This window comes from Brienomyrus brachyistius, chromosome 14, assembly GCF_023856365.1.
Source record: "Brienomyrus brachyistius isolate T26 chromosome 14, BBRACH_0.4, whole genome shotgun sequence".
NCBI classification, from domain to species: Eukaryota; Metazoa; Chordata; class Actinopteri; order Osteoglossiformes; family Mormyridae; genus Brienomyrus; species Brienomyrus brachyistius.
The window spans coordinates 15,245,863-15,521,858 of record NC_064546.1 but is presented as its reverse complement, the minus strand read 5'-3'; the positions used below and the strand labels follow the sequence as shown (position 1 = coordinate 15,521,858).

At 48.5% G+C, this 275,996-nt stretch overlaps 16 protein-coding genes and 2 long non-coding RNA genes across 34 annotated transcripts; 9 read left to right on the top strand and 9 right to left on the bottom strand.

The window, feature by feature from the left end:
• Positions 1-35,785: 35,785 nt before the first annotated feature.
• Positions 35,786-38,705, bottom strand: LOC125707049 (uncharacterized). Its single transcript, XR_007382167.1, has 3 exons — positions 38,685-38,705; positions 38,479-38,581; positions 35,786-35,906 (listed from the first exon to the last, which is right to left on the bottom strand). It is a non-coding gene; the product is annotated as an uncharacterized LOC125707049 (long non-coding RNA).
• A 90,664-nt stretch (positions 38,706-129,369) lies between these two features.
• pnn (pinin, desmosome associated protein) lies at positions 129,370-133,407 on the bottom strand. The gene is made up of 9 exons (XM_048975246.1): positions 133,249-133,407; positions 132,570-132,641; positions 132,400-132,468; positions 132,237-132,312; positions 132,047-132,141; positions 131,643-131,718; positions 131,398-131,553; positions 131,182-131,320; positions 129,370-131,070 (listed from the first exon to the last, which is right to left on the bottom strand). Exons 1-9 carry the CDS (start codon positions 133,359-133,361, stop codon positions 129,971-129,973), a joined length of 1,896 nt encoding a protein of 631 aa, XP_048831203.1. The 5' UTR covers positions 133,362-133,407; the 3' UTR covers positions 129,370-129,970.
• A 257-nt stretch (positions 133,408-133,664) lies between these two features.
• gemin2 (gem (nuclear organelle) associated protein 2) lies at positions 133,665-136,009 on the bottom strand. Its single transcript, XM_048975247.1, has 10 exons — positions 135,723-136,009; positions 135,524-135,608; positions 135,310-135,399; positions 135,158-135,217; positions 134,947-135,060; positions 134,794-134,838; positions 134,638-134,706; positions 134,450-134,560; positions 134,301-134,359; positions 133,665-134,047 (listed from the first exon to the last, which is right to left on the bottom strand). The coding sequence occupies exons 1-10, from the start codon at positions 135,839-135,841 to the stop codon at positions 134,011-134,013; spliced, it is 789 nt and encodes a 262-aa protein (XP_048831204.1). The 5' UTR covers positions 135,842-136,009; the 3' UTR covers positions 133,665-134,010.
• Positions 136,010-136,454: 445 nt separating this feature from the next.
• ctage5 (CTAGE family, member 5) lies at positions 136,455-151,386 on the top strand. Of its 6 annotated transcripts, XM_048974233.1 has the most exons (30): positions 136,455-136,713; positions 137,065-137,198; positions 137,440-137,532; positions 137,626-137,866; positions 138,578-141,616; positions 142,052-142,207; positions 142,342-142,451; positions 144,160-144,291; positions 144,416-144,437; positions 144,523-144,611; positions 144,834-144,905; positions 145,024-145,134; positions 145,406-145,477; positions 145,596-145,700; positions 145,925-146,047; positions 146,559-146,643; positions 146,773-146,819; positions 146,891-146,981; positions 147,132-147,270; positions 147,349-147,450; positions 147,727-147,787; positions 147,871-147,906; positions 147,993-148,060; positions 148,141-148,223; positions 148,320-148,454; positions 149,043-149,129; positions 149,900-150,034; positions 150,219-150,274; positions 150,432-150,597; positions 150,727-151,386. In XM_048974233.1, the coding sequence occupies exons 1-30, from the start codon at positions 136,614-136,616 to the stop codon at positions 150,903-150,905; spliced, it is 6,069 nt and encodes a 2,022-aa protein (XP_048830190.1). In that variant the 5' UTR covers positions 136,455-136,613; the 3' UTR covers positions 150,906-151,386. The 6 variants fall into 6 exon arrangements, with proteins under 6 accessions (XP_048830190.1, XP_048830188.1, XP_048830189.1 ...); XM_048974231.1 differs by having other exon boundaries at positions 137,626-141,616; XM_048974234.1 differs by having other exon boundaries at positions 136,457-136,713; positions 137,626-138,778.
• A 71-nt stretch (positions 151,387-151,457) lies between these two features.
• Positions 151,458-157,947, bottom strand: LOC125707249 (F-box only protein 33). The gene is made up of 4 exons (XM_048974237.1): positions 157,384-157,947; positions 156,471-156,581; positions 155,717-156,384; positions 151,458-155,607 (listed from the first exon to the last, which is right to left on the bottom strand). The coding sequence occupies exons 1-4, from the start codon at positions 157,794-157,796 to the stop codon at positions 155,342-155,344; spliced, it is 1,458 nt and encodes a 485-aa protein (XP_048830194.1). The 5' UTR covers positions 157,797-157,947; the 3' UTR covers positions 151,458-155,341.
• A 592-nt stretch (positions 157,948-158,539) lies between these two features.
• On the top strand, positions 158,540-162,101 carry fam177a1 (family with sequence similarity 177 member A1). Its single transcript, XM_048974698.1, has 5 exons — positions 158,540-158,662; positions 159,144-159,317; positions 159,430-159,496; positions 160,907-161,004; positions 161,123-162,101. Exons 1-5 carry the CDS (start codon positions 158,639-158,641, stop codon positions 161,321-161,323), a joined length of 564 nt encoding a protein of 187 aa, XP_048830655.1. The 5' UTR covers positions 158,540-158,638; the 3' UTR covers positions 161,324-162,101.
• On the bottom strand, positions 161,956-165,325 carry ppp2r3c (protein phosphatase 2, regulatory subunit B'', gamma). Its single transcript, XM_048974697.1, has 13 exons — positions 165,144-165,325; positions 164,805-164,929; positions 164,615-164,719; positions 164,410-164,522; positions 164,191-164,288; positions 163,812-163,882; positions 163,571-163,703; positions 163,247-163,302; positions 163,051-163,126; positions 162,828-162,964; positions 162,608-162,745; positions 162,475-162,534; positions 161,956-162,400 (listed from the first exon to the last, which is right to left on the bottom strand). Exons 1-13 carry the CDS (start codon positions 165,208-165,210, stop codon positions 162,215-162,217), a joined length of 1,365 nt encoding a protein of 454 aa, XP_048830654.1. The 5' UTR covers positions 165,211-165,325; the 3' UTR covers positions 161,956-162,214.
• A 58-nt stretch (positions 165,326-165,383) lies between these two features.
• LOC125707484 (protein only RNase P catalytic subunit) lies at positions 165,384-173,187 on the top strand. Of its 3 annotated transcripts, none has more exons than XM_048974695.1 (8): positions 165,391-165,529; positions 166,716-166,927; positions 167,003-167,050; positions 167,181-167,313; positions 169,941-170,048; positions 171,684-171,832; positions 172,652-172,847; positions 172,959-173,187. In XM_048974695.1, the coding sequence occupies exons 1-8, from the start codon at positions 165,503-165,505 to the stop codon at positions 173,115-173,117; spliced, it is 1,032 nt and encodes a 343-aa protein (XP_048830652.1). In that variant the 5' UTR covers positions 165,391-165,502; the 3' UTR covers positions 173,118-173,187. The 3 variants fall into 3 exon arrangements, with proteins under 3 accessions (XP_048830651.1, XP_048830652.1, XP_048830653.1); XM_048974696.1 differs by having other exon boundaries at positions 165,410-165,466; XM_048974694.1 differs by having other exon boundaries at positions 165,384-166,927.
• Positions 173,188-177,448: 4,261 nt separating this feature from the next.
• LOC125707517 (uncharacterized) lies at positions 177,449-193,081 on the top strand. The gene is made up of 2 exons (XR_007382295.1): positions 177,449-177,530; positions 192,697-193,081. It is a non-coding gene; the product is annotated as an uncharacterized LOC125707517 (long non-coding RNA).
• nfkbiab (nuclear factor of kappa light polypeptide gene enhancer in B-cells inhibitor, alpha b) lies at positions 178,505-180,558 on the bottom strand. The gene is made up of 6 exons (XM_048974737.1): positions 180,256-180,558; positions 179,769-179,874; positions 179,470-179,677; positions 179,268-179,356; positions 178,922-179,176; positions 178,505-178,822 (listed from the first exon to the last, which is right to left on the bottom strand). The coding sequence occupies exons 1-6, from the start codon at positions 180,480-180,482 to the stop codon at positions 178,787-178,789; spliced, it is 921 nt and encodes a 306-aa protein (XP_048830694.1). The 5' UTR covers positions 180,483-180,558; the 3' UTR covers positions 178,505-178,786.
• Positions 186,964-190,168, top strand: LOC125707506 (insulinoma-associated protein 2). Its single transcript, XM_048974723.1, has one exon. It carries the CDS (start codon positions 187,686-187,688, stop codon positions 189,267-189,269), a length of 1,584 nt encoding a protein of 527 aa, XP_048830680.1. The 5' UTR covers positions 186,964-187,685; the 3' UTR covers positions 189,270-190,168.
• Positions 191,804-226,460, bottom strand: ralgapa1 (Ral GTPase activating protein catalytic subunit alpha 1). Of its 6 annotated transcripts, XM_048974714.1 has the most exons (42): positions 226,089-226,460; positions 221,152-221,262; positions 220,103-220,152; positions 219,349-219,406; positions 218,476-218,519; positions 217,917-218,094; positions 217,485-217,600; positions 217,179-217,317; positions 216,767-216,975; positions 216,364-216,603; positions 216,095-216,283; positions 215,843-215,935; positions 215,609-215,757; positions 215,076-215,199; positions 214,602-214,839; positions 214,355-214,516; positions 213,828-213,968; positions 212,364-213,452; positions 210,914-211,038; positions 210,518-210,737; positions 210,202-210,378; positions 209,940-210,101; positions 209,193-209,386; positions 209,012-209,110; positions 208,766-208,921; positions 208,532-208,660; positions 207,738-207,863; positions 207,174-207,232; positions 206,631-206,739; positions 206,392-206,502; positions 206,167-206,235; positions 205,915-206,043; positions 205,506-205,689; positions 202,533-203,541; positions 201,659-201,730; positions 201,322-201,445; positions 201,080-201,235; positions 199,838-199,996; positions 199,295-199,422; positions 195,101-195,225; positions 194,553-194,582; positions 191,949-192,087 (listed from the first exon to the last, which is right to left on the bottom strand). In XM_048974714.1, the coding sequence occupies exons 1-41, from the start codon at positions 226,192-226,194 to the stop codon at positions 194,575-194,577; spliced, it is 7,266 nt and encodes a 2,421-aa protein (XP_048830671.1). In that variant the 5' UTR covers positions 226,195-226,460; the 3' UTR covers positions 191,949-192,087; positions 194,553-194,574. The 6 variants fall into 6 exon arrangements, with proteins under 6 accessions (XP_048830669.1, XP_048830670.1, XP_048830673.1 ...); XM_048974712.1 differs by lacking the exon at positions 194,553-194,582 and having other exon boundaries at positions 191,804-192,087; XM_048974713.1 differs by lacking the exon at positions 194,553-194,582 and having other exon boundaries at positions 191,804-192,087; positions 217,494-217,600.
• A 144-nt stretch (positions 226,461-226,604) lies between these two features.
• brms1la (BRMS1 like transcriptional repressor a) lies at positions 226,605-231,712 on the top strand. The gene is made up of 10 exons (XM_048974736.1): positions 226,605-227,643; positions 227,916-228,006; positions 228,117-228,244; positions 228,432-228,511; positions 228,591-228,687; positions 228,813-228,902; positions 229,748-229,812; positions 229,894-229,933; positions 230,246-230,411; positions 230,642-231,712. The coding sequence occupies exons 1-10, from the start codon at positions 227,508-227,510 to the stop codon at positions 230,757-230,759; spliced, it is 1,011 nt and encodes a 336-aa protein (XP_048830693.1). The 5' UTR covers positions 226,605-227,507; the 3' UTR covers positions 230,760-231,712.
• A 658-nt stretch (positions 231,713-232,370) lies between these two features.
• Positions 232,371-248,442, top strand: ttc7b (tetratricopeptide repeat domain 7B). 2 transcript variants are annotated; one of them, XM_048974719.1, is made up of 21 exons: positions 232,371-232,700; positions 233,978-234,132; positions 235,436-235,604; positions 238,247-238,359; positions 238,689-238,810; positions 239,393-239,471; positions 239,558-239,730; positions 239,834-239,897; positions 240,114-240,251; positions 240,396-240,479; positions 240,568-240,672; positions 241,010-241,127; positions 241,269-241,326; positions 241,407-241,479; positions 241,832-241,992; positions 242,378-242,494; positions 243,156-243,253; positions 243,916-243,966; positions 245,571-245,711; positions 245,866-246,068; positions 247,354-248,442. In XM_048974719.1, exons 1-21 carry the CDS (start codon positions 232,580-232,582, stop codon positions 247,573-247,575), a joined length of 2,565 nt encoding a protein of 854 aa, XP_048830676.1. In that variant the 5' UTR covers positions 232,371-232,579; the 3' UTR covers positions 247,576-248,442. The 2 variants fall into 2 exon arrangements, with proteins under 2 accessions (XP_048830676.1, XP_048830677.1); XM_048974720.1 differs by lacking the exon at positions 243,916-243,966.
• A 1,753-nt stretch (positions 248,443-250,195) lies between these two features.
• Positions 250,196-255,132, bottom strand: calm1a (calmodulin 1a). Its single transcript, XM_048974744.1, has 6 exons — positions 255,041-255,132; positions 252,532-252,562; positions 252,275-252,418; positions 251,748-251,854; positions 251,339-251,474; positions 250,196-250,986 (listed from the first exon to the last, which is right to left on the bottom strand). Exons 1-6 carry the CDS (start codon positions 255,041-255,043, stop codon positions 250,958-250,960), a joined length of 450 nt encoding a protein of 149 aa, XP_048830701.1. The 5' UTR covers positions 255,044-255,132; the 3' UTR covers positions 250,196-250,957.
• A 2,142-nt stretch (positions 255,133-257,274) lies between these two features.
• nrde2 (NRDE-2, necessary for RNA interference, domain containing) lies at positions 257,275-266,836 on the top strand. Its single transcript, XM_048974718.1, has 14 exons — positions 257,275-257,404; positions 258,880-258,988; positions 259,247-259,423; positions 259,753-259,896; positions 260,107-260,599; positions 260,691-261,096; positions 262,355-262,488; positions 264,183-264,306; positions 264,388-264,563; positions 264,644-265,027; positions 265,112-265,980; positions 266,069-266,210; positions 266,368-266,439; positions 266,523-266,836. Exons 1-14 carry the CDS (start codon positions 257,338-257,340, stop codon positions 266,646-266,648), a joined length of 3,423 nt encoding a protein of 1,140 aa, XP_048830675.1. The 5' UTR covers positions 257,275-257,337; the 3' UTR covers positions 266,649-266,836.
• Positions 266,837-266,873: 37 nt separating this feature from the next.
• LOC125707511 (epithelial cell adhesion molecule-like) lies at positions 266,874-269,935 on the top strand. Of its 3 annotated transcripts, none has more exons than XM_048974735.1 (9): positions 266,874-267,081; positions 267,169-267,339; positions 267,438-267,675; positions 268,061-268,132; positions 268,521-268,584; positions 268,672-268,770; positions 268,868-269,050; positions 269,161-269,220; positions 269,469-269,935. In XM_048974735.1, the coding sequence occupies exons 1-9, from the start codon at positions 267,009-267,011 to the stop codon at positions 269,529-269,531; spliced, it is 1,023 nt and encodes a 340-aa protein (XP_048830692.1). In that variant the 5' UTR covers positions 266,874-267,008; the 3' UTR covers positions 269,532-269,935. The 3 variants fall into 3 exon arrangements, with proteins under 3 accessions (XP_048830692.1, XP_048830691.1, XP_048830690.1); XM_048974734.1 differs by having other exon boundaries at positions 266,962-267,339; positions 267,438-267,525; positions 267,610-267,675; XM_048974733.1 differs by having other exon boundaries at positions 266,962-267,339.
• A 57-nt stretch (positions 269,936-269,992) lies between these two features.
• Positions 269,993-273,355, bottom strand: LOC125707508 (26S proteasome regulatory subunit 4-like). 2 transcript variants are annotated; one of them, XM_048974730.1, is made up of 11 exons: positions 273,254-273,355; positions 272,798-272,851; positions 272,591-272,687; positions 272,384-272,508; positions 272,101-272,286; positions 271,890-272,018; positions 271,389-271,485; positions 271,076-271,265; positions 270,791-270,942; positions 270,475-270,629; positions 269,993-270,262 (listed from the first exon to the last, which is right to left on the bottom strand). In XM_048974730.1, exons 1-11 carry the CDS (start codon positions 273,254-273,256, stop codon positions 270,128-270,130), a joined length of 1,323 nt encoding a protein of 440 aa, XP_048830687.1. In that variant the 5' UTR covers positions 273,257-273,355; the 3' UTR covers positions 269,993-270,127. The 2 variants fall into 2 exon arrangements, with proteins under 2 accessions (XP_048830687.1, XP_048830688.1); XM_048974731.1 differs by lacking the exon at positions 273,254-273,355 and adding an exon at positions 272,948-273,204.
• Between the last annotated feature and the right edge of the window lie 2,641 nt (positions 273,356-275,996).

The window sequence follows — 275,996 nt, the reverse complement described above, 5'->3', positions numbered from 1 at the left end:
CAGAACTTGTGCGTCACCCATAAGTCTGTCTTCTGCTGTGGCTGAAGAGACACTGCGTCAGTTGATTAAGGGCTTCAGCGGGAGCCTTTTTCCCGAAATGTTCACGCTTTGTGCCAAAATGAGCACAGAAACATCGTTTAGTGCTTAACGGACTGCGTGCCTAAGATCAATGCTAATATTTGCATTCATGTTGTAGTTACTTAAAACAATCACACACACGCAGATATCAGTACACTTCTTTCCATTCAAAATAACCAACATTTTCAGCCATTTTCATCTGCCGGTTCTCTTAATATACCGAATGAGGTTAGAGAGTCCTGAGCGGCATCGCAAGAAAGGCTGACGTCCTCAAGGTAATTTTTCACCGGAGTCCTCCGCTTGATTGAGGCGGCAGACGGATGGGGTGCGGAGGAGCAGTTCATAAAGCTTCCGATCTGTACGTCTGACAAACAGCTATGATCTCGGGAGACGGCCAGGAGGCTCGGCACTAAGCGGATTGTGAGGGAGGCGGCCTGCTGTAGCCGGTGATGGATACGGTGTCTCTTCGCAGGGCCCGACCCGGCCCAGACCACATGAGAGGAAGCGCAGGGCAGAGCCACACAGACAGTTTAATTATGATGATTTAGAAGATGGTGTTCTGAAGGGATTATGAGGAGTGACACAGTCACAACAGCGACGCGGCGGGTCCAGTCCGGAGGGGGTCTGCCGCTCATAGATTTAATGCCGCGCCCTTTTGTGAGGGCTTGTAAATATCCTGGCACTGCATACCCCCCCCCCCCCCCCCCCACAAACTTCATTGCTCCTGCCAAGCAAGTCTATCTGTCTGTCTATATGTTTATTTATCTATTTGCCTGCAATCGAGAAGCCATGCAGCCGAGAAAAACGGAGAGGAGGAGGAAAACAGAGCAGAGAGGGGAATGTAAACAGAGCAGGGAGGGGAGGAGAGACAGGACAGAGAGGAGGAGAAAAACAGGAAGGGAGTAGGAGCAGAAAAACAACAGAAAGGGGAATATAACCAGAAAGAAGAGGAGTGGAAAAATAGAACAGAGAGAAGAAGAAAAGCAGGAAGGAGTGGAGAAGAACAACATAAGAGAAGAGAGGGGAAGAAAGAACAGAAATGGAGGACAGACAGGAGAACAAACACATGACAGAGTAGCGGAAAGACAGAACTGGGTGGAAAAGACGACAGAGTAGATGGGTACAAAAAAAAAGAGAAGAAAGAGAGAAGAGAGAGATACAGATACAGAGTGGAAGGTGGAGAGCATAACCGGCCAGATGAAGCTGTCGGGAGGGCTGATGTCCCCCCATCTCTCGTCACACTAATCTGCTCATTTATATTATTTTGTGCCAGGTGGTTGCAGCTTCAGCCTGGAGCCTCAAACCCTGCGAGAAGCCACCACCGGCCAGCAAATCTCTGCTCAGGTTTAGCCGAACTCCTTCCACCCAACACCTCTGCCTTTGGAAATGCTTAAATTAGTTAATAATGAATACTTAATTAACTGCCAGGGCAAAGGTTTAATTGTGAGGCAGTAGTGTGTAATTGTCTGTAAAAATGAGCTGTATTGGTGTATGAGAGGCTCGTGGGAGTTTTACTTACACAAAAATGTTCTGAGGGCAGAATGAAAAAATGGCAGGACCAACAAATCAGATGAAAGGTGTATAGTCCTAAGTAGGGGCTGAATGTGTTAAGGGGCTACTGTCCAAATCAAGCCTAACCCCCCCCCCCCCAACACATTGGGTCCACATAGGATTTCAGAGCTCCCCCCAAGAGCTTCCTTTTCACGTATAAATGCAGCGTGATTCTCCGTAAACCTGCTGGCTTCAAGAAGTATGCATTCAAGTGCATCCGTAAGTATGCGAGATGACGCCGTGTTCAGGTCCAAGCGCTGGAGGGGTGTCTGCTGCGTTCTAGCACTTTAGCTGAATGGATGTACGGAAGGACCATCTGTAACGTCCCTGCATGTTCCAGGGGAGGTGGGAACCTGGAGGATGGGGGATGCTGAAGGGATTCTGGGCCAGAGTTACCAGGCATGGAGGATGTGGGGAGGCAGAGGAGCAGAGACGCCTTGTACTTGTAGGCTAGAAAGTTTGGTCTGGGCAGACAGTGAATCTGGGGCAGGGCGCCATTGTGGAACCACAAGCCTGCTGCACAGGGGATAGGGCATGACATTTATTCACTGAGCTTCAAGGAGAGACCGGACCCGCCACACGTATTAGTGCTGCAGAGAAACCAAGCGGGAAAGAGAAATAGTATTTCTCTACACACTGAGGATCATTTAGGGATTTACCGACATAATAATATGCATTTACAGCAGACTCGTCCCGTCTGTCGCTGTTCTGCTGCCCTCTTGTTGTCCTCCTGGAGTTTACTATTTTCAGTGAGCATCTACAGATGTTGTTTGAGAACACAGACCTTGGGGAGAACCCTTAGCATCCTGGTTATAAATACGTGTAGGGCTCAGTGACTCTCCAGCAGCATCTCCTACAAAACCTGCCTGGATTTTCACTAATCTTTGGTCATTCCAGAAAGTGCTGCAGTTTAAATAATTTCTGGGACGCCCAACAAGGCCACTGCATCACCAGATGGAAATCCCTGCTATCAATAATTACAAGAGATCTTCTTCTGGTCCCTCCACCACATGGTCACAAATGAGTTATTAATGTGCTTCGATTCTGAAGATTGGCACCTATGCCAAGATGAGAGAATTCTGGAGGTCGGGGTGCAGAAAGGACGTCTGGAAAGGTGGTGGGACAAGGTTGGCTTCAGGAAGCAGCCAGCAACCTTCTAGCAGCCAAGCAGAACGTAAACTGGGGGAAGAAATGTTTTCTGAGATCCTGTTAGGCATGATGGATGGAGACTTGTGTGGGAGCATATTGAATGTGAAGTCAGTGGTTAAAACTTGTTACCTGGTTGAGTAAATACTGTTCTTCAAGTGAAATGGGAAAAATAGCATTTTCACCCAAGTCTAAGACAAAACCTTCCGGTTTTTGGTCAAACGGAAACCTAGCAACCTGGAAGTGACTGGTGAGAAGTTAAAGGCGTTTAAAGGCGGGCAGCCATGCTTCTAAGCATTTTACTGAAAATGTATCCTTGTGTCTTTGTCAGGTGGGGGGTTCCTGGCTCCTCCCAGCTGGAGATGCTTTCTGTCTGAATTCCCCCCCCCCCCCTTTAACCATCTTGTGGCCGACACCTCCCCCACAAACCAGCCCCTGGAGAGATTACACAGCTGCCATGATTTCAGTGGTGGATGGCGAGGCAGACTGCAGAACTCAGCACTGCAGAAGATGTCTGAGAACCTGACACGTTTGTCACCTGATGCCGCTCCAGTGGACTCAATGACTCAGTCACAGGGAGTCAGAACTGTTGTCACTGAAGTTACTCAGTCAAAAGACTCATTTCTGTGACTATCCAGGTCAGCTACATGTGACTGGATGTCAGCGGCATGTAATTAAATATCAGCTGCATGTAATTGGATATCAGTTGCATGTGATTGGATATCCGCAGACCATATGCTTTGGTTTTTGTCTCCTGGCTGTTTTGTAGTGCAAGTGGCAGTTTCTCCATATTGTCGCAGTGTGAGCTGTTGGGTTTCACTAGATGTAGTGTAGATGTATTTTCATATCTATGTTTGTTCGGCCAGGCTAGACTCTTCTCCGAGAGCAAAGCCCATAAAGAAGCTGAACGTAGATGCCAGCAATTGTGGGATTTAACGACACCACACAGTCACATGGAGAGGAGAAGATATCTGTCATTATCCTTCTGAGTAACGCTGTGTCCGGGTACCCATATTATCTGCAAAGATAAAATAAATGAAAATCTATTTTCCATTTCAGTCATCTTTATCATTAATTCTAGTGAGTTTGCATGGGTTAGATCTAAACTGACATTTAATTCCAGATATAAGTAACCATTAATTTTATTTAAAATCATTTTAAGAAGAATATATGCCTGCAGAATATTACTGTGGTAGGCAGCCCTGCCGAGACAGAGCTGCACGGAGAGCTCTTTGCTCTCTGTATATTATTGAGGGCTGATAGCATCTGTAAAAAAACGACCTGTGACTTATGAATGACAAACCCTAGCTCAGCTGAAATATGCAGGAAGGTACTTAGTGAGCTCCTCTATTCTCCTGTAGAGTTGTATTTTCTCATAATGCACAAACTACAAATAAGAAAAGTTCTCCTCTTCGTCACGATGCCCACCCCCCCCCCCCCCCCCCCCACCCCCTACCTGACAGCCGCTGGTTTATGTTGAGAATAACTCACGGGAAGGTAGTGGAAGGTAGTTTTAAATGGTCCTCCCAACACTGTCAGTGTGCTCCTCTATGTGTCCGGATGCATAATTCAACTGCATGGCTTCATCTCAGAAACTGAGCTGGGTTAGGAGCTTCCTTTCGAAATTGCTGCTTTATTGTTCATGCTGCTCCCAGCCTGTCTTCTTTATTGGTGGCTCAGATAAACTACACAGTGGCTAATTTCCTCAGAGTGTCTGTCCACATTTTTTGGCAGGGTTGGCCCTCACCCTGCCCGCTTGTCGCCAAGGTTACTGCCAGCTCTTCTGCTTGCTGAGCGTTTGTTCGCCCAGGGGGGCTTGCCGTCCTACGGGGCTGCATTGTCCTATACGGTGCGGCGTTTGCGTTATGAATGGGATCCTCGTTGTTGGCTGACAGTGGGCTTCCTGTTAGCTCCTCGGCCCAGGTTTTGCTTTCTTCTGCTTCACATCTCTACTTATTGTTCAAATGTTTAACGAAGTACGGCTTCCTTAGCCATAGTAACTGCAACATGCCAGAAATTAATTTGGGTAATTCTGTGCTGTGGAGAGCAGATGGGTGCAGGTTGCTGCAGAAATGGCTGCAGGCTTTGAGAGCCAATCCGATCATTAGCGCCTCTCTAGTCTATGCCTGCTGTGAGAGGCCAGTGTGGTCTTTGCTACTGGTGGACAAAGCAATCACCTGCACCGGAGCAGCTGCGGCCTGATGTGCGATGGGAACTTTCTGGTCCTGCTGGGACCAGCTCATGAATCTCAATGGCTTTTTCCTACTAGGCTACTGTGAGCTTCTTTGACGTCATGCTGAATGGTGTTAGGACTCTTAATGGCTGCCACCTTCATTACACTAATCCACCTACTTGTCTGTCCTCTTTGATTGATGGATTTTCCTTTCCGATAGTCCGAACACTCCGGCTCTGCCGAAGACCTGCTGTGATCTGTTGGATTAAGTTGTCGATCAGATCCTGTTGCTCTTTAGGGTACATGGTGCTGTTGGAATGTCATAAATGATGAGAATATAGCGATATAGCTAAAATGAAGTGGTTCACAGTGAAGGTCATCTACTGGGCAGTCAGATAGATCCACCCCCCCCCCCCCCATTCTGCTTTCTGAGAAATACGGTTACCCCTCCACAGTGGGGATAGTTGGACAGAAAATGTGCTTATTTTATGAAAACTGTCTCAGTATTCCCTGTTTTAACTTTTCTTGAATAGCCTTCACTGCCAAAGAGATACTCTGTGCATTTCTGTGCCCTGGGACATGAATAACACCACTGCTAACCCCATTTATCATACATGAATTATTTACCGCTGCTCTCGGAGATGGCATTGGTATCTTTGGTACAGACTGTGACGATGTCATGGCTCATTTGGTGTGCATGACGACTGCGTAGTGCACAGTGCCCCGGAGCAGTTACTCCTACTTGGAGTGAGGTGATGGCAGACGTGTAATTGGGCCAAGGACAACAGGTTCTGCTAAGATGGGTTGCAGGACCTGATACTGTACATCCCACTTGGATAAGATTCCTGGGTGTTTTTACCACACTTTCAGAGATCGTCATTATAAACGCAAGCCCATTAGTAAACAAGGTACAAGACTAAATGAAAGCAGAGCCTTTAGCTTATAGAAGCTTCTGCAGGCGTGTTCTGACCATTCTGGGTGTCTGTGAATGTCTCTTATCACTCTTCTGTTTGTTGTTGGGTCTTCTGACTGCACTGTTTCATTTGTTGACTCTTCATAAAAGCCTGGAGTTCGTAGAGTGGGGGGATAGGGTTTCGTAAGACATTTGTTTTGAGGTGGCAATCAAAGCGAAAAAAAAAAAACTCAAGATAACAGGGTACACAAAAGATGATCCAAGGTTTGAGACCTCTCAGGAACTGACAGTGACCCTTTGCTAAATCGTAGAGCTGTCAGATGTATGGCTCTTCATTCACACCACAGGCGCCCTGACAGAGATGATGTACCAAAGAGCTCTGCATGGTCTTATTGTCTGTCATTTTTAGGGCTCGTCCCTATCTGTGTAAGAGGTAGTTAGTTAGCTGTTGCGTTTGTGGGAGGAGTTACCCCCAAGGTGCTAAGCTGTTGCTGGTTGGAAACGAGGGGTGTTGAAAAGGAGCAGCTTGGCTCTGCAGAGCATTCTGGGACTTTTTCCAGAAGGGGAACCGTGAGTGGGAAAATGAGATTCATTGTATGAGTGGAATTACACAAACGTATATAAACTCGTGCTGTCCCCAGGACCCCTCTGAGGGCTGTGGCTCAGTGGAGGCATGAGTCGTTTGATTAGCAAGCTGTTATTCTCTTTCCACATATAGCCAGAAACAGGAAGCCATTTGTGAAGCTCGTAAGCGACTCTCAGTCCCAGTGTTGCTGACATCAGCAGAATGCTGCGACGTAGGCGTGACTCGCAGAGTTGAGGGTCGCTGCATTTAGGCAGCATCACAGGTGAACAAATATGCCAATGGCCCGCCATCGGACGCTTCTGGAAACAATGGCGATCGCCCTTTTCAGAACGAATTAGAGAACTCCAAACAAGCGGCCCCTCTCACACCCAGCAGTATTGGCGCCATTTTGGCCTTGAACACAATAGCTAGACATCAGAGGACGCTGTGTTCGCTCACGGCAGTACCTGCCAGAGCCCGGGAGGCGCAGGGCAGCGTCGCATGAAAGCGAGGCAGCGTTTGTCTTGGCAGACTGACAGCCAGCCAGGTGTCGCACTGCATCCGGGGAGCAGAATCCTGCTCAGTCACGCATCTCAAAGCACATTACAACGAAAACACGTGAGGCAATTAAACAGCGCTCAAGAATACAGCTGAGAAAATTAGTGATACCAGGGGGAGGACAGTAGGGGGCATCGGCTCTTGGGTTGCGGTGAAACACTGTGCGTGAGATGTTTCAAGTTTAACACCATTATGAGGCCCATAGCCATGTTAATATCATGTTAATCTCTAAGTATTACCTGAGAAATGACTCCTAAAAAGTTCAGTTGAAAGTTAATTGCCATTTGCACTTGCACAAGTAATTTGGCTGGAGATTCCCAAACGTTCATCAAACCATTGAGTCTACAGCACATGGTGCTCAGTAAATTTGGAGAAAGGCCTTCTTAGGATGTTCTTTAAGCAAACTAATGTTGTGCGAGTGCCCCGGTGTGGGGCATGCGTAGCCGATACCTTCTGCGGCAGGGGCAGAGCATGTAGCAAGGGTGGGAGGGTTTCTCATCAACAGCGGGCTACCTGGACACCCTGCTGTGGTACCGTCAATGAAAGGAACCAGAACACCACGGCCGCGAGTATTAGCATGAAATACAAATGAAGAGTCCGTTTACGTAAAGTATGGCTAAAACTGGCCCATTCCGGTCTCTGTGTTCTCTTACTGTAAAAAATAACCCAATTTTGGCTCCGTCTGGCAGGTTATTTCCTGACTAACCCCAGGGGGTCTGGACAGATGCTGCTGTGCGGTTCCGCTTGGCTGGAAATAATGCAGAGGCTGGAAGTGTTCTGGGGAACTTTACCGTCGGACGTCGGCGTGGCACCCGTCTTCTGTGCCGCTTCATGCCGTCCATCACCGTGTTTTTAAAGAATCCCTCCTCTTCCCCAGCTAACCGTTCCCTCTGAATGGAGAGCTGACTCGTTAAAGCCTGTGAATTATTTAGCGAGACACACATTTATCCGCTCAACGAACACTCATAACTCTCATGCTCTAGCCAAAGCCACTATTTCTGTCCCGACCCACGACTTCATTAGGAAAGTGTTCGTCTGGCAGTGAGAGCCTTTCTGTGGAGCTCTGCTGGACCCATGAGGGCCCGACTGTCTGGAGGAACTGACGGCGGAGGAGTTGAAATATGGACAAGCGGCCAGCACCAGCAGGTAGACGCCTGGAGATAGCGAGCAGCTACACTGACTGAGAGCTCTGCTCTTTCAATCAGGGGTCTTTTCACAAAAGGCAGGAGAGCAGCATCAAGATCAATCATGTGTCCTGGAGTCGCGCAAATCTATTGGGGAGCAACAGCAGTGCGCGAATGCCGAGTCATTTTCTAAGCACGTAAATTGTAAAGCTGGAAAACATTCTGCCAAAAAATGGAGGCTGTGTCAATTTGTGGAAGTTAATGTCACTTTAAAAATCTCGCGGCGGATACGTAGTGTCACCAAAATAACTGTAATCTTGCGGGCCCACCGTCATCTCCTCCTGAAAAGCTTTGCGAAGAAAGCAATCAGCTTTCCTCCCGAAGGTTTGGGTGGAGAAACTCTATTCAATGTCAGTAGTTTGGAGGGTGAAGCAGCCAGCCGTGCGGGTCCCACATGTGAAGGCTGATCTGTGTCTGCCGCCTGCCGCTTCCTGCCCTCCAAGCGGGGCTGTCGGAATATGCGGAAACCCTGCTTCGAAATCCATAAGGAAAGTGATTCGGGGAGATGGCAGAGAGGGCCAAGCAGATATGTGACACACAGGACGTGAACGGACTTCTTAAAGGGATACTGCCAGGTAAAAGTGAAGGTAACTCACCTCAGATCTTGCTCAAGAAGTGCACACATTCTCATGGTGTTTATAATAATATTAAGATTACGATGGAATTTATTGATCCCAGGGGGACATTGTGGTGAATACAGCAGAATGAACAGAGGAGCGTACAGAGGAGTGTACATATAGTGCCAGACAGACAAGATGCAAAGATACATAGTGCAAGCAAGTAAACATGGTGCAGACAGATTTAAAAAGTACACAGCACACAAATAAAATATCCTGAAAAACTAAATATTTGAATGAATGAATTAATGAATGAATAGTTATTGAGGATTAAATAGTTTTCTCAGATATATTTCATAGCTGTGCAAAAACAGCATGACGACAATTTTTTTCAAAAACCCATCTAGGTTGACGTTTGATCTAGAGGTCAGTCCTCCAGCTCATTCTGTGGAGATGCAGTCAGTTCGTATTGCCGGAGCTTGTCTCTGATAAAAGCATTAAGGATGATGCGTGAAGCAGGAAGCACACAGGTCAAAGCCCTGTATGGGTTAAGGAGGTCAGGTATGTTATACTCGGCTGCCTGGGTGACAGGTCCGGCCACAGGACTCCATTTCCCAGGGTGCCGATGTAATCCTCAGGTGACACGCTTTGCCTGCCGTGTGGTTACTCCCTGAGAAAGAGCAGGCCATGTCGATGCAATGCTTTTCAGCCGGCTGCAGCTAAGCAAGAGGGGCTGTCGTTGCCCAGCTGTTCCCTGCCATCCACAGCCACGATACTGAAATGCCTCTGAGTTCCTGGCCGTACACACGCCGGCTGCACTGGGACTTTCGTTGGTCAGGCTCTCTGCTCCACGGCCCTGGCATTGCGACTCTCCCCTTTGTAGGCGCGCTCCGCTGGCTCACCCGTTACCTTGGCAACCGTTCTCTCCCTCAGCAGATCCATTTTTCTGTCTGTGATTCTCTGAAAGAAAGTTTCACATGGTGTAGGAATAACAGCTTCCACGAAGAGGGCATAACAGGAAATACCAGCCCTCAGAAGGTGGCCCAGTCTGGAGTGCTTTTGAAGCTCATGTGAACGAGAGAAGACCAGATGACCACGCTGTGTTTGTAAGCAAGTATTCCGTTAGCCACAGTGGGGATCAAACAGCAGTCCAGGCACTTCCGGTGTGTCCTTTACATGTGACACAGAGCCCACATATGGGGAAAAGCAATCAGAGATATCAGTAAGCCCAGGACCATCATGCACCAACAGGGAATTGATGCTGGAGAAGTACCTGCAACAAATGCATCGTTAGGGCCTCACTATTACAATCAGTTTGTGTCCGCAGGAATGCAGCCTCAGCAAGATGCCTACAGAAAATGCATCATTAGTCAGACACTGACAGGTAAGCAGCGTGGAGTGAGACACTGACGGATAAATGGCAAGAGCGAGGCACTGACAGGTAAGCAGCACGGAGTGAGGCACTGACGGATAAATGGCAAGAGCGAGGCACTGACAGGTAAATGGCACAAGCAAGTTATTGATGGGTTAGCAGCTGGAGTGAGGCACTAATGAATAAATGACAGGAGTGAGGCATTGACGGTTAAGTGGTGGGAATGAGGCACTGACAGGTAAGCAGTGGGAATGAGGCATTGACAGGTAAGCAGTGGGAAAGAGGCATTGACAGGTAAGTGGTGGGAATGAGGCACTGACAGGTAAGCGGTGGGAATGAGGCATTGACAGGTAAGCAGTGGGAAAGAGGCATTGACAGGTAAGTGGTGGGAATGAGGCACTGACAGGTAAGCAGTGGGAATGAGGCATTGACAGGTAAGCAGTGGGAAAGAGGCATTGACAGGTAAGTGGTGGGAATGAGGCACTGACAGGTAAGCAGTGGGAATGAGGCATTGACAGGTAAGCGGTGGGAATGAGGCATTGACAGGTAAGTGGTGGGAATGAGACATTGACAGGTAAGAGGTGGGAATGAGGCACTGACAGGTAAGCGGTGGGAATGAGGTATTGACAGGTAAGTGGTGGGAATGAGGCATTGACAGGTAAGTGGTGGGAATGAGGCACTGACAGGTAAGTGGTGTGAATGAGGCACTGACAGGTAAGTGGTGGGAATGAGGCATTGACAGGTAAGTGGTGGGAATGAGGCACTGACAGGTAAGCGGTGGGAATGAGGCATTGACAGGTAAGCGGTGGGAATGAGACACTGACAGGTAAGTGGTGGGAATGAGGCATTGACAGGTAAGTGGCGGGAGCGAGGCACTGACAAGCACAGATGGGGCTCCTCTCATCACTCAGCAGCATCCCTGGCTGAATTATGCGTGAACCTGAGTTATCAGTCAGAATAAAGGAATCTCCTCGTAATGCTTGCAGGTCTAACCGATCAGCTATGGGAACACGGTGCTATGAACTGCTGTGAGACTCTCACTGTACTCTGAAGCTTAAGCTCTGTCTCGTTTGAATAGATAAACCGTAATAAAAAATAATAACTTCATGCTTTTCTTTGATAAGATAAACACAAAGCTGAACGAACACCTGGATTCGTCCAAAAATAGCACTCCTCCCCAGCCCCTGATTCCCACTTTCACTTGTATAATTGACTACTTAACTGCAACCTCTCCTGATAAGCTCTCACTCCATCCCGCTCATTCTCATAACTCCAGCTTAATGCTATGTGAGTCACATTTGAATTAAGCTCTTTTTGCGATCTATTTAATTAGGACTGCTTGACAGTCAGATGGCGTTACCTGGACCTGTATGAAGTTATGCAAAGCCTCAGCCTTGATCCGTCACAAATTAAATTTGTAAGTGTGGTTCTGTTCACGCACCTTTGAGTGCTTTGTTAGGGAACACAATCCTTGCAGAAATAGTTAATGTCATTAAACCCGATATTTCTATACGAGGAAGCCAGCATGTCGAGTTATTTATGTTGCGACCCTATTCCGAAAGCGTGAGAGATGTTGGCATTTTCTTATCAGCTGGCCTTCCAGAAGGTTCTCATCTGGCCAATAAGTCAGGTTGGTGCCTTATCCATAGGGCAGTTCTTGGCCATTGGGACTCTGTTATCTTGGTGTCACATTCAGGACTACAATTGATTCAACAGAGAACTGAACACTGCTTGTTCGCATCTCACAGAGGTTCACTTAGGTTTAATATCTTATTCATTCACTTTATTTTCAACTATACAGACTCCCCTCCCAAGCATGTCGATGATTTGGTGCGAGGATTGGAATGACCGAGCCGAACTTGGACACCTAAAATGCTTGATGTGTTCATAGAGACGTGGTTTGTCAATCTGAGTCTCTGCTTTCCTTCTGCGGGGGTATCGCAACAAAAATCAGGAAGCGGGTCCTGATCACAGAGCAATAAGCAGCCTGGATTGATAGCCTCTCTGGATAAAAGTAGACTCTCCTTCCATTTATCCAAAGAATCTAATCACAGAAGGGTAATATCCCAGTTGTTTGTTCCCTCAGCACTGGGGAGCATCAGGAGACCGAGGTGATCTGTCTTCGAGTAGAGGAGCACACGGGAAGTAAACACTGGGGGGAATGCAGAGGAGAGGCTCTGTTTGAGGGCTATCTGTCTTCTGGAATTTACTGTGCTCCATCTTGTTGCCTCCTTGTGATGCTAAGGTTGACTCTACCCAGTGTGCATGTAGATGATAATTTACCAGAGTTACATTGTCCTGCTGATTTTATTCCTCCTCATAAATTCCACCAATCAGCTATGACTGATGTTGTGTAGGTCCCCCTCACGCCGTCAAAACAGCTATCACCCGTCAAAGCATAGACTTCACAACACAAGGTGACCTCTGGTACCTGGCACCATGAATTAGCAGCAGATCCTTTAAGTCCTGAAAGTTGTGATGTGGGGGGGGGCTCCATGGATCGGACTGGGGACTGGATCCCACAGATGCTCGATCGAATTGAGACATGAGGAATCTGGAGGCCAAGTGATCGCCTTGAACTCTTTCCCATGTTCCTCAGACTATTTCTCAACATCAGCAAACTACCCTTCGCTCCCCACACACATCAAGGAGCCTAAAGTTCTCATGACTCCGTTGCCGGTTGGTGGGCCTTCCTACATGTTCAATACTGACCACTGCATACTGGGAAGTCCCCACAAGACCTTCCACTTTGGAAATGGTCTGACCCAGTCGTCTGGCATCACAATTTGGCCCTTGTCACAGTCACTCAAGCCCTTCTGCTTGCCCATTTTACCTGCTTAAAATACATCAAGTTCAATAACTGACTGTTCACTTGCCTAATATATAATGACACTCTTGACAGTTGCCATTGTAATGAGAAAATCAATGTTATTCACTTCACCTGTCAGTAGTTTTAATGTTATGGCTTATTGGTGTATATTTGTGCAAATGAATGCGATAGGTACATGTGACGCTTTTAATGACTGATTACAGTACAGCTGATAGTGGTCGACTGTCTTGGCTGAACAATTCAGGCGATCCCATTCAGGCACTGGGTGGCCAGATCGGCTGGCTAGGGCTGAGTGTCACTCTCTCAGTGTTGTCATGAGCCAGATGCCTGGGTACCACTGGTGGTCTGTGAGCCTGGAAGCAGATGGCACTGAGCAGGAGGCAGAGGAGGACGTAAAAAGAATGATTAAGCAATTTAATTTCTAAACAGCTCGGGTGACACAGGAGCGGAGACGGCCAGGTAAGGCAATGTGGCATGAGGACGGGAGATATTCAGCTCCCAATCGCGGGTACCAGGGCTGCTCGCCTTGGTCAGTATGCTGACCAGTGTTCAGGATCCATTCTTCACAGGTGCTTTAATGAGCTGGGTAGCCCAGAGCCTCATTTCGAAGTGGTTTCATTATTTAAATAATATTAAGTACCAGAATTATCAAATTAGTACAAGTGGGAGTCCATTGTGAAATTTCTCCTGTGGTCGTTCGCGGTGCAAACATGTTTCTTCAGCTTTCATCAGCGAATGTGGGTCTATTCACTCTGGAAATGCCTCGGTCCCTCTCGCCATCAGTCGCGGCTCCGTAGCAAGGTACTCGCCGGCAGGCTAATGGGCGATTCAAACGGACTCTGAAAGCCGAAGCGAGACGACTGCGTTGTGTCAGATGCGACTCACATTTTGCACGCTGCACCAGCCCTTAATTGAGCTCCGGCTTCGTCAAAGGCTCTCCTGTTAGGCTTGATGTCCTTTTGCATTTTCACAGACGCATTTTGCGTGATGGCTGGGGGCCGGATAAACCCCGGCCGGATTGGCCTGCAGTTTTACCTTGGCCTTTCAGTCCTGTCGTCTCTGATCTAGAGCCATGCACTAGCAGGAGAGAAGCATAGAGATTGCAGCCCACATTTGCATCAAAGTCGCTCTCTTCCAATAGACTACCAGAGCTATTGTGTGCTGGGTTCAGTCTGCCCGGCCTCTCATCCTATAGCTAAATATCCCTCTTGGGTCAAGCGGGATCGGAAAAGCCACAGTGATGCTCAAATAAAGTCTTCGGGGCACAGAAACTCAGTACGAGTTCTGTACAGAGTAAAACTGTACTGTAAAACACTGTAGCTGTTTTTCGTGTCCAGCAAAGAAGGTCCACAGGTCTCCTAGTCATCAGGCCTGCAGATTACACATTTGATTTCGGTGACGTATCGGAGGTGTTCTGTTAATGAATGCCACCATTAGCCACTTACTCGTCCTGAGAGGCTAATCCCCGCTAATGTGCTGTGTGCTAATACATTCTGGGACTTGCGGAGACAACCTTCATGCACACCATCCCCATGTCAGAGGCCAGGGTAATTAAGAATGAGGCAGAGCGTTTACGACAAGGGGAGAGTAATTACTGGATCCCTTTTTGATTGGGCCGTTCTACTCAATGCTCATCTGCCCCATATAGTCAGTTTCTTCTAAGGAGAGGTCTGTAGGTCCATCTCCAGTTCCTCTCTCCGTGAATATTCCTAAATGATCTGGACCGGTGGCTGTTGACCTGGGCATTGCCCCGAATCATAGGCAGTGCCATTAGCAATCCAGAGGGTGCCATAATAGTCTGACCAAGGAGGAATACAAAAGAAGGAGCAGAATAACCTGAGTTGGGGGTCAGGCACAGGCCCGGGGGGGGGGGGGGGGTCACTGGGAGCAGAGTGCTTGGGCCTAGCCGTGAGGGAGACCAGGCTGAGCATGAACGCCAGCCTCTCGCCAGCATCCTGAGCCCCGCTGAGTCAAGAAACTGTCATTAATTTCCTCGGTCCAACAGTTGTACAGTTACAATTATACGTAAGAGAGGAAACTAGCAAAAGCACTTTCCGGAGGATGTCGTTAAGTATCGTTCAGTGATTCCTCTTTAAATCCCAGGGCCTGCCTTGCTCGACTCCAGCTTGCTCCAGCAGATTATGAGCCCTTAATGAACCTGCCAGCAGGTGAAACGAAGGCCGTTTGGGGTGTGACTTATTGCCACGGCACAGACAAGGTGCATTTCAAATATGCGAGGCTCCATTGTAAATGGAAATGGTATCCTTTAAAACATTATGGATTATGCCATGCATGCTAATTTCAGACTGTAAAACCTGAAGTGTGGGATGAAGCCTCGGGTGGGGGGGGGACTGGGGGGGGCAGCAGAGTAGGCCGGTGGCACATTTATGGGTTGAAATGCCAGTGGAAAAGTGGCTTTGCTGGAGCCATTGGATGGAAACGACCATTAGCTGGTCCCCTGTGAGCAGGAACTGCATTTATGGGTAATGATAACTATTCAGATGTTAATGATGTCAGTGATGCTAATGATGTCGCTCTTTCTGTAAGTCATATGGTCATTAATTGAAAGTACCTTGTCACATGCATGTGGAATTGAAGTATATACACAAAGGGCATATATGGTTTACTCATCAGATCTCATTCAGTCCTGCTTCCACTCTACAATCTTAAAAGACAATTTAAGATTGGCACGGCTGTTTATGTGAGGCTTGCAGATCCAATTAGGGTGGCTGGAATCCATTTTTAAAGAACGGGAATATTTTCCATAATTGACATGGACATCAAAAATAAATTTGTCTTATATTGTGCTTCTCAGTAGGTAATTTTCAAGATGTTATGGAACAGAAGTGGTATTGTTCCAGCAGACTTTCACAATGATGCTGCTTTTCCTTGATGCCTTCTCAAGACCCACCCAAGTTTCATTGGAGTATGATGCCACCAATTACAAATTCTCTCCTTATTGGTCACTCGATTTTACCCATGAGCCATTCAAAGTCTAAGTCTAGCTGTCCACAGAGAGTCTTTCTACTGATTTGTACCTCGAGATGCACTAGGCGATTGTATCTTATTAATTATGATACAATAAGCTGCCACTAATTAAGCACGATTAAGAGCTGCAGTGCAGTGAAGCCCAGGGCCTCTCACTGGACAGTGGTGCCCTGCTGTTGTAGTGTCATAGAAATATTTGACCCGAAACTTCCATCCATTCATTCATGGGCAAACCTCTAATGCAGTACAGGGTGCTGGCACTTCAGAAACAATTTGTGCAGTATAAAAGCGGCACAGTCGCATCGGTTCACGGCTGCATTCTATGCTAGAGCCTGGCTACAGTGCATTATCTCCTGGAAAGGGTGTGATTTGACTCCTAAAAAGGAGCATGATAGACAGACGCTGGCTGGAGATGTGAGACACTCCCAAAATTCATAAACGAGATTCGTTCTTCATCACCGGAGAATGTTTGTCATTTTGCAAGCAATTCATTTTACCTCTTTCCAATATTCGTTTGGTAAATTACACATTAGTTCTGTCTCCTTTGACTTCTCCTGTACGTGGGAAATTTAGGTACGATGTGTTCGAGTGGTTTTGATGTTTTCATGTTCAAATCATTATTTACATAACAGGTGCGATTCCTTGTGATACAAAATGAGTTTGTTTCTCATTACGAGCTGCTGGGAGTCAGACGCATGATTTTTAAAGAAACGGTGGTATCACATTAGCGCCATGCGATGCTCAGGAGACTGCAGCCCGCTAATGCAGCAATCCTGCAGTCGTTCGCTGTAAATAACGGCCTTACAAGCACACCTGTGGGCCAGTGCCGCATTGGGAACCCGGCCGAGTTCACTGAGGCCTTTCCGGATCAGCCATCCCTGACACAAAGCCCCGTCTGTCTCCTTTCTCCCCTGCCGACTGCATGTTCCTCAAGACTTTCCCCTTGTCCGTAGGGCACAGCTTCTCTGAGTGCCTACCAGTCTGATTTCCCCCTTCGCCTGACTATACTAGAGATTAAAAGTCCCGCCAGATGCCAAAATCCGAATTAAAACACCTCGCATGTGAGGAATAATGCATGACTCTGAAGGCCTCGCGCTCACTGCAGCGATCCATCGAGAGGGTTCGTGTGTGTCATTAAGATTTCATCTTCAGCCAGGCCCTCATGGTCACCTTCAAGGGATGGTCACTGCGTCTCATGAATAACAACTTGGCTGAGAGTAAATGATGCTGTGGCCTTTTATGTAGACAATCCGGAATCTGCAGATTTCACTATCTGAACCCGCTGTTTGTATTTATTGCTGGGTTCTCTGTGTATCAGTCCAATCGTCCGTCTCTGGCTACCCGTCAGTGTCTGTGAGTTGAGTGTGTGGCTCTCAGACTGGCATCATCCAGTCATGGGTTCACGGCTGGCTTTTCATCATTTATTAATAATTATTGGTTTTCTGCTTCCCTTGTGTTTGTTGTTTTGGTGTTTTGCCCCTGTGTTCAGTCTATTCAGTAAACCCCTGTTGTCTTGGAGCCAATCAGTTGATCGTTACCTTCTTTCCGCCCGCACCATGCCCTGCTGCCATGACAGCCACCCACAATTCTTGAACCTGGAACATTCCCTGGTGTCCCATGGCTTACAAGCTGATTGATGCAGCTGTGAGACGCAGCTAGATGGAGAGTACTGGCGTCAGGCCCGTGTGACATCGGTACAAAGTCAGTCTTGGTGCATTCCTCTGATCGACAGCCCTGCTTAGGCCGAGCCAGAGCACGGCTGTCGGATTCTTATTCCGTTAGCATTATGGATTGCGCTGCCGTACGTACAATATGGTGTTTTGAGGCCAAAAAGATGGTTTTATGCATTTACACGAGCTTATTCTTTTTCCGGAATTGGAGCGCTAACATCTCGAAGGTTAACACAGTGTGGATCGTGACGTTTCTGAATCCCCCAACAATCCGTCCGCTTTCATCTTAGCCTGAAATCTCTCGCAGCTCGGTTTGTTGAGCGCACGAAAAGATCTAAACCCACTTTTCCAGTCGATGTTTTCCTTAGGCTGCCGCTGCAGAATAAACTTCACCATTCGGCAAGCTAAGGGCTTTTATGCTTCAGATGAAAACTCTCACCGAGCACCAACATTCTTCCGCTCCGCCTGGTTCGGAGTCAGAGCCTTAATGGACTCCTTCACAATGCCTCGAAGAATGAATCACTCTGCAGTAATAACTCTTCCAGAGGCAAACAAATGAGCCTCATTCAGAGTGAATCCAGGAACACTGGTGCTCCCTTTAACCTGTTCAAGTCAGACTTTGTCATCATACCATTCAGAATGTCTCACATGTTTCATCATCCTGCTGATGGTTTTGATAAAAAAGCACAGATTTTGCAAAAGGTCCGTTATCAAATGCTGTTGCGTATATATAGGTAGGGCTGTTGTGGGCAGGACCCTGGATGTATTTTGTGCTGGATTTCTCTGCTATCTTAAGTACGATTGATCTGCAGGTGAAAATATTTCCTCGTTTTAATTTGCTGTCACTAAGAAGGCTTGCTGTTCACATGCCTCCTGCTGAATGACAGTCTGGCCCCGTGGTGTCATTTGTGGTGGCTGTCTTTTCAAACCAGACGAAACACAACGAAAGAGTTGAGTCATTCTCCCTCCACAATGTGGCTTCCCTAAGAAGGCATGTCAGCTAATCATATTCACCCTGAGTGTTAGAAAACTTCTGGGGAATGAGCCATGGATGAGTAAAGGCAGCAGACCAGGTTTGTGGGAGAAGGCGGGCTCCCTTCTCTGTGCTGATGGCGGAGTTTTAAGCCATCGGATTCAGCCGGGCCTGTCCTGCTTGGGACGCTGCAGACCTGCCGAATCTGCTCATGGCTGATAAGGGCTGTGCCACAAAGGTGACATTAGGGTGTCAGGCCACGTGTGATTTCTTGTGAACGTCGTCCCAGCACTACAACGCTCATCAGTTACAGGGAACATGAGTGTTTTCTGGCATTTTTAGAACAATGCTTAACGGGTCCTGGTAGGGGATCATGACCACATCCAGGCGGTCTGCTTTCCTCTGCCCGCCCCCTGCTGTTATAGCTTATTGGTTACATAGCAGCACATGGAGCTGAGAGATGGGGGGTGGTCTTTTAGTTGGACAGGTCACCGTGTCGCTCAAAAATGCCCACGCTGAGTAATATGTGTTGTCATGCAGACCTGCAGCTCATCAGCTTGCAGATCATAATGAGCCACCCTGAGCCAGGGGTTACGGGGCAGAGTGGAGTAAACTGGTATGGCTCACACGCTAGGAGCTGTGTGGGGAATCTCCAGACCGATAGAACGGGCTAACGACGCAAATAGGCAGATTACGGCGGGGTGCCGGTTCAGAACCTGTCATTAGATTGCGTCACGTATTGAGAGCTTTCGGTCTGATGAATAATTCATGGTTCTCTGTTGGTCGCCAGCCATTGGGCAGAGGGTCATGGCCATCATCTGGGAGAAGAAGCGTGGAGTACAAGAGGTGTAAAGCACATAGGGGGTGGTACAGCATCTGGGTGGCAGGTTTTAAAGTGGAGAACAGAGTGTCCTCGCTGTCTTTAGCATGGCTTCCTGACGTTTTATTAAGGCTTCCTGTTGCCATAATACAATATCCCAGCTTCTTGATGCCTTAATACACAAGTCCAGCTTCCTGTAGCCTTAATATCAGAGCCTAGCTTCCTGATGCATTAATCCAAGACCCCAGCTTACTGTAGCCTTAATTATGAGTCTAGCTACCTGTAGCTTTAATACCAGAACCCAGATTCCTATTGAATTGAATTAAATACCAGAGTCCAGCTTCCTGTATCCTTAATACAAATGCCCAGCATACTGTAGCATTGCTACCAGAGTAGAGCGTCCTGTAGCCTTAATACAAGAGCTCAGCTTCCTGTAGCCTTAACGCCAAAGGTCAGCTTTCTGTAGCTTTACCACGACAGCCTGGCATTCCTGTTGCTTCCTGCAACCAAGATTCCCATAGCTTTAATAGGCCGGCTCCCTCACAGCCTTTAGCCTCACCCACTCAGGAGCCCTGTTTCAGTACTGATACGAGACGCAGCCTGCAGTGCTCTGTGTGACCCATTTAGCGCCTCCAATTTGCTATTTATAGTTGAGGCGCCACGCTCTGGGAAAGACGCCGCACTTTCGGAAAGCCCCCAAGGGAACGCAGTCTTTAGGTTTGATACCTCATTTGTGGCACCAAACTTGTTCAGATTATTTTTAATCTCAGAGTCAAATGCACCTCATATAGCATTTAATGAAGTCGTGCCAAAACAGATGAGTGATGTTTGATCTTCTGAAGAGCTACGTTTGCTGATGAGCAGGTGATCCTGTGTGCTTATCTCTTCTGGCTTTTCCTCCCCGGTGCAGAGGGGATCCACACGGAGCGTGCAGACCTGGAGCGGGATTCCCGTGACCCCTGCCATTGCGGGATTACTGCCAAACTGCTGTCAGACACCGTGAGAAATCATCCATATGCATCAGAGGGGAGTTATATGTGTTTAAATGGCGATGACGTGTTCCACACTGGATGCCCCGCCCCCCCCCCCCCCCCAGCTGGGGTGAGGGCTTCTCAGTCAGTGAATTGTACAAGCGGAGGGTTCAAGGTGGCTGATTCAGAGGACTTAAACTTATTAGGTCGTGCCCTGGGAGGCCTGCTGGTGCTCAGACACGGCCAGCCCGTCACGCCTGCCTTCGCCGGGACATCTTGTGACAGGAACCAAGGTGAAGGATCAGTGTGCCCAGTGGCAGTGGGAGAATGGGCCAAACTGGGATGTGTTCCAGTAGAGCCCACTACCCACAGTGACAGGTGGAGTGGGGCATACCTGAGTAGATCAGCACGATTTTCTCCTGATTAGTGGGCATGAATGTCCAAGAATATTTACACGTCTGGATACGCCTACTGAAAATCATTGGTTTTACCATAACGTGCTCTAGACTCTAAGCTGACCTTGAAGGTTATGTAATTGCTGTAACAGATGACCTGGCTCCCCCTATAGAGCTAGTTTGGGATGAACTGGATGGAAGAGTAAGATCAAGGTGGCTAACTTGTGCCCAGAACTTGTGGAAACTCCTTCGGCGCTGTTGGAGAAACTGGTCGAAAGAAGTTTCTGCAACGCTGTCATTCTGAAGAGTCAAAAATTCTAGAAAATTTGAGATGTCGAGCATCATTTCAATTACTCAGTGCAACATTTTATATATACTGTATATATATATATTACTTAATTGCTTCGAGACCTTTTACTATGAAGTGAATAACATAGCTAAAACAGAGACATATGCATTAAAGGCAGGTGTGTCCAGACTTTTAACTGGTACTGTACACATGTAATGAAATGTTACACCCACATAGCGTGCATCAATGCCTGCGCATTACATACGCACATCGCACCCATCCCTCTTAGCTAAAATGTACCACCTTTGTTAGAGCCAGCGAGCGCACTTACAGGAAATCGTCTTAATGGGACTCTGCTCTGAGCCACAGGCGATCTTCCCCCTTAATAATGCCATCAGGCCCCTTAAATAGTGCTGTTCTGAGCGTTATTTCCATACAGCCCCTGTCCTGGCTGTCCTCCACACCGCTGCCTTTGAACAATTGTACGTCTGTAAAACTGCATCCTTCACAAACTAAGCACTTTCAAGCGATTTCGCAGTTTGTTTTTGTTTTTTTTGCATGCCCCCCTCCCCCCAACATCCACAAGCACTGAGCCCCACCTCCCAGCAAAGAGCGTTTATGTGAACGTGGGGACTTCTGTCATAACCCTGGATCATCTACCCTGCTTCCTGCAATGGCACCGCAGCATGGCGCATCTCTTTGTGCCGACTTACTGTGCAAAGCCATGTTTCCCACCGCTAACAGAGCCCCTTGCTGGCTTCCCTGGGTAACCGGGCCCCACTGGCACCCAACAGGGTGGCGCTGTTTGAATGACATTCGGGGGGCTTTACAGTAGCCAGGATGATCTGCTCTATCACAGACCTCAGGTGAGAGGAGGCTGAAGCCTGAGGCCAGCCGTGTGAGTCTGCACAGATACCCCCCAATGTTCTGGAGCAAGGGGTGCACAGCCAGGCTGTCTGTGACCATGGCAACACAAGAAAAAAACTTCTCATCATTAATTATGTGTGGATGAAAGAGAGTGGTGCCACTACGGGGCCAGTTCAACAGAGAAGGTAGCAGTTAATGCTCTCATGCAAGAAACCTTGCATGATGGGGGCTGGGTATCTTTCGGCATCCACCATGAAGGCTGGCATTTCCACGGCTCCTGGTGCCCTGGCTGACCGATAATCGACAGTATAATTGGTTTGCTTCACATAGGACCGGAGGACAATAGGCTGCCTGGATGACGACCTGATTAGACCCTACCTGCAGGCTGATTACACTGGGGGTGTGACCCTATCGGCAGCCTTCCTCCTCTACCTAACCCTACCCTCCTCCTCCTGCAGCACCACTGGCGTGGCCAGGGGCAGCTGGCCACTGCAGCACAGATTAGTACAGCATGGTGCAGATTAGTACAGGATGGAGCAGATTAGTACAGCATGGTGCAGTTTAGTACAGCATGGTGCAGTTTAGTACAGCATGGAGCAGTTTAGTACAGCATGGAGCAGTTTAGTACAGCATGGAGCAGATTAGTACAGCATGGTGCAGTTTAGTACAACATGGAGCAGATTAGCACAGCATGGAGCAGTTTAGTACAGCATGGAGCAGATTAGTACAGCATGGTGCAGTTTAGTACAGCATGGAGCAGATTAGTACAGCATGGCACCGATCCAAACATCACGGCGCAGATTAGTACAGTATGGAGCAGATTAGTATAGCAGATTAGTACAGCACAGATTAGTACAGCATGTCTCAGATTAGTACAGTGCAGATTAATACGCTGTATCTCAGATAATTACAGTGCAGATGAGTGTAGCATGTCTTAAATTAGTATAACAAATTAGTACATCTTGGCACAAATTAGTACAGCACAGATTAGCACATTTTGGCAGAGATTAGTACAATACAGATTAGTATAGCATGGCTAAGATTAGTATATCATAGGCACCGATGAGTAGAGAGTGGTCTGATTAGTACAGCACTGATTAGCATAGCACAATACAGACTAGTACATTGGGGCACATATTAGTACATCATGACACAGATTAGTACAGTGAGTCACATATTAGTATAGCATGGCACAGATTAGTACAGTGAGTCACATATTAGTATAGCATGGCACAGATTAGTACAGTGAGTCACATATTAGTAAAGCATGGCACAGATTAGTACAGTGAGTCACATATTAGTACAGCATGGCAAAGCCTAGCTTGGTTCAACAGGGACAGAATGCTTGTGTGTATATATACTGCACAATACAGGAACTTCTGACCTACGATGATTGCGTCATCAGTCTATGTAGCTGTGAGTGCAGGTATATTTAGTGGTGTGTGTGACTGTGTCCCAGTGTGGCTCACTGATACCAAACAGGGCACCCAGTTGCAGTGTGTCTTCTCCCAATTAAAGTCCAACTCAAATGCTGACAGTGTGACAGCCAACGCCTATCGCTGGCTCTCTCTCTCTTTCTGGAAGGTGAGAATTTGGCCTTACTAATGTCTCAACTGAGAGATATTTAACTTCACTTGTGCATAGTTGTGTTTCATAGTGTATAAGATAAAAGCATGAGAAAATGTCTTTTTTGTAATGCGTGCTTGACACATGTTTTCCTGTAATTGGAGCTGGAGCATCTGGCTGACAGTGTCAGCACTGGCAAGCAAACAAGACCCCAGTGATGATGTGTGCTATCCTTCCAAACCAGGGAACCCGGAGTCACTGGCTCTCCACTACCGCTAGACCCTCTGTGAGGATCAACACCCATTTCAAATGGTAATAATCACTAAATCATGAGCCAGGGAGGCTAGTCTGTGTGAGATGGGTATCTGGGGGCCATCCCAGTGGCGACTTTGCTGCCCACCAGCACCCCCTGACACTCACCCACAATCAGCATGGCGATGGGCATGAGGCAGGCTGAGCGAAGTGGAGGGATGATCCTTTCTGGCCCCAGGCAGCCAGGGTGATGTCAAGGCCATGTCCCACCCAGGATGTACGTGCTCTGCATGTGCAGGGGCCCGATGGGCTCATCTGCTGGCTTTGTTGAGGATTACAAGAGAGATGGACGACTCACATAGTCACACACGAGGGCCTGCGTGCCATGGCAACTGGGTCACATGATCACATCAGTACAGCAACAAGTGGGCAGACAATATGGCCGCCTCCCTCCAGCACATGCAAACTAACACACACACACACCTCTGCAGTGGGATGGCACTGAGTGTGTCACTATGTGATTGTGTCAATGTCTGAGTATGTCACTGTGATTTTGTCAGATATCACTGCCCATGTGCGGCACGGTGAGCCAAATGTCTTTAGGGTTTTTGCTCCACGGATCTGCTAGGCACTGAAAGTCAGGAGCAGGTGGCATTTGGAGGAGCTGTACAGGAGTGCAGGGTTTCTCACTGACATTGGGTCTCTGTGGCTGGATGCTCGATGAGCGGCCTATGGTTACCCAAAAGGCATTAGCGATAGATGAAACCAAAGAAAGTCAAAGGAGACTCTGTCATTGGCTCCACCTGCGGTCACATTGAGATCCACTACAACATCCCCAACTGCAACATCTATTATATTATAGAGTTAGGGACATTGATTGGCAGGACGGCGGCACTGGGAAATGAGGTTGGGGAGTATCTTGAATATGCACCATACTGTACTAATCTGTGCTGTGTTATACTAATCTATGATGTACTAGTCTGGGTTGCCATGTTCTAATCTGTGCTCCACTGTAACAATCGGTGCTGTGCCGTACTAATCTGGGTGACACTGTCCTGATCTCTACTGTATTGTGTTACTACTAATCTATACTAATACTAATCTGTGCTGTGTACCAAACTGCCCTTTTGACCAGGTTTGCATCGTCACACAGCCTAGAGACTGATGCTCTTCCGAGTTCTGGGAGGCCGTTCACTGAGACGTGTCCGTTCGTTCATTTCCATCCTCCATCTTGTTTCTGCCTTTCTGCCAAACCGGCTGTGGTTTTCTTGCAGCTCAACATGCTTGTATTGCTCTGTATTCTACCTGCTGAAAAGTAAAGTACCCGTCAGTCTTTGCTTTGACCTGTGACCTTCAAAGACCATCTTCACTTTCATTGCTGTAGTATCTGCTGTCTTATGAGGCTAAGCGTGGTCCATAACGTTGGCTAAGCACTCGTTCCCAGAACTAACTATGCACTCAAACAGACTACCCCCCCCCCCCCACCCCCGTTGGTGAATGGTGATTCGTGCAGCACCCCAGAGCCTGAGATAATGACACCAGCTCCAGGACAGATACGACAAGGCTGTATCTCGCATAAACGCATCTCGGGCCGTCCTGTGAAGATGGTCCGTTTCAGTGCAAACGGGCCTCCCTCGCCTTCTGAACGCTGACAGCCAAACGGTCTATTTTGTTATCATGCAGTCAGGGAAAGGAAAATTGCTTGTTAACGACTGGCCTGATTGTTCCTGCGAATGAGTTTGTCACTCAGCCCAAATAGCAACATTCCTTTACTGAAGAAAGTCCAATAAAGCAGGTTTACTATTTTTCATTTTCCTCCTATTGCGTGGTAAACAAGGTTATTTTCTTCCTTAATTAAATTTAGTCTGAAATCCTGGTATCTCAGCCTTCATCAAAAGGGCTGCTTTTCTGAAGACTCTCAGATGAACGCCGAGACACCTTCTGCAGGCCTGGGGGGTCACAGGTTTCTTTCTCACACTTTAGCCTGTTAGTCCGGTCTCCCACTCCATCAGACATGGGGGGGGGCACGTCGGACTACGCAAGAAAAACAAAGTTAGTTTTACTTTAGCAGAAACACTGCATTTTCCCCAACATTCCCTGAATATGGTGCTAGCAGTGGAGAGCCTGTGAGGGGAGGGGATAGTGTGTATTTCTAAATCTCCAAGTAGCAAATTTAATTTAAAGATTCTTGCATTGACCTCCCCCACCCCCCCCCACACACACACACACACACATTTTAGAGCTCTTTTTATTGCTTTACAGGAAAGGCTGTAAGCACACTCTTAATTCCAAGGTCTCATTCTGTAAACATGATTTGGTCCAGTAAACCATGCTTATGCCCTTGGAAATCTGTCGGTCCACCCCCAGGGCACGTCATCCTTAAATACAAACCAGCCAACAGGGCGGCGGTAAAGGGGTCCGGACCCAAGATGGCCAGCACAGTGACCGATTCCTGGAGCAGCTTGCTGTTTGCTTGTTACAACACATTGAAGCCATGAACCTTCCCCCCTCCCCAGCTTTGGTCACGCCGTCATGGACTGTGCCAGCCCCATGGCTGGGGCCACATGACCATCTAAGCCCCTGGACTCTGCTGGCCTACTGGCTGGGCTCTTCCTTCTCCCCCTTCCATTCTGGTACAACAACAGTGGAGTCCCACATGCCAGTCAGTCCTCCAGCAGGGAGGGGGCGCTGAGTCTTCCACAGAGTCTTCACACTGAGGGTGTGACCCAGTCGCCCCGCCCACTAATGCCACATTCCCTATAAAGATCTCTTGATGGTGGTCTCGCATCCTGTGATTACTGCTGTTCTGTGGTGTTCTGTTGTATTCCATAGCCCTTCACGCTCTGTCATATTACTATTTTATTGGAAGTAATTTAGTTATATTATTTCAATTTAAAGCAAAAGCACAAAATTGGGTCCATAATTCTGTGCATTTTTTAATCTGGCTGTTAGTAATACAACAGCAGTAGGTCTGTCGTGCTGGTGGGTTGTTAGACAGAGCTTAGACTGAAGTAAGACCTTTTAAAACACAGAGGACAGAATATATATAGAATATCATCATCCTGAAAAACAAGAATGTGGAGAAAATCTACATTCGCAAGATGAGTGAGTCCTTGAGAGTTGGAAAACCTTGGTACTAATTGGGAAGGTCTCGTACTGCTGTGACTGTCCTGACATTTAGAGAGAGGGTTTTAATATAACGTTCCAGAAGGCTAATATCTGCAATGTAATTACATCAATTAGCTCGCTTACCTGGCAGTTAGGCTCTGCTGTGATGAGCTGATGTGAGAAGCTCCACCACCAGAAGCATGTGCTCATATCCATATCGAGGTGCCTCCCTGACCTTTAAGCTCGATGGGCCTGTTAGTCATTCCTGTGCCTGTGGAAACGACCTGACAGACGAGTGAGGGGCTCCCTCCAGAGTGTACTAGCGCGCTCGCCAAGGCCGAGACGTGAGCCGCCTGTCGCCGAGGCTAAACGCTAAATAACTCTGCAAAAAACAGTTTTTATCTGTCTGTCTGGGCGCCACGTCAGACCAAGAGCAGAGCAATCGGGCTAAATGATGGTCTTTTGTATCATGTTGGTTTTGCCCCCCCACGCTCCATGCCGCCGCCCTGCTGGCAGTTAAAAAATTCATGCGCAGCAAAACAAAATTTTGCTCTTGTGCAACACACGTCTGTTTGACAGCTGGGGCCTGTATCACAAAGCAGAATTTCTTGGTTAGTATAACTTGTTTAAGGTAGTCTGGGCTTAAATCCAACAAGTTGTGCTATATTAATCTGTACCACACTGTACTAATCTGTGCTGTACTAATCTGTGTGGTGCTATATTAAGCTAAGCAATAAATCCAGCTTCGTGATACAGACCCCTGGAACCGTTCAGCTGTGAGGCTCCCAACAGAAACACTGTATCACTGACCCTGTACTGGACATCTCCAGCTGTCAAACTAAACTTCTTACATGGGGTGTAGCGGGTCGCCTTAAGAGAGGATGTGGTGGAATTAGCATCCCCTGGACTCCCTCTACAAAACGACTACCAGCCTGGTTTTCTGCAGTGTGAGCTAACGTGAGCGGAACACGAAAAAGGAGCCAAATTGCTATGGTGAGCTTGTTTCTAAGTGCCTGTAGGATGTTCACTGGGCTCCAGTGTGAGTGACCTTGCCTGCGTCAGCCAGCATCACCCAGCTCAGCATGCGCGCCGTCCGCTTGCTCCTGTCCTGCCTTGCTCCGCTCATCCTAACGTGGCTTTTAATTGCAGTTTTTAAAAAAAAAAATCTGCCCAGAAGGAGCGGCAGCCTCCCTGCATTATATATCAGCACCATGTCAGACAGTCGTCCATTTAACATTTCGAACAAAAGAGAGGCTTTATTAGCCTTTGCTAAGAGGCTGTAGGATAATAATTATGAGGTGAACTACGGCCTGTGGGAAATCAGCATGCTTTCACGCAGAATGGAAGGGAATATCTATCTGCGGGGTTTCCGTAAGAATTAATCAATACTAGTTGAAAAAGCTCAGTGATAGATGCTCACTATAGCCATATGGGCACAACTGGGTTTAAGTTCAAGCTTGAGCTGTAAGCCAAAAACGATAAAAGGTAAAATTCTAAAATGGGCATACCTTTGGTGTCCTATGTGAGGCGCTGTTTCCACCCAGGGCTCACCCGGTTGGCTGCAGGGGCATAGCCAGAAATTCTATATGTCATCTTGGACCCCCTGGTAAGGTCCCCCTGGTATATTTTGCCAAGTGTGGGGGGGGGGGGGCTGCCAGAGTCCCCGTGCCCTTCTCACACGCCTGTTTGGCCGTTTCAGAGGGTCCCAAGTACCCAGGTTCATGTGCGTATCCAGGACTGTAATCCGTCACAGTCACGATGGCTGGACAGTTCTTTACTGCGATGGCAGAAGATCAATGGGACAATGACAGTGGCCGTGTCCTTCAGACTGATTGCCTGTGTGACCTACCTGAGACAGTCAGTAATCAGATGTCGCTTCTCTCTAAATCGGGCAGTTTATGTTGTACCCTGATGACGTGCCGCATCTGACTGAAAGATGCTCTGTTACTGTCTCTTCCACATGCCTTCGTATTACATCCTGATAGCAGTCCCGGTGTTCTACAGGTATGGTAAGTGAATCACCACAAACCATAATAATTATACACGCTTGGCACTTCCCGTTAAAAAGAACGACAGCCCAGAAGCTGGGTAAGAGAGGTTGCTAATCTTGCACCAAAGATCATTCAGAACCAGAAAGTTTGCCCCAGAAAGGAGGATAAACCCACTGACAGCGCCCTCTACAGGCGGTGAGATCTGAGGTCCGCGTCAGGCATGCCGTGGCCTAGTTGTTAGCATCTGCCGGGATAGCACACAGCCGCCGGCTTGTGGCCGGCTCGCCTCGCGTGTTCAGCACACATGAGGCTGCATCTCGGGCAGAGCAAGCAGGCGTGGGTAAGGCTGACGGAGGCTGCGATGGCGGCAGATTCTGCCGCACTTCCATATTTAGCCCCTCTGCCAGCTAAGCATGGTGAGATCTCTTTGGCAGCCGGCCGCCTCCCCGGTGATGATGATATTCTGTTGGCTGTGGCTGACCCTAAAACCGGAGACTCCTCAGCTCATGATTAATCGGCCTGTGAGTCTGCTGGCCACTTCAGCCGTGACAGAGGCAGAGAACGAGCCACGTTATTATAGTAGCGTGTGTCTGTGTCCAGCGCACACAGACCGGTGAGGACGTCTCCAGCTCTGTGCTTTATTCCCCTGCAGTGTGCTGAGCCACAATTATTTTGTTCTTTTTCCAATGAAATACATAATGGCAGAGTTATCGTCATGAGTCCGGCAGGCCGGCCTGTGAGATTTCATTTAGACTGCAGACGGAAGGTCACCTGGAGTCCGGTAGGAAGACAGGAAGCGTCTTGATTTTATTTCGTAGATATTCGATAAGAAGGTAGCTGTTTAATTTGGCTCCGGCCCATTTGCTTTGTACGCGAGGGAGAGGGCAAAGCTGATTTATCCGTTGTTTACTGTAGACTTGTGTAATAGACCTGCTTAATTATAATTCATGCAGCAATACTTCAGGACATCATCTGCAGGAAGGGAGGGCTGGGGGTCCTGGGTGCTGTGCTATTCAAACGGGCAATACTGTATATCTATCACAGCAGCACAGGTCTGTTTGTTCTTACGCAGGGCCATCTGGGTGATGACCTCATAGCAGACACTCCCCCCTCATAGGAGTCCCCTCCCCAAACAGCACCTGGGTATGGCAGAATGAGAGCAACATGTGGCCAGTCTCCACTCATGGGAGTTTTACTTACACAAGAATGTTCTGAGGGCAGATCAAAACCTGACTGATTCAGAAACAAAACCAAACAAGGTGTACAGGAGGCGGGTCCATGCAACTAGGGGGGGCGGGACCAAGATATCTCATTGGTTGGTCTGACATGTGACCAAGATTTGATTGGTTATCTATCTGAATCAATCATTTTTTGATCTGCCCTCAGAACTCCCACAGGCCCAGTCTCCCTACTTATGGGAACAAATATGACCAAGCTGTGATTTCCTGACATAGATGTCTAAACAGGTTTTGAGGAGAAACCACAGGACGGTGGCCCTGCACTGAATGGGGAGTCAATTTCCCATAAATATTAAATGACCAGGGGTGTGGGCGCCTGCTGTGTACCTGGCAGACTCTAGGGGTCACTGTAAGACCCCTGTGATGCTCCCATCATCCTTTGCAGCAGGCTTTAGAACTGCAACAGTGAGGATGTTGTGAGTATCTCTGTATGTGTGCCAGTGTGTGTTTTTGTGTGTCTGTGTTTTTGCATGCGTGTGTGAGATATAATGAGCCAGCCAGCAGTGTGCTAGTTAAGGTATTGCATTGCTGAGATAAACACTAAATGCTGCCAGAATTCTCTGTCTGTATAAAAAGCAAACAGTGTAGAAAGAAACGCGAAGGTTCACTGCTCAGCCTGGCTGAAGGTGTCTGCTTGGTGAAAGTGTGGTTCCTCCTGTACCTAATGACCCAGAGCTCAGGATGATCACATTAGTCACGGCCTAATCTGTGGATTTTCGTTTTGTTGTGACGGAAACAGAGTTATAGTGCCTTTTTTCCTCCCTATTTTGGACTTCCTGTCGTCTTTCATCTTCTGACAGTTTTTCCTTTCCTCTTCCTCCTTTTTTCATGCACTGTTTTATATATACGATACCATTTTCCATACTATACTATTTTTCTAAAGCTTTTTCTATATACAAGACAGCAGTCTTAACTAGCTGGACCAGAGCGCCGATTCTGTTAGCAGAATGTAAACAGGGCCTGACTTGCTGTCCGTGCAGCACCCTCACGTCGCGAAGGGAAGAGCGACTCTTATGGATGACCTCGATTTTCAGTGACGTGACAGTGGGTTTGGTGCGTCAGCCAGTGGGGGAGCATTATGGCCGTATGGGGGCCGCCTCACACTTTCTGAGAGGCTGTTTTAGTGCTGGATTGGCACCTGTTGTGCCCCCACATGTGCTGGGCAGTCAGGATACCGGTGCGCTGGCCCACGGCTCTTTGCGACCAGTACTAACCAGGCCATTGAAGCTGATTTCTGTTTTCACTGCCATTACACCAGGCCCCATCTACAAATACCCCTCCTCCCCGTGGACGGCCATGGCATTTTGGTGCCTTCTCAGACGTGGAAATGACGCGTGAGAGGTTCACAAAGTCACATTAAAGCAGAGCAGCTCCCCGCGACAGCACGATAAAGAGACAGCATCTCTCAGGTTTCTCTCAGACTGCATACGGCCCATGACTAAGCTTTTATCTATGGGCTATACTTGCCGTTCCTGCCTCTCTTTAGCCCTGGATACAGATACGATAGCCTTTCTTCCTCTTCCTCGTTCTTTATTCATCACTACCTTCAGGTGGGCGGCCCGGCTTAGCACGTAGCGTGCTTCTCAGGGTTGCTCCTTCCGGCCTTCCAGATTAATCTGCGGTTCTCGTGTATCTCTCTCAGTGTAGCAGCCCTTCCCTGTAGCTCCTGGCATGACGTTAGAGCAGGAACATGCATCCGCCACAGTGGGAACAGCATCGGTATAAACACAACAGATTGAACATGTCCCTCGTGAGTAACCCTACCACAATCCCGGGTGACCTGGCTGTCCTGTGGCTTTTTACTTTCCGTTAAAATGGCTGTTATGTCTGCGTGGCAGTTCGCTGGTGGCATATAAGGCTTCTGTAGATGTATGGAAGGCCAACTGGCCTTTCCGTCCAGGTCCTGCCCAAGGTCAGACCCATCAAAGCCACTGTCCAGGTATACAAGCACAGCCCTTGGTGGATGTGTTCAAGGCCTGAATTACGCACAAGCTACCAGGGTCCCAAGTTGTAGAGGGCCTCAAATTTTTTTTCTTTATACTGTAAGTAGGGCATCAACAAGGTCTTTCATCCAGGGACCCCCACCTCCTTAAATTTGGCCCTGGATGTATTCTGCACATTTTAATTCGGGGAATTTTGACTCGTTCACCAGTTGCTGGCTCCTGGTTCCTTTGTTTTGTTATTTCGCCTCTCCCTCCTGCCAGCCTTGGCCTTTTCACTGCGGGCAGTTGTATAAAACAGAGGTGTTGTTATTGTAGCCCGAGTGCTGGGTGCTTGCCGCAGGCCAATAGAAACGTGTTTTATAAAACATTAGCCCACACAGTTATGCACTCTGACATCTTAAGCGTCTGCACTTTTAAAAAATTCTGCAGAAACCCACTAACAATGACGTGTACTTCATGTGGCCACGTCTATGGGTATCATCCCAAATCGCGTGCCAGGAGAACCACATCCCAAACGGCACGCTCCTCAGAAAGCCCCGGATCCACACCAAACACCGCCGCGGTGAAAATGATGCTTCTACATTATTTATTAACATAATAAGGCGCTACAATATGAATAATGGTGTAAATCATTCATTACTGGTGGTCAGTTCAATTAACAAATACAAATTTGTATAGACTCTGTTATTCATGAATGTTTTATATCAGCTTAATACACTGAGAATTGTAATAGAGGGAACATGATATGTGTATTTGCTGTCAGTATTGTATTGTGGGATATCAAACCAGCCATACGCCGTCGACTGAACGCGCTTCCTTAATCAAATGAAGAGTGTTTCCTGGACAGCTGTATGATGCAGCTACTCCATTGTTGGTGCAGAGACCCTGCAGAATAGCAGTATGCCAGGGTTTAGGGCCTGATTCATGGGCTTCAGCCAGGCAGGGAGCCTGGCGCTGGCTGGGAATGGGAATGCTGAGCTGGGGGACCTATCTTAGCATCACGCTGGCCTTAACACGGTTACACAGCATGCTAACCCTAACACCCATTACCACTGGATAAATAGCTATGTAATAGTCAACAGAGATTCACGGATGCTACATGGCTGTTTGGATGCGTATGGGAGTTTTTTTTCTACTTACACAAAAATGTTCTGAGGGCAGAACGAAAAAATGATTGGTTCAGAGAGATGACCAATCAGATTGTAAAGGAGGTGGGTCCACACAACTAGAGGAGGCAGGACCAAGACATCTGATTGGTTGGTCTGACATCTGACCATGATCTGACTCTGAACCAAAACTTTTTGTTTTGCCCTTAGAACATTTTCGTGTAAGTAAAACTCCCATGAGCTGTTAGAATGAAGCTGCCCTTCCTTCCTTTTCATGAAAGAGGGTATAATCGCCGGCTTGGCGTGGCAGTGGGCTCACAGCTCTCCCACTATGTGCTTTCTAATAAGACCCGCAGAAAGCCGCAGTCGCCAGGCACATCGAGAAGTACAGCCGAAATGTACCCATCAAAGGAGCGGGTGCCAGGGGCACACTGTCCTTCAGTGGCTCCCGGTCCTGAGCCTGATGGTGGGCTGTCATAGCAGGACCTTGGCAGACATACGGGCACGGCTGGTGCCATTTGGCCGGCTTACCTCGGAGAAGTTCCAGATCATTCCCCATCCGGTACATGCATCCAGAGTGAATTAAGTTACATTTATATTTACTTCCAACTCCCTGCCTCCCTTTTTTTAGCTCAGCATTTGCATGGTACAACAGCCAGGGGGCAGCACTGGTGTCAGCCCCTTCCCCACAGAGGTTACCTGTCTTCAAGGTGATGGGATGCGACGGCTCAGATGGGGGAAGAGGATGCCTCGCGTGTGGGGAGGGGGCTGCATAGCGACCTCCTCAGAGACAGCTTGCCATAGGTTGACAGACAGCCCCTCTCCATCAGCTGGCCGGGAAGCTGTGATGAGTTAACACATTGTGGGAGGGGGGTATGGACCAGCTCATTCAGAATTTGACCTTTGTAACTATAATTAAGCTGAGCATATTTCCCAGCAATGAAATAGGGGCTGTCACATTTAAATTAATTCTCGCTGGGCCCTGAGAAATGAATTCAGGGGAGTCCAAGTATCAGGAAGGACAGTTCTTTATGGTGCTGACAACCCTGCCCTCCGTTTGACCCGGGACTCCCAAAACCTGTCAGTCAGCCAGACCAGCAGAGTAATAAGCATACAGCCACAGGCAGCGTCGGTCTGCTCCTCCAGCAAAAGCTTTAATGGTCCCGTCATGGTGAATCTGAACCCAGTTCGATGCCGTGCATCACACTGTACAAACAACAAGACACTGTTTCTCCAGAGATACCTGCTGGTCCCGCCCCCCACCTCTCGCCACACTGAGTAGGTGTCGGGGTCTTCCGCCTGACGTTACCTGATAATCACTATGTTTCACTCTATTGTCCCCCATTGACCAGTTGGCCTGGCCTCTTCCAATTTGCAGCTTGGGAAACCGGCCTCATGGAAAAGCAGGCGTGTATCGAGGAAGTCTTGTTTAATTTATGTGGGATTAATTGGAGAAAATAGGCTTTTTCACGCTAGGCTTGTTTAGAGGGCATAATTATACTGGTGGGAGAATAATGATGTGGAAAAAGAATTAAATAATCTGTTTTCTCAGCCAGGCTTGTAATGCAAACAACTGAGTGAAATGAGACAATGGGCAGTAAATATGCAGCATAGGTTGTGATTCTCCTAGGGGAAGCCCCTTGAGGACCCCCCAGCCTCACTCACCAACATTACACCTGAGGAAAGTAACCAGGTTGTAGTGCTGACATGACAACTGTTTCCCCTCCCCCGCTGCAGGGATGGGCACCTGTCTCTGGGTCACCGCAAGTATGGTACCTCGTCCTCATGGGCCTAACAATTTTGAATCATCTTAGCAGCATTAATTACCCCCCCCCCCCCCTCAGAGCGAGCAAACAGGACTGTATTGAATTTCCCAGGGCTTCTGACACTTGATTGGCTGCAGACGAGAGCCCTTGTGTGGGCGGAGCCTCAGACTTGCGCCTAATTGGCCAAGCTGATTGTCAGGCACCCAAACCAGCATAGCTGTGTAGTAAAGGCCTCCATAATAGTGAATTAGTGGGTCTTGCACTATATTTAGTCAGAAATGCCTGAATCGTAGCCTTCATGTGGTCTGTGTAGGGAAGTCCTTCATTTGTTTCAGGGGATGTGTGCATAAGGTACAGGACTGTCATTACCCTTGCATTGAAACGGTGCAGCTCACCATGTGGCCTCTGCAAGGCTGCGAGTGCATCTACTGTAATGACACCTTTCTCATTATCTTTCCTGGCCCTGCGGGTCCTTTCTTGCTCTACATTCTCAGGAGAACGTCACTGATAGTTCTTGCATTGTTCTTACATCTCTTACATTGCAGCCTAATGGTAGTTTAATGGTAATGAAGGAGCCAAACTTGAAAACACGTCCTGTGCCCTGTGAGTTTGAGGAGGTCGATTTCCAGATGCTCCATTTTTGCATCTTAGTGATACCGGATGCTAAAGTTAGGCCGGTTTAATCTGGGAGTATCTGGAAGGATCCTTTTGGGTCGGGATGTTGCAGATAAATCTGCTCTATGCTCTGTAGTGCGGTGTCCCGGGATTAAGGCTGGTCCGTGAAACTGCTGACCCTGTAAACATAAATCACTCTGCCAAGTGCTCCTCCTACCCCTCCCCCCCCACCACCACCGCTGATGACGGGCACTTACTGAGCCCAGGACCTCGCTGATTACCTCTCTGTGTCCACTTTGAGTCGCAGGTGAAGCTGGCTTCATATCCAGAGCAGATCAGGGCCTTCCAGACGTTAGACCAGGGAGGACTGCGTGTTCTCTTCTTCACATCGCTTGGGGAACCTGTGATTCTCCAGCAGCAGCTGTAAAATGACATGGAGAGACGCGGTAATGGTGTCTGTGTGGAATTCCTTTCTTCCAGACCAGTAAAGGATGGCAAAGAAGCACAGTGAGCCAAAGAGGATGATGGCCGTCTCTTCAAACAAAGGGCCGTGGCAGGCTGGGCTAGGCGGTCGCATTAGCCGGCACGCTTGACGGCACACTGTAAGTCGAGAAGCTCGCAGTGCATTGTTTTGTCTTGCCGAACGATTCAGGTGTAACGCTGACTGTGCAGCTCATTGAAAAATCCTTCCCAGGCCAAATTAGTGGCGGGGCCCTGGGTACCCAGGAGGCACCGTGGGCATTTGATGATTGCCTGGTATCTCAGCTCTGTAAGAAGAAGCGGATGGCTCGATCCAGCCAGCAGCTTCGACGACGCCTTCTGTCCCTGTTTTGGCATGACGCTCTCCTGACTCCTAGACCAGAATTTCACCAGCTGCTCCACTGTAGTTAGGAATGAGCACGTAGTGTGGAGATGAAGCTGTCTACTCCAAATACAAACAGATGAGCACCACAGGTGCCGGTTGTGCTTGCTTTGGTGGGAAAGTCATTCTACAAGTCAAACAAATGCAGCACACTGCCCTGCAAAGGTGAAACACAGTAACGATGCTGACATGCTAACTGAGAAAAGCAATGTTTTGCCTTTGTTTTATTGTGGATTTTGTGCTCATTGAAATTTTCACATTTCATTTTCTTATAGTTGAACTAAGATATTTTCTCACAGAGATAAAACAGAGCCGAAGAGATCTGGTTATGGTCATAACTCAGTTTTGATAAAATATGCATTTACTGTGTTTTGCCTATGTACAGTAGCATACACCATGATACACAGCTTTCCTGCACTAAATCACTGCTCATTTAGAGCCCATTGGTTAAAACGTCCTCTCAAGGTCCCATTGTCCAATCCCAGTATTCCTTTAAAAGCCTTCTCCTCCAATTCCAGTGTTCCTTCAAAAGCCTCCTCATCCAATCACGGTGTCCCTTTGAATGCCCCCTCTTACCCCAATGCCAGCCCTGCTTCAAGTGCCTCCTCCTCCAATCCCAATGTTCCTTCAGAAGACTTTGAATGCCTCCTCTCCTACTACTTCCTTACGGATGAACGGTCTACATTTCCCCATAGCTTAGAGTGTATTTCCCTTATCACTGTACAGTACGTCACCCAGCCATATCAGGTCAGAAAGGAGAATGTAAGCGAAGCACTTTCTTCTGCAAAGGCATCGCTGGGTGGTGTCTGCCAAAGCTTAGATTGGATTATGTGGAACTTTAAACAGCCTCTCCTACCCTGTGCCCGCGGTGACCAAAGGGGGTTCAAGATGTGAAAAATAAATGTAATTGCAAAAAGTTACGCCTGGATGAAATTCTGCTCTTCGTTTTCCGGGAGATACACCTTCCTCCTCTTTCCTGGGCTTCCGGTACCCCTTCGGGCTGCTTGGCAGGGGCTGTGCGCTTGTCCGTTCAGTAACCCCTCCCAACCGAGTGTGCGCCTCCCGTTCGGATGCGACGGCTGCTGCACTCTTTGCTGTGTAGTCTGCTCTCCAGAGATGCATGCCCAAAGCTAATTATTGTGAACCCTCGGATTCTCCTCAGTTGACGGCGGCGTGCTTGTGGGTAATAGGCCGCCATTGCCGGCTGTCAGGGCCCTTATGGAGAAAAACATGTACAGCCAGCAGCGGTTTAAATAGGATGGGCTCTGCCGCATTCGGGGGCCTCTGCAGAGCAACTGTGAACCGCAGCAGGGATTAAACTGAGCCACCAACAAAAGGCCTGCAAATGGGTCCATCTTCCCCGAAGTGAACTTTATAAATGACAGCGAAACATCCCATTAAACTTACGGATTTGTTTAAAGACTGTGGGATTTAAATAGGCTGTGTGTTATGCAGACTCAAGAAGCACAGTGAATGAAGCCCTGAGTAGTACTCTACAGCAGTGGTTCTCACCCTTTTCTGCAGCACAATCTAATTTTTACCAGGTCAGCTCAATCGCGACCCTATATCAATATACAGGTCTACATTAGCGCTATGATCAAATGCATTGTGCACTCTGCAGTTTATGCCAATCAACGCCTGCACAAATCTGATTGGATGCCGGTGAATTTTAAATTAAGCATCTGTGGTTTGACTTCTTGGATTCTTGGAACCTAGTCAACCATCCCCCAGGCATAGATGGGGAGTGTAGTCAGCTTTGCAGCTGGGTGTGTAGAATAGGGAGTTTTTGGGTGCGACCTGTACAGTCAGTTTTGAGTCTGTGTTCTACTCTCCTTCTCGGTTCCTCCACTAAGTGCTCCCTCACTAATTTCAGATATACCCTTAGTGTTCTGGACCCCACATTGGCTGCCATTTGGCCAATAAATACACTGTGAATTTTGAATCTCAAAGGTCAAAGAGGAACACACTAACTGTTGTCAACATGCCGCTCCCAGGGCGTTTTACTGTCTGTCATCAGTCTCGCAACGTGGACCAAACATTTCCCCCTCTGAGCCTTTCTGTCACGTAAAAGAGAGATAGGCTGCCGTGGAGACGAGGAGGAATGTGGGATCGCGCACGGAGGTCCACTCACGTGTGATTCATGGGAGATGGGTCTCTTAGACCTTTATTCAGACTCGCTTATCTTTTGACTCAGGCTTTTCCATGGCCGTCCCTGGTTACTGAAGGGGTGTTTCCTAGCAACACGGCATAGACGCTGGTTGACTTCATGAATTTTTTTCAGCATGGTGGCTCTTTAACAGGTGGCTGGAGAGCGAGTGGTCTGAGCATGCACGTTACCTTTAATCAGCTCCGCAATCCGCCTGAGTGGCAGGCTCTGCTTGTTTCCATGGCAGCACCCTTCCCCGTATCGGAGAAGCCCAACTCACGTTTCATCTCGATGCGAGCGCGTCTCTCTCCCTGCAGACGTTTGAAAATATCCATGAATATACACCTGGGCTCGCATGACATCGCTCTTCAACAGAATGCTACAGGCGGACCAACCAGAATTACCCTGTTCCTACAGGTTTTAGTAGTCGGTTACAACGACCAGGAATTCCGCACCTTCCACACAAAGCGACGGTTCACCAAAGCCGCTGATTAGTTAATGGTTGAAGGCACTTTCAGACCCGAAAACCAGAGTTTGATAAACCTCTGCTGATTGGCTGAGCTGTGGAGTGTGGCTTTGTGACAGAAGTGATTTTATTGGTTTGACTCGAGCTGTTCGGTTTAAGTAGCAGCTAGATGAATCTTTTTGATTTCCTGTGTCATTAATCACATTAATCACATTTCAGTGTCTTTCTCTTCTGTCCGGCTCCTTATTCCATGCCCAACTCATCACACTGCTATGTAACAGCGCACACACCTCCTGCAAGAGTAAGCAAAGCACGTGTTTATAAGCCTGGTATTAAGTGCTCCAGCGTTTTGAGCCTCACACACGTGGCATGTGTATTGGACCCCCTGGCGTTACGTTGCTTCAACCCCCACTTTGTTACAATCTCTGCTGAGCCTCTCAGCAACAGAAGGTCTTCTGACTGCCGTGTTGTGACATTTTACTTTATTACCACCCGCCAGTTATGGAAATTACAGCCCTGAGAACAAGCCTCCCCTCCCCCATCCAAGTCAACATAGTGTGCAATTAAAAACTGTCTTCGCACAGGTGCCAAGATGGCTTGATGTACGATTTACCTGGTTCTAAACCAGTTTCAACCCTAACACTACAGTACAACGGCTTTGTCACACTTTTTCTCTTCCAGACATCGGAGGCAGGGCGACCAACACAGACAGGACAAACGGAGCAGAGGGAGCAGTTCATGGCTTAATACATCCCCTTTTTGACACCAGCCTGTTGTGTTGGGCCATTTCTCTTACATTAATCACCTGAGTGGTTTCCAGTTAGGAGTCGCCGAACCCTGTTGGCAGTTCAAGTTGTGACATGGTTTCTCATGCGAAAATTATCAGTATCTATTCAAAGCATTAAATTACCCTGTGAATTATTTTAACAGCAGCGTGTTTAACATCCACTCCCGCGGAAAGGGTCTACCTGCATTTCCATTTAAAGAGTAGTCAGTGTCAGTGGGAACGGCGCGCCTCAGAGCGATGCCATCCTCAGCGTCAGAGGGAACTTTAAGGCTGCCAGCTTCGGTATCTCCTCGACGTCGGCATAAAGACAGGGTGGATCAGAAGTAGGTAGGGCCATTATGCAGTAATATAGCGTGTGGGAATATTCCTACGTTTCAGGTCAGTCATGCAGCCTGGGAGTGAAAATATCAGCCTCAGACATCCTACTGTCGGTTGCTTGGAAATAATAGATGTGAAAATATTTGATGTGAAATAAATGAAAATGTCTGCGAAGCTTGATGTTCAGACATGAAAAGTCGGCGGATTTGCATAACATTGTGTTGTTATGTTTACTACCGTCTGTCTACCTTTAATATATTCATATTCATTTCAGGACCAGCTGAGAAATGCCAGAAGGGCTTATTTTTCTCATGTGAGGCGCCGTAACATTCGCTGAATGATTTCACCTGTGGTCTGTACTGTGATTATTACGTCTCTCACCACACCTTTGGAGTTCATCACGGGACTATGGAGCTGGTGAATCTTTTGGTAACACTTTATGTGAACTTGTGATCTATAATGCATTATGGATACCATCATACATAATGTATAAGGTATGAGAATTAATAAAACATTACATCACCCTCTGTTGATAAACATAAGGCATTATAGTCTTGATTATAAAACTTCATAAACTCCAATGAAGCTGTCATTTATAATGCACTATAGATAGCTTCATAATGCATTATAATGGTATTAGAATTATGGATACTTTGCCTGCATTATAAAGGTATAAATCTATAGTGCGTTGTAGTCATGAAGCATTCATAATGCATAATAGACATGGCTATATGTTAAGCCTTTTTATAACTATGTTTATAATGCTTTATGAATGCATTATAATGTGTAATGAATGTAGTCATAGATTCTTATAGACATGACTTTCATAGAAAGACCAGTGTTTTTTCGGGTTAAAAGCTTAGACAGCTTCATGGCTGTGATGACCTCGGTGTGTCTCCACCACCAGACAGATACACGCTCATCTCCTCCACCTGCATCTGATTTCAGTGCAGCATGATCAGACTGATCCAGGATCAGCTTCGCTTTACCTCATTGTTTCACTTGGTGGGGACAGCACAGAGCAATTCCACGTAACCAGCCAGCAAAGCAAAATGTGGGTCGGCTGGACAAAAGCTCTCTTCAAAAGGACAAAGGTGGGACAGCGGTGGTGCAGCAGTGGGGCACAGGTGGTGAGGAACTGGACCTGGGGGAGTGAAAGTGCAGCTATTTTAGCGCTGGGCCTTAAAGGTTCACTTTGACAGGCAGGTGAAGGCAGTCGTCAGCGCGAATCTCCTTCTGAGCTGTGAAGTGCTTGACACTGAGTGAGTGCTGTTCCAGGGAGAGAATTAATTAAGCGCTGTTAATTAAGCGTGACGCAAACCCTGTTGTGTTTGAATAAGAAGACGCAGATGAAATGTGTTGATATATATTTTGGATTCAGCCCTGATCCCAGGGGACACACCCTTCCAGTGACGGGTCGCCACAGGAGGCAGTCTCCAGTTGGATGTTTGGTCTGACATCACCAGCAGGGAGTGGAACTCAAAACAGGAGAACGTTTTAAGTGCTGCCCCCATCAGAACACATAAAAAAATACACATCGTTTGGTAGGTCAGTCAGGAAGGGCCCCCAAATATCACTGTGGCATTGTTTGACATGTAATTCTGCTCCCCCCCCCTCAATAAAATCTAATTAGTATGAGCCACAGATATACGATAAAGTAGGCATGGCTACCTCAGCTCAAACGTTTGTGTGGTATCGGTTAGGCTGATATACAGGTAATCTTTTCACCATTGTTTACTAGTGCCATGACAAAAAATAACTACTGCTCTACAACTTCCTCTGAAACGCACTTGATGAAAACCCAGATAAAAACAGCGTCACGTGTTTTTTTCCCCGAGCTGTTAACATAAAGCTAACCTCTGCGCTTTTACAAAGTAACACATTTGCTGCAAATTGTGCAGTATGAGACTAAAAATAATTCATTATTTGAAGCGACAGAAAGAAATCACACAGCACGGGTGGTGGGGAATCTACTCTCCCAGTGATCAACACCAATGAGATTAACCCTGAATGTGTTATGTAGGCCAGCCTTTGAAATAACAGATAAAAACTGGCATAATAACAAAATAATAAAAGAAAATACATTTTTTTCATGTCCCTTTTCTCCATGTGTTTTGATCTGGGACACTTTCAGACCCACTGAGCCCGCACACAGCCTTTTAGCAGACTAATAAATGGCCAGCGATGTGGACACGGTTACCGGATGGCCCTTCGGGGTCATGTGACGCGCCAGTTTTAGACAGAAACTCTGCTGTCCTCTTGATCTACTCAAAGATCCACCTCCACACTCTGTGGGCCGAGATTAATCCCGAACTTCAGTGCTGTTGTTCCTCTCTTCCTTCTTCTCACTCTTTCTCAGTTTTTAACTCGTATTGAAGCTCGCAGAATCACATTGTGATACTTTATTGATTCCCGTGGGGAAACTGTCTTTTCGCTGATCCTAGCTTTGCTCTCCATGAGATGAACACGCAGGTGAGAGCAAATCTGGGGGTCAGCCAGGCTGCTGCACTGCTGGAGCGGGGGGATGGGGGCTTTGCTTGGGGGCATAAGTGTAACATCGGTCCTGAGATTCAAACTGGCGACATTCTGATCAAGGACTGGATCGTATCTAAAGTGTAGGATGTCTGGGTGTGTGTGTTAATCGAAGGTCTTTGTTTGTGTCTTTCTGTTTCAAGCCTAATATGAGCATTTTCCCACAATATGATAAAAAAATCCTTTCGAGGACATTTTTTGATGCCCAGAAAGATACAGTAACCACAATTTTATATAAATCTGTGAATGCAATCCCATACATCCATTTTCCAAACCGCTCATCCTACTGGGTCGCGGGGGGTCCGGAGCCTATCCCGGAAGCAATGGGCACGAGGCAGGGAACAACCCAGGATGGGGGGCCAGCCCATCGCAGAGCACACTCACGCATCAGTCACTCACACATGCACACCTATGGGCAATTTAGCAACTCCAATTAGCCTCAGCATGTTTTTGGACTGTGGGGGGAAACCGGAGTACCCGGAGGAAACCCCATGACGACATGTGAATGCAATCAAAAAATTAAAAAGTTTTGTATTTCATTAATTATGGTTAATGGTAAAGGGCTGGGTAGGTTGTCATTGGCGGGATTAGGGTTATGTCCATATAAATTAATCGAGAGTCCCCATAAAGATATAAGTATGTGGACTATGTGTGTGTGTGTGCGTGTGCGCGCGTGTGCGTGTGAATTATGTATATAATACATTGTGAGGATCAATTGTGTGTGTGCGCAGATATATCTTGAAGGTTGATACAATATGTTATTGTTTTTCCCCAGCTGTGAACCATAGAGCTCATTTACAGATTCCTATAATAATTTTTGTGACAGATCTGTATTCATGGTTTGACAGGAATGTGCCTGACTCGTGCATTTGGTGTGAACGCAGTCATGAATGACAATGTTTTTCCAAATAAGTGATTCTTTCAGGGTTTACAGAATACAAAATGTGCACGACATTTTGAGAAACTATCTTTAAGAAGTTTGAGAATAAATGCACTCATATGTCTCCCAAAGGTATAATGGAGACGATCTGTCAGTTATGGCTGGCATAGGTAACTGCTGAGAGGTCATGGACCTGTGTTAGGTGACCCGTCACCTTATCGTCCCCTGGTGGGTGGCAGTACCCCCTACATCCTTTGACCTGAATCCCTGCAACAATTCTCAGGTCATCTGCAAATGAAGGGCACCAGCAGGGTGTGGGTTCTCGTCCTGGTTTAGTGAATTGTGAACAAGGATACACAGCATAAATAAGCCACTTATTAGCACGTCTATTGCCCTCAGACTTGACAGAACACCCACAATCAGCAATGTCGAGACTTATGAGCCATGAACAGCAGTGACCCTTCCTAGTAGCAGCCGGATGGGCTGGACTTTACTGGGAGTAAATGGGCCGTGAGCTTCTCCTATATATGCGGATGCACTGGTTTGGGTGTCTGCGTCAGTGTGCTTCTACATTAATGACAAACAGAGCGACGTGACACAGAGAGGCTTGAGTGGGCAGGGACCTCTGCTCACGTTTAGTGTCCCCACCGGAAACTAAAAACGCCACCATCCCACCACATCGCACATCTGCATTCACACAAAGCCTTACTCTCTCTTTATATTGTCTTAAAGTAACAAAAACAGCTTCTTCCCTTCAGCTGTTGACTTTATCCACAAGCCCCCTGACCCCCGCTGGCACAGTCACTGCCTCTGTCTCTCCCCCACTCACTCTGCACCTATAGTATCTTTTACCACCTGCTGGACATCATATATTTTCATACCTTTATATTCCAGTATGCAATATACCTCTGTTCCGCTTAACGTCCATATAATTATATTGCACAGCTTGCAGTACTTTATTCCTTTATCGTATTATTTTATTTATTTGTCAATTTTTCTTAACTTTATGTTCTTGTTCTTCCGAGTTATCAGTGAGTGTAAGCGGCAGGACTGCCAAAAGAAATTCCTAGTACATGCAGTTGTCCCTGGCCAATGAAGTGGATTCTGATTCTGATTATTCGGCAGACTTATTTTATTATTTTTATTGTTATCTTTAATCTTATTTATTCTTATCTTCTTATTTCATTTAGTTTCTCTTGGTGTTTCACGCTTCCTTGAAAGTACAGTCCTGGAAGCAGGAAGAAGAGCCGTTCCTGCTCAGATGTATAATGTATGTTTGGGCGTCTGACAAATGAAACTTGAAATTTGATACCCCGGGCATCTAGGCTCCACCCCCTGAAGCGATTTCGGAAACATCCGGCCCTTAGTGCTACATCACAGGCAAATTACATCCATCGCTTACATGAGTACATGTTCCAGCGTGAATTTTTTTCTGTCTTTTCCAGTATGCAAGGAAGTGGCCTGATATGTTGCAGTTGTACATAAGAAAAATGGTCAAATCAAGAGCAAACTCTGCCCTTTATGTGGACAATTTAGCCTTTTTAAGGCCACCGCGAGACGTGTTCCCTGAAGTTTAATTCTCCGCTTGACTTGGCCCGTCACGGTGTGAAAGGTAACCTTTAAGGTTGGGGCTTTGTGTCCCCCAGACAGCAGCAGTTATGCTGTTACAGCCCTGCTGGCTCTGCGTGTCCGGGATGCTGGCTTCAATCAGCACCTGCCGCTGACTTGCACTGAGCTCCTCTCCAATGCCTCAGCATGTTTCTCTGTATTTCCTGCAGCGGTTTTCGGTCCCTTTTCTAAGAGCAGGGCTGTTTATTAAAGTCCTGCTTCTCACATATCTGAGAACTTCAGTTGGTGTTGATCTCTCCGCCATTTGCTTTTAAAGGAAGCGTAAGGTTTGTTCTCTCTATATTGAGAGCGACGGTGAACCTCTGTGAGAATGTTGGAAGGGTTAGGATAACGTGGAACCTCTTTAGCGGAAGTTGACCTGAAGTTGACCGCTCGTCCCTGCGTTCGGCAGCATCTCTCTGAGTTACCCACACATTGCTTATATTACAAAAGACATGGAATAATCAACGTTTGCTCCAGGTCATGCCTTGTCTTTCTGTTGAAAAAACAGATCCAGCAATTTTGCTGCGTGGAGCAGAATCGAGCTGCGTTCCTGGCAATCTGCTTTGTGGAACCGTAGCCTTATCTAATCTTAGCCTCAGCCTCTCTCCTCATTTCCAGCTTGCCCATGTGGAAAGGAGCTCTGAAGTTCTCTCCCGCTGGTTTTGAAGTCCGAGACAGGTAACTGTGACGCTCATCGGTCAAGAGAGAATTGTTAAGTGTTGTTTAATTAATTGAGACTATCTGAGACAGTAGAAGGGACAGATGTGATATTGCAGTCACGTTTCTGGTCGGAATATTTCCAAGTTCTTGAGAGCTTGTTTGGCTTGAGTGATGGAAGCTGGGTACCTTTAGGTTCTCGGTACTCAGCCCAGGGTGTTTTCTGTTCAATTTTCAAGAACCCTTGAGAAAGAATTTCCTCACATAGGAGGATACTGGGTAGCAAGCAGCAGGACAGAGAGAAAAGGTGCCAAAAGGGGAGGCATTTCCTTATTTGCTGCACATAGGAGAGCCTGTGGGAGTGTGAAAGGGGCACCCGGCATGAGCACCAAGAGGAATCACTGGTGTGGACCATCCAGAAGATACGAGACAATAAATAAATGACCATTTTGTCTGTGGCATCAAACAGACATGAATATGCATACACAGTCTGGTTACCGAGAAGTGTTTTCCAATCCAGTTCTTAGGGACCCACAGACAGTCCACATTTTTGCTCCAGGAGCTGAGGGTAGCAAAAATGTGGACTGTTTCCCAGGGAGCATGGATCGTCTATGGATCCCCGAGGACTGAGTAAGAAAAACTGTTATAGAGAATGCATGGATGACTCAGTACATGGAGCGTGAATACTGAAATGTTGTTTGTCCCTCTACCCATCAGGATCAACCAGAGAACTGGAATTTTCTTTTAAGATGCAGCTTTCCCAGTTTATTGTACCTGGCCTCACTTCAGATATGCTGGGCTTTGAGTCTGGGGTCTCCACACCCTTCCTATGAGGGCTGCATTCTCTCGATGACAAGCAGAGAAGGTTCCTGGCCTGGGGTCTGATCGGTCTCTGTTATTATCGTGCAAGTGTTTGCGTTTTCTTTGGGGCCGTGAAAAGCCAGCAAGATGTAGTACTAAGAACAAGGTGTAGTACCTGAGAGCCCCGAAGAGGAGGAGGGTGAGAAAGAAACCAAATCATAAATCAGCATATCACGTGATGTCATGTGACACTAGCTCCGGGTCGTGTGATACTTGCTCTAGGGTGACATGGTACTAGGCTGAGCCAATGCATGATACAGGTGCAGAATTCAGAGCGGCTGCTCCTGCCACTGACCTCCTATCTCACTACAGGCTGTTGTCAAAAAAGATCAGCAGTGTCCTTCCCCTATGACATGATCGGCACTTTTCCCTCCATGATCGTACTTGTTGTTCTCCTAAGCATGACGCCAACCCATGAAATTGGCACCTGAAGATGCTGTACATAATTCTGGGTAAGAAATGCTTATGGAGATACATTATAACCAGGATACAATCCACAGAAGGTTTTTCGGCATGGTTGGATATTGAGCTAGTCCACTGAAGTGAGGCAAGTCTTTTAGATGAAGGACGTGTACGAAAAGCTGAAGGCTAACCTGCTGACTGGTAAAATAACAGAATGCCGGGCTGAATTTTTTTTGGAACTACCCCAGTTGTCTTGTAGCAAAAATTTTGCAGTTGCTCCCCTTGCTTTTGGGGAGTGTTTTTATCGCATCAGGGATGTTTTTTGGACCAGTGATGAATTCAACCGTTCCAAAAGAATGCACATCTTCAGCGCAGTGTGACACATCACCATAGATGTTGCCCTGTTTATTTCCTGTATAAAAAATTGTCTTCCTCAAATGAAGTGTTTGTAGCATGACTGGGGGTGCAGCTCGAACCTCTGGGACCCCTGACAAAATGTCATCTTGGGACCCCTTGGTACATTTTGAGGACTGGAGGGTGGGCGTGGGGTGTCCCCTCGCTATATTCACCCGACAGTACATTTTAACATTACTACGTTGAAACACAAAAACTGAAAATATAACTCAAATACAGAGCAGTACATTTGTCTTTTATAACTTAAAACACATTTTTTTATGGGCTCCCTCCAGTCTAGGGCTTGGGAAAACATACTCGCCCCCGTCAGCAATAGGGCTGATCATGATGTCATTGATGTAAATTGTTCCGCGGTGATATTTAAAAATTCAGTCTCATGATACTGGATGGAATTTACAGTGGGACGCACTGTGTTCTCTCTGAAGATGACACTATGACATCGATCTTCTGCGGTACGGATGTCTGGCATGCGGATCGTCGGGCCGGAAACAGACACAAAGTCATTACGGGCTGTAACCCGCAGGGACAGCCAGGTGGACATCGCTGATGCATCAGTAGTGAAAATTATCAGGTGATTTACTGAGTGCTGAAGATCAATGAGCCTATGGTTGATTGGCCATAGATGTCTGATAATCCTCATCCTACAGGGCGGGAGAGCTCAGAAGAGTACCAACACGACACAAACGATCATCTGCATAGCCGTAGCTGAGCCAACAGGAAGCACGAGTCTCTTGGGCTGTGTGTTTGATTGTCATTTGGGGAAATTCCAGGATGGCATCCATCTGAGTTTTAGTGTTTTCCAGTGATGTGAAAGCAATTTGGCAGAGGCTGCTCCTCATCTCTGGAAGCCCCCCCTAGATGGAGGACCAACTCCCTGCCAAGCACGAGGTCTTCCCTGTTAGCTCGCCTGCGGAAGGTGATGCAATTAACGTCTGAAATGAGCACGGCAAAGCAATCCCAACTCCTTCAGAGTGATCGTAGGCGTATCTGGCATTTCGACTCTTTGAGACAAATACCACAGCCGTCTCTGTGGTGCCCTTCCGTCAAGAGAGTAAACTCCGCTCCTCTCTGTATTCCAATAAACCCAGACAACCCTAATTACACAGCGCCATAGCGACTCATCCGCCAGCCAAATGGACCTTTGTTATGGACTGAAATATGCTTTTGTTTTCCATACGGACCGACGGCTGCCAGACCTCCCCCACAGATTAGATGCTCTCCCCCAGAGACCCTCCGTACCGTAAATACTGCTCCACTCATGTTTCAAGATGGGAATCACCAAAGCCGAGGTCCCCTGAAGCCTTGTCCCTCACTGATGATCATAGGATGATGACGTTTCGGGGCTGAGTGCTGTTTGCATGGCCTGGGAACTTCTAACTTGTAGCTCTCCACCAGAATGTCGTGGGGTCTCGACTTTTCTCAGGAGACATGAACCTGCTAGTCAAGGGCATAGCTAGAAATTGCTGACCCCTTGATGGAATGTCATCTTGCCCACCACCCCCCCCCTCCCAATTTTCGGAGTAATTTTATGCATTCAAGAGCCCCTGTCAAGTGCTGGGCGCCCTGAATCTGCCGGGATATCCATGCCCCTACTGCACCCCTGCTGGTAACTGTGTGTCCTCTCTCTCCTAAGACACGGCTGAAAGAATGGGGACACGTGCCACACAGAATCCGCTCCGGTCCGGGACGAGCTCCCATCACGGAAACGCGGACTGTGACGTGCCTAGCTCGGGTGAATGATTTCCCACTCCAAGCACCATGTTTTATGTATTATGCATGAGGGCTGCAGGCAGACTGGAAAACAGCAAAGGCTTTTCCTGAAGCCATTTCCAGACAGAATGCGCAGACCCACAGCCTTAACCAGGGCCCTGTAAAATGAGTCTGTAATGTATGAATAATATGAGACACGTGTCTCACTTCCTGAGATATTAAGGTGCTAAATAAATAAACATTCATGAATATCTGAATAGGTGAGCTGTGAAATTAACGTGCCGTGTTTTAAGCATGCAAACATATATAAAAGGGTTCCGCGTACCTCTAAGATGTATTTCTCTTCCATTTCCAAGAACGTGGCTTTTTTTCAGCTTGTACCTGCCTTGAAATATCCTGTATTGATCATCCGCTCCTGGCTAATTTCTATCGTTTCCAGGTGAGACGTCTTCAACATCACAGTGGAAAATGATTCTCTGGCACAGGGGACAGAGGTGGAGTTGACAGTCTCCCGTTATGGTGGCGTGGACACAAGGACTGAAGCGGGCACGATGTGAAAATAAGGGCGGCTCACAGCTAGCAGGCAGCCGTGTGGCACTTGCTCTGCGCCACCATGCCTGCAGTCTTCCTCATGCAGATCCATGCATGTTTTGAGGCAGTCAGCTCGCAGTGCCGGACCTGCTGCAGCCGTGAATGCGCTTGAAATGGGTGAATAGACCCTATATACTAAGTAAATTCACACTCAGCACAGCCAGCCCTATTTCAGTGGGCTATGCTCCACTTGGTGTGTCCAAAAAAAACTAAAAAAATTCATCACAGGTTAGGGGTCAAGATTTGTCTTCTTTGAGTGCAGCATAGCTGTAGTTTTTACTATCGTTTTCAGGAAGGCTAATCCATTGTGTAATCAGCCCACAATCCCATAATCCCCTTTGTCCGTTCATTCTGCTGAGTCGCACCATTGCAGCTTCATGGGCACATGGCCTTCCCGCTGGGAGGGGCATATCCCAGCATGCCTCACCACGCACACAGCCATTTTGGACCATAGCATGTTTTTCGGGGACAAAAGGCTTGACCTTACCCTGGTTGCCACGACAACAAATAAGAAGAGTGGCAGTGCTGACAGGAACCGCATGGTCGTGTCCATCAGCAGCGTCAGGAGGCCTCCTGGTTTAGTGTCCTTCAGTTAGGGAGGAGGCATTGTTAGCAGACTGGGAAGGCCTCCGAGACTGACCAAGCTGTGGTTTTCTGGGGGCTCACACGAACCTCCTCGGTAAGATACGTAGTATTGGGGGTAGCTTTCTCCTGCGGAGAAGATCCTGGCCCATCAGCAATAATTCCCTAATTCCTTCTACAGCACTCGCTATACTCTCCATATTCTCCTTATTGTCTTTTCACAGCTGTTGGGAGATTTAGTGGAAGCGTTTACATATTTGCCGCTCATCCGGTTGGCTCTGCTGCCCTGCTGTGGCTTGTTGAATGGGAAGGACCTCCCGAGAGCAGCTGGCAGATTGCCAGAAGAGGGCGGCCATTGCTTGTGTTTGACCCTGAAGGAGTGTGGTTCTGTGTGAGTGGGCTATGAGTTAGATTCACATGGTGAGTCAGGGGTGGATGTACAGGGCTGACCTCAACATGATCTCCTCAAGACTCAGATCACCAGACGTACATTACTTACTACGCCACACACAGATCAGAGAGTCAGGCTCACAGTACAACTGGTTGCAGAATCGCCTGGTAATACAGAAACTGGTAATGTTCTGCTGAAATATGGCAGTTAATGTCTGCCAATTGTAATGCTTTTTTTAAAAAAAAAATTCTCTCACCAGACCCTCACAGGAAGGTGTCCAGAACATTCTTTGTGGTGTGGTGATTCTAGACAGTGAGTCTCTCTGGATTTTTCCAGACCTTCCTCTGCACTGATGAGATGAGATGAGATGAGATGAGATGAGATGAGATAGGATAGGATAGGATAGGATAGGATAGGATAGGATAGGATAGGATAGGATAGGATAGGATAGGATAGGATAGGATAGGATAGGATAGGATGAGATGAAACAAAACGAGATGAGATGTAGACAGGACAAGGTAAGGCACGATAAGAAGATAAGATAAGATAAGATAAGATAAGATAAGATAAGATAAGATAAGATAAGATAAGGGAGATAGTTGTACCAAGGCATAGTTCTCACCATCCATAAATATACCAAGAATAAAGAAGACAATGTAATATAAGAATTCAATACAATGCAAGTAAAGTACTAAATCCAAGCATAACACAAGTGGAAAAAAATAAAATGGTAAAATATTAAAAAGAAAATGCAAGTATAGAGAAAAAAGAATAAAAAGATGTGGTATGTAACTAAAGTGAGTGTGCATGTGACATACTGTGACACACTGCGATCGCGGCACTCGATGTCGTGGGACACTTCTGGCCTCACGCCTGCCAGCCTGCGGAGTTCTGTCTCGCTGTCGCTTTAATTGATTACCGTGCCCCACTGGTCTGCGTCTAGCGCTGCTCGTCGCCCCTGTTCCTCAGGGCCGTCATTCCTCCCTCAATCACGGTGACGGAGCTCATTCTCTCTCGGGGAATCGGGGTTAGTGTTTGCATTTGTTTAGTGGAGATCACAATGTCAACACAGGAGTGTGCATGGGAGATAGCAGCCTCCCACATGCGGTATACACTGGTGTACACCCTCAACGCAGCCCCACGTCCACAACAGACATGCTCAGAATGTTACTGCTGGAGTCTGGACAAAACAATTGGGCTGTTTTGTTTTCCTTAGAGTACAGTGGCACAGGTCAGCGCACAACAGAAGCTATTAATAGTTACCTTGTCCAGTCAGCTGCTAGTATATCCCCTAGCAGTATATCCCATTGGACAGGTCGTTTTGTTCACAGCTCAAGCTGTAGAAGTTGAGTCAGTTGATTTGTTCCAGGAAGGGGACGGAGAGTGAATATCCAGGTTCTCCAATCAGCGGAGTCTTTCGGGAGGCTGACCCTCTGTAATCTGTGGCGCAGCCTGGCTGGAGTCAGAGAAATCATCAGCCAATTGACCGCTTTCAATCAAGTGGCCAGAATCTCGTTGTCACCCACTCGGCAATCAGCTTGTAAGCATCCCCCCAGAACCCAGAGGCTGCAATCATGGGGAGCCGTGAGGATACCGGGGGCTGGGATCACTACCCATCAGCCTCCCAGTTTGGGGCTCACTGGGGACATCCTGCAGGGGTCGAAGCCCCTCACCACTTTCTGAATAACATGTGACTGTAAAGCCTTCACCAGAATGATCCACTGACTAAGGATTCAAACTCTTTGTGCTGATCTATGATCAGGGTTTTTGCTGATCTGTGACCAGGGTTTTTGCTGATTTGTAATCATGGCTTGCTGATTTGTGATCAGAGTTTTTGCTGGTCTTTTCCCAAAGAAACTCAAATTTGACACTCATTTTAGATCCATTGCTAGGGGGCCAGGAAGTTTTCTCATTGGATGAAATAACCCCTCCCCCCTGAGCTGTGTGCTAGAACTCCGATCCTTCTGTGATTAATTATGCCAAGAGCCTAATAAAAGCACAAATCCACGCTAAACTACAAGGAAATCAATCCTGCAAGCTCCATGCTCAGGGCGAGGTTTGGTGAGGTGGTTGCAGCACGCCGCTGTCTCCACCCTCGGCCTGTTTCTCCACCATCCTGGTGCCTGTACTGTTTACGCACACTTGGTGGGCCCAGAGACTAAACATATTGACAAATTGCTTAATTAACGGACACGACAAAACGATAGCACAATTAATTGCTCATAGCCGGTTCCTCATTAGAGAGCTAATGTTGTCATTTTTATTTCCATTCCGAGGCAGCATTCCCAAGGCTCTCGCTCTCGGGGAGGGGGAGAGAGAGGCCCCGCGCCACTGTGCTTTTAAATAATCCGACGGGTGTTTCATATGTCACCCAGTGATTTCACGATATCCGTGACACGTGTTCCCTACTTTTGGGCTGTGGCCTAATACAGCAGGCAAGACACAGATCTGCTTTCAGCAAAAGTAAACCAGCAGGTAAAATACTTTACCCCTGCTGTAAAATAAGAACTAATAACATCTTAGCTGTGGAGGCAAACAGTGACCAGGGTTAGAGGAGCAAGGTAATTATGGACTATTTGAATTTGCACAAACAACAGTATTTATCACACACCTTGCATTTGCTCCTTCCTGCTGTATATCTGGTGCCTTGCATTTAGTGTCCCCAACAGTACCATGTGTAGAGATTGGCAGAGACTTTGGTCTTCTTCATCTCTGTGAAGGTCTCCGTGTCAACCTTTCGGAGGGGTCACGGTGTAAAAGGGCATATTCTCACATCTCAACCCTGCATAGCATGGCAGAGGGGTGAAAAAATAACATTTTGGAGTCAAACTACCACTACTCAGGAGCTGATCTACACACGATTAATACTCAAAATGACAAAGACACACTTGTGATCAGCTGTGTTATTTTTCCAGTGTGACTTCCAAGGACATGGAAGGTAAACTGATGTGAAATTTTGATTCAGTTTCTTTAGATTAATAAAGAAAAAGTTGAGAAATTGACAAGAACACTTTTTTTACGATAGAAAGGTAGTTTCAGGTGGAAATAGAGGGTTACTTCAGGCTGAGTGGTCTCTGAGGGGAATGGTCATCCTGGCAAGTAAGCCTTGGCATCCAGCCCATAATTACAGCGCCATGCTTCAGTTAAGCTGCCCTCAGATCCAGCCGAAAGGATGACAGGCTAACGCGGCAAAGAAATACTGTGTGAGCAGCTGAACTGGAGCTTGTGCGGCAGATGGACCAGGCTTAGACCATACGAGTATAGCCTTCTCCAGTCCCGATCGATCCGTCAGCCGCACTCCGTGAGCGTCTGACCGCTCTGCACCTCATGTCTGATCATCCAGAACTTTACATGAACTGTCACATATCTCAGTAAAGCTGAAAGTACTGCAAAGAAGCAGGGGAGGTCATGTCAGCGTTTAGCTCTATAAACAACTCATCACGTTGCCTGCAGGAGGTAGATGCATTCCCTGTTTTATTTGCTATGTTTTACCAGCCATAGGTGATCCATTCAACAGACGAGATGAGAAAAAAACTGATTTATTTATTCATCTAAGATGCTTTCGGAATGAATGGCACTTAAACCAACCCTAACAGTATCTGTTTCTGCTCAATATGCACTCTTTGCTATATTCTTCCAAACAGAATTCAACATGTGCTCGAATTGTGATGATAATATCACTATTGTAATTGTTCTTGTCCTGTTTGGGTATCAAACTCCAGCGGTTTGGAGCACAGTCATGTCATATTGTGAGAGAGATGTTCGGAAGATTAATCCGGGTAGTGGGAAGTGACAGGCCAGCTGCATCGATTCCGTTGGACGGCCTGTGCCATGTCTGCTTGCCCCACTGTCTTTATCCGCTAACGCTGTCCCAAAGAGACTGGGTGAGCGGTGGAGGTGCATAGGACCGAAATAAATATCAAAGAGCACAGTGCGCTTTGTGCTTTCAGCCTCTCAGCAGGGATTAAGTCCCTTCCCGTGCGATCAGCCGGGGTGAGCCGGGTCTCTCAGCCTGATCGAAGCAGGATTAAGTTTCCGGAGTGGGGGTCTGGCTACAAGCTAATGAAGCGAAGGCCGCAACAGTCTGAGTCCACAGCAGAAACCACGGAACCATGTAAGAAGTCCACTTTTCAGGCGGTCCACTTCTAAAATCGCGGCGCGGTAAACAGTTCTGAGCGATCGATGTTTTGATTTCTCTGACTCAGTTTGCAGCCCTTTTGTGCACAGAGAGTCCAAATTAATGAATCTGAAATTAATTCTTGCCAAAATGCCCCGAGGCTGCAGATAGGCACCGCCCTTCGAAACCCGTGACCTGTCACTTCACACCTTGGTTTGTCACCTTATTAATAGCATGTTCACTTGTAAAAAACGAGCTTGGGAGTCTGGTACGTTAGTGAAAAGGCTCTGTTTTGCGGAATGGAGATCTTTTTTGCAATAGTGACAGACGAGCCGGGGCAAGATGTTGGACCCGAGGTCGTTATGACCCAGCATAAATGATTGACCTACAGGTTGCAGAGTTGCTGTCTACAGGTGCCCAGGAGTCGCCTGCTTGACACAGTAACCCTCCTGGGAGTCATTAGGGCTGCATACATGCAGGTTTACTATGGAAGAGGTATGGCTCACACTCAGGTAATGTTGGGGTTTGTAGTCCTATTCTAGCAGTTGCTGACTCAACTGACTGCACAATCAGAGGGACTAAACTGTCACGTGTTTGGATTTCTGACTGTCAGTGTTTAATCTGAGGTGGTAGAATGGAAAGAACATAGGCAAGGTTTATACTCCAAAGCCCATTGATTAACATTTTTACCGCAAAGCCTATTAATCATTTTTTTCTAATATGTCCATTTCTTTCACTTAATTCATGGGATAAGCCATCTGATTTTCACATTTTGTTCTTTGTTCTTTGCAGATTCATGGGAAATAACCAATCAGATTTTAGAGGAGGCGGGACCAACCAATCAGATGTCTTGATCCCACCTCCTCTAGTTCCTTGTATCCACCTCCTCTATAATCTGATCATTTTTCCTTCTGCCCTCAGAACATGTTTGCAAAAGTAAAACTCCCCGAGATAAAAATCTGACGCATGTGTTTGCATGCGATGGACAGTAAGTCTGAGTATTAACCCGAGAGGCTGATAATGCTGCCTATCCGGACAGTCTTACAGGGGAAGCAGGTTCCTTTCGCAATCATGCTTCTCAAACGGCTTGGAGGACGTGCATATGGCACCCATTCTCCCCGGCGCCCATGATGAGACTCACAAGTGGAAGCACTTCGGTGGCTTCTGGTGAATAATACAGTACTTCACTTTCAACAGCCTCCATATCAAATTTCCAATCTGCAAGCAACATTCACTCATTCCTCCTGTAATGTGAAAACTTGTTGAGTGAATATTGATTTTTTTTTTCCACGTTGATAAGCTCAGGCAAATGGCCCAATGCCTTTATTTCCTGGAATTTACACTAATGAGATCTGCCATTGGTCCAGCACAGACAGACACAAAGGCCACTCATTATATACCTGGTCTATACATGCGTGTTCCTGTCAGAAGAAGCGCACGCAACTCGGTACCCAAAAACTTGCTTAGCCGTTTGCTTCAGGAGCTCCGGTTCAAAGCTGCTAAAAGGCATTTTCTCCTTTTTGTATCTGATCATCGAGCCCCGTGGCGACAGACCTTCAGCCTTGAGCTCTGCTCTCGCATTATGCTGTGATGTGAATTAGCTGGTGATGGAGAAACGCGTCGGCTTACATAATGAAAGCTGACTCGACGGATCCAGCAGCTTTTGAAGTGAGTTGACATTGGGGAAGAAGCTTCCCCCTCAGGGAACAGCCAAGGGGAGGCCCTTACACACGACGGGGATTGCACCGGTACAAGATGCTGGGAGAGATCCCTTTATTACCCAGCTTAAAGCTTCTGCCCGAACCGGCTGGCCCCACATGTGGCAGACCATATACACCATCACTTTCGCCTCAGGTCCTGAATCCTAATGAAGGTATCTAGCCTGCAAGTCAGGATCGGCCTCAACCCAACCCAATCAATGTGCTGCCTGAAGTTCCTACCGCCTCCTTCAGGAAATACTGGGGATTTCAATATGCTGACAGCGTCCGGATCGATACGCCGTGCCTGAAATATATTTTCAACAAGCAGATGCTGTGTATCTCCTGTTAGAGGTGGGGGCGGGACTTCTGTGATGCCAGGGGAATAATGACCCACGGACACATGGGAACTCTGTAGGCCCCGACACAGAGTCCCAACCTCAGGCCCATAGGAGTCTCTTTGTGATGGACTGGATGGAGGTGCCTCTGGTCAAGGATGGTGGATCCGTGATGTTAAAGAGCAGTCATTAAGGACCAGTACTTAACAAAAATATCAGTTCCTTGGAATAAATACATGTTTTATCCATAAAAATATATGTTTTTTGGTAGGACAGTACAGTAGCATGTCTATAGAGAGAACATGTGGGATCTTTGTCATGTTTTTCCAAACTCAGTTATCGTATTTTCCTATCTGACTATCTTCCAGAATATTAATTAAACATTGATAGTTTTGAGGAAGGACGAGAACCACGTTTTTTCGCTCCCTCCCAGCTCCTTGCCAGGTGGTTGACATTTTTGCTCCCCAAGAGGGAGCAAAAACGAGGACTGTCTACAGGTCCCCAAGGACCAGATTGGGAAACACTGTTGGAGAAGATGAATGTTATCAGCTGATCGAATGGACTGGTGCACTGCTTATGGCGCAGTGGGTCACTGTCACACAGCCACAGTCACTGGCTCCAGGAGAGGAAGCTGAAGCGGACAAGCACAGGGGAGGAGGAGCTGGTCCCAGTCTCGGTGTGATTCCCAATCCAGCAGAGTAGCTGTGCGGAGGTCGATGTTGCCTTTAAGGGCCCCGCATCCTGCTAGCTATGGACTGCGAACCTTTCATTCAGCCGGGAGCAGGTCTCCTCCCAGCAAGTGGCAGTCATGTCGAGCTCCAGATGGGGTTCTGCTTCAGTGCAGCTAAGCATTAGTCTCTTCACGACTAATGAGTCAACCAGTCAAATTCCTTACAGCCATCGTGACTGACGGCAAGGGCAGTTCAATTTGTGAACAACAGCTGCTAGGCCAAAGCCATGGGACAGAGTGTGTCACTGAACTGTGTCCCTGGGGAACAAGAGTCCTGGGCATCACTTTTATCAGTTCCTAGTAGACAGCTGATGTTATGGATGCGAGAGGTCAGGCAGAGTGAAAGTTCGCATTATTTTAGAGTGGAGGTCTCAAACTCCAATAACTCAGGGGCCACTAACTAGAAAAGCCCTTGCGGGGGGGGTTTGGCTGAAAGGGAAAAAGAGAAGAACATTCAAAACTGTACAAAAAATGTTAGGTAGTCAAAGAAGTCATTTATAATTGATCATCATTTTGGTGTAAAACTATGACATCACGTCTGTCAGTGTCACCTAAGCCATTTCAAAATCTCTCCTCGAATCACAGCCAGTATTTTTTGATTCAACCACTAACCACCTTGTTTGGCTAATCAATACCTCATTGCGTTACCTAACGAATTAAGTTAATTAATTAATTAATTAATTGCGCCGGTGGAGAAAAGCAACAAATACATGGAATGGCTGTGGTGCCCCTGAGGCGAGGTCTGGGAACTGAAGCGGCCGTTCATCTACCTGTCCGACAAGATATCGGTAACTTTTTGAAGAACAGAGGAAATTCTTGTTTGTTTCTTAGTACGTTACTGTTCATTTGTATATGATCTACTGTTAAATTGTGCTGCTTCTTCTAGGCAAATATATTTTACTACGCAGATGAATAGTCTTAAACATTTTATTGACCATCTATGACTTTTGCACAGTGCCATATGTACAACAGTGGCGACAGTAAAATGTGCCAAGCTTGGTGTTGGCATCTTTTACTGCTGTTTATTAGCAGAAAGACATTCAATTTTAAATTTTCTCTTGAAGATGATCGACCGGCAGGCCGGATTCCAGAATGATTAAAAGCCACTTAGCAGGCAGGATAAAGCCGTCTTGTGGGCCAGTACTTTGAGACCCCTGCTATAGATTCATACGAGCTGTGCCTCTGTTTCTCACAGTGTTCTCTCAACTGTGACCCAGACCAAGGCAGAATATCCTCACCGAAAAGCATGTGGAGGCGTCTAACTCTGATTAATGTGCAGAGTTTCTCCTGAGATGAAAATGCAATAATATTTTAAGAGGAGTTTCCAGGTGAATATCCACCATGAGCAGAGCTTCCTCTCGAGCAGGAGGTATCTCCAAAGAGTACCGGCACGCGGGAAAGTTGCCGTCTTCTTCTGTGGGCTCCTCTGATGAAGATGAATCGCTGACGCTCTAGAACATTCCGAGCTGAGAGCAACAACCCACCGAAACCGGCAAAGAAGGAGGAAGCCCATCAACAGAATAGTCAGACAAAATTCTGCCAGTATCTTATGTACTTATGGTAAAATAATAATCAAAGCCTTGTTTTGTTTGCCATGGCACAAACAGATATTTTCCACTCTGTGTCAATTTTAATAGTCAAGTGAATGTTTATTTGGCATCTAACACTTGGTGTATTTCTTACTCTTTGGTCCAAACAGCTTTTTAATGATGTGCCTCTGTACCAGCTGTCAGTTACTCATTCAGTCACATGGCAGAGATGTAAGCGGCTGTGTGTGCATGATTGTCAGGGTGGGTGCTGTGTGTCCATGCCGCTCGTGCTGTGATGCTCCTGCCGCTCCCTTTCGGCTATTTCTGCCGGAGCTTAGCTTCCTCATAGCCGAATGCCTCTTATCAGGCTGGATAACAGCAGGATTTCAGTGGCGTCCACACGCTGCCTCCCTATATATCCGCAGTGGGGAGATAATTGGATGAGTGAATCGAGCAGTCTGTTTGTCAGTCCATCTCATCCTTCATTTATGACTGAAGTGAGTGAGGTGGGATTCTCCCTCCAGTAATGGCCTGCAGGGTTGTGCTAGACAGTCAACCCCGTAAACACAGATTCCGAGGACCCCACGGCTGCCCCTTTCACTGCCCGACTTTTTCCCTGAAGCTGGAGGGCACGGTCGATGATGCTGAAAGGTGACATTACATTCCTTCATGTTCCGGGCCCTTCCGGGCTGCAGTTTAACTATCTGCGGCATGGTGTATGGCTGCAGTGCCTGTGTGGAGGGCTCCCTCCCCCCAAAATTTAACAGCTGGGTTGCCATCACTGTGCCACCCCTGCCTGATCTCACTTCCTGAAGTCTGTGCGGTTTCTAAATCTCGTAATACAACCTAGAATAAATAATTAATTGGTAAAAACAGTTCATCCATAGATGTGGATTCTATCACCCGCAGGGGTCTCCATGTCCCCAAGCTCCGGATCACACCTTATGTCTGTGACACCTTTATGTCTCTCTGTCTCTCAGGTGCCAAGCAGCATCAGGCACTCCTGTTCCACAAGACAGCACCTGACCACCCACACAGTCTGCCCATGTGACTAATGGGGGCCGTATTAGTGCCAATCCGTGCCTTTGGGTGGACGGAGAGCGGAGTCAGCCCATGGACGCACTCACCGGTGCTTATTGACGGGGGATTGATCTGCCACCTTTTCAGGGGGCCCAGGCGTGCAGGGCACAGCAAAAGGAGACCGTTTGGTTCTCGCATGTTCTCTCACAGATCACGTAATAAAAGTAATTGGTGTTTGGTGACGCGTAAATGTACTGAGCCATCGAGCAAAATAGGGTAAGAGGCTGAGCTTGGGGAAAGCCCCCCCCCCCTTCCCCCCCTGCACCTAGGGCATAGACCCCGTGGGCGTATTCCTGCCCTCAACATCTGTCCTGGGGAGCAGGCGCTGGCAGCTTCCTGTTCTCTGCCCTTTTTTTAATCCCCCTTCCTGGCCCCTCATACCCTTGCCACCCCCCGCCCCCCCCAGCCAGGTATCCACAGAGGTACTCGCACCATAATAAGAAGATGACATGATCTGGGACCCTGCCCCACAGCACAGACACACACAGAGCCCCCCCTTTTGCTCTTCATTCCTTCATTCATTTATCATTAGGTACGTTTACATGCACAGCTAAGTCGAGCTACAGTTATAGCTTGTCTACGCCATTAAATCGGACTACTGTCCTTCTCCCAGTATACATGTACCTGTATGGGAAGGGAATCGATTTATTGATGGAAGTGCGTCCGACTCCGCAGCCATAGGTGGCAATATGGCTCCTTTCAGCTTGTGAATATTGGGCCTTTTCTGGTTCACCTATTACATCACAGACGTAAAAATAGAATAACATTAATAATAATGGGTGTGTGAACAAATGAAGTGACACAAGTTGTAATTGCAATCAGGTTGGGATAACAGATACAATAAGGTTAGGACAGTATAACAAGAAATTAGTAGTTTGTATGATATACAATGACAGCATGATATAGGAAATTTTTCAGATATTGCAATGTGATTTTGTTGTACATATTGGGGTATTTAATTAACATAACATGAATCTCTCACGCGTGTGTTTGGGAGTAATTTAAACAGCAAGGATGGCGCTCATGCAAAATCAGCAGGGTTAAAGGTAATCTTGAAAAGGAATAATCTTTTTTTTTTTTTCCCTGTGCCAGGATAAAAATATTTTAGCGAGGCTTAAACTCCCTGCGTTATAATGTCTGTCCACAATGAAGGTAAGAAAACGCCTGATCTTTATCTAACTGGCTGGTGATGTAAGAATCGGATGTACATAAAACGTGATGTTCGTATTAATATCGCACCCGTTAGTTGAGCAGTGAATTGGACAGCTTTACAGCGCTGTGCATTTCATTCATGTTGTACATCCTCTGCTATGCATATAATCGTATAATCTTTCCTTTCAGCACCTGTGACTTTGCTGGGACTCTGCTGCCATGAGAACCTGAGCACCAGGCTGCATGCTGACCCGACCCAGCCCAGCATTCTCCGTCTGATCCAGCCCGATGTTCGCTCTGTGACCCGACCAGGCCTGTCATTCTCTGCCCAACCCAACATGACCTAGCGCTCTCTGTCTAACCTGACCCGGACCCGACCCAGCCCAGCATTCTCTGTCTGACCTGACCTGACCCGGACCCGACCCAGCCCAGCATTCTCTGTCTGACCTGACCTGACCCGGACCCGACCCCGCCCAGCATTCTCTGTCTGAACTGGCACGGCCCGGTACTGTGGGGCCTCCACATGGGCCCTCGAGCTTTAGCAGTCACACCTTCGTCTGGGCATCACACCATTGGTTTGGGGGGGGGGGGGGTCCATCCTCACAGCACTGGGACCAGGTCTGCTTCCAGTGACAGCTGTAATTATGGTGCAGTGAGGGCAGCGGTGAGCCAGTGAATGCTAGTTGGTAGGGTAGCTGTCACTGCCCCCATTCATATACATTCACATCAGGTTGAAAGCTGACTGGACTGCCTTCCTGCCCAGACTGCTGACAGGCTGTGGATAAAAACACTGCCCCCCCCCAACCCCTGTGACCATGATCCAGCAGGAGACGAATAGGCCAGCCTCGCAGGCTGAAACACAGCATCTTTCCATATCCCACTCTTCTGCGTGATCCCTTCATGCATCCTGGCGGTATCGCCGCTCTGCCGCAGTGCACCGCCTCTGCCTGACAGCAAAGGAAACAGCGGAAAAACACTTTTTTTTCCGGGATTCTGAGATAATTGACCGCAGTGCTGAGGCACCCAGCCCCCGTAGTTACAGCTGTGTTTCACTTTGTGGGGTGATTTATCTCAGTGATGCCGAGACTGAGAGAAGAGGCCAGGAGGCCCCGTGGAACCCCATTTATCCCTCTGGAGGAGCTTTAAGTACGGTGTTCCCCAAGGAAGATTAGTTTCCAGGCCCCACGGGGCACAGACTGGTTGCCCTTGGTAGGTGGGATGTGAGAATGGGATGTGATGGTGCGATGTGATGGAGGGATGTGATAGAGGGACCCAATCTGTGTTCTGGGGCTTAATAACTGCTAATGGTAACAGTTCACGCTGGACCTCAAACTAGGTCATTTTGACAGGGTCAGTATCAGTGGCAGCTGGTGGCTAAAGAAAATGACAAAGTAAGAAGATAATACTTTTTGTAGTATTACTCTAGTGAATCAAACTTGCACATCCTAAAGCACTATGGGCCAGCTGGTTCTGGTCGATACCATCAGAAGAAACCGCATGACTGTACATGCGCATATCATGTGATATTCTGAATGTGTACATTGCATGCTGATGGAAACCCAGGCCAATGGAGATCTGCTGTTTTGGGGTATCAGCTGAGCTGTATTGTCAGTCTGTTTGCCCTCTTTGTGGCTCAGTGTGCGACAGGCTGTCATGTCAAAATGTCCAGCTTTTTAGCCCAGGGTGGAGAGAGATGCTTTGGCCTTAATATGGGGGGAAGAAATCTTCCCTTCTGACATCAACTGGCAATTAACTCACAATGGTTCAAAGGCAATTAAAACTTACATGTGATAGCAGTAACTAGCAGCATTCTCCTTTTTGTTTTGCTCAGTTTTGAAGTACTTTAAAGTTTTTATTCTCTTTTTCCCCAGAGCTTTTCATGGCTGCTGCGGGGGGGGTGCTGGACCATAAAAGGACTCAGTTTGGGTCCCACACCATCCCTAAGAAGCACAGTCCCCAAGGTGGAAAGTTCAGGTACAGAAAGTACAAATCCAGACCCAACTGAGTACTCTGTGACTGTGACTCTTTATGCTCAACTGGTCGGTTAAAACAAAATCTTGGTCTGGATTAGTATTTTATGGACCTGAACTTTCCACCTCTGCACACTGTGAGCTATGGATAACAGGGCGAGTGATGTCCGGATGAGTGGTGACTTCCGTTGTGTTCATCCAAACTCGGGAGCCGATCTGATTATCCCAGGGCTCCTAGCCGGCTCCCCCACCTGAATTTTATTAGGGCCCAGCCATGGCATCAAAGGACCGCAGTGCAGCAGTGCAGGACGTGACCCCCCCCCCCCCCCCACACGCACACACATACACACACACACACACTTTGGTCCAGACCAGTGCGTGTTTTATTATTAACATCATTTATTTACCCTGAAAAATTATCTGTTTAACAGCAAGGGATAGAGGGAGCAGAAAGGTCAAACATGCCAATCTATAACCTTGGGGAACCCCAGATGTCCACATTTTTGCTCCCTCCCAACTGCCAACACATCCGTACCAGGTATTCGGTGTTCTCGATTGCTTGATTGTTTGATTCAGATCTGCACGGAGCTGGGAGGGAGCAAAAATGTGGACAGTCTGAGGGGGGGGGGGGGGTCCCAAAGGATTGGGTTGAGAAACTCTGCTATATAGAGAATTATTTCTGCTTATTACAATTTACATAATAGAGTAACCACAAGTTTTTCATGTCTGTTTCTGTTTGCAAACAACCCGGCGGGACCCAGAATGATGTTCCTGGTGGCAGTCTCAAAACGAAACAGTGTTCAGTTTTTGTCACGACAAACTGTCAGGTGGGACGTACCAGGCCAAGGGGGGGCTTGTCGCCCTTGAGGGCCCATTAGATGGGGGATAACGCAGGATGACAGCACATGGCATAAATACTCTGAAGGTGTCAGTCTTCCTCAATCCTGAAGCCACATTTTCCTTCTTGAAGTTTATGGTCCCGGGTTCTGCAACAGCCAACGGAAAACGAAGGATGCAGCTCAGAGCGCCCGGGGGGGGCGCTGCTGATGGAGCTGTGCACAAAGGGACACGGTCACCTGAACACATCCACCCCCCTCGGCATTCGGAATTCCGTAATGGACGACAAGATGGGAATGAGAGTTGTGTACTGCTGTGTTCTGGGGAAGCCCTCCGTTAGCGATACCTGAGAGACCTCATATAACAGTTACGTTTCACACCTGTCAAAGCCAAGATTAAGCTCAGAATACCCCTCCCCTGCCACACGAGTGGGGGGGGGGGGGGGGGGCACGGCAGCAGCCTAACCAGCACGCGTGAAGCGGAGACACACTCCACAGGTAACGACAAAGAAACACATGTTTAGTGTCACAAAAAGAAATGCGCTAAAGGGTGTTAGCGCTTGAATTGTTGTTATTTTCCTGTTTTCCAGAAATTTGCCTTAAAGGGGGATTTTCTCAGTGGGATTAGACACAGTAAATAGATATTTCGATTTAAGGCCTTCAGTGCAGCAGCATGCATTAATCAGCGGGAGCGATAATTTACTGACATCTCGAAAAGCAGCTTTGGGGTTTCAGGTCAGTTTAAATATGACTACTGGGTGGGGGGGGGGGGGGGGGCGGAATGATAAGTTCTGTACTTTCCTCCCACGTAATTCTAACCCGCATATCCTGTCATGAAAAGGATGTCTAAACATTTCGAGACGAGCGGCTTGCTATTGGCTCTGCGGGAGCTGCTTTGTGTTGGAGGCTTCAGTGGTCAGTGCCTGGTGTCAGCGAGGCTGGTGGTGAGACGTGGGTCAAGGGGCGTCGCGGGAAGCCGCATCACCGCACAGCCGGGCCACGTGCACATGGCCGTGATGTCATCTGAAGGCGCCCCTCTGTCCAAGGTGGCCCATTACAGACACCAGATGCAGATCCTCATGCTACAGCTATGTCGCACTTTGATTAGCATTAGCATTCTAATTGTAAGGTGTAAGCGTGCAGGGCACCGGTTTTAACGTCCGTATTTATGTCTAAAACCCCTCAGCTGGAATCATTCCAGGGCTGTGACGCTGTGACGGTGCTGAGCTACACTGACGTTTCGGCAGTGATGGGGATTTCAGGTAAAGAAGCTACAAATCGAGACCGAGTTGAGACACAACTGAGCATGAAGAGTCATGCACCTGCTTGGTAGAAACAAAATCTTGGTCTGGGGTTATAGCTTCTGGACCTGAAATGTCCAGCACTGGTTTTCAGGATGATCCTTCGCCGAGGCTGTCATTCACAGATAGGGTCATTCACAGACAGGGTCATTCACAGATAGGGTCATTCACAGATAGGGTCATTCACAGGATGGTGAAATCGGTACTGCTGATATTTTGGTTTAAGCAGCAGTATAAAATAAAGTGGCCAAACAGAACGCTTTTATAGTGACTGCACACAAACAGGAACAACAAAATGCAATAAGCAGCTCCTTGAGTGAGGTAAGGGTTTGGGTAAATCCTGGCTTCTGTGACAGAGGAACAAATGGTTTTTTACCTGTTTTAGACAGTGGGCTCTGTAAAGTATTTGTGCTCTTTCTGGTGCAAACCGTTGTTCGCTACTGCTCTGACCCAACCGATCCTCTTAAACCCTGTTTTCCCCTACACAGCAGTGGCGTCCTCTTGTGGCCATAGGTGGGATTACCGGTACATGCAGCTTGTCCCCAAGGCCTGCCTTGAGTCCTGTGAGCTGTGCTTCAGTTTACACAGATGTAAGGCTAACAGCAATGTCTCCACGGTGAAAACATCTACTGATGGCTGCCTTCAGTAAGACCCCAGCTTCCCCTCCCCCCATGTCAGCCATTTTTACCGAGCTGTCGCGCCTCTCCACAGCCTCCCCCCCGTGGTAAAATATCTTGCTGAGGTTTGATATGCCTTCTAACAGAACCCCTTCCTGGGACCTCGATCCTGAAAGCTTCTGGATAAGGGCGGGATGGAGGTTGCTTACCAGAAAGATCCACAGTGCGTTCACAGGGAGGATATAAGTTTGGGAAGGAGGCCTGATGCATTCTGGGTGACACTGTCCTTGCAGGAAGTAGAACCACGATGCTTCTCTCCTATCTACTAAAATAGGCTGGAGCACACATACAGCAGGTCTCAGGGATCGGGCTAGCTAGTGTAGCGAGTTAAATTATATCACCCTGGGGACTAAGCTGTTGTACCCTTGAGCATGGTTCCAATCTGTAAACTTAATCAGCTGTACCATGTGTGTTGAATGTGTAAAAGTTGTCTTGGGTATAATAACGCAGAGAAACCCTTTGGAGGTAAAGACAACCTGCGGTGTGCGTTTGTGAGCCCAGACCCCCAGGGGGCGCTGTGGCGGAGCTGTGATGAATAGCAGGAGACACGCAGACAGATGTTGTTCTGTCCGGCATTATTGATGTCGTGTCACTCTGGGTCCCTAGATCACTAGAGATCCGGTGGGGCTTCATCTCCGGTACTGGGTAACATTGCATCGGCAGTGCTGACATCAGTATCCCCTGGTTTGTGTGTCCATGCCTCTGTGTGTGTGTGTGTGTGTGTGTGTGGGGGGGGGGGGGGGGGGGGGATCGTTTCCTTCTCCGCTTCCTGTAGCCTCGCAATCGGTTATTCTGACGCGAGTGTTTTGATGGGCTGCCAGGCCGTGTTTCGTTTGATAAAAACCCAGTTTCATAAGCTTGCTGTCTGCAGCTGTCGTCTGTGTGTGTGTGTTTGTGTGTGTGTGTGTGTGTGTGTGTGTGTGTGTGCATGTGTGAGTGTCGTTTGTGTGTGTGTGCGTGTGTGAGTGTCGTTTGTGCAAGTGTGTGTGTGCATGTGTGAGTGTCGTTTGTGTGTGTGTGTGACTGTCGTTTGTGTGTGTGTGTGCGTTTGTGAGTGTCGTTTGTGTGTGTGTGTGTGTGCATGTGTGAGTGTCGTTTGTGTGTGTGTGTGTGTGCATGTGTGAGTGTCGTTTATATGTGTGTGCGTGTGTGAGTGTCGTTTGTGTATGTGTGTGTGTGCATGTGTGAGTGTTGTTTGTGTGTGTGTGTGCGTGTGTGAGTGTCGTTTGTGCAAGTGTGTGTGTGCATGTGTGAGTGTCGTTTGTGTGTGTGTGTGTGTGACTGTCGTTTGTGTGTGTGTGTGCGTGTGTGAGTGTCGGTTGTGTGTGTGTGTGTGTGTGCATGTGTGAGTGTCGTTTGTGTGTGTGTGTGCATGTGTGAGTGTCGTTTGTGTGTGTGTGTGTGTGTGTGCATGTGTGAGTGTCGTTTGTGTGTGTGTGCATGTGTGAGTGTCGTTTGTGTGTGTGTGTGTGTGCATGTGTGAGTGTCGTTTGTGTGTGTGTGTGTGTGTGTGCATGTGTGAGTGTCGTTTGTGTGTGTGTGCATGTGTGAGTGTCGTTTGTGTGTGTGTGTGTGCATGTGTGAGTGTCGTTTGTGTGTGTGTGTGTGTGCATGTGTGAGTGTCGTTTGTGTGTGTGTGTGTGTGTGTGCATGTGTGAGTGCCATTTGTGCATGACTGTCACTTTTTCCATGCTACACAACTCCTCCTCATAGTGTAATCCTCTGCTGGCGTTACCCCCTTTAATTACTCAGCCCATGTGATGCCATGTTTGAATGCACAGCCTCTATGAAGCACCGTGTTCCTCACTGTTCTTCTTGCACAGTGAGTGGTGCAGGAGACCACATGGAGTTGTGACCTCATTGGGAAGCTGCCCCCTGCCCCATAAACCAGCTGAATGGTGAATGGATTCACAGTGGTGCATCACTGGGGCATCAGATGGGGTCATTCTGATAGTGTGGATCTGGGTCATTCAGGTTAGAGTGGCCAGTCCAGATGACAGCGCACGGAATTCCGCCGAATTCTGAAAAAGAGGCTGCATTTAATATAAATGAGAAAATGAAGATCGAAACCAAGAGGTCGATGGTGAATGACTGTCTTCCCTGTCAAAGGGGATTATTCCCAGAATTCCTTACTCTGCTCAGCCTTGTAAGGTGGCTGCTCTCCTGCTCACCCGCATAACTTCTGAAAACTCTGAGTCACTGTTTTCCTTCCTCGGATCCTTGCATTCCCACATGAGATATCCTTCCCTAACCATTTTTATAAGTAAAATGTCGAAAACTCCCTCAACAGTGCCACAGAGATATACCTATTGTATTGCATGTATTTACACTCCCTAGAAGAACGGGCACATCATCCCACAGCATAAACAAACATTTTGGGGCAGTAAATACATATGTCCGCGCAGCTGCCTTTACAAGTGGCTGCTAAACTCGTTAGACATTCGTTAAGGTTGTCTTCCATTGCGCTGCTCTGCCTCCCTGTGTTTTCGCAGTATCCCAACAGGGTAACAACGTTTAATAGCAAATGACACGTCCTCATTTAATGGTGTTATCAGTGCAGCTGGCTTGTTTTCTTGCTCTATAAAGCTGTCTCTTTACATTTAATTTATTCTAAATCATTTTTTTTATGTTGTGCTGTCACACCCACAAGACACCGCCTCGGAACGCAAACAGGGACGCCTGCTGAAATGAGATTTGGCAGCATATTAAATATGGTTCTGATAACTGAGTCGTAATCCTGTAGATCTGCGTTTGCATTGTTTATCCGGAGCGTTCTGGATGCATTTTCACACGGTGATGTTCATTCCAGGGGTGGGTGTATTAGCTGAGGTTTGGAGAGTGGGCAGACGGTGCTGATCACGTGACACGATCATGTGACTTATTGAACACTGACGGCTCTTCCTTTCACATCTGTTGTGCGACGCATGGAACAGAGGTGTCACTCCTGTGCAGTGTGTGTGTGTCTGTGTGTGTGTGTGTGCACGAGCGTGTACACCTATCCTTATGGGGACATAATGTCCCCATAATGTGATAAATATAATTTTTTTTCGCAGGAAACACTACTTCATAAAAATTGGTGACTGCTATGAAAAAAACAAAAATGCAAAAGCTCTTGTATATTGTTTGGTTCAGGTTGTCATTGTTAGCGTTAGCATTTTTTCCATAAAAGTGAATGAGCGGGCCCCATAAAGACAGGTATGCCCGATGTGTGCATGTGTGTGTGTGTGTGTGTGTGTGTGTGTGTGTGTGTGTGTGTGCGTGCATGCCTGCGCATACACGCTTTGGTCTATCTGGCAATGAGTGAATTCTTCACCAACCCAGGTGGCTAAAAATAGCTCAAACGCATTGGGCAGAACGGATCCGTCAAGGCTCCTGGTCCAGAGGCTTCTCCACCCTGCACAGTGACCATCTGAGGAACTTCAAGTTGGACTAGTGGACCAAATATGGAGGCTACTGTCTATCTCTGGGGGCCGTCACATGTCCACCGTACCCCTCCCATGCATGCATGTGTCTGAATAATTGGTGCAGTTCAGGTGGTGGCCTGCCTCATAAGCAGAGCGCCCCCTACAGGTCACACAATAGAGCTGCCAATATGAGGGAATCCTCCATGTTTTTATCCCACTACTATCCCTCTCCGGAGAGCTCCCATTACCTGCCGATCGCTGCCAACCTTCCTATCAGGTGAGGTGATGGGGGGCTTTGCTGAGCGCGGGATCATGGCACAGCTTTTGCCATTCGGGATGCAGAGAGTAGTAATTATAACGGCAAGCTATCAAAGGAACCCGCATCGCTAAATTACAGGTGCTCTCAGTACCTGTTTTCACTATAAAGAGGGCTCTTCTGATTCCCCGCCTCCTCTCTGAGCATCTCTTTCAGTGCAGGGATAGAGCCGAGCTGATCTGAACCCTAGACCCTTAAACAGGAAGTTTGTTCACAGCCCTGACCTCTGGTGATGCTTTTTCTGCCCTGTTTTGGCACCAGAGAGCATGCTGGGAGCTGAGCGCTTTTATAGGCAAACCAAACAGGGCCCTCTTTTCAGCACTAGCTGAGCATCAAAGGTGCTGGTTCTCGCAAGTTTGCAGCGGTGCTCCGGGACGGGACCCGTGTTGGGCTTTATCAGCATTCCCTCAGACTCCCGCGCTGAGCCCAGTCCGAAGTTTCCTTTGAATGCTGACAGGAAGGGGCACAGAGCCGCCTTTGTGAGCCTCACCACAGAGACATACCAATGACACGGCTCTCCTGTTCGGGGGCCACAATGTGCAGTCTGTCCTGGCGGTGGGGGCCACTCCTGTCACAGCCCCAGCCTCACACCAGGGGCGGGAAGTACAGATCAGTCTGAGCTCACTGAGGCCCCAGAGAAATGCTAAAGGCAGATTAGCATGTTGGGGTGTGGTCCGGGGGTCGTGTGTATGGCAAAGCATAACCAAACGGCCAGCCGATGCCATTGGAGTGCATTTACACACTTTATGCCGAGGCAAATGTGCCAGAGCATATCTGCGACTAAACGCTGGGCTTTCAGGACAGGCCTGGCATGGGCCGGGCGGGGTGTTCTGGCCGCTGGCACGCGCCCGCCTCACTGCTGACCTTGGCTGCAGGACGCTGCAGTGATTAATAAATCAGGCGCAGAGACTTCTGCTGCACGGTCGAGCGATTTCACATTTCGCAGGGGTTAGTCGGCACGGCAAAAGGGAATCGGGGGGGGGGGGGGGGGGGGGTCAGACGCTTGGCACCTCAGACGTCCTTCCTATGCCTGGCCCAGATGCCTCCGAAAAAATTTCATCATATTTAAATTTCTAATTCTCATTGTGTTTGAAAACTCAAGGAAAGCCTATAACTCTGTTTGCAACATCGCACGGCATTGACCATCCGTGTGTGTTGGCATGAAGTGGCAGGGACCCCGCTGGCAGACAGCACCACCCAGCCAGGGCAGCTGGTATCCGGCAGGAAGCAGCTGCCCCCCCAACTACAGAGGAGAGTGACACCTCCTCATGGTTAATCAGGGCTAACTCGAGCAGTTAACTCAGGAAAAGGACCAGCGTGTTTGCCATTAAAAATACAGGAATCGGTTAGCTAAAATGGACAACAGGGTGAGCTGTCCCTACACCGCTTGGGTCAAACTTGTGATGACCTCCTGCCCATAATAGGGTGTCCTTCAACACCAGTTTAAGGCTATTCCTCGTGGTCCATTTGCCCCGCCCTCTCAGAGAGCCAATACCACCGGTCAGGATTTAGGGCACATAAAAGCGCTCCACCCAGAGTCCCGAAACCCCAACCCATTTCAATTGAATCAGTCCTTCATACGCAGTAACCCATAGAAAGTGGACTTAAGGCTCCATTAATGACATGTTGGGATAGTAACATTTTAACGGCTCATCCCATGTTTAATGGCTTCAGGGACCTTGACACGTTGTTGGCGCTTGAAGGTTCGGGATAAAATGTTGGCACACGGATGGGATTTTATCATTCACCTCTTGGCCTTCGTTTTCTGAGTCTTGTGTTTCACTCAACCCATGCGAGAACTGGATTGGTCACAAGAAGGACATTTCTGTCTTCCCAGGGTTCTGATAGGGCTTCAGTCCCCAAAGCAGGAGGGCACAGTATTGCGAGGAAAATTTTCCTAAAAACACGTTTCACATGCGGAACATAGCAGGTGCATGTCCGTAAAGCACCACCTAATTTATACACTATATGGCCAAAATTAATTCGTGGAATCGCCCAATCAATTCACCTCCATTGCTGACGCAAGTCTATAATTAAGCACACAGTTACACAATCTCCTGTAATGCATATTAGCCACAGAATGGGTGCCTGCAAAGGTGGGGTTAGTGACTTTGTAATTGTTACCATTATAAGGCACCATCTTTCCAACAAGTCAGTTCACCATATTTCTGCCCTGGTCAAGAACAATTGAAGAGATTGTGAAGGCCCAAACATCTAGGAGTGAGTGCAGTTCAGGTAGCTACGAACGCTCACCCAAATAAGCCAACATCACCCAAATCCCACCAGTAATGTTCCAACATGTAATGGAAAGCCATTCCAGAAGACTAGAGGCTGTCAGAGCTACAAAGAGTAGACCAACCAATATTAATACCCTTGGTTTTTGGAATGAGATGTTGGACAAGCTGATGTGCATATTTAAAGCCTAGTTCAAACTGGTCGGTGGAAACGAGAATGGTCAGAAGTGTGAGGAAATCGTGCTAAAAAGCAGATTCTGAGACCATAAACCACTGTTTTCAGTGGGCTGCACATGCTGTCAGCGTGGGTAGGTGGGTTTGGGGCAGGGAGAGTCTGTATATGCACTGACACAAGGCCGAGCTCCCAGGGAACGAAGAGAATGACTCACAGCACGTGAAAGCTAAATAATGCCTACAGCATTCTTCTCACCGCAGCACTTGGGCATCGGCATGCTCCGATCTCCATTATGCTGTGAAAGACGGATACTTCCAACCTCGACACAGTGCCACAGACCCTCCAAGGCTGGTCGCGGAGCAGAGATTTTACTGGCTGGCAGCGCAACGACTGAGAGTGTTGTTCTCAGCGCAGCACCTACAGTCAAAAGTGAAAAGGCGCGTCAGCAAACACAAGCCCTTCACGCATGGCGTGATGCCTTCAGTCCCACCCCAGGCTGCACGCTAGCCATTACTGTGCTTTGCACATCATGGGGAACAGCAGAATGCAAGCATGGGAGCATGATAACACGTAGCATGGACCTAAAATCATAATCTCTCGCGTTTCTGTGTGTGTCATTTCTGATGGGTGAAATTTACAGAGCTATTAAATTTGTCATTCATCCAACTTCTATGCCTACTTGTCCAAAGCTGGGATGCAGGCAGAGGTGGAAAGATTGATTCCAGAACCAAGATTTTGTTTCAACAAACCAGTTGAGTGCTCTGTGACTGTGACTCTTTATACCCCAGAGGTTGGTTGAAACAAAATCTTGGTCAGGATTTGTAATTCCCGGACCTGAACTTTCTGCCTCTGGTTGCAGGAATTTGAAGCCAGTCTGGGAAGCTATGAGCAAAAGGCAGGGAATAATCGAGGACAGGGTGCAAACTCATCACAGGACACGCACAGACACTTACAGACAGAGGAAACCCAACAAATATAACGGGAGAACAAGCGCACACATCCACACATGGAGAATGGGCGGAGCCTCAAACCCTCATCCTAGAGATGTAAGAAAAGAGTACTAACAACGATGTTTTATATAGTATATTTTATTTATTTAGCAGGTAATTTTATCCAAGCCTACATACAACGAAGAAGACAGGATCAGTCCCTGGAGCTATTGGGAGTTAAGGGCTTTGCTCCGGGGCCCAACAGCAAAATCACTCCTGTGACTATGGGATTTGAACTGATGACCTTCCAGTCACACGATAAACATGCTGGTCCACTGAGCTGCACATCACACTTACTGTGTGAAGTTTACTTTTTTATTTATCAGACAATTTTATCCAAAGCAACACTTTGTTTTGATAAGTGGGGCTAGAAAATCCCTGGAGAAATTCTGGGTGAGGGGCCTTGCTCAGCGGCCCAACGGTGAAGCCGCATAGTATATAAACCCCGAGATTTCATAACTTTCGCACAGTCGCTCATTAATATGAAGGGCGTGCAATTCAGATCCCCTGTTTATGCCCCCTATTGAGGGCCCCACTAGACAGCCCTGCCTGCTTCTCTGCCTTGTGTTTGGTTCCGTCCCATGTGGGCACCCTCTGTAAGGGTGTCTCTTCAGCGTTAAAGGAGGTTCTGCCCCCTCCATGTCCCACTAATGTGCATTTATGGACTTTTCATTGATTCTCAGAGGAGACTATAAAGTTCAATCAACATTTACATTGTAAAAATCAATGGAAGGGCAATCATCTCTGATGTTCTCAGATGGGTATCCGTGGACTGAGGTCACGAGTATCGCTTTCCTAGTTTATAGGCATTACAAGAGTGGGGGGTGAGGGGGGGGGCATTTTTAAAATCAGATTTCAATCAGATTGGGTCCAGGATGCTACACAGAAAGTGGAGTATGTGTATGTGCTCATATACAATCAGTGAGATGCATTTTGGGCAGAGACAAGGAGGGATTAATAAGAGACAGAAAAGCAGGAGTCGGGTCAGGACGGTCGCGTGCCATTTCCTTGACTGGGCCCCTGCATTCCCATAATTCAGTGCAACCTCACGGACATTGAGTCATTCAAGCCGACCTCCGCCACCCCGCCCCACCACATCCTCTGGTCTTTTGTCTAGAGCAAAGCCCCCTTTAGGTATTTTAAACATCAATACACAACAACATGATCACATTGTGCGGGAAATGCATATCGTCCATTTTTTTGTTCGTCCTAATTGTAAGAAGATATGCTATTACATCGGGTTGTGTCGACTGGTGGGTGGTGCCCTGCCTTCAGCAGGGGGGTTCCTCTGAATTTTGGGGGCAGCCCCTTTACACGCCTCCTGGTTACTCTCCCGTCGGTAATGGGCGTTACTGCTGTCAGGGTCACGTCACATGCTAACATATAGCACAAGCATCCTGAACACCACCCCCCCCCCCGATAATGCAGCGCTTGAAAGTTCATAATGCTAATGGGGACGTGCCAAAGTGCCCCTGGCGCCGATCGCTCTGCTTCAGGATAAATTTAGATACGCTGTGGGTAATTGGGGCAGCTCGAGTTTCGGGGATGAATCCTTGGCCACTCCACTGTACCTATTAATATCCTGCAGTTTTGCGTTTTTCGGTGAGCTACATTCTCCCTAATAATGCACAAAGTTCTGTGGAAAAATACGACGCAGGGATAATAATTTGTTTGAAATACTTTTGATGCGAATGACATTCCTGCTAATAATCAAACAAAATTCCCCCTAATGATGACAGCTATAAGCTTAAACTAACCCTATTTTCCCTAAACGGGGCGAGTTACGCAGCCGACATGGTGAAATTATTTTCCTCATCAGTGGTTACGGGGGTAAAGTGGCTTCAGCGAGGCGACACTTTTAAAAGCCATTCAAAGGCTGCTGTTTCTAATCAGGGAGAGTCTTATAATTGGGATGGCTACAGGCATAACATGGAGGCCGTCTCAGTGCCGGCTTAATTAAACAATTGATGTGGTCATTAACGCTCTCGGGGTGAGATGGCTACATTAGCTTCAGCGAGGCCACGCCAGCACATCCCACCGGAGCGGGTCGTGCTCGAGCCGGCCGCGAGCTGTCCCAGCTAACGCACGCTTTCAGAGGTGTCACACGGCTCCATCCCCGGCAACAGTGTCGCTGCAGTGATCCTGTGCCAGACTTACAGGAAACAGCAACTGAATTTATAAGTGAAACTGGACCATTTCCCGGGTGAGAAGGTGCAGCGTGGATGTGAGCGAGAGTGACCAGACACTGGGCTCGATCGATACCCGGAAGCGCAGAGGGCTTTCAGAGCGGGAGGCTTGAAGGGCCGTGATGAGGGCTTGGCCACAGAAAGCATCGATTCCCTCTCTCGGCCCCCACCCCTCTGCCCAGACCCCCACCAACTCCTCCGCCACCTAGCCTCATGGAAATGTTTGGCGACAGTGAAGAAAAACAGGCATACCGCTGCAGAGATGAATGCAATTCATAAACACTAAGCCGTCTGCAGGTGGCCGGCCAATGCCATCAGCCCTGGCCTGTTTACTGCCACTACAAAAGCCAAAAATGCCGCAGAGGTGGCACAGCCAGGGGGCGCCACAGAGTGATGTGTGGTCTTCTGTCCCAGGGCCATGTGATCAGAGAAAGGAACTGAGATAAGGTTTAGTCAGAATCTCCACGTTTTAAGATTTAAGACAGATTTTATTGATCTCATGGGCAATTGCTTCAGTATATGTAGATAAGATACTGTCTATCCTGTTGGTTTCTTTCATTTTTATTTTTAAATGTCTGCAAAGGAAAAAAGACTTGGAGTGTGGCAGCAGAGATTTTACATTCCGGAAACTTCTCTGTGGAATTCTCGTGGCTTTTCTGTCTGAGGTGCCTCAGATGCCAGTGGCCACATCCCGCTTGTTCTGCCTCAGGTGGTTATGTCGGCTGGTCCAGTTTGTCAAACTGCCACTGTATGAATAGGTCTGATGGAAGAAGCTCCCCACTGCCTGTGAAAGGCTTTATTTAATATTTCATCATGCAGACGGGTCCCATGCCCTGAATACATACAAACACACCCTTTTGACGTGTCGCAAATCGACTGAGGATCACCTCACCTCAGCCAAGTATCTGCAACAATTATAAGGAAAAGAAGTAATTGAATTTGTGTGCTCCATCATGAGCTGTTCTGGGTAAATAGAAGTGTTAACCCCTCCCCTTCCTCACAGGTTGGCTTGGATCGATGTTTCCCAATCCGGTCCTAAGGGACCTACAGTCAGTCTATATTTTTTGCTCCCTCTGAGCTCCCTGGCAGACAATTCACATTTTTGCTCCCGCCGAGCTCCCTGGCAGACATTTCACATTTTTGCTGCCTCTGAGCTCCCTGGCACACAGTTCACATTTTTGCTCCCTCTGGGAGCTGAAAGGGAGCAAAAATATGGACTGTCTGTGGATTCCTGAGGACGGAATTGGGAAACACTGACTTGAGTCACAGCATCATGGTGTGGCTAGTGGACAATAAGGTAGCAGTCCGAGGCCTGTTAATAGTTAAGAGCATTAAAAAATAGTCCACTCTCATTTTATTATATAAATCTCACAAAATTCAACACAATTGGTCCATTCGTGCTACAACAAGCAGCTTCTTCTCTTTATAGCAAAAAAATATTCCCTGAAGCTAATGGGATGACAATTGAACTATGTTTAATTAAGATACCGCTTAATACTTGAATGCTCGGTTCCAAAAGTTAATTACTGTTTGTGGTGATCAATTAGAAGTACCTGGGTAGGGATCCAGCCTGCATTCCCAATGCACCCCATCGTAACACAGTCTGATGTTCATACCCAGATGAGTGCCCTAAAAAAATGACACCAGGTTAAAAAAAAGTGAGAGAATGTGTCCTTAGTGGCAAGAATATTGTTCACGCAAAATAAACAACTACAACAAAACACAGAAAGGAAATTTGACACAAGCGCTTTGAGTTTTCAGTCGAATATTTATTGGGCTTCCAACAACAAAACAAATGTCTTTTACAAAGCAAAGAGGGGGCTCAACCCAAAGGCTATTAAAGGTGTGTTTACTGGAGAAGCATAAGACAGACAGAGGAAAGCCCACAATGATTCACTTCAGTGGCACGCTTCAAAAAATGTGGGCAATTAGCAGAGCATTTCGAGCTGCTCGGCCACGCAAATCTGTGGCGCGTACCAAGACAGGCGTGACGGATGAATGCGTGCGGTATCCAGCCACGGGACGTACCATTTCGTCTCCGCCGGCTGTCTCTGTTACGGCTGATTTAAAGTTACGGCGCGGTTACATTTCGGGAAGGTTGCTGTGGCCTCTTGGCCTATCTGATGGAGAAATACACTGTGGCAAATGACACTGTGGAGGCCACGCTCAGTGGAGTGTTCTGAGGAGTAAAAGCCGGCTATTAAAGGGCTTCAAGGTTCCCCCTGCACCCCCTCCATTTTCACCTCCATTCGTGGCAGGCACTGTGATTCCCCGCTGTGCTCGGGCAATCACCGGCCGGGCATGTTTGCCACAATGTGTCGGTGAGCCTAGGATTTTCAGGCGTTAATTAAATGGCCATTTGTAATCTGCCAAGAATAGCAAGGCTGCCAGCCTTCAGCCGTTTTGGGTTGAGGCTGTTAAATCAGTAAGTGATGGGAAGCCATGCAGAGTGAAGTATGACCTTCCCCTGATTTGGGTCATACAAATTACGTGAGTCAGGAGCTTGTAGGAGGAAGGACAGGATCCGTGCGGCAGGTCGTGGAGAGGAGGACGAGAAGAGGCTAATTAGAGGAGATGTAGCACAGGAGGGATGGGAGGAGGAGGAGGAGAAGGAGGCTGGAGGAAGGCAGGATGCGAAAGAGGAGAACAAGAAGAGAGAAGCGTTGCAGGAGATTAAAAAGAGGAGGACCAGAGGAGAGGAGCATCGCAGGAGGATGGGAAGACGACGAAAGACAGAAGCTCAGTGGTCCACTGTAATGCTCCTGTGTTCATAAAACACAAGGCTGGACAGGGTAATCGAGGGCTTTACAGCCTGCTTCTTTCCCTTTGGTAGATTAATCCCAAATTATTCTGACTTCCCCAGCTCCGGCCCAGTATTTTCATCGGACTCACGTTTTACAAAAGCAGGTTCCTCCTAATTAAATTTCACGATGAACATCATCTCAATGAGTTAGTCTCCAGGAGATTACCTGCCAGAATGCGAGGTGGGAAAAGACATCATTTCCCTCTGCGTTGTCATTACCCCAAGGATGAGCTGCCCTGTAGACGCATGTGTCGCCTCCTCATGGGTAGGGGAGGGTCTTCCAACCTGGGCCCTTTCCTTTTAATCACTGTATCCCTTTTTCATTGCTGGAATTAAAAAATGATTTATAGGTGCTACAGGAAGTGGTCGATTACCAAAGTTATTCAATATAGGGTCGGTGAACTGCTACTCCAGGTTTACAGGAGGCTGTTGATGTTGCATTGACATTTAAATTCAGTCTCTAGTCGTTGTTCACGTTCATTTGGGGGTGGGCACTGATGTCTTTTGATGAGCCATCCATGCTTATCTTCGGGAGCTCGTTTTCACTTATTTCAAGAGAATTTTTCGCTCTCTGTGAAATGAAGGCACCGTAGTGGAAGTTGTGGTGACCTCCTCTCTTCCTGATTGCTGGTTCAGGCTGGTCCTTCTCTTCCCTCCTTGTATCTAAGTACCAGGGTACCTCAGGACCCTTGATTTTCCCCCAGGTTTAGAGCGCTAAGGGGCCCCTCCTGAAAGACCTCAGCAGTAGCTGTGGGAATGTTTCACTGCCACGGGGATCATTTCCTCTGGGTCACTAACTCAGCCGTCCGTTCAGCTGTGGACCACACTCTCCCTCTGCCATCCTCTTCTAGCCAAGTTGTGTTCCATCTCTGCAGAAGGTGTGCCACAGGCTGCGGGGCTGTTTTCCAGAACATTCTGACAAGCAGCAATTCAGGCATCACGCTGAACACTCATAATTAACGGGGGGGTGGGGGGGGGGGCACCTGGCTTTCGTCGAACCACGTTATCTGAGGCAGTTACGAGAGAATCAGCTGGGCTGGAGAGGCGTATGGAGCGAGGGACGGAGGACAAAGCCACCTTGCCTGTGAGCTGCAAGCTAATTTCAGTTCTGTCATCCCCAATTTCCATTTTTGTCATTCTGTTGCTCTTAAAAGGCCAGTTGCACATTTTTCTATTTCGTAAATGAAATAAGTCATTAAGTTCCCATTTCTGCATCTGACCTGCTTATAGAGACCACCCACAGATAGCATATATATATATATATATATATATATATATAGCCTGCATGTACAGATTCTTCTTCAGATTACTCTCAGACATATGCTGTATATACCTATTCTTCTGTGTAGCCATATATAAGATAAGGAGAGTGATTCGTGCCTTTGATCCTGAAATTCTCTGTTGTATTTATGGCTGCTGTATTCGTGGTTAATGTGCCAGTTCCATACACTCCCAGGATATTAAAGCCTGCATATCCTCCAGAAGACTGTCTCAGTATACATGTTTATTTGACATCTGCGTCAGTATGAGTACATTTCAGCCTCCCTTTATTCAGAGGGAGAATTCAGTTACTGCACGCACAATGTACAGCTATGAGTCCTGTGTTTCTAACCCAGTAGCTTTTCAGCTCCGTGCTTCAGTTCCCCCCCGAGCTGATCCCTCCTGTGTGGTCAGTCATTCAGGGGAAGACGGCGCAGCGCTGTGCACATGCGACTGACTTCACGAGGATACCGTGACACTTTGGTGTCCAAGACTCGACAAAATGCATTCTGGGCCCAGAAAGCATGCAGAGGCTAAGTTGCGCCTGCAGAAGGTGATGAAAGACTCATCCCTTGGTCAGTCAGCCTTGGGGTTCCCATTCTCAAGAGGGAGTCCGCTATGTGTCTGTGGTTTGTCGAGATGTCTATGTTCGTGGGTTTACCGCAGTGATGCAGTGATTTCGTTCATCTACTCCAGTGAAGTCCCTGTGTGACCCTAAGAAAAGAGCCCCCATGCGGTCGTATTCCAAGGGGGTAGTACACCCATGTAGACCACCCATATAGACCACCCACACAGGATATATAATGCTTCCTACACCACAGTTAGCAGACAAAGCTCACTATGGTCACATGTGCATTATGGAGCTCACCTTCTAAAAGGTACAAATATGATGCAAATAAACCTTTGGCACAAGTCTGTACCCCAACCAGACCAAGACCTTCACAGCTGCTCACTGTTCCTTCATATCCTGGAATCCTGCATGAACATCTGTAGACCTTGACTCTAGGGATGTCCCGATCCGATATTGATATCGGAAATAGGCCCGATATCAGCCCAAAAAAAACTATCGGATTATATCGGACTGCGTTAAAAATCTCCGATATAAGCAGTCCGTTCCGCTATAAACTTCGTTACAGCTATTCTATCCAGCAGCGTCCAGAGCCAGCGTGCAAAGCCCACGTGATCACAACACTGCTTGCTAGCAAAGTAGCAAAGAAAAAGACCGATGTCGGCCGTGTGGCAGTATTTTTCATTAAAGTCCGAAAAAGACAGTGTGGCTCAGTGCAACACTTGTCATGCACAAGTGTCCCGTGGTGGAACAGAACCGGGAAAGTTTAATACGTCCAACCTCATCGCGCATTTGAAGCAGCATCACAAAACTCATGAGCATGAGGACTTTCGCAAGACCACTGAGTTAAAGAAACAAATTGAAATTGAAACTTTGGACACTCAACCTTTAGCAGTTGGTCAATTAACAAACAAGTTCCTGCTCTCAGCTGTTCCTACCATTTGCTGATGGTAAAAAATAAATAGCTGAAGTGACCTTTAATTAGTATTTTGTACTTTAAAAAATATATTTTTGTTTATTTAGATATTTTTCAGGGTCTTAATATTTATTCTTTAATTCTTTTTTATATATTCTTATGTAAAAGGTTCACATTTATGCAACCAATAGTTAATAAATTGGTCGTTTTTTTTCCATACTTACTGTTGTTGACTTTTGCTCTCAGTTTGATCTAGCCGTTCATACATTCCACACAACGAAATGGGTAAAAGTATTCATGATTTGTGCTGATTATTGTATCGGATTTGTATCGGTATCGGTTAGTACTGAAGGCTGCAATATCGGTATCTAAGTTAAAACGTTGTATCGGGACATCCCTACTTGACTCAACAGGAGTGGCTGGAGTGACCTCTAATCCCCTGCTCCAGGATACAGAAAGCATTACCATCATTCAGGAGATTTCTCTGCAGCACTTACCGATGTGGTCATGACTGACGAAGCCGGGCTGTCATTGATCCGCTCCTCAAAGGCTCTCCGTCATGTGTCGAGCTGAGGAGCTCATTCAGCGGGACGCACCTCACCCAACAGAATCTACAGTGGAGCGTGTTGCTAATCTGCCTTCTGAAAAGGGCCCCAAGTCAGTTTGCGTTCATTCAGTTACCTTTGTTTTTACGGCTTGTTATTCAAAACCAAGACAGAACAATGGAAAGCAACTGTCTTTTAGCGCTTTTAAAGTAATGTCTAGATTATGGTGTACAGGCGGCCTTTTTTGAAACTTCATGACGTTCAGAGTTTTACCATAATGTCGATGCTATCAAGGCAACTTTTAGTGTGAAACCAGCTGTCTGCTTCTGCCAGCCCCTACAATGTTTGCAGATAAAATAACAGAAATTATTATGAACAAGACCATCATTATGGAGCAGTAACACATTTATTTGCCATCACTGAAATCAAGCCAAGACCATGGCTCCCAAACCACTCCGACTGTTTACCGCCCCAGCAGCTCCTTCCGATGGCCATTTAGTACCAAAGCTGCTGCTTTCTCGGGTCTCAGGTCATCCTCTCGCAATTGGCCATTACGAAGGCTGATCTCAAGGAGCATCGTTTGTGGTGATCTCATTCAGTTTCAGCCTGCCAGGTGTGTTCATTCATCTTCGTCTTTTGGGGCACCGGGCAGTAAAACATCGCTTCACAGGCAGGTCGCGCCGAAGGTCCTTTAAGAACCAGGCCATTGCACCCGGAAAATGAGGTGCCGTCTTTTCCAGAAGTCCATCGACCGCTCGGATATAGCTTTCACTAAGTGATTATTCGCAGAGCAGAAGACATTATGTGCATGTATATGTACTGGCGATGTGTGTGCAGATTAATGTGTGAGCTTGTGAGCTGGACAGTCTAGCGCCTCTGATGACAGTGTTGGGATGTCATGGACATACTTGGGCCAGTGAGGTCAGGTGCTTCATTTAGAAGTATGGTCTTGCCCACTCAGGTGCTCTTTGATTACATGGTGGAAGCTTGGACGGTTCTGGTGAGGCTGCTGCTAGACGTCTCTGCCTTCCTGTCAGCTGTAATTAGGGGGCAGCATCAGCAGGAGCTATAAAATCCAGGGCAGTGGTTCAGAGAAGAAAGAATGAAAACCATGTACTCTCTGTGTGGCCTCACCCTTGTCTTGCTGTCAATCCTATGCTACTTCTGGCGTTTTCTCAGCCAGAAGCCCAGTCTAAAAGAGCATAGGGTGCCACCTCCTGGTTAGAGGGTGTCCTGGTGTCCACTTGCTCATGCAACACACCTTGCACGTTGGCACAGTCTTTCCCGCCTTTTTTGGAGGTGCCAGCCACAGCGCACCTGACCAGTCCGTGCACTTACCTGCTCTACCTCAAGCACAGTTCTCCATTCCCCAGGCCAGTCTCTGTAGTCATCCTTGGGGAGATGCGGTGCTGTGATTGCCTGACACAGCAGGCAGGCATTTTCATTCAGGCCCTGTGCTACTGCTGTGTTCACACAGATTCTGCATATATTTGTTTTGTAAATAAACTCCCCATTTTTGTGTCGCGCATTCCACCGGGATGTTTACTATCTTCTGTCTTATAAAAACAAAATTTGGTGCCCTGACACCCCCAGCGGTCTCCTATTCCTCGCTGTCCAATTACACTCCAAGTCAGGTCTTCCAGTTATTAACTGGAACAGAGATCAGCCTTGGTGTCAGAATCCCACATCTGTCTCAAAATGCGAGCCACTGAGCAGCACGTGAACCGAACAGAGGCCTCTGCGATGGGCAGCAGACCGGCTTGATCCACTCCTGCATGCTGGGAAACAGGTTAGCCGTTTATAGATAGGATGTAGACGGGATTATCCCTTGACGAAAAACATGCATGTTGTTGTTTTAATTGGAGGAATATGGCCCTGACTTATGAGTCCAATCCTATATTGAAAGAAGTAGTTCACTCTAATGATGAAGCCGTACATTGATTGGATTAATGAGAGATTGGAATGAGAGGTTTCATGAATAGCATTATCTCTGTCTTAGGAAACATTTATCAGTGTAACCTGACAAAAAGGGGAGTGGTGTGCTTCTCTTAAGTGTGAGCGTGTCCTTGTGTGCCTCAAAGGACTTGTGAATATAGCAAATATTTTGCGGATCATAGATGTCCCTCAGCCATTATTAAAATAAACCAGCTATGCCACTTGGACTGGCTATATTTTAAGTAACACCCAGGCTGTAGTAGCTCAAGTACAGCTGCAGGATTGACTGAGAACAGCAGATGGCTTTCTGAGTTTATCCGAAACCCTTGGCGCATCAGAGAAGCCGAAATGGTCGTGGATGAAGTTGTCTGTTTATATTTATTTGTCGCTTCTCGTCGCCGTCGCCGTTGCCCGCCACCGTTCACCCATCTCTCATTCTTTATCTTCAATAAGACTAAAATGGCACTATAAAGTTTTCTTCACAGCCTGGGCTGACATGCTGACAGCTTCAATGAAAACACATTCACACTTCCAAATATAAATCTACTCCAATAATGCAATTCTCATCCAAGAGGTATAATTCATGACCTCGCTAGTTCTTCATGGTGGTGAGTGTTCACTGAATTAGATTAGATTCATCATATTATGCATGCTTGTTTTTGTGTGTCAGGCTTCTCTACATTCATAGAAGAACGTGTCTGAATAGGACTAACGTTCCCCTCTCGGGTGGTGCTGTTGTCATATGAATAAGTTCTTCTTCTTGGTCTGGTGTCTGCTCTTTACCCTGGGTGTGTCTTCCATCTCTTCTTACGCTCTCAGGTCTGAATCCCGGTGTTTCAGAGTCATGCCAACAGCAGGACACGTAGAACTATATGAGAGAAGTCAAATTTTTGAAGGTCATCTTTCCTGGACTGGCAACACAATGCAGGCACGGAATTCACTGACAAGCGGCCCCAATTTGATATTTTCCCCCCGCCTTGGGGGTGTGGGTGGGGGCACCCATAGTTTATATGCTTATAAGTTGGAACGTCTGAGTACCTGATCGGACACTTTAACTGGAACACCCCCTGAAATCGAAGGAAACTCTACAAGCCTGACCTCAAAATTCAAGATGACTGCACCCTTCAGCAACAGAAGTGAATGCTGTAGTTTTATACTGTTGATTGCCACTTATGTCTTATTTGTGCCTCAGTAAAACAGTCGTACACACAATACTGACCAACTGCTATCTGTGGACATGTTGCTAAGGTGCTTGTCTGTGTGAAATACCACATAATGCTTTGGTATTAACTGGTATTGCTAAAAATGGCTAACAATAAACCTGGCTAGAAGTGGGGTCTCTTTCAGAAAGCAGAATTTCTTGCTTAGCCAGATAACTTGGATTTAAGGTAGTCAGGGCTAAATGTAAGCAAACGCATACAAAAACCATTTAAACTAGCATATCTTAAATCCGGCAATTTATCCGGCTAAGCAAGTAATCCTGTAGCTTGAAACAGGTACCTGGTATTGCTAAATGGCTTTCTGACTTGTACTGGAACACGGTTACCTCAAGTGTGACGTCATTCCAACTTACGACCTCTGAGGTAAATGAAACACAGGTTGGGGAAGAGAGACCAACCCTCACAAGACCAGTATTCCAGATATTCCCGAAGGCCACTTTGCTCCTGCCCAGTGTGGATGGAGGCGACTGAGGTCACACTGACTGCCTTCTCCCAAAAAGCTTTCCATCATGCTTTCTCTGTACCAGGAGACAGACAGATGAAATCAGATGAAATCAGATGAAATCAGAGGCAGCTGGGTATCTTCTGATAGGCTTCCACTGGCTATATATGCTAACACTTGTTTCTTCCTACTACACTGTCACTTTCGGTTCTTTCATTCAGAGATTCACGGCACATTCTCTGGAAGCAACTGAACCCTCTGTGAACCTGGACTCCGCTTGTCTTACACAGTGATACACCATGTTTGCAGCTTTTGACTTGTGTGAGTTGTCAAGACTATGGCTACGTATTCCATCTCCACTGGACGTCGTAAATGTGCACGTATATGTATTATCTCTGCATTATTGTTCAGTGCAAAGATAAAAGTGACACAAACAGCTTGTGTAGGAGTGTGATAAAGTCGTTCCTGGATCTGTAACCTCACTCACCAGCATCACCAGGCAGAGCAGGCCCCCCCCCCCCCACCCCACCTCCGCAGTGCTGCTCTCCCCCTCATCACTGATGTGATTGCCACTGACTCTCTCATTTCCATCTGTGGGTTCCAATGACACCACATATTGTCAGGAAGGCTGCGGCATTATCTTTGTCTTTCCCCATAACCGCGTAAATGCTTCACCGTCACAGTGCGTCGAGCCAAACTGCGTCGAGTCAAACTGCGAAGACAGACTCTGTCGTAAACCTAGGGGTCCCCGGATAATTTTAGTCCATTTATTTGAAGTTTCTAGTGACAGGATGGCCACCTGGACAAATGACTGTTGACTGCAGTGTTGGATGCGCAGTGCTGGTTCAACTGGGCAAACAAGAGAAGTTCATTGTTTTAGATACTCTGAGATACTCCGAGACAGTGTTGAGGTGGTGACCACACACCCCAGGTTTATTTAACACCAGTTAGCTTAGCATGTTCGGAGTGAAACTTGGCAAACGGAACATTTCCGTCTTGCTGTTGCTAATCTCCACTCTCAGGGGCCCCGAGCTACAGTGATAGATGTATAATATTTTGTCTAATTATTTCTTGAGTACTTTTGAGGTCTGAGGTAGGTATATCTGGCCCGTAAAGATCTTTCCTGTAGGATGGAGTGATTTGTAACAGTTCCTCTGGGAATGGCTGGCCAGAAGTGCATGTATTGCAACAGCATGTGCAGGACTAGCCTGGCAGCCACTGACCGTGGTCCCCAGAAGAAGATCATTAAGCTCAATTGAAAAAAATTACAAATACAGGTTTAAAGTCAATGAGAAACATAGGGTGCATAGTTTGGGTGGGCATAGTTTCGATCTAGGAGCAGTTGGGAGTTTCGTATCTTGCAACATACCTTTACAGGGTAGTAGGTCACCCATCGCATGATGCCAACCGCAGCCAGATTGATCCCTACATCCCTGGAGGTGAGCCAATAGCAGAGGAGGGCTCTCCAAAAGCTGTCTGAAATCCCATGTCAGCTGATGCCTCCCAGACATATCGGGGGTGCTCAGAGCTCAGAGATTATACACTCGCTGTTACCGAGACTGCTAACCATGTCCTTGCAGAAACATTGTGGTCTGCACTGGCTTTAGTCCGAGGGATAGAGCAGAAGTGTACAATCCCCCAGGGCTGTCATTTACAGCCGATTTGATTAACATTGTATATGAATGACTCAGCATGAGCTGTAATCACATTCCCACTGACGCTGCCAATATACCACGACCTGCTTTGGGTTTTTATACATATACATTTCATTGTATTGTATTTAATTGTAATTGCTCAAGGATGATTTTATCCAAAGCGGTTTACACAGTTTATGAACTATAAGTCCAGTTGTGCGGTGATCCGTGGAATCAGTCCCGGGCTGGTAACCGCCTTTGCCGTTGCCTTTCGACTTTAGGTCCGGTACAGCCATAGCCTCGATGCTAATGCAGTGGTTTTAGAAGCTGAGCCATATCCGCAGTTGCGTTTTTGGTCATCAATGGAGTGTAGTGGTGTGTGATTCCATTTTAATGCTGCCCTCCTAGACCCTTTGTCAGAGAGTTTATGTGTGTACGAGTGGATGGCTCCCTGTCGTTTCTCTAAGTTGGGATAGCTGCTGACAGCACAGCTCAGAAGGCCACATCTCTTCTCAGGACCCTGATTCCTTGCTCCTTTTAACTGCAAGGCTCATAGAATATGGATGTTCAGTCTCCTTCTCCCCTCAAGGGTCTAATTTTACTCTCTTAGAGAAAGCTCTTCTTTTTTTTTTGTCCTTGAGATTGGGGATAGGTAACAGTTCCTCTGGTGGGGAGTTCATCACTCTGACAGAAGGCAAGTGCCTCGTGTCCATCTGGCCTGTGGTCATGTGATCACCATTCACTAACTTTGCATGGGGCGCCGGAATGTTGCATGGAGGTGACTAGATTTCATAGATGTGCACCCAGCTAGTTCTACAGTTGGGAAAGCACTGACATTTATCTAGCATTATAAATAAATGAAATATAAGCTGGGTATTTCAACAGTATAAAAAGGGATATGAGAAAGATTGGTATGTTCCCCAGAGTTTAACTAACCATATGTTCTCCTAGGCTTCAGTTCTGGATCATCACAATACGTTTTTTTTGGGCATGAGTAATACTGAGTGACGTTAGCTACCTGCTTCGGCGTGGATGCCTTCAGGCCGGGATCGCTAAAGCAGGCTTCTCCTGGCTCACCGGGACAGGTCTGGGAGTCGTCCATACATATGCGCAGTGGCCCTGGAGACAGAGGGTCATGACCCAGTTCCCCTTGAAACTTAAGTGCTGTTCGACAGGTAATCGAAGGCGCAGATTCCCAATTAGGAGGCTTCCTGTATGATGCTCATCATTCAGGAGTGTTCTGAAGGGGGGGGGGGGGGTTATTAAAGGACTAATAAAACATCCTCTTCCATGGTCCTCCTTGGCCACGCAAGGCAGGATGAGCCAGGCACCATTTGTCTGCATCACAAAGCCGATGGGGCACCGGTTATTCCTTTGATTGAAAAGGATTAGATTAGATTCCTGTATAAATTAAGTGGCCCGTCAATCAATTACGTCGAACTGAATGCTCACTGACCTTCTTGTCATCCCCTTTAAAGGCTCTGAAGGGCCTTAATTAGAGTTTGGAAGGAAACGTCAAACTCTCCGTCTCCACGCTTCCCTGCTAGCGATGACTGTGTAGCGCTTTGGCTTGCTTCCCATCCATATTTATCACTGACAAACACGCAGCCTGGCACTGGAGGCTGACATGAGTGCTCACAATCCTCCTTCGTACACATTCATTCCCCAGACTCACTTAAGCGGCTCATTACCTATTTACCGGGCTCAAGGACTCAGTTCGTGTCTGTCATCATGTGACCTGATGGCATCACCTGACTCTGTGATGCACTATGCCGAAAGCAGTCCCCAGTCACCGATTTTGCCAAGTCACGGTTTTTTTGAACGTCTAGGTGGTGTGATTCAGTGTTGGAGTGGGTGGTACCTGCTTCCCTGGAGGTGGTTCCCCAGATCTAAGCAGGCCCTGGAAATCAACTGCATGTTTTTTCCTGGCTTTGGCTCAGTTACTGTGCAGTTTTTTTATACGGCACACAGTGTGTGTGCAGTGGACAGTCTGTGTCTTAATGTACAGACAAACCTCTACCTATGAATGAGTTACGTTCCGAACAGCCGTTCGTAACTTGAAATGTTCGTAAGTCGTTATTCAACATCATTTTATGGGCATACGCAAGTACTAAGAACTAGGATGCTGGGAGTACGCACGCTACACTGCTGCGCGGCGGGAGTAGCGGCCAGAAGTCGTAGAAGCCGGAATTGGCGGGCAGAAAAAAATTTGATGCTGCATACAGGAAACGGGAGCCCAACGAACACAATTTGGACTTACAGTCCTCTTCGTTCGTATGTCTGAAAATTGAAAGTTCGTAAGTAGAGGAGCGTCTGTATTCGTAATTGTAAATGATGTAATCGTCATTGATGTTGTTTCCACCTCGAGGAACAAAACTGCACCGGGGTTGCACCCTTTTTATGACGGTGTATTGCAAAATAATTGCAGGAAACACTTTACTTGAGGGGGCACGAGTAAGTTAGTTACTATTCAAGTACAAATCATGAAGAAATATAGCAACTGCATGAAATACATTAACCTTTATGGTTAATTAATATACCCCCAACGGTACAAAAATGTTCCTCAGAGTCCATTTCTGTACCTTAAAAGGTACATTTACTTACAGAGTACAATTGCTAGACCCTTGAGGATTCAGCCCCACTGACTAGTGACTGTACCCTCAAAGGTACAAATTGGTGCTTTTTTCTGACAGTGCACCATCAACGAAAAAAAGATATGATATCAGTATATTCAGTATAGAAATTAAATTCTATTTAAAAATCTTTGCTCATACTGCTTTCCCATTGGGGTATCAAAATTAAAGCAATTAAAGTTAATGCGATCAAAGAAATATTAACATGATATGACTTAAAAGCACCCCGCATTTAACATATATTATTATGTTTTGTAATTATTATTATTTTTTCATTATATAGTAATGCTAGCGGTTGGCAGCGGGTGGAGGCAGGCGGGGGGGCACCAATGGTGAGTCTCGCCTAGGGCACCCCATGGACTTCATGGAGCCCTTTTTCAGAGGAGGAATACCTTTACTGACAGCCTCCCTACTGTGACAACACCTTTCCTACATGCGGAGAGGTCCATCCCCTGTGTTTTTACTCTCCAGATCGGCAGGTTAACCTGGCACTGACCAAAGCAAGAGAATCAGATGAAGAATAATACAGAAAGGATGACCTCTGACATGCATGCGTTTCCATTCACCCCCCCCCCCCCCCCCCCCCAATGCATGCACCTCAGGCATGTCCCTTTTGACGGGCACAAGCCGGATCATCCTCGGTACGCTGCCCCTCTCTGGCTCTGTTACACTTTCATTTTGACCTTTGTCTACCTGGCATAGGATAGGAAAGCACCTCTGAACCAAGATGATATACCTCAGCGTATCTGACAATCAGTGGTGGTTCTAGCCTGTATGGCACTCTGGGCTATGCCCCCCAACCTCCCCAACAAAAACAGTGTGTCCATCTCCCACCCCCCCCCCCCCCCCCCCCGTACCTCTCTGCAACAAAAAGAAATGTACCATATGGCACTAACTTGTATTTTTATTATGACGTTTGGAGAGATACAAATAAATTATGATGAAATTAAAAACTCCATAAATATAAAAATACATACAAAATAAGATTCAAAAATATCAAAAACAAGTAACAAAGACAAGTCATAAATTGTTGTACATACACCTAAATAAAAGAAGAAAGAGAAACAAATTATTAAAGCCATCCGTCCATCCGTTTTCCAAACCGCTTATCCTTCTGGGTTGCGGGGGGTCCGGAGCCTATCCTGGAAGCTATGGGAACGATACAGGGAACAACCCAGGATGGTGGGCCAGCCCATCACAGCAAAATATTACAGTGTTACCCTAATGTTTACCTAACATACTAATGATATACTACCCTATCTCATTACACGCATTACATTTATACTCACAATGAAATGAAATAGCTACACATCTTTATCTTTTTGTGTTTCTCTCCTTCTGTCTTCTTTTTTCTAAACTGGACAACTGATGTCTTCGACCTTTTCTTATCTATTTGTGTTAATTTGACACTTGAACATCGATACATTACCTATCCGCCAAAACCGTCAACGGTCAAGACTAAACAAATTCACATTGATGATATGCAGACCGGCTTTATGTAATTCTTAATGATATAGCACAAACCAGAATAAAATTCAATATTATAATTTGTCTGTGAAACCATATTTTCACAGTCTTATGAAAAAATTGTGATTCATCTGGTAGCATTTCATAGTGTGGCTGATTTTACTAATTGTATTAGTACTGTACAAAGTTAGAGTTGCACTATTTGATAGATTCCCTCACTCCCCCAGCCTCGGGGTTACAGTGGGGCGACCTGCCTAGATCACAAGCTAGAATCCAGGCACCCACTCCAACACTCTGTTCATTGACCCATTGACATGATATGCAAATGAGCAACAGAAAACTGTCACCATCGCGATTTTATTGTTTTGTGTTGCTGCAGACCAATATCTAAATCCACCAGCGTTGACAGTGTGATGAATCTCAGCACATCCATGTTTTTAAGGTGTCAGATTCTTTCAGAAAATTTGACCATGAGCTCTTTTCAAGGAAGGGCAAGGCTGCCTGAAACACAAGGCCCGATACAACCAGCCGTGCACTTTTGTGCTCTTGCTGTCCTGAGAGTTAGCCAGCAGGGGGCCTGTGATTAATCTCTGGTTTAATGAAGCCGGGTGGTGGGGGGTGGGATGGCACTGACTTTCAGGGAGGAGCTGCTTGAATCTATGAAAAAACGAAGGGCCCGATTTACTAGCAGTTGCACCAAAGCAAACCTTGTTTTGCCATTAAAATGGTACTGTCCGGATTTACTAAAGATGTGTAATCGGTGAAGACTCAGCAGTGGAATGGAATTTTTCGACTGGCCATATTGCATATGCATTTGTAGGAGCTCCCTTCCAAAGTCCCAAATTTGGGGGAGGAGGGTATTTAAATGGGTCACACAGCGTGATTTACTAAGGTTTGCTGCAGGCAATTCACTGCAAATTCCACCATTTTTTTTTTTTCAAAAAAGCATGTTTTATTCTGTGTTAGCCACGGCTGCGATAATGTACAGGAGTGTAAACCTACGCTTTTGCTGGGCAGGATGTCCAAAAACGTTTCTTTTTTTCCATGATTCTGTCAGTTTCACAGTATATCGTGGTATTTTTCTCCAGTTAACCCTTACCGAGGCAGCAAGCGTGTGCATCAATGAAATACGTCCATTAATGTTTTTTAAAATGTCTGTTTTTATTAACTATCATTCAAAAATCATTTACATTCAGCTTGATAGCATAACCAACATGCTCGATAGCGAGATGATTTATTGATTATAACTGTAAATTAACATTTTCAGGCACAGACTAAAGCAGTAGGTATAGATACTATAATCCAGAATAGTTTCATATTTATAATTGTACTGCTATAAAGTTATAACTGTTAGTAAACAGGGTAGGCACAGTTAAAAAGGTCCCCTATCGGTATACTCTGCACATCCATCCATAGCACTTCTAGCAGCGAACAATATTATATAAATTGCTGCCTACTGAAGCGTTACAGCTGTTGTTTCGGCTATGCTACAGTATGATGGTATATGAAAAATTCATATCATATGGGAAAATAAAACCGGAATACCAGATGAACCAGTCTACCACCTAACCCCGCCTCCACTTCTATTGCGTTTGCCGGATTATAACGAGAAGAGTCATCACATGTGTTAGTTTGCGACCCTATGCTAATTAACTTTGCCCTCGGTAGATTGAGTTGGTCATTATTTCAATAAACTGGCTGCGTCTGTGTTCATAAATTTGTGCCTTTTTAGTAGAAAATCCTCAGTACTGGCCACTCCCATTGGCACTTCACGCTAATTTGCCCTGCTTAGTAAACCTGGCCCTAAAACTCTAGTCTAGAAGCTTGCTACACAGTTGGCTGGTGTGATGGCGTTTTTACTTGTATTGCAGGAAAATCAAAAAAATAACCATCCCATTCATCAGGGATAATTTTCAGATCGTTAGATGCATTTAGACCAGGGCTACTCAGGTCCCATTATGCCACCAGGAAAAAACATGAAACGAATCAAATATTTTTGCAGTTTTCTGCTCCTCCAGAGAGTCACAACAAATGGATGTGTTCTGCAGTACAGCACGATCAGAAATTATAACTACTGGATGAGTGCTTTATTTCCATAAAACAGACATTTTTTTAAGTATATTTGCCTTCACACAGAGGCCCTCGTGTAGCTATACATCACAGAGCACTTTGTGGCCGACTGTCTGTTTCCTGCGAGGTTAGCGGCACGGATGCGGCTGCCGCCTATGTCTGCCCGTGCCAGGTATATGTTGCCGACTGGCAGATTGAACGTGACGGCGGCCAAGAGTTTTCCGGAGCTTCTTCAGTGTGCTCCTCGGTGTGTGTTCCTGTCCCCAGGTGAACAAGGCATGGAGGACACCTTCAGCCAGCTAATTCAAGCTTTCCGTGTTATTTTTGTGTGATCTTTTGCTGAGTGAACAGATTCTCTCAGGGTATTATTAGTATTGGCATTCAAGTGCGGAGTGGCTGTATTTCACGTGTGCTGCAAATTTACGCCAACAAACCGACATGTCCTTTTCTCTCCGGTGGATCACGGCCAGCAGCTGGCATTTTCAGTGTCTGGCCATCATCTACACCACCTCAACAGATTGATAAGAAGGTCCAAGTGTTCATTCTGTGAAGATTAAAAGCCACGGAGTTATAGGAGGGACAGAATGTCTCTAGATGATGTAAGAGGGTGTAATTTTTCATAAAACAAAGGGCTAGTTCTCTGTTGAAGCTGCATACTGCATACTGCATACGGTAAGTTATATATGGATACTTAACAGATCATCTGCCAATGGATGTAATATTTCTGGGTGGAATTTTCACAAATGTGAAGTTTTATTGTCCTTTTGCCCCCCCAGAGGACAAAGTGATATATAGTTTAGGACATCTGGTACATTTACGCAAATAAAATAAAAATGGATGACGTGTGTACAGCCATCACTCTCAACAGTAAAAATGATAACCACGGATATAGGGGAATTGCAGGTGCATAGCGTACAGTGAAAGTGTGTGACGAGTCTGGACTCATTACACGCAATGGATCTTCTCCCTTGGTTAACAGTTCCTTTCTTCAGGGAGCCTGTTTCTCCCAGAGCATGACTGAAATAAACAGGTTTCAACGCTCAAAAATTGAAGTAGATTGAAATCTGCATGGCGCATCGGAAAATATTGGTTTGTTCCTGTCGGCCATGAAAGATGTTCCCCCTGGAAATCATCACAGGGAATTGCTTTGAGCCATCTGTACTGTGCTCTTGTGAATAAGCCACGTGCGAGAGCCGAGTGCTGGCCCCGATCACTAACTGTCCAGTTAGTTTTTGACCTTTCAGCATGAGACCTGCCTCAGTCTGCATGGAGACATCATTGAATTACAGTAGGTCGCTTAGGCCAGGAGGAAGCTGAAGTTGAGGACGGCAGTAGATTCCCTTAAGCTCCTAAACACTGACGGCTTAAGTGAACATACAACTGTCTCAGGTACAAAAATTGTGCTATGAAAGCAGCTCAGACAAAACCGTTAACTCATGGGAGGTCTCAGGAGATGCTGTCGTTTGGCTCTGCGAGTTTACACTCCACCTGCCATATGATCAATGGCTTAAAATCTCCCCAGCGGTGATGCTCTGCCCACCTGTCGGTAGGTCTCTCAACAGGACTAAACACCCTCTCAGCTCGATGACCCTAAGTCAATTGGTGGCTCCAGCTCATGGCAGTATGGAGGTCAGTTGATCTTAAACGTGTTCAGAGAAAGCAGCGGTACCTCACACCCACGCCTTGTGCAGGGTGTTGATTTTAGGTCTCACTGTGTGGTGGCCCTTAATGAATCTTGGGTAATCAGCTTGCTGTGTAACACAGTGACTTATTTTCCCCTCCCTAGGCAAACACTTTTTTTCAGGGCTTTTCTACAAGTGATAATTGTGTTCTGGTCTTAACTGAACAGCAGCGGTGGCTCCAGATGTCGGTGTGTGCGGCGTACAGCCAAGCTACCTCCTCCGTTCATTGAAGGAGAAACGATGCCTGCATTGATTCAGCCGCCGGGATTCAAGAGGGTTCGCTGCTGCGAAACAACCTGTGTCATTGCTATGTGGGATGAGCTCAGAGCATGAAGTCATGCGGTGACACACCGGACTGTCTCCCTTTCTCTCTGCTCAACACGCTTATCCCAAAACACACTTTTAGAGGCTCACCAGCCCAGCGAGGCACTCGTGATTTTGCTTGTTTGCCATTTTTGTTTGTGGAAATTTAGCTTGTTTTGGTATCCATAGAAAACCCTTCTGGTAATAAGATCCCTATGGGATAAATTACCGTGGAAATGAATAAGGGCATGTTCACCACAAATATCCTCACTCAGCAGGCCCTTCGGATGGGTGCCAGTCCCAGACATAGGGACTTACACTAGGAAAGCCAGAGAGAGATGAATGCATCCCCTGCCAACAAACCCACCAAGGCAGCAGCAGACCCAGCCTGGCCTTTCACTGCAAGATGAAACGGCGCTTTCAACAGAAACTTGGCCCAAACACTCGGCTTCTGAGCGAGTAGCTAAGTGCAATTTTCACAACAATTAAATCTGAGCGCTCAAATAAATCCTGCAAACTTGAATGCACTGAATGCAGTCATGTAAGACGCTACCTGGCGCCACCAGTCACCAGTCACACCCCTGCCCAGGTCACATGACTCAGTTGATGCTGTATGGCTGGAAAGAGAACCGGAGACATGAAAGTGCTTGTGTCTGATGGCGAATGACAGAGGTGGAAAGTTCAGGTCCATAAAGTATCAGTCCAGACCACGGTTTTATTTCAACCAACCACTTGAGTTCGCTGTGACTGTTACTCATTATATTGAACTGCTTGGTTGAACCAAAACCCTGGTCTGGATTGATACTTTCTGAACCTGAACTTTCCACCTCTGGTGATCGGATAGAAACAAATACAGTAACAGAAAGGCTCCAGTCTATTTGAGATTCATCTGTCTGAGCTTTTCCATCTCCGGCGGTTCATGCGTTTATTTCTGATATATGTTGAGCTTAGTGCTTAACTCTTAACTTCTTTCAAGTGTAATCTGGACACAGGCTTTGTTTACCAATTACAGCGAGTGGGAGACATAGCAACCTGGATATGGCCTAAATCACATCGAGGGCGTAGAATGAATCCAAGTGCCGGTGCTTCACAGACACACAAGCCTCTTCACTGCCCCACAAATTCCTGTTTGTTCTTTTGTGCTTTTATGAGTTTCACACCAAATTAGACACGATCAGCCGAGGGACCTGAAGCACTCCTTATTGAAAATGGAATGAATTGCAGGCATCTACTGTTTATCTTCATCCAGCCTTATTGTTCCTGTTTTTCATGTATAATTTTACTGAGCTGTACTTCCTGTCCCTGGGCTCTGATGCAGCAGATATGGTTAGCAGGTGAGGCTGTATCTAACAGTATCGTAAAAGCTGTGTCATGTCACTATGGATATAGAAAGAGTCGTCATTAGCGACGAGCAGAACATTTCTGAAATATCGATTCTTTCAATTTCAATTTTTCATTTTGAGAATTGAGAATCAATTCTGACATTGAAATACAGATTAATTTATTTTTTACTTAATTATTGGTAACTAAATGTTTATATTCTCATAGGGAGCAGGACATGAAGTACTACCAGACAGGGCCACCCATAAGGGGGAAGAAAGGGGATGACGTTCGGGGTTACAGGCACTAGTGGGGTCCTGCCACAGGGAAAATGGAACGATCGATCCAGCAGCACACAAGAAAATTTGATGTGCCCCTGACTTAGGGCCAGGGAAAAGGCTGGACACCAAATATCGGTATCAGTATTGGATTAATATACTAACTTTGGTATTACTTGGTATCAAACCAAAAAGAAAATCAGTGGTATGGCCCATCCCAACGTGTCATTTTTTTGTCTTTTGAATAAGACTTGGTAATAGTGTTCTAGGGCACCACTAGAGCACAGAAAGGTGGGCTGATGGACCAGTTGGAGGTGTTGGGTATTATTGGGTTTTATTAAAGCATCCTGTACACCTCCCAGTGAGAGGGACGCTGGGATGCTGGCGGAAACCACTGTATTGTGTTCACCAATGGTCAAGGCACAGGAGCCGGTAGCACACTAGCAAATATAAGTGACTGATTGAGGGTGATCCTCATGCTGTGCCCCCCTGCAGACATTCATGCATCTCATAAGGAGGGTTTAACTAATAGAATGGACCTGACGCGTTTTACTGAAATAACCAGAGAAAATGACCAACTGTGGAGACGGTTGAGTTCCATCCATCCAGCCTATCCTGAAAGCTACTGTATGGGCGCATAGATAAAACAATAGAAATGTGAAACAAAAGAAAATAAAAATGATGAAAAATGTGTTTGTGAAAAGTATATAAAATAATTTCAGTGTCTGAGCCCGTCCGGGACCTTCCACAAATGTAAGGTTTTCTAAAAGGACACATTCCAGGATTTTTTTCCAGACTAGAGCTAACAGACCTGATGGGCCCATATGAAAATCAACCTATCGGTCCTTCTCAAAGGTCACAATGTGTGGAGAACACCGAATGCAAGTAAGAGGGAAAGGCAGCAGTGTGCCAGTTATTAGTGATCACCACATCGTCCAGCCAAACTGAAGGAAAGACCCTGGTAAGACGTCTTATGCGAGAGGAGCGCAGCTGAATGCGGCTGAGTAACTGAACCTGAATCTAAGAATGGTGATTCTCCATCTGCCATAGGAGGACGGCACATGGCTGGACGGCTGATTTTCCCCAATGAAGACATTGTCAGACGTTAGGTGAACCATTTGCAGTTTCTGTCTCCTGACCTCACTTTAATAACCCCTGCTGGGATACTCTCGCAGTAAAACTGTCAGTATATGAAAGGCTCGCACGGAACCCTCACAAACTGCATTCCGTTTGACCATCAGTGCGAGAGGAGCTCCTTGAAGGGTTTCTGCGGGAATGCCGCATTATCATATCCTTATTTAGCGGACGTCGGTATCCATGGCAACCAAGAATGTCTGTTTTGGAGTAATGAAGTTCCCACTGTCACTTGTCACATTAACCTCTGTACGACTGCAGTCACGACAATGTGTCTCGTTGATGGAAGCAAAACTTGGGCAAATCCCCAAACATTTCACACGCATCAAATGACTTGTGATGGTGCTGTGGGGGCCGGCCAGCGCCAGTCAGATGAGTCACGTTGGAAGGCCTATCTAGGCTGAAAAGGCAGACTTGGGTGTTGCAAGATCATCATTGATGGCTGTGATGGCTGGGATGTTTGCTGGTATCTTGGGAAATAGGGGTGAGAAGAGAGCAGGCGGGCAGGAGGTAGAGTGAAGGAAGCACCAAGGGGAACATATGGCAAGACTCAGGGTTTGAGGCTGGAATGAGCCAGAAAAGTTCAGAGTACAGTAAGCAAGGACAATGCTGCCTCTTCAGCAGTATCTCCCGTTCAGGGCCTGTGATCATCAGAAGACGGCCATAGAGCAGTTAGCTCCATAATTACTGCTTTATGGACCATCGCTAACAACCATCGAATGGGCTTGTTGCTCTCTGGTTGTAAAACCGGGCAATTTCAGGTTCCATCTTTCTGGTGACTGTAACAAACTCATATTACAGTGCCTATTGCATAAACAATTAATAAGAATGATGCGAGATTCAAAGGAATTATAGAAGTGCGTATAATTGTGAATTTAATGATGCACAAAACTGCCTAGTCCACACGGTCCTTCTCTCCTCAGGAGACGTTACATTCTGGCAAATTACCCAGAATGCATCCAGTAATGCTGAGGGTCGCAAAGCCAGCCTGTCGGCATCTCCTGTCTAGGACATTCTAGATAATCGATGGACTGGTTTCGGCAAAAAAAAAGGCTATTTATATTCTAGACTGGATTGATAATGACTCAGCTTTTATTTATGACCTGTTTAATGAAGCTGGGAGGAGCACTTTTCCTGCAAACCACTGTAGTACTTAGTGCTGTTTTAATGCTGCTTCCTTTCTACATTTCAAAGCAGTTTTACAAGTCGCACGACGGCTGAACGATTCACTATGCAGAAATACTTCATTGGGACCAGTTTGTACCACTTACAGCTACGAAATGGATGCCCGCGGAACGCATAACCCAGTCAGATGCTGAGCAGTAATGCCCGCGGAACGCATAACCCAGCAAGACACTAAGCAGTAATGCCCGCGGAACACGTAACCCAGTCAGACGCTGAGCAGTAATGCCCGCGGAACACGTAACCCAGTCAGATGCTGAGCAGTAATGCCTGCGGAACACGTAACCCAGTCAGACGCTGAGCAGTAATGCCAGCGGAACGCATAACCCAGCAAGACACTAAGCAGTAATGCCCGCGGAACACGTAACCCAGTCAGACGCTGAGCAGTAATGCCCGCGGAACACGTAACCCAGTCAGATGCTGAGCAGTAATGCCTGCGGAACACGTAACCCAGTCAGACGCTGAGCAGTAATGCCCGCGGAACGCATAACCCAGCAAGACACTAAGCAGTAATGCCCGTGGAACGCATAACCCAGTCAGATGCTGAGCAGTAATGCCCGCGGAACACGTAACCCAGTCAGACGCTGAGCAGTAATGCCCGCGGAACGCATAACCCAGTCAGATGCTGAGCAATAATGCCTGCGGAACACGTAACCCAGTCAGACGCTGAGCAGTAATGCCCGCGGAACACGTAACCCAGTCAGACGCTGAGCAGTAATGCCCGCGGAACGCGTAACCCAGTCAGACGCTGAGCAGTAATGCCCGCGGAACGCATAACCCAGTCAGACGCTGAGCAGTAATGCCCGTGGAACACGTAACCCAGTCAGACGCTGAGCAGTAATGCCCGCGGAACACGTAACCCAGTCAGACGCTGAGCAGTAATGCCCGTGGAACGCATAACCCAGTCAGATGCTGAGCAGTAATGCCCGCGGAACACGTAACCCAGTCAGACGCTGAGCAGTAATGCCCGCGGAACGCATAACCCAGCAAGACACTAAGCAGTAATGCCTGCAGAACACGTAACCCAGCAAGACACTAAGCAGTAATGCCCGCGGAACACGTAACCCAGTCAGACGCTGAGCAGTAATGCCCGCGGAACGCATAACCCGACAAGACACTAAGCAGTAATGCCCGCGGAACGCGTAACCCAGTCAGACGCTGAGCAGTAATGCCCGCGGAACGCATAACCCAGCAAGACACTAAGCAGTAATGCCCGCGGAACGTGTAACCCAGTCAGACGCTGAGCAGTAATGCCCGCGGAACGCGTAACCCAGCAAGACACTAAGCAGTAATGCCCGCGGAACACGTAACCCAGTGAGACGCTGAGCAGTAATGCCCGTGGAACGCATAACCCAGCAAGACACTGAGCAGTAATGCCCGCAGAACGCGTAACCCAGCAAGACACTAAGCAGTAATGCCCGCGGAACACATAACCCAGTCAGACACTGAGCAGTAATGCCCGTGGAACGCATAACCCAGTCAGACGCTGAGCAGTAATGCCCGTGGAACGCATAACCCAGTCAGACGCTGAGCAGTAATGCCTGCAGAACGCGTAACCCAGTCAAACGCTGAGCAGTAATGCCCGCAGAACGCGTAACCCAGTCAGACGCTGAGCAGTAATGCCCACGGAACGCGTAACCCAGTCAGACGCTGAGCAGTAATGCCCGCAGAACGCGTAACCCAGTCAGACGCTGAGCAGTAATGCCCGCAGAACGCGTAACCCAGTCAGACGCTGAGCAGTAATGCCCGCAGAACGCGTAACCCAGTCAGACGCTGAGCAGTAATGCCCGCGGAACGCGTAACCCAGTCAGACGCTGAGCAGTAATGCCCGCAGAACGCGTAACCCAGTCAGACGCTGAGCAGTAATGCCCGCAGAACGCGTAACCCAGTCAGACGCTGAGCAGTAATGCCCGCAGAACGCGTAACCCAGTCAGACGCTGAGCAGTAATGCCCGCAGAACACGTAACCCAGCAAGACACTAAGCAGTAATGCCCGCGGAACACGTAACCCAGTCAGACGCTGAGCAGTAATGCCCGCGGAACGCATAACCCGACAAGACACTAAGCAGTAATGCCCGCGGAACGCGTAACCCAGTCAGACGCTGAGCAGTAATGCCCGCGGAACGCATAACCCAGCAAGACACTAAGCAGTAATGCCCGCGGAACGTGTAACCCAGTCAGACGCTGAGCAGTAATGCCCGCGGAACGCGTAACCCAGCAAGACACTAAGCAGTAATGCCCGCGGAACACGTAACCCAGTGAGACGCTGAGCAGTAATGCCCGTGGAACGCATAACCCAGCAAGACACTGAGCAGTAATGCCCGCAGAACGCGTAACCCAGCAAGACACTAAGCAGTAATGCCCGCGGAACACATAACCCAGTCAGACACTGAGCAGTAATGCCCGTGGAACGCATAACCCAGTCAGACGCTGAGCAGTAATGCCTGCAGAACGCGTAACCCAGTCAAACGCTGAGCAGTAATGCCCGCAGAACGCGTAACCCAGTCAGACGCTGAGCAGTAATGCCCACGGAACGCGTAACCCAGTCAGACGCTGAGCAGTAATGCCCGCAGAACGCGTAACCCAGTCAGACGCTGAGCAGTAATGCCCGCAGAACGCGTAACCCAGTCAGACGCTGAGCAGTAATGCCCGCAGAACGCGTAACCCAGTCAGACGCTGAGCAGTAATGCCCGCGGAACGCGTAACCCAGCAAGACACTAAGCAGTAATGCCCGCGGAACACGTAACCCAGTGAGACGCTGAGCAGTAATGCCCGTGGAACGCATAACCCAGCAAGACACTGAGCAGTAATGCCCGCAGAACGCGTAACCCAGCAAGACACTAAGCAGTAATGCCCGCGGAACACATAACCCAGTCAGACACTGAGCAGTAATGCCCGTGGAATGCATAACCCAGTCAGACGCTGAGCAGTAATGCCTGCAGAACGCGTAACCCAGTCAAACGCTGAGCAGTAATGCCCGCAGAACGCGTAACCCAGTCAGACGCTGAGCAGTAATGCCCACGGAACGCGTAACCCAGTCAGACGCTGAGCAGTAATGCCCGCAGAACGCGTAACCCAGTCAGACGCTGAGCAGTAATGCCCGCAGAACGCATAACCCAGTCAGACGCTGAGCAGTAATGCCCGCAGAACGCGTAACCCAGTCAGACGCTGAGCAGTAATGCCCGCGGAACGCGTAACCCAGTCAGACGCTGAGCAGTAATGCCCGCAGAACGCGTAACCCAGTCAGACGCTGAGCAGTAATGCCCGCAGAACGCGTAACCCAGTCAGACGCTGAGCAGTAATGCCCGCAGAACGCATAACCCAGTCAGACGCTGAGCAGTAATGCCCGCAGAACGCATAACCCAGTCAGACGCTGAGCAGTAATGCCCGCAGAACGCGTAACCCAGTCAGACGCTGAGCAGTAATGCCCGCAGAATACGCAAACAGCTGGCAGCTGCTGAGTTACAGCGCCAGCCTATCTACCGCTGTGCCACTGAGGCTGGTGCTGCTCCTGCCAGCCAACAGGAAGGAAGCGTTCAAATGACTAATTGTTCCCATCGTTGGATTCTCACAGCACCGCACAGCTGGTCAACTCTGAAGCTTTATTTAGTGGCACAAAGATCAATTTAGCTGCCCGACAGGAATAACAGACATTGTGAAGAGCATGATGTATGAAAGGTTTTTAATGATATTCAGTCTGATTGTAACACTAGTCGGTCTGACCCAGATACATTTTTACTGGAAGACTGTTTACCCACATTGACATGTTGACTAGATCACGTGACTCATATTGACATTCGTAAATGCCAATCAAGTCTTGCTATAGAACATCAAACATTACAGTCATTCTGTGTATGAACTCATTAGTCAAGAAAAAGCGAAGGAGAAGCAACGCTTAAATGTTTTAATACCCTAAAAAAAAAACACCTTTAGAAAATGCGTGTGAACAAGATGAATCAGGAGGTTATTGGTTTATTCTGTATTAATATTCTGTCCAAGTTTTATAGTCAGAAATACGGAAGCAGCCGGGTCTCCAGGGTGAGGCAGAGCTCACGTCAGAAAGCTGAGGCCAGGTACTGGGCTCCCAGTATATCGGACCAGCAAATACCATTAAAGATGTGCACCTTGGCTTCTCAAAGTATCCTCCTGATAGGCCAGAAATTCAGGAAAGGCACGGATGGAGATGCCGGGTAGGAGGCTCTCGCTGGAACGTCGTTTTCAGCAGTAGAGTTTGTGGCTGCAGGGTCTACATTTACCCATAAAATCCAGCCAACATGGTGGCTCCACTGCCATTTAAGGGCGACCCATCATCTAAGAAGGAGAGTTCTGAGGCCACCAATCCCCCCCGGACTGTTTCTGTGAGCCATCTCCTATTCACAGTCTCTATGCCGTTTACCAGATTCCTTGTTCATGCATCTCAAAGACAATAAGAGAAGTTTTTCACAAAAGTCAAGCTGCAACCTCCTGTTTGTTCTTATTTTAAAGAACCATAAGCAGGGCTGTAATGTTTGGTTTTTACCCGCATATCTCAGCACATGTGAATCGCACTGTTTTCAGCCTTTGTCGGTGATCACAAGGCCGACTGTCACGGTCGCTGGTGTTCAGCACACATGGAAGCCCACCCCCCCCCTTCCTGGGCTAATTAACAAACCGGCTTGTTTAAAGAGCTCGTGCCGCTTAATGGCCGGCTCTGTCTCTCACTTAGCGAAACCTGTTTCCATGGCGGCAGCCGCTCACGCATCAGTCCTTTGAGTTTTGACAGAGAGAGCAGGAGAGTGCGGTGGATGTAAACACCTATTATCACGCTGACTGACGGGAGCCAACCCGCGTTGTTTGACTTTGTCTGGGTTCGAGGGATGACAGTAGCAGCCCTTTCAGACATTTCAGAACACATTAGCTAAGCCAAAGATGCTTCGCCTTTTTTGTAGACCTTGACAATGGTGATATCAGGCAGCGTGTTGTTTGTTTTGATGGTGTTTACTCTGGATAATATGCGCTTTGTGTCTTTGCAAGGCTTTGGATCCTGAAACCACTGCCTTCGGTTCCTTGCAGAGCTTTGGAACCCGACGTGTCTATGGGTTGGCCTTACTGGGCTGGAAAATGAGGCCTTCATTCATCACTATCTTCTTCATGACACAAACTTACACAGCGGAATTATTAATTAGCAGTCCATAATTCCGCCTGAAGAGGGCAGCATGGAGCGTTACACAGAGTGAGGAGTAAGAGACCTCAGATACACAGTCACGGATCACCTTGTTGAAAGGTGAGGTATTGCAGGGGGATCAGCTTGTGTTCTAGAACTTGGGATGGTAGAGAATACGTTTAGCCTTCAAGGTTCAGGGTTATGAGAAGCCTCCTCCACAGCCCAGCCCAGCTTTGATCTGTCGCAGATGTTTATCTCTGAGAGTCGAGCACGTCGGAGCCGGCCGCCGCGTTCTCCACACGACGCATAATTAGCGCCCTGTTTCTGTGGAAACGGGTGAAGCTCTCTGATCTCATGCAGCCCGTCTGTGCAGGCGGCCCGTCAACAAGCAGGCCTCGCCCATCTGTGAGCGAGATAAATCATGCGGGGAGGGCAGGCTCGCAATGAGCCGTGAAAGATAATCGTCCCAGCATCCGCCCTATGCCCGTGAGAGGCATCTACAGACACGCTGGCAGTGGTGTCCACGTGGATCTCAACGTGAGCCAAGTATGAGCTTCTAGAAAATCAATTTGGGCCACTTGAGCTCACGTTCCAGTCTTTATCACTTTTATGGGTAACCCTTAATCCCGTGTTCTGACAAGAACCAAGCCCCAAAGGAAGTGAGACCTCTCTGCCTGGAGTCAACTGAAGATACATCCGAACTCCCAAAGTTACACCACCTCTGGGGATCACCCATATTCTCAACTGAAGCTTCAGTTGGTGTGAATAGCATCATGCAGATCCAGTTATTTCTGTTTATGCAGAGAGTTCAGTTCTGATTGCGGAGTTCTGGTTCATTCAGACATCAGTTTGAACCGTTTATTAAGTTCTTTCTATATTTCCATATTTTTAATGTATATCGGAACAGAAAACAGTTGGTAATTATTCCGTAATAAATGAGGACATACTTCAGCAAATACAGGATAGCAGTCAGTCTGAATTTGTTGGTTAAATTTTGCTTGATTCCACACTGTCCGTCAAAAACACAGAAGATCATGATGCATAGGATGAGGAAACTCAATGAATGAATGAATGAATGAATGAATGAGAATTATTCAGCAATTACAAAGCAGAAAATAAGGTTCTTAGCTATAATTCCACACCTAATTTGTTTTGAGCAAATCTCATGATTAGTGGCAATTCTATTTTAAAGGACATCACCCATCAGGTCCCATATATGTAGAAATTATTGCCATTCATAGCCCCGTAGCAGCTTTAGATCATACCAGAGACATTCTGGAAACACTTGTGTGTTTCCTGTTCCTCTCTGACCTGTTCAGGATGGGTCTTATGCATTTCTGGTTTTAAGGGCTTGTAGGATCTTCATGCATAGCTTTTGTTTGATTATAACCTTCCCATGAGCTCTTTCTGTGAGCTATTCATCCACCCATCACACCATTTCAGAAAGTCTCCCAGAAGGAGGAGCTTGCGAGGAACTTGAGAGTGGATCTGGGGAAGGGGAACGGCTATGGCCTGCATCGGCTGCCAGATATGACAGCTGGATCCAGGTTGGGCAGTCAGTTAAAGACCATGCATCATCATTTACAGGTACTCTGCTGTCGTGCATCTTGGTGTATGATGGGCATCTACATGAACTTATTGGCGCACCAAAATAGCCCCCATTAGAGATACAGAAATGCCTTTGCCTCTTACCGCATAGTGTGCTGAGCCATGGCAGGAAGCACAAGAGGCCAAAGACCAACAGTGCCCCCTGGAGGTCATTCTCAAAATTCCCCCAGCCACCACTGCTGATGCAGGTTCGCAGCGATGGCCTCTTCTTCGCCTGCAACACCACAAGCAGAGTCTTTCACACAGGGAAGCGTAACAGCAGATCGCATCAGGCTGCTGGAGGGAGCAGAGGGTTGAGTGATCTCTGCCTGAATACTCTCACAGGGTATAGTGCACCTTTGAAGACTTTGAAGTGCGTCTGTGTTTCTTCTGCTACTTCGTCAGAATTGGGTTTTGCTGGTCACCAGAAGACTTATTTTCCGTTTCACTTGGAAGCTGGTATCTGAAGCTGCATATTTTACTGTAATTCATCTAAGCACCTCCCTCATGGCCACCACAGTATCACCCCACTGCTGATATCAGCCAATCAGAAGGCAGAGGTCAAAGCAGGTCACTGTCACTTGGAGAAGCTGCGTCCTGTGTGGGGCTCCCCACTGAGCAGATGTATTGGAACGTCCTGACCTTACCTGCGAGGCGCTGGACTTCTCCCTGCTCCCTGGGAGCACGGCACCAGAACACTTCATTTTTACCTTTCCCTGATGTTTCAGAAACATTCAGAAAACGTTTTCATTTTCTCAGCGGGACAGCAAAATTAATTAGCGTCCAGCTGGGGTGAGGGCTCGAGTGTTTAGCAATTTTTGACATCTCATTAATAAACAAGTTGTAAGAGCAAAAGGACCACAGATAGGATGAAATTACTTGTAATGATCGTGCCTGTTAAACTTGTACCTTAAGCAGGGGTGGAATGTAGGAGTTTTGCTGCTAGTTGACTGGGCTAGTTCAGTAAAAAATGTATATAGTCAAGAAAAAAAATTGCTAGCCTACAATGTTCACTTTACTTTTCAAGCATTAAGAACAACAAAAGAAAAGAAAAAATGGGAGGTGAAGAGTAAGAAGTGATGCATTAAATATAGTTAGTTTTTTCAATTTATTTTTGATCTGGAATTCTAATGTGTCTACTAATTCTACACTCTGAAAAATGGAGACTGTAATGCTGAAAAGCAGTTGATCGGGTGCTTCAAGTTGATAGGGTTATTGTGGCGAGAGTGAAACTGGGACTGGCCATGAAAAGCATCACCCCAGAGAATTTTCAGACAGGCAGAGGTCTACATACCTGTGCTGAGAAATAAATTGGCAGGGTCATGTGGTTTTCTTGTTGTAGCCTGACAACAATTATTTTTTGACTGGCCAGCGGGTTAGGGTTAATTTTTTTTTTTGTACTCAACGCTTGTCTAAATTACTCGCCTCAGGTAAGTGCGCAAGCTTAATTTCCAGCCCTGACCTCAAGAAATAAATCCATTTTATGATGAAATAAGGAGCGCCAAATGAGGACCAGTAATGGCCGTATCCTTGTGACTTTCACTAATTCCACTGTAATCACTAACAGATAGCCTGGACAGTTATGGGTGGTTTCGAATGAAGAAGGGAACCCACATTTTGATCTCTGTAGTACATCACCTTAGCACTTTACACAAATTGTACCTATCAGAAGAAGGGAGAGAGGCCAGGCACACTACTTTGCCTCAGCATCCTACATACACTCTGCCTATCAGAAGGAGAGAGAGGCGGGCACAGTACATCGCCATGGCAGCCTACACAAACTGTGCCTATCAGAAGGAGACAGAGGTGGGCACAGTACATCGCCATGGCAGCCTACACAAACTGTGCCTATCAGAAAAAGAGAGGCAGACACAGTACATCGCCATGGCAGCCTACTCAAACTGTGCCTATCAGAAGGAGACAGAGGCGGGCACAGTACATCGCCATGGCAGCCTACACAAACTGTGCCTATCAGAAAAAGAGAGGCAGACACAGTACATCGCCATGGCAGCCTACACAAACTGTGCCTATCAGAAGGAGAGAGAGGCGGGCACAGTACATCGCCATGGCAGCCTACACAAACTGTGCCTATCAGAAGGAGAGAGAGGTGGGCACAGTACATCGCCATGGCAGCCTACACAAACTGTGCCTATCAGAAGGAGAGAGAGGCGGGCACAGTACATCGCCATGGCAGCCTACACAAACTGCTCCAGGCACCACTGTGGAGGTTCCTTGCACATGGTGGTCCTTTGGGTGGATAAATGGATTACGACTGTTCCATAATTATAAACACGGGTGACCGGTCCCAGTGGGGGCTGCAATTAGGGCTGTCTGTCAGGACTGCCACAGCACTCTGCTGCCTGTTTAACCTCAAGGGCAGGTGAGGCAGGAGTGACCCAACAGGCAGGGCATTCGATCGATGTCTGATTAAAGTCGTCTGTTAGCAGTACGGGAGTTTCCGAGAATTAATTAGAGAGGGTTTCTGAGGGAAAAATGCAAGGAAGGACAAGCATGCGACTAGACAGTTTGCGTGACAGCTCAGGGCTCAAATTTGCAATGTCAAATGACTGGTATTCTGCCCTCTGCAGCCAAAGTTGGGTCCCGCTGCTGGAGCGTTTGATAAGTTTCATTAGGATTACAGAGTCTCCAAGGTCTCCAGGAGAGCAGTAAAACATAAGTGTGACATCCTCAGCTTCCACAAGGCTAAACAGAGACAGGAAAGTCCTTCATGACCATCGTTAAGAGACACTTAAGTATCCTGCTCGCTGACACTTTGACTTCCAGTCCAGACTCTGTCCTGGGAAGCTGTGGCACAGTCATAAAGGAAAACGATCCACGATCGAAACAACATGGTGCCACTGAAGTTACTGGATATGCCAAACAGCTTGACGACTCAAGCGAAAGTTTGCAAGTTAAATCCCAGGTGGGACGTTCTGTTGTAGCCATTAGAGAGACATTTAACCTGAACTGCTTTGGTAAAACAACCGGCTGTTAACTTTTTCGCTGCGTCAGTCACTCTGGGCAATTTGTTGACTAAGCAGTATTACTGATATGCATTTTGTGAATTAGCATGCATGCACTCTCACCGACTTATGCAGATTCATCCTGTTTAGTGCACGGTAAGGAAACACCCGCAGTGCTCCCTGGGTGTTTCGGAGCCTCCTGTCAGGCATGCGTGCCTCTCCGCATCCCACCACACTCACGAGCCTCTCAGCTCTGTCTACTCTGAGCAGAGTAGCTAACGTCTGAAGCGACTGATTGATTGCAGCTGTTTTGGGAAGACTTGCACTGAACTACCTAGATAAATATCCTCTTTACACGGAGTCCAAAATTGAAAGATTTTGTCTGTCATAGTCAGGATAACAGATGAAGACAGGCTCTAAAAGCAGGAGCAGACCCACCAGCCGCCCCGCAGAGCAGCTCGAGTGCACTTCAAGCCATTCACACATTCTCATCAAGCGAGCCCCCATTGAGCGACCGTGTCTGCAGCCCCTCTTTACGGAAAACACCCATTAACTATAGTGGAGGTTATTCTTTCCAAAGACGCGGTGCTCGAATCCCTCCAGCATGTGATTTTCACAAGGCTCCGCCCCCAGACTCCTTCCATATTTCTTAGAGCAGAACTCCAAGAAGACGAACCGAGTAGTAAGCTGAGGCATGTTGAGGTATTAAATGGATTATCCAGAAATGCCGGCTCTGTTGTCTCGCAGCATGGAAATCCCTCTTATGAGTGTTTAATGATGGTTTGCGTATCCATGCAGGTCGCATGAAAACGATAAGCAGCGATCAGCAGAATCTGCCGGAACCAAATGCTTCTCCCTGGTGTTACTCCCAGCAACGTTCTGCTAGCTAAATAAAGAGCTGTGAAATAATATCTGAAAGAAAGTAATATTTTCCTCATTAGCACGGTTTTCCCCAGTCGCCAAGCCTCGTGGGCTGTGAAGATGAACCGTGACAGACTCACCAGACAAGCACCGTTTGTGCGATCCTCCCTCCAGGGGGCGCTCTCTCCTGCAGGGGACCCCAATGTAGCTGAGTGTGTGACCTCTGACATCTAAAGCAGCCTCTAGGCCGGGAACCTGGGATAGTTCAGCCTGCCAAAACTCACACAGAGTCCCTTCTGGTGGACTGATGGCTTCTGCCTGTACTATATGGATAGGTTTCCATGGCAGCCATGGACGGGGGGGACTGGCAGTCTATTTCAGCAGACATTTCGCCAGTGCCCCTGCAGCCCAGTGCCCCAGCTGCTCCAGTACACATGTGTACTGCGTATGCGGGCTACCATAACAAGCTCTAGATATCACACAAATCCCCGTACCTTCTGTCTGACAGCTCTGGGCTTTTACAAATGAGCCGTGATCGGTCACATGACCGCAGAATGTCTCAGAAGACCTTGCTTCTTGTCACACTCTGTACCGCAAAGGGCACTTTGCAGAGCGCCCACCCAGGTCTCGAACTGAAGGCTCCGACCCATGCTCACGAAAACTTCTCCAACACCGCCTGATGGCCGACATGACAGAGCTGCAGATCTGGCGGGGCAGCTGTGAGAAGGCATCATGAGGGAAGGCAGAGACTGGCGTGATGTCTGCAGCCACCCACAGAGCAGGAAGTCTCACACCTGCAGGCCCCATGTCCACGTCCTGTTAACAGGAAGTCTCACACCTGCAGGTCCCATGTCCACGTCCTGTTAACAGGAAGTCTCACAACTGCAGGTCCCATGTCCACGTCCTGTTAACAGGAAGTCTCACACCTGCAGGTCCCATGTCCATGTCCCATTAGCAGGAAGTCTCACACCTGCAGGTCCCATGTCCACGTCCCATTAGCAGGAAGTCTCACACCTGCAGGTCCCATGTCCACGTCCCATTAGTAGGAAGTCTCACACCAGCAGGTCCCATGTCCACATCCCGTTAGCAGGAAGTCTCACACCTGCAGGTCCCATGTCCACGTCCTGTTAACAGGAAGTCTCACACCTGCAGGTCCCATGTCCACGTCCTGTTAACAGGAAGTCTCACACCAGCAGGTCCCATGTCCACATCCCGTTAGCAGGAAGTCTCACACCTGCAGGTCCCATGTCCACGTCCTGTTAACAGGAAGTCTCACACCTGCAGGTCCCATGTCCACGTCCCATTAGCAGGAAGTCTCACACCTGCAGGTCCCATGTCCACGTCCCGTTAGCAGGAAGTCTCACACCTGCAGGCCCCATGTCTACGTCCCATTAGCAGGAAGATTTTGGTGTCACCAGGTCACACTAATAGGTGGCTGGGCTTTGACTCCCCTAACAAACACAGGAAATACAGGAAAAAACAGGGGCCTGATTCAGATTACCTGTATCCCTGGGGGAACCATGCATCCTCTTTTTGCAATATTTCTGTTCATGGATGTTTGTAGCACAGCAATGATAATAAATCATTAATAGCTTTAAGTTGCAGACTATAACTATCTACTAAACTCTTCAGTGTTTATAATGCTCGTATGCTCACAGCCACCATTTACAGTTCATGTCAGTGGGGAGACACACGCAAGATTTATGTAATTTTAGTGTAATATTTTTATGAGAACTTGTCTGCCTTCCAAGTAACTGTGCCCACGTAGCCTCTATCTGCCCCAAGGTGTTAAGACAGCAATTACACACACAGTATGGAATGACACTTCTGATTAGGAATTAAACAGAAGCTCTGTTGCGATGGTCCATTCACTTTATCTGTGCTGTGGGCTGTTATCCTCTCTCTGTCACCGGGATTCTGTGGTGACCCCAGGATCTGAATGATCGTGCACCATAATGAGGTCCTTTACCAGCAATGTTTACACATGATCCACCATAAATACACACTTTCTGGCACATAGCTGCTGCTGGTGAACTTCCTTTGCATGTACCACAGTGCCAGCAGCTTCCTGTATCTCCTCCAGAGAAATGAGATGCATCCCGACATATCAAGACATGGATAATTATCACGTCTTCAAGCTGAAAATCATCAAAGCTTGATCCTGATAACAGCATTTCAGCGTCTCATCCATTTTGAAGTATTGTTGGACATGATTAGCGAATGAACAAGCTTTGTGATGGATATTTTCTCCTGTAGTCTTGTGGCTCGATTAGCTGCCTACTGAACATACCTTCGAGCCCTTTTTACAGGACTGTTTGCAGGGCTGGGAATTATATCCACCCACTCGCCTGAGGCTAGTCATTTAGAGGAAGGGCAAGTACATAAAAACTCAACAGTAGCATGGAGGCTTAAAAAAAACTGCACGTCAGACCTCGACAAAAATCCTACACAGCCCCTAAAGGGAAGAGGTTGGAAAATAATATCATGAACAGTTTTGCGTTACTTCGCAATTGATTTGAATCCTTGCAATTGTTTTTGCATCCCCACAGAGGGACATGTACCCCCAGTATTCATTTAAGATTCATTCATGCCCCAAAATAAATAAACTTTGTTTTTAAATTATTAAGTTTTATGCCTCCCCATATCAAACTCTCTGCCACAATGTTGCAAGATATAGTACTACAGTTTTTTCCGAATACTTAAATAGTAACAGTGATTCTTGAAACAGTGTCTCTGAAACCGTTAACACGCTTGCATTTGCCAAGCGTGGTAAACTGAATGTATATTCTCTGCTTTACACCCAGATTGTAATTTAATAACACACTTTTTTGCAAAGCTGTAAACACGACACACTGTTTTACGCTCAGTTTGTCATTTTATAACGCACTTCTAGCAAAACTGTAAGAATCGGTCTCTACCGTCCTACACTGCTTTGCCAATTGCCTTTCCACATCAACAATAAAGAAGGTGAGATTTAAGCTAGTTTATTTCAGTTTTTTTTCCTAGCTCAAACGTTTTTGTCTTCATCTACTGAACTTCTGTTTTTTGGCAAAGTGTTAGAAAATTTCAGGAAAAAAAACCATTTAACCCCTTATTTGTATTGATGATGATAATAATAATAATCATAATACATTTTATTTGAAGCGCCTTTCAAAGTTACCCAAGGACACTGTACAGTAAGAGCAGAACATAAAATATAGAAGTTGTTAGGCTATAAAAAACAAATAGGTAGCATGTTGAGACAAAGACACATTGATTAAGAGACACACCAGCGTCAGATTGACATCAACCAAAACAAACATGAAATAAATATAAAAGAAAATCGCAAAAAGTCAAGAGTAGTCTCAGTAGTGAAGAGGTGAGTTTTGAGCATGGATTCCAATAAGGAGAGTGTACGTAGTGAAAGTGGGAGGGTCTTCCAGAGTTTAGGGCCAGCCACCCTAAATGCCCTGTCACCCATGGAACGGAGATGGGCAGAGGGGGTGGATAGAAGATGTGTATCAGTAGAGTGCAAGGTGCGGGTGGGTTTGTATAAGGTGAGAAGATCCGCAAAGTAGATGGGTGCTGGTGAATTTGTGGAATTTGTAGATGAGCAGATGGATTTTTAATTGAATCCGAGATTGTACCGGAAGGCAGTGTAACTGATGGAGGATGAGTTATGAGTGATATGTTGCCATGGTCTTGTACGGAATAAGTCTTGCTGCGGAATTTTGGATATGTTGTAGTGTGTTTAATGATTTTGCTGGGAGACCTCGAGTCTGGAGGTTATGAAGGCATGAGTGAGGGTCTCAGCGGTAGCAAAGTTGAGTGAGGGGAGGAGTTTGGAGAGGGTTTTTAGATGGAAACGAACCGTTCTGGAGACACGTTTTATATGGGAATCAAAAGACAGTGAAGAATCAAAGATGACACCTAGGTTATTAACTTCAGAGGTAGCAGTGGTGAAATACCGAGGCATGGAAAACTGTGACTGATTGATCTTCTTCAGCAGTGTTGGTGTGGCAATAAGAATGGCCTCGATCTTGTCATGGTTGAGTTTGAGAAAGTTGTGTGTCACCCAGTTACTAATGTCGTTGAGGCAAGTGACCAAATTCGAGGGAGGGAGAGGATGGGAGGGCTTAGTGTGAATGTAAATTTGTGTGTCATCGGCATAGCAATGGAAATTTAAGCTGTAATGATGCAGAATGTGACCAAGAGGGAGATGGTAGATGATGAAGAGCAGGGGGCCAAGGACAGAACCTTGTGGGGCACCATGTGAGAGGGGGGCTCTAGGGGAGCTGAAATCACCAATAAAGACAAACTGTTCCCTACCCGTGACATAAGATGTAAACCAGGCTAGTGCAGTGCCTGTAATGCCCAACAGTGTTTCCAGCCAGGTGAGCAGTGTGTTGTGGCAGACTGTGTCAAAAGCAGCTGTGAGGTCTAAAAGCAGGAGAATACTGACATGGCCTGAGTCAGCAGCAATGAACTGGTCATTTACGACCTTGACCTGGGCCGTCTCAGTGCTGTGCTTTGTCCTGAAACCAGACTGAAACTCCTCCCATAGGCTGCAAGAGGTCAGGTGATCTTGAAGCTGTGTGGCTACAGTGCGCTCGAGAAGTCATGTTCAGAATACACATCCATACCTCACACATTGAGATACCTGTATGCATGTGTGTTTCCTACACGTACGGTGGCACTTTTTTGGAAACTGCACATGGGTAAAGCTAAAGTCACAAGTGTCTTTCATTTATACTGTCAGTGTATATTTGGTGCTTCATGTGTGAATTTAAATGATGGTTTGTGTGTACTGCATTGACGCAAAAATGTATTTTTTAAGAGTTTGAAGGGTTTTGCAGGAACTGTTCGCTTCAAACCCAGGTGTGAGGACTCTTCAGCCAATCAGTCTTCTAATTAGTAATTTAATTAGGGAGTTGTAATGAAAACCCGCATACACACCGGCCCTTTGCGGATAAGATTGGACACCCCTGGTGTAAGGTTTTGCCGTTAGTTTTGAGTTTTGCAAAAATTGTTTCAAAGATAGTGTCTCTGCAATCAGAAAAAAAATTTAATGCTCATAGCCCAATAAGAGATTAGTATTACAGTTTTTCCCAAACAGATGCACACTGTGATTGAATGTAGCCACCAAGAATCCAGTTTCTCTTGCTAGCACACCAGAGTGAAATTTCCCACAATAATAAACACAATCTTCTTGTATCTGCACAGTTTGCAAATCTGGTGTACTCATCTTGCAAAACCCTACATGCACTTTTCAGCCAAACTTCCAGTGAATTCCAGTTTGGCCGCCTCTCTGCAATTTGCACAAGCACCTCAGTCACCAATTAAAATTCAGTGTGCCAATTACCTACTCTGTTCTCTATAAAAGAATGCAAACGCTGCACAATAACTTGCGGCACAATGGCGCAAGAAAAAGCAGAGAAGTGACGAGGAGAGACGAGGACAAGGATGAGGCAGAAAATTAAATATTCCCAATGCAATAAGAGCAACTGTGGTTCATCAACTACAGCAAAGCTGGCAGTTAGTTCAAGCCCAATTTGAGAATCTGGAATCATCAAGGCTTTTCACACCGAGAAGAATATATAGCTACACAATTATGAACTTCCATGTCCAAGAGAAGATGTGTTGACTGCTTAGTTGAACTCTGCTCTGCAGAATTCACAGAAGACCATCACATAGTGGAAGAGGCCGTCTCTTCAGTCAGGCGCAAGAAGCAGAAATCATCAACATAGTGTTACAAAATAATGCCATCTGACTTGGAGAAATACAAATACTCGTAACAGATGACAACAGCATATTCCACAACATGAGAACTGTGTCTATATCAACCACTGATCGCATACTGAGAAGACACAATATGAAATATATATATCGGGTTCCATGTGACAGGAATTCTGATCATGCAAAAGAAATGCGACATGCGTGTACAGAAATGCGTATCACTGTACTGTACAGCCCTCTGCTTTTTCACTGTATTGCAGTGTTGTGTACATATTCACTGTTCTCCAGCAATGTAACCTGCTTCTGTCTTGTCCTCCAGAGAATACTCGAGTTTGATGCAAATGCTGACTGGATTGAATACATCTACATTGAAGAGGCTGGATTTAAAAAAAAAAAAGCTTCTGCAGAGATAGAATTGTAGGACAAAAAGCTAGAGTGGATGGTCCCTGGCCAGAGACGGAGAGATGTAATAATGCGAGCTGCCAACAATCTACATGGGGTGGTCTATCGGGGTGGTCTATCGGGGTGGTCCATTGCCATGTCACGATTGGTCCATACAACACAGCACACCTTGAGGAATTTCTCAACATGACATTTTGTTCCCACCCTAGCACAGGACTCCAGGCTACACCAATTGCGCTGTCATATAGGACAATGTGGTTTTTCATCATTCCCAGGTCACCCAAGAATGGTCTCATTCTCACCCACATATTCAAATGATCTTCCTTCCACCATATTCCCCCTTCCTTAATCTGATTAAGCTGGTGATGGAAGGTGTATGATCAGAATCCATATGAGCAAGTGTGTCCTCTTGAGGCAATGCAAGCAGCCTGTGATGATATCACCCCAGAGTCTTGTCAAGGATGATCCATCATTGTAGCTACCACCCACGTTGTTTAGCTAGGGAGAATATTCATTATGATGTAGATGAAAACATGTGGCCTAATCCACGTGACAAGCAGGATGACGGCTGAGGTGCCTGTTTGTCTTTGCTCTCTTTTCCACTACACTGTCTGCCTTGTGTGTTATGTTAGACCATACAGAGATAATGTACCTTTTGTTTGCATCCTTTATTGTTATATGGTACTGTGAGGACTATTTACTGTCACAATTCAAATGTTCATGTCTCATTATTGTATATATTTGGAATATATTTGGATTTTTGTTACATAATAAATAGTAATCATTCTTTTCTGGCATTAGACGTAGCATCCTTTATTTTCTACAGAATATTCACAGTTGCGGCAATACAATGGCTTTCGTTTTTGCAACACAGCGTGTAACTAGTGATCACTGCGACCTAAATTTTTGTAGAGTGTGTGATTCTTGGCTGCGCGAGGTTTTGAGGACCGTGTGAAGGGTTTTACAACAAAAAAGTGACTTCTCTGTTAGGTGTTTACGATTTTTCAGAAGTAGCATTTGATATTGGGTTTTGTGTATGTAGTTTTGTGCCATATTCTGGGAAAGGTGTATATCCATTTGAGGAAAAAATGTAACAAAGATCTTTATTAGAGACCTATCATATTCCTTGTAGCGATGGGAATAACAGCTCTTTGAAGGAAGCCGGATCTTTCGTTTTTTTTCTTTAAGAATAATAATAGACTTGGACTTCAGACTTAGACATCCCCCTAATATAATTCCATTTTTCTTGTGTAGACTCGATTTAGTGTATTGCCAGACCAAATGTCAATGGTCAGCATTGTAAACATTATACAAGGTGTTGCCATATCCCTCTGCTTTGTCAGTGAATCTATTACTTTAATTTTACCCTTTGTATGCAATGTGTTACCTAAATTGCCTTGAATGCAATTGATGCAACACTTAATATTAGAAAACTTTTTATTGGCATAAATCCTGTTCATTCTACCTTTACGGATCCTAACGTCTACCTTTTGTGACTGGCCTGCTCCCACTGTTCACGTAACAGGGAGTGGAGTGGATTTAGGGCAGTACAATTTGGGCACAACAATAAAAGGAAGGGCTCTCAAGTACAACTTGTTTCCCTTCGTTCGTGCCAAAGAGCCATTGAAAAAAACTGGATCATTCACAAATGCAACATCACTTAGCGTCAGTTAGCATCTCACGGGGAAACTGTTGGAGGGAAAAGGCGAGGAAACATTGTTAATTGGCTCATTTCTCTTAAGAACTGCCAGACGGCGCGGTGGGTAAAAATGCCATAATTTGCGATATTTATTTTATCAAAGGCTAATACGCTAAAAACAGTCACCTTCCATTTTGAAAGCAATGCCATATACTGATAAAAAGAGAGTCTGTTGGTGAACATAGTGACAGGAAACGCATACCTGCTTTACTTCACCCATGATTTAGGTATAATTTTTTTTGTCTGTATTTTCAGACCTCTTTTAGGAATAAATAAATTTGTACAATACATGGACTATTTTAAGGTATTGCAACGTGATTGTATTTGCAATTAATCATTTGACAGCCCTAATTCTCGAGACATTGGCCAGCTAGATCGAAAAGAAACTGAAAAAGCCAACTAGACTTAATGCATCGTTTTTTTCTCTATCCATCCCCCCCCCTTCAGTGAAGCGTCCTAATTTAGACTAAGAAAACATGAGGATGTGAAAATCATAAAGTTTTTACATAGCTGGATGACTGGTAGTGTTTGGCTCAGCGCCAACCATCATACCATGTGCTGCTCTGAATGAGTAAATCGTTTATGGAAATTAATAGATGATATACTGAAAATATTTTTTTAAATGGTAATTTATTATCGTAAGATGATGATATAGTTATAAAATGATGGTTGCTTTGGTTGCTTTTTATGCTTGAAAATTACATAGTGTTCCAGAGAAAATTTATCATGGATTTTTCACAGTATTAGCCCAGTTGGCTACTAGCAAAAATTTTTACATTCCACCCCTGACTGTATATTGGAGCTCAGAGAAGTGCAGTCAGTACACGTTTACTCCACGTTTACTCCACCAAATCAGTCACGGCGACAGACAGCAGCGACACACTCACCTCAAGCTCACGCTGCTTATGAGGGTCACCGCAGTTCAAGACCCCAGCATTCACATCTTGACTTGGCCTGTAGCCCTCCTTAAATATCAGTCACCGGCATCTTGAAGGAGGGCACATTTTCATAGCAGGCCTGTTAGCATCTGTGCTGATGGCCTCTAAGCAGCGTGAGTCCTGACACTGCAATGATTAAGCATCCGGTTATCCAGTCACATCAGCCGTTCTGAATTAGCCACCCTGCTAAACGTATAGCTGCCCCAGCTCACCATGACAGGACACACTGTTTACAGCTTCACTACCATCTCAATACTTCGATACCAGCTCAAATCACCCCAAAGCATTCTGGGTAGTAAGAATCTGCCTAGAAATACACTGCGTGCCAATACAAAGGAAGTTTTCTAAAGTACTCAAAAGAGAACATAAAAACAATGTGATAACATTTAAATGTGTTGTATATTGACCTACATAAAGTGCCGGGAAGCTGAACAATCCAGCAAACTTGGATTCAGAGGTCCATCGGTGGGCGTCAGAGAGGATGTCGAGTGGGAGCCAAATGCTGACACTTCCTCCTAAAACAGGAAGTGGACTTCAACAGGACATCGAGTACAAACCTTAAATAAGCGTGACTTCCATTGCATTAACTGTGCTCTGCCTTTACAGTCGATTTCAGCCACCAGGGGAATGATTTCCATTTTCTTTTTCGTGAAACGGCTCCTCTGTACTTATTTCTGAACAGCCGCTTCCCCGGGGAGGGGTGTACCAGCCCACCCCCCCTCCCCCCCCACACAGCCTAGCCTCTCGTTTCAGAGCGTTCCCACATGTGACTCTCAGGATACAGGAGCCAACTCAGCGGCAGCTGTGGGAATCAATTATGCATCTGGAAAGCGAAGGATGCAAATTTAAGGAGACGGATGGATTCCGCCCAACCTGTTAAATGTAAACAGAAAGGAGGCTGAGACTCTGAGGCGTTTCCACCGGTCTCCAGCTGGCGGCTTTTTTCCCTCATTTCCTGGGCTCTGTTCATTGACAGCTCCCCCTATACGTATCCCGACAGAGCTTCAGAATCAGAAGTGGTATTTAATGTTAGGTCTCAGTGATGCATTATTAAAGTAGTTGTAAGGTTCCTTCCCATGTTGTATGACCTCCCCCTGACCTTTCTCTTACGGGACTGTACTGTGCTCTGTCCCCACTGTGCTTGTAGAGTGTCCAGTTATGAACAAGTCGACTCAGGTTTGCGTATTTAAGTCTCCCAGAAGAAGCTGAGGTAGTTCTAGTAAAATATCTAATTATGTGAGGCCACTTTGGGTACAAGCGTTGGTTAAGGAATGAAACAATAATCACCTATCGAGCTCCGCCCGCCACAGCAGGCAGACCATGGAAAATGTCTGGAAGCTTGTTCAGTCTGCTGATGTTGGATGTTGATAGGAAGCTGATGCAATGCTGGTCAACGCAGTTGACATCATAGGTGGCCACTTAGAGCACCATCTTCTAAGTTGAGAAGATGTTGGTATCCAAGGATTTGTTTTTTTGCACAAGGCCAAACAGTCCCTGAAGAAATTGGGCATGGCAGGGAAATCTTTTTGCCAACTCCAGGATTTGAACTGCAGTGACCTTCTGCTCACGACCACAGCAGCTTATCCTTCTGAGTCACACATAACCCTTTGAGAGTCCCCTTTATCCACATCATACAAGGTCTTCATGGCATCCACGTGACAGAACACCAATCCTATCGGTTAGGGTTAGACCTGCAATGAGGCCACTGTATGCAATGTCATGGAGTGGCAGTGGAAGGGCGCGGTCATGAGGGCATGACTGATTAGCACTGAAGTCAGCACAGCCTCAAGCGAGTGACCTTGGCAATGACGTTCCCTCCGCTAATTATCTTTCAGCGGTAATGGTGCTCATCAGATATGTACGTCATCTGCTGGTCTAACCACCAGATGTTTCCATGTGGTGACCTTTACCTTGAAGGAGAGGCTTGCCAGCTTCTCAGAGAGAATGACAAGACAAGCCCCGAAAGCCACAATGGAGTTTCAGGAGTACTGAAGACAAGCTTATGGGGCTGAGGGGGTGCCATGGAGTCACCAACACATGCTCCAGGCCGGTCTCAGTTAGCTACCTACCGTACTAACTGGTCCACCGTAGCGATTATGCCCAGACACCTACTACCTGCACTGTGGCTGCTGCGGTCCTATAAGAGCAGGTACCGTAAACACATGGCTTCTGCCATCTGCACAGGCAGACACACGTGGCTGCTGCGGTCCTATAAGAACAGGTACCATAAACACATGGCTTCTGCTACCTGCACAGGCAGACACACGTGGCTGCTGCGGTCCTATAAGAGCAGGTACCATAAACACATGGCTTCTGCTACCTGCACAGGCAGACACACATGGCTGCTGCGGTCCTATAAGAGCAGGTACCATAAACACATGGCTTCTGCTACCTGCACAGGCAGACACACGTGGCTGCTGCGGTCCTATAAGAGCAGGTACCGTAAACACATGACATCTACTACCACCCTGCTCACCGTTTGGGTACAAAGAGAAGCCTGACAGCCACTTTCATCAGTTTTATTAAACTATACAAAGTGCCATGGTTTCAGCTTAGAGGCGACAGTGCGTGCTTGCGAAAGTGAATTTAATAACAGGAGACATCGTTTGGTCGCGTAATGTGCAAATTAAGAGTCTTATGTGTCAGACTGTGTATGTTCTGCCCGCCTTCAAACAAGCCGCTTATATGTATTACGGCGCTGAGTCACCATGGAGCCTTCCAACCTCTCTTAATCCGCGTAGACACAGTCTCCTGATCCACAGAAACATGGAGACATTTTATATTTGGTCCAGACAAACGGGAAGATCTTAGCCCGTTTTAACGAGGCCTCGTTCCTCTGCAGGCTCGACATACAGTACAGGCCGAACGATTGGCCCGTTACCATGACAATGCCCGCTATCTCTTTGATAGGAGCTTGGTGTCTGGAACAACCATATAACAGAAATAAACTTACCTGAGGGTGCGGGACTTAAAAATAGATCATATTAGCGGCGGAACGACAAACCGGTCTGCGCGCCAGCACACCCCCTGGAAGCACTGCAGTTTAAAAGGACCTGTGAGTTTGCCCTCATATTCCTGCAGAGTGAAACTTCCACAAGCAGACGTCAACAGGGTGAACGCCTGGACCAAATGATTCAAAATATCACTCCTGTAGGATTCCCAAAGACGCAAATGAGTCATAATGTTTTATTTGCTTGTTTAAAAATATCTGTAAGGTGTTGAGAAACACAAACCCAAGGTTGTCCAACCGACACCATTTTGGAATTTCGGGATCCCTGAGGTGGCCAGCGCAGGATCTGGGACGACCTAACGTCCTGGCCACTTCATCCCTCGCTGCTACAGGAGGGTCTGGGGTGAGACACCCCACTGCGCTTCCCCCAGTATGTTCGCGCCCTTCCCCTGGAGCACCACGCGTGGAACAAATGATTGTGAAAAGGTTAATATGGGACTCTACGAATAATGTGACAATTAGCATTCGGAGCACATCAACTCTGTCTGGGAACAGCACACCTGTCATCCTGCTCTCCCGGAACGTCACGACTGAGCCGAGCGCTTCACCAAAGCATAAACAGCTATCTGATATGTGCTGGCCCGGCTCCGAGCGGTCGGAAAGGCCTGATGAATAGAGCTTCTCTTTATTCCCATTTCTCTCACGAATCCCTGTAGACAGAGGGCGCTCACGTGCCAGATCTGCAGTACACCACTGATGCATTATTGGGGAAGACGATCTGTGAGCATTGGATTGAGTTTGAGCTGAACATCACAGGGGCGTCACTCAGTCCTGTTAAATGTACTGAGCTGTTTTTACATTCCTCACAGTTACACTAAGTGTCTGAGAGCCGAGCTCTTTGATCCTTATGTAACACCAGTTGAGATTACACTTGACACTTAGGACCTGTCACTGATCTCTTTACTGACACAAATGTCTCAGAGCAAGCAGATTTTCTGGAGTTTGCCACAAAGCCAGTCTGATGTTCTGTAATGCCCCCAGTCGGGGAGGAGCGTGTCAAACTGTCATGCATGCTGTGTTTGGGGCAGCAGCACCTTGCACTCACGGTGCAGTGTTTCTCTCTGCACTCATACAGAGCAAATACAGCAGGCTGACGGGCAGCTGGCACACTCATGTCCAATGACAGTATGTCCCCATCCAATGATAGCAGGTCTCACCTGTAGGTCTCTCCTGTATGTCTCTGCCCAGTCATAGCATATCCCCCCTGTATGTCTCTGCCCAGTGACAGTAGATCTCACCTGTATGTCTCTGCCCAGTGATAGTAGGTCTCTCCTGTATGTCTCTGCCCAGTCATAGCGTATCCCTCCTGTATGTCTCTGCCCAGTGACAGTACGTCTCTCCTGTATGTTTCTGCCCAGTCATAGCATATCCCTCCTGTATGTCTCTGCCCAGTGACAGTAGGTCTCTCCTGTATGTTTCTGCCCAGTCATAGCATATCCCCCCTGTATGTTTCTGCCCAGTCATAGCATATCCCCCCTGTATGTCTCTGCCCAGTGACAGTACATCTCTCTTGTATGTCTCTACCCAGTGATAGTAGGTCTCTCTTGTATGTCTCTGCCTAGTCATATCATATCCCCCTGTATGTCTCTGCCCAGTGACAGTAGATCTCACCTGTATGTCTCTGCCCAGTGATAGTAGGTCTCTCCTGTATGTCTCTGCCCAGTCATAGCATATACCTCCTGTATTTCTCTGCCCAGTGACAGTAGGTCTCTCCTGTATGTTTCTGCCCAGTCATAGCATATCTCTCCTGTATGTCTCTGCCCAGTGACAGTAGGTTTCTCCTGTATGTCTCTGCCCAATCATAACATATCCTCCCTGTATGTTTCTGTCCATTAACAGTAGACTCACCTGTATGCCTCTGCCCAGTGACAGTAGGTCTCTCCTGTATGTCTCTGCTCAGTCATAGCATATCCCTCCCGTATGTCTCTGCCCAGTGACAGTAGGTCTCTCCTGTATGTCTCTGCTCAGTCATAGCATATCCCTCCTGTATGTCTCTGCCCAGTGACAGTAGGTCTCTCCTGTATGTTTCTGCCCAATCATAGCATACCCCTCCTGTATGTCTCTGCCCAGTGACAGTAGGTCTCTCCTGTATGTTTCTGCCCAATCATAGCATATCCCTCCTGTATGTCTCTGCCCAGTCATAGCATATCCCTCCTGTATGTCTCTGCCCAGTGACAGTAGGTCTCTCCTGTATGTCTCTGCCCAGTCATAGCGTATCCCTCCTGTATGTCTCTGCCCAGTGACAGTAGGTCTCTCCTGTATGTCTCTGCCCAATCATAGCATATCCCTCCTGTATGTCTCTGCCCAGTGACAGTAGGTTTCTCCTGTATGTCTCTGCCCTGTCATAGCATATCCCTCCTGTATGTCTCTGCCCAGTGACAGTAGGTCTCTCCTGTATATCTCTGCCCAGTCATAGCAAGTCCTTCCTGTATGATTTTGTTTTCGTGATGTATTACACAATTGTTTTTGTTTCTGGAACATTTGGTCAGTCAGGCAAGAGTCCAGTAAAGAGTAACCTGCAAAATGTGGTGAGGATAAAGGTACATATCCAAAATGGCTCTTATTGGCACCATAGGGGAGTTTTCCGCTAAAAAGAGAGGCCTGGTCAGCGTATAATGAACACCTTGAGTAGTTCTTTGTGGCTAAAGATATCATGGATGGAAGGCAAGTGGCCACATGGCTAAGAGTAATGGAAGCAACTACCTAGTGGTTGTCGAGGAATTTAGTGCAACCAAACAAGCCCAAAGACAAAACTCATGATCGAGGTCACATCAAGCATGGAGACTGTGGAGAGAGACTCACAGCGGGTGCAGGTACAAGACTTGCATATGAGAAGAATATATAAAGAAAAGTGCAGACAGACAGCAAGGAAGCATTACAGATGTCATGGCAAGAATCACAGTCCACAGGTATGCAGTTTCAAAGATTCAAAATGTCACAGTCGTGGAAAAACTGGTAATAGTAAGCAAGCTTGAAAGGGAAAGGGGATGATCAGACAGAAAGTAAAGAAAACACCAAACTGAGAAAAACGGAAAGTATTTGAAAGCACAAGAATGGGAATGGGCAGTGATTTCAGTAGCAAACAACAGAGACCATAAACAATCATTCAGAATGAATTTTGTGGTGGATGGCAAAGATATTCAAGTGGAAATTGACACCAGGGCTACAGTGAGTCATATCCAGAGCTTTTCAAAAGCTGCTTTCCCTGAACAGCCACTAGATGGCACTAAAGTAAAGCTGAAGACTTACACAGGGGATGTCATGCCTGTATTAGGGCAATTTAAAGCTTCAGTGAGCCATGAAAAGCAATTGAAAAGAGACAAAACACGTCAGCCAGACGCTTCCAAAATCAATAGATAAAATACTGGAGTCATACTAGAAGCGTCGAAAGAGGAACTGGGCTTGGTGCATGATAACAAGGCAACCTTCATGGTGAACTCTGACTTTCCTCCAAAGTTCTATAAAAGCTCCCATTGCTAGTCGATGCTGAGCTGGATCTTTTGGAGAAGGCAGACATTATTATATCAGTAAAACATAGTGAGTGGGCAGCACCGGATCATCCATGTCAGGAAAAAACAGCACCATCTGTTTGCGCATGAACTACAAATTAACAGTAAACAAGGCTGCCCCTGCAGACTTACTCTTTGCCATGGATTGAGGACCGGATAGCGTGACTCAGCAGAGAGACGGCGTTCTCCAAGAATGACCTCGCCTCGGCATACCTACATGAAACTACAGACCATCGACATATTGAGGGCTATTTCACATACAATAGATTGGCTTTTGGCGAAAGATTAGCACCTCCCATTTTTCAAAGAATCATAGAAACCTGACGAGAGACTTTAATGCAGTGGTCTACTTGGAGGATCTTCGTATTACAGGGAAAAAATGAACAGGAGCACCTGCAGATGCTACAGAAGGTGTGGCAGAGATTGCAAGAGAATGGATTGCGAGTGAAGAGGTCCAAGTATGAATTTGGAAACAAGTAGACTGAAAACCTGAGACATGTACTGAATAGCCAGGGCTGTCATCTATGTGAAGGAGCTGAGAACCTTCCTCAGGTTAGTAAATAACTAGGAATGATTTATAAAGTACGGTGCTAATACAGATCCACTCTATAGTAGTGATGGACAAAATGATGCTTCATGAACCATTTGCAGTATTTTTTAACCCCACTAGATGGAGCTCTCTGTACAAGTCTGGCACAAAGCATTACCCAAAGCAAACTACAACCTCAGAAAAATACAGCAGATAGTTCATGAAGTGTCATTTTGTCCATCGCTACTCTATAGACTAGGGCAATGTTTTTCAAATTGGTCCTCGGGGAACCACAGACAGTCCACGTTTTTGCTCACTCCCAGTAGGAACCTGGATACCACTCTGGGAGAAGGTAGTCCTCCGTCCTTGAAACACTCAGATACAATAATGTAAATAACTCATAAAATCTTTCATAAAGCTGCTTTTTAGTGGAGCAAGTCAGGTTAGGACCCAAGAGTACAACAAAAGTTTTACCACAAGCCCAGATTTTTAATCACCAGGTTACCAGCTACCCTAAACCCTAAAGGGGTTGGTTCCACAGGCTTTTAATTAGTCTCTTTTACTGACCTGCAGATTCAATGTTAGGGGAATCCTTCAGGACATCTCAATTAGTTTGACCTGTATAGTCAATTAGTCAATTAGTTTGACCTGTATAGTGTAAATAGGTTCTCTGATACTGCCAATGTTCTGAAGGGTTATGACCCAGATAGGTCCCACGTAAGGATACCTGTATCCAACTGGGCCTTGAACTGGTGGAGATTATGCATGAAATCACTGTGTTCAGCATAAGTGCATATCAGAAAATTGCTTAGTTATTCAAAGGTGTTTAAAATCGAGTTGTTAAATGCATATTCATGAAAATACTCATTTAGCCCTTGAATTAAGTTATTAAGTTATTACAGGATTCTCCTGTACATGCACTAACAAATCAAATCATTTCAATATTGGTTGCAGTGGTTGGGCTATGCATCTTCTGCGAGTTTCTGCGATTCCTTTTTAATTATTCACAGCTAATTCACGAATAAGCAAAACCGCAAGTTGCAAATCTGGAGTGGCGACTGTACACATAGAAAATAAATTCGCAGTAATGTTATGTAGGGAGGGATTATTCGTACGGGGGAATTATTCTTTATTAAATTAATGTGTATATTAATAAATATATTGTGAATGTGGCAATTAAATGATAATTATATGAATAAACAAATCTGCTAAAAATGTTGATGTCTTTCTGATTTTATTTAAATATCTATGGATAGCTTTATTTATTTATTTATTAGTTTGTTTGTTTGTTTCATTGCCATTTATTTGTTTGCACATGGCATGAAATAAACCTTCAAATGCAACCAATATACATTCCTTGGTGTACATACACATTTATAGTACATTTACATAACTTTAGCTAAGACAAAACCGTAAAAAAACTAATTAATAAATAACAATAATGGTCATGCTCAAATCTATGTTGTATATGTGCGTGATGTGCTACAAACAGAAAATAAAAATGTTACAAATAAATACTAAATTACATGATTATGTTGCCTGGTAGGTGCCAAACAATAATGGAATTCCGCAGCCAAAAACAACTGGGGGTGCTGAAGCCCAAGAAAGCAGCAGGATGCAGCAGAGTGAGCCAGGTAGGCCGTGTGCAGGTCTGTGGGACACCATTGCCATCCATTTGGCCTGGCCTCAAGCACCAAGCTGGCTGCCAGTGACTCTGTTAGCATGTTATTAGAGGAAAGCCCATATCAGCAGACCCGGTGCCTCAATTTAAAGCCCCATTTAACTGTTGAATAAACAGAGTGGGTGAGGGGGGGGAGCTGCTGGAAGTGTTTGCACACATGCACCTCAGGACTCACAAAGCCATTGCCTGCAATCCTTAGTATGGCCACAACGATGCTTTGTGAACCATTTGCTGTATTTTTTGACCCCACTAGATGGTGCTGTCTGCTCAAAAAAGGGCTCAAAGCATGTCCCAAAGCAAGCCAAGAGTACCATCAAGTATGGTCAAAAAACGTCACAGATAGTTCATGAGGAGTCGTTTTGGCCATCACTACCCGCAACGCAAATCAGTTGATGATGCTGGTGACTAGCTAATGTTGGTATGAAATACGTTACCTAGGATGTCATGGGACTGTATGCATCCTGTTTCTGTGTGAGCCAGCAGGACCACTAGGTGGAACTGTTGAGAATTGAAGACTGAAATAATGTGAGCATGAAACCACACATCTATTAAATATACAAACTGGTTGCCACTTCTACCATACTCACAGTCTTAATATAAGGTAAATCTGCTTAACACCTCTGTCTTAGTGGAAGATTAAGCCACCCAGTTATTGTAGGATAGCGAGACTGCTGTCTCATGATACCTCTTGTTCTGACCTGATTTATGTTTTGCAGGACCGAGGTCACAGAGCCGGTAATGGCAAGTCGGTCACAGTTGCTAACAGCCAGTCCTACTACGTGGCTTCACAGAGCTGTACGCTGTGTAAAGTTTAGACTTGTATACCCAGAGCAGCTGCCACCTACTGCTCAGCTAATTAATAAAAGGGCCCCTGCAAGAAGCCCCTTTCCCTGCACCTTGCCCCCTTCCCACAGACTATCTCTACTTTTTATTGTGCATTTTCCCCTCAAAGGCTTTATGCAGCAACCAGGCTCTGTGAGCTTACTGAGGCCTGACAGCTCATCCTGGAGTCTCTGTCAGAGAACTCTTGCGTTCTACTGCTAACCTGCTCCCAGCCCGTAGGATGTGGTCAACAACAGGGCCCCTGTTTTACACAATTTCTCAGGTACTCAGTTCATAAACAGAAAGGAACTTTCATTAGGAAGCCCAACTCTATCATGACATTAGGTAGTCATGTCACATTAGAGTACATCACTGCGACTGCAGCCAGTCATGTGCAGCCAGCTGACCTATCAGTCTGGCATGATGGCTGCTTCAGGCCCTGAAGAAGCTGTTAGCACAGGCTTCACTGACATCTAGTGGCCGACGACAGTAGTATTTTTACTGTCGAAAAATTCTCCAAGAATATATTCCACGTACAAACATAGTCTGATGTATGTGGTTGTGCTGATTGTTATACACACTAAATAAATAGCTAAACTTTGTATTTTTTTTGTCAGTATTGATATGTAAAGCTTTTACATCTACTAACTCAGTTTGGTGTCTTGTTGAGTGCTGTTACTGGTAACTAATCCACCCAAGAGGACCGGGAGGGCAGGAACCAGCCCAGATATGCTCAGCTTCAGCCCAGCGGTACAGGACTTCGTGCAATGAAGCTCATTGTTTGAGAATGCTTTACTGGGAACTGTACCTTGTCACTACATCACTTATGTTCTTTGCTTCTTTGTATGTAATTGCTTGTCCTTACTGTTTAAGTTACATTCTTAGCTGTAGATGTTTTTTTCTTTCCTTAATTAATAAAGTATTGATATTATTCCTATTGTGCCTTATGAGTGATTAAATTGGTAATGATATGTGATAGGGCACAGGAGAGAGTTTGATATTGGTGAGGGGCAACTTAATTTAAATGCAAAGGTCTATTTCTATTTTTTTGGGGGGGGGGGGGGGGGGGGGGGCTGAAGCCAAATCAAATATTGGGGGGTGCATGTCCCTAATCGTTCCTATATCTTTGAGCGTAACCTACAAAACCTTCTATAATAAAATTTTAAGTGTTAGGTATAAAATAGATGTTTATTTTTTAAAAGCAATTTTACATTTAGGAAGTAGGTCAAATAAACAGAGAAATATTTTAAGTTTCCTGATATGCAGGGTTTCATGTCAATAGTACAAGTAAACTTTACTCAGATTACACAGGAAATAGATTTATTCAAAATAACTGGATGCAAATTGCTGCCCTGCTTTTGAGTAAATTCTACAGCTGATTTTTGTTGCAGTATAGCTGTGCTGCAAGTTTTGGTGGCCAAGTTTTGCTGAAGGTCACTTCTTTGGGGTGTTTAACCAAGAGATAATCAGTTAAACAAGTGCTGCCCAGCTGCTCCTGTTAGTATAACTGCCCTGAATCACCAGTCTCCAGGTTTCCAGTAAAATGACACACAATGCCAGATGCTGCACTTATGCCTAGTCCTTGATAGCCATATGTTTGCAATATGCTACTTGCCTTGCACATCGCTTTGGATAAAAGCATCTACGAAAGTAAATGGTCACGCGTGCAAGTCACTGTAGAATGGAGGACAGGAAAGATCAACCCGCTTTATTTATGAAGGCGATTCACTGGTACAAAAATGCCAGAAGGAGGAAAAAGCCCTTCCTGTAAGAGGAGCGATTTAAATAAATCCTTCATTGTAAGACTAGACACTGAATGAAGAATTAAAAGCTAAAATGGAGCAATATTTACAAAAGTACACCAAAATACACGGTTTCTAATGTGACCGGGATCAAGCTGCATACGAATCTGAGTCCAGCAGGGGATGGCTGTGCCATCAACTACCTGGGAATTAATTAAATACAATTTGTTTGTATTAATTTGACACATTAATTTTTAAAGCTGCAGCTTTATTTAAAAAAAAAAAAAAAAAAAACCTTTCAGTGACCATTCCCTCCTTGGAGCAGAGTACTCAGCATGTCCTTTTGCTTGGAGATACTACTGAGTGTAGGGAGGTAAAACAATAGAAAACCCCCATGCCAGAAGGACGAAACATTAGCAGGTGTAATGTGATTGAATTTGAGAATTAAAATGGAATGCAAATGCAAAGTCTGCTTGCTGGTCTGCGGAGGGCAGCATTCCCCTTGCCTCTGTCAGAAGACATCTTCCTCTATGGCGGCTTAAGCGTGCTGCCTCAGCGCCTCTTCTCCTTCCTGTTTGACTTGTGGGGGGGCCTTCTTCCTGCCCGGCTGCCCTCAGAGTGCATCCTCTTCCTGTCCGCCTTGGTGCTCTTGTCTTTGGCATCCCAGCCGCCACCTCTGGGTGGCTTGCGCCTCCTAGTGGTGGGCGCCCCCCCTCTCTTCCTGTCCCTGTTGGAGGCCCCGCTCCTCCGGTTCCTGTCCCTGGCATGGCCGCGGCCTCGGCTACTGGACGAGCTGCTGCTGCTGCTGGAGCTGGACGAGCCGCTGGAGCCGGACGAGCCGCTGGTGCTGGAGCCGGACGAGCCGCTGGTGCTGGAGCCGGACGAGCCGCTGGTGCTGGAGCTGCTGCTCCGACTCCGCACCCTGTCCCTGGCTGCGGTCCTGCTCCTGCCGCCAGCGGGGGCGTCGGGGGCCTTGGCTGGGCCCTCCGCTTCGGGCTGGGCCGTCTGGCCACGCTCACCGTCCTCCCTGCCAGCTTCAGGCCAGGTCCTCAAGGGTGGCAGGGCCAGCAGGGCTGGACCGGTGTCTCCCACAGCGTCAGGTTCCACGGACCGGCCGGGTACGGGGCAGGACTCTGAGCCATTCTCCAGGCTCCCGGGCTCGTGGGGAGATTCCACCTGGGGCTGCTTATCTCCTTCAGCTTCAACTTCAGCTTCCCTGCTCTCGTTACCTACCTCCATCTCCACTGGCACTACACTCTCCTGCCCCTCCTCATCCTCTACCTGCCCCTCTGCTTCCACCTCCTCCTGCTCCACCTCTAGCTCCCTGCCTTCTTCCAGACCCATACCATCCTCCTCCTCCTCTTCCTCACCGCCCCCTTTACTCTCCTCCATCTGCTCCTTCGTCTCAGCTTGCCGCTCCTGAACATTCTGTGCTATGCCCACCTCCCCCTCCCCCCCTACATCACCACGGTTACGGGTCACCTGCAGCTCCCCCTCCTGCCCCGTTGCCTTACCCTCCTCTCGCTCTTCAGTCTTCGGGGCTCCACCACGGGGCTCCCCTCGGTCCCTGACTCTCAGCAGCAGGCGTCTAGGCCGAGCCTCCATCTTGTTCAGGTGCTCTGCAAAGGCCTCACACCTCTCCTCTAACATGGCTGTTGAAGGATCAGAGCAAAAGATCAGCCTCTCATCAAACTGAGCACTGGGAACACGCGAGCCGGTCCAGACGGCCCGATGAAAGCGAGACAGGGCTGTCTGGTGTTTACCATTCATCCTTTTCTGAGACTCCTCCAAGAGCTTCTGAGTGGCTGAGCACATCTTGGCAGGAATGTAGAAAATGGAAGGCTCGGTCTTTGTGCGGATATATTTTATGATTTTGGCATTGTGCACATTCCACTCCTCTTGCTGAAAGACAGGGTGCCGCCGAGTTAACGCAGAAGAGGGCAAGCATTTAGCCATCCACAACAGCAGAGGGCCCTTACCAGCTGAGCGAGTTCCACTTTCTGTTCCAAGAGCCTCAGCTGTGTCTGCCTAGCACGTCTCTCCTCAAAAAGCTCTCGTCTCTCATTCTCGATCTTCTTGCGCTCTTGTTCTGCCTGCACTTCTAGCTTTTGTTCAATTTCCAAACGCCTTTTTTGCTGCAAGCAAATGGTTTTAACAGCTTAACAATAATTTGAAAAGGCTCCATGTATCATCCTAGGGAATGACGTTGCACGATCACCCACACCTTCTCACTGTCTACAGAAGACTCCTGTTTGAACTTCTGTAAGGTTCCCATCAACAAGCCAAACATACGCCGATTCCTGTAGCCGATCAAAACAACCAGAGTTAAATATGCAATACCGTAAAGTGCTGTTAAACATAGGTTAAACTAGTGTGGAACAGAGGTGGATAGTTCATGTCCAGAAAGTAAAAATCCAGATCAGGGCTTAATTTCAAGCTCAATCAGCTGAACGTAAAGAGTCACAGAGTTTCTCAACTGATTAGTTGAAACAAAATCTCAGTCTGGATTCTACTGAACCTCAACTATCCATCTCTAGTTTTGAATTATATTCGCCGGAGAACGAGTGCCATGAATATGCCCAGGTGCCATCATCAGCACATATTGTAGGTTTGCCAGACACTCATTACCTTTGCTTTCCCTTCTCATCCATCGTTTGGTCCTGAATTAGATCTCCGCGTGTTCGTTCTTTGGAGGTAGCAACAACAGATGACTGCAACGCCGGCTGTTGGCGAAAAGATACGTGTGAGGGACCCGTTCGCGGCCTGACACTGGTCCACAGGCATGCCGCACTCCCCTGAAAACATTAGCGGGGCCTACTTTTTTGACATCATCATCATCCTCGGCGTCGCTGTCATGGCGTGAATCTCTCCTCCCTCGCTGATCGCCGGCAAGCCTGTGGGGACACAGGCAGGGGTTAGACCACACTTCCTTTGTTGGGATACCCCAGCAACACGCATGATGTGTGGGGAGGCAGCCTCACCTCAAGAGTGCCCCTTCGATATCCCTCTGCTTAACTGGGGGTCCCCCTCCACTCTCTGAGAGTCCACGCCTTGACAACAAACATTGTCTTTAGGTGAGTACAGTTCTAGTACAGCACTCAAAATGCCATGTTTTCTATTATTTGATGGCAGGCTCGTAGTAATACTTTACCTCAAAAGACCAATTCCTCGCCCCCTACCTCCACCTGGGCCTGAGAGGGCTAACCTTCTGGCTTGGCCAGGTCTGACAAGGACAAGAAAGGCAGTCAGTCAGTCAGTCAGAAATGTCTTGGGAACAAACATTATGAAATATGTTTTTTGACTATCCAAATCCACCTGATTGCATATAACTGCTGATCTTGCTTCAGTGTTATGGGGGAAAGGTTGGGTTCAGGACACACCCTATCTCATCCTAGTGTTTTGACGGGGCTTAGAACTGTGCCTTTAGGAGGAGCGTAGGCAGCAATGTCGGACTTCTGCCGTCAGGTTCAGCAGAACCAACAGCATGTGTTAGGTTTCTAAAGCCTTGCACAACGGGAAGAGCTTCGAATCGATAGGCGAGACGCATCAGGTACCACTAATCCAGCACTTAATTGAAGCCATACCGTGCCACACCGGCAAAATAAGACGAATCCGATCATTACTGCAATCCGGACCCAGTGCAGTTACGTAAGGCACCCTACAATCGGATGTGGCATGCGTCTCCCGTGGTTCCGGCCGCTTTACATCACTACAGCGTTCCCACTATCTGAAAGCCATCCTCATCTGCTGCACGCAGGTAAAATGACCCTTCCTTGCACCGCTGCGGATCAGTGTCCAACAGTCTAACTATCAGTTTAACGTGCACTTACCTAAGATCGTTGGGATCTCTGCCAGTCAATTTGCGAATGTTTTCGTCTACGCTTTTTAGGCTCTCTTTCGCCTTCTCCAGCTGGTCCTGTAAAGTTCGCACAGCAACCGCCATTTTAGCTAGGATCCACTAACGGAATCCTAGCGCAGCCTGGCGGCTGGTGGTCGCACTGATTGACAACCGTTTTACCCAATGAAACTATTGAACTATTTAATAAAAACCAATCAGAAAACGTGGGGCGGGACGCTTATACCAGTGCCAGAGTTTATTATATGGATGGACGGAGTCGTGATGTTAACGGAGTGAAGCTGTCATTTACATACATTTCAGGGCCGTGGAAGACAACAATAAATCTTGGTTCCGGCTAAATAGCCAGCGACAACAGACCTGCAAACTACTTTCATTAGACAAGACGCATTTTGTGTTATGAAGTAATTTATTGTTTGCAAAGAAATGTGCCTTTATAAAACAGATCAGAATATTTAAGTGACACTTTATAACTGCTGCTTTTAAATTCAGGGTAACCGATCTCAAATCAGTGGCTGTACCGTTGACAAGAAAACACAGAACACGAGCATAATACAGTTTTCTGAAAATATATTTCACATAATTATTTTTTACCTGAAACTTTCCATGAAAACAATGAAGAATAACATTTAAAAAAAGACAAACGTAAAAATTGGCTCTGTGTATCAATCCCAACTTCTCTACACAACAGGATTCCTTGAACTTTTCCTGGTCTTTTTGACTTGAAACATCACCATCATTCATTATCGGCCAAGTCGCTCTGTTCAAAGTATCTGCAAGGAGAAACACAAGCAATTTCCACAGCACTCACTCTAGCCTGAAACATTCAGTTCTTCAGCATGGTACTTGGCAGAGGTGGAGATTTCACATCCAGAAAGTACAAATCCAGACCAGGATTTTGTTTCAACCAACCAGTTGAGCATAAAGCCTCACAGAGTACTCAACTGGTTGGTTGAAACAAAATCTTGGACTGAATTTGTACTTTCTGGACCTGAAATCTCCACCTCTGGTACTTGGTCACATTACCTGCCAACCAAACAAATCATGAGGTTCAGGGCTGACAGCTTCTCATCTTCCTTACTCTCCTGCACAGGGAGGAAACCCGAAACCATCCATCAGCATCAAAAGTTTTACCTTTGCCATGCAACTGCAAAATGGGAAAACGGATCGCTTACCAGGCTGGCTCGGACCTGCGAGCAGCGGCGGGCCAGCTGCCGGATGAGCGAATGGGCTTCAGGAAGAAGGGGCTTCTCCAGGCAGCCTAACAGCGCATACAACCACCTACCCTGAAACGCAGAAGGGCCTTTTTTTATTATTCACACAACACACCGGCCAGGCAATTCACCAGGACCACCCTGCTTACCAACTGTGGGACAAACTCCTTTTCCTCAAACCAGTTTATCAGGTACTCCAGCACTGCAGAAACGGTGGCCTGTAGAACATAGGTTTCCATTATGGGTGCTGAGCGCAATCACAAGCTTTGGTAATGGCTAAATGTTTAGTGCATGCACATTCTCACCTGATTCAGCCTGCTAACAATGCTCAGAAATGGTGGGAACCCAATCTGATGAGGACAGCACAGAAAGGCATGGATTTTGCTATGCACACTTTATAAGATGCTTGCTTTTACACAGTCTCGATTCTGAAGTCATATTTTAGAAAGAGCACTTACCTTAGTGTAATCCAGGCCCGGATGCTCACTGCCTCCAGCTGTCGGTGATGTGTTACAACAAATGTTTCCCCCCAAGCAGAATTTCTTCCATCCCTCTTCATCCTCTAATTCTGGCTAAAATACACATCCCATGCATGTTATAACCCAAGAGCTAAGAGTTCTATGCTTAGCTAAATGCTAATAAAATATTTGATTCAGCTTTTGTACACACCATTATCACATTGTTATCCAAGGACTGGGCCTTCCAATGTGCTCTGTGTTTATTAATACTCTGGAAATACAGGATAATGGTTTAAAATATCAAGTAACTCATTTTTTTCAGGATCACAACTGAAAAAAGCTCAAAACATCAACTACGATTACCTGTCTAATTGCAGAAAAGTTGCTAACTTGCTGCTGCTGCCATCTTAAACTCGGTGAGAACCCCACAGGAGCTGCCTGACATCCTGTAAGCTACAGAAAAAAACACAATAATTGTAAGATACACATTTAGTAGTATATTTGCCTTACTACCAGCATAGTGAAGAAATGCCCTTTACCCCAAAACAGAAAATAATTAGCATAGTCTCTCACTTACAGAAATGTTCACAGTTTGCTTCTTTTTTATTTTCTTGGGATCTATCTGCGCCACAACCACATCTGGGCAAAGGGACGCTTCCAATCTAAAACACAGACGCACGAGATCGTTTAATTCAAATAATTGATCCCGACCATTTTAACTGCAATTTCCTAGCCTATAAACAAGTAAATTAAAGGCACGCGACGAGAAGACTGACTGGACTTGTCTTAAATATTCCTGAGGGGTCCTCGGAGGTCCGCTGAGATCAACATCTTCAGGATCACATGGGTCTATCGGGAGAAGTTTGGGCATCAACTCTTCCACATCTGAGTTCATGCTTGCCAACTAGCAATCTAGATATAGACAATTTTATAGAAGTACAGAAACCAGCCGACAGGTTGCCGTAAAGACTGAACATACGATGCTTTCTCGGCAGGAATCTGCGTTAAGCTTCCATTACAGATATTTACACTCTGCAAGCTGCCATGTTGGTGAGTGACGTAGGTTATGTGCGCCCGTTGCCATGGTAAATTTAAGCCGCCAAAAATGCGACACCTAAGCGAAATTAAAAATGTATAGACCGTACCGACGAGCTCCTGTGTGCGTATTGCAGTGTACAAAACCACCGCATCTCAGATTTGTATTAATGTCAGATACATTAGCAATACAGTGGACATGAAAGTAACATATATCTCTTGCGTGGCGTTACTTTATGGTCGAAGTGGTTACTTGAAACGCGAAAGTGTTTCTTTTCTACAATACAGTACTTTAGTTGACTTTGTTGCTTATTGACCTGTTGTAGCATATTTAGGAATAAATTACAAACGCACTCTCTCTCTCTCCATGTATACATATATATGCGTGCACACACTGATTTCTCTTCTAGCCACGTACATAGGTTAATCATTTACCCATTGCTGAAAGCCACACGCCGCTTTCCTTCACTTCAGTATCTTTCCCTCTTTGTGGGCAATTGTGAAATTTCAGTTCTGCAAGGCAGATGTCACACGGTTGTTCTTGTGTGTAACATCTGACTTTTGGTTTAACGTTACCAACCTCACCCGGGAATGGACTGGGGTGTATAACGGGATATTTTCTTTCCTTAATCATGACTCCTTTACAGTTTTGCTTTTTACTGTCGCTGCTTTGCGCCCAATGCTGGGGGTTTTTTTCCGACTACAAATTGTGTGGCGATCCCGGATGTGAAAGTAAGCGATTCGAGTTTTACTCATGCATAGGCCTACGTTCTAAGAAATAGCTATTAATTATTGTTGTCACATATTTATTCTTAGTATTGTAACGGATTACACACGTAACAAAATATTTATCTTCAGCGCCCTTTAAACAGGTGGTGCGTGGAACAGTAGTTGGCTAACGCTGTCCAAAGGTCTGGTATCATTCGGAAAAGAAATTTCATAGACAATTAGTTTTACTTGAAATATTATATGACATATATAATATATTTGAATATTTTTCACGTGGAAAGAACTGCGAAGTTACCTTTGACTGTTTTGTAACCATTTGTTTTTAATTGCTTTATGATTTCTTTATGATCCTAGCTCTCTTGGGTCGTGTTCAGGCCACCAAAGATTTCAAAGGACCCGATTGCAGGTTTTTAAACTTCAGAAGCGGAGATGCCATATTTGTGTATTTCAAGCTTTCCGGTAAAAGGGAGGATCTTTGGGCAGGAAGTGTGAGTACTGTAGACAATCTCTAATGATCAGTACAGTCCACTTTAGATGGGAAAAGTGCATGCTGATTTTGTTTGTTTTTATTGCAATACAGCTAATATGCTTCAGTGCATTGTTTATTAAAGTTGCTATAGTTTGATAGTATTTGTAATAGAAATTTGTAATCTAAATCAGATAAACTCGTTTTACTGTTAATGTGAGGAATGCAAAGAGCAATTGTAAATAAACTGCCATCATTTTCAGATTGACAAGCAATTTGGCTATTTTCCAAAAGATGCTGTTGAAGTTGAGGAAGTTTACACGCCTAAGGAAAAAGAAATTGAATTACCAACACAGGTATCCAAGCATTATTTCAGTTGTGTGTGTTTCTGTTTGTGTTTATTTCACTTTAAAGTTGAGAAATTTTAATCTAGTAATCTTTTCTTGCAGGAACTGGATTTTTTCTGCATAGATGAGAATGGTGCTATAATTGAGGGTGATTTCAGTCAGTCGGACAATTTGGATGAACAAGTGGAGCTTCAAGGCCTCCTGGCAGATGACATGCAGGGTCTCAGAACTAGCGAACCAATACAAGTGACTCAGAGCACAAAAACTGTGGACAAAGTGGAAACAAGTCAGACTATAGTGCAGGATCCCTTTGATAATGCCAAGTCAAAGCCAACTGAACAAGGTGGGTCTTATTGGATTGGATCTGGACTGACTGGATGGCTGGGTTTAGGAGCCAAAAATGAGGAGCAAGAGTCTTTTAAGAACAGGAAGATCGCTCTGGATGTTAACCAGTTAGAGGAGAATGAAAGGACTGAAACGGCTTCCTGGCTTAGGGGACAACTGGCTGGGGTTTTTAGTTTTGGTCAAAGAAGTCCAGATACTGCACCTAAGGAGCCGATAAACCAAATTAAAGATGAGGGTTTAACAGAGAACCCCAAAGACGAGGGTTTAACAGAGAACCCCAAAGATGAGGGATCTATGGCAAACCAAAAGGAAACCACAAACACTGACTCTTGGCTATACACTGGCATTGGTGACCTTCTCCATTTTCATCAATCAGTCGATGAGAATAGTGAACTTAGAATAGAAGATAGCGGGCACCCAGGCACAGAGGAGAAGATAGTAACTGAGAACCCTCTTAGTTTTAGTGAGCCAGGGGAGAGATGGAATGAGGGGAAGAAAAGAGAAAACTCTAGAGTGGAATTTACAGATGGCACTAAAGGTTTTTCTTCCATAGAAAATAATGGATATGATAATGATTATAAAAATGGAAAGCCTCAAAATGATGGAGAAAATGATGGTTATGGGAGCATGTACAGCAGTGTTTTAGAGCTTTATGGTGAAAAACGTGAGGTTGAGAATGCCGATGATAATTCGCCTGGGTCTTTTGAAGGTTCACATGTTCAAGAGCCAGGATCTGATACACGAGATGGGAGCCAGCATGAGACAACAAAAGATGTTCAGTCTTTGTTTTCCATTGGTGGTATTTCTACCATGTTTGGTAGTTTGCCATCAAAGTTTCAGCAGAACATTAGAGATGTTAATAAAGATGCAGAAAACTACGATGAGTCAGCCCTAGAAATGACAGACAAAGGTAAGGACGTCTTGTTAGAACTCCAAACCAGTAATTCTAATCCATCCAGCAACAATATTAAACAGGAAAATATTGATAAAGATGACAATAAACCATATACTATTCTGTCAAGTACAGGAGATACAAATGACCACCATATAACTCAGCTAATACCACAGGAAACATTAGCAGCTGAGGACATTCAATTAGCTGATGGTACTTCAAAGGCTGGACTTGGGTCGGCAGATCAGCTAAAGATATCAGATGTCATTGAGGATTTGATAGGTGATATAGACATGAATTCTTCACAACCCATAGAATCAAATGAAAAATATAATGCAGATATTAATGACAAAACTGCAAGTAGCACTGTTATTAATTCATCAGGCCAAGTCGACATAAACAGTACTCTGCAAGTACCAATGGATCTTAATAATGTAGACAGTGTGATGTCTGGTAATGTATCAGTAGAATATGCTGTTGATTATATTTCCAAAATGGATGTCAGTAAAGAGGATAAGAAGACTACAGTAGTTCACAATAAAGGTCATGACACAAAGACCACTCAGAACCCTGTTGCCAGTTACAGTAAATCTGTGCATTCTGAGCGTGGGGATAAGTCAGCTTTGATTGATAGTACGGAGGTCCCATCTGTGACTAGTAGAGGGGAGGGACTATCTGTGATGGATGTTGTAAAAGGGGCATCCTTGATTGGCAGTGGGCCAGAGTCATCAGTCATTGACGATCCCAACATTGATAATGGTTTATCTGTGGATGAGACTGTAATAAACATTGGGGGCAGGCTGTCAATATATGACAGTGCTGAAAGTTCCCTTATGTCAACTGAAATTGCCGATAGTAGTGGGGGTTTGTCTGTAATTGACAGTGAAGAGTCAAACATTGGAAATGCTGAGCTGTCTGTGGTTGATGATATAGAGGAGTCAACCTTTGAAGATGCTGAGCTATCTGTGGTTGACAGCAGAGAGATGTCATCCTTGGGAGACGCTGAGCCATTTGTGTTTGTCAGTGGGATGCAATCAGCCTTGGGAGACTCTGAGGCAACTGTGGTTGATGGCATGGAGGAGTCAAACTTGGGAGACTCTGATCCATCTATAATGGACAGTAGAGAGCAGTCACCAATGGGAGATATTGAGCCATCTGTGGCTGATGGTGCAGAGGAATCCACCTTGCGAGACACTGAACTGTCTGTGATTGACAACAGAGAGGAGTCAGTCATGGGAGACGCTAAGCCATCTGTCATTGACACCAGGGGGGAGGCTACCTTGGGAGAGACAGAGACTTCTGTGGTTGATGCCAGGGAAGAGTCAACCTTGGGAGTCACTGAGCCAACTGTGGTTGAAAGTGGCGAGGAATACATGGTGTTTGTCAATAGTGAGGGGCCATCTGTAGCTAACAACAGGAACAAGTTGATTGTGAATGATAATGGGGAAGAAACATTCATAACTGACAGTGGAAATGAGTCAGCTATAGATGACATAGCAGCACAGGGACCATCCATAGTTGACAGTGGAGACAAGTATGCTGTCTTTGAAAATGGGGAGGCTCCATCTGTGATTGACAGTGGCAGTGAGTTATCTGGGATGAAGACTGAGCCAGAACTCTTAGTGGTTGACAAGTTGTCTTTGATAGAGGTGGTGGGCACTTCACCTGTTTTTGACAATGAGGAAATACCATCTGTAACTGAGAAGGAGAAGGGGTCTCTCGTGGTTGACAGTGAGGAGAGGTCATCGGTCAGTCAAAATGTGGAAGAGATCTTTGCAATCATCTCTGACCAAACAGAATCCGCAGCCATTGCAGATGTTTCTGTAACAGAAGAGAACAAAGAAACGATTGCTTTGAACCAGATGAGCATTCAAGATCCACCTTCTTTTAAACATTATTCCACTGAGGGACAACATGAAATAAATTTGGCATCTTATGAAAAAGAAGATCAGGACAATATTTGGGAAAATCAAGCTGAAATACAAGAGAAAGTAGATACCATTAATAGTGTGACTGCAGACACACTTGTCACTGAGACATTACAACCAAAGGAAGATGCATGTATATCTGAAAATGAGGAGAGACCACCAGATCCATTTACTACACCTGAACAAGAAGAAACAGGGCAGCAGGGCAGAGAGAGCAAAGACACGGGTTCTTGCAGCAAAGTAGTAAATAATGAACATTTTGGTGGGACAGAGGACTGGAAGGGAAACAAAGCTGGAGACATTCGTTCTTCTACACACATACAGGAGGATTCAGGAAGTGGAACTTTGCACACTGCCGAACTTGATTATTATAGTTTGCAAACAGAATCAAGCTTCTCATCTGGAACAACTGGAATGGTCACTGATGATGGTTCGGGAAAACACGCTGGTATTTTAAGAGCAGAGCCAGCAGAAGGTGTTACAGAAACACCAAAACCAAAGGAAAGTGCCAACAAAAAACATGGAGTTGTTGTCGTACAGCCTAACGGAAACCCGCAATCCACAAAGGATGCTGTTAAGTTTCCAGAGCATCTTAAAGATTACCGAAATATCCAGAACTACATGACTAACCAAGACCTACACCAAGTGTTGGACTTAATAGGGAAACACAAACTTATGTGGCTTGACTATCAGCTGGCAAACCTTCGGGACTGGGAAGCTGTGGAAAATACTGACGACGACCTAGCTATACTGTCTGATTTTGAACGACTTCTACAATATCACATTGAAATAACTTCTACCTCAAAAGGCAGTCAAGCTGATGGTGATACAAAGGAAGCCTCACTTCAAAAATTAAAAGCTCTTTTATCTACTTTAAAAAGTACATTCACACAAGAGAAACCCACTGTCCCTAAACATTCTAATCAAGGTACTTTTGCTGTGTAATATAATTTTTAAGTATGATCATGACTTAAAAATGAATTGATACTTCTTTATTGATCCCCGTGAGGAAATTCTCTGTAAGCGAGACCCTGCTGCCCACAGAATGTTATATATATATATATATATATATATATATATATATATATATATATATATATATATATATATATATATATATATATATAATATATTAATGAATGTTTTTTTACTAAACCCAAAAAATCTTATTTGCACTTTGAGGTACATTTGTAGTTTTATTGGTACAGCTCAACTGTGTTATTCTTGTCTTGCAATGTAAGAGCAGAGCCAGCAATCATCATTTGGTACTTTATATGTAGTACTGAAATCCATGGAAACAACAGTTATGTACGATGTGGAGGTTTTCCCCAGGTTTGACCACTGAGTTGTAATTACACATCAGCAGTGACAGATGGACCTGAGTGCACACACGGCAGCTGTTTTGTCCCTGAAGAAGATGCAGCAGAGAAGGACAGAAGGAGGTTTGAGGAAGGGGACCTACTCCCCACAGTCCAGGAGGAGACTCCTCTTCAGTCACAGTCAGAGGATTTACACGATGGTACGTCTTGCACCCTTCAAAGACAAATGTCATGCTAGCCTATTGCCAATCATGTATTGATTGAAGATAAATCAGTTTCAGTAGCAAGAGCAACATATATACAGTTATGACAATAGGTTTCGCTCATCTGACAGGTACAGCTGCTGCTGTTGCTCTGTTTCTAAACCGTACTAGCCAAGTTATCCTGGATACTACAGAGTGCCTTCAAGACACTGTATCACGTTTAACGCAATTCATCATACAGGTATGGACGTCAATCATATTTTTCAAGGTTTAAAAACTAAGCGTTTATAGTGGATCTCTTACTGTTGTTTAAATGGGGAAATTTGCGGTTTTGATTTGGCAGTTTTTGTAACTTAATATCACTTCGTGTTGTGTTGAATACACTCCGGTTAATTTGCAGTATTTACATTGTACAAGCGCCGTTTCGGTGAAGCTGTTACTTTAAGGCTTGTTTACAGTTAAGATTTTGCTGGGACTGCCCTGCTGTATGTCAAGTGTAATTTGATGTCAGTAAAGGCTCAGGTTATATCAAGGGGAGAGGCATTGCTGCACTGTCTTTAGGGTGCTGGTGTCTCCTAGCCGGGCCCCTTCATCAGCGTAAATCGGAAATAATTTACAATGAGAGAAGCGCACATCTGAAATGGAAGCTGACGATGACATGGAGGTGGGTATTTCGGTGGAGTCGTACAAATTCGTCGTACTGGTTGAATATACTCGCTGACCAAGCAGTGGGCCGGGTGATTACGTGGTGGCCGGAGCGATGGTCAAGCGATGGCGCCCGTATCTGGAATGTTCTAAACACAAAATGTATGAATTTAGGGAAGTTTAATGAGATCGAGCCGTTTTTTGCTATTCACCAGGAAGTGTGTGACGGGACGTGAGAGATACTGTTATTGTGTCACAGACCAGTTGAAGAAACATTCTCGAATATAAAGACGCTTTTAAAGTGTGCGTTCATTGATGTAACTTCCTATTAAGTCAGAAGTGTTGGCCGACTTATTACTGAACGCACAGAGCCGAGCGCTGCGCAGACGACGGCCCCGCTCTCGTTGTGTCACTTTAACATTGCAGCTGAGGTGCCGTGTGGCGTTCTACAATTGGTGACGTCTGGAATGAACCACGTAGGAAAACTGCGAAAAATAGGGGTGTGTGTGCGTGCTTTTAGGCACCTGCCTATCTACGAGTGTATGAATAATAAAAGTAAGGATACACATTTGCTTAGTTATTTAGAAATTTTTGAAAAATAGTTATAGATAAAGAAAATGTTAAATTCGGATGGGATAATAATATGTCCGGAGAGCAAGGCACCCCTCCGCAACCAGTGTCGACCCGTTCACTGTTACTGGCTTTCTGTTTTGGTGTCTCGGAAGCCGTGAAGTGACAGCAGACGGGCTGGACATGTCTGCATTTGTTCCGTGAAAACAGCGGCGCTTAAACTTAATACATTATGGCAGAGGAGTTAGCGGGCGACCCGGTCCTTTCGTCGCCTGAAGCGACCGATCTTAAAGTGGCAGCGAGGGTCTACTACTCCCGTGCGGTGGAGACCGTGAGAGATGTGAGATAACCTCTATGCTGGCGGCGGGCTTTCTTCACTCCACGATGAAGTGGCGTTTCGCTAGTTCTCTCCGTTTTTGTAAAGCTTACTTTACTTAATCCGTTATAAAGTGCGTCCTAAATGCTTTAATTTGCCTGTTGATGTTGTGATAGTCCGCCAATGTGGACAGGGTAGATAAACGATTTCCTGAGGCTGGAGGATCAGTCCCCCGATGACACTAGCAAGCGCTGTCCCATGGCAGACGTGTCTGATGGTGACACTTAACTGTGTACTAGTCACGATCAAATAGGCGAACGCAGCGTTGATACGACTCCCTCCAGCTTACAATTTTACTGATGCAGAGAGAAGGGGTGGGCGGCTCGCTCCCATGCCTAAGTAGTCTTGGTTTTAATAGGTGGTGTCCTCCCTCCCTGATGACTTGAAGCCGGGGCCGGATTTCTACGGACTGCCGTGGGAAGCGGTGATAGTGACTGCGCTGCTGGGGATGCTGACTATGCTGCTGTTCACCTGCAGATTGTATCAGTCTGTAAGCTTGCACGTGGGGAGTAAAGCTGGCCGTGGGCATCAATTCATAAACATGCAGAACCTTCTGCATCGCACTCACACGATTGATATTGAACTTTGCTCATTCATGTGTTTTTTTTTTCCAGATAAAAAGTAGATTCTATGTCGGTAAGTTTGGTTCATGCTTTGTTAAGAAGGACATCTTAACTCAGCCAGATGTTGACTTACTGTAATCTTCCATTTGGGCTTTCAGGGAAGGAGAGAAAGCTGGGCCAGAAGATAGCAGAATTACTTGAAGAGAAATGTAAAGCACTGGAAACACTCAGTCAGTGCAGTCACAGAGTGAGTGTTACTGCAGCAAGGGTCTGTGTGCTTGCACTGTCACACTGCGTGGGTATGTGTGTGCCTGCAGTATGACACTGTGTGTGTGTGCCTGCAGTATGACACTGTGTGTGTGTACCTGCAGTGTGACACTGTGTGTGTGTGTGTACCTGCAGTGTGACACTGTGTGTGTGTGTGTACCTGTAGTATGACACACTCTTTGTCTCTCTCTGTGTCCTGTAGTATGAGGAACTGGAAACTGCCCTGCAAAATGGAGGTGCTTCTGCACAAGCATCTGAGGGTGAAGATCTTGAGGTGAGTTACTCTGTGGGATGAGCAGCCCGATCAAACACACCACGCGGACACGTTTACTGCATGCCATGCCATGCCATGTGCGAGAACGCTATGGGCATTCTGTAATGCGTCATCTCAGGCCATGTCCAAGAAACTCGAAGAGGCAAACGCTAAACTCGGGGAGGAGACCGAACAGCTGAAGGTGGATTTGAAAGCCCAGAAGTTCAAGCGTTTGCAGCAGGAGGAAACGGTAAGACACCCTCTTTTCCTCAAGTCTTCTATGATCAGCTAACTTCACTAATGAGGTAATAGCAGCTGAGACCTGTTACTCTTCACATGAACATCCATACAACTGAAGTAAAGACGGTTGGTTCACAGCTTATCACCTCAAAAATAACCACTAATAGCTATCAACAGACTCTATGGCAGTAGAGCAGAGGTTAGTCAGCAAATTTGAGCAGCTGCTGGTTGGATGATCAGAGCGTTGGACAGTTATACTGATTTAGCCGTATGCTCCTCAGCTGGCCAGCATGCAGGAAACACTGAAAAGCCTGGAAGAAGAATCGAAGAACCTGAAGTCGCAGATGGAGCAGGTATTTGGGGGAGGGGGGGCGCCAGGCACGGTGAATGGAGTCTGTCACATGGGTTACGGAGTGTGTCTCATTGGATCATTGTGCCAAGCTGTGATGAGCTCTATTTTAATCTCACCAGGCACAAACAACCCTGAAGATCTATGACATTAACGGTGAGAGGTTACAGAAAAGCCTACAGGCAGCCAAGGAGGAGAATGTGCAGCTTCTGGAGAGTAAAGCCCAGGTTTGTGTGAGGTTTCTTTGTGTCTAATGGGGTCATTTTACCAGATGTTCCGCTTAAACCTTACGACATACCTGAGCACTGCATGGTGACCCAGGTGGCTCTGCACACATCCTTGCAAAAATCCTGTTACCTTGTCGAATTGTAGTCAGAAGTATGTTTTACGGTGCAACGGCAGCCCTTGTGGCCGTAGTCTGGCTGAGACTGAGGAGGACTGTTCTCCAAAGTTGGTACAGGAAGCTGAAGGCTGGGGGGAGCGTCTGAGCGAATTGGAGGAGGAGATGAAGATGTGTGAGAGCTCCCACAAGGACATGGTGGAGCAGTGCACCAGCAAGGACCAGCACATTCAGGTATTTACCCACACCACAAGCGAGATAGCACTAGGGCTGGGCAACGTGGCAGAATATTTTGTCACAATCAGTATTGATAATCATCACTATATAATTCGAGTCTTTGTTTCTTTACTTCAAGGCTCACTCAAATTTTGCTTAAAAACCCCTTAGAATTCCCCTTAACCAGATTCCGAGCATGAAAAAATGTGACAAATTGAACGAACTGCAAACTGAAATCAATGTGGCATGCTCCCTTAACTCGGTCGATCTTGTTGTGCATTTGTTAGGCATAGGTTGTGTGTTCTTAAGACTACGATATGATTGGTTGGAATTCAGTTTGTTTCTGTGATGTGATTGGGTTGATGCGGTGCAGTCAAGCAGTGTTTATCAAGTTTCGAAATTTCAGATTTCTTTTTTTATTGTTTAAATTTTACATCTTGATAAATTGGTATATCGTTTATATAACATGGCCCAATCAGACACTATTCCTTTGGATTGTATAAATGCTGAGTGCCTGATTCTTCTGCAGTCTCTGACTGACTGCCTGCTGAAGATGAGGGACTGGGATTCAGAGATTGAGGACGGGTCCGTCCAGGAGAATGGGGATGCCTCAGGTGGGACTCATTCATACAGGCTGTCTCTCGCTATGTCCATAAAACTGTGCTTTTCATTAAAAACAAGAAGAAAACTTTATTTTTTTTATTTTATTTTTTTTTGTCTTTCTGGACATGCGTTTTCTCCAGATATCCGTCAGAAGCAGAAAGTAGAGAAGCTAATTTCTGCAGCAAAGGTATGTTTGCATGATCGACGGCTCCTGCTAGAGTGCACAGAGAATCACATCTGTTTGCTGCCTGTCTTCAGGTGAGTGCTGATCTGAAGTCCCTGGAAGAGGAGAAGAACAGACTGGTTGCCAGACTTACTGATGAGGTTAAAGCCAAAGAGGACCTCCAAGGTTGGTACAGAGCTGATGCCTCACATTGGAGCAAAGACCTCATTCAGTTCCAAAAAAACAAAAAAATTCCTAGCCCTCCTCCCCCCACATTGGGGTGGTCTGGATATGACTTGGTGGCATCTAAAGGACGTCCTGCTTCTGATCTGACAGGTGGCATTGAGCGGCTCCAGGGCGAGAAGGACTCGCTACAGGCGGAGAGTGTCATGTTTGCCAATGAGACACAAAAGCTCCAGAAGAAGCTGCAGATCATGACTGAGATGTACCAGGAGAATGAGTTGAAGCTGCATCGGTGAGCAGGAGGAGATTTAGGCAGCCATCGCCGTGACCCTCGGGCCAGACACACACAGTGAACCCCTATTCCCCTCAGGATGCTGACTGTAGAAGGGAGGGAACGCTTGCAGAAGGAGGAAAAGCTAAGTAAGGCCGACAAGAAGATCAGTCTGGCCGCTGAGGAACTGAGCACCTACAGGTACCTGCAGGAGCCTCTGGAATCTGCTCATGAGCATCCCTCTGTCAGCAGGGCCTGTCCTCCTTAATCAACCTAGATTTTGGTGGGGGTTGTTGGGAGGGGGGCAGAGTTTTGAGCAAAATAAACAGCTGAAAAGCGTCATTCTAGCTGATGTAGCCTTTTCAGTGTAAGCGTGTACTACACTGGGGAATAGCCAGGCACTGGACTTCCGCATCTGATTCAGGCACAGCCCAATAGAGAAGCTCTGCTTTTCACTGCCCTTTTGTTCTTGAACAGACAACGGGCCCAGGAGCTAGAGGAAGAGCTGGAGAAAACCAACCAGGCCTACAAAAACCAGGTGAGCACTTCAGTCCTCGCACTGTAATGCAGTGGCAGGAACTTGCCAATGAGCACTCACTCAGAATCTACCCCATGCGGCAGATCGCGGCCCACGAGAAGAAGGCTCACGACAACTGGGTGAGTAGCGTCCCATTGCTCCTCAGGCACAGATCAGTGTGAAGAAGCGGCTGTGATCGTGACTGAAGCCGGCGGTTTGTTTGCAGCTGGCTGCACGGGCGGCTGACCGGGACCTGGCCGACGTGAAGCGGGAGAACGGCCACCTCAGGCAAAAGTGAGCAAGAGCGTCAAGGGGCGTCACATGGTCTACTGGGAGCATTCAGCATGGTCTGAAGCTTCCTTTTCCCCATGCAGGCTGACAGACCTCCAGTTTAAGCTGGAGATGGTGGAGAAGGACCCATTTGCCCTGGAGGCCCCTGGGAGGTCCTCCTTCAGAGGTGATCTTGTCCATAACCACTGTGGTTTTTCACATTTCCTTCCCTTCAATGCAGACCTCTGGGCTTCACAACCTCATTTCTGTCTCGTTCCCACAGGAGAGAGATCACCATTTGGACCGAGTCCGCTAGGGCGGCCCGCCTCTGAGACTAGAGCCTTCCTGTCACCACCTACCCTGATGGACGGGCCACCACGCTTATCACCCCAGTTTCCTCTGGGGCCTGGCAGCCGAGGTGACCACCCTATTACCACAAACACTCCCATCGTGCCTAAATTCCTAAAAAGAAACTAACAGGACTGTTCCCTGTGATGGAAGCAAGCTCATGAATTAGCTTCAAGCATCCGAGTTTTGCATTTGGCATCTTGTGTTAGTTGTTTTGCACGTGTTTGTTTGGCTTTGTTTTTTTGTTCGTAGCTTATTTGTTAGCCCATTGTTTTGTATGTTAGCTCTACGTTTGGTATGTGGTGCCTTTGTTAGCTTGTTTTTTCTGTGTAATGCCTTTATTTGTCAGCTGTCTTTTGTATGCATCACCTCTGTTAGCTATTTGTTTCTCAGTTAGTGTTTTTGTTAGCTCTGTGTTTCACATCCCACTCCAGAAGCGCCTGGTCACTAGCCAGATGCGGCCTTACTCTGCACATCCACTGCACAGAAACCAGAACCCCATTCACTGACCTCTGTTGAGGACTGAAAAACTGCATCCAGACAGATCTGCAGGCTCCCTGCAGTGAACGCACTTAAAGGATGTGTGAACTCCCTCCGTCTTACCTGCCATGTCTTCTCGTCGAACTACCATCGTGCTTTGTCTCTTGTGTCCTGTTAGTGTCGCATGGCCCTCCCAGCCTGACAGACGTCCCTGTCGCCAGGGAAGGCCCTCGCTCCGACAGCAGGGGTCCCGGAGCCCCCCCAGGTACAGTGAAGACCTCTCACGTTGGCGCCCCTGAGACAAAGTATCCCCTGAATTCTCAGTTGCTCTCGTCTCATTTGGGCAATCAGTGGCGGGGGTGGGGGTGGTACTGTCCCTCAGCCAGGGAAGGAGGGAGAAGCTGTCAGAAATAGCTGACTAAGCATAGAGCACCTACATGGGTGACAGCCAGCGGTGGATAGTTCAGGTCCAGGCAGTCAAAATCCAGACCAAGGTTTTGTTTCAACCAACCACTTCAGTATAAAGAGTCACAGTCACAGATTACTCAACTGGTTGGTTGAAACAAAATCTTGGTCTGGATTTTTACTTTCTGGACCTGAGCTATCCATCTCTGGTGACAGTCTGCCTATGCTCATTCCAGAATCTTCCCCTCACTTTGTCTTGGTGCCCCATGGTTCTGGCATGTGGGGTAGGGCTCATGTGGCTTAAATGGGCCGCCAGCATGGCCCCGGGTGACTGGAACCACGTCACAGGGGTGCCAATGGACCGTGTCATCGCTGTACTGAGTGTTTGTGTTGTGCACCGTAATCACTCTCGTGGCAGAAGGTATGAGTCCTGCTCCATGATTGCATTAATCTTGCATTTGCATCTGGCCTTTCGTGTTTTGACGGAGTTGCTTCCTCACCATGAGCTGTGCCTATGATCCAGCCCATGTCTCATCTCTATCCTATGAGAAACGATCAGAGAACGTTCCCTCTCCCAAGACGCTCGCCAAAATACGGTGGCCTGAGTGGTCTGTACCGCTTGTCCTCCAGGCTACCTGTATCCAGACCCCAGGCTCCCCTACCGCCGTCCCCCACCACCTGGCGCCTTCCTGCCGGGCCCGCTGCCTCCCAGGGGCCCTGCTTTGGCCGAGGCCCACTTCAACCCAAATCCCACTGATAAGTCTGGTAAGCAGGTGGCATTCATCCTTCCCATCGTGTAAGAACGTCTGTGTGAATGTGCTTCTGGAATCCAGGCCCCCCTGCAGGTCTCCTTATCTAACGGGGGTGCTACGGGGGTGTAAATGAGCCCTTTGAGGATTTCCTAGGGGAACAAGGCTGGATCCTTACAGCCTGCTTTCGCCTCTTTTAGCAGAACTAGGCAGCACCTCCGGCAGCCTCAGATTGGGCCTCAGTGAGAGCAGAGATGTAAGTACAGTCCCAGATGGCAGTTCTCCATAGTGGGGTCACTGTGGTTTGGCGGAATGGAGCTCAGCTCCAGCATCTTTGAGTAACCATTTCCTTTCTGGCGATATTTCAAATCGCATACCTGAAAAAATCACACTGGCTCTGTCTCTGTCCCCAGAGCCTGTTGTCTCTTTCTGGGGAGCCGTCAAATGCCCCTGATGCAAACACACGGGAGGCCCCTCCCCTGGGCCCCCCACCTCCACTGGCCCCTGTGGACCTCCTCCATCGTCGAGGCCCCTATGGTCCCCCCGAGTTTTTCCCTCCCCGAGTCCCCCCCATGGGCAGTGAGTAATATTTCTACGTATCTTCATGCTGGTGGTGGGAGGGGGGGGGTGTGTGTTAGGTTTTTATGGAAAAAGGCCATTAGTGGTCACTGCATGTTTTGTTCAGATGTCCCTCTGCTGTTTCTCCAGTGCGTGGGCCACTGCCCCCTGGGATGTATCCAAGATTCCCTCCACTGCCACCCCATCCCACGGGTTATCCGCCTGCAGGGCCCCCTCCCGACAACCGGTCTGGGCCCCCCCGCAGACCCTCCCCCCCGGGCAGCGAGCACCCCCCAGACAACCGCCCGTTCTCACAGGACATGATCTGAGCTTCCCACCTCCATTATTGCATTACCAGTAGAGGGACAGTTTGAGGCATGAGCGAGATGGAGCTGGACCTGGATTATGCCTGTGTCCCCTGGCCCACTGAGCGGCCCACCTGCCTCGTCTGGCTTTCCCTTCTTAAAGTGCGCGTGGCAACATTTGCCGCCGTCGACAAACTTGAAAGGTCAGGGCATCGTAGGAGTGCATCAGCTGCCTTTTTCATGAGCACAGGGAAGCTTTTTAGCAGTAGAATTTTTAAGGCAAACTTGCCCTTCCTTGAGCTGTATATAGAGAAGTTGTATGGATATTGTTAATAAGTAATTGTACATACAAGTCCTTGATTAAACCCCCTTTTTCCCCTAAACACTGACTAGCAGATATGTACTTGTTTGAGCCACCCACATCAGCTGTCAATGAATTACTGTAATTTATAACTAAAGGACTGTCATGTAAAGAACTAATAAAGTGGATTCTGGTTGTGCAAGATGTGCATAATATCTGGGCTTTAATGCTTCGCTGTGCAGACGCGGCATTGAAAGAAGCACCAGGAGAAGACGGCCGTTTTTAATGCTTTATTCACGGATTAAAAGAAAATGCATCCATTCAACATAGACTCGGTATTCAGCTGGTTTACACGGTCAGCTCCAGCTTCTCGAATGTGTTTCCCCATCTTTTTAATTAAGCTCTGATCGCCTTCGATCGATTAAAACCTCCCACACCCAGCATAATCCCCACTGGGACAAACTCCCCTCTGCTGATGTACATATAAAATCCAACACTATGTGCTCACTGGAGACAAAAAGGCAGACAGAACACTGTCCAAATATTAAACATTTAAGATGGTAAAACCATTTCTGTAAATAACGCTTTATAAACTTTTCATGTTCATAAATAGAATCCGGACGTGTGCCAATACATACATATACTGGCATATGTATATATACACACTGTGGGTGTGTGCGTGTGTGTATGCACGCGTATGTGATCCCAGAAGTTTACAAGGTAGCAGCCAGGTTTTAGCACTGCTAGTTCCCCATGGTGGCCACTTTGACTTTATTGCAAACTGTCCTGATTTTAAACAAATGCACAACATTCGTACCACTAAAACTGGGGCCAGACGGCCAGTCTCACAGAGACCACGTCCGTACCTACGGCTGCCCCCGAAACCGAGTTGGCTTACGAAGAATCAAGGTTTTAAAACGATAAGGCCAAGTATCTTTGCAGGTAAGATCTCTCCGTTTGTAAGTGACAGAAAACAGGAGCGGCGGGTCGACGATGTGTATCCTCTTGCATAGTTTATCTGCTCTCTCATGACCTGCGGCCTCCCGTTCACCCCAGCCTACAGCACAGCGAGCCCGTGACCCTAGTGCACTTATGGGATTCTCCGGGCCGCTCTCTCGCCAATCGGTTAAGGGCCCTCCATGTGGGATGGACACAAGACGAGCTGCAGCGGAGGTGGAAGCGAGAACGCCACCTTAGAGGCGACCGAGTACCCGCTCGAGACTGATATCCAAGCCGCTCGCTGTCTTAACTCCCTGCTTTCCAGTGAGAGAATTCAGATTGTGAATGCATACAGTTTCCACGAGATAAAAAAAAAAAAAAAAGGAATCCAAGCTTAAGGGACAACTGGTCTTAGAGATTCCAACTTGACCGCGGTGGATGAAGACGGAGCCTGCCTGCGACACAGAAACACGCATGGAGGCTTTATGACAGACCAGTTGCAGGCTAATAACTGGATCCCACTGCAAAAGAAAGTAAAAAAATAAGCTCCATGCAGACATTTGGCCTCGTGTTGGTTGGAAATCCCCCCAGTGGAATGTCCCTACAACGTCTCATAGCAGCGTACAGGTTTGATAGAACCAACCTAGTGATTTGCCATTGTACTTTCTACATTCACTCTTCACAGTGAAACAGGTGCATTGTTAGAGTCCTACTGTTGGTGACCAAGCCAGAGCACAGCTGTGCACGCACCGGTTCAACTTGAGCCCGAGGCACGTGCCCCCCTCTTGCCCGCCAGGGTGTGGGTGCTCGGCGAACGCTGTGTCGTCAGCAGCTGATACGGACACCGACGCACGTGAAATCCAGTGACTTGTTTCTACTCTCCTCCACGACTAGCTTCTGTGGTTCAGGTCTTAGCAGTGCAGCCCCACCTGGTTCGCTCTGACTATAACCCTGAGAAAGGTGTTTCCCGTTGTTCACTGGTGACAAAGCGGTACACCATATGCACTGGCCTCCCCTCTTCCTACTTCAGCGCGTCTCAATTTAACACACAGGAGAATTATGCGAGCGAGCGGCATTTAAGACAGAGGTCCAGTTGCTACTACTACACTAGACGTGAAATCACACAACAGAAGAGTGGTTCTGACACTGGGGGGGGGGTGGGGGGTTTGGTACCGAAAGCTACGTGGCTTCAGGCTGCAGAGATTAGTAGCCTCAGTTAGTAGCTTGAGGAACTGGATTAACTGCTGCTCCCCTAGCTCCAACAGTTAACAAATTTGATTAGTTCCACGCATGTAACACTTGCCTCCAACTTAACGACCCGTTATCACTTTTTGGTGTGATTAAGGAAAATTGCAAATTTATATAGAAACAATCTCTGCTCAGTCTTACTCTGGGCCTGTCATGTGTAAACCACTGGCTTCATGTCCCTTCATGTCCAGAGTAACACTGCGGGCTGTTCCGAAACCAGGTCGATCGCCTTGTTATTTGGACCAACAACATCCTCCTCCCACCCCCCACCCACCCTAGCGCCTTTAACTTCTTTACACGTCGGCCTCAACTGATACAGACCAATGGGTCAGAAACACTGGTCAACTTGCTTTGGTCTAACAACTGACACGGACCTACAGAGCAGGTTCTCCAACGAGACCACGCCAACATTTGGACCAAACCATTCAGTGCCTCCTGAGGAAGGTCTATCAACACGCAACAATGGGGATCAGCTGACCTCCATCGATGTACCTTAGTGGAACACTGCTCCACTTAGACAAGCAAAGAGAAAAATGCCATCAGGAGGGGCCGCTGTAGGATCAAACCTACAGGCCTGCCATTAAAAAGGCTACCAAATTCATATTTACATTCTAAGCCTCCGAAGCACCATGTTCCCTCTTTACTGAGATTTAAAACAGCAAATATACCATTGAAGCTCATTTAAAAGTCTCAGAGACACAATGAAGATGTTCACCTTTTAAACGAAAGTGAGGGAATGACAGAGATGGGGAAAAAAAAAAAAAAAAGGTTTCAGATGAGTTCAGCCCCCAAATGGCACAACAGCCTTCATCGTAGAAGTACCTGAGATACAGAACAGGCCAGCTTATTTGTTCTTCTGTCCAAAGCTCAACAGATGAGACCTGTAGACCTTGAAACAGATACGGGGGTGGGCGGGGGGGGGAGGAGGAGGCGTTCAAGGCAACTGTGACTCTAGACTACCCAAGCAAACGGAAAAACCGGCAAACTGCCTCACGGATTGTGGTCATCCTCATCGCAACAGTCTCACATAGTGCCTGGCTGATAGCAGAGGCAGACCAAAGGTATTTCGAGGGACTGCGAGCGACCCCCCTTCTCCCCCTGTGGGGGGGCGACTTGAGAAGGAGCCCTGGAATCCTGCAGAGCTCCGCAGCGGACCTAGTGTCCAGCCTCCAACATCTGCGTTCAGGGTGGACGGGCCCCATCGACACAAAAACGCGCTTCCAGATAACAAAAACCAGCAGGACCAGCGTCCTGAACGTAGGATCATCGCAAAGAGCTAACACGCGGTTTAAAAAGAATATTCTAGACCCAGAGGGGTAGCCATCAGTGCTCCGTCCTAGGCCGGAAGACGCAAGCCTCGTCAAAGGTAAGAGTACAAAGGATTTTACTCATCTTAAAAAGGCAGGGACGGACAAACTGATAGCCTTAGCTCTCTGCAGCTCTATACTCATCCATAAGAGCGGAACAAAACGCAGCACATATCATAAGCCAGACAGAGAAGCCCCTCCCACACACGCTTATTAGCTACTAAACCAATACCGACTATACTCTTCAGAAGCAAGATATATAGATAGATATAAATATAGAGCTACTACTAGGTTAACAGCACATAAAGGGTTAGATCTCACTACAGAAAACAAAAAAAATTGGGGGGAAAAAAAAAACATAAAATGAGACAGGGCCTAGTACGTAAAGAGCATTTAGCATAGGCATTACATGTGAGGGCAATGTCAGTGTCTGGGAATGGGGGAGGAGGGTCTGAGGGCGGACACGGGGGGAGGAGGGTCTGAGGGCGGACACGGGGGGAGGAGGGTCTGAGGGCGGACACGGGGGGAGGAGGGTCTGAGGGCGGACACGGGGGGAGGAGGGTCTGAGGGCGGACACGGGGGGAGGAGGGTCTGAGGGCGGACACGGGGGGAGGAGGGTCTGAGGGCGGACACGGGGGGAGGGGGACAGGCGAGGTCGCGAGAAGTTACATGCCCTCGCTGAAGCTCTGCACCTCGCGGTAGAAGTGCTGTGTGGGCTCGCTCAGAACGATGCTGGCGTCCATCACGGGGTGCCAGACGCGGCCCAGTCCCAGAGACACCTCCTTGATAAGGTTGTGCACGGGGTCTTCCTCCACGGAGAGGGTCTGGTACGGGTCAAAGTCGATGCTCTCCTCCGACACGGCCAACACCTTCAGGTTGGAGCCACGCAGGCGTGAGATGGCGATGAGGTTGTGGGCCCACACCGTGTAACCTGTGCACAGAGAGACAGGCCCGTGAGCCGTCGAGACCCCGGTATCACACAGAATGGGAGGGGATGGAAACGTGCTGGCCTGTGCCCCCCCCAGTGGAACCTCGCTCACCATGGATGACCAGCACAGACAGATGGATACAACGCCAAGCCAGAAGCACGAGCGGATCCTCGTTGCGATTGTCACTGAGGTCTGGGAAGCCGCTGTCGTCCCTCATGAGGATGAAATGGGTGAGGGTCTTGTGGTACTGCAGAGAGATGAGCTCCACCGTCGCCTCACTGGTGGAGGCAGAGTAGCTGTCGAAGTGGATCCTCTCCAGTGGAATGCTAGGCTTCAAGATGGCCAGCAGGTCTTGACTGCCGGTGTCCAGGGCCATGATGTAGACGCGCAGGTTGGCGCTGTGGCGTACCAGGGCCTTCCAGTCGTCGTCGGCCGGGGTGCCATTCAGAGGCTTGCCCGCTAGGGCGCCGCCGTTGAGCAGCAGGGAAAGGCGGTGCAGGGGCACGCGGTCACCACCTGACAGCAGGTGACACATGGTGGCACTGAAGTCGCTGAAGTCCAGCGCCAAGGAATGCAGGTGTGGGAGCCGCTCCAGCTCCACCACCCCCAGCAGCGGCACCAGCTGGTTGTCCAGCAGACTGAGGTGCTCCAGAGATCCGGCGCTAGCATTGGACACAGCCGCCAGGGAGCTGGGAGTCACCATACCCAGCATGAATGCTGAGGACAGCCAGTTCAGCTGCCGGCTATCAGCCAGGATTTCCCCAAACAGTCGCTGGATTCTGAAGCACAGAACGAGACAACACTCAGGTAACAGCTGCTTTTTAATTAATAACAATAAACACTAATAAATATAACAAACACTTACTCTTTGATTTTCTTCCCACCCTGGTCGACCTGGCTAAGATGAAGGCTGTCCAGAACCCCCTCCTCCTGTAGAATACAGGTGTCGCCGTACATGCTAAGCTTCCTTAGGTTCCTAACAAAAGAAAATTGTAGAGACCCATCAACAATATCCCATCAACCGTCACTCTGTGTATGCAAAAAAAAGGCAGCGATTAAACCCCACTGACTTATGGAGCAATTAAAAGAATACAGGAAGCGGTCGCGGCGCCCTGCCGCTTCCACTTCCGGTAGCACGGAGCCAGCCGATTTCCCCTCTGAATTTGCTTTATTTCTACAGTAAGATGTCTACGTGCCCCTAGAATGTATGAAAGGCGGCCAGGTAAATAATGGGAATACAATGGCGATCAAAGCGCCCCAACCCAGGCATTTCCGTCCGGGCAGGGGAATGCGGCTCGGGGGGCTCAGTGCCGGAGTGCTGACCCTTCATGTCCCCATTCACAATCACATGCCCCTTACACATCTGCACTACTGAAAGCGGTTACTGCGGTGCATCTGGTCAGTTTAGCATGAACAAAATTACGGGTTTTGCAGTCCGGGGGTATGCGGAGCCCATTGCCACCCGTCCAGGCACGTTAATAAAAGAAAGAGACAGATCTGTTTACATCTGACAGCCACGCAAACAGCTGCCAACAGGAACTGCTGTAGAGTTAAAGACGGCCTTCCCCGAAGCCCAGTCAAACTGCGCAGACAGCCCACCCCTGCTAAACACAGCTACCCCGGGAGGCTGATGCATGTCACCGCACCCCTATGACAGGTGTCCGCTCCGGCCGGGCCGAGCCCCCGACTAGCCACGCATGACCGCTCAGCAGCTGGCCTTGCGCAGCATCTGACGCAGTCGAAAATGGCTTTCCGCACGCCTCCTCCCGGCCGCCTACCTGTTGTTCCGCAGGCCGCGCAGCACACAGAGCACCTGGTCCAGGTAGATCTTCACGGCATCCTTCCACTGATCGGGGAAGCGGGGGTCGCTCTGCGGCGCCTCCACTCCGTGCAGCGGGAGGCAACCCTCCACAGGGGCGAACTCCAGCTGCAGTTCTCGGACGAAGGACCCGAACTTCCGCATGAGAAACTCCAGCTTGGGGGTCTCCTCGGACCCCGAACCCCCGCCGTTAGTGCCACCACCGACACGCAGTTTCAGATTCGTCCACAGCGCTGGGTAGAACAGACACTCCCTCCAGCGGGAACACACGGCGGAGGCCCGGAGCTTGTCCCGGGGGGACAGGAAGGAAAATATGTGGACGATGAGCTCGCTGGGTAAGGCCAAGGCTCCGACACCCCCGCACAGAGCCATGGCCAAGAGCTACTGGACTGTTACTTAGTGGAAATTAAGGAAAAGTAACCGCTCGGAGGTCTGCAGTGCGGGCCTGCGCCTCTACGCTGCTCGCCGTCCGTGAAAATAAACAAGCTGGGCAGCTTTTCCTTCAATACTACTGGAGCGCACCAAGCCCTTCCTGTCTTGGGGGAACCGCAATCGTACTGGGTCATTTAATTATATTTCCAGTAATCAAAACCAAAAAAATACCTAATTTATAAAATCGAATCTCCGTTTTCTCATACTATTCTGAAAGAATTAAATAATTCCGAAAGCCAAGTATATTATTTGGCCAATTATTTTAAAACCCACCACATTGACTCATTTGGGTCATTCCGAAACCTTGTTATTTTTGCTATACTAAGTGGTTTTCAGTAGAGGGAGCAGTTCCGCTATTTCCCAGTTTACAAGCCGCTGGATATTTTATTATTATTTAACGAAACGCAACAACAAGTTTCAGATGTTTAATGGACCTATCACCAAAGTGACATTAAGCACAGCATTCAAGTTATATTCTACTGATGCTAATGCATCTGTTTTTCAAATAGCTTGGTGTGCAGTAACTGCTACATAAAATTATGTAATTCATGGTAAAGCATAGCTTAATAGGTTCCGTTGATAAATCAGTATAGGCACTGTTACATAGCACCCGAGTTACCCCCCTCCCAAATTCTAGGTGAAAGCGACGCTTGCTTTTACATCACTTCCGTGTTTGTCTGCGGGACAGCGAGAGGCGGCGCGCGTGCTCCGTATCGTGTCACATCCGGGTTTCTTAGCAGAAGCCGCGGACGCGAACTTCGGGTGGAGCTGCGGTATTTCTGATGCCCATTATGGACGCAGATAAGGTGCCAATTTTAATGGTTTATTTGAGTTCCCTATGTCAAAGTTAGTTTGTTTAAGCCTCTTGACTGAGGGCTCCGCCATAGGAAGTTCGTTCAGGGTCTGTAGTTTGTCTTGGTGTATTTCGAGTGCGTGCCTAATTTCACTAACAAAGTGACTGAACTGGCTGTGAAGTAATAACTCCTCCGAGAAAGGGATAATATTTGATTTTGCGTGTTTCGTCTACTGCGTGACTTGTCTTGTTACGGCTCCGTTACTGTCATGACAATATAACACTTGTTTAGAGTTTCTGTAGGTGATGGCATGCTGCCTCTGCCACTGGCTCCTCTAAGATCGGCCCCGTCCGTCTTCTGTACGATCGTGCTATGCCTGGCAACCCATAAGACCTAAAGCCACCTTCTTTTAATTTATGGCCGGTACAGAACCGAATGGGAATGGGCCTGTCTTATAATTACTCAGTATTCCTCTCTGTGTCCCGGCCATCAGAGCACAGGAAAGGACTTTGAAAATGTGGAGCTGGGAGATCAGATGAGGAATCCACAGCAAAAGTTGCCACGTCGGACCATATACTTCGCCGGTGGGGAAACCATGGAAGAGTACAGCACAGATGAGGAAGAGGAGGAACCAGAGAAGAAGGATCTCATACCTAACGTAGACCCTGTGAGTAGACCTGTGTCTGGTTGACCTGACAATGGCGCTCACCCTATTGTAGCACATGTTGTAGTGTATGGTCTTATCAAGGTGTCTGAACCCCATAACGTTTTTCTTCTAGTCAAAGCTGACGTGGGGGCCATACTTCTTGTTTCATATGTGGAGAGCGGCCATGTCCACTGTGTCCAGTGAGTTACCTTCAGTCGCCCAGCACATACACTGAAGCTGGTTTCTGCAGCCCTTCCAATTTCTTCTCGTAGCGTCCTTTTCCCATTGCTGAGCCATAGCAGGAAGTACGACAAAAGTCTTTATATACCTGATCTTTTACATGACAGACAGGTGGACAGACAGACATGTATTGATCTTGACGTTAAGTGCAAGCAGCAGCACATGAAATAGAACAAAGTTATAAAAGGCACAGTATTCATACAGGATGGGCCGAAATAGGTCTAGGTTTTATTTTACAGTACTGATTGGGTCATATTTAGTTTCTTATGTGTTCGAAATGTCCTCTGTGAACATTGATACATTGATACATAATGCTGCAACATGGGAGCATTTACTGACCACCAGATTCAACCGACTTGACATCCATGGACTTTTTTTGGGGGAGCGTAGGAAGGGAGAAAGTTTTTTTGAGAGGAAGCTCCACACAGTGGACGAATTGAAGGAGTCCAGTCGCGCAGGTCTAGGCTGCTGTGCAGTCCTTTTATGTGATTGGCTAAGCACAGTGTCATTGTCTTGAAATAAGAAGCATTTTGTGTTTGCTGTCTGCACCATGCAGCTCTAAATCTGGCCTTGCTGCATCGCAGGGACTGTTTTTAATGTAACTAATTAATTTAAACATGCCTGTAGTTTCTGTGACTCCTGTTATTTTATTTCCAGTTGGCTCTGATTACAGGAACACAAAAAAACCTAGGGCATAGGATCAGGAATTCTTTTTAATGTTAGCAGCCGACACCCCAGCCTGAGTTTTCATTTGTAAGAAAAATCCCTTCATCCAGCCAGTTTTTCCTTCATTTGCACAATGAGGGGTGGAACACTCCATCTTAGGTTTTACAGAGGTGTGTCTTCAGTCATGGGTGGTTTCTCCCCTGCAGTACAATAGAGTTCTTTATTTAGCCGACAAAGGCTAAAATGCAGCAGGCTGCTTGAACACTGAGCTCGTCAGTACTCTCTCTTCCTCTTACGTTATGCGTATCAAGGCAGCCACTGAGATCGGCCAGTGGGACGATGGGCAGTAATGACACCACCTAATCCTGTCAGCTGCTGTCGGTTCCCTGACTCGATATAAAACCACCACTGTTGGTTAATTTCTGTCGCTGCTATGGCCTCCTGTTAAGTAGTTGGTGATTAATTCACAATAACATTGATCAAGGTATAACTCTGACATCTAAACATGAACTATTTCCCTGGTATAATAGCCCTTTTTCCTGTTGATAAGATTTTCAGTTACACACTCCGCTAATCCATTTTCTTGACTCTGTTGGAGATGGACTTGCTGGGTGCCGTACCTTGGGGTGACCTGGCCAGAGGCTGCACAACCCCCAAAAGCAGACGGATTTCCTGAAGTGTGCCTGCCTGTTTGTGCCTTTCAGTTTGTGACTACTTCGGGGAGAAGATGTCCTCGCTGCTGGGCATCACAACGCCCAAATACCAGTACGCGATTGACGAGTTCTACAGGATCAAAAAAGAGGTTTGTGGAAAGATCAGGGGGTGACCCCACCCCACCGCCGATATCAATAAATGAAAACTGTGAGCTGCATCACACCTCAAGAAGTGTGCTGATTTTGGATAATGGTCGGGCACTGCAGGAGGAAGAGGAAGCAGAGGAGAACAAGCTGTCAGAGGAAGCAGAACGTCAGTTCAACGAGAAGCTTGGCCCGGAAGACAAGCAGCCAATGACAGAGCAGCCAGAGAGCTCTGCCTCCTTTGTTAAAGTGACCTTTGACCTGCAAGATGAGATGCGCACTTCGCTGGAAATGAACATGGTCTCCGCACCCATCCCCACCTAGGCCCTCAGTGACCTCCCCAGCTTGGTTTTCATCATATGTGCAGCTTGCCAGTCTTTATCCTCATATCGGTGCTGTTCTAAAACGGCAGCTGTAGAACACGATCAGGGTGTGTCATTGTGCTGGGTACAGCGTATGGTTGACCTGCCAAAAGGGCTGTCTGTAATACATGGGATTTAAGGTCCCGCGGGTGTCAGAGCTGTTCTGAAAGCCTTTTAATTTCATTTTCGTGTTTGATAAAATTCCTGCAGTCCTTGTAACGTTCCAAAGGACTGACTTCCAGATGTGTTTCATTATCATTTGCTTTTCTTCAGGTATTTTGTAACTGATGTTGCGTTGACCTTTTTCTGTACATAACCATTTGCCACACTGATGCTGCGGCTCTGCCAGCAGCCCCGTTTCCATGACTCCGCCTCAGGGGAACCGTTCAGCCGAGCCCCTCTACTCTTTGGGTTCTCGGCTGCCATACTTCTCCCCCTGGACAATGGGAGAAAACGAAGACCCCGGAGGGAAGAGAGACTGACTGCTTCGCCTGCATCATGTTCGCTTAAATAAATGGTCAAAAGCGGCCAAGGATCCAGGTCTATCCTTAACATGTTGAACTTCATCATTAGTGAAGACTGGTCAGAGCCAAGTATAGTTCAATTTTTTTTCTATTATATCACAGAAAAATTAAACTTGTTTTATTTATGTATACATTTTAAACTAAAAGCTTTATAACTGCGAAAAGATGCATTTATTTTATATAATATACATATTAATAAATTGAATCATATGCGTATTCTGTTGTACTTTTCTAACTGATGAGGTATTTCCATATTGGAGTGTGAAGGTCCATCTCAACATATCCTGCATAGTACTGAAAAGCATTGCTGCTTGATACAAAAGCCTGCGTCACGTATCGTCCATATCTGCGTTGCCGTCGTCATTGGCCACGAGAACCTCTCTGTTTTCATAGGTCCAGAAGCCGTTCAGGTCTATGAGGATGCTGGAGACGGTGTCACCCTGTCCGCTGGTCACCAGGTCCTGCAGGGTAATCTTGTAGGGATCTTTGGGTTTCACCATGTCAAAGATCTCATCCTGTTACAAGGAGAAAACTGATTGGTATCGGGCACAAAATAATTAGCCCCCTGCTCCTCAATTTGTACACATACCTTGACGTCTTGGAAGGACACTGGCTCTTGGCCGTGCACCTTCATCTGGTCCTGGATTCCCTGAAGGACAAAGCAGAGTCATTTCCTGCTGTCTTGTGTCCTGTCCCATTCTCTCTGCTACTGCATTCCTTACCCTGAAGAAATAGTTGAGTGTAAACACATTCAGGTGGCCCTTGTTCTCCATATCCAATATCTTGAAGATGTACTGAAGGGCAGCAGGTTCCTTGCGGTTCTCCAGCGCCAGGACAAAGTCCAGGTAAGTCTTGTAGTCCTGGGAACCGCAACATAAGCATGACGCGAGTGTCACGTCCAACCACAAGGCCACTTGGGGATATTGAAGGATATGTGCTTACCATCTCTCCATCGTAAGTGAGGCACTCCTGGTAGACGCGGTCCAGGAAGATGCTTGTCAGGGTACCGGTGCCATAACGAGAGAGCTCCTCCTTGCTCAGCATTCCATTGTGGTCCTTATCCAGGTTCAAATACTGGCCTGGGAGTAGAAACCACAAACCACTTTTTAGCAGATTAGAGTGCAAGATGCCGTAAGACAGCTCGGATATAAGCACGTCTGCCTACCATAGACACGGAGTGCTGATGGGGCAGAGAACCAGTTGGACTCCTGACTCTCCTTGGACAACTCCTCATCCCGCAACTGAAATGCAGGGAAGGGCAGACACCGCAGATCAGATAAAGAACAAGATAATAGGAAGGTGGTTCTAAAGGGAACCCCCACTCCAAATCCTCCGTAGCTAATATAAGGGCGATGACATACCTCCAGAAGATCATCTAGAAAGCTGCAGGCCAAAATGTCCTGAATTTTTATTTTCCCTGAGTAAGAGAAAACTGAGTGAGTAGGCTGTACCAAAGAGCCCTCGGGAACAGAGAACAATATTCCTTGGATTCTCAGAAGGTAAAGCCTTACTACGGCAGAAGTGGGACGGGTCAGCTGGGTTTCATTAAAGTAACGTTAAAATATCTGATACGCTGAAGGGTTTGGCTTTAGATCAACGGCATCCTAGAATTCGGAATAAGAGTCTGAATGACACAACAGCAGTCACTGACAGCACAGGGTAGGAGGACGCTGTGGAACACAGACCAGTGCGCAGTGGGTCCAAGAAGAAGAAGAACTTGCGGACAGCGGTGCAGACGTAGAAGGAGTAGAAGGACTTCTCCAGACCGTCCAGCTGGGGCAGGGTGGGGATCAGTTCCAGAATGTAGTTCTCAAGGTCCTACCATGAGACAGGTTTTGACGCTTAGAAACACACAAGGGGACTTGGGAGACTGGATCTGTTTCACTGGTTTAAAATCAGCATCAACCAAATGTTGACGATGCTTACCGACTCACGGAGGTAACCTTGACCTGCCACGTCATAAAGACTCAGGCCAATCCGGGTCTGATGAAGCCAAACTGGGAAGGAAGTATCACAGTGGTACCAAATTTTAATCTATGCCACAAGAAAAAAGTGAATAAATATCTCACAAGTCCAATTAGTGTGCCAAGTAGACACTCTGTGTTAGGGTTCCCAAAATCTGCTCCCAGGCCAGTTCACCACATTTCCCTCCTCAAACACACCTTATTCAGTTTACCAGCCAAACGGCAGGTTTAGTAGGTCTGTGTGAGCAGGGAAATCTGCAAACTCCAGGAATGGATTTCGGCAACCCTGCTCCAAGAACAGCCTCCATTGTCTCTATAAATTTGCTTTTTGTAACACAAACCTTTTCTCATGACATAGTTAAAAAATTGCATTATTGATATGCGTCCGTATGGGTCATTGTGCAGAAGTTTGGCATAAACTCTTGCAGTGAAGAACTGTCTGGTGGGAGAAGACAGAGAGAGAGTTGGCAGGAATATCTGCTTTTCTGTTGTTCAACCAACAAAAAGGAAATACATTAAAAATTATGAACCCTGAAATTTTGTAAGCTGTCTGCACTTACTTGCACTTTTCTCCTGCCTTCTCTCCAACCTTCAGGAAGCTGTCGTAATTGATCATGGCCTCCTCCCCAGCCATGGGAAGCACTTGTTTTTTGTCTAACAGGAACCACAGATTCTGGTGCAGAAGAGGAAAAGCAGCATATTGGACATACACAGCATCACTGCAAACACACTCAGGCTGTATCACACAGTGAATGAAGTCACCACCTGCAGTTCCTCGTTATCCAGAAGCTCTCGGCTCTTTCTCTGCAGAAACACGGCTCTGGACTCCTCACGCAGTTTCTGTAGCAAAATCTCGTCGTCGGCAGGAAGCTGTAAGAAGCGCATTAAGATGACCATCACTTTGCAGAATAAGACCCCTGGAGAGGGACAGTGACTGGGTCGGCGACGTAAGTACCCGGTAATAAAAGCGGGGTATGTTCTTGTAAGAGGAGTCAGTCTTGTCGCCACCCCTCCACTCTGTGTAATACTTCGTAAACAGTCGGAGTTCATCCTCCTTCTTCTCCTCCTCTGTCCTCTCATCTGCCAATAAATGTTTAATCCATGAAAACCTCAACGATAATAAAAGAACAAACGACTTGAAGTTGCCGGCAAGTCCTGGTTTACGCATGCAGCTGAGCAGTCAGTGATGTGTGACGGGCTCAGGCGCTCAGCTGATGCTAAATAGCCAGCTAGCCTAGCAGCCTGTGTAACTGTGAAATTCCAGCACTCCGAAACAATCACAGCCTACTCTCACCCTTTTCTGCAGATGCCAGTTTCTTTTTCAGCAGTTCTTTCCATTGTCTCACCGTATCATTAGACATATTAATACCGATTTATTCGGCATGAAATTTTTTAAAAACTCAGTTATAAGGTTGCCAGTTGTCCTAGACTTCCTTGCCGTGCCCTATTGCGTCTGTTGATTGGCTAATTTTGCCCCGAAGGCGTGACCATTTGCATCTAACCTATTGTGCAGCGTCATGCTTACCATGTGACTCCATCGTCATCAAATGCGGCCACTTAGACATGTCAATGTGACGTTTCCTGATGAAAACTGCTCTGATTATCTAAGCTTAAAAAGTGGGTTTGGATCGCTTTGTCTAGTCTTTAGATTGAATGATTAAATTGTTCAAAAAGGACTTCGTGAGTAGTGATCGTCCTACATTTTTATGCAATGTTTTAATAAATCAGGCAGTTGCTTACACCTTTAAACGATATGTCTGTGTAACCCATGTTATACGTGTTGCTTCATTTTTGTTGGGTTGTACCTAAATATTGAGTGAAGTAGAAGTTTAGAATTGCCGATTTCTGATCTTGTGTGCGAATTTATTCTAAAATCTAGTTGCTGATGTTTTGGTGAGTGTAGTTTTTATGTCACCCACGCGACCAGCAAGTAGGTGCCATATTAAGTTTAACGGCTGTATAAGATCGCGTCTGGACCTTAATTTAAATAAAAGCCTTCCCACTTTTCTCAAAAGAACCTCGACTTGTTTTATGTTTAGTTATCGTCAGTCGTCCAGACCTGTGCCGTTTGTTTTTTAATTGACCTCACTCGGATGTGACAATGTCCTCCTTGATCTTCCCGTTCGTGAAAATCAACTTAAAACAAATCTCACCACTCTTCGTTTCAAGGCCGTGGCGAAGTATTTTTCTTAAGAGCCTGCAGCCATATTTAAAATCTGCTGAACTGGCAAATCTACGTGTAGAATCAACTAAAGAAGGTAACAGGTACACTGCACACAAGAAGAAAGCGGCTCAGAAAGACTCGAGGTACAATGAGCGGCAGCCTTTCTCCAGGTCCGTATTTGCGGCCGGGACGGCCAGCAGGACAGCTGAGTTCATGAGGAGGAAATCAGGGGAGGACATGGTAGATCAGCCTGTGGCTACCAGCAAGGGACCTAGTCATGCTGAAGTTCCAGACTGTCCTCTTACGGTGGCAGAGTGGGCCAGTCTCAAACAGAATTCCCTGCGTCCTCATCAGTTTGAGGTTCAGATGATGAAGAGAATGGTGGCTGCTGGGTCTAGCATTGATATTGCTAAATCCTTGCTAACATACGTAGCTGTGGAGACCGGGACTTTGAACTATGAGTTGCTGTTGAAGTACTTAACCCTGTGTGTCCATGGTAACTACTATTCGGAGGTATTCGACCTTTATGAAATCATGAAGAGCCACTTCAAGACTCTTGACCCTGGGGCGTACAGCCTCTTCATCAAGGTGTTCAGTACCACAGACCGCTGGAGGGAGTCATTTACTCTGCTGGAGTCTCTTAGTAAGACCATGACCCCCTCTCCGCGTAACTATGGTGACATCATTGCTGGGGCTTTGCAGCACGGTGACAGCGGTGCCGCCTGGGCATTGTATGACAGACTCCTGGAACAGGGCCTGAGCCCCCATCAGGACACATGGCAGGCTTTGTTCCAGAGCGGCTGTTCCGAGCACAGCCATAACGAGCGGCTGCGGGACATCCTGCACTTCATGAGGGACAATCAGCTGTATCCGGGGGAGCTGCTGGCCCAGTGCATCAGAGCCTGGTTTGAGAGGTGAGCCACCTGTCTCGCATGGTGGAAGCTGAGCCTGCAGGCCCAGGAAGCAAAACACTAACCTTCTCCTTTCAGTCTTCCAGCTGACAACTGGACGGGAAGCTGGACCACTGTGGGACCGAGGTACAGATGTACTTTTCACTCTGTCATTCTGTCACGGATGCCTCTCTGCGACTCCTCCTCCTAATATCTCCCCATGTTTTGCCTGATACATGATCCCCGGTTCCCCCACCCCTTCCTTGTCCTCACATAGTGGTACATGCCAGGGCTGTGGGGCAGCCCTAGAGTCCATCAGGCTGAGTGAGGAAGAGTACGGGCTGCTGAAGGACCGCGTAATGCGGGATGTCATCATGGGACGTGACGTCTTCACCAAGACTACCCCACAGGTGCGGGTCTGTCGCACACCTAGGGGGCAGTAGGGCATAGTGATGTGGTTCAAAGAAATTGCAAAACGGATGCACTAGTACTGAGAGCTTTTATGTTCCTTTTCAAATGTTTGTTTGCTGTAGCTTAAAATTTGTTGGTGTTACAAAAATACATTTTCCTGAAAAACGGAGATGCAGTGGCCTGTAGCTCACTGGATAGTGATAGCCTCACATCTCCAGTTTGTGGGCTGCGTAACTGTTCCCAGCTCCTTGTTTGCGTAGCTTGCATGTTCGTTCCTCTGTTTCTGTTGCTCTCTTCCTTGTGTTTGTATTTTGCACCCCGTTCAGGTCAGAGATCTGCACTGTTTGTTGCTCTTCTAAGCTGAGGCTGTAAAAATGCATTACTTTTCCATTATATACCACTCAAGAGCCCTTTACAGAATGGAGGTTGTTTATTGGCATGATTTGGCAGTTGCAGAAACCAGCCAAGGGATAGCTGCATTAATTGAAATCACCACTAGGTGGTGGTGGCGTCATCAGAGTCAGAGCAGACTGCTGGAGGGGGGAACTCCAGTGCAGTCAGCTTGTTTTTTTTTTTTTCCCCTTTTGCTGGCCTAACGTCCCCTCCCCAGGGGTCATAGCAGGCCATTTCTGAGGCGAAAAATAAGCCTTTTATTATTCTGCCCAAGTATTTTGTGGTTTTCTGCCCCCCTCGAAGTCAGCTTCATTCTGCAGGCTCCCCGCATATGTGATTCTGTGCAGGGGCCCTGTCCCTTTAAGTGTCTGTTTGTCCCTCGCAGCATGTTAGAGTTGCCCGGGGGCGATGCTGCAGCACATTGTAACTACGGACTGACTGTGGGGTGATGGTGCGGAAAGTGCATTTGAACGCAGGACGGATCCCGTCTTCTGTGTTAAGGCTGCTCGCATGGGATGCGTGGGAGTTTCGAGCCTGTCGTTCCCCTGCCGTTGGAGGGAGCTGGGTCCGGGCCCGCTGCATGGCATCCTATGTGTGCGCATGCAGTAACCGAGCTGCGTATGTTTGGCAAGTTCCTTGTGCAGGTTGTATGAGCCCTATCAAAGTATCTGGAGGGGACCTTACCATAGACATGACGCGTGCGGGGGGCGTCACGCTGGCAGAGGCGACTGGAGGGGCTTCACGGCCCAGGAACGTGTTCAGGCGGGTTTGCTGGTGCGTTGGAATGTCACTGGTCACCATGAGATGCTACTAATACACGCAATTACGGAATCTACTACGGCAGGTCTGTAACAATAGCAAAGCTATTTTTAAGCTGCCTCAATCCTCTTAAGGTGGGCGGAGCAGTCTATTAGCTGTCTGTTTGATTTACTGGGAGTGTGCTGCATTCTTAGTAAATCCCAGTGCAAAGGTGATTCCCAAGGTGTGGGGAGCTAGCGACTCTCTGGCTCCTGAGCTTTACTCTTTGGCTTCCCTTGCCCAGAAGGAACAAACAGTGTGATGGGGACCCCCCCCCCCTTCCAGTGTGCACATCTGGTTATCCGGCCAGCCCAGTAAAAGCTAATCAACGACTGGCAGTCGCTGTTTTGTTTTAGTAGCAGTCTGCATCCCGTTGCGGTATACAGCACTGTCATGTGCAGTGTCTCGGTCTACATAATTCAGAGTAACATACACTTCATTATATTTTTTTCCATTTCGTTTGCTGAAAGTTTACTGAAGCACATACACTATTTTGACAAAAGTATTGGGACACCTGCCTTTACACACACATGAATGTTAATGACCTCCCATTCCTAATACATAGGTTATAATATGGAGTTGGCCCACCCATTGCAGCTATAACAGCTTCAACACTTCTGGGGAGGCTGTCCACAAGGTGTAGGAGTGTGTTCATGAGAATTTTTGACCATTCTTCCTTGGGAGCATTTGTGAGGTCAGGCCCTGATGTTGGATGAGAAGGCCTGGCTCGCAGTCTCCGCTCTAATTCATCCCAAAGGTGTTCTGTCGTGTTGAGGTCAGGGCTCTGTGCAGTTCCTCCACACCAGACTCGCTCATTCATGTCCTTATGGACCTTGCTTTGTGCACTGGTATGCAGTCATGTTGGAACAGGAAGGGTCCATCCCCAAAGTGTTCCCATAAAGTTGGGAGCATGAAATTGTCCAAAATGGCTTTGAATGCTGCAGCATTAAGAGTTCATTTCACTGGAACTAAGGGGCCAAGCCCAACCCCTGAAAAACAACCCCACACCATAATCCCTCCTCCACCAAACTTTACACTTGGCACAATGCAGTCAGGCAAGTACCATTCTCCTGGCAACCCCCAAACACAGACTCGTCCATTGAATTGCCAGACGGAGAAGCGGGATTCATGACTCCAGAGAACACATCTCCACTGCTCTAGGGTCCAGTGGTGGTGTGATTTACACCACTGCATCCGACGCTTTGCATTACACTTGGTGATGTAAGGCTCGGATGCAGCTACTTAGCCATGGAAGGTACAATATACAACAAATTACAAAATATTACAAATAGCTCTAACAGGGCGTAAATGCAGGTGCTGCAGTGTATACCTGTACCTAGATGGAGGAGTTGTACTGATGCCACCGGGTGTCCATCAGTGTAATAAAGGTGGAGGTGGAAACCGGGCACATGTAATGGATTCTCCCCCTTCGTAGGAGCTGGATAGATTCCGGAAGTTCGTGGAGAGCGTCCCGGCCTTTGACGTGGTCCTCGATGGCCTCAATGTGGCCAATATGTTTGGCAAGGGGAAGCAATCGGAGACGGTGAGTAGCCCTTGGCTGTCAGGCTTTGGTTTTTATAACATCCATCCCCGCCTCTGCCTTTCACCCCCCCCCCATATAGCGAGGGACGCGGCTCCCATCGAGGCACCTCAGCGGATTGGGGAGGGGGGGGTTGAGTCATGTCTCTGTTCCCCGCTTTCTCCCTCGTTACATCAGCTTCTGTGCTCATAATCCACACTGACATCAGCATGTCCAGAGGAATACGCCCCCTACAGGATGGGGTGGGGTGGCCTATTTACAGCCACGTTTGCCAAACACACTGTGTACTTTAATCTCCAGGGTGATCCGTGGTATTACCAAGGGAGGGTGGGTAGCTAGAGCAGGGGCTGGGCTGCACCGACTGGAGGAAAGTATAAATATTAAGGGTGTAACGGTACAATTCATAGTTCACTATAAACCTCAGTTCTGGGTTTATGGTTTGGTGTAATTTCAGTACAGCAGGGAAACCAGAAATTGTTTTGTAATGATTTATTATTACAACTGCGAACACAAACAAGAACTAACAGACAGTGTTATCTCCAGTGTGGGGGGAATGTCACACAGTGACCTTAAAGTTGACACCAGCACTTCAAAACCAGTGGGGTCTGCCTCTCCCCCATCTTCTCTTCCATGTCTCGACGTTATCTGAACGTGAGCTTTTATAAGTGTCACTAGAAATAACTGCGGTGATCTGGCCATGTGGATTACCATCTTCACCAGTGGATTATGGGATATGCTTGTCCATCTGGTTGGTCCTCCGGTAGTGTCTGCCTGGTCTGGCTCTTTCATTCACCCCACAAGGTATCTTCAGTATGACCAGTTTCTAACCTCCTGAGCAATGGATCTTGTGAGCAGGCTGAAGATCTCTACATCCACCCCACCTCCTGACCTTATCGCGAGTGGGGTCCCACAGGCTGTTGTTGCCGTGGCTAGACTGTCAGGTGACAGGTCTTATGACTGCCCACTCATGCCTCTGAGGTGCGTGGGGAGACAGACAGGGGAATTCTCTCCTTGCCTGATATGACTCACTGGACAAAGGCTGAAAATGTCTTCTCTTTTTGCTGATTAAGATCACAGTGACTTTGTCTCATTTCATGTTGGCTAGATCTGAGGCCACGTGAAGATGCAGTCAGCACCATATCCTTAGTGAATCAGGAGCCTGGGGATTGGGGGGCTTTTTCGAGCTGTCTCGCCAGTACTGATAACAGAGCAGCGTCGGCTTGGGGGTGGGGGGGGGTCAAAGTCCATGGTACAGGAAGCAGGTTACGGTCTGGGAAAAACTCCGGAATAGCCCCGAAATTCTCAGAGAATGATCTGGCAGAATGTTCATGTGTTGCTTGTTCCCTCAGCGATACCACAGGAACAGCCCTAACTCCGCATAAGGGTTTGACCTCCTGCCTTCACTCACCCATGCCACATTTCCTTGCCAATTTACCTCCCCACTTTCCCTACCACAGGAAGTCTTCTCCCACCCTCTGTGGGTGGCCAAATACAATTTAGCTGAAGCTGGTCATGGCTCTGTATTCCGGTCACTCATCACCCCGCACCGCTTCCCTGTGTGTTGCGTAAGATGGCCGTCGCTGTGAGGTCAGCCAGACGTCAGTGACGGGCACTAGTGACGGCCTGTGTGTCCTGTAGCTGCTGGCCGTGGTGACGGAGCTGGAGAAGCAGGGCCTGAACATCCTGGTCCTGGGGAGGAGTCACATGCGGCGTCACAGCCACAGCTGGGACAGAGATCACATGACCCGCATACAGCAGGTGGCCCACTGCTTCTTCACCGACGATATGTAAGTCGTGCGACGGATGCGATCAGACCCGGGTCGAGCCTTTGATCCTGTATTGTGACCATCTCCTCGCAGCTTCTAAGAAAGCCACAGCTCACATTCGTCACTTGAGGTTTCTTTGTCACTAGTTGTGCTTGAAGATTTTCACACTGAAGGAACCGAAGGGAAGCCTTACCTTTGCGATGTGGAGCCCTCTGTGAATTTTTGGTTCTGTAGTTGTAGAGTGCTGCTATTGACCCAGCAGCCTCTCACTGTTATCACCGTTCACAATCTTATGTGTGTTTTCTTTAAAAGTTCAATTCAGTAGTCATTTTTTTTCCCCTGACTTAAATTTCACAGAGACCCAAACCGTAAAGCTTGAAATACTTTGGTTACAGCACCAGTTAGGCCGTTAGTAAGTCCAGCCTTGATTATTCTGATATTTGATTATTCTGATACTTGTGGTGGCAGAGTTACTAACCATTTGGGCTCAGATTTCCGGGGATAGGAAATCTGCTTCGATCTTCAATGTATTGGTTTTTCTGTAATTTCCACAGTGTGCAAACGTGAGTATGTCTGTGCCCTGTGATGCCTTGGCATTCTCCACAGGGTGTCCCCTTGCCTACTGCCCCCATGACTCTGGACTAGATGTGCAGTCATGAATGGATTTTTTTTTTTTTAACATGGAATGTTTTGGAAATCCTCTACTTATGGGTTTTAAGGTATTCTAACCTTAACTTAATTAGGTACACGCCCCCACCTCGAGGTTGTTAACCACATGCTTGTCAGGACGAGGGCCTGTGTGGGTTTACGTTATTTTTATTTTTTTTTTTAAACTGGCAGATCTGAGGACGACCCCTTCCTCCTCTATGCCGCCCTTCACTCTGGGAACCACTGCACGTTCGTTAGCCGTGACCTGATGCGGGACCACAAGGCCTGCTTGGCAGACGGCACCACCCGGCGCCTCTTCTTCAAGTGGCAACGGGGGCACCAGCTGGGCGTTCACAGCTACGCACCTGGCAGGCGGGTGCGCTTCCAGGTGGGGAGTGTGCCTCAGGGAATCCGTGAACATTTACTGCGTTACATAATGCATACGTGAGGTAACAAAATGATGCGGCACGGTGTTCTGAGTTCCCGTCGTGTGTTTCAGAGAATACAGAGTTACGACACCATTTTGCAGACGGATGGGGCTTCCTGGCATATACCCTATGACCCCCAAGGGCAGGACCGGTGCTCCTACGAGGTGCCCACCACCTGGCTCTGTGTAAGGAGAGCAGGAAGACCGACAAGGCCCACAGAAGCACTCTGACACGGCTCCATGCCTCACACTTTAGTGTACGCATCACTTGTCAGTGACAATAAAAGCAAACCTAACCGTGCCACTTTTGCTTTTCTTGCCTCGTCAGACAATAAGGAAATGCGGTGCTCCATACTCATCGTGGTGCCCAGTTCTTTCCTCATATACCCCCCCCCCACAATTTACATTTCGTATGAGTTATGCTGGTCATGTGGCGATGTGCCCGTTGTCCCGAGAACGGACATAGCCTGCATGTAGAAAAACAAAAGCAGTCACACATGTTTGCTCAAGACCTGAATAGCCTCTTATCTTGGGCTGTCACACACCCGGCTTGGGAAGTCCCTTCATCTGCTTCCTTCTGCGTGCATATAGACAGTCATGGCCGAGTAAAAATATGAGAGGTGCACCCCTATACCTTGGCTTTGACCCATGGAATCCTGCTCGGCTCTTCCTCTCTACTTTCTGTCTGTCTAGTAGGTGCATTTTACACCGTTTCGCATGACAGTCCCCACAGATGTAATTACCTATGGTGCTGCTCCCTGCTTTACTTAGGAAACGCAGAATGTGTTTTTATAATTCAGGAAGAAATAGGAATTACGGGCTAGGCATGAATTTTTTTTATTTTATTTTATTATGGACAAGTGAACACCCATAAAACTCTCCTCCTATTGCTGGTTTTGTTCCGAGAGCCAGTTTAACTAAATACTACATTCAATTAATACCTAATGATGAAAACTGGTGGGTGTAAAAAGCCAGCCTTCTCATAAGTCCGCAAGGTGAATTTCCTGGCTGGGAGTTGTGCTACAATAATAGTGTCAGTACAATAAACAGGGTTTTTACGTGTTTTGGGTTGACATCCAGAGCTCACGCCTCACTATACACTTTCATCATTATTCAAAAGAGCCACGCAGTTCTCCCTGGCCGCTTAAACAGCTCCATTCTGCATTTTATCTCCCATAACTGCACGATTCGCCAGTGTACGATGGTGTTCTTGTACACTTTCGCCAATACTTAAACTGCTTTTACTGCTCTTTACCCGGTTCTAAAAGCTAATAATAAGCACTCCTAAAATTAGCTACATCAAAAGCGTAGGAGTAGTCTGCTAACCATACAGACTATTTACAAGGTAATAAAACTCTTATACACATGTAAATTATCTCGAATTGAAAATCTTACGCCAGCCAGCTGACCAAAGTCGGCAACCCTGCATAAGCCACAAGTTGTTCTGATAGGTATATCTATTGACTGTCACTGAGCGCCATGACTGAGCCTGCGGTATTATATATTGACCAGCTTCAGCCGAATATGCTGTTAAACTGGATTAAAACGACTAAGAAATTAGTTCCTGATGCTTTTTATCCACCGCGATTAGAAATCAGAAGAAGCGCTTCTGGGACGCAGCTGCGGCGCGCGCCGCATAATAATGGTTCCGGGTGGAACATCGGAACCGAAAGTGTTCTGCTCGAAACTTAATTTCTAAAAAGAAACATGGATATAATATATAAAAGCCAGAGTGTCCCGTAATCTGCCCCTGTATTAACGGAGGGTAAATTATACCAAGCAGGTTAGTTATGTACTAAGCCTCATTTTCGAGCAGGAGCAATGTATCTGCTACAGAGTCACCAACTTCGGTCAGCTGGCCAAGGCAAGTCTGCACACGCATTTACATGCATGTAACAGTTTTATTACCTTGTAAATAGTCTGTAGGATTTGCACATTACCCCCCACACTTCTGACGTAGCATAATTTAGGTTTATAATGGGATAATATAGATTTGCTGTAAGATTTCTTACATGAGCGTCTGAGTCTGAAAATGCGAGTGTCACGCCCGTTGTCAACCCTGCTGTCGCTGATGATTAAAACCAGCCTTATTTACTTTCCCCAGCCCATCATAGTAAAGATTAAATATTTATCGGAATTAATTTTTCAAAAACATCAAATGGATATTTGGCAATGAAGAGTGTGAAGCAGGGCGGCCTGACTTCAGTGCCTGACCCAGGTTTGCCGACTTTGGCCAGCTGGCAGACATCCATCCATCCATCCATTTTCCAAACTGCTTATCCTACTGGGTCGCGGTGGGTCCGGAGCCTATCACCGAAGGGGATGGGCACGAGGCAGGGAACAACCCAGGATGGGGGGGGCCAGCCCATCGCAGGGCACACTTACACACCATTCTCTCACGCATGCACACCTAGGGACAATTTAGTAACTCCAATTAGCCTCAGTATGTTTTTGGACTGTGGGGGGAAACCGGAGTACCCGGAGGAAACCCCATGACGACATGGGGACAACATACAAACTCTGCACACATGTGACCCAGGCAGAGACTCGAACCCGGGTCCCAGAGGTGCTAACCACTGCACCACCATGGCTGGCAGACATGAGATTTTCAATTCGATTTTCGAGTCTGTACACGCATTCACATGTATGTAACTATTCTTTTACCTTGAAAATAGTCCGTAGGGTTTGCAAGCGCTTCCTATGTAGCTAATGTTAGGATTATAATGGAGAAATATAGATTTGCCATAAGATTTCTTGCGTAAGCGCGAGTGTCACGTCAGATGCATGAGAGTTGGCAATAGTTCAACAAGAAGACCTCAAAGCTGGCGGCTTGTCAGCGTACAGAAGTCCAGGTACAGGTGGCAGCCAGTGGGACGTCCCGCGGGGGCGTCTTCCTGCACACCAGCCAGCGTCACCCACAAGCACGTGAAGTTTTCCTAAACAGTGCAGCTGTTGCCATATGTCTACAGTGTGTTGAGCGTTTCCTGTCTCTAGCCGAGAGTAAAAGTGTCACGCGTCTTCACCTAGAGCGGATGTGAGGTGCACCCCCACATTTCTTGTTCCTGTTTTTTTTGGCAGCTACAGGTGGCAACACCATGCGCCTATTTGTCACAGTGCCTCTGTGTACCTTAGGCGGGGGGCAGGTAATACTCCCACATGTATTCACAGGGTCCTCAGTCCCTATACAATTTCTGCTTATCCACCATCGCCTCCCCCCAAGGATTCTCTTCCAGTCAGACACAGAGACCCATCTGGTGTCCTTGGCAGGGTGGGGGCCTCAAGGACCGTGGTGTCCTGATACATATTCTGTCACATTCGACCAGAACCTCAATGCTGGTCTGTTCTCTGTTTAGTCTTGTTTTTCATTTGTGCCATGGCAGTGTTGAATTTTGTGCACAGAGCACAGTTCTGTTAATCTGATAGTCTGTGATTGAATAGTAGAGGCAGGCTCTTACTAAGCATTGAAATCCTGTCCGTTTCCAGGAGGCAGTGGTAGGCACTTTTCTATGACCATTCTCTGTATGCAGCTTCCTTTATAAAGTGTGTCACTAAGGACCCAACTGAGCTTACAGCCACTGCTGAGCTGTGGGAATATTTGCCCCTGAAACCTCTAGACTAAGGCTGTTCAAATCACGGTCCTTAAGGTCCGTGCCCTGCTGATTTTCCAGCCGTCCTTTACCTGTGAGTTGGTTGTGAAGCCTCCAGCCAATCACAGTCAGTTATTATACTTACTACCTGGGAGAGTGGAAAACAAGGCTCGGATTTGGAACGGAGGGCCAGATTTGAAGAGCCCTGCTTTAGGCAAAGTTCCACATAAAGGAAACAAAAAGGTTTTTAACAGCCTGCATGGAAAGTGGCGAAATCCAGTCAGTCTGGCATGGCATCCCTGAAGGGAGAGGGGCAGGCTTTGGCTTGGCTATCTCCTTATTTGGGTTAGTCACTGAATGGGTCACTACACCCATTTTAACAGGAAGTCATTACTGAATTTGATGGAAGGGCTCAATAAATATGCTGATTTACTCTGTCCTTCCTTCTGGGAACAGTGTCACTGATGTAACCATCTGTTTCCTGGCATGGCAGCGATGGAGGGAGGGAAATTTGGATGGCTAGGAAGGAAACATGCTAGTCTGCAGCTTCCTGTTTTAGAATGAAATTTATAGCTTGACAGCTGGATCATGGCGCTCAGAAGGCATTTTACTCGTGTCGCTGCTTTCTGTCGTCTTGCTCCCGGGAATCGTGATCGCGAGGGGAGCCTTCACCCACTTTTTGAATCTTCTGCAGTGTTGCCGCGGTCACACTAATTCAGCAGTGTCATGTGGGTCGTTTGCGCTGCAGACGCGGTCCCCCTTGTGCTGCCGTGTGTGCCACGTTAGCTGGTGACGGTTTGTCCTGACGCTGTGCTTGCTCACGCCGTCTGGCTCCAGTTTGCCCAGGAGCTGTTGGATTTTCCGCTGCATGCAGTATCACTTCCCGGATCACGCTGAATCATCATTTGTTTTGAGTGCTCACCCCACCCCACCCCACCCCACAACTTAGTTTGCTCCATCTTTCCATACCCCTGCTGCTGACTGGTATGACTGAGACATTCGCATTGAAGTTATTCAGAGATTCTCAGCACTACGAGCGGTACAACTGCACCGATCAGTGAGTATGGCTCTGGGACGAGTAAACACACTCAAAACAGCGGAATGCTGTCCTGTGACTTTTTCTCCGGCTGTCACTGCTGTAGATGTCATGCTGGGGCCTGATGTTTGGGGCCTCGCATGACCCCGGCATCTGCGCATCGCGACGTGTGGCTTTGCGTGGGAGTTCCATGACATGACACACTGGTACTGTGTCGCAGAAAGTCTATTTTTAACCCTGTGGCATTTCAGAGTTTTCTGTGAGGGGTGGGTGAGAGTCAGTAGACTCAGACCTAAACTGACAGTCTGTGTTTTAAGCAGCCTGTGTCACTGGCTGGCTGCTAACCTCAAGGAGTTTCTACCGGGGTTGTGGGGGCGGTCTATGTGGGACATGGCTTTTTGAATTCTTCAGTTAAGTCTGTTTTTCACTTGACACCTGACTTGAAGTGAAAAAAGTAGTCAAGTGTCATTAACCAGCAATGACCTATGGTAACATTAAAAGGAAATGTATTTCATAACCGTGGAGTCTTTTGCAATTCGTCATCAGCAGAAATCACTAATTTCCCTCATTCCAGAGAGCTTCGTCAAGTGTACTTTCACGGGCCATGATCCGGGAAGATTCCGGGGACTCTAAACAGAACGGGGATTTTACATGTGCGAGTCATAGTCGAATGGTTATAGTAACATAGGAAATTCCTGTCTGTGCTCACTATGGCTGAAGGTTGTTTCCCCATACTGGCGTAAAGCATGTGGCACGTGTTCCCAGTACACATCCAGTCAGTAGCCAAAAGAAAACGAACCTGACTGGGATTTTGCTTTAAACCACTTTCAGTGGCCTAGGCAGCATGTTGGAGAGGGCAAGACAAACGCCAGCTGAACTTGCCCTGAGGATCCAACCTGCGTCTGTATTCCATTCCCTGTTCAGACTAACCTCTTTCCCAGTTTAACCCCTCACTCACCGAAAACGTCAGAAACAAACCCACACAGAGGCTGCTGTTTTATGATTTTGTTTAATTTATAGGAGTGTGTTCATATTTACAGTAGTGTCAATATACACATTTGATATTTACAATATGTACATTTCTTGAAAATATTTAGTAAAAAAATAAATCTCTTAATTTCTGTACATTATACAAGTGGATGCACTGGGGACAGAAGGGCATTATGGGAACCGAGCTCTGTTGCCCATGCCCACCACGGTGTCGTGAGTGCTGACGACTGCCACTGATCTTTCTTGTTCGGTCTCCTCTGCGAGGCTGGCTTTTGGGCCAGGCCCGGCTACTGCTGTCCTACAAGCATGATGTCATCGTACATCTGAGGGACAGAAGCACAGTGGGGTGTTAGTGTGCTGCGAGTTTGCCCCCAGCTTTGCCGCAGCCACCCCCCCCCCCCAGCTACCTCCCAGCACCTCACCTCGTCCTCAGACCCTGGGTCCTCGTCGCTGTCCTCAGATTCGCTTTCCGGCAGCTCCCTCAAGCTGCGATCCGTCAGCCCGTACAGCTGTTCCCGGATGCCTGCATCATGCCGTCCGTAGGTCAGGTGGAAGGGACTGTGCCCACTGTAGGTCAGGCTGTTGACATTGGCACCCAGGGAGATAAGCAGCCGCACAAGCTGTGGGTTCTGCAGGTCCACAGCCAGGTGAAGGGGGCTGCGGCCACTGCACTGCTCCTGGGGAGGGATCACATGAGCTGGTGAGACCTCACAGCTAATTTCGGTACGGCTTAATGGCACACGTCCCAGCTGGGTCGCCAAGACCTACCTGTGCATTGATGTCTGCACCCAGCTGAACAAGGCTTTCGCATAGAGACAGGTAGCCATTGATACAGGTGAGATGCAGGCAGTTGTGACCTGTGGGGAGAGGGACAACCAATCAGGACTGGGCATTACGGCCAGGGGGCTCCAGGCCACCTATAGCATAGGGGGCGGTGGTGAGTCCAAGAGTGGAATCCAAGGATATGTACCTCTGTAATTGGCTTGGAGCAGGATGGATGGCAGCGTGTGGGGGGAGCCTTGGGTCAGGACGCTGAAACAGCGAAGAGAGCCTCGCTTGCAGGCGATGTGCAGTGCAGTTTCCCCATGATCATCCACCAGCTGTGGGTCGCATCCCGCTTTCAGGAGGCGTTCAGCGAGCTCAGGCTGCTCCGTGATGACAGCCAGGTGGAGAGGTGTCTGGAGGGGTGGGGGCAGGTCAGTCACAGTGGCCCCCAGATACACAGCATGATTCTACAACACATACAAAGGGACCCCTGAATGTCTTTACCTGTCTCTCATAGTTCTGGATATTGAGAAAAGCACTGTGACGAGAGAGATCGATCATCTGGAAAGCATATTCCTTTTCTTCTTGAATAATGGCGAGATGAAGAAGCCTGAAAAAGAAATGGGGGAGGATCTGTTAGAACTTAGTGTGGGGGAGGGTGACACGAAGCGGCGCGCATTGCGCAAGCCCGGATTTTTTTTTTTTTTTTTTTTCTTTCCACCCGCTGCAGCTAGCGTGTTATCGCGCTCCTGGCCGTGCGCCAGGGGATTTCCAAGCTCGCGCTGCTCCTGGGGCCCAAGACAAGGGAGTGCAGAAGAGGGGGGGGGTCCTAATGGGGGGCTAGGGCACACAGTGTCCCACAGCGCTTTTAATGCACGGACGGCCGTACTTTCTACTGCTGCGCATGGCCACGCAGAGCGTATTGAGAAACTCGCCCGCAGTGACGGACGGGTTCCGCGCTGCACAAGTCCCCTTCCGAACCCCTGCTTACGTGTCTCCGTCCTCGGTCCGTTGCAGCTTCCATGGCTCTCCCAGCCCATCTCCGGGCTCTTCCCTGCAGCTGATCCGCAGTCCTTCAGTCTCGCTCGTCAGGCTGTTCAGCTCATCGTCCTTCAGCGAGTCCAGGCCGCTGTCGAGCCGGTCGTCGGGGCAGGTTGTCGCTTTCCCTTGGCCGGCGCTATAATCCGTCGGGTTTTTGTTTTTTCGGTAGAGATCCATGATAGTGTGGTACGAAATAGTTCCGTCCTCGGCTGCCTCTGAAGTTGACTGGGCCCTACAGGGCTGCAGACTAAAAGTTAAATCTGCAGTGGTAGGCGGAGCCTGATCTGGGTGGGGGATTTCCAGAGAGCTGCAGACGACCCGGGGCCAGTAGGGAAAGTCAGAACCTGCATCTGGGGAAAATGTTTTTCCCCCGAAGTTCCTCTAACGTTTGTTACTGTTTATTTCCTTTTATAGGCTGCACTAGTCTTGTTTTACAGTAACTACTGAGATATTCGGGTATTCTATGTTACACTTACATTACCACCAGTTCATATTTTTAAAAGCAGCTGTGACCCGAGTGGCCATCTTAATGCAGTGGGAATTTTGTCGCTTCATACTGGGAGCGGGGTATGTGTGATTCTGCGGTGTTTCTGCACGGGGGAGTGGAGTGTTTTAGGTACTTTTTGCAACCCCCAGTTTTAGCCGCTGAGCTAGAACTTTGTCCCAGTCACCCAGAATTTCCATAATTCGCTGGAAGTTATGTAACCTTCATTCATGAGCTTAGTTAACTTACATAAGTGTGCCAGTACCAGTCTTGGTCAGGAAGGCACCATTGAACCAAACCATTTAGGATTATATGATACTGGGGAAAGCTATAAGGAACTGATTCACTGAGCTTGCTGATGGAATGTTTGTGTTAATTCTATCATTACTGTGTTTCTTGATTCTGTGTTGTTTTAATTTCCGTTTTATTCATTTAGCTTTTAATTATTTGCACTCTGTGTAAAGCACTGTGAACTGCTTTCAGATGTGTGAATAGTGCTATGTAAATAAATCCATTATTATTATAAAGCAAAACTCTAGGAATGAAAACTAAAAGCAGTTCCAGAATTTCATGCTGGGGGGGGCACCACCCTAACCCGTCAGGCAGGTTCTCACGCAGTAGAACTGACACTCACTGCATGAGGCACTTCTCAGGCACAGCTGCAGCAACATAGCAACTGTATCCATGCAGCTTGAGACATAGCGTCCTCTTGTGGTTGACGTCACTGCTTAGGCTCTGTACCAGCCGCTTTCGAGGCAGACCCCAGTGATGTCAAGCTCCTGAGCCCTCTGGCTGGGAACTGTTGTAAACTCCCGCTCTAAACGGTCCCTTAAAAGGACAGAGAGAACACAGAATCCCAGTCCTACCTCACACCCCATCCAGCCACACCAAGTCGATGAAATGTGTGTGATGCGATGTGTCTTTGTGTCCACCTGTGGGTGTTAGCAGCTGCCCCCTGAACTAGGGGCTTTTGGCTGGGCATGGGTGGTCTGTCCAGATTGCTCACCCTGAAAATGCCCCAAGGAAATATGCTGGGCCGGTACCCACAGTCTCCACTAGCAGCAAGCTGGGGGCTCCAGGTTCTGTTCTTGCTCATGCTGACTTACCAGGCTTTGTGGGGATTTTTTTACACAGTCCCGGACTGCACTGAAGCATGTCCAGCATGCAGAGCTGCCGGGAAGAGGCATGTCATTTTGAGATTTAGGATACGATGCAGAATGGATGTGCAAATCAGAATGGATGTGCAAATCAGAGTAGATGTGCACATTTTTTTTCTTTTCTTTTTTCTCAGATTGACTAGCGATCTGCTTCAACACTCCAAAATAGCCAGAAGAAATCCACCCCCTGCCTGCATTTAGCAAGTTCTCGGTGGACTGAGTTGGTGGTTCGTCTAAATGGAAAGACCATCTCCTGCCATCTGTCTGTTTCACACAAGGTGGGGATTGTCCCACAATGCCGGGACACTGTCGCTCCCCCGTGTATGACTGGTTTGTCGCCCCCTGGAGGTCATGACGTACCGGTCTATCCGTGTACTTGGAGAGAAGGTTCTGACAGTTCTCAACGGCTGTCCAGGGTAGGAGAAGCAGTAGGAGTGACCCCACAGGCCTGGTCTGGGCTCTGGGCAGCTGCCCACTTTACCTGAGCGCCAGCCAGTGTCCTACAGTGCAATGTGATGAGTTAGGGGAGGGGGTTGCATGCAGGCACAGCGTACCACAGTGAATGTGACGCATACACATGCACACCGGCAGATGTCCGTCACGACAGGACGACGAGCCGGCGACGGGCAGGGAAATGGGGGGAATGGTGTGTGTGCTGAGTCACACAGGACCACACCCTATGAGTCACACTCCTGTCGTGCAGGGATGCCCCTGCGTTCCATCTCACCTCCTCATCACACTAGGAATACGGCCTGGAAGCAAAAGCCAGCCATCTGAGAAGCGGATCTCCATGTAAGAGATGGTGAGGGATCCATCAGAGCAGATGCTCAGTAAGAGCATGGATGCCCTGGCAGATTCAGGGGGTCCCAGCACTTTACGGTGACCCTTGAATATGTATTTGCATAAAATTCAGTGGGGTGGGGGGGGGGTGAAAAGTAACATTTTGCCTGGCCCAAAATTTCACCCCAGCATCGGAGCGTTGTGTTTTGAAACTTTCCAGGGGAAACAGTCCCTCAGAAGAGGCACATCTTACATGTGGCTGCTGATCTGGGGGTTAGGGAGTTCCCCTCCAAGCAGGAGACGAGGTGGGAAGGCACTTCTAGTGATTCCACAATACCCAAAAGATTGCTGTGGTTTGAGGGAATGCCCTGTTGTAGCATGCCGGGGGCTGTGGGAGGTCCAGACAGGGGAGTCCCTGAAATAGACTGATCCACCCCCCAGGAATGGCAGAAATGCTTTACCTCTTTGGGATTGCTGTGGGTGAGACACATGCTAACCCTAGGGCGAGATTTAGCTTGCCTTTCATAGCAATAAGGTCAGGACACGTCTGTGTTACTTTAGAAATGCATAGAAGTGGCTCACAGTTTGTGAGATTACGTATTACAACCCATTTGGAAAATGATTTGAATACACCATCTGGAAATAGTCTATAATTATTACGTTCCTCAAAATATGTAGTTATTTTTTTGCAGCGTTTGTTTCAAATAATTGCGGTTGTTGGATCGACTGAGTTTATTCGGTGTGCTGCCCCCTGGCGACGAAACATGAAAAAACTTTTAAATGCAGTTTATTGCACATTGACTAAGTCAACAGCAGTTAGAGGTGTAACAGAGATTATAACACTTGCAAAACCAGTCCAGGAATTACAGACTTAACGACGAGAGATATGTTTTAAGCGACGTACACTCGACGTGCCCCTCTGACCTGTTCAGTTGAAAGTAAAAGAAATGCTCCCACCGACTGTCCACAAGATGGCGACAACCACCGACAATTTTACTTTTGATTTAAATTATGCATTTATATTTATTTTCATTTAATAGACGCTTCTGTCCAAATCGAGGCACCGGTGAGACAAGCAGCACATTACAGACATACGCGCATTAATGCGGATAAAATGAGCTTCCAAAGAATTCCTAGTTATGAGTTATGCATCCTGTGCAAACTAATTTATACGGTGACCATAATCCATAAACATCTGCTCACGATGAGCAGGACAAACTAATGAGTGTTTTGTGATCCTGGGTGTACCCGGAATATATTACTGTAAGAGGAACCTGTCATGCAGCGTGGAATGAGAATTGATCTTAAATTGAAACGACAATAAGCTCTACAAAATACGAATAAAACGCATAGACGCGAACACGGTAATTGTTAATTGCTATGTGGTTATGTGTTATTTAATTTCGGTTTTATTCACTGTGTAGGAGGATATTCGTGTATGTTGAGTGAACAAAACCCATCAAATTAAGCTTACAAGAAGAATTTTCCCATTTGCACAAGGAATAAATAGTAAATCAGTACTGTCTCGTGTTTAAAATGATTTTTGATATCTACCGTTTTAAGGGTCTTTAAGGTTGATTGCAGTGAAACGCATTTGTTTCTTGACAGGCAGAGACAAATCTGCGGCGCTATAGATGGGCACAATTAAATGTTAATTATCACGTAAGCTGCCAGTTTTAGGCCACCAAAACCCGGGCACCAGAGCTCTTCGCTCCGTGGTGCTGAATTGTGGGGCAGATAGATCAAGACTGTACTTAGTCATTATGAAATGCTTGATGCTGCCCGCCCCCAACCCGCATGACTTAAGTAGCCGCGCTGTTAGAAGCGACGGATAATTAGATTTCTTTAAGCATTTGATTAGTATGGATTCCTGCGTTGCGTCCAGTCCTTGACATAACGTGCATAAGAAAGATACTGTAGACATTTTGATAAATGAATTTTCAGCAGTCTGGTGGATTAGGGTGCAGAGCTGATTAAGACACGCTAACGACTCCATATTGTAATGCTGTATCGATGTAATTAGACTCCTTGTAATTAGACTCATGTAGGCTACACAGTGTAATAGGGGCGGTAATTTTAGGTTAGCTACATTAACTGGCAAAAGCATTTCCAATGATCTATAAATCAATAAATATTCATCTTAAAACAACCCCGTTTTAAATATAATCGACAAACTTTTTAAAAACGTGAAGTAGGCTATTAAGCGCAAAATTGTAAAGCAAACGTAAAGGATTATCAGTTAAACAAGCAGAACTACAAACGTAATTTCTGACATTCATCTGATGCGAGGGGAAAACCGTGAAAGAATTCAATTTTGTCATTTGAATAATGGCTTTATGTATCTGCGGAGGTTTGATCGGAGGTAATACAAAGTGAAATGTTGCCGTAAAAAGAGATTATCTTTAACCCTAAATGGATCCCATGGCAATTGTGTTCATGATGGGTGGTTCTCACGGCTCTTTGATTTACGGTGACGCCCCCTCATTGCCCGGCCGGGGCTGGGATAATGGTGTTCGGCCGCTCTGATGCCTTATCGGCGTCCCCAGCCTGGTCGATGGGCGACACATACATGCCGCATCGGCGGATCGGGCCGCTTATCTAGGCGGGAGCATCACGGCCCTTCTGCTACCCAGATAGCGGAGTCTTTTCACACGGGATAAAGCCAGTAAAGACATTCCCATCGTCTGCACACCATATAAAAGCAAATCGCGAACGACCAATCAATTAGCCGACGCTGTTGCCTTTAGGACCCTTATTAGAGGCGACGATTAGACCTACTTGTTTCCTACGTGCTGGATTGCGATTAACTACAGGTTAAATTGTGTGTAAACAACAGCCTGTCATTACCTCCAAAGCGAATTAATACCATAATAAATTGGTGTATGTAGAACGTAGTACAATTTTATATAGCCTATTTATGAAATAACTTCGTTCTGCGTACTGAAGCCGCTCCTAGTATAAATCAGCGTAAATATTTCTAATGTGATGACAGAGTAAGAACAATGATCGGCGAAGTCTACGAATTTAGGCATGTAAAACCCATGTTCGGTTGTGATCACATATAAACACTATATACAATTGGTTGTATATACAGTTGTATTACATAAATATAAACACTACACTTCATTGCAGTAATTATATAATTATAAAGTAATTTACATAATTATAAATTAGAACATAAATTTGTACTTCGACAAAAAAATGGACATATAGGCCTATTTCTATTTGAATGGTCGGCTGAGTAATACGATCGATGTCAAATTTAGAAATATATACGGTGGACAGTAGGCATATTTCTTCAACAAGAGAAATGCTATTTTCAGATTAAACAGAACTTTGTATTTTACATTTCATTATAGCGCACATAGTAAACTATAGTCCCAATAGTAGCTACTTTGTATGTAGTAGCATGATGTAATAAATACTAGGCCAAGATTCAGACATATTGTCCTCGTTCGGCCTACATGATGTGCTCTGTCATACAGTTCACTGTTTCCCATCTCGACAAAGCAATGAATCATCGTGCATTGCTGACGGATCTTTCATTTTGCAGGTCTATAGGCTTAAATACAAATTGTTAAAAGTACACATATAGCCTATAAAAGCGTCTGGCATACACAGTAAAATTACTGCGGTAAAACACACTGAAAATTACAGTTGTGACTTGTTCCTTATTGACTTGGACAGGGAAGGTTATTCATCGGAGATAGAGTTTGAATGAAACAATGATGAAGTTTGAAGCGTCCGACGGATCCAAGCAGCCAGCTTGCTGGACCGTTAATAAAAAGCAGGTAAAGTGCATCCAATGAATAGATTATGACATCAGGCCGCTTTCTGATTATATATTACGCTGCATGCCGACGGGACATTATACCTCAGGAATCTGCCAATCGTAATTGCTTTTATGAAACACACGAAACGGCAGAGACTGAGCAAGGGACGCGGGGGGAGGAGAACGGAGAGGAGCGCAGGGATGCAGAGATGGGATGCAGGGATGCAGAGATGGGATGCAGGGATGCAGGCCGGGCCGCTGCTTTCGGTGATTAGGGCGAAGACGTGACAGCAGGATACATACAAACGTTGTATCCTCATACCGTCTAATTTCCCTCTAAATGGTTATAACGAACGAATTCAAACAGGTCCCATTTATATTACAATATTTCAACATTGTTACTATTAGTTTTATTAGTTTACTTTTGAGCGAATATCCTCAAGTGAAATATGAGCTAATATTTTCTGAATGCTTTATCGAGTTACCAGTTATAGCTGGGCGCAAGAAATGGAAATTAATCAACATTTTTTATGATCATCATTATGTTGTTATTTTAGTATAAGTATACCTATAATTTACCATAATGGGCCTATATATGTTCATCATAGCCGTGTCGTTACGATTAATTGGGCTACCAAACGGAATAGAACTATTATGTTATTTGTATTTTTCTATACATTTATCAGTTTTAAAAAGATACCAGAAATAGCCGTCATACCCTGAAAGGATTTAAAAGACAAACTTGCAGCATCATACGGGATTGAATGCTTTTAACTTTAGGTGGTGTGTGACAGATTATTTGTGGAAGTTTTAATTTTCGGAGGCACCTATAAATTGTATTTCAAAGTTCTATTTCATTTGAAAAAAAGAATTTTTGATGAATTAATATCCGTATGTATTAGTAGATGTGACATCGACCGTAGGCATCCTTGTTAGGCGTCGCCCCTCCTACTTGATGTTCTCTTGGGACTGCGGTCTAAGTCGCCGCTCCGAGTACTGATTGGGCAGGGATGCGACACACACCGTGACTTCACGAGGCACAAAAGACTGCCCCAAAGATAAAAACAACCAGCAAACCAATGTGACACACTCCGTCTCCTTGTGTCCCTGCCCACACTTATACATTCGGGTCGTCAGACACCGATCGCCCCTGTTTGACACTCAGGGAGTTGGTTTAAAAAAAAAAAATGCCCAGGGGATTTTTAGTGAAAAGGAGCAAGCGGACATCGCCAGCATCCTACAGGATGCGAGAGGCGGACAGCGGAGCACATGGCGCGGAGCTGCCCCTGCACGTCGCCCAGGGTGGCGTTCCTGTCACCTGCTCTGGTGTCCGAAGTCCGGAGAGAGGGAACGAAAGGCGTACAGGTGTCCAGGCAGCAACGGAACAAGTCCAGTTGACCGAAAACTTAGAGAAAGGTCCCGATTACCCCCGCGATTATACGACGGATGGTATTAGCAGACACCAACTCGGATCCCCAGGTCGAGCTGATGCCTCGTACAGCCCGATTAAGCCGGTAGGCTCGGACCAGGGAAAGTCCTTTTTTGAGAGGTGCCTGAGCTCTCCAGCAACGGCCGAATCATTCCCGACATGTGCGCCGGTGCCTTCCATGGAGAGGCTGCTCACCTCGCCGGCGGATCTGCAGCTTAACGCACCTGTGCACATGTGCGCTCCGCTGGAGCAAAACAGCAAGCGGTCGTGCTTCGAGTCCGATCGCAAAGTCAAGCCCGCGGCCAAAAGACCTAAAGTGACGCGAAAGCTGAGCTTCGAAGATGAGGTGACCACCTCGCCTGTGCTCGGACTGAAGATAAAGAAGGAAGGTCCTGATCCGAAGACGCCGTCCTCCGTGAGAAGAAAGCCGCTGGGCGAGTTCATTTGCCAGCTTTGCAAGGAGGAGTACCCCGACCCCTTCTCACTGGCGCAGCACAAGTGCTCCAGAATTGTCCGCGTAGAGTATCGCTGCCCGGACTGTGACAAAGTTTTCAGCTGCCCGGCAAACTTGGCTTCACACCGCAGGTGGCACAAGCCCCGTCCGATGAACCACGCAGAGCTGGGCGGCAAAAAGGAACTGGAGAAACCGGTGACGGTGGACGGGAAGGAGAACGATCAGCACCACTCTCCCCCGGACAGCTCCCAGCCCCCGACTCCGCAGCACCGCCCCGCTCATGGCTTCAGCATACAGGATAAACATCGCAGAAATCCGCAGGAAAACGAGGCGCTGGAGCGGCTCTACAAAGCGCCGGAGAAACGCATGGACACGCATCACATCCCCGGAGGTGACCAGTTGTTCCCGGGCTGCTCTCGGGCGGCCGATGCCATCGCCGGTTCCTACCTGTTGTCCGCCTGCCCCCCGGAGGAGGTGTACGAGTGTCAATATTGTGAGAAAAAGTTCCGCAGGCAGGCGTACCTGAAAAAGCACCAGGCGGCTCACGAAACGCTGAGGTCTGCGTCCTATAACCAGATCGAGAGCGGACAGATCACCTTCCCCTGCCAGTTGTGCGGGGCGCATTTTCCGTCGGTGGAGATACGGGATAAGCACAGGTTGTGGCACGCAGTGAGGGACGAGCTCCTGGCGTGTCCGACCAAAGCAGCGGGCACCAGCGCCTTCGCGGCACCCGACGTCCTGCAATCCGACCAGCAGATCTTCTCCTGCAAGCACTGCCCTTCCACTTTCTTCAGTTCGCCGGGCTTGACCAGGCACATCAATAAAGCTCATCCGACGGAAAGCCGACAGGTGATGCTGCTTCAGATGGCCGTCCGGCCGGGTTGCTAGCTTAGGACAGCGGCGCCGGGACTGTTAGATGAACGCAACTCTGTACATGAGTCAAGAAGCGTCTTTTTTCCCCCGTGTGAAGTCAAGCACAGCGTATGTTGCATTGGTTTTAAGTATCTGGATATTTCGGAACTTATATCACTGTAGTCGAATAACGTAGAACGTTAAAAACTAAATATGTATTTTTTAATAGGCCAAAGTACTTATAAATATGTGTATAGTACTGAAGTGGGACTAAAATGCAACACACCTTACATCTTAAATCAAATTAGTCTATCAATCAGTAGATTTCGTCTGTATGTCGTTTTGCGTTGTCAATGCACAACTTGAAATAGGTTAGAAGAGTGATGCCATTTGATATGACAGTGAAGGGGTACAGCTGCATGCAGCCATTGCTGGGATTACAGGTATGACCGTCGCATTGGTCTGCCCGAGTTTCGGCAGTGTGATATTATCCTGTGGGGATTTTGTCAGACTGAAAATCACACGATAAAACATCGTTCAAAGCAGCTTACGGCGTGTCTAAAACTGTTCGAGATGGTTCCTATGGAAATATGCGTATATTGCCCGTTGTTATTATAAAAGGACGCTATCTACATTTATTTTCCTACCGAAAAAATGATTACCTGTCGGTGTCTGTGTTTTGTGACGGGAAAACGAGTGTCAACGCTGGAAAACTGGTTAGTTTGACGGTGTATTGCAGTAGAAATGCACGCTGATCGTTTCTCAGTTGTGCTGAACATGATGTGCGCTTATTGGACGTCTGTTTATTCTGTGTTAGCCAAAGGTTAATAAAAAGTCAGTTACAGTTTAATTAATGATGTTTACCTTTCATCTTGTCGTGTCTGATAAAAAAAAAATCGAAAATTCGTGTTAAGTATTATATAAAAATTTCTGTCTTCTAGGTCTTTCAACGAGCGTCATTGAAATATTATTATGTCTCCTATGTCTCACAATGGGGGGGTTTGAAAGGGTATGAGATCAGCCTGCTGGGGACGGACAGCTGACGTGACGTTTCCGTCCTTCAGGGGAATGAGAGATGATGGTACCCTCACAGTGGATAGGAATGCAGGGTGACCCTTTTCTAGCTGGGGTCACTGGTCTGGCCAGTCCCTCCCTCAGACACCAAACCACCAAATACTCCATTTGAACAGTTTTATTGTCAAAGTAAATAGCACGTCTGTTGTTCTTCCTGTACAGCGATTACAAACAGGGAATCTAATGTTTGACAGCGATGGTGTTAACGGTGAGTGGTTCTGTAACAGACTCATGCAGCTTCTACTGCCTCATGCTGCAGTCCTAACATACACCGAATGACCTGATGGCACCTCAGTGATACGTGGGCACTGGGAAGACTGGGAGGTGGGGGGGGGGCACCAGTCCTACAAACACTGGGCATTCCGGCCCAATGCGTGGATCAACGCAGCTCTGCTTCTCTGGACGGAGTTGCGCGACTGCAACTCACAAGGTAGATTCTCTGGGATTCACGGTCCGATTGAGGGTACGGGATCACCATCGGGGCAGGCAGAGGCCAGTGACGTGCGGTCAGACATGGATCGTGCAGCAGACGACCTGCTGCTGTCACGCAAACAAACCAAACATAACGGACGCAAAAAATGCAGCAAAACAATCACAGGAGCATGAATCGGCCCTGCTGTCCACCACCGCACGATGCTCTTCAGGGCTGCACGCAGAACACAGAGCTCCTGCTATCCAGCTGTAGCTCCCTACCACTATCAGAGGGACAGGCCTGTTGGAGGACTGCTCCTCTCCCAGGTGAGAGTCTTCCCTTCTGCAGCTGTAGGGTTGGTGGTGTCAGGGTGTCGTCGCCAAGCCAGTTGAGAGCAGGATTTATAACATGCCATTCGTCCTAAAGGTGGCTGGAGGTTAACTGAAGTTTTAATATGTTCCTGGCAGATTTAAATACAGTGAAATATATACAGATACCCAGCACTTACACACATACCTCTCACTCACATACCAACATATATATTCTTACATAACCGCTTGCAGTGAGAAGGGATACACAGGGCATTATACACAGTGCGTAAAAAAAACAAAATCAAAACATTCATTAGAAGCAGAATTGGGAAAAAAAGGAAAAATAACAGTGCATGTTGTCATTCCTGGTGCAGCCACACCCAAGTCAGGGAACCAAATCGCGAGGCAACACCACCGCAAAAACCTTCCAGCTCGGAAACACTAGGATACTTTCATCCAGCCCTTTAATAAAGAAAGGTTTATTCTTTTAGGTATATACCACTGTACAGATATAAAAGTGTGTTCTGTGCGGAATACAGTAAATGTTTGAGGCGACCCGAGATGGGATCCCATTGGGAAGGCCCTCACTACCTTGCCACGGTGACCACAGCTAAGATGACAGACGTTAGCACGAGGCTAAAGCATTAACCAGTGGGTAATTAATAATCACGTCTAAGCAGACGCTCTAGCTGCTATCCCATGCAGCAGGCACACAAAAATACACATCTGTCTGTTTTTGTTTGTACATCACCTATGCACATGAATATGTGTATATATAGATATCTACCGTAAATACACGTATATGACGTCTGGCTGCGTGTCTGAGGGTGTGAAGGAGGCGGCGGCTTGCCAGGGCTCCGCCCCCCCAGCGCATGTGGGGATGCAGCCCGGCCCTGGGGTTTGGGTGACGCTCAGGTTTTGTTGGCGGAGCCTGAAGATCGACGCAGCTTCATGGACATGCGGCTCTTGCTGGCGCGGGGCGACATTGGTGAGGCTAAGTCGGTCCCGTCTCCTGGCACTGCTGGGCTTTCGGCCGGTTGACTCTCGGGACACGAGCCTGTGTGGGGGGGGGGGGAGCAGAGGCATCAGGGCCCCCCAGGAGAGACACTTGACGGCGCGAGACTGCCTCTTCTAGCGGCTGGCTTGCCCCAACAGGGGGGAGGGGGACCTGGGATGGTTCTCGCGGTCACGTGCCATCTGGCCGCGTCTCCTGCATTCGCCCAGCTGGCCGGGAATGGCGCAGATGCCGCCATGGGGCCCAGGGATCAAACGGGCCCAGTGGGTCCTGGGACAGACTCCGCTCATCCCCAGGCCACATTTCACACAACCTGACATTGGCCTTTGGAATTAACAAGAAAAGACCGTCTTCAGATAGTGCGCAGAGCTGGAACCGGTCTGAAATGGTTCAAGGTCGTTTTCCGCCGTGAAATCATCGATCCCAGGTACTCCTGGATCACACTATGGTGGTCAGGTGGGGGGGGGGGGGGGCGTCAGGAATGGTTCCCATTCAAGATGCCCATATTGTTAAAGTGGTTTCCAGAGAAAAAGATGAGCTTACTGGCTGGGTGTCACCATCCAGTGGGGCCTGTGCTCAGATAAGTGTGTCTGCATTAGCAGGAAACAGAGATGTGGCCTCACATGGTAACGATACGTCCTGCCTTTGCAGCTCGTACTGGGTACCCTCCCACCCAACCATGGCCTGCTCCAGCTCGGCGCAAAGCAGAAACGAAAGAGAAACAGCAAGGATGGTTCCGCTCCGACAGGGACCGCACCCCGCCACGGGCTGCGACGAGCCTGCATGTGCGAGCTCGCCTGAGCCGCGCTGGAGGAAGAAGCCGCAGGAGATGCGGGACTAATCAACACCGAGAGCTCGCAGCTTCGCTGTTTAGGGGCCACCGTGCAGCTCAGCCTGTGCCGGGGGGGGGGAGCGACGGCCCCGGAAGGAGGACCGGCATCTCTCTGAGTGACGACGGGGGAACGCGATGAGGTGGGAGCAGAATGGAAGAAGAGCGGAAGGAAAAACAGGAGGGAGTCAGAGAGAGAGAGAGAGAGAGAGAGAGAGAAAGAAATGGAAAATTAACAAGTGGGAGCAGAGTGGGAGGCTACAGGACGAGACTCATCGGGCAGCAGAAACGCACCGGCCGTCTATGATGACATGGGCACAAAGGCGGAAACGCAGAAACACACAGAGCTGCGCCGCTGCTCGCGCGTGGAGGGTATCTGCACACGCAACGGTGAGGTCGCTACGCCTGACCTTTTTCCACTGGCATGTCAAGCAAGTGCCAGGCTGAACCAGGCCAAGGATTTTCATACGGAACCTTTGGTGGTGACATAGCTTAAAAAAACAGCCAAAGGACTAACCTAGAACATGCCGGACTAGTTTCTGTGGTGGAGACTACTACTACTGCGGTCAGTGAACCGGTACCTGAACACTGGAGCACGAACTGGCTCAGGAGTAGCTTCTACCCTTAGGCAGTGAGGTCACTCAGTAGCTACTCAGAATAGTAGAAGGGATGATTTGCACATGTCCATTTCTCTTCTTTACTCCGTTTCTTTTTATAATTCGTTTCATTGATTTACTTTTTTACATTGGACTGCTACTTAACATAATAGCTCATCTTACCTGGCTCCACTGCTGTTTGCTGGACTGTCGCACATTTGATAGACAAACTTTGATCTGATCTGATCTCTTGGCCTAGTAATATGTACTAATAAGAGCCAGAAGGATGCGAGCTGCAGGGAGAAGCAAGCTAAGGTCATGGAAGCAGCCAGTACTAATAGCTGAAAATGGGAAAAATTAAACTTAATTTCCACATAAAATCTCTGAATGCCACTGAATCGCAACCAAAAATCACTGAATTGTTGGCTCTTATTAGTTTTGTTCTTACAAATTAACCAGAAACACAGTGCCGGAGAGGGAACTTTAAGAAGAGCGATTATGATTATAGAAATAGAAGATGGTACCAGAACGGCCCAGCATAAGGTCTCCGGTTCTGATGGGTTCTAGTGTATTGGAGACCTGAAACCTTCACACCCTGACATTCGAACTGTACGGAAAAAAAACAACCCGGGCCGAGAAGACGTCGGAACTCCCCTATGATGTAATACCGGACACAGGGCGCCAGTCCCTTAATCCATCTCTGTGACACAATCTCCCTCAAACACGTAGCGTGCTTCGTATAGCATGTCACACACAGAGGTGAACAGCTGCAGCTCATGCCAGAGGACACTGTAGGACCAGAGGTGTTAATGAAGTGGTGAAAAGACGAGAAGAGGCGAACGAACAGTGTTAGGGGTTACACCAGCCGTGACGGGCAGCACCACGGTCTACCTGCAAATGAACACACCGACTGGTCTGTTAGACGGCATGCGGGCCAGGGGTTAGTGCCACGTTTTAATCAGGAGGGAGAGAGGGTGTCCTTGCCCTTGCCCCCCCCCCCCAGAGGTTCAGTTTAGTGGACAGAACGGGGGGGCTTACGATCTGACAGGCAGAAGTGAGATCAAAATGACTTCCGGTCTTACCTTTTAGATACGCAAGCGATAGTTAATGATCTAAAAGAAAAACGAGAACCAAAGAACCAGAGAATGATCATCAGCTGATCCTGGGCCTGGGCGGCACCAGGGGGGGCATCCTGACACATCCAGTGACACACTGCTAAAGATCTTCATGGAAAAAAAAACTATACACTATATATGTGCAAATGCAGTTCAAACATCTGTAAATGGCAGACAGGCAGAACAGCAAGCAGAGGATCATCCCCTGTTCTGAGCAGCCTGCTCATGAGGATTCATCCCAAACGGGGGAAGCCCCCCAATGATGAAGGGGGGTGCATTAATCAGGGGCTGGGGGAAGGGGGGGGAGCCGCTGGTGCCGGACCAGAGCCCAGATTCACTGTGAAATTCGGAAGCGCAGCAGCGAGGGAGAGCTGTGGACGGGCCACATCCGCCTCGCTGACGGGCTGACGCTCACCCCCCCCCCCACCCTGGCCTGGCGGCATCGCGAGGCCCACCGGAGCAGCATCTGCAGTGGAACATCCAGCTCACTCTGCACCGACGGCAGTGGGACGTACCCGATTCCGAGGGCAGCTGCTGGAATGGCGCCGGGCAGAACACCTGGGCGGCAAAGTCCTCAAAGGTGGTGGCCTCCAGATGGTGCTGCACGATGGTCTCCAGGTAGCGGGCCCGCTCCTCGTAGCTGGGGGGGGGACACGTTAAGGGCGAGTGCAAACACGGATGCAGGTCCCCATTATGGGGGACAGCAGGTGGGGAAATGGGGCCCATCTCCAGCTCGTCTCAGCACAGGGGCGCCTGGTCCCGGCCGACGCTGCAGCCACACCTCCCGTTCCCCGTGCTGCTCCCCTCCCCCCCCGGCAGGAAGCGGCTCGGCGTGGTTACACCGTGATCCTGGAACCCAGAGCTATCAATTATGAGCTGTGATTGGCTGGGGGGGGGGTGACGAAGTCATGTGACAACGGCGGAAACCTGCGACACTGGCTCACGCTGCGCCCCCCACCCTGCCTGCTGCATCACCGTTATTACACTCCGGCTGCTGTCTGTACCTGTAACCTCACAATGGTAACATCCCCGCATTCCCTTCCAGGGCCCCCACCCCTCTCCTCAGTGTTGCCACGGTGACCAGCACCCCCACTCTGTTGACTGCTACCTACTTTGGGCTGTGAAAAGGAGCTTTTTTATTTTTTGTTGTGAGGTGATAAGAAAAGCACCCCCCCCCACACACCCCCTTGCACATGCAGCCAAATAGCCCCCACCCCGGATATAAGGTAATTGAATTTCTATGAGTATGTTTTTCGCGGTGCTCATCCACGCCGAGTGCGTCCGCGCAGAGGGCGCTGTGGAAAGCTCTGCCCTTTGTGCGCGGGCAGAATCTCATTTTCCATCTGGATAAAGAGGGCCCCATCCCCCCGCCCCCCCCCGCCCCCCCCCCCGTCTCTCCCGCCGGGTTGCCATTGTCACAGCTCCCGACTCCGAACAAACCAGCTTGTTAGCACGTCGGGAACGGAGGGATCTGGGAGCGGCCCGGGGAAGAGTCCCCGCGCACTCGGAACATGCTGCTACTGATAGCTTCCAAATTGATCACTCCCCCCCCCCCCCCCCCCCCCACAAAACCCCCTTCGAGCGGATGACGCTTGCCAGGAGAGAGAGAGTCTCTGCCAGGCCCAGGGAGAACAAGCTGCTGTCTAAACAAGCTGTTTCTTCAGTCCGTCACACCCGGGGGGTGGGTGGTGAGAGAATGGGGGTGAGCCCAGCACAGTCACTCCACGCCCCCCCACAGGTCAGGAAGCCTGTGCCGCGGGGTCGCATCCCATCGCGCCTCCTCAGACAGACAGCGGCGCAAAGCTCAGGGAGGAAGACCGACAGAGAACGAGGGAGTCGGGGGCACTGAGACAGCAGCGCATCCCTTTGTCTCTTCTCCACATGCTTCCGGGGGGGGGGGGGGGGGGGGGGCTCGGGCTGAGGGCAGCTAAATCGGGGGGCAATAAACCACGGCCCGGTCCGGCCTGGGGCCCCACCTCTCACAAGATATCCGGTTAAACTATGGAGATACGTCAGGGAAACCTAATTCAGCTGCAGAGAGCAACATTTTTTTTTGACCTAAGGGAACAGATAGGGGGGGAACAGGGAAAAAAATTCATATAAATAATTAAATTTGAGTAGTTTTACAGACTGTAATTACAGACATCTATGTGTACCCAAGTGCGGAGTAATTGGGTTATTTTTCCATCTGATGGCTCTGCTGTCGGGGGTTTAAAAGTGATTTTATTACCAGTATGGGCTGCTGTCACGGCCACCCGGCCATTAGTGTCCCCGTTACAGCTGGGGGGGGGCAGCTCTGCGGCGGGGCCCGGCACATTTCCACCCATTAATCTCCAGTTAAGCGGCACCATGCCACAGCGCCTTGGGGCCCCAGGGCCACCGTGCGGGTTGGGGGCCGATACCGCGGCAGGGATGCAACGATCCCACATGAGACACGGACACGCACACGCGTGTCTGACACACAGGGACGGTGTGACCCCCCCTCCACCTTGGTTCCGTCTGCTGGACCTGTGGACTGTGAGGTGTGCAGCCTCTGCTAAGGGGTAAATTGTACCCTAACCCACCCGAAAAAAGGGCTCGAACATCCACAGGGAGCAAAGGGCCAGTCTGTAAGCGCCACGTCCGACCCATGCTGGGGGCACCGACGCCCCCCTCCCACTGCAGACTTTACACCCCAATGACTCGTCCTCCTCCATTCCTCTTTAACAACAGGAAGCAATTAGAGAAAAATAGCCCCCCTGCCACCCCCCATTTATGAAGCTACAATGGGGCCTTTGTGGGGGCTGGAGGAGAGAAATGTCAGGGAGATAGTCTTGGGGGGGGGGGGGGGGTTGTTTCGGTGGATTAGGGGAGTCTTGGTCCAGTGTGTGTTTGGGGGGGGGGGAGTCTTGTGTATTTGGAGGGTGGGGGGCATTTGGCCCTCTGTTTGCATCTGTGGGGGGAGCCCAGTCTTTCATTGGCTCTCTCGCCCTTGGACGCCAGCATGGCGGGATGGGGCACGAACCCAAGCTCTCCCTATCACGCCTGGCCATATGCTGACCCCCCCCAGCCCAGCGGCCGTGCTGCAGCCATCAGCCCCCTCCTCCTACAGATACACACGCCGCTGGAGCGGCAGGCCAATGGGAGCGCGGCTTAGCCCCCCCACGCAGACACTCGGCGACCCCCTCCACAATCGGCGGTTGACAGATGGAGGCTCACAGTGACTTGCACAGTTGCATTTTATTTAGCCTCCAAACAGCTTGGAGCACCCCCTCTGCCCCCCCCCAGCCACCCTGACGCCCCCAAGCCAGGCCGATTAAACCCCAGAACGGGGGCTTGTGGGAAGGGGAGAATCAAGCACGACCCACAGCATCCCTACCAAGAGGGTCCCTGCACCCCCAGCCCAATTCTCCTGCGCCTCCGCCTGACCGCACAATCAGAGTCGCCCGCAGTCAGCAGCCAGGTGCACAGGGGGAAAGATCGCCACCTGGTGAGGGGCTGCAAGCACCTCAGGAGAGACAACCCACTGGGAAAACTGCTGAAGCATAAGCAGAGGTAATCACAACACCTACCTCCAGGGGGCGCTATGTTACATCTGCTCTCTAATTGAGACCCCTCCCATCCACCCCACCCCAGAGTTAAATCCAGCCAAACCTCAGCACATGAGAAGGGGGGGGGGGGTAGCCTGAGATATCCTACCCACTCCCCAGAGTGCCATGTGGTGAAAATCAGCCTCCCTGCCTTCCCTGCCCTCCCCTGCTCTTCCATGGGGGTGCCAGTCTCCCGAATAAACTGCTTTTTCATGTCAGGCCAATCAGTTCTCAGCTAAACGTATCTCAATTATCAACGATGAGGCAAAGGCAGCACGGGGGGGGGGGGGGCGCTGGAAAGACATCCGTCGATAATGACAGATGACTGTAATTCTGGCTGTCAGGACCATCGACCTGTGCAACTCACGCCGATCGATGGCACTCCCCTGTATCGAGCTGGCTGTGCACACAGATGGGCGCCGTCGCTCCGCGAAGCGCAGCAGGCTGGGCCAGGCCGTACTCTCCTGGAAGACCAGGCCGGCAAGAACTGGGTCTCTCCACAGCCCCCCCGCCCGCCATCTCGTCTCTGGCAGAGGAGTTCCTTCTAAGGAGGAGAGCTTTTGAAGTGGGAAAGCGGTACGGTCCAGAGGACGATCTGACGGTGTAGATAGAGTGGCCGGCAGCCACAGAGCCGGGGAACAACCTGGCTGCGTGTAGTGCAGGGGCTTCCCCCCCCCATCGGAGATAACGGCTGGCTGGTTATGTGACCAGCAGCTCACTGGCCATGTCACATGACAGGCGACCAGAACCGGCCGGTTTGCCCGTTAACACGGACGACTCATCACCTGTCACAGAGCTCGAAAGCCAATCACGGTGCAGCGTATGAGATGGAGACCGTACCGGGGACAGACACGAGGCGTCAATTATCCATCGATTCCCACCCCACCCCCCCCGGATCTGGATCGATGCAACACACACCCGCTCCCCTGCTCCCTGTCGCCCCGTGTACATGTCTTGCAGAACCCAGCGCCTCTTGCCATCGATCCACAGGGCCGCTTCCCATGCAGGAAGGAGGGAGGCACTTTGACACCCCCAACTTGATTGGGTACGTCAGGCTGTAAGGTCCAGTCTTACAAGGACTCACTGCTGCCCCCTGTGGGTCAGCTCCCGTATCTCACTGCAGGAATGAGGAAAGGATACAAGTTCTGGTAGAGGGGGATGAGGGATTTGAGGGCTCGGCTGGCGTTGATGGCAGTCGCCCGCACCACAGTTGACAGGATCTTGTGGTCCACAATGGTGCCGTCAAACAGGGGGCCAAAAAAGGGGACCTGGTAACAAGGCATATGAGAGATGCTGAAACCCGGAGCACTGGGCTGCTTCACAAAACGCCTGCGTCAGTAGAAAGCAGAGGCACACATATTTCAGCAGAGAGACGAAGGCCCATATGTCCTTTTGAAAATGAGTGGGGGGTAGCAAAGCTAAGCTAATGTTACTAATATGTTGTGTTTCAGGGCCCAAATTGGCATTCATAGAATCCAGAGCGCCCCCCCCCCCCACTTAGGGTCCTACACTTCCGTGGACTTTGTCAAAGTGGCCTTGTGTTTCATCTTCTTCCACAGTGGAATTTAATTCCAAATATCCAGCTCATTGGATTACGGGGCTCATAACGGAGGACCTGCCCGTGAGCTCGGGCACCTAGACCCCTCAGACAAACGGGCCCCGCAGCCCTGTGGCCCCACCCACCTCTGGCTTCTTGATGATCTGTATGCTGTACATGTGGTTCCTCATGGGGTAGATGACGATGAGGACGTCCCCAAACTCGGTGGGAATGATGCCCCTCCTGTAGTCCCGTGAGTGCTCTGACCAGACGATGTGCACCTCATCGTTTCCCAGGTGTCTGAGCTGCAGGAATGGGGGGGGGGAGACCATGTTGAGCCAATCACAGGGCAGGGACGAGGGGTCATTCAGCACGGCCGGCGTAACACGGTTTACGGCCCATATTCGTGGATCTCGCCCTGGCCGGCGTCTCCTCTGACAGCTCATATCCAATTATGTCCGGCGGTTTCACGATATAATGCTGAGCAGGGCCATGCTACAATCGAATTTGGCCGCATTATGGGTGTGTGCGGCGAGAGCAGGCGAGTGGCCCCCAGGGGCTGTAGACATGGCCTGCGAGACGCACGGGGGGGTGGGGGGTCATTTCTGCGACGCGGCGGGAAAGGGGCAATGAGGGATAGGAGATAAGCGATTAGTGAGAGGCGATTAGTGTGTTGTTTTGTCTGGGAAATCAAATCAAGGGGCTAGAGGCGGGGGCCACAATCTGAAACAACGGTGCCATCACTCTGTGACTGTCCGGGAGGGGGGGAGTGACGGGCCTGCGTAAGGGGGGCCTTAACGTGGCTGTCACACGTAGGGCAGTGGATGGGTGACACCCTGTGGGCCTCATTAACCCCATCAGTCACGATGCATCAGTCCCCTTATACTGTCGCTGGGGCACTAAACCTAAGGACACGCCCATTTCACACCCCATATCCAATTGGGTTCCGGGAACTCAGTGGGAGCCCCGCCTCCGCCCACCCCCGCCCATGCACACCCAGGTGAGGTATTAATGCGTCTGCCTTGCGACGTCATCAGCGCATGGGCCTGAAGACGGATGCAAGCGGAAGCAAGAGGACAGGCCCCAGCCATCGTTAGCGTTAATGACCCTTATTAGATTCCGCAAGACAAATACCGACGCAGGGAGGGGGGGCAGGAGCAAGAAAGCAGGGGCGGGAGGAAAGGCAGGTTCGGGGGGGTGGGGCCAAATCAGTCACGGGGGGAGGCGGAGCCCAGTGGGAGATGGCGGGGGAGGGGGGCAGAATGAAGACTGGCAGCCCTGGGGGGGATTGGAGCGGCCTGAGACGGTCTTGTATTGTTTGTGAGATTTGCCCAGTGCGTCATATCGTGTCACTGCCTGTGACCGTATCGCAGCCCCAGGGGACCCACCTTCTTGGTGAGCGAGTCGTCCGAGTCGGGCGGCATACGTGTAGACACGTGGAACATGACCTCCACAGTGGAGGTGGCAAAGTAGGGCATGCTGGGGCCGGTGCTGCGGTTCCTCTGCAGGCCGCCCATGAAGCCACAGTGGCTGGTCAGGTCCACCTGCCGGTCAGAAGCACAGGCACTTACGGGCGACCCTGCCTTGGGTCCTCAGAAGCAGGTGGCCCTGGCTGAAGCCACGCTCCTACCTCCCAGCCCAGGCCAGACACGAAGTCCTCGTAGGCCTGGCTGCCATAGGTGTTGGACAGGATGGAGTGTTTGTCCTCCTGGCCCTCGGCGACGTAGAACACGGCGATCTTGTGTGTCTCCCGGCTACGAGACACACACACACAGAAACACACACAGGTCAGACAAGGCCCCGCCCTGCTCAGACAAGGCCCCGCCCTGCTCAGACACGGCCCCGCCCTGCTCAGACACGGCCCCGCCCTGCTCAGACAAGGCCCCGCCCTGCTCAGACACGGCCCCGCCCTGCTCAGACACGGCCCCGCCTTGCTCGACCTCAAGATGTCGCACTGTTAGTCTCACCACTGCCGGGAGTCCAGATTCTTCAGCTCCCGCAGCAGCTTCTCATTCTTCTTCAGAAGGTGGAAGCTGCTCCTAGAAGGGGCACACATCACATGTGTTGGGGGGGCAGCTGGGTTTATCTAATAACAGACCCAGCGCACCAAGCGGCAGGAGGCGAACCTGTCAGTAAGCGTATCCACTGAGGTGGGGCGCTAATTAAGGACAGAGCGACAGCACAGCCCACAATCCTCTTAGCAGGACTGCCGTAAACAGACTCCCGAAAGAAGCCTCTTATTTCCATCTGCGATCCCGCCGAGGACGCGGGCCGGAGAACCATTACTCGGGTAGCTCAACCCGGATTTACTGTCCCGAGGAGAACCACAGTCCGCCGACCGCCTGCTTGTTCACCAAAAAAAATGAGACGGAGGCTGTGAGGAGCAGGGAAGGGGCAGATCGGCGGAAGTGGGAGGCTGCGATCCGCTCGTGGTGATAAAACGGGATCGACATTATAGGCATAACCATAAAAAAAACATAACTTAACGATCCCTGCAGATTCATGCACTGTATTAATGACGGCGTGAGACCCAGAGCAAAATACATAGAGCCGCTCCTTCCTGCCCCCCACCCCACATTAGACTGGGTAATGGAGCTCATTCTCCCGGCTGAAAGGCAGCCATTTCGCAGGCGTGTGGCAGTGCTGCGCAGCTGTGATGTAACAGGGCTGCACAAAGCAGCCTGACAAAGGGGACCTCTGATGAATGGGGGCGCTGGGCCTTCATTACAGGCCCGTTGTGTCACTCCCCGCCCGGGTCCACGATTCCCCATCATTAGGCCTCACACGGTGAGGCGGGTTAGGGCGGGGGGGGAGGGGGCTCCTGTGGCTCTCTGCACCCACCTCTTCTCCCAGGAGTTCATGCCCAGCAAGTTGAGCAGCAGCCTGCAGTAGTAGAAGGCGGACTGGGGGCTCTGTGTGGCCGGCTCGACTTGGCGCGGTGCCCGTACGTGGGGCCGGCCGTCCCGCCGCGCACCCAGCTCCTTCTCCTCCGTGAACTGCTTCAGCACGGCGTTGATGACATCGTTCTCCTGCTTCTCAGAGATGCAGGCGGGTGGCGGGGCTGGAACATTGAGTGGGGCGCCGGCCCGCTGCAGGCACTCCGGGCTGCTGTTGCCCAGGTACTGCAGCATCTCGTCCAGAGCATCCTCGCCGTCCCGCGCCGAGTCCCAGGACGGCACTGACTCCCGGCACCGGCGCTTGGCCTGAGGTGGCGCTGGTGGGCTCATGCCATCCTCTGGCTCCTCCTCCTCGCACACCTCCTCCGGCTGCTCCTCTGGTTCCTCCATGACCACCTCCTGGCCCACCTCAATCTCCCCTTCCATCTCATCCTCCTCCTCCTCCATCTTCTCCTCCTCTTCCTCCTCCTCCTCCTCCTCCTCCACGTTATCGCACTGCACATCGCCCCCATGAGAGCAGTCTACGGCATGGCGGACAGGCCCCGGCGGACGCGGGGGCGGGCAGGGAGATGGGCAGAGGGGCGGCCCGTAGAGCACGGCCGAGTCCCAGGAGTACTTGCCGGAGATGTCGCGGACGATGAGGCGGACGCAGGCGCTGGTGCTGGCAAGCCCCGCAGACATGCCCCCGCCCGGCACGCCGTCCTCCGCGCGGATCTGCAGGCTGGACAGCAACGTGGTGCCATTGAGCGAGAAGAACTGCAGGTTGGGACTGCTGAAGAGCTCAGGCGACAGCTCGGCGCTCTCGCTGTACGGGTTGTCCTGGTTCTCGCACACCTGGCTGGTGAGCATGGCAGGCCCGCCGCTCATTGGATAGTGGCTCAAGTGATTCACCAGGTGTGTGATGACCGTGCGAGCCGCTATAGGGATAAGACCCCGCTGCATGCGGCTCTTGACTGCAGGGGGAGACAGAGAGCAATAGTTAACGACCACGTACGCCGCTCGGCTAACCGCACGGGCCTGAGGACCGGAGTGTTCCTGCGGTTAAAGGGCCGGTCGATGCAGAGGCACTAATTCGACACGCTCTGAGCCGAATCACTGGAGCATGGCGTCAGGCATGCACTGGGCCCCTGGAGGAAGAGTCTGTCAGGCAAACACACCCCCCACGCAGGGGTTAAGTCAGAATCACAGAAGGGAGGGAGCCCTGTCAGGAGGGCGGGGGAGATGCTCTTAAATAAGCCACTTTGCACATTAGTTTATATATAGTTATATATATGAATTTGCGGTCATAAACCTTAAAAATGCAATATGTTAATTCGTCGAAATGTGTTACCAATTAAAGGCAATACGCCACTCTGTACATTAGTTATTTTCATATGCATTTATGATTATAGTCTTAGAGATACAGTATATTAATTTGTCGGCATGTTTTATTACCACTTCAAAGCTATACCAAATAAACTGATATGGTTAAATATTTTCAATTATTGAATTTTTTCAAACATGTAAATGAAACTTTAAAATCCATCAAAATTGCTTATCACTGCATGGAACAATCTTGCTTATGTGTCTGTAATGTCGCTGCCAAAATGTATTAAAATATGAAGTTATTCACAGCTTGCACCTTACACACATCAAACCTCTAGCAGTCTAGCTAGTGGGCGACATTTTGGCAGCAAATCAAAATAAGTCAAAACACAAAAACACAGAACAGAACTATAGGCGTCAGGTAAGGATCCACTTGAGAAATAAATGCCTGGTCAGAACTAATAAAAATTAACATTAAAGTTGATCAACAAGAACACATGATTTTTAGCCCAAAACTGACCTCTTATCAAAGCATTTCTTTTGAATGTTTTGCTAAATTTTGGGACATTAAGACCAAAAGGTTAACGTTGAGGGAGGCAGCGTTGCACCCTGGCAAGGTGAGATCTGGACATTAGGAGGTCTCCGTCTATATTTAAAGCCTGCCTTCATGCAGACATTCCTTATAGGTCATTACAAGGTGCAAGGACCTTTACATGCGTCTGACCTCGGCTTGGTACCGTTTGGACCACAGGTCAGACCACGAGGCCTCTGTGACGAGAAGGACACGGTGAGGAGAGAAGCAGCCCAGCAGCGAGAGGCATGACTCAAACAGGGCTCAGGTGATTACTCATCTCCCCTGGTGGAAGATGCTGCCGAGCGCGGACCCCCTGCCGCCAGCTGCATTGTCCTGCGTGGCACTGCGGGGCTGCCACCAGCAGGATAGCGGTATGGGATGCGGGCTACCTGGGTAAGCTCACCTGCTTCCTCCGCCAGCAGCCCCATTATCGCCTCCAATTTGGGGACTAACACTGAAGTGCGAATTGATTCTTCTTCAGGGGCTTTAACTGCATGGTGCCTATGCCACCTCACCCTGGTCCTTATCACTAGGGTTACACGCTGACCCCGCCCCCTTAAATCGGGTGGTGAACATTTAAAGGGCAAGTGCTCTAGTAATCTTTTCACACCCGTTCTCTCTCTCTCTCTCTCTCTCTCTCTCTCAAGAGGTGAGAGAGAGAGAGAGAGAGAGAGAGAGAGAGCTATACTGAGGCCTGCTTAGATTTAGGGGAATTACCCTAATCTCAAATTTTCAAGCTTTCTGGTAAAGAGGGGAAGACAGGGTCAGGTTGGAGAGCGCCCCCAACACCCACCCGCCCCACCCCCACCGACACGGTGTTGCCGTGGTGACCTGAAACACAATGCGATCCTCCAGGGCTGTGGAGGGACGACTAATGACGGTAAAATGGAAAAGAGGAGCAGAAGGAGAAAACGAGAGAAGGGAGGGAGGGACAGAGGAGGGAGGCAGAGGGAGGCTGAAGACCGGAGAGAGGGAGGGAGAGAAAAGGAGGGGGGTGTGAAAGGTGCGGAGGAGGAGGCATTAAGTGGCAGCAGGCACCTTCAGTGACTGGCTGCAGCTTGGTGGAGCGTTCAGAGTCCGGCGAATGCAGAGGCTCCGGCTCCTTCAGGCTGTCCAGGGGCAGCATGGGGTCATAGTCGCTGCTGGCCAGATCCGACAGGTGGATGGGGAAGTACTTGGGGTTGGTGAAGGTCTGAGCACCGTACACACAGCCGTGCAGCACCTGTTGGGCCGAGGGCAAGGCGTCAGAGCCAGGAACAGTTACCTGGCTCCACCCACTACACGTGTGCCGAAGCTGTACGTGGAAACAGGGGTTAGTCTCTGGAGTGCCTTTTGAAGAGGGTGTGGCCAGATGGGGAGGGTGAAGGCATTTGTGCTACAGGCAGCAGACGTGTAGAGAAGCAGTGACGGTTAATAGGTAGCCCAGCCAAACTGGGGAGCCACGTACCTTAAATATGCAGCTTAGGACAGATTTTTGGACCTTATCTGGCGCCAGGGTGCGGACGGGCTGCAGCAGGACTTTGGGAGGCATCGCCATCACCCAGTCCAGCAGGCAGAGCAGCAATGCCACCACCAGCTGCGAAGGAACAAGTGCAATAGTGCAGGTTAGCGAAGTGCAGACGGAGCGCTAAGCCCTAACGATGTCAGCGGTTTAAAAGGCTTCTTCTCCCGGACCGGGGGGTGTGGACGCCTCCCTTACCCTCTTGTCCTGCTCGTGAGGTGATGACTCTGTAGCAGGAAGCAGGTGGGTAATGGTGGCAAGGAGGACCTGGAGGAACCACAACAAATGCTTAAAGAATGTTTCTGTAAACTGTAGGAAAATCCCTCGACCCACATACACAAGCATGCAGACAAAGAAACACACAAACAAACCGACACATAAACAAACATGCAAACAAACAAAGAAACAAACATGAAAACAAACCTCAATAATCTTCTTGGGTGTGTCTGGGGGGAACTTCTGAAGGTTGTCCACATAGTTGATGAGCAGGTGCACAATATCGGTCGCTACCAAGGCCACGGCTTTGTTGGGGAACTAGAGAGAGACCAGGCAGGTCACATAAGCAACAAAGAGCACTTGCTTCCTCTACAGGTCACATGACCTTCGGCGTGAAAGAACAGCAGTTAGGGGTCATCCGGTGAGTCGGCTCTTTGGGTGCCTACCTTGAGCGTGACGCAGAGCACGTTAAGAGCATCCTTGATCTGCGGGTGCCGTGTGTCGTGTATCAGCTCCTCACAAAGCCACAGGCCGAGGCTGCACAGCGCCACACACCTGCGGACAGGGGAATCGCACACGCTTCAGGGCCATGAAAAGGCTACGTCATGCCAAGCAGGGGCCGCGCTGGCCATCATAAAGCGCCGCAGAAAACATGGAGACCATCCACATGTTGAGATCTGAGTGTGAAGAGAGCCTCCCAAGTCCTGGCAGACCCTCCGGGGGGGGGGAGCAGATGGTGGGAGAGGGGCCAGTGCCATGGCAGCCCAAACATGCCCCGATTCTCCCTCCCCGGATTCTCGCGTCCCAGCTGCCCCTCCGTGTGGCTGCGAGGCGCGTCACGGCCACGAGGAGGCCGGAGTTGCTAATCCGCAGCCCGCCGACCGCTTCGGCGAGATTCGGGCTGAGCGGGTCGGGCAGAGTGGGGGCTGTGGGCGAGATGTTCTGACCCTTCGCCGACGGGGGTGGGGGGGGGGGGGCAGAAGGCATACCTGGCCGGTGCGGAGGGCTCTTCCCGGGCAGACTGCAGTATATGTTTGATGATGTGTTCCTATGGAGACGGGAACGGACACAGAGGGGTTCAGACCTGCCGCCCCGACACAAAACCCCAGACTCTCAGCCTCGGAACGTGCAGCCTTATGGTCACATCTACTCACACCTGCACCAGCTAACGTCTGCATGACTCACAAGGCAGACAACACAGAAGAGGAGGCAGAGCCCTGTGCGACTCCGTCGGCAGACCCCATAAACAGTTAACAGCTTCCTCTGTTGGTCTGTTTTCTCAAGTCACGCTCATCTTTTATTTATCCAATAAACACGGCGCCCAGAGGGCCCACGGGCAGATTTAAGTCGCCTCTTGTCATGCAAAACGAGGCTCCGGCCATCAGATGGCATCATGCGAATTTCCCCATTCGGACGCGGGACGCTGTCCTGCATGGCATTAGTGCCTTAATGAGGACAGCGGATCCGTTACTGCGGCCCCGCATGCCGATGGCTCATTACGGAAATGAGCCCTGCGGGGCGCCATGGCAACCACGCAGGCCGCCCACAGTTACCTTGACGTCCCTGAACTTGGTGACGACCACGTCGGCGGTGGTGGGATGCAGGGCGAGCAGCTCTTCGTACAGGTTTGGGAAGCACACCAAGGAACCCAGGAGGATTTGGGCCTCCACACGGGGGGCCTGGGAGAGGGGAGCACGGCGTGTGAGCAGGAGCTCTGGGTGTCCGGTGTGAGCAAGGCGGTTTAGGCACACCAGAAAGCAGCTGTGAGAGCGTTTGAAAGATGCCAAGACGTTCTTCTGTCTGTGATGTGATTTGTCATTGTGTAAGTAAAGATAAGTCAGTTTTTTTTCTGGAGCCTTTCTGGAGGGGGGGGGGGACTGGACTACATGTCAGCCAGGTGGAGGGGGGGGGGGGGTGTTTCATCATGTTGTGGGCGTGGCAATGCGCTGCACCAGTGCATCCTCCCCAACCCGACCTGACCGTGGCGATATCACAAACTGCTATGTAGAATAGAATGTTATAATACAACGTTACAGTTGGAAGTTGAGATGAAGACAGCATTGCATTTCTGTTAAAATTAATTAAAAGGGATGACAGAGTTAGGGTGGAGAATTAGGGTTGGAGAGGTTGTGAGGCTGAAAATATACTTTATTTTTAGCACGAGTATGAAAATTCTAGTTTTGGTAAGATTTGATTGATGAAAGCAAAAATGATTAAACCATACAAATTTTGGGACCCTTGTTCCAAAAATGAGGACACCCCCTACAGTGAATTAAACACTGCTGGACGGATCTTGTGAATTAGACTACAACCCGGCGTCGGTCACAGACCGTGATGTCACGCTCACATTGAGGGAAGAACACGCCGTCACCCTACTGGCCGCCACGATGAAGTCCAGGATGAGCATGGTGGCCCCCGGGAGGCCGATGGAGAAAAAACGAGGGGAGCAGTGCTTGATGATGGTGTTCACGATGTCCTGGGAGGAAAAGAGGCAGAAACACAGGGCAGCGTAAAGGGTTTCGAATGCTGGTGCCAAACTTAACCCGAGGCAGCCAGGAGGCCAAAGAGGACCAGAGCAAACCTGGTCCAGGTGGAGCAGGCCTCCGTGCATGATGTTGAAGAAGTGCGTGAGGAAGTCCGAGTTGGGCGACACGTCCTGACGGCGCTTCATGATCTTGCAGATGAGCTTGTAGGCGTGCAGCTTGCCCTGCTTGTACCGGTCTGTCAGCATGGTGGCCTGTAAGGGGAGAGGATCAGCGAGAGCTGGGACAGTAACAGCGGGCCAGCCCCTTCCATGTATGACCTACAGGGCCGCGACGGTGATCACCTTGAACAGCCAGGGAGTCAGGATGCGCAGTGGGGGGATCAGGGATGGTGGAGGTGGAGAGGTTTGGTTGTCACTGGATATGCCCAGGTTGTCCCGGATCTGGGGGAGAGTACAGAGGACTTAGTGAGCCGCAAGGTTGTGTTACAGGTGGCAACCTGCTCCTTCCACCGGGGATGCGTACCTTAGCCAGGTTCTGCCAAAGCTCGCACAGGTAATCGAACACCTGGGCATGAATCTCTGGGTCTTTGATGGAGTTTACGTCTCCCAGTATGCCAAGCATCCGCCTCCACATCACAGTGGCGACATCGGCGTGCCAGCCAGTCAGGGAGCCCCCTGCCATCACACTGCAGTCCTCTGTTGGGAATTCGCTGGTCTCTGCACAGGGGAGGTATTGGAGAATCAGTTTATACATCCTCAAGTAAAAAACGTCTCGAGCCTCTCTCGGGTAAAACACCTGCTTCTCGCTTGCTCTCTCTCAGGTAAAAACACCCGTTTCCCTTTCTCTCTCAGAAGAAAACCTACTACTCTCTCTTTCTCTCATAAAGAAACACTCATTCCCCTGTCTCTCAAGAAAAACACCCAATTCTTTCACACTCTTTCTCCTCAGGTAAAACACCTGCTCTACTCTCTCTCAAATAAAACACACATTCCTCTTTCTCTAACTCAGGTAAAACACCCACTTTGCCCTCTGTCTTTGATAAAACACACATTCCTCTCTATCCTTCTCTCTCTCAGGTAAAACACCTACCTGCCTTCCTGCCTCTCAGGGTAAAACACCTGCCTGCTTCTCTCAGGGTAAAACACCTGCTTCACTCTCATTCTCTCTGGTAAAATATCCGCCTGCCTACCTCCCTCAGGGTAAAACAAACCATTAGTACTCCCACTTGTGTGTGTGTGTGTATGTGGTGCATCCATAGGACCATCTCACCCAGGTCATCAGGGGTCTGCAGGACAGAGTGGTGCATCTTCTGGTCCAGCTGTAGCTCTCTGTGCTCTATAGATTCTGTGAGGGTTGCAGGGGAGGGGGTCTGGGAGGGGGTCTGGGAGGGGGACCCTCGAGGGGACTGTGCGGGTGAGGCACTCTCTGAGCCTGAGGGGGGGACATATTGGTACGTGCTGTTAACTACCGAGATGATGGGCCTCACAAACACTCCCCAGCCCCCCTCACATACACATACACACAAACCCACCAGTAATGGTGGCGGTGTCAGCTGATTGGCCCTGCTGGCTCAGGCTGCTGGTCTCCGAGTCGATGTGCAGGGTAGTGAGGCTGGCCAGCTCCTGCTCCTCAGCCATCTGTGCCTGGGCGGCCGGGCTGTCCTGCTCCAGGGAGCCCACGGTGCACGCCTCGGGGCCGAAGCTGAAATCTGGCCCCCAGTACAACCTCATCAGTAGAGGCGTACACATGCATATATACATTCAAGTTCACATGCGCTAGCGGGTAAGGTCAGGCAGGAAGCTGATCAAGCCACCGGCCACTCCCACTCTGGTCTCTAGGGGACTCACTTTCAAACTTGCAGCAGTCTTCCTGGAAGGCGCTGAAGGAGTCCGAATGGCTGTCGGAGCTGATGAGGTCACTGCCGCTGCCGCTCGCCGGCGATGTCCATTCGGAGGGAACACCAGGGTCGTCAATGGGCCGCATCGCCGCTCCCTGTCGATTCAGCTCGTCCGGGAAGTCTTTGGGTATCTCCAGGCTGCCGGGGCTGCTCCCCCGCCGAGCGATGGCCTGTGTAGCCGGGAACAACAGGGCCGGTTCGCGGGAGAGTCCAGACGGACCACTGTTTGCAAATAACCACATGCTAAATCGTGCCCATTAACGGGCCAGGGAGACAGGCAGGGACGGAGATGATGGGGTGTGACATCACGCCGGCCAGAGCGGATGGCCAGCGGGCCGCGACTCACCGCGGTACTCCGGGCCCGCAAACGCTCCTGGATGAACTCATCCATCATGTCGCTGATGTTGGGGTTGCTGCTGCCTGTGTCTGTGGAGGCTGCCCTCAGGCTCTGGCCCAGCTCCTCTTTGGTGGCTGGACCCAGAAAGACAGAGGGAAAAGGGCTTGGGGTGAGGGAAGCGCCAGGCTGGCGATCTGGGCGGTTAGCGCCGTGAGGCCGGTCTCTGTGTGCACACTCTGCCGGGGCTGTACAGCATCAAACTCCTTTGTCAAAATAGGTATTTTTACCCCCCCGCCACCACCACCAACACCCCCCCACGTATGAAAGTGAGGAATGTCAGCGAGACGGCAGAGCTATGGACACAAACACGCTCCGGCCGGCGACTGAGAGGAATCAGTGGGGAGGAAGCGGCCATCCAGCCGGGAAGCCGGCGACGCGGGGATTGGGACACACCATGCTGCCTCCGGACAGTGGGCAGGCGGGTGGGCGGAGATGGGGTTAGTCGGTCCACTGCCAAACGGCCGTTAAGCGGGAGGGCGGCTGTGAGTCTGTTAGGAATCGCTCCCCGAAGCAGAGAGAGAAAGGCGTTGCTCGCAGCCTGAACAGACAGGTAGTCCCGCCTCTCCTAAGGAGTCCATCACCCTTCAAAAGGACTCATTTCTATAATGTGCTCCTGTCTGGACCCGCACAGACACGACACCTAGTCATCCTGGCTGTCGGCAGCTTCAGGCAGTAACAGCCAAGAGCCACCGGTAGTTAACATAGTTAACAAATCTATCCTGCGCCGTAAATTTGTGTTGGCATGGCCCAGATATTCAGTGATACAGCTTTCTGTACACAGAAAGGGAATAAGGCCAAGCCAGAGGCTCAGGAGTCAGCTGTCAGCCTGGCTGTGCGTTCGGCTAAGCTGTGTGTATTTACATCACCCTGTGACAAGAGCGATTCTCATCCGACAGCTTTTAAGGGTGAGCTCTGCCCTCTGCTGGCCAAAATCGGAAATGTCAGGCTAAAAAAAACAGCAAAAAAATAAGTCATCCCATGTTTTGGAAGAAAGGGGGAGGGGGCCAGCGGAGGGTGAAGAAGACCTGCTGGCGTACCTGTCTCATTTTTATCCTCTATTTAAGCTCTTATTCCGCAACCCACCCTGTAACCGCAAGCGTCCTGGGCTAAGGCTGCGCGTCTTGGTGTGAGGGAGCTGTGAGATCACATGCAGCATCCAAATGGAAAGGGGGGGGTCTGGAAAAAGCACAGATTACGTCCCACAGAAGCTCAGGAAGCCGGAGGTCCTTGGCGGCAGGCAGGGGTGGGGGGGGGGGGGGGCTTGTTTCTTTACGAAAAGCTTTACAGTCGACCGGCATTCAGCGAAAAACCAAAGAGAAATAAAAAAAACGGGAAGGAAGAGCAGAGAGACGCTGTCCGTCCTCGGTGAGAGGCGGGGGGGGGGGTCGGGGGTCCTCACCTGCTGCTTTCCTTCCAAAATAGCCCATAACATGCGAGTAGAGCTCCCTGAGCGGTGCTTCGGCCGAGGGCCTGCTCTGCCGCGGGGGAGACGTGTGCGTCTTGGGCTTGGAGAGAGCATGGACCACACACTTATACACCCCACCCAGCGCCCCCTGCTGCTGCTGCCCGTGGCTGCACCCCGCCTCCTGGCTGCGGGGCCTGGATCTAGGCACCAGCCTCCTGCGTGAGAACGCCGCCTCCCGCTCTGCCAGAGGGTCCCCGCACTGAGGCCCCGCCCCCGGGAGGGCGTGGCCGGACCCGCCCCCACTGAAGTGGCCCAGCCTGCGCAGCCGGGTCTTCCAAGGCGCCTCCTTGGCCTCTGGAGGGTTGTGGAACTGCACGGACTCGGTGGAGGGACGGAAGCTCACGTGCGGCGCCCGAAGGCGCTTCCGGACTCCTCCGTGGCCCAGGCGTGGCCTGAGGGGCCTGGGGCCCAGAGGGCGAGGCCCCTGGGGGAGCAGATCGGCCTCACAGTCACCGGTTTCCTGCCTGAGCAAGGCCACACCCACCCCGGCACACTGCTCCGGGCAGGAAGGCGGCTCCGGCGGTTCGGGGCTGCCCTCGTCCGTGTCGGCACCGTCTGAGCCCCCACCCTGCTCTGGCACAGCCCTGTCAGCATCGGGCTCCTCTGCCTGCTCACTGTCCCCCACCCCGCTCAGCTGCAGGTACTCTCTGAGTGAGGCCAGCAGATCATCTTCCTCCTCCTCTTCCTCCTCGTCCCCCCAGCCCTCCCATGCCTCACCCTGGGGGGGCAGGCTAGGCACAGGCCTGGCCGGGGGCCCCCCTGAAGACCCCCCCATTTGGCACAGATGATCATAGATGCTATCACCCACGTCTAGAGTGGCATGTGACGGGCTGTCGGGGACAGGGAGGGCACCTTTAACCCGCTCGGTGATGAAGGGCTCCATGATGTCTGAGGTGCTGCTGCTGCGGGGGAGGGGCTGCTCCTCGCCGGGGGTGGAGAATACCTCCGAGGGGGGCGTGTCCTCACCCTGGGAGAAGTGCCGAGTGCGAGGACCACGGACGATCATGGGAGGGTCTTCCAGATCTGAAAAAAACATCACAAGATTGGGTCACAAGATTGTTATGCCTTTAATGGCAATTTTTCAGCAGTGCAAACCAAAATCCACAGCAAACAAAAATGGAGAGGAAAGTGGGCGCCAAACATCCTACAGGCATCTCACCAGCCAGCTTCACCGCTGTCCGTAACCGAGACAGATAAGGACAGATGTTATTTGGAGGTGGCCAACATGGGACAGCATGGACCCACGGCATTTCCAAGAGAATGAAGGCAGCGCACAACACACAGGGACATGCAAAGGAACACGTCAAACGCATACCGAAAGAAAGCAAAGGGAAAAAAACTAAACGGAGACAGGGAAGACATGCGGTGACACATAGCTACCAGCAGAGGGCGCTCTACCTGACAACTCGTCAGCTAGGGGAGTGAGGACAGAATCAGGCAGGAGAGGGTGAAGAGGGTGGATCAGAACTGGGGCGCTTTTAGCGCTGCGGATAAAGGCTGAAGACAGGAGGCTGTCGCCTGTGGAGCAGCTCCGCAGCGCTTCAGAGAGGGAGAGAGAAAGTGAGGAAAACACACGCAAGGCAGACGTGAGACCGTTAGTCAGAGAGAAGGGCCACAGAGGGCAGGCGGACGGCACTGTGGGAGGGTTCTGCCGGGCCCTTGTCTGTGTCCATCATGGCTCTGCTCAGAGGCCAAAGGCCAGCCCCTCTCTGTCCTTAAAGACGCTCTTTAGTAGGAACAAAACAACATACATTAAACTACATCACCAAGTCCTGAGCCTTGCTTCTGTCTGATAACCTGTTACTCACACCCAGAGTGCACAAGTATTAGGTGGTGAGCTTTGCTGTCGTCTTCCAGATCCTGCCGGCTGCCTCTGCACCACACATATAAACCGCTAACTGCTCTCGTTCGGCTTGGCTGCTCACCCACAGTCTTCTGGCGGACGATGCTGCGGGCTTTCTCGATGCCCGGGGAGCCAGCCGTGGTGGCGCTACGCTGCCGCATCAGCACCTGTCCCGGCGGGTCGCGGCTCCAGCCCTTGGAGAAGGACCGATCCACTGATAGCTTCTGTCCCTCGTGAGCGCCTCCTAGTGGTGGCATTCAGCCATTAAGTCCAATGATTACCCCCCCCCCCAATGACCCACCCTGCCCCAGCCCAGCACGGCCCAGCACCTTTGCCCTTATTCTTCTTCTGCTTCTGCTCGCTAAGCTTGTCCAGGGGCAGCTCGCCGAGGTCCAGGCTGTACAGGTTGCGTGCCAGCACTTTGGTCAGAGTCTCCATGGTCAGGGACCACTCCGTGACCAGCTCTTCCCAGCAGGTAAGAGAGGACAGCACTTGGAGCAGCTCGTCCCACAGCTCGCGTGAGATGTACACGTTTAGGTTGCCCTTAATCCAGGCCACAATCAGCGTCTGCGGGGATAGGGGCACGATTCAGGAACACCAGCCCCCAACCCCACTGGGAAGGTCCCCACATGGCACAATTAGACGCATAAGGGGTCAAGTCAACCACAGTGAATGCTTAAGTTTCCACCTGCTCTATAGTAACTGGACGTCAGGCAGGTGATGCAGAAGTAGGAGAAGCTAAGTAACACACGCTTAAACTTCAGCATTATTTAGGTGATGCATGCTTCCCCCCCCGCCGATACCTGAAAGATTGCCCCTGCCAGCCGCCCAGAAAGAGTGCAGTTCTTCTTCCCATGGGGCATGATGGATGGGGGTTTTTTCATCACACATTCTGTTACCCTGAGAAGCACCAGCAGGATCTGCTCCCTGGGAGAAGACGTCAAGATCAGCCATTGTTGCTTTGTCTGTGTGACTTTGTGTGACTGGAGCCCATAAGCAGTATAAGCTACGATGCCGTTACATCCACCAGCAGGTCTGTCTAACCAAGTCCAGATTAGTAGCTTGTGCTTATGTTTACGTAAGGTCAGGCTGTATGGCCAGCACACTGTGTGCACAGGGCTGGATCAGCTCTTAGTGGAGTATTAAGGACAAACAGAGGTGGAATGTTCAGATCCAAAAAGTACAAATCCAGACCAAGATTTTATTTCAACCATTTTTATTGTCTGGATCTGAACTTCCCACCTCTCAGGACAAGGTACTTTATTTCGGTGAGGTTAGCTCTTCCTAGTGTGAAGCCGTGAGCTTCGTGTCATTTGCATGTGCGGATGGCCAGTACCAGGTCTTCTGGTCCATGGTCTCATGCATGACCAGGCTGCGGTAGATATTGAGGACACGCTTGCACATATCAACATGCTCTTCCAAGAGAACCTTCACATCGTTGGCGGGCTCCAAGAGGAAGACGTTGGAAGAGTTGGTGATAAAGACCTGAAGGTGGACAGAGAGCTCGGCTCAGTGGTGTGTTAGAGGACTGCATCCAGCATGTGTTCTAAAACAGCTGAGAAGTAGCTACCTGCAAACTGGCCTGCATTCCTGCACACACGCTTTCTTCTACTGCCTTACAGGAAGAGCCGTGTGCCCAGTTGGAGCCTTTCAGTGCTTTGTCCTGCAAACAGAGACATCCACGTCATTCAGAGCACCCTGAAGAAGCCATGAAAGGAGCAGAGAATCTTCTCAGCAGGCCCAAGGTCGTTGTGTTCATTACTAATTTCTCTTCTGGCAGGACAGTGTGCAAACTCTCAGCAGCTCAATTCAGCCACCTCACCTCCTCCCTCTCCAGATTTTGCCCAGAATCAGCATGTTCCTCATTAGAAGTGGCGGCTGAAGCAGGCAGGCATGGCTCCTCTTCTGGCTCCCTCATGAAGACGGGTTTGTCCTCATGAGAAATCCACTCCTGGTAGACACGCACCACCTTCCTCATGGCTGCTGCCTCACACATGGGGAGCAGGAAGGCCTGCGGGGGCGAGCAGACTTTCAGCTTCCTGCACAGAACCCCACTTACTTTAGCTGTGCGGAGGATACGGCGGGGTCTACCTGTCGGAACACCTCGGTGATGAAGTTCACGTTGGTCCTGGAGGAGCAAAAGACCTTGCGCAGCACCTCGATGTCAGTGAGGTGCTCTTCGTCCACGCTGCAGAGGCTCGAGGAGCTGGGCTCCCGCTCTGTCAGGGTGCTGGTGTTCGAGTGAGACTGTTCCGGCTCCCCAACTCCCTCTAGTCCATCGGGGCCCCGAGTCACGCTCTCCTCCCTTGCAGCCAACCCCGCCGCTGCTTTCTGAAGGACATAGACGTCACATTTGGCTGAATGGGTTTCTTCCATGGCAAAGAAGCTACTTTCCTGCTTGTTACCTTTGCTTCTAGAGTCTAAAGACAAGGATGATGACAATTGCAGTCCTGGAAAGAGAGCCAGTGTGGTCTGTCATGGACAGACATCCTACCTGGATGTTCTTTGGCACGTTGTCTCCTTCCACCCCAGGGATGTGAGTCCCACTGCTGGGACGGGGCTCTAGCCAGAAGGACACCAACCAGCGAATGAAGATGACCCTTGCGTTCAGGAACATCTCCTTGACGCAATAGACAGCTTCGTTGGTCTCTTGGTCTCGCTTTACGATGAGGTAATGGGGCTTTGGTCTCATGTGTGGAACCTCTGAGAGACAGGCAGAGGGGTCAACGTATAAGTGATTTCATGGTCCATATGCATACAACTCTACATACGGACCCTTCCAAGAAAGTCCTGGAGGACCTGTCCATCAAATGTTATTCAATCCATTCAGAAATAAAGATAAAAAAACACAACCCAACGAAAATGACCTTCCCTGCCAGACACACTAGCCTTAGTGCAGTTCATACCCAGAATAGGGTTGTACAGACTGGTCTCCTTGGCGAAGTTGGGGAAGATGTGTGGGAGGTAATACTTCCTAAACATGCCGAACAGAAAGGCAAAGCCCTTCTCGTGGTTCTCCTTGCATCTCCACTCCAGACTCTTAGCCTGTAAAGACATGGCAGATGCCCATGTGAGCCCTTGAAAATGTCACCATCTCACAAAAAAAAAAGAGATATTTCCAACAGCAGGTGAAGCCATGACATGTGAGCCTCAATCAGCTTGCACGTACATCCACAAACCATTAGTCAGGTTAGTAAGAATCAGAGGTGTACCTGGTTTACCATGTATTTCAAAAGTGCTTCTAGGAAATATCCGGTGAGGTCCTCCTGGCCTTTGTCTCCAGACTGGGGAGGCACCAGGGGGCTGATCTCTTCAGGAGTGACTTGGTCTGTGAGGGGAGAAAAAAAACGGTAGAAAAAAGGTAGAAGGAATAAAAGAACGGCAGGTGAATACAGGACATCCGCCGCAAAGGCGCAGCATCCACGAAAGGTTCCTGGTGTTTAGAGAAGTCAAGCTTATTGACATCCTTAGAAGGAATGCAGATCAAGAGTGACTGACGCTGGTCCCTGATAACAGTAGTACTGCAGGTTTTGGACAAAGATAAAATCTCTCAAGAAATGATGTGCAGCCAGTGAAGAGTGAAGCTACCCTCGACCTGGAGGATGCCATGGTAACCACTAACACCCGTTAACGAGAACACCTACTGTCCTGGAGGCTAAGTGGGGGGTTGATCAGTCCGTCCAGTGTCCGTGGGCCGTGCTCGGATATGGGAGCTGGGAAGCCAGGAATCAGACAGGCGAAGAGCCAGAGCTGCTCCTGTTGGCAATTGGTCTGCAGTGCCTGCATCCACAGCAGGAAGAGGCGCAAACCTTCCCGCCGGATCTAGCAGAGTGACGCGCGAGAATTAGCACGACGCTAATCACTTCATGCATTAGTGCAAGATTTAGCATTAAGCTAATTACAGTTCTATGGCATGAGAGCTTATCACTAGGCTACTGGAATAAGACATAGCATTAGACTTATGCTTGCATGTAACGGTTTGAGATTTAGCGTTAGGCTAATGATTGGGTGTAATGGCAAACTGCATACTGTACAATTAGATGTAAAAGGGAAAAGGGACTTGGATTAGCAGACTAAACGTGGTGACAGAACTAGTGCAAGTAACTCAATGTGTTGTAACAGTCTGTGGATTGTAGTCTGTACATTAGCCAGCTAATATATAGCAGGATGGAGTGCAGAGCCTGGCTGGCGGTGAGAACGCACCTTCAAGGAGTTGGCACTGTGGAGTAGCTTTTTCAGGATCAGCCCTGTGAGCAAAGAGGAGAGCTGTTCACATAGGCCATCGCCCAGGCTGCTGGGAGCCAGTCATGGCCGTGTCGGAGGTCTCGGTCAGGTCTGGACACATCTCGTAACCAGGCCCTTGGCATTCTCCTTCTTACTCTCGGTGGTCTTTGTACCCCGCTGCTATGCTACTCGCAGCGAGAAAGGAGAGACCACCTTGGCCAGAGACCGCCCTGGAGCGGCCTGACAGGGTACAGGGTAGGCTAACGCAATTAGCCCGACTCGGAAATGGAAAAAGCATGCATCATGTACAGAGAAATTAACAAGGTACTTCTGACAGAGATCTGTATTCTTAGGGGGAATGATGAACTTTTTTGTAAAATTTGCCGACCAGTTTTAGACCATCTTTGAAAATGAAGGATCTAGTGCATGGGGGGAGGCCAACCTTTCAGTGGAACGCTTCCATATGGAACTGAATGCGACGTTATTTGCCGCAGTTTTACTTGGATAGGTATGTGCGTGTGTAGGGCTGCGTGTGGGTTGATTTGCTAGACTGAATGGCATGTTACTGTATGTATGGCACTGCAAGCATTATTTTCCTGATCGAGCCTTTTTTTAATCTGTTTGCTCTGTAACGCATTACGCTGTCCTGTATTATCTTGGGGTTCCCTTGTCTTGTTCTGTAACGTCATTGTATTCTGTGTGTTCAAAAATCAATGAAATATGGATTTAAAAAAATAATAATAATAAAAAAATACATGCAACATGTCCAGCTATAGTCAGCAATGGGGTCTTACTCGTGTGTGCGCAGGGCGCCCCCATATGGACGGTCGGAGGCACAGACAGAATACCTACCGATGCTGTGAAACTGCCATAGCCCCTGAATTCTCTCCGGGAGCAGCTGGAGTATTTTCTGGAACACAAGGGACAGGCACGCCTCTTACACAGCGTTTGTGCTTTACGGCATTCTGTCCGATGTACCTGAAGGCCCATCTCTCCATGCGCTATGGGAGCAGCACGACGCTGTATGGGGCCGTGTTCTCATTATAGTGAGGGCCGCCCATGCAGCCAGGCCAAGCTGAGTGGTCACATGACAAAAACACAGTCAGAGGGTAAGAATAGGGAAGCCCTGCTCTGCCAGCCTCAGATGATGCTAAACATGCACCCTACAGCTACTGGGAGCTGCCATGGTGGCTGTACCAGCTACAACAGTGCCTCAAGTTGTAGCCTGAGGAAGCACATGCAAGTGACCCCGCCGGGAGCCGTGGGTGTCGACATCCGTCAGTGGTGCTGTGTGGTGCCTGCTGGTCACCTCATATCGTGCGCATAGAGAAAGCCTTCAGCCTCTATAAATACCACGTGTCACAGACAGGAGGAAGGAAAGAGACCGAAAGAGAGGGAGAAAGAGTGGAAGAGGAAGACAGGGTGACGGAGAACGAGAGGAGGAGGAAAGCGGAGCAGTGGAGGAAGGAAACGGCATGAGAGAAATGGAATCGGAGAAGAAGACAGACACCCTGCGACATCACAAGGCACATAACAGTGTACAGATGTCTGACTGTGACCCAGGATGGGCCTGGCCAACCGGGGAGGGGGGGGGGTCTGCTCTTACCTCAAATATAAAGAGAATAGAGTCAAACTCCTCCCTTTGCGATTTGTGACCTGGAACACAGGCAGGGCGGACACTGTAAACACAGCAACTCCGAACTCCCGTTAATGAGAAAAACACACAGCTGGCCATCTCTGGCCTCAGGCTAGCAGGCTAATGGCTAAAAGCTGCTAAGACTTTCATGGGTCTCGCCTAACCCTTTGCCCTGGGACGAGGCCAGGAGGGACTGGCTATTTCGGTAACAAAACCATTCAGGGTACAAGCCATGGGGGTGAAAACAGAATTAGATGCGACAGCCGCGTGCTGCTCTCCTGTTCGCTCTCCTCCCAAACACTGGAGTAAATGCATGTGTCCTATCATTAACTGCCCAGTGACATCACCAGCGTCACCTGGGCCTCATGCCATTTTACTGCTTTTTGTTTAAACATTTAGGCTAGATTACAGCACAGTGGACTAACAGCCTCCTCAACACTGATTTTACACTCTTATAATGCAGCATTCGGGGTAATCAATCACAGATTCCCCATACAATGCCCCTCACCTTTCTAATTCTTGTTTGACTCTGTCTTTGATTACTTTTGTCTGACTCGCATGGGCTGCTAGTCGTCATGGATTCCTGTTCTCATTCTCTCCGTAATTTCCCTTTGCTCACCTCTCATACTTCCTTGTTTTTTCCCCAATTACTGTTTGCAAATCATTACCACATTACTGTTCTCGTAGAGGCAGTACATAGAAAAAGGTCATAAAATAAAGAGGAAGGTAGATTCCCAAGCTCAGCTACCTTAGTGGCCAAAATTATGGAAGCACCTACCATTTATGGCACATTACACTTTAAAAATTGCTACAGGAATATTGGCAGTGATTTTTATAAGCAATCAAAGAATGTTTACGAATATACATTAGACTTAATTAAGGGCAGTAACTGGAATGAAGTTCTGCAATCTCTAAAAATTAGAAGTGTTTCCACAATTGTGACCACTATTGTAGAGGACATCAAGAACTGATGCATGCTAAAGGGGATGTAGGTTGGTGTGGGCAGAACCTGAGCTTACCTTTCTGCTTCAGGGTGGCTTCAATCGTCACGAAGTTCTCAAAGAAAACGTAATAGATGTGGGAGTAGTTCTGCTCAAAGAAATGCTTCAGGTCGACCGATTCGGAATTTTCTGTGACGGGAAAAACATAGGAAATGCTTTGATGGAGCAGGCTGCATTCAAACCGCGGCGACTCCCGCGTGAGCGAACGGGAGCAGAGGAACCAAAGCTGCAGGAGAGACTTGCTGAAACTTCACCTTCAGGCCAGCGCTCAGGCCAAAACCCCCCAAAGGACCCTGGGATGCTTCAGCAATGCCCTCCTGGAGATCTAAGGGCCTGCTTAAAAGGCCTATGGATAGGGAAACCTTGAAATCACTTAAAGCATACTAGACCCCCTTCACCATCCAACAGCCAATCAGCTCCACTAAAACTGCCCAGCTGACCTAGGTCACCCTTGAGGCGGGCCCCCAGTGGGCCCACACCTCTATCTGATAGATGCCAGTGCAGCAGATCACCCCCCTCCCCCCTCCATATTGCTGTCTGATGTAAATCAAGTATCCCCAAACATAAAGCTCTCAAATCTCCTGAGGCACGCCTGGGAACAGCATCGGCGACGATCTCCTGCTTTTCTTGCATTTAGCAAGTGCAGCCTGTGACCATGTGCAGTGTGGGAAGAGGCCTTGGGGAAGGCTGCCGCGTTTGACGTACACTGCGGCATCCTGTCCTGAGATGGAACAAAGCGATCCACGCTATCAGATGGAGCGGGATGGCCCGGCGAAGCCCGAGGCGTTTCCTAAAGCTAATGTTTACACATTCCACATAGGCGGCTTCCTGCCGCTAGCCTTGGGTACTCCTCCCAACCTGGGGCTCGTGACCACGGAGCGCGCTGCACTGCTTCTGAAGAACAGCGATGCGACGCGACACGCTACGCTCGGGCGGCATTCGGCACCACTCATCCAGGCTCACTTTGATAGCCACAGTACGGTATGTGCGGCCAAGTCCCCATAGAGTTGGAACTGCGGGGAACCATGGACCTTTCAAGCCCAGGATGTGTACGGAAGCCGCAGCCAACAGCAGCAGCCAATGTTCAGAAGGAAAACTGATTAAAGAAGCACCTAATATCCATTATTCATCCACCTATCCATCCATTGAACCATCCATCCATCCTCAGTAACCAGTTGGGATCCCTTTTGGGATGCAGTGTGTAGTGTGTAATAGGGATGCACAATTATTCGTGAAAATCTAGAGATGCACTGATGGCAATTTTCTTGGCCGATTCTGATTTTTTTTTGCAAGTGTGACCTGCCAGAACCGGTTTTGCTGATTCTGATTTGCTTTCTAAGAACTATAATTGACAGCATTTACAAGCAAAGATCAGCTTATCTTCAATGCAGAATTTTATTTTCATAATAAAAGAAATTGTTAAACTTTAAATTTCCCCCAAAGTTACAAGATCTTCTCTCACTTAAACAAGTCTCAAAATAAAGTGTTCTGTGACTGGAAAGAGGTACAAATGACAGAACTGAAAATGAGTTGCTATACGCCCCACGGACGGATGTAGAAGTGGGCAGGGGTGAGTAATGCCCACCCAAATTTCTGCTCTGCCCACCCAATTGATCAACTTTAGCCTGCACCATCTGAATCTGCCAATCACGTTTATTTCATTCATCCCATCAGATATTCTTCTGCAAAGCATTTGTAGTCGCCTGTGAAAGTGGAGGAGGAATGTTACCTTATTCTTATTAAAAGCTCCTTCTTGTTAAAATGTGTCTTTCGTCGCTGTAGTTTGCTGTAATGTTGTGTTGAATAAGGATCTTTGCTAGTAGTAGTTTAGTTAACTCTTAGTTATCTAGCTAACATTACTGCTGGCTAGGAAGTTCACTAGAGCAGTACAGTGGAAGCCCCAGATCCAGTGATTTGGTAACTGCAGTCTGAGTAATTTATAAATTTAACTTTATCATAGGGGTTTAAGCACTCGAAAAACAAAGTCATTTATTGTGCTCACTAAGTATGCATGTTTCGGATCATTGCGGTAGGTCATGGATCGTATCCCCCACAGATACAGGTGTATTATTGTATATAACACTTGATAATGCGCTAACATTGATATCAGCACAGAGCTTTTTCAGGTCCAGACAGTACAAATCCAGACCAAGATTTTGTTTCAACCAACCAGTTGAGTACTCTGTGACTGTGACTCTTCATACTCAACTGGTTGGTTGAAACAAAATCTTGGTCTGGATTTGTGCTGTCTGGACCTGAAATTTCCACCTCTGGTAACATTACACCTTCTCTACCCACTTCGCACCAATGCAGTGCAGGCCCCTTCACCTTTGTTTGCAAAGTTAATCTGATTGTGGTTTAGTAATTATCTTATAAAGCAAGGGTGGCCAATCTTATCCGCAGAGGGCCGCTGTGTGTGCAGGTTTTCGCTGCGACTCCCTAATTTGATTACTAATTAGAGGACTGATTGGCGGAAGAGTCCTCACACCTGAGTGAGAACAGCTGACCTAAAAGGTATCCCAAACACCCGCACACACACCGGCCCTTTGCGGATAAGATTGGCCACCCATGTTCTAAAGCTTTCTCTCTTTATCCTTTGACTATATTACTGTGTATGTTACATATTCTGCTCTGATGTTCTTATACACTAGTTAATGAGTTTCAGATCCAAATTCGCCTTTAATATGCCAGTAGATAAGCTTATGTTTATGTTAGGCTTATGCTTGTTTAGCATATATTTATCCAAAGCACCTTACAGAAATCACATAATAATATTAATAATAATCATAATCGGGGCGGCATGGTGGTACAGTGGTTAGCACTGTTGCCTCACAACTCTGGGACCCGGGTTTGAGTCTCCGCCTGGGTCACATGTGTGCGGAGTTTGCATGCTCTCCCCATGTCGTCGTGGGGTTTTCTCCGGGTACTCCGGTTTCCCCCCACAGTCCAAAAACATGCTGAGGCTAATTGGAGTTGCTAAATTGCCCGTAGGTGAGCATGTGAGAGTGAGTGGTGCGTGAGTGTGCCCCGCGACCCGGTAGGATAAGCGGTTTGGAAAATGGATGGATGGATAATCATAATCATAATAATAACAACAACAACAATAATAATAATAGTTTGTCTTTCCTGACTAGAAAGATGACAATGAGCATGATTAACGCCCTACACTGGTGCGCCCGATCCCTCACAGAGCAGGCACGCCCTACACTGGAGCGCCCGATCCCTCACAGAGCAGGCACGCCCTACACTGGTGCACCCGATCCCTCACAGAGCAGGCACGCCCTACACTGGAGCGCCCAATCCCTCACAGAGCAGGCACGCCCTACACTGGAGCGCCCGATCCCTCACAGAGCAGGCACGCCCAATCTCTCACAGAGCACCATGGTCTCACCACAGAGCTTCCCTTCCTGCATTCCTGCCAGGCAGAGAAGCAATGAAATCATCTCTGAGATACACGCCATATTTAAAAGGCTGGACACTGGGAAGTACAACATGGTCTTCTTGGGACTCGAAAACAAAACCTTTCTACACCTCAAGTGACAGTTCCTGGACCCCGGCCTGCTCACTGTCCAAACAAACTTTTTTGGTTTGTTACTCGTGTTGCTGACAATCGCTTGATTAAACAGAAGAATGTTATTACAGTCGGAGTCTGCTCCCCAGCCATCCAGAGAGCCATGATTGAAGCCGGAGCCCGGTCACATGACACAGAAAACAGCTTCATCCGACTGGCGGCCTTTTCACATCACCTCATACGCTACTGACCTGACTTGTTCCATCAGCCAAACAAAAACCTGAAGCAGTGCCAGCCGATCATCTGCCTCCTGGAAACACATCTAGGCTCTATGAGAGCACATAACAAGCCTAAGGGACATTCAGTCATATAAAATACTTGTTATGGATGGCAGCTCCCAGAAATGTTAATGGTGATTCGAGTTTTCCAGCTTTCACAAAAGTACGGACAAGTCTAGTCTCAAGCGATGACAGCACAAACATGTCACTGCATAGCCTCACAGCACAAACATGTCACTGCATAGCCTCACAGCACAAACACGTCACTGCATAGTCTCACAAGCACAATGTCACTGCATAGTCTCACAAGCACAATGTCACTGCATAGTCTCACAAGCACAATGTCACTGCATAGATTCACAGCACAAACATGTCACTGCGTAGTCTCACAGCACAATGTCACTGCATAGATTCACAGCACAAACATGTCACTGCGTAGTCTCACAGCACAATGTCACTGCATAGATTCACAGCACAAACATGTCACTGCATAGCCTCACAGCACAAACATGGCACAGTGTAAACAGAAAAAGCCATGAGCGATGTGAGATGGGTTGGCAGGGCTATCGGCTAATAACTAGTGGCCCACTATCATCTGCAAAAGTGACTTTTTATTTCCAGGTGGTTACTGTGTTTAATCCAGGCCAAATCTCAGTGCACTCGCAGCTTTGCGAGTCTTAATCACTTGTGTAACTGATGCTCAGCACAACAAATGGTTCACACTTTCACTCATTAAAGGACGTTTAACTCAAGCACCCCTCCCGGATGTTTGATTCCGACAGAAAGCAGGCCAGGGACATTTGAACGAACGCGCACACGCACACACACACACACACACACACACACACACAATAACAGCAACTTCCAACTTGCTGGCGAGCTACTGCATATCTTTGCATCGCCCTCAAACAACCTCAACACTACAGTTATTTATTATTACTGGATAATGATGCAGCCCATAACACCTATGTCCTTATACCAGATAAATATGACACTGGCGTGACCCAGTCATCCTACATCTGCGTTTAACGGGGGAACTTGGCGTGTTTTATTATGAGTCTCGTGCGGATGAGCAATTAGCCTTAGGGTTTAATTGCGATGTTGGGATTGGAGCCACCTGCCTCTGTTGCTATAAACGGCACCGTCAGCCGACCTCTCATACTCACCGATCACTATCCGCAGATGCTTCAGGCGTGTCAGCACATCCTTCTTCGGGTCTAGCACCTTTTGCGTGGACTTCCTCACATCACCGTGGGGTTTTTTGGAAAACATACCGGCGGCGAGCGGGGCTCGGAGGGCAGCGAGCCCCTGTCGGGTCGTCAAAACACGGTTTTCTGGGCGCACGGTGTCCAGTCCCCTGACCACAGAGCAGTACGCACACTTAAGGCCCTCTCTTCGTCACAATATGCACATGGGTATCCGACTGGCACGGACAGGCGCACATTTTGCGCCAAGCTGAGTTGAAATGTGCGCTCCAGCGTAGCGCTCAAAACCCCACTCCCCAAAACAGATCAGACCCGAACATGGCGGAATCCAGGCAGGAGGAGCCACTTAATCTATCCCAGAGCAATCCAACTTCCAACAAGGAGGGAGGGGGCGGAAAGCACGCAAGGAGGCTACGTAACCCAAATATGCGGACAGCGTCAGGTGGCGGTCAGGTTGGAGGTGTCCAAATTAACATATACAGCCGTTCGGTGTATGAAGTACGGTAATGTAATTAAATACGATAAAACAAAGTTAAGTAAAAACCGTTTGAATAGTGACGCGATCTATATATTGGAGCAAAAGACTTAACTTGTAATTAACAAGGTACACGAATTTATAACATTTTATGTTCAGATGTGTCCCCCAAGACATTTTGTCAGTGTTGATACCGCTGTTCCCTAATCGATTATATGGCCTATAAAATGTATCTGCTGTTGAACTGGGAGCCGTAAAATTTGAAGTACTAGTGGATTTCGGGAAGTGTAGTTCAATCACCTCATTTCTAGTTCTACACCAATTATATCACCTCGTTAATAGAACTACAATACCCACGCAAACGGAAAACGCTAATTCCGCGCCAGTCAGTTACCTTTACGCGATCGGTGGTCGCTTAGCTTTTACCCGAGCGCGATTTTGCTCTAATCTGAAAACGTTAACTTAGCTGTGTGTGTCTAAAGGAATATAGAAAGGTTAACTAGTTTACGTTCAGTTGAAAGATACGGCTGTTATCTCCTTGCCAGTTTGACAGTTTTGCTTTCCTGTCAGTTAGTTAGCCAAATAGGCTAGCTGCGGCAGGTGATTTGTTTTGACTTACGTGCTCCAGTATCTAGATAACTACCTACACGGTCCGTTGCAACTAACATATATCGGATCACTTACCTTCGGTGGTTAGACACTCCGCTGACTTACCTACGTAGCGCTTTCACATAGCAGCCTTGTGTAACTGCTAGCGTTGCTAGCTTAAATAGTTATTCCTTTGACTTAACTACAACCTGGTCTATTAACAAAGTCAGGTGTCGTTTGCTTCGGTTGTTTCTGGTTAGGTAGTTCTGTTGATCCAACCAGCTTGTTACTGATCGGGCCCCTTTGGCGGCTGGGCGATGCCGGTTCATTCCCGCGAAAAGAGAGAGAGTAACCATGCGGAGATGGAGCTGGATTATCCGGAGCAGGATGGCAGCAGCTCCGACGAAGAGGAGACTGACAGCTCTACCGTGTCTGAGGACGGAGATAGCTCAGGTCTTATTCTGCATTCCCCTGGTTATTAATGAGCCGGTAACATCAACTAGCTATGTGCATTTTTATATGCAAAGGTTTTTTTTACTTTAAAACCTTCCGCTAAGGTTTCAGATTAACTAGGTTGTGTTAATGGGTTGTGTTCGATAATAGGAAGGTCCACACGACACAAATACGTGTGAGATAGCGATTAATGCGCATGCTATAGTGGTGTCAACTTAATATTTAAAAACTCCATGACTGTTGTCCAATGTTTTTTTCACCCCCACGTGTAGAGATGGACGATGAGGACTATGAAAGGAGAAGAATGGAATGTTTGGATGAAATGACAAATTTAGAAAAACAATTCACTGACCTTAAAGACCAGTAAGATATCCTGTTTTTGTGTCCTTTGTCACACCATTCCGTCTCCTTCCAGAGTGTTTTATGAGCTGGTTCTCGCTTTGGTAGCTGTGACTGGGTTTCCTTGTTCCTAGACTGTATAAAGAGAGGATCACACAAGTGGATGCTAAGCTGCAGGAGGTGATGGCAGGAAAAGCACCGGAGTACCTAGAGCCCCTGGCCAACCTGCAGGAGAACATGCTAATCAGAACAAAAGTGGCCGGTGAGGATGGGAATGTGTTCAGCTGGCCTGGAGTGCAGGCAGTTTTGGCTGCTGCTTTTGGGGTGTTTTGGCATCTGCAAGTGATGGAGCATCAGATTCTGGGAAGTTCGGGTCATGTGGTAGTCATGTAAATGGAGGTATTGATTAGGTGATTTTTTTTGTGCATGTTATTGTCTTCCATATTTAGGCATCTACAAGGAGTTGTGTTTGGAGTCTGTGAAGAACAAATATGAGTGTGAGATCCAGGCCGCCTTGCAGCACTGGGAGGTAAGGGGCCCATCCTCTGTGGGAGCTCCTCCCCCTTTCCTGGCTGAATCATGTGACCCCCGGCTCCTTGTGTCCACAGAGTGAGAAGCTGCTCCTGTTTGACACAGTGCAGAGTGAGCTGGAGGAGAAGATACGGAGGCTGGAGGAGGACCGGCACAGCATCGACGTTACTTCGGGTACGGGGCCACGCATCTCTTGACTGCAGTGATTTTTCTCCCCTCGGCTCACGCTGTAGGCCATATCCTCTAAGCACGTCTGGGGCATAATCACTGCTGCTTTCGTTTGTCATGCTGTCTTTCAGAACTGTGGAACGATGAGCTGCAGTCCCATAGGAACAAGAAGAAGGACCCGTTCAGCCCGGACAAAAAGAAGAAGCCTGTGGTGGTGTCTGATATCCTTCTTTGGTGTCACCCGAGGAACGAGCCGGATCTGCTAGCTTCTTCCTATTAGGGCGCTTTTCCACTGCACCAGGTACTGTACTTTTGGTACTTCCACAAAGTACCAAAAGTATGGTACTTCTTTTATGTCGGTTTGCCACTGCCGTAAAAACTGGTACCGGTACCAAATGACATCATCACAGAGCACACTGTGGTATTTTTTTTTTCCGCTGTATTTAAACATGTTATTATGATCCTTCACTTTCCTGTAGTCCTGCTTAAGTTTTTATTTTCAAGCGGCATTGTTTGGTGTTTCGCGTGTGCCCCATTTCTTCCAAGCGGCTTGCTATTACAGCGAATACTTTTTTATTTCGAGTCGTGCCGTCCAAATCCCGCTGGATCGGTACATCCGACCATATGGCGATTTAAAGCCTGTGTTTCGTCGTTTGTCCATCCTTCCATTTGACTTTTTTATATTTGTGTTTCTACTGCTTTTTATTTCGTTTCTCGCTGTTCGCCGTGTGTTTCAAAAGATGCCGGTTGTATTTTGTGTTTCAGCAGAAGGCTATTTGCATAACCAGTCGACAGCAAATACGTTGGCCAGTCCCATCCCAAAGTACCGAAGTACCAAAGAAGTACCCCAGCTGGTTTGGAACTTTCGGTATTGGAACTTTCGGTACTGGTTCTGGACCCGAAGTCAATGGAAAAGCGGAAGTACCGTACTTTGTGCGGTGGGAAAGCGCCCTTAGGTTTTCACGGTGGCAGGTCTCCCACAGGATGGCGCTGTTCTGTCACAGACAGTGACACTAGGATCTCTGTCAGCCAAACGCTGCAAATGACTTGCCTTTAACTCTCTCACGCCCATATATCGTCTACATGCTGCAGGATCTGGACATCCTTGAGGACTGGACCACGATCAGAAAGGTGTTTGACTTTAAATTTGAATTATGGAAATTAACAAGATGAATTTGTTCACTTTATTTATCTGTTTGTCTGTTTTTACAGGCTGTCGCCTCACTCGGACCACACAGAGTAAAAACAGATGGTAAAGTGACACCGTCCTCTTGTTCAGTGTTTCGGAGTTAGTTATTGTAATTGTCTTAGGGCGTTTATGAGGCACAAAGGGCAGTTATTTTAAAGAGAATACAGCCCAAAGGTCTGGTGAAAGGCTCACATCAGCATTCAGCTGTATAGTACCATCTGGCAGAGTGCAGAATTTACTAGATTCTCTCGAGTCTGTAGGATACTGCCTTTGGGCTGTGACCTATTGGGGGCTGGCCTGTCTGATTCTCATGGTCTGCTTCATGCCGTTGGGTGCCTGACCACTCTTCCATGACGATGGCTGTTGCCGGTCTAGCTGTCCAGATGGAATCCAGCGTGCCCGCTAAACCTCCATCCTTCTCCAAGCCTGAGCGACATCAGCACAGGGCTCGATCTGAAAATGGCCGCTTGCTATATGACGGCGAGTGGTACTGCCGGGGCCAGACCATATGCATCGACAGGAAGTACGAGTGCCCCACGAGGTATCTGACTGCCAATCAGCTTCTCTGTCTCATGTTGGGTGGTGAGTGGGGCTGGCACGTGATTGGTCAGTGTCAGGGGGGATGGGTCATTGGTATGTGTGATCTGTATATGGGGGGTGGGTCTGGTTAGCGTGGCATGCATGGGTTTGTCATCTGTTTGGTTGGGTATAGTACATGTATCAGGGATGGGTACGTAGTCTCTCTGTGATGTATGTGTTTCTGTCCCACAGCGCCACAATAACGACCATCAACCACGACGAGGTCTGGTTCAAACGGCTTGATGGCAGCAAATCCAAGCTGTACATCTCGCAGCTCCAAAAGGGCAAATACACCATCAAACATGTGTGATTCCCACCCCGGTCCATCTCTCGCAGACCTCTGAAGAGTGCTGTTTTACAGATATTGCGTTCAAAAGACTGGTATTTTAAAGCTGAGTCCCTACCAAGCGCTTGGCCTAATTCTGTCAAACACCCATGAGCTGTAGCTTTCATGTGTTTGCTGAGTGTTGATGGAGAATACTCTCCTTAATTAGATCGAGAGATGTAAGGGATAGTTTAACTAGGGCATGGAGTGAGAAGGAATGAGATTCAGCTGCCTTTACAGGAATGTGAGTGTACTGCACATGGTCAGCAGGCTTGTTCTGACTTTCATTCTAAAGGGGAAAAGGGTGTCTTTTACGTGTGCTGCCCTCACCTGGTCATCTGCTTATTTCCTCTGTAATGTGACAGGACAGGAGTTCTTGTTCATGTCATCAGCTCTGACTGGGATGTTTCTCTCCTGCAGAATCCAGTGGTCAGGCAGCCTTTTAACCTCACAGTAAATTATGGAAAGTGGTAAAGTTGGCAGCCTGTGCAAAATGTGTATGTGTAGGAAAGTGGTTTTTCTTACTCGCCGACGTGAATAATGTACAACAACGTGCATATCAGAAGGATCCGCTTATCTGTAAGACCAGAATGTGCTACTTCTACCCAAGCCAAAGAGAAAATGTTCTGGGGACATTGTGAGGTGATGTGCTGGAATATCAGCAGATGGACTGATGGGTTTTTTGATCTTTTCCCATCGATGTAGGATCTCGGTACCTTTGTGTCCATTAGTGTCAGTCTTCTTGTGTATTGTGTTTTCTTTCATCATCATAAATGGACATGGTTATTGACTGTGTTGTGGGTATGTAACCTTTCTCTACAGCAGTATTAAACATAAATTTTGCTTGAGTCATTGTTCTATGAGCGGGTGGTGTGACCTGGTTGTTTATGAAATGATGTGTGAATAAAGGTTTGTGGAATTTAATTCCCTGTAAAAAAGATCATGTGAAGGTGATGTTGCTTTGATCTCTAGAGATTTTGGACTCTGTACTGTTTACTTTTGTAATATACATATCCTGTCCTGTATGTTTGAATGCTTTCCCTTTTCTGTTAGCAAAGTGAGCATGTACAGAAATAATATTGGTTTAAAAAATATAATCAGTGTGCTGATGTGCATCAATCTATGTATCTGTGTTCCATAACTGTTCCAGTATAGGATTACAGTGAACCTGGAACTTGTCGCAGGAAACAGGGGATACTGGAGTGGGTGTCGATCCATCATGGGGGTTTTGACCTACAGCAAGACCTGAATGGTTGTGGCAGTATAATCGCAAAAGTCAAGTCATAGTGTGCTTTCAAGTTTAGGCATTTCGCTGGGTGTAACCACATGTGCCGTTTCATTTTGCACAGTCGACGTGGAGCTAACATAGTATTCCAAGCAAAACGATTTCAAACTTTACTTGGAGTCTCAGTGTTTAAATTCACATTTTTACGTACTAGTCAGAGGTGGTTAGTAATAGGATAATAAACGGCGATAAAATGTCTGCATACAGTCTTTGTTTATATTTATCTGCGTTTCAAGGCTGCCTGCTAACACTATGATAAGAACTACTGGCCATTTGTATATCCATTTAATGGGTGAGGAAGTGCACTTTTAGTACAGGCAAGGATGCACGCAGGTTTGGTGCGACGAGAACGTGAAGTCCTCTGCTCGTGGTAGCGGTCCAACAGCAGCGCCCCTTCGCATGTCCATTAAAGTCGCCTGGGCTGCCCGCGGTGTCGCTGTTCACCTCTCTCCTCCCCGGCGCTGCACCACTTTTCCTCGGCGTCTTCTGGCTCCCCAGCTTTGCTGCGGTCCGGAGAAACATGACGGCGAGGAAGTCCGGCTCCCGGCTGGAGACGGAGATCGAGCGTTGCCGGTCCGAAGGACAGTGGGACAAGATCCCCGAGCTGGTGCGGCAGCTGTCGGCCAAGCTCATCTCGAACGGTACGGTAGCCCATTAGCATGCTGAATGCTATTCCCACAGGCCTGTACGACAGCCGCGATGTTTCCTGAACAAGAGCGCGGAAGTTAAGCGTATGCTTGCCGACTCTGAATTCTCAGCTCCGGTTCGTGGCTGGGGAAAGCTGTCACCAATAAGACGCATTAAAGAAATACATCTGCTGGCGCTAATCTCAATTTCCCTTCAAGCTTGCAGTTTGATAGCATTTCGGGCGTTGATATTAGGCGTCCGCTGTGTTGGATATATTTTGAAGGAATGGGCAAAGTGCAGCCTGTCAAACCGGCTAGCGGGCTAACTGACAGGAAAGCCCTTCATGTCTCTTAAATTCACATTTGTCCTCTTTATATCTGTTAATTTATCTTTAAACAGACTTGTTGTTTACATACAAGCTGCTGGTATAGCTGTCTAGCATTAGTTATTAGTTAATTTTTATATGTACAGCTTTGATTGTGCCACCTGCAGTTTGGCCTGCAGTGTTATAGGCGGACAGTCATTTTGAAAATGAACATCATTACTTTCAACTTGGTTTGCCACAGATATTGAAGGTTTTCAGATATCTCGGCTCCGGTGCGATGACAGCAGCTCTCCAAGGTGCTCCTGAACATTTCCGTGGCTGAATGTCTGTAGTGCTTTACTGAGTCCCGTCTTGTTCATTTAGACAAACTCTGTGGCAAAGTCCCGCAGATTACCCATTCCGCTGTTTTATTCAGTTGGTTAATTTAGACAAGCTCATCCTGAAATGGAGCAGAAACAAGCCGTCTATAACCGGATCAGGCTACACGTGGCCAGCACAGACGGTTCTGCAGACTTGATTTGATCAGTCACGGACGTGATTTTTTTTCACAGCCCCCATGAATGCTTCTGTTTTCCCCACGTTGAGGCAGAGGCTCCCCACCCCGCCGGGCAAGGGTGGTGTTTTTGCAAAGAGACTGAAGGCGTTACCCATTACTGAGGGCTGTTCACGTAGAACATGCTACTTGTACTATTGTTTCTGTAGTATAGTCCAGAGAAAATGTAAGACTTGCGCAGCAGTGCAGTTTTTTTTGCAGTTTGCTGCAGGACGTGTATGTTGCTTGTGTCATTTTCATTCATGCTGCATCCACATGCTTGTTTGATCAGAGGAACCATAGCATAGACGACCTCAAGATGCCATGTCCACGTCTGATATGATACTGAAAGTCCTGAAACATCATGTCCAAGCCTGTGAGAGTCATGAACTAGGCCAAGATCACTTTTGATGCCACGGACTGTTTCCCCCTAGATGACCTGGGAGAGTTGCTCCTTGGGGAGGGCAAGCTTCAGCAGTACCTGAAGGAGAACCCCATCAAGCCAGGGGCCAGTCCCCAAGGTGCCCGGCCCAAACTGGTTGAGGTCCGAAAACATCTGACGGCCGCTCTGGACCGGGGCAACCTCAAGGTAGGTCCAAGGTAGAAGCATGTTCCTGTTTCCTGAATGGACTTCCTAAGTGTTTCAAGGGAAAGGCTTTGGCCTTGGCTTTGACCAAAAAGAAACCCTGAATTATCCTAGGGTGGTGTTCCATGGTATTTTAAAATCTTTTGAAGATTGGGTGGCCGTTGGCTGAAAACGATCAGTTTATAGGTGATTATGCAGGGTGTGCGATTTCACCCCCTGCTGGTCAGATACAAATGCTATGTGTTACTCATGTGAATGTGTAATAATTATTGTAAATGCATTTACTATTTATTTATTTATTTGAATTGATTTGTCTGGATGAATGCACTCCCTGGTATAAAAGCCTAGAATCACCTATGCTATATTATAATGTCCAGATGGTATGAAAGATCAGACACAACCCAAGCCTACCCTGAATCCAGTTTGGCTCCATTCGTGCTGCGCTCATAGCGTCAGTGTCCCCACCTCAGAAGAGTGAAACTGGGTGAGGCGTGACTCTCCAGTGAGTCACTGTCTGTCTGTGGCTTGAAGAGGTGGGCGAGCCCTTCCTGAAGGTTATTGCATCACCTGCCAAGTTAAAACACCACAGAAAGATGAATCTATTTGGGTTTCCCCTTTAGTCTTGTCTCATTTTGTTTATGGGGCTGTTGCTGACTTGCTGAATACAGAGGTGAACAGAAATTAAAGTCATGCTTACCAGCCTTTGGCCTTAATGGTACCTAAGGAGGTCACACTGGCTGCTAGCCTCTGGTGTTGAGCTCCACTCCTTTTAAATGTTGGGAGGAGATAAGGCTCCAAAATCCATGCAGCATGGGTCTGCTTAGTCCTGCTAACTCTGCTTTGCGTGGCTCATGGAGCTTTGTTCCTCGCTCACGGGAGTTTTACTTACACAAAAAATGTTCTTAGGGCAGAAAGAAAAATGATTGATTCAGAGAAATAACCAATCAGATTGTAGAGGAGATGGGTTAAAACAACTACAGGAAGCAGGACCAACTAATCAGATGTCTTGGTCTCACCTCCTCTACAATCTGATTGGTTTTCTCTCTAAATCAATCATTTTTTCCTTCTGCCCTCAGAACATATTTGTGCAAGTAAAACTCCCACAAGCTTGTTCATCCTATTGTTAGCTTACTGCATTAGCATTAGCAAGTGCCGCTACAGGGCAGAGATGGCTTGGCCCCACCTTAGTTGCTTTCTCCTCAGTCACGCCTGTGTAATGGAAATGCTTAGCAGCCTTCTGGAAGGAGAAGTTCCTTTCATGGTGAGTTCCTGGTGTAGTCCACATAAGTAGGGTTTGTGTCCCCAGCCCGACCACCAGCAGGAGGCCCAACTACTAATGGCCAAGCTGTGCTATGTGGAGGGGGATTACCAGGAAGCCGTCAGCCAGTACTCCCAGGTCGTGCTGGACGACATGCAGCTTGTGGGCGCCCCTGTCTACCGCCTCTCCATGATCGCCGAGGCTCACGCCACCAAAGGTCAGGTTCCGCCCAGGAGTGACCATGTGCCAAGCTATACAGGACAGAGCTCCACACTTGGACCTAATGTCCCTATAAAGACAGCTCTCCTTGTGCCGCTCCTTAAACAGGCAGTTGGGTTTTTCCATAAACCTCTGAATGCTGAAACCACAGCCTGATACTTGTGTGATTTTAGAAGCTGCCCGCAAGGCCTATTTGTTTATTTAACCTCTTATTTATTCATTTCACTCTTAATTCTGTAATAACTTTGCCATTAACTTAAGGTGCCTGTCGCGACAATAAGTCATTCGCAGTGTCACAGTTTGGCCTGATGGGGGCAGCATTGTTTCATGTCTTGGGGTCAGTTCATGTGTCGTACTTGCCTTTGATCCCAGCAGTGGGCCGGGTGGAGACCGTCTTCTCTCATGTCATTTATCCAGCTGATTTTCTCTAATATGGCCGTTCTTCTTCATACTTAGAGGAACAGCTGTAAACCAATGACTTTGACCAAATGAGTATGACACAAGCACCTTACCCTACTAAGGAGTGGCTTGCTGGTTTTCAAGTGGTTTGTTTCCTTCAATGGGAATTACTCTAGGATAGCTCTCCTTTCTTTCAGTTTTATTAAGTCACTCGATTATCAGGTCGTGGGGTCACAGGACCAAAAGTGGTGTATGTCCATCCGTTTCCTCCACTTGGGCATGCTGGACTCTCCTCGGGCTGGGTTCACCTGAGCTCAGGCCAAAGCCCATTCATGTTATACTATATGAGCAAAACTATTGGGACTGCTGGCCATTACACCTATATGAGCTTTTATGACATCCCATTCTAAATCCATAAGCATCAACATGAAGATGGTTCCCCCTTCGCAGCTATAACAGCTGCCACTCTTCTGGGAAGGCTTTCCATAAGAGAGTTTGGAGTTTGTCTACTGCCCATTCATCCAGTAGAGCACTTGTGAGGTCAGGCACTAATGTTGGAGATGAAGACTTGGCCCACAATCTAGTTGAGGTCAGGGCTCTGCTGACCAGTGAAGTTCTTCCGCACTAGACTCACCCAACTGTGTCTTTATGGACCGTACTTTATGCATTGGAGCACAAGGCCTTCCCCAAAACTGTTCCCACAAAGTTGGAAGCATAGCACTGTCCAGAAATCCTGTAGCATTAAGTGTTCCCTTCACTGGAACTAAGGGGCCTAGCCCAACCCCTAAAAGACAACTCCATTCTATTATCCCTCCTCCACCAAACTTTACCGTTGGCATGATGCAGTCAGGCAGGTAACATTCTACCGACGTCTGCCAAACACAGACTTGTCCATGTGTCAAACAGAGAGGCGTGAATCGTCACTCCATAGAACATGTTTCCACTATTCCAGAGTCCAGTGGCGGCATGCTTTACACCACTTCATCCAATGGTTGGCATCCTTCTTGGTGATGCGAGGTTTGCATGTAGCTGCTCGGCCATGGATTGCCATTCCATGAAGCTCCCTTTGCATAGTTTTTGTGTTGGGGTTAATGCCAGAGGAAGTTTGGAACTCTGCAGATATTGACTCATTATATTGAGTCAACAGAGCGTTGGCGACTCTGTTACTTTATGTGGTCTGCCACTTTGTGGCTGAGTTTCTGTTCTTCCCAAGTGTTTCCACTTTGCAATAATACCACTTACAGTTGACCATGGAATATCTAGCAGGGAAAAAAATTACGAGCTGACATTGCAAAGGTGGCATCCTATGACAGCACTACTTTTAAATTCACTGAGCTCTTCACAACGACCCATTCTTTCACAAATGTTTGTAAACCTGACTACATGGCTAGGTGCTTGATTTTTTTTTTACACCTGTTGCAATGGGTCTGAATGAAACACTTGAATTCAATGATTGAGAGGTATGTCCCAAAGCTTATGTCAATATAGTGTACCTGTAGACTGAAAACACCCAAAATCCTCTATGGCATAAGGTGTGGAAACCTCTTTACCGGTGCTGTTGACAAAGGTAGAGTTTGGTTACATGTCATGACGTAAACAAGAGTTCATTCATTTGGCAAAAGTCCCATTGACGGAGACTTTGGTCCTTTTAGAAAGCCAGTAGATTCAACTCTGGGGAATCGAATCGGGATGCTTCAGATGTGCTGCTGGATCCAACCTGAACGGCTTCATGGGGCCACATTTCTGTGGTTAAAAATAGCCAAGCTGTCTCACGATGCTCTCAGTCAGGCACAATACATAGCTTCCCCGCTGTGAGGCTTGGTTACCCTCCAACAAACAGTCAGCTTTTCTGTTTTTCAACCAAGGAACTTAAGAAGCAGATGAGAGAGGGAGACAGTCAGCCAGCATCGGATAAGGACCCCTGGCACAGTGTCCCTAATGCCTGCCTCATTTGCATCATCCATGAGTCCTGAGCTTCACAGACTTATTGGGGCACACTCTCCCAGCCCTCTCCCTGACTCACTTTTCCCATTTTGTTGTTACCCTGGGGAAGATAATGTCCATGCCTTCCCAGTAATTGTCTGGTGTAGAGTCTGTGTGGATGATATCGGCAAATCGAGGTAATTATCTCACATGGGACTACATTAAGTAAAAGCTGGAACTCGCACCTAATCCCAGGTTGGGCTTTCTGCTGGACCATCAGCATGGCCCTTAGTCCCAGCATTTGTCACTTGTGTGCAGGTCTATGTCTGGAGAAGCTCACCAGCCATGGGCCCGACAGGGAGCAGGAGATCATCACGTGCTACGAGAAGTCGGGGGACATCGCCCTGCTCTACCTGCAGGAGATGGAGAAGGTAACTGACCCGCAATCATCTCCAAATCATATGGGATTCGGCGGAATCCTGCCTTTCATACTGCCGTCGCAAGCTGACCGCAGCCTGCCCCTACCCGACCATTAGCCTCAGTATCCACAGCACCATTGAACAACCCTGCGACTAGATCCCATCTGTGCCCTAAATGGTGGCCAGTTAGAGATTCTGTCAGTGATGCAATCTTGACGGGCAGGTCAGCGTCCCTGTGAGGGTAGTGCATGCAGGCACTGACCTAGGATCAGTAAACATCCAAGGAGAAGGTGGTCTACACCCCACTTCACTTTTTAATATGTACCACCCTCCATCTCCAGGCCTTGAGTGCTGGGATGCAGAACCGCAGCCCAAAGCCCGGTCCAGTGACCCAGGAACAGGAGCTGGGCTACTTCCTAGAGACGGGTCTTCAGAGGGCTCATGTCATTCACTTCAAAAATGGGTAAGAGGGTGCTGAGCATCGCCAGGCCGCTTAACCTCGTTAACACTTTGTTTCGGACATTTTGGCTGTTTATCAGTATCCTTACTTGACCATTCTTGTGTTCTCGTGGACCCGTTCCATTGCCGAAGACCAGTTCCAATTTTATGAACAGAAGTACAGTGGACAGTAAAAATCTCATGCCATTATCAAGGATGCATCTCGGCAACAAGAGCAATAAAATCATTTGCAGTAGAGTCAGTTAAAATCAGACTTTATTCCAGTCAGCGCTCAGAAGTTACCATCTGTCATTTGATTGGCCGACTGCCTTCCTGCACGTTAATGAGGCGCACCGACCCTTGTTTGGTCAGATGCTCCCCCCACATCCTCTAGGCTTAACGTTCTGTCTCCAGTTGACACAGAGCTGGTTTACTTCACTGGGACATGTAAGTGAAGGTGCCAGGATATTGGGTGCCTGTTTCCTAGTGTTTCCTTTTTCGGTTCCCCTGAGCTGCAGGCCAGTGTAGTGGGTCCCAAAAGGTGCATCATGAAGGGTGTCCAGTGCCTTACCGATTGGCAACTTGTGCATTCTTGCTCTTACTCCAGCAATCTGACCCGAGGCGTCGGCCGCTTCCGCGAGATCCTCCGTGCCGTGGAAACCAGAACCACGCAGAACCTCCGCATGGTGAGTGATGGGTTGGGCTGCTGAGTTACGACCATGATCGGGACGAGGAGCGCAGTGTCTAACATGCTGCCTCTCCTGCACTCCAGACCATTGCCCGGCAGCTGGCTGAGATCCTTCTCAGGGGGATGTGTGAGCAGAGCTACTGGAGCCCCCTAGAGGACCCCCCCCAGCAGTCGCCCCTGAACGACTCCCTGCGGCAGGGCTCCCTCACCCGGGATTACAGCCTGAGCCGCAGGCCCCGCGTCTATTCTGGGGAAAAGTGAGTTCTGGCAGGATTGCAGCAGTTTGGAGCTGGTGTCTCACCTGCATCTGGGATCAGGGGGCTAAAGGCTGACAGCACACTTTGCTTTCTGCCCCGACAGCCTGTTCTGTCCTCAGGAGAACACAGAGGAGGCCCTGCTCCTACTTCTCATCAGTGAGTCCATGGTAAGTCCTGCAGGCCACCAGGGGGTGCTCTATGTTCCGGCTTGCACTTGAGCTTTTGGATCGTTTGATCATTCTGCTCTATGGCATATTTTTTGCCTCCCAATTAATATGGACATGGTTCATACCTCTTGCTGGTCCAGGCCAACTGGGACATGGTCAGCATGTTTCTTTGGACCATTATGGATGTGTTTCACACCTTCTGCACCCCTTATCCAGGCCAACCGGGATGCAGTGCTGAGCCGGATCCCAGAGCACAACAGTGACCGCCTGATCAGCCTGCAGAGCGCGTCGGTGGTGTACGACCTGCTGACGATAGCACTGGGTCGGCGGGGCCAGTATGAGATGCTCTCTGAGGTGAGATGGGGCTGGCTGGGGGGGGGGGCATGTTTAGAACATGGCTCCAGCGTCATGTCAGCTTGACCTCGAAGCTCTTTCTACATGCCATTATCTCCGTGTCTCTATGTGCCCGTGGCTGACTGCCGTCTTGCTTCCCCGCAGTGCCTCGAGAGGGCAATGAAATTCGCCTTTGAGGAGTTCCACCTGTGGTACCAATTCGCTCTGTCCCTGATGGCTGCCGGCAAAGTGAGTAGGTCCGCATGTCATCGCCTTGCCGTCACCTTGCTGTGCCGTCACCTTGCTGTGCCGCACACCCTCTCTTCTGCCCCCCCAGTCGGCCCGCGCAGTCAAGGTGCTGAAGGAGTGCATTCGGCTGAAGCCGGACGACCCCACTATCCCCCTGCTGGCCGTCAAGCTGTGCATCGGCAGCCTGCATTGGGTGAGTGCTGCAGGTCACATGACTTGCCTTTGGTACTTCAGGTCAAGACCAGCAGTGCTAGGTGAATCTCAATACCAAGAACGCAAAAACCGTGGTCTTAGACTGTGGTCTTGGCAAGAACTTCTACCATCCTCTGTACTTGTGGTCTTAGTATTGGAACTGGTCTTTGGCAATTATGATGTAAAACAGGTGCAGGAGAACACCGCTACGGTCAAGAATGCATATTGAGATTCACCTCTAGTCTGTACCCATAGCCTGGCCTTAGGGAGGCATAACAAGCGGCAGTCCTGCTCATCAACCAGCTTCGTGATGACACTGGCTCTCGCCCTCTCTCTAGCTGGAAGAGGGTGAGCGTTTCGCGAAGTTGGTGGTAGACATGGGAGAGAAAGCGTCTGAATTCCGGGCCAAAGGCTACTTGGCCATTGGCTTGGTGTATAGCCTGCGGGCTACGGATGGTAAGTTCCCCTCCCCCGCCCCCCAGGAGGTCAGGGTCCGTTGTGGAACTGCCCGTGCCATCAACGTAAGATTGACTGAATGGCCTGACTGATGTGTAGTGCCTTTCTGGCTCTAAGCCAAGCTCCTTCCCTGTCTTTCAGCCTCACTGCGCGGGATGCAGGAGGAGTACCAGAAGAAGGCCCTGGGTGCGTTTCAGAGGTGGGTCGGCTCCATCCCCGGCGTTCAGCTTTTAGGTGCGACAGCCATGTGACGCACTTGCCCTGGTCTGTCCTCCGCAGGGCCCAGAGTCTGTCCCCCACAGATCACCTGGCTGCCTTCTACCTGGCCCTGCAGCTGGCCGTGTCTCGGCAGGTGAGGCCCACTGCCGGCTGTTCAGCCAGCCCGTTTGTATCTCCCCCTGCATTGTGGGTATTATAGTAGGGCTCTAGGTCACATGATTCAGGAGCTGTTCCCCCTCGGTTGTTAAAAAAATACCAGCTCCACAAGGACACTCACGGCCTTGCAGAACTTATTGTACATTTAGTCTGGGTCTCTATGGAGATGGGGAATGGGCTCGGTGGTGGGGAGCCTTGAGTGTTTCTGTAAAGTATGGTGGTTGGTGAGTGGTGGGACTGGCTCCCGGCGCCTTCTACTGGCTATCCTGCGGCACATTCGGTGGCCTCCATGCCAACACTTGTCTCTCTGTGTGTCTGTCCCTATCCAGATCCCAGAGGCACTGGGCTACGTTCGACAGGCTCTGCAGCTACAGGGCGACGATGTCCACTCACTGCACCTGCTGGCGCTGCTACTGTCTGCCCAGAAGCACTACCATGACGCTCTCAACATTGTGGAGATGGCCCTCAGCGAGTACCCCGAGAATTTCATGTAAGCGCATTGTGTCCACCGGCAGGCAGGAGGCGCTGTTCGTCCCACAGTCCGTACCATCGAAGGAACTAAACCGTGCTGCTAACTATAAGGCAGCTATCTAGCAAAGGCACACACATCTAACCTAATTAATATGGTTGAGTAGTTGCTTTAGCATTTAGTTATCTTCGGTCAGATCATCTGATTTTGTCAGATAAACAAGCATCATTCATGCACATAATGCAAGAGTACATGAGCTGCAGGATAGCAAGAGCCAAACATCTATCAACTTTGTCACACGGCGTTTAAGCGATCACACAATGTGGTCTCAGCACAGACCTGTCACATCGTTCACTGAGGCACCGTGTGTGTGTGTGTGTGTGTGCGTGTGCGTGCGTGTTCCCAGGCTGCTGTTCACCAAGGTGAAACTTGAGACCCTGTGTCGAGGGCCAGAGGAGGGGCTGCTCACCTGTAAGCACATGCTGCAGATTTGGAAGTCCTGTTACAACCTGACCAACCCCAGGTGCGTCTTGATGTCCTGGTCGGGAAGTAGGGGGAGGCCTGTCTGTACTGCCTGCCGGACTGAGATCTCTGTCGGCACCCTGTCCTGGACCTCTCATTATATTAATAATGAGCGCTAAAGGATTCAGGATAATGAGACTCTTTGGAATGCAGTTTGGTCCTCCATAAGGCTAGAGGGCGCTGTGTTCTCTTTGGCGTCTACAGGGGATGGAGAGTTTGAGTACAGTGTGTTGCCAAGCAGCACCTTGGAAAGCTGAGAGATGTATGGGCAGTATATTCCCTCTGCCGTGATGAGCTAAAGGCAGCCTTGTGTTGTCCAGGTGATATACAGCACTGCGGATAGAGCTCGCAGATTAAAGTGAAAGACTCATTGGCAGTTTGGCATGTGGGCCCTGGGTGTTCCTCGTTACTGGCTATACACACACGACTCTCTTCCCCCTTCCCTTGAGGTGTAGTACTTTTACACATCACTCAGATGAAATCAGCCCCTGTGCAATGGTTTTCCATTACGTCTGACGGGCAGGTCGGTTTGTTTCTTCGTGTTACATCATCTAATTATCCTCTCTAATCTCCACGGCTACTGTTTCCCGTGGCGAGGATTGTGCCACTCTCGTTCTTCTACTCTGGGAGGTCTAAGCGGCCCCTGTTTTCCCCGTCCTTAGCGATTCGGGCCGTGGGAGCAGCCTGCTGGACAGGGCCGTAGCGGACCGGCGGCAGCTGAACACCATGACCCTGCCGGATTTCAGCGACCCCGAAACAGGTGGGCATGCCGTGGGCACACGTGCCCCATCGGAGGCTTAGGGCTTCCCATTAAGCCACTGGCATCCTGTCCCCGAATCCCTGGCATTTCTTTTAGTGTTAAAATCCAGCCGCCCTTAGATACATCCAGAAATAGACAAAGCTATGGCCGTGTCCCTCCAGCTGTCAGTCTGTCTTCCCGCCTCCTGTTCTTTTGTTGTTCTTTTGTTTTTATTGGTTATTCAGCTTTTAGGTCTGTGTCCCCCCCCCCCCCAGCTAGTCTCCCTTTCACTTGGTGCCAAGGCCTCACCTCCACACTTCTGTGACCACGCTTCTCTGTGACTCCGCTCAGTATGGCCGTATGAAACGCCCCCCCCCCCAGTTGACTGACAGACTCACAGATGTGACAGTTAAATGACTATTACACTGAGCTGATCTAAATCTGAGCTGGAGTTTACGTGTTTGCTGATCTAGATGCCCCACCCCCCACCTGTGTGCTGTTGTATGTCTGCCCCCCCCCCCAAACCTCTACAGCCGCCCCTGTCGGCCTTCCCTGCACCCCATCTGCCCCGATCCACTGTTATCAGTAAGGTGCTCTCCCCTCCCTCCTCTATCCTGTTTGTTTGTGTTTGCGGTGACCTTCCCTTTCGTTAGTTAATTTTGTTTTAATTTGTTATTTCAAAGGCAACCCCCCAGACGCTTACTTTCATGGTTTTTACTCCATTTTTTCAGTTTGTAAGTAGTGCTTTACTTGGAGGGCCCCGGGCCTTCAATTCCGCCCCTCTCCCCCCCCCACGCTGGACCCCGCAGTCACCCGCAGTCACGTGGTCTTTCCACCGCCACCAAATGTGAACGCTTACCCGTGCGTGTGGATGCTGCCGTGGGCCTCGTCCTTCTTGTGTTTCTCCGTCTCCTGTCTGTGTGGTGCCGCCTGATGGGAGCTGGATGCAGATGGCTTGTCGTGCTTAATAATTAAAGAGACGGTATTGTTTTTCCTGGGCCGCACGCCCGATTAGCACAGAGATTTAAAGGCAGGTTGGGCCCCGGCAGCCTTCGGATCAAAATTTGGTTCTGTGTCTAAAGTTTAACATCCGTAATGTATGTTTTAATGAGCCGGCTTGGGCTGAGGTAAGTTATAGGTATGGCTGCAAGTGCTGTAGCCAGCTGGCCTGCAGGAAGGCGCACTGTCTCTTTAAGATGCTGTGGACAGCTGTGTTGCTGCAGAGAAGCTGTGGCTTTTCCTGCTGTGAAGCCCCACCCTATCCTGTCATTCAGCAGTAAAGCCCCACCTGCCCCCGCACGCAGCCGTTTGTGGTCACCCTGTCACAGTGAAACCTTTTGCACTACGACGCATGCCAAACGTTTGGACTCTGGAGCTGATTGGTTGGGTTTTTTTGCGTCGTTTTCTTTGTGCATGCACATGGTCTTGACATCGTCACCCACATGTGGACACCTCAGGGGGACCGGTGATGATGGCGCTCCCTGGGAGACACAGACGCGTCATCATCACCTCCCCACTTTAAACTCATCCAGGGAACCAGTGCTCAGTGTTTTTTTTTTTTTTTTTTCTTTTTTTCCATTGATCGGTTTGTCATGTTTCCTGGTTATTTTATCAGTATTGGGGAAGCCCCGAGTAGCTGTGTGTCTGCTGAGAACCGGAAGCCTCCCGCCCCTGATGACAGACCTCGAGGTTAAGTCGGATCGAGGCTGCAGGATGATGCTATAAACAGCCTGGAACGGGACGGTCGGCTTTATCTTCTGGTGGGACTGGGGGGCACAGCCACGGGGCAGGGGGTGTAGTGGCAGAAGCTGGAAAGGAAGCGATGCCATGAGGAGGAGTGGCGAAAAGGGTCTGTGTAGGGGTTTGGAGACGGGCACGAAAGTCAGGAGCATGCGATAGGGCCCCCACTGACACAGACACGGCCCCAGGCCGTCTGTTTGCTGCACACAACCATGCTGTGGAAGGAAATTGTTGAAAGAAGTGGCCTCATTAGAGGAGAGCTGGGTGGAGCCTGGAGACGGGGCTCTGAGGGGTGGGTAGGAGTGGGGGGCATTAGGGAGACACCATCCATCCTTCTGACGGCGTCTGAGTCAGTGTCCCTCTCTGATGTCAGAGGAACTCGCTGGTCTGACTGGGGTAGATTCTTCATGCTCTGGCACTCCTACCCCCTAAGCACCCCCTTCCCCCCCCAGATTGAATGTGAAGGATGCAGTTCCTTCTTTAATAATGGGGTGTCCCAGGATGAGTGATGTCACAGACCCCCCCCCCCCACAGTCTGTCCCACCCCTTCCTCACTGATTGGCGATCTCCATGACCCTCGTTTCCGCCCCCTCCCCAGGCTCTGTGCACGCTACGTCTATGGCGGCCTCGCGGGTGGAGCAGGCGCTGTCGGAGGCCGCCTCTTCCCTGCAGAGCAGCGCTCCCAAGCAAGGTCCCCTCCACCCCTGGATGACACTGGCGCAGATCTGGCTCCACGCAGGTAGGTGTGGTGTGTGCAGTAGGCTACTAGGGGGCATAGCGGTTCAAATGCCTGTCTTCATAAGGTTTCAGACTCCGGTGTCCAGGATAGGAGAACTGCTACTTAAACGTGTCTGTCTAAGTAATGCCCCCGGGGGCCGTGCTGGTCATTGCAGCGGAGGTGTACATCAGCATGAGCAAGCCGGCCGAGGCTACGGCCTGCACGCAGGAGGCTGCGAACCTCTTCCCCATGTCCCACAACGTGCTCTTCATGAAGGGCCAGGTGGCTGAGCTCCGGGGCAGCGTGGACGAGGCCAGGCGCTGGTATGAGGAGGCCCTCGCCATCAGCCCCACCCACGTCAAGACCATGCAGAGACTGGTGAGTGCGGGGGGAGGTGACCTACGGGGTGGCAGAGCGTAGGGAGGCCACAGGGGCTCCTGAATCGTTCCCGATTGTCAGAGAGGTGGATGATCAGCACTCTGACGATGATTAATGTGCAGAGCTCTGGTTGGTGGATGGATTCCTCAGGCACGCCGACAAATACCTGCGAGATGGACTGGAACGCCACATTAAGGCGGGGCTAGTGTCTATCCAGCATCCTGGAGGATGAGCTTCCTGACTGAGTAGCTATTAAGACCAAAGGCTGGGAGGCAATGCTTCTTGTTTCTGTTTAAAGCCACTGATGGTGGTGCCTCGTATGGTCTGAACGCCGGGCTCCGCTCCACCTGGCCTCCGCTCCACCTGGCCTCCAAGCGTACAGTACTCATGGTCACATGGCTGCTGAAAGGACGTGACACTGGATTGGCCAGGCTGGGGAGTGGGTGTAGCATGGGGGTGGGGCTTCCTTCTTGCCATCCCACCCCAGGCCAGACAAACCTCGATGCAGATGATGTTGAGGGAACGTGGAATGCTGAGGTTGAGCACTGAGGGCCTGAAGAGCCCAATGAATGCCTGGTTGGCTGCGGATGGTTCTGCGAGGTGGGTGGATGTGAGAGAGCCCCCGCTGAACACCCCACCCACGCTTGTGTGTCCTCCCTCGCTTGGCTGTAGTGAGCAAAGCCTGTGGTGCCTGTCAGTCTCACTTCCCATGTTAAATGGTGAGATGTTGGCACTGAACCATTCCTACTCTGCCTGGATGTGTCCTTCAGGTAGCAGATCTCTAAAAGTAAGATTTATCAGGGCCAGGCAGGTGGTGGCCCACGGAGAGTCCTTATGCATCTCCATTGGCTAGTTCCTGCGGGTCAGACTTTCCTAGAGGCCTCCCATGTTTCCATTGGCTAACGGCAGGCAGACTGGCGACTGCAAAGGGCCGTCTCATCTCTCCATTGGCTAATGCCAGGCAGATGGGCATTCTGAGAGGGTCTGGAGAGGCTTTGTATCTGTGGCCGATGGCAGAGTAGATGGTGACAGGAACACTGTATCACAGCTGCAGTTGTGACAGCGGTCACTGGGTGTTGGACAGTTTCCAGGCAACCATATGGAGCATGTCCCAGAAGCCCTGTTGCACTTGGGTGGATTATTGACCATTAGGATGGACAGTGATGTATGCTGGGAAAGAATGATGAAGTCCAAAAGCGTAGGGGGTCTGTGGCTCATTCGCAATCTGCTCTCTCCCTGCCCCACCCTGCCCCGCTCCACCCCCACCTACCATCTGTTGCCCCAGGGCCTGATCCTGCACCAGCTCCAGCGTTACAGCCTCGCAGAGAAGATCCTGCGGGACGCAGTGCAGGTCAACTCCACAGCCCACGACGTATGGAACAGCCTGGGCGAGGTGCTGCAGGCACAGGGCAACGACGACGCCGCAACCGAGTGCTTCCTGACCGCCCTAGAGCTGGAGGCCAGCAGCCCCATCATGCCCTTCACCATCATCCCCAGAGCCCTCTGATTGGCTGCCTGGCACCCTGCATAACAGGAAGTCCCACCCTGTGTCTTGCCAGTGACTAAAAAAGGACACTACTTGTAAAATAAGGAAGAAACAATGTGACAAAGGCTGTCCTGTCTCCCCTTTAGTGTATGGTGTTGACCCCATCCCACCGTCCTCATGTCCTGTACAAGCCCATCAGAATTGTGACATAACTATGTAAACTCTGAACAGGAATGGATGGAATGTTATTGCTGAACACCAGAGAATTCTGTTACCTGTTTCTCGGAAGGTTCATTCCCTTCCCTCCTGAAAAAGGGATCAGGGTGAGTCACACCTGTTGCCAAAAGCTAGCTTTTTTTTTTTTTTTTTTTTTTTTTTAATTTGGGTCAAAGATATAGAGCAGAAAAGTCAGGTGACTGTATCAGTCTGGGTGTGGTTGTACGGAGGAATCGGACAAGCGTGTCAGCGCGGGGGAATCGCCTGTCTTCACGGTGAAAGAGATCGGGATAGCCTGCTGATACCAGGAGGGCGGTGGCCTGTTGGCTGACCCGCCTTCGGCTGGCGCTGCCGACTCCATGCCCTCCCCCGCCAGTGAGACCCTCTCTCGTTAGTGTCTCTGCCAGTCCCGCTGGCGGCGAGCTCAGAGATGTCACATCAGACCCTGCCTCGTCCACGTCTGCTGCGTGAAGTCGCCGTCGTCTCGCTTTAAGGGGAGACGTGGGGTTTCCACTCCACTCCTTGGCTCCCTGGAGCAGCCTGTGAACTTGGTGCTTTTTGAAGTGGCGGTTTAGGAACGTGCAAACCCTTCGAGTCGATATGTGGGTGAAGCCAAAAGCGTCTCAGTACCAACGTAATGTATGGATGTTAGAAATAAAAGTATCATTTTCATGCGTGTCTCCAGGTGCTGTGTTGCATGCGAGGCGGTCGTACTGCTTCTGCCCCTGGGCATTATTTTGTACCCCAGCATAGCAGCTGGTTTATTGTGCATGAGGGCGAGTGGCCTGCTGTTCCTTACAGTGGCGGCTGCACAGCCCCATCCACTGTCCTCGTGTTCTGTGCGTCACATCTGAAGCACTGCAGTAACGTCACTCCCTTTCAGAGCATCATTTCAATACTTCTTCCAGTCTAAGATAGCATAACACAAGTGCTGCATAGGAGAAAGTGGTCGGCCGTGTGCTTATAGCCTTACGCTCTAATGTGGTGTTTCTCAGTCTGGGTCTTGGAGACACACAGACAGTCCATGTTTTTGCTCCCTCCCTGCTCTTGAGTCAGAGGGAGTAAAAATGTGGACCGGCTGCGGAGGAGCCTGTCAAATACAGCATGTAACCCCTCTCTCACACTCACAACAACCCCTTTGTGAGAAGTTCCAATTGACTCATGACCCCTCCCAGTTCATCTACAAACTTGTCTGTCCCTGAGAATGCAGTAGAACCTGTGTGTTTATACCCACACACACACAGGTCCCCATAAAGAAAAGTGCTGCAGTGGACTGAGCCTAGCACACAGCTGCCACTGCTGCTGAATGAAAGCTTTGTTCCTATTAAGCCAATCACCTGGCTGATTGCCCTCCCACTCCATGATGTCACCCATTTTATGTTGTTATCTTTAATGTGACCCCCACCCCCCCAGCACCATCCTGCCCACAGCCGCCTCGGGGACTCACGAGTTCTTGTTAGACTCCATGTCCTCTGGGATTCCTGCTGTTTGTGTCACTTGTTTGTTTAATGGCTGCCTTTCCCATTTCCCTGCTGAGAGCTCCCTATTTCTGTCCGCTGCATCTCCAGACGTTCCTGTGCTCCTAGAGTTGGGATCCCCTGGAAATGTAGGACCTTCACCTGAGCACGAGGAATCTGTTGTATCTTTTTATTTCTGCTGGACTAGCCCGTGTGAGAACACCTCTGGACTGCTAACTCACCACCCTTCACTGAGGACATAGGGGCCTATTGGACCACTCAGGGCAGTTTGGGCTCCCGTCAGCACCTCCTCCATGCAGCAGGTGGCCACAGGCAGGTCCAGTTCAGGCCTGGTCTGGTGCCACCTGGAGCAGATCTCGCCTGCTTCTCCCGCCCTTCTGTAGGCCGTTCCCCAGCCCCGTTCTCTGAGTGATCACAGGCCTAACGCCCGCGGGACGTTGGCGGGCCCTGAGTGTGAGGTGCCACGCTGGGGCAGACAGCCAGTTGGTGTGTGGAGAGCGGCTAAGGCCGCTCTCGTTAATGAGCTCATTATGTAATGTTCCATTTGAAAGAAAAGCGTTAACTAGGTCTGGATCACCAGGGACAGAAATAAATACCGAGGTTTTAACCAAAGGCCCACATATAGCTCTCCTCTTTTCCCACAATCCCCCCACGTGCCTTTTTAAATCCCTCCCAGGCCGCTCGGGCATACAGTGTTGCTCAGCAACCCGCAGAGTCTGAACCTGCTGTGCTCCGGCACTGGACACGTGCGAAGCAGCTATTTTGGACGCGGCCCGCGAGAGACGAAGGCCATGTCCCTGTGAGCATGGGGGACACTCCAGGGGAGCGATCTACAAGCCCTTCCGGACGAGATCAGCCTCCAACACCGCTGAGAGCATGGGAGAGACAAAGGATGAACTGGGGGGGGGTCCAAACTGCACCAAAGCAAGAAAAGGAGGAATGCCGACTGAGGTCATGGACTTTTATTGGAAAAAAAATAAAATCAAAAGACCAGCATGTACAACTTGGAATGGATGTAAACTGAAAATCAGACGGACAGCTTGTGCCGATACCCATGAACACAGACGCTCCTGTTAAACGGCTGAGGTTTCCTCGAAAGGAGAATGCTCTTCCTCTGACTCAGAGGCCACCTGATGCCCCTTCCTTCCACCCTAGTGCCACCTGCCGCAAGGAAACCAATCCCACAAGCCCGGCATCACCGAACGTGGTTTGTAAACGACCAGATTCATCACGCCTCCTGGTCCCGGTCCCATTGGGAGGCAACGGCAGCCCGTTTCCCCAGTCTGAGCACCCCGCTCTGGCCCGTCGGTGGGGCAGGGCGGCACGGCGCCGCCAGAACATCGCGATCCGCCGGAAAAGCGCCATCCTTAAGCTGCATGCAGGAGGAGGGGGGAGGGGGGGGGGGGGGGAACGGCCAGCCCAGACACTGCGGCAAGCGGATGGAGCCACACGGTGCTTCAGCACTTCCTGTTGGGTCAGCAGTGGTACAGGTGTGTTCCTGTCAGGCTGGGTGCGAGTCTGAGCTTGAGGGACGAAACCACTATCCATGCACATGTTCAGCTTTTCTGACAGAAGGACTTCGAACATTCAGGTGGTGTCTATACAGAAACAGGATGAGTAAATGAATATCTTTGCAAGAGATTAGTAAAACGTTTTTTTTTTTTTTCTTTTTCTTTCTTCTAAAGGGATGAGGAAGAACCAGGAGGGCTTCATTTTGCCGTCATCATTTGTACAAACTCTGCGGAGAGAGAACAGAAGCGGAGGGGGTGAGGTTTGTGTGGGCTTCCTGGAAGCTTTCGGCCACGCCCTGCCTCTGGCCGCCTTCTGGCCGCCGCTGACTGAACGCCCTGTACTTGGTCTCATTTATGTAATAACACTGCAGCCCCTGGGGGAGGCAGGCTGTATTTGCACAGTCGTAGAGCATAAAGACATTCTGTTAGACAGGGGTGGCTGAGTCACAGTGACGAGTACTAACAGGGCTCTAACACACTCAGACAGGCTATTACTGTTGCTGGGAGGGGCGCCAGTCCAGCGTGGCCGGAAGAGGCACACCCTGGCAGGGTCACGGTGACACGGTGTCACGACCGTACCTTCGTAATTGACCTGCCCGTCCCCGTCGATGTCCGCTTCCCTGATCATCTCGTCCACTTCCTCGTCCGTCAGCTTCTCTCCCAGGTTGGTCATGACGTGGCGAAGCTCAGCCGCGCTGATGTAGCCGTTCCCGTCCTGTGGGGAGAGAGGGAGAGAGGGAGAGAGGGAGGGAGGGGGTTAAAGGCTGTGGTGTCTCTCAATCACCAGGACCTACTCAGCATTCTAAGCACCTTCTATCCTTCCAACCAAGCTGACAGCATACCGTCATGGTTTAATGAACTGATCCAGAGTTAGATGCCAAGATACCTGCCTAAGCTTAACAAGACGCCACAACATGGATGTCATCATCCCAAGCAGCTACCCGATTACCCAATCCCACCTCAATAGGGAGGGGGGGGGGGGGCACACCTTGTCAAAAACACGGAAGGCCTCACGAATCTCCTCCTCACTATCGGTGTCCTTCATCTTCCTGGCCATCATGGTCAGGAACTCAGGAAAGTCGATGGTCCCGTTTCCTGGAGAAGACGACAGGGATCAGAGCCATGGATTCCGACGTCCGTCATGCCATCGCGCACCCTGCACTGTGAGCTAGTGTGTCACTACGCTGGGATTGGGGATAGACTCAGCTTCCGCACGATATTTAACACCAGGGCCAGCCGATACACTTCAATTCGTTTCTAAGCACTTTATTCACATTGACAAGAGCTGGTCATACTAAAATGTGTGACTGCTGCCATGTAAATTGTACTCCTTCGTCAGAGGACACACCCAGTAGGGATGCTCACAGCTCTCACAGCTAATCAGCAAGTTTATTACACCGCACAGAGCACCTCACTGAACCAGACTGCTTCTCTCTCTCTGACTGATCACTCCTGGATGCTGTGTTGTCATGGCAGCGGTCTGGGAGGTTGGGCTATATCCCAAGCCCGACTCACCGTCTGCATCCACCTCGTTGATCATGTCCTGCAGCTCGGCCTCTGTGGGGTTCTGGCCCAGTGACCTCATGACTGTGCCCAGCTCCTTGGTCGTGATGGTGCCGTCGCCATCCTTGTCAAACAAGGAGAAGGCCTCCTTGAATTCTGCGGTGGACAGGCAGGTGAATGGGTCTGAATCGTAACCACCCCATATCCACATGAGCACAAATCGCTCCCCCTCTGGATTACCGATGCTAATGCCAGCTAGCTATACTCACCAGCTATCTGCTCTTCCGTTAGCTGGTCGGCCTGGCGGAGGGGGAGAGAGGGAGTGTTAACCTTATTATCGTTTCGAAGTACATCACAGACCCTGCGAGTGTGACACCGATGCCCAGAGATAAAGAATGTGGGTTTTCCCCTGCAGGACGCGTCACAGGATGGATCTGCAGCTGGACCTGCAGGAGGAGCTGAAGCCTGGCTGTGCACATGCAGGCTGCTGCTGCTGCGTGAATCTCAACCCAGCTGGAGAGCAGATGGTGCATATTTACGGCTAAAGAGGGCTTCTGTCGGGCTGCGACAGTCTGGCAAGGAGTCGCGAAAATGACGCAGATCGGGGGATAAGACTGCGATCGGCTCGTAAAGTCCGCGGTGACCACGCCCTCGCGCCTTGCCCATGCACCGCCCCCCACCACAGCCCCTCGCTAACCCACTGTGTCACTCTCTCACACCTTCCTCCTCCTCCCCCACTGCTGACACGTCTGATTAAAAACACCGCCTCCGCTTGACTAGAGAGGGCGTTGATCCTCCTTCCAGCACCCCCCCCCCCCCCCACCTGAATCTCTCTCAGGCGGAAGTCTGTTAGGTTCTCTACACGCTGACCAGCCACCCCTTTCTGGAGCCCATCCTCAGACCCTGCACCTCACGGATCAGGCTATCCATGTGGGTGCCGGAGGACTATGCAGTGGCCAGCAGGAAGGAATGGTACCGCTGGTCCTGCTCCTGCAGGAGCCGCATATAAAAGGGCGGCCTGAGTGGCGAGTCTGGCTCGCCAGAAGCTCGACACCATGATGAGCAAGTGATCAGTGCCCCGCTGGACTGGGTATCTGGTGCAATATCTATGCCCCCCCCCCCCCGGTGCCCGTATCGTGTCGTGCGTGTGGCGGGCACGTGGCTGTGGAGGCTGTCAGCGCCATGGTCCCCTTACGCTGCCCTGAGCAGTGACCCTCCATGGGGGCGTCGTCCTCCCTGAGACTCATGGCAAGGCTGCCACAGGCGCTGCAGCTGAGCATTATGGGATTTCCACACTGCCACTCACATAGCATGGCTCTTAACACCGTAGCTCAAAACTGGCAAACAGGACCCTCCCAAGTCCACAGGCCTGAAGAGCAAGTTATCCTGAGTTTGCGCTTGGATATGCCTTTGACCACAAGTGTCCAGGAAGTTCTTGTGGTGACCCACTTCCCTGCCATGATGCACAAGAATATCAGGTCCAGCGTGTATGGAAAGTGACCATGCTGATACTTGTGTCTTGTATGACCACTAGGTCATTACTGGCAGCCTGCCTACCTATCTGCACACTGGGGAAACCAGCACGTGGATCACAATCTACCAGGACCCTTCCCATAATGCACTGCAGTACACAGACAGTCTGGTGTTTCCAATTTAATGACACCATCAGTCTGAGCGCAAATGCTGTGAGTTACCGCATCCAGGAAGCTTACTATAAAAATTACTATAGAAGTAAGGCTTCATTAAGTGATCCCCTTGCAATTATGTAATGGGTACTTTAAGTGAAATTCTATTCGAACATTCGTAAATAAGTTCACTACTGGACTGTATGTCCCTATAAACATACGCAGTCCTCACAGCTCTTTGCATCCGCGAAAGTGTATAACTGCGTCTTTCCCGAGCATGGAATGTAAATATGTATTTCTGTAGACTGTCAGAAGACGCAATCGGCAGACCACATGCTGTAAATGTTTTATTTATGTGCCGTAAGAAACACCAAGGCGTGCAAGCCGCACCCACCCGGCCTGTCCGGTGTAACACGGTACAATTTTAATTCTCTCCTTAAACGTTTGATTCGAGTGTCCATACTCTCTATTAATGTGCAATGAGCAGCCTTAAATAGGTTAACGTTTTCTGGACAGTCACTTGCGCAGTCTTGAATCGTTATTCCTTCCTAATACAAACGAAACGGAACCGATCCGCAGAGATGGAAAGAAGACTTTTAATGCACAATGGTTAGAAACAAGCATCCAGTCGTATGCGATGGGTAACTTCCGAACCTCAAGACGCAGAATAAGTCCAATCAGCAATGAATCGGCGTGTTCACACCAATTCCTAACTTAACAGCCGTCACTTTTAACGAGGCGAATCAAAAGCGCAAAATGTGCCCGCACAGCGCACTTATCGGCCAGCTCCCAATCTGTCAAAACCGAAATCTTTCCCATCTTAGCAGCGTTATTACGGCTGCCTGACACGGAACTGCAGCAAAACTAAGAGACGCATGCAGAAAGATCAGAGATAAGCTGTTAGTTTTAGAGTCAGGTTGCTCGCTGGTATATCTCGGTCTCCACAGAAATACGACGAACGATCACTGTGCTTCCCCTGGCCAGCGCACCACCGCGGACTCCAACTGTGATTCGTTTATACCATCAGAACATCGCACCAACAGCTGGCTCTCAGGCATCCGTGCGCAGTGCAGCTGCATAATTAACCCGTCTCCGCATGTCACCATTTAAAACATTAACACGATCGGTTCATAACGAGAAGCTGAATACGTACCATGTCTGGTGGGACCGGATCTGCGAGTCGACTTCGTCTCCCGACGCTGGACAAAACACGAACCTACGTTCAGCGCTACTCACTGAAGGCTGTAGAAGTACGTGTGCCTGTTCGCTTATTTATAACTGCGTGTATTCATCCGCCACGCACAGCCCTTCGCTCGCCTCTGTAACTTGCTCACTGCAGCCGTCTCAGCTAAGCGTAACAAGCGCAGAGAGCGCCAGTGGCGCAACAGGACCGGCGAGCGTAAGGGACGCAAAAAGCGCAGCAGGTGCGACGTGACTGTAAACCGCAGACAGCGCAGCATACGCTGGTGCCGCACCGAAAACACTGGCCGGAACGATGCACCAGTGGTTTGGGTCATACCGCCCGTTTCCATTACATACCTTTGAACGGTCTAATTTGTCTATTCTTCTGGGGTTTCCAGGCAAAACAATGCCGACCGTTTTGGAAAAGGTGAGACAATTTAAAGCTCCATCTTCTCCAAATATGCAATTTTGTTGCTACCATAATACACGTTATCTTTGAATGAATGAATGATGTGCGATTTAAGAAACTCGATCAGTTTTAAACACATATGAGTTAACAAGAACAAGTGTTATAAATAGTTTAAATTAAATTTTGGTATATGAAAGTGTGACACGTGTTACAATATAAAGTTTTAACGTTTAATTTTGACTACTGTAAATAAATGAAAATTACGACTCTCCGATATCTGTGATGAGTGGAGACTGAACCCGCACTTCATTTATTAAATATCTGTGGTGGTTTATGGCAACAACTAGGTGATCATAAAGGTTTACCCCTATTATTATTATTATTCTATGTGAATCGAGGGTGTGTCAAGCGAGTATGGTCGGCACAAATCGACTTCTCTGCATGGGCACATAAAAAAGTTCAAAAGAGTTGAAGATATTTAATTCATCCAATGTGCCAGTGTCTAATAATAAAGACAATCGTTTCTCTCGCGGTTTCTGTGTGCATTGCCTGAAAAGTATTATTTTCAAACTAAATCAGAATTAAAATGTATGCAGCGGTAAACTACATCTCTGAAGCCGATTGCAGTTTATTTCCTCTATTAAAATAAAACACTGTTTGGAAATTGGCACCGTGGAAAATAAACAACTTTCTGCCTTCTGACTAGCTCAAGTAGGGTAACCAGTATGTAATTTGCGCTGACAGTCGGCATGTACACAACGTCACCGACATATAGCCGTAATCCAGCGCGATGGTGAGGCCCTACTTTATTCCTGCGGAGGGATACTCTCAAAGTTTGGAGCCGGCTTCTTTGTTGACGCTAGAGAGTTTTCCGTGTTCTTTGTGACGCTGCAGCTTATTGGCTACAACAAATCCGCAATGGTCTTCTCGGTGTGTCGGCGTCCATGATTGGCTACGTTAGACCTGCAATGCGTCAAGTAGCGGTCGTTTATGGTAGTAGCGTAGCTGAGTGGTTCTGTCTACCGGTTTCCTAGTCCGTAGTGGTTCTTAAGGTAGGACCATGTGTACGCTGGAATACATGCGCCTTTTTAGTGAGGCAAGTACAGAAGATCTGGACCACAGCTTGTATTTTATGTTAAATCTTCGGATAAACCTGATTGGGTATAAGTTATCTCACTTACGAATGATCAAAGAACTGAGCACAGAACTGATCGCGTAAATTAAAATTACATATTCACAGTAAATGTCACTTTCCCTCACTTTGCAATCAATCTGCCAACTGCAAAGTTTGTTCACTTCCAAAATGTGTAATCTTAATACAGTTATGTTTTATTGAGTGATATGTATTCTTTGAATAAACTGCCTGCGAAGCATCTACTTTTTAATGAAGGATTTCATCACATGAACACTGAATCACTGCTCTAAATAAGTAGCCTGCGTATTACCTGACATCCATAAATTTTAATAACGTAGCAATGGCTCTGTAATTACATTGTATTTTATAATGCAGGTAACATGCAAAGAAAGTTACACTACACACCTCGATAAGGAAGTAGCGGCTGTTGTTACAGATCTAAGTTATAGATCTACTAGGTCAGATACGCCGCTGCCTGTTGAGCCGTCTTGAATACCTGCACAGAGACACAAACACTGAACCCCCTCTTTCCCAAGCCCATATTGAATTTGGACTTGCGTCAGTATTACAAATTCATCGCAGTGTGGCTCACGGCCAGCATATATTAAACGCATATAGAATTATAGTGTCTGATCTATTCATTCTACATCTACACTGAATTGCGTCGCGTTCTCTCTGACGTAAAAACGGGGCGACTATTTACTAGTGGAGACGCCGTCCAGTTATGGCGCTCTTTCCAGCTTTTGCCGATGTGTCAAATAGAAATCCCAGTAATGAAAATTCTTCCAAAGGTCAGAACATGACATTTATTTTTCACTGTGGACGTGGTTAGCATGGGTGTTAAAACTAGTTTTGTCGAGTGTATGTGTTGCGTGTTGAATCCCTAGAATGTGCCGTTTACATTCCTGTCATGAGTGCCAGTAATGTGTACACTCAAGTGAATTCTCATCATGGTCATTTATATGCTATGCTAAGTGTGATAAACTTAAGTGACATTTTATTAATAAAATGTAAGGTTTAGCTTAGCTAATCAGAGCCTCATATTTAACAGGTGTTATGCCGAAAAAGACACCCCTGTCGTTATAATGCATGTCTGTCTCGGGAGCGCGTACCACTGAAAACGGCAAAAGGCATCTCCTTTAATTTTGCATTTCTGTAGCTCCCGTCAGTACATGAAAAATATATCCCCACACCCCTTTTTTTACATTTGCATTGACCCCAGCCCCAAGCACATTGTTTTTAAAAATTTGGAGATAAGTAGATGTTTTCTGAGCTTTGTTGTGCATTGATTATAACTAGAGCCAGACGTTTTAAAAAGATCGAGCAACATTTTCACATTAATGGTTCTCTTCTGGGCTACCGAGTGTCATCTCAGTTGGTTCCGTGCGGTCGCTACTGTCTCTAAGGGTGGTTAATTTATATGAAACAAGGTAGAGAGAGAGAAAAGATTCGTCTTAAATTCGTCCGTGTTTCTTAAAAAAGCCGTCTGTGCAGAAGCCTGTAGCGAATCCAGAGAGAACTTTTATAACAGAATGTGTGGTGAAGAGATCAGAAATACGGACATATTACGTAGTGTTCATGCAGACAAATGTTTATTCCAATAAAGTGAATAATCAAGCGATATAGCCTATTTTTAATATAAAAATGTTCACGTGACCCTTTCTGTACGACTTTGCTTTGCTTTTGACACCTATTTGTTGCTGGTTAATTCTCTTAATGAGCAGCGATACTTTCTCTCCGTGCGTTAAGTGTGATGGATCCCCCCAAAAAAGAGAAACTCAACGAGGGTCCTTTATAATAAAAGTCACTTGTTCCAACATAAGTGTGTGTGTGTGTGTGTGTGTGTGTGTGTGTGTGTGCGTGCGTGCGCTGAAAAACCTATAACCAGATGGTTGGGTTATATTGGTATTATATTATGTACAGGATTCTTTATCCAGAGTAAATATCAGTGTATATCTGGGTCTTAAACCTGCAGCCTTTGGTGTCATTCTGCAGTCACTCCTGATGTTATTTAAGCTGTCAGAGAGTACTTAATGAAAAGGTTACCTTTTCATTAAAGTAAAAACAAATCCTACTTATCAGCAGGTTTGAAAATGCTGAAATAAGCTTTGTAATCTGGCCCGGGTTTGGTTTATGTTCTACTGAGAGCTTCTAATGTACTTGAACTGACGGAATGAGCCTCCTACCCGCAGCGCTTATGTATCTCTGACTTAAAAGCCCCGAAGGCAAATTGCGATTGATTTGCTGTTCTTCTTCCTGCCCGCAGACCTGGACTGGCTCAGCAACCAGAGCTTCCGGCCCCATGACGCCCTGGTTCTTCACCAACGAGCTCTGGAGCAGACGACATCCGAGGGACAGGAGGTCTCGCAAGATGGGTAACGGCACTTTGATGAAGTAGTCCAGCTTCCAGGCTGAATCCACATAGATATCTCTCATTCTTGTTGTATTACTCACTTTCTTTCATTACAGTTATTAGGAAATTCAATTACTTTAGCCATTTTAATGTGAAATAATCTCATTTGGGTTGGATTCATTTGTAAAGCCGATGCTTTTGCATCCCCTCGCCTCCCACGTCCCGCCGTATTGGCTGCACATACCATTGCCGTCTCTCAACTATTTATAATTTGTCACAGGTCTTTGGGTCCTGAATGGAAGGATGATGTCAGATCTAAGAGAAAGAAAAAGAAAGAGAAGAAGAAGAAAAGGAAGAAGAGGAAGGGGAGCAGCGGAGAGGACTCGGGGGGCAGCGGCTATGAGTCGGACACAGTCTATCCCAGCGACCTTTTAAAACAGGCTAAAGATGCCGAGAGGTGGGGGCCAGAACATGTCTGTGAAGCTGAAACGGGGATGGTGGCCTCTCGCCCAAGTCATTCCTTTGGCATTCTTAGAATAAAACCTCTTGCTCTTCTTGTACACATGACTCTCTGACATGCTAGAACCTGCTGAAACATGAATTGCAACTAATGATGGAGACGTTTGCAAGGTTTATCTTACCCATCAGCAGAACTGTTCCTGTTTTCCTGGAGACCTGGACATTATGGCTTAATTACAGGCAATATCCGGCTGGAGCACCTGGCGGTGACTTATGCCTGTGGTTGTGTCTCCTGTTTCCTGCTCCAACGCCCCCCTCTCCCTGCAGGCAGGAGGACCAGGCCATGTCTCAGGGATCTTTTATGTGGCAGGACGACCTCCCAGCCCCCTCAGACCGCCCCTTCTGCATTGACAAGAAGGCTAATGCCGGCAACTGGCAGTATAAGTCCCTATACCGTGGAGACATTGCCAGGTACTTGGCACTGCTCTCCAGATCCACTTATCTGGGCTTGAGTTTTGCTTCTCCTGACCTCCTGCTATATGTTTGTTTTGTTTTCTGATTGTATGTGATGCAGATCCTGCTCCAGCTATCTGGATATCTTGTTTTCCATCTTGTCCTGTTGACTTTCTGCGACCAGCCGGCTGGTTGACTTACATCTCTCTCTCTCTCTCTCTCTCTCAGGTACAGGCGCAAAGGTAGCTCCTGCCTGGGCCTGGACCCCAAGACTCAGGCAGTGAGCTGGGCTGAGACCAAGACGTCCAACGCGAAGCGGGTGGCGCGAACCGTGGAGCGCTACTTCTCCAGGGTCAGCCGTCAGCAGCTGGGTGCGGCTGGCCGGCCAGAGCTGCCCGGCTCACGTGGATCAGGCCCAAGTCTGGAAGCAGTCCGCTTCATTCCCGTACCTCCTGTTCTCGAGGAGGAAGGGAGCATGGGAACCAGCATGGCCCCTACTTGGGTTAATCCCTTAGGGGTGTACGACTCGTCCACCTCCTTGTGGCTGCAGGGTAAAGGCCAGCCAGAGTCAGACGGCCAGAAGGAAGAGTCCTCCTCGGTCACCGTGGGGACGGGTGGAGGTATTGGCTCCTCGCTGGCTGCTAAGGTGGAAGACTTCAACCGGAGGCTGCGTGAGAATCCCGCGGACACGCCCACTTGGCTGGAGTTTGTCCACTTCCAGGTAGCTGCCGTATCCCAGCCATTTCCCAGAATTCTCCCAGCTGGTTTGGCATTCGACGGTCCTTCACCTTTCGCTCCCTGTCCGTGTTCAGGATGAGCTGACGGCTGCCTTAGGGTCCTTCTCAGGGTCAGAGGGCGAGGCGGAGAGGCGTAGGAAGTCTCTGCGGATGACCCTGGAGAAGAAAGTGTCTATCCTGGAGAGGGCGCTGGAGAGTAACCCGAGCTGCGTGGAGCTGAAGTTGGCACGACTGCGTCTGGGCCGGGAACTGTGGGATGCGGCGACGCTGATCCGGGAGTGGAGGCAGCTGGTGTTCCTGCGGCCCAATGAGCCGCGGCTCTGGAGGGAATACCTGCTCTTCATCCAGGGCCAGTTCAGCACCCTCACCGTGCCCAAGGTCAGCGCCATCTACGGCAAGGGCCTGAGCACGCTGGCGTCCGTGCTGGATGGGGCGCTGGTGTCACACCCGGTCTTGCCGGGCACTGAGGAAGCCATGCTGGGTAGGTGCCACATACACGCCAGAGGGTTATAGTTACTCACTCAGAGTCTTTTTGTCTTGAGATCTTGCGCCTGCACTCAGCAGCTGTCCATAAAAGCCTTATTCTCAGGCCTGGCCTTTTCCTCTGGGATTTTAATAATGATCAATCGATGCCACCTAGTGGTTTAAGTCAGCATTACACTGGCTTGGCTGTGTGCAATGGAAAATGTCTGTTCCTCTGCCATGTAATCCACCTAATCACCGTTGTCATTATCAGTCCTGAGAAAATGTTTTTTGACAGTTATTTGTCATTATATATTTCAATGCGAAGAGCTGCAATATCTGCTCTGTAATGGTGCTTTTCCACTGCCACCAAGAACCGAGCTGTACCGCAAACTGCCACTTTTCCACTGCAAAGTATGCAAGCCGTACCCAGGCCGTAACTGTGCTGACGGCCGAAAGCGGTACCAGACTGAGCCACCATCTGATTGGTCGAAATAACTAGATACTAGCGTTCTGCACATATATTATTTGAAGCAAAAAGCATATATTCTATATATTATTAATTATTAGTAGTATTGCACATTGCGATACATTCCTGCAAACTCGGAAAATTTCCAATCTCCTATTGTACTTGAAAGTGTTCTATAGAACAGCTGAATGGAATGGATTCGTAATGCATATTTACCCAAGCGATTGCTAATTCCGCTAGCATTTGATGCTTGCATAACACGGTGATTCGCACAGACGTGCCACGAGGAATTAGCACACAGTAAAAAATATAATAATAAAAAATAAGTAAATCATGATGTATGCCGTGTGAACAGTGAATAAGCGTCTCTGGTTTTATGTCACCGTTGCTATCCAAATTCAGCAATGCCTTTACCGAGCTGACCCATCTGCAGTGGAAAACTGAAGTGAAGTGGAATTGCGCTGCAGTTAGTACCTCTTTGCGGTACAGCTCGGTTCCTGTATACCAGTGGAAAAGCACCACTGGTTTCATTATCTAAACGGCCTCTGTTACCGGTTGAGGAGAAAGACCTTGGTTCTGAGAAAGCTCAGGTCCAGGGCACCAGGTGTCCAGGGCCCAGAGTGCATTGTGGGGTATGACATGTGGTGCATTATGGGATACGTAGTGGGGTATGGCCTGTGGTGCATTGTGGGATACGTTGTGGGGTATGGCCTGTGGTGCATTGTGGGATACGTTGTGGGGTATGGCCTAGAGGACACCCCGATGCTGCCTTGATGGTGCAATGCCCGGTCTCTCCTTCTCCCCACAGGCATCTTCCTGCAGCAATGCCACTTCCTCAGACAGGCAGGTCACTCGGAAAAGGCCATCGCTCTCTTCCAGGCACAGCTCGACTTCAACTTCTTCAAGCCGGATACGGTGAAGGACATGCACACCAAGCAGCAGGTACGGAGCGGCCCTGGGACAGCCGCCCCGCTCTGTCCCCCAGTGTGCCGTATGCTGGCCGTAGCTGTGGGTAGTGCCGCAGTCCATGTGCAGTCCATGCCTTTAGCTGCATAATTGATCCTGCAGACCAACCCCACAGCATCACATCATGTCAGCCAGTCAAAGACAGCCGATGGGATTTGAACAAATGAAAAATTTCGCCCCTGGGGTCCCCCTTCCTCACTCTGAGAGTCACCCCCCCATCCTCACTCTGAGAGTCACCCCCCTCATCCTCCCTCTTTCTCACCCTCTCCCCTTCTTCTATATAAGAGCATTTCTTCTCATGCTGCCTTACCTCCAGTGCCTCTGATCATGTCTCTGGGGTCTCAGCTGTGCTGTGGAAACGTTGCCGTCACCACCAGGCTCCGTTAATGAACAGCTGCCCCCCTTTGTCTGGGTGTGACCACTCCACATTCAGCTTACTTATGAGTGAGGTCTGTTATCCTTTAGAAGTGTCCCATTGGACCGTTCTCCCGAAAAGACAGACACCCCCCCTCCCGTGTGTAAATAGCACGATGGAAAAGTGTGCCCAGTAAATGGCCGAGGAAGCGAGTGTCTGAGGGCCGTAATGGCCCCGTCACGCTTAATGGCCGCTCTGTCCTTGGGGCTGTTTGTTCTGTGTGGTCGCCAGTGGTTACAGCCTCCGTGTGACCACGCATATCTACGCCGGTAACTAAGGCCTCTATGTGCTCTATTCGCAGACCCCGGCTCGATTGACATTTGCTCCCTTGTAACCTAACATGAGGAGTTTCTCATTAAGCCTCTTTAACGTACATATTCAGGCCTGGGGGTTATTCGCTCGCCCCAGCTTTGCCCTCTGTTTCCCGAGCGGCGAATTGGCTGGAATCCTGATCAGAATCACCTCCAAATGAGGCCCCGGCACCGAGAGAGACAGAGAGGGAGAGCAGCGGATGTCGAAGCAGAGCTGCATTTGCTGAAATACTAAATTCTGGCACCATTACGGCTTCCCGGGACAAGAAGTGACTCGGAGGTACAAAGGAGGCATGACTAGCCAGGCGGACTCCTGCTGGTGTGGACGTCCTCCTTCAGCCCCATGCTGAACGGCGTCCCGCTGGGACTCGCTCTCCTCTTGACTTTTCCTCTCCCCTTGAATTTCCCAGATCTCCTGACTTTCTCATCCATTGTGACTCTCCCACTCCCCCTTATGACCCCGCCCCCTGATGGCCCCGCCCCCGACTCTCCCGCTCGTCCATTATAACCTGCGGTATGGTATCCTCACATGCTAACAGCCAGCAGGGCAGACTGAGCTGAAGAGCATGCGCGTGCTCATCCGCAGTAACTGGTGCTTCATGCTCTTCCTCACAATCGGGGCCTTCCTGCAGAATTCAAAACAAGCCCATTAGTCACCTAGTTACCTACTACTACATTTTGTGCCTTTGCTTGCTCTCTGTCTTAGTGATGTGATGTTCCTGTCCAGGCTTATCCTGCTCTGATTAACACCATCCTCAGATCCTGAATCTAACTCTTGTATTTTTGCGTAACTGCTATACTCCTCTGCATTTATTTACATAAATCCATTACAAGAAGTGAAACCTCCCCCTTCCTGAAGCTGGCTCTATGGGGGTGCACTGCTGAGCTTGGGGGAGATTGGGGGGGGGGACCCTCGCTGAGGACTCGTGTTTCCATCTGTCCAGGTGGAGTTCTTCGAGCCCTTCTGGGACAGCGGGGAGCCTCGTGTGGGAGAGAAAGGGGCTCGTGGCTGGAGGGCGTGGATGCACCAGCAGGAGAGGGGGGGCTGGGTCGTCCCCGGAGAGCCAGGTCAGTGATTGCTATACAGCCGTGAGCAGTTTTAGTATAACCGAACACCTGCTAATAGAGTATGGCGTTGATGCCTTTCAGATGACGATGACGATGATGAGGAGGACGAAGGATCAGAAGTGAAGGACAAGACCTGGCCCAAGTGGCGCATCTGGCTGGATGTGGAGACATCCCGAGAGGCCAGCCATTGGCTACCTTGGAGGCCGGAGAAGGCCAAGGGCCAATCGGAAGAGGACTGTGAAGACCCAGACAGACAGGTACCGCCCACCTCCGCGGACTGGCAGCCGGCGATTCCGCTGCTGCATCGGGCCTCATCAGCTGCCTCCTCACTGCCCAGGTCCTGTTCGACGATGTGGGGCCTTCTCTGATCCGTCTGGTGCAGCCTGAGCTCCGCGTCCAGCTACTCCGCTCTTTCCTGCATTTCCTGGGAATGCCGGCTGATGGCTGCCCCCGGGGCCCCTCTTGGAACATCCTGCTTGACGACCTCTCCCTGCTGCAGGAGGCCCCAGACACTGACAGACCCCTGACCTCGGACCTCTTGCCCACTGGGGTCAGCCCCTTGGGTCATACGACCATGCTAGGTGCTGCTCGCAGGACAGTGGGCCTGTGCAAGCAGGGGGAAGAGTTTATACAGCTGGCCGTCCAACAGCTGTGGCCCTTGCTCTCTGGCCCAGAGAAGTCCCAGCTGTCACTGTGCTTGCTACAGTATGAGAAGCTCAAGGTGGGTTCGGATCCCCCTCCTGCTCTTGGTGTCGGGGCTTTGACACATAGCAGTAGATTGATGAATTTCTCTTGGTCCTGCCAGGTGCTGCGCTGCATCCATTCCAAGACCAAAAAGCAGGTGAGGTCCCAGGGTAAGCGGAGTAAGAGGCTAGCCAAGCGCATCCTGAAGGAGGAGTGTAACCGGAGTGACCTGGCACTGTGGAGGGAGTTTGGCCATCTCGAGTGGCTGCTGGGCAACCTGGAGGAGGCCCGCAAGGTTCTGGATATGGCACTGGCACTGGGCCTGGTGCGGGGTCTGCGGGACCCCGCCCTGTGTGACCTGTGTCTGCTCTACGCCCAGCTGGAGGTGGAGCAGGGGGCGGGGCCTGCGGCCGGAACGGCGTCCCCCGCTCTGCATCTGCTCTCCAGTCTGGCCGAGGGTGGGACCTACTCCCACTTCAGCGGCCAGGTGCCATCCGTATCTGTCCTGAAAGCCCGGCGGACCTACGAGCAGGCCCTGGCAGCTGGGGGGGGTGTGGGGCTGGTGTGTTGCTTCGCCCTGTTTCAGTATCTGACTGTGGGGGTGGAGGCTGCGGACCAGGTGTACCGGGAGGCCATAGAGCGGCTGGAGGCTGCAGAGGACCCCCACCCACAACAGGACAGCCTATGCCAGGCGTCCTCAGAGCTGGAGACCCTCTCCATGTCACGAGCCTCCCTGCTGCGTTACGCCATGAGCTCCAGCATCTGTCCGATGGGCCGCCTACGTGACGCCCTCACCTCCTCCATCTCCCGTTTCCCTGGCAACCAATATCTCTGGCAGCTGTACCTGCTGGCAGAGAGCCGGTACCACAGCGCTGGCCGCTCCCGCCGCTTCACCCGGAGCATCACGCAGCGCTCGCCCGGCATCGTGCCCTGGTTGTTCACCATCCGTGCTGAGCAGAGCCTGAAGATGCTAGTGGAGAGCGTGCAGAAGTGAGTGCCATCGCTATGGTTACCACTGGGTACCACTTCCGGGACCCAAGATGAGGATGGTCATGTAAAACCTAATGTCCTCTGACAGGAGCGATCTCTATGGGGACGTCCAGGCCACACTTCCAGAAAGCGGCCTCAAGCATCGGATCCGGGCGCTGTTCGAGAGTGCGGTGACCGGCGAACATGGGGCACGCTGCCCCCTGCTGTGGAAGATGTACCTGCACTTCCTGGTACTGTTACTTGAAGGGCTCTAACACCATCTTGCATGTGAATCTCATTCTTCCTGTGTCTGTCTGCAGCCTGCCGTGCTGGTTCCCATGGCTACCGAGGGTGCATGTTCGTAAGATGCCTGCGGGTATCACTGAGCGTTGTGGTTTTTTTTTCCAGGTTTCCGAGAGGGAGGTGGATCGAGGCAGGGGCATCTTCTATAAAGCACTGCAGTACGTCCCGTGGGTTAAGGTGAGGTGACCGTAAACCCGAGCTTCCAAACCGGGGGAATTTCCCTTCTCTGTCAGCGTCTGACTGTGTTTCTCTTGCCCCAGAGCCTGTACATGGATGCCGTGTTGCTGTTTCCGGACAACGTGCAGGAGTTCCTGGACCTGATGCAGGAGAAGGAGCTACGGCTGCGGGTGCCCATGGAGGAAGTGGACATCTTGCTGGAGGACTGACCCTGACACACACACACACACACACACACAAGCCTCCGAGATACATGGACTAATGGACTAGCAGAAAGCGTGTGTGTCTTTTTTTAAACAGCACGTCGTGTTTATGTATGTATATGGAAATCAGGCCTCTGTTGGGCCCTGTACAATTTGTACCGACTCTGAATTAATAAAGTCAACCCCACCCCTACCCCCCCGAGCTGTGAGTGATTCTCTGCCCGCCGAGCCACTCCGCCCCCCCCGGGGAGCTCTGGGCTCCCTGTGTGAATAATGAGACGGGTGTAATGGTGCGAGGCGGACCTCCTCTCCGGCCCGGGCTCGCCGGCTGTCCGTGGCAGTGCGAGGCGGGGAGATCCGGGCAGCATGAGGATGAGGGTGCTGTGCATCGTCTCGGCGCTGATTCTGGGGAGCGTGGTGTCTGTGTCGGCGGTGCCGGGTGAGTGGGGGCTGTGGGAGGTGTGGGTGTCTGCGGGGATTCTGCCTGTGATTTGCACTCTCTCTCTCTCCTCGCTCGCTCCTCCAGACGACGAGTGCAACGACGAGTTCCCGGCCCGAGAGAACTGCGAGTTTGACGAGGTGTGCGAGGACGCGTTCTGCCGCCACAACGAGTACGTCACGTGTCACATGAACCGCTGCGGCACCTGCGAGGCCGTCTTCCGCGGCTATGACAACCTGACGGTCAGCTGCAACGAGCGTACGTGTCCCGGCCGGGCCCAAGCAGGTCACCGAGCCACTACCCCCTCACACGGGACGCCGTCAATCACAGGCCCTCTGCCCCTCTTCCCCCCCCAGTGACCCCAAAGTGCCGCCTGATGCATCTGGAGATGTTGAACAAACGGCGAACTGGCACCATCCTCCCCGGCGGCCGGCTGGATATCGAGTACGACCCCGAGTGTGACGAGCACGGCATGTTCAAGCCGAAGCAGTGTGATGATGACTCAAACCTGTGCTGGTGTGTGGACAGCGCTGGTGTGCGTGTCACCGACAAGACCGGGGACGACCCCAAGTGTGACCGGCTAGTGCGAGTGCAGTGAGTACCACCGACTGCATTATGTACGACTTTACACAACATGTAAGTTTGTCTGTGCTCTACGTACCTCGCTGCTGTATGTACAGGAATTTCCGCCTGGGATCAATAAAGTTTATCTCATCTAATCTAATAAGCGCAGAAATATTGTTTATTTTGGTGACGCGCCTCAATTGAAAATGACCATGTTAATGTTTGAAATCTGTCAAATAAGTGAAATTTTCAGCAGAAACAGCCCTTTTTTGATCCTTGTTTTGCTCCTGGGATCAATGCTCCTGGGTGTTGTGGAGCTGTAAAAATAGTCAGTGACAGACACTGGAACAGGCAGCGTACCTGTGGACCAGTCTCTCACACTGGGACAATCCACCCCCACTTTGTGTTTTTGCAGCCTCATTGAGATTCTGTTCACGTTCAAAGTGGAGTTCACCCCACTGGCCAGGACCAAAGACGCAATACGACGGTAAAACGCACACACACACTGACCGGTAATTGTATCTTTGTGGGGACCGCTCATTCATTTCTATGGGAAAAATGCTAATGCTAGCTATGACAACCTTAACCCCTACCCAGCCCTAACCATGACCATAAGTAACTAAACAAAATACAAGAGTTTTTGCATTATTAGCTTTTTGATTGCAGTCACAGATTTTTCGAAAATTGAGTTTACCCTTGCGAGGACCTGGTGGAAAAAAAAACAGTATTCATCATGTTGTGGGGACATTTGGTCCCCACAAGGTAAGGTATACCTAGACTACACACACACAGGTTGGCTTGCATTCTGTTTGCGGGGTTTGTACTTTGAATCGAGGCCGCTCACGCAGTCACGGTGACAGATGCCTCTCTTTCAGGCAGCTGGTGTTTAAGCTGGTGAAGGAGTACACACTGGACACCACGCAGATCCTGGAGATAAATGTGAGATCTGCCCTTGTCCTTGTGCGAGTGTAAACCTCCTCTTGACGTGCTCCCTCCCACAAGCAGCTGTCTGTGCCCCCTCCCCAGATCGAGGAGCGATCCCATGTTGTATCCATCCGCCTGACAGAGAACGGAACCAAGGACCCAGTGGACGTGGCCACTGTGGCCCATTACATCGAACGCGACGTGAGAGGACCACTTAGTCACTGCTACGTCGTAGCACATAACCATGTTACACAGGTGGCTGTTACATGCCATTAACTATGCATATCACCCCATCCAGCTCAAAAACAGCAAATTTGGCCTGGAGGTGGATGGGCGGAGCCTGGAGGTGGAGCGGGACTCCATCAAGGTTCTGTTTTTCGACAACGAGCCGCCTCGCATGAACATGAAAACCATCTCGCCTGGTTTTGCTGCCATCATCATCGTCATCGCCTTGGCCATCCTCACTGGCATTGCCGTCTTTGTGAGTCTTGCCCCGCCTTAGCCTACCCCTCAGACCGAGGGCCTGTCTCACTCCCATCCTCGGAGACCGAGGACCCGTCTCACTAACTTTTCCCCATTTTCTGATGGTAGGTGGTGGTACGGCGAAGAGCCGAGCAGGAGAAGAAGAGATTCCAATTTGAAGTCATTGAGGTAAGGGTGGAGAGCAGAACAAACAACAGACAGAAACTGTTTGATTAAAGCCTCAATCTTTTTTTTTTTTTTTTTTTTTTACAAGGTTTTACATAAGGGTTTATAAAATCAGTCCTTTTCTAAAGGGGTCTATATGTTTTTAAATAATCTGTCTGCTACCTATAATGCCAGGTGTGGTGAATTAGTGTCCACCTGCTGGCAAAAACTGGAATTGTAGTCAACTAATCCTTTCCCCTTTGTGTTCTTAGGGTCAGGGGCAAGATGATTATCACATGGCACAGAGGGAGACCATGGCCTACTTTGTCATGTGATGTGTAATTCCACCATGCTGATGTAAAGTCACTGACATATTCAGTGGGACTGTAAGTGCCTTGTTGATATTAAGTGTAGCGCAGCTCATTTAATTACTCTGCTAATAGTATTTTATTTGAGAAAAATACATATTTAAAAGAAATTAATCTTGTTTTAGATGTCATTCAGTTGTACCATGCATATTCAGAAGGGATACTGACAAAATGCACTGTGGATGCACCCATCTTCCAGTAGATGACACTGTTGCACAATCATTTTGTAAAGTTGCAAAATTAGACTTTTGACAGATGTATAAATCTTACATAATACCTATGCTTTATATTTTGAAATGCTATTAACAAGATTGTGTAAGAATGTTAATTTTAAGGCTGCTCAACAAAAAACAAATACATTTGTTTCAGAAGACTGCCTTTCATAATTTAATCAAAAGCAGTGTTACTGTGAAGATTAGAACGTCAGACATTTTGAAATTAAATATTTATTTGTAAATTCAAAACTGAACCAGAAAATAGATCCAACGTGACCTGGAGTAAAAAGAATCGGGGAAGTAGCAGAGGTTTCAGTACCCTTGGAGTGTGACAGGGGGCAGCAGAGATCAGAGGTAGAGCCCCTCGGGAGTGCCCTCTTGTTTCTTGTACAGAACGTTCTCCTTGGAGTTCTTGAAATCCTCGTTTGTGACTTTCATCCGACGTTCTCTGAGGGCCATCAGTCCGGCCTCCGTGCAGATTGCCTGCAAGAATAAACGCGGGTGGCAAAGTGACAGACCATGCTGGAGCTGCCTGATGAAGCAGATCACATTGCCTGGCTTCACAATCACAAAGGGAAGCGTGTCAACAGCATAATGGGCGTTTTTCATGGTTAGTAAATTCATATCTAAGATGAAGGTTAATGGTCCAAAACAAACCGCATCATTAACCAATCCGGTTTGGTAAATCAAATCACCTTGATATCGGCCCCTGAAAGGTCATCCTTAGCTAAGATGAGGTCATCCAGTGTCACATCCTCAGCCAGGGTCATCCTGCTGGTGTGGATCTGAAAAATCCTCCTCTTTGTCTTCTCATCTGGCAGTGGGAACTCAATCTTCCGATCTATCCTTCCTGGTGGGGTTAAGGTCAGGGGGGTGGTGGATAGAGATTTCGTCTCCTCAGCTTTTGAGGAGGAGTACTGCAGAACTGTCAACACCATATACCCAACATTTTTTATTTTTTTTTTACTCTATATACGTGAAACCCCCAAGATCCCCAATGAAGTAACCCACCTGGTCGGATCAGAGCGGGGTCAAGGGTTTCTATGCGGTTGGTGGCCATGACGACCTTAACGTCTCCCCGTGAGTCAAACCCATCAAGCTGGTTCAGTAGCTCGAGCATCGTCCTCTGGATCTCCCGCTCACCACCGGAGTTGGAGTCATACCTGTGGGAGACACCATGTTCAGTGCAGGCACCCAGCCTCCAGGCAGTGAGACTGACTGCTCCGTTAGTGCGTGTGTGTGGGAGAAAACTGTAGCAGTCTTATACAAGAGTAGAAATCTGCCTCTGAGCTTCACCTTTTGGTGCCAATGGCATCGATCTCGTCGATGAAGACGATGGAGGGGGCATACTCCTCAGCCACCCGGAAGAGTTCCCGGACCAGCTTGGGCCCATCGCCAAGGTACTTCTGGATGAGCTCCGAGCCCACAACCCGCAGGAAAGTGGCTGACGTCTGGTTGGCTACTGCCTTGGCCAGTAGGGTTTTCCCTATGACCCAGAAAAGTACAAGAGAAAAAAACAGGCTCGAGTGTCCTCAACTTGCACAGAGGGGCTTTGGTGTGCACATCCTGGTGCTGACCCCCCCCCCCCCCCCCCGAACGCCCCATTCACCTGTTCCAGGAGGCCCGTACAGAATAACCCCTTTGGGGGGCTTAATCCCCATCTCTTCATAGTACTCAGGGTGGGTAAGTGGAAGCTCTACTGACTCCTAGAATGACAGGTCAGGGATCATGTGATCTTGTGTACTGTTAGTGCTACATTCAAAAAAGTGCCATTAGCTTTGATTTGAGGAGTGGCTCTTAAATTCATCAATTTCATACAGCAGGATATTTACTGAACCTCGGCAGATGGAACCCAGGGGCCTGTTTCACAAAACAGGATTTCTTGCTTAGCTGGATAACTTGTCGGATTTAAGGTAGTCTGGGCTAAATGGACTTTCTTTGTTCACTTAGATTCAGCCCACGTTACCTTAAATCAGACAACTTATCCGGCTAAGCAAGAATTCCTGCTTTGTGAAACAGGCCCTAGAACTTAACCATGCTCTGTGTGTGTGTGTGTGTTACCATGGTGATGGTAACAATCTATTCAGGGATAGCTTCTCAGCCTAAGCACCTTGATCTCCTGGATCTGGCCGTCCAGGCCTCCAATGTCACCGTAAGTCTCCTGGGGGGCCTTCTCCACTTTCATGACTGTCACCAATGGGTCTGTATCATCCATCAGCACTCCAATTACAGCGTGGACCTGTCAATAAGCCAATGTATCATTCCCTCACCAGCCAATCGGCACAATCACCAGTAGACCATTACTCAGGGTGGGCCGGTACCTTATGGTTGAGCAGCACAGAGCAGCCAGGCTCGAGCAGGTCCTTGTCCACAAAGGACAGGATGCTGACATAGTGCTCTGACCCCACAGATGTGGACACGATGGCGTGGTTGTCATCTATGATCTCCTCCAGCGTCCCAACTGACATGGGAGATCCCCGCAGGTCATCAACCTTTGACCTCTCCTCCTGCACATGTTGAGTAGGATGTCAGTTACCAAGGGTTTGAAGATCCATAGCAGAGACTGATGTGAAGGCTTTGAAGCAGAACCATAATCATAACTACCTCCTGCTTCTCCTCCAGCGGTTTCATCTGTTCCTGGTTCCGGATGAATTCCTCCTCCATCAGAAGGTAGTCTTTGATCCTCTCCTGCTTCAGCAGCTTCAGTCGGCAGTGGCTGTGAGGGGTGACTGTCAGAGGACACAGAAGAGGTTACTGAATTGCAAGTCAATCTCAGGGATCAATTCCATCCCAGCCTGCACCCTTGTGTACCCAAAGGCAGCCTGCTAGCACTGTCTGGCCCTTTCGACTTCCTCTTCTTCTTCCCCACTCTAGTTGGAATTGGAGGTTCATATTTCTTCTTCTTATCCTAAAAGTACATTCACAAATTAGAAAATGTACTGCAGTGTCTCCCACAGAGATGCTGTCATGATAAAAACGGGTACGTGGATGGGCAGAGAACACTTTGGACAGGCTCACCTTGTCATCCTTCTTTCCTCCGCCCGGCCCATGGCCTCCACTCTGACTCTGACCCTGTTATAGATTCACAAACACAAAGCCAGACGAGTTACCAAGCGCAACCTCAGCCACACCGCGCATATTCACTGGTGTTTTAAAAAACTCCATTACCGTGGCCCTGAGCCGCCTCGCTGGACTTCACAAGCATGCAGCCCGGTGTATTTATAGTGACATGCTCAACAGATCCAATGACGAAGGAATAAACAGCAAGCTTCTGTCACACCATTATACCGCCGGACAGGGATGTCTCAAGTGAGCCAACAAGCAAACGTAAATCCTGAGGCTTTTAACGTGGATCACTGCGTGGTTTAAAACTGACATGCACGACAGATGAAATACATGAAATAATGGGGAAATCAGTGTATAATAACGACCAAAACACACAGTTAAAACAGAGATAACAGAACGCTGTCTCACCATCCTGGACGGCTGTATTGACGGTCTGTGACGTTATGGTACGGCAACCAGCTTGGGCCAAACCGCACAAGAAAAATAACGCGGATGGTAAATTGTTCCACAGACTTAAGGAGCATTGTTGAAAAAAGTAGTTTGCTGTCATTTAATGGCGTGTATGTGACATCATATTCACGACGAATCAGAGATGGGTAGTTTTTTCCCTTTTTTTACCCAAGCATCCGTGCAAGTGAGTCTTAATTGAAAAGTCCGGGCGCTGTGTTGTTTCAATTGGATAATGCAGGAACAGAAAACTTGGTATAGACGCGTTTTCATCAGTGAGCAAGCAGGATTCATAAAGTAAGTTCGTACCACTAATTTGGTTTAGTTGCGTTTCGTTTACGCGCATTTTCATTTTTAGACTTTGAAATGTTTTAGTGATACGTTCCCTAAAGTTTTATTTAGTGTTCTGAATTTGCTTGATTGGATTTATATTTTAAAGTTTCCTTACATTTGGAAGGTTTTGGCAGAGAGTTACTGGATAAATGATTAATTTGTCAGAGCGTTTATGTACTGTTCAATTTGTGTCACTAGGCTTCAAGTGATGGTGCCGCTTTGGACTTCACGTGTGTGTGTGTGTGTGTGTGTGTGTGTGTGTGTGTGTGTGTGTGTGTGTGTGAGAGAGAGAGAGAGAGAGCGCGCGAGAGAGCGAGCGATGACCTCTGTATTGCTGATATTTTTCCCTCACTCATTGTAAATTTAGATATTTGGTTTGTTGTTGTCACATAATTCATGACCTTAGGCATTTATGCTGTTGTACCTGTCCTCTTTACTTCCTTTACTCAGATGTCAGGATTTCTTTATTCTCCAAATTCATTCCTCCTTCACGCTCTCTGTCCTTTTAAATACGCTCTGAATGTCATTAGTTTTTCGCTCCATGCATAGGCGATTTTATCGGGGGTGTGATTGCACCCCCTTGTTGGTTAGAAGAAAATGCTATTTGAAGGTGTCCAGTCTGATGTACACAGCGCGATAAGGTCTCTGCAGGTGCTCTTTGTGCGGATTTCAGCAAAGACAGCTAGGTGGAATTTGTATGTGTGTTTCTCTGAACGTGCGTTGGGGTCAGTTACTAACTGATTCCTTGCCCTGTGTGAATCACTAGTGAAGATCCAGGGGCTTCCTTAAACATCCAACCACACCTGAGAGCCTTCTGGTTACGTGGAAGAGAGCCAGCACCAGGCTTGAGCGGTATTAGAGTAACATGGTATACCGTGGTATTTTGGAAATCTTAATGAGCGTGGGAGAGTGGAATGGTGCCCCACGGTAAAAATAGCCGTTCGGCAAAATATATCATGGGAGAATCCGCTCTGCAGATTTTTCCGCCAAGACTTCACAATACCAGAATGGCGTTGCTTTTGAAAATACCATAAAAACGCAGACTGCGGTATAATGTCTGGGTGATACGATGGTGTGAAAAATTAAATCTCATCCAAGCCAGCAACCCGGTCAGCTACCCAGCATTTATAACAGTAGTTCAGGGGGGGGGGGGGTGGGGCTAACCTGTGTTTTCTCATTGGTGAGTGGCTAAAGCTTGTGACGCAAGCAATGGCATAGGAAAGAGTTTGAGACTGGGGGAGGGACACAATTTATTAATGTAAAGGTCTGTTTATTGGGGGGGATGCACGAAGCCAAATTAAACATTTGAGGGGACATATCCCCCCCCCCCCCCGATTCCTACGTCCCTGACGCTGGTTCTATCAGCCCCGCCCTTATGCAGCTTGTCATTTAGTCTGGAAAATCTGTTGCTTTGGGTGTAGGATGTGCAGCCCCTAGCGGCGGCACAGACCTGACAAGTGGTTTTCCATACATAAATGAACAGGCAAATTACTGAGTATTTCTCAAGTACCACATTACCTTGTGTTGCCTGGGGACAAACATTTGCTGCCTGGGAGGGGTGGAGGTCTTCCGAGTTCACCGTAAACCAGGCTGACCGCAGTTTAGCTGAAGTGTCTTATTTCTTGCGTGACATATCCCACAGCTGCATAAAGCACAGTCACACTATGAATGGTCTCTCTGACAGAAGGGGTTTAAATGGTTTGAGGGCTGGCCGTTACTCATAATGTCTGCCTAAAAAAGAAAGGATGTCTCGCACTACTTCACCGTGTGTGTATGAGGCACACCTGATGTTCTAAAGCTATGCTGAACGGTGCCGTTGGTTGGAATCTCAGGGCAAATGCAGTGCGTCACCTGACATAGCTTCAGGAAATCAGTACACGCTGTGTTTAGAGCATACTGAAGTCTGTTTAGGACAGGACTGATACTGCAGGGCACCGAGCAGGTGACATGTGGGGGAGGGGGACACACCGTGGCATTCAACTTCCTCGCTTCGCATGGTGTACAGACGCACGTTCAGGATCTGTGGCTGGGACGGCGTGATTAGACGGTGCCGCGTTATCACCTCTGCAGGCCCGGCCTGCTTTCATGACCGTGGGTGTCACTACACAGGTGCATCTTTCAAAGAGCCTGAGAATCTCTCGCTTTTGATGTCCTTCATCATACATTATTCAGCGGCGGCGCTCCACGTCGATCCAGCCTGCACCTTTTAAACACCTTCCTTCCCCTCGCTCCTTTTTAAATGCAAACGCACCCCTGCCCCACCCCCAAGGGCATTTTTTTTCTTGTTTTTTTCTTCATCTTCTCTGGTAAAAGAGGCTGTTTGAAAAGGCCTCCAGTTGGAGCCTTGCTCCTTGGATCCCTGGCAGGTCGG

Bases quoted from the DNA above. Each gene is read 5' to 3' on its own strand.
- pnn (XM_048975246.1), bottom strand. From the start codon at position 133,361: ATGGCGGTTGCTGTGCGAACTTTACAGGACCAGCTGGAGAAGGCGAAA. The intron at 132,469-132,569 runs GTAAAGTATTAC...TTTGTTGTCAAG, and splicing joins CGAGGAATTGGTCTTTTGAG to GCGTGGACTCTCAGAGAGTG. The intron at 131,321-131,397 runs GTAAGGGCCCTC...CCTGTCTTTCAG, and splicing joins AAGTGGAACTCGCTCAGCTG to CAAGAGGAGTGGAATGTGCA.
- gemin2 (XM_048975247.1), bottom strand. From the start codon at position 135,841: ATGAACTCAGATGTGGAAGAGTTGATGCCCAAACTTCTCCCGATAGAC. The intron at 135,218-135,309 runs GTAATCGTAGTT...CTGTATTTCCAG, and splicing joins ACTTTTCTGCAATTAGACAG to AGTATTAATAAACACAGAGC. The intron at 134,048-134,300 runs GTAATGTGACCA...TTCTCCTTGCAG, and splicing joins ATGATTTGTTTGGTTGGCAG to ATACTTTGAACAGAGCGACT.
- ctage5 (XM_048974231.1), top strand. From the start codon at position 136,614: ATGACTCCTTTACAGTTTTGCTTTTTACTGTCGCTGCTTTGCGCCCAA. The intron at 145,701-145,924 runs GTTTGTGTGAGG...TGTTCTCCAAAG, and splicing joins TTCTGGAGAGTAAAGCCCAG to TTGGTACAGGAAGCTGAAGG. The intron at 150,275-150,431 runs GTAAGTACAGTC...CTCTGTCCCCAG, and splicing joins GCCTCAGTGAGAGCAGAGAT to AGCCTGTTGTCTCTTTCTGG.
- LOC125707249 (XM_048974237.1), bottom strand. From the start codon at position 157,796: ATGGCTCTGTGCGGGGGTGTCGGAGCCTTGGCCTTACCCAGCGAGCTC. The intron at 156,582-157,383 runs GTAGGCGGCCGG...TTCTTTTGTTAG, and splicing joins CGCGGCCTGCGGAACAACAG to GAACCTAAGGAAGCTTAGCA. The intron at 155,608-155,716 runs GTGAGCGAGGTT...CTCTGTGCACAG, and splicing joins GTCTGTGCTGGTCATCCATG to GTTACACGGTGTGGGCCCAC.
- fam177a1 (XM_048974698.1), top strand. From the start codon at position 158,639: ATGCCCATTATGGACGCAGATAAG. The intron at 159,497-160,906 runs GTGAGTTACCTT...TGTGCCTTTCAG, and splicing joins GGCCATGTCCACTGTGTCCA to TTTGTGACTACTTCGGGGAG. The intron at 161,005-161,122 runs GTTTGTGGAAAG...CGGGCACTGCAG, and splicing joins TCTACAGGATCAAAAAAGAG to GAGGAAGAGGAAGCAGAGGA.
- ppp2r3c (XM_048974697.1), bottom strand. From the start codon at position 165,210: ATGTCTAATGATACGGTGAGACAATGGAAAGAACTGCTGAAAAAGAAA. The intron at 163,127-163,246 runs GTATGTCATCGC...CCTGCATTTCAG, and splicing joins TTCTAGATGATCTTCTGGAG to TTGCGGGATGAGGAGTTGTC. The intron at 162,746-162,827 runs GTAAGCACATAT...TGCGGTTCCCAG, and splicing joins TCACTTACGATGGAGAGATG to GACTACAAGACTTACCTGGA.
- LOC125707484 (XM_048974694.1), top strand. From the start codon at position 165,951: ATGTCCTCCTTGATCTTCCCGTTCGTGAAAATCAACTTAAAACAAATC. The intron at 167,051-167,180 runs GTACAGATGTAC...GTCCTCACATAG, and splicing joins TGGACCACTGTGGGACCGAG to TGGTACATGCCAGGGCTGTG. The intron at 167,314-169,940 runs GTGCGGGTCTGT...CCCCCTTCGTAG, and splicing joins TCACCAAGACTACCCCACAG to GAGCTGGATAGATTCCGGAA.
- nfkbiab (XM_048974737.1), bottom strand. From the start codon at position 180,482: ATGGATCTCTACCGAAAAAACAAAAACCCGACGGATTATAGCGCCGGC. The intron at 179,678-179,768 runs GTAAAGACATTC...CCACCCCTCCAG, and splicing joins TCCAGAACTATGAGAGACAG to ACACCTCTCCACCTGGCTGT. The intron at 179,177-179,267 runs GTAGGTCTTGGC...ATCCCTCCCCAG, and splicing joins GTGCAGACATCAATGCACAG to GAGCAGTGCAGTGGCCGCAG.
- LOC125707506 (XM_048974723.1), top strand. From the start codon at position 187,686: ATGCCCAGGGGATTTTTAGTGAAAAGGAGCAAGCGGACATCGCCAGCA.
- ralgapa1 (XM_048974712.1), bottom strand. From the start codon at position 226,194: ATGTTTTCCAAAAAACCCCACGGTGATGTGAGGAAGTCCACGCAAAAG. The intron at 216,976-217,178 runs GTATGAACTGCA...CCTGTCTCTCAG, and splicing joins TCTGTACAACCCTATTCTGG to AGGTTCCACACATGAGACCA. The intron at 201,446-201,658 runs GTGAGACTAACA...TGTGTCTCGTAG, and splicing joins AATCTGGACTCCCGGCAGTG to CCGGGAGACACACAAGATCG.
- brms1la (XM_048974736.1), top strand. From the start codon at position 227,508: ATGCCGGTTCATTCCCGCGAAAAGAGAGAGAGTAACCATGCGGAGATG. The intron at 227,644-227,915 runs GTCTTATTCTGC...CCCCACGTGTAG, and splicing joins TGAGGACGGAGATAGCTCAG to AGATGGACGATGAGGACTAT. The intron at 229,934-230,245 runs GTAAAGTGACAC...TTGCCGGTCTAG, and splicing joins ACACAGAGTAAAAACAGATG to CTGTCCAGATGGAATCCAGC.
- ttc7b (XM_048974719.1), top strand. From the start codon at position 232,580: ATGACGGCGAGGAAGTCCGGCTCCCGGCTGGAGACGGAGATCGAGCGT. The intron at 235,605-238,246 runs GTCAGGTTCCGC...ACTTGTGTGCAG, and splicing joins CGAGGCTCACGCCACCAAAG to GTCTATGTCTGGAGAAGCTC. The intron at 241,128-241,268 runs GTAAGTTCCCCT...CCTGTCTTTCAG, and splicing joins TAGCCTGCGGGCTACGGATG to CCTCACTGCGCGGGATGCAG.
- calm1a (XM_048974744.1), bottom strand. The intron at 252,419-252,531 runs GTGAGTATAGCT...TGTCCACCGCAG, and splicing joins AACGGAAGAGCAGATAGCTG to AATTCAAGGAGGCCTTCTCC. The intron at 251,475-251,747 runs GTGTGCCCCCCC...CTCTCCCCACAG, and splicing joins CCTTCCGTGTTTTTGACAAG to GACGGGAACGGCTACATCAG.
- nrde2 (XM_048974718.1), top strand. From the start codon at position 257,338: ATGGCGCTCTTTCCAGCTTTTGCCGATGTGTCAAATAGAAATCCCAGT. The intron at 260,600-260,690 runs GTAGCTGCCGTA...GTCCGTGTTCAG, and splicing joins TGGAGTTTGTCCACTTCCAG to GATGAGCTGACGGCTGCCTT. The intron at 261,097-262,354 runs GTAGGTGCCACA...TTCTCCCCACAG, and splicing joins CACTGAGGAAGCCATGCTGG to GCATCTTCCTGCAGCAATGC.
- LOC125707511 (XM_048974733.1), top strand. From the start codon at position 267,009: ATGAGGATGAGGGTGCTGTGCATCGTCTCGGCGCTGATTCTGGGGAGC. The intron at 267,676-268,060 runs GTGAGTACCACC...GTGTTTTTGCAG, and splicing joins GACCGGCTAGTGCGAGTGCA to CCTCATTGAGATTCTGTTCA. The intron at 269,051-269,160 runs GTGAGTCTTGCC...TTCTGATGGTAG, and splicing joins TCACTGGCATTGCCGTCTTT to GTGGTGGTACGGCGAAGAGC.
- LOC125707508 (XM_048974730.1), bottom strand. The intron at 272,019-272,100 runs GTACCGGCCCAC...GCTTATTGACAG, and splicing joins CTGTGCTGCTCAACCATAAG to GTCCACGCTGTAATTGGAGT. The intron at 270,263-270,474 runs GTGATTTGATTT...TTATTCTTGCAG, and splicing joins TTTCAGGGGCCGATATCAAG to GCAATCTGCACGGAGGCCGG.